This window comes from Meriones unguiculatus, chromosome 5, assembly GCF_030254825.1.
Source record: "Meriones unguiculatus strain TT.TT164.6M chromosome 5, Bangor_MerUng_6.1, whole genome shotgun sequence".
In the NCBI taxonomy this organism is placed as follows: domain Eukaryota; kingdom Metazoa; phylum Chordata; class Mammalia; order Rodentia; family Muridae; genus Meriones; species Meriones unguiculatus.
This window is the reverse complement of record NC_083353.1, coordinates 118311102-118577373: the sequence shown is the minus strand read 5'-3', so window position 1 is coordinate 118577373 and position 266272 is coordinate 118311102. Positions and strand designations below refer to the sequence as shown.

General features: G+C 41.4%; 12 protein-coding genes and 1 non-coding gene across 32 annotated transcripts; 6 read left to right on the top strand and 7 right to left on the bottom strand.

Moving 5' to 3' along the window:
- Positions 1-10123: 10123 nt before the first annotated feature.
- Positions 10124-19848, bottom strand: LOC110553445 (natural killer cells antigen CD94-like). Of its 5 annotated transcripts, XM_060384290.1 has the most exons (7): positions 19569-19848; positions 16212-16321; positions 14856-14948; positions 14652-14714; positions 13077-13228; positions 11932-12035; positions 10124-10523 (listed from the first exon to the last, which is right to left on the bottom strand). In XM_060384290.1, the coding sequence occupies exons 2-7, from the start codon at positions 16216-16218 to the stop codon at positions 10397-10399; spliced, it is 546 nt and encodes a 181-aa protein (XP_060240273.1). In that variant the 5' UTR covers positions 16219-16321; positions 19569-19848; the 3' UTR covers positions 10124-10396. The 5 variants fall into 5 exon arrangements, with proteins under 5 accessions (XP_060240273.1, XP_021501045.1, XP_060240275.1 ...); XM_021645370.2 differs by lacking the exon at positions 19569-19848 and having other exon boundaries at positions 16212-16382; XM_060384292.1 differs by lacking the exons at positions 16212-16321; positions 19569-19848 and adding an exon at positions 15146-16178.
- A 4778-nt stretch (positions 19849-24626) lies between these two features.
- On the bottom strand, positions 24627-35815 carry LOC110553439 (killer cell lectin-like receptor subfamily E member 1). 3 transcript variants are annotated; one of them, XM_060384289.1, is made up of 8 exons: positions 35248-35323; positions 33429-33622; positions 30670-30774; positions 30366-30404; positions 29572-29717; positions 27246-27346; positions 26802-26892; positions 24627-24794 (listed from the first exon to the last, which is right to left on the bottom strand). In XM_060384289.1, exons 2-7 carry the CDS (start codon positions 33601-33603, stop codon positions 26850-26852), a joined length of 609 nt encoding a protein of 202 aa, XP_060240272.1. In that variant the 5' UTR covers positions 33604-33622; positions 35248-35323; the 3' UTR covers positions 24627-24794; positions 26802-26849. The 3 variants fall into 3 exon arrangements, with proteins under 3 accessions (XP_060240272.1, XP_060240271.1, XP_060240270.1); XM_060384288.1 differs by lacking the exons at positions 26802-26892; positions 35248-35323 and adding an exon at positions 35694-35815; XM_060384287.1 differs by lacking the exon at positions 26802-26892 and having other exon boundaries at positions 35248-35325.
- Positions 35816-61006: 25191 nt separating this feature from the next.
- On the bottom strand, positions 61007-70419 carry Gabarapl1 (GABA type A receptor associated protein like 1). Its single transcript, XM_021655295.2, has 4 exons — positions 70057-70419; positions 65674-65752; positions 64616-64734; positions 61007-62240 (listed from the first exon to the last, which is right to left on the bottom strand). Exons 1-4 carry the CDS (start codon positions 70144-70146, stop codon positions 62175-62177), a joined length of 354 nt encoding a protein of 117 aa, XP_021510970.1. The 5' UTR covers positions 70147-70419; the 3' UTR covers positions 61007-62174.
- Positions 70420-78421: 8002 nt separating this feature from the next.
- Tmem52b (transmembrane protein 52B) lies at positions 78422-87544 on the bottom strand. Of its 3 annotated transcripts, none has more exons than XM_021655280.2 (6): positions 87526-87544; positions 86970-87105; positions 85622-85665; positions 82464-82502; positions 81857-82023; positions 78422-80020 (listed from the first exon to the last, which is right to left on the bottom strand). In XM_021655280.2, exons 2-6 carry the CDS (start codon positions 87021-87023, stop codon positions 79776-79778), a joined length of 549 nt encoding a protein of 182 aa, XP_021510955.1. In that variant the 5' UTR covers positions 87024-87105; positions 87526-87544; the 3' UTR covers positions 78422-79775. The 3 variants fall into 3 exon arrangements, with proteins under 3 accessions (XP_021510955.1, XP_021510954.1, XP_021510953.1); XM_021655279.2 differs by lacking the exon at positions 87526-87544 and adding an exon at positions 87394-87512; XM_021655278.2 differs by lacking the exon at positions 87526-87544 and having other exon boundaries at positions 86970-87512.
- Positions 87545-95640: 8096 nt separating this feature from the next.
- Positions 95641-108325, top strand: Olr1 (oxidized low density lipoprotein receptor 1). Of its 3 annotated transcripts, none has more exons than XM_021655297.2 (7): positions 95641-95791; positions 98508-98609; positions 100558-100803; positions 102615-102752; positions 105160-105296; positions 105916-106031; positions 106309-108325. In XM_021655297.2, the coding sequence occupies exons 1-7, from the start codon at positions 95713-95715 to the stop codon at positions 106451-106453; spliced, it is 963 nt and encodes a 320-aa protein (XP_021510972.1). In that variant the 5' UTR covers positions 95641-95712; the 3' UTR covers positions 106454-108325. The 3 variants fall into 3 exon arrangements, with proteins under 3 accessions (XP_021510972.1, XP_021510971.1, XP_060240269.1); XM_021655296.2 differs by having other exon boundaries at positions 95642-95797; XM_060384286.1 differs by having other exon boundaries at positions 95642-95797; positions 105948-106031; positions 106309-106445.
- A 14228-nt stretch (positions 108326-122553) lies between these two features.
- Positions 122554-133428, top strand: Clec7a (C-type lectin domain containing 7A). Of its 2 annotated transcripts, XM_021655292.2 has the most exons (6): positions 122554-122752; positions 125002-125100; positions 126224-126358; positions 127593-127744; positions 129607-129725; positions 131413-133428. In XM_021655292.2, exons 1-6 carry the CDS (start codon positions 122650-122652, stop codon positions 131537-131539), a joined length of 735 nt encoding a protein of 244 aa, XP_021510967.1. In that variant the 5' UTR covers positions 122554-122649; the 3' UTR covers positions 131540-133428. The 2 variants fall into 2 exon arrangements, with proteins under 2 accessions (XP_021510967.1, XP_021510968.1); XM_021655293.2 differs by lacking the exon at positions 126224-126358.
- A 136-nt stretch (positions 133429-133564) lies between these two features.
- Clec1a (C-type lectin domain family 1 member A) lies at positions 133565-158410 on the top strand. Of its 3 annotated transcripts, none has more exons than XM_060384284.1 (6): positions 133565-135789; positions 148439-148537; positions 149741-149917; positions 151920-152071; positions 155317-155383; positions 156309-158410. In XM_060384284.1, exons 1-6 carry the CDS (start codon positions 135678-135680, stop codon positions 156320-156322), a joined length of 621 nt encoding a protein of 206 aa, XP_060240267.1. In that variant the 5' UTR covers positions 133565-135677; the 3' UTR covers positions 156323-158410. The 3 variants fall into 3 exon arrangements, with proteins under 3 accessions (XP_060240267.1, XP_021510964.2, XP_060240266.1); XM_021655289.2 differs by having other exon boundaries at positions 155265-155383; XM_060384283.1 differs by lacking the exon at positions 133565-135789 and adding an exon at positions 135820-136343 and having other exon boundaries at positions 155265-155383.
- On the top strand, positions 152450-152581 carry LOC132654434 (small nucleolar RNA SNORA17). The gene has a single exon (XR_009592083.1). It is a non-coding gene; the product is annotated as a small nucleolar RNA SNORA17 (small nucleolar RNA).
- A 1964-nt stretch (positions 158411-160374) lies between the features above and the next one.
- Clec9a (C-type lectin domain containing 9A) lies at positions 160375-176144 on the bottom strand. The gene is given in 5 exon segments (XM_060384285.1): positions 160375-162788; positions 162791-162945; positions 168840-168965; positions 174582-174662; positions 175993-176144. Coding segments are annotated over 5 exon segments (570 nt in total). The 5' UTR covers positions 176084-176144; the 3' UTR covers positions 160375-162671.
- A 4072-nt stretch (positions 176145-180216) lies between these two features.
- On the bottom strand, positions 180217-188148 carry Clec1b (C-type lectin domain family 1 member B). Of its 3 annotated transcripts, XM_021655298.2 has the most exons (6): positions 187750-188130; positions 186345-186440; positions 184996-185121; positions 184694-184845; positions 182728-182834; positions 180217-180440 (listed from the first exon to the last, which is right to left on the bottom strand). In XM_021655298.2, exons 1-6 carry the CDS (start codon positions 187811-187813, stop codon positions 180296-180298), a joined length of 690 nt encoding a protein of 229 aa, XP_021510973.1. In that variant the 5' UTR covers positions 187814-188130; the 3' UTR covers positions 180217-180295. The 3 variants fall into 3 exon arrangements, with proteins under 3 accessions (XP_021510973.1, XP_060240264.1, XP_060240265.1); XM_060384281.1 differs by lacking the exon at positions 186345-186440; XM_060384282.1 differs by lacking the exons at positions 180217-180440; positions 184694-184845; positions 186345-186440 and having other exon boundaries at positions 182773-182834; positions 187750-188148.
- A 16516-nt stretch (positions 188149-204664) lies between these two features.
- Positions 204665-215879, top strand: Clec12b (C-type lectin domain family 12 member B). Of its 2 annotated transcripts, none has more exons than XM_060383369.1 (6): positions 204665-204755; positions 206331-206429; positions 208284-208499; positions 208952-209106; positions 209383-209498; positions 215378-215879. In XM_060383369.1, exons 1-6 carry the CDS (start codon positions 204665-204667, stop codon positions 215439-215441), a joined length of 741 nt encoding a protein of 246 aa, XP_060239352.1. In that variant the 3' UTR covers positions 215442-215879. The 2 variants fall into 2 exon arrangements, with proteins under 2 accessions (XP_060239352.1, XP_021510956.2); XM_021655281.2 differs by having other exon boundaries at positions 215291-215879.
- Positions 215880-230665: 14786 nt separating this feature from the next.
- Positions 230666-244730, bottom strand: Clec12a (C-type lectin domain family 12 member A). Of its 4 annotated transcripts, none has more exons than XM_060384279.1 (7): positions 244347-244730; positions 241568-241640; positions 240313-240501; positions 239255-239406; positions 236469-236575; positions 233157-233277; positions 230666-233053 (listed from the first exon to the last, which is right to left on the bottom strand). In XM_060384279.1, exons 1-7 carry the CDS (start codon positions 244416-244418, stop codon positions 232982-232984), a joined length of 786 nt encoding a protein of 261 aa, XP_060240262.1. In that variant the 5' UTR covers positions 244419-244730; the 3' UTR covers positions 230666-232981. The 4 variants fall into 4 exon arrangements, 3 of the variants coding, with proteins under 3 accessions (XP_060240262.1, XP_021510957.1, XP_021510958.1); XM_021655282.2 differs by having other exon boundaries at positions 241568-241666; positions 244347-244729; XR_002477082.2 differs by lacking the exon at positions 230666-233053 and adding an exon at positions 234728-234940 and having other exon boundaries at positions 233139-233277; positions 241568-241666.
- A 9894-nt stretch (positions 244731-254624) lies between these two features.
- Positions 254625-266039, top strand: LOC110559709 (C-type lectin domain family 2 member E-like). The gene is made up of 5 exons (XM_021655287.1): positions 254625-254709; positions 255213-255299; positions 262196-262383; positions 263304-263416; positions 265925-266039. The coding sequence occupies exons 1-5, from the start codon at positions 254625-254627 to the stop codon at positions 266037-266039; spliced, it is 588 nt and encodes a 195-aa protein (XP_021510962.1).
- The last annotated feature ends 233 nt before the right edge of the window (positions 266040-266272 follow it).

Here is a 266272-nt window from a genome sequence, read left to right as displayed (position 1 = left end):
TTACCAGAACCAGGGTTTTAAAAAGAAACATTTTTAATAGAGAAAACATGAGAAAAGGTGTAACATATTTAGATACACTTCATGGTGTGCTTAGCAAATGACTTGATATTTCTGTAGTACTCATCCCCAGGTGTATGCAGAGAGTGCTATATTTGATGCTAATTTTAAAATGTAAACAGATTCCATTGTGGTTAGGGGAAAGCCGACCTAACACTTTGTGGTTACATTTAAATAGACAAGAGCTCCAGATAAGTGACTCACAGGAGTGAAGGCACATGCCACTAGAACAGTTTAAAACTTTACTCAATTTCCGATACTATGTGACAGAACTGTCCTATGATGCCAGGGGCCTCTTGCAGGCCCAGATCAAGAAAGCAAACATTCACTTGCCAATCTTTCTCTTGAGTTTCCATGGAAAAATTGAAAACGAGTAGTTGACCTATCACAGAGGGGCAAGGCCTGCCAAGGAAACTCTAGAGAGGACCTGGACTGAAGGCAAAAACCCTAGATTCAGGAGTGCCTATAGACAGAGCTCAACGCCGGTCCTAGAAGATCGCGCAGAGGCCAGCAGTGGCGAAGGCAGGAAGGGGCTTTATTGAAGCATGAACGCACCAGCAAGAACAGAAGTGTAGTGACTGAACATCTTTCGTCGTAGTGATTAGAACAGTAGGAACAAAGCCGGGTTTGGGGGTTCTACGACATCTGTTCTGGCAGTCTTGGTCTGGCTGTCTTGATCTTACTTTGGGCCATCATCTCAGAAACCTCCGAGTGGAGCTACGGTAAGAACAAAGAAGGCATCTACTGCTTAGCTTCCCTCCTACATCCTAAAATAGTCACCAGTCTGGCCTGATGTTTGCAAGATACAAAGTAACTGTGGGGAATAAAAGTCAAAGAGAGGCCAGGAGTGGCAGTGCCTGCCTTTAATTCCCAAACTAGGAAGACAGGAGCAAGTAGGTTTCCATGAGTTCAAGGCCACCCTGGTTAATATAGTGATTTCCAGAGCAGCCAAGGTTACATAGTGAAACTCTGTTTCATAAAAACACACAACACCCCAGGAGAGATCAGACCCAAGGAAAAGAAACAAGATGGTGTCCAAAAGAAAACCTGTTTGGCCAGTTAGGGCCTGAGAGCTCCAGTGTTTAATTCCCTGCTCTCATAACAGCTAAAGACATCTGCTTCTGGGAGCGAAGCAGGAAACCATCTTGTGCCTGGACTCAGCAGTGGTGTAAAGTAGAAGACCTCAGCTGGCAAACAGGAAGTTGCTTCACAAACGAGATCTCATTGATACCAGGCAGACACCACAGAGATGGGGACAGGGAGCCCATCCACCCAAGAAACAGGCTTCCCCCACTAAGACAGATCTCCAGAGGAAAGCCTTGAAAATCAGATGGAGATGGGCCAGAAACGATTTCGACAGGGAACTCGGAAGCAAGGATTGATACTTCAAAGGCCGAAGCAGCGAGGGTAGCAGTCAGCGAGACTGTGGAAGACAACGCAGTGGATATGTGGGATGTGTAAGAGGCCTGAACAAAAATGTATACAGGAGCTCTCTCCTTAAACTCAGTATTGAGAACTAAGGACTAGCAAGGAGCAGTTTAAGAACACCGGCTCCTCCTTCAAGTCCCAAAATCCACATGGCAGCTCACAACTGAATCTAACTCCATTTCCAGGGGAATCTGACTCCCTCACGGAGACAGACAGGCAGGCAGAATACTCGGTGCACATAAAAATAAGTAAATCTTTTTAAAATTAAAAAAAATCAACATCAGCAATACTAGCAATTTATCCTTAGATCATGCAAGTGTTTGCTCCAAAACCTGGCATTACATTGCACTCTTCGTGTAATATTTCTTTCACTAAAACTGCTTTTGTTCTTCCTCCTCCTCTTTTTCCTCCTTGTCATCCTCCTCCTCGTCGTCTTTTACTTTTATTTATTGTGTTGGCATGGACGCGCAGGCCGCAGCCCACACGTGGACGTCAGCGACAACAAGGGGAAGGTAATTCTCTCCTTCCAGGATGTGGGTTCCACAGACCAAACTCAAATCACCAGACTCAATAGCAGGCGCTTGTATGAACTGAGTCATCCTGATGGCCCCCTGAACTTGAATTTCTTGAACTTGTATTCTTTAGTCTCCAATAACAGGTGAACCCACTTGCCAGAAAGAGATCGGTTAGAAACAGTGCACGAGCCCACCTTGTATTCATCTCAGTGACGTCCATGCCTTTTGTCTCAAGTCTTTTGTTTGCACCATTTATGAGATTATGATGGGAAACATGGTTATAAATGCGTTACTATTTTTCCTTTGCTATCCAGTATAACCAAAATTTACATCATACACAAGACAGTGCTCAGTTGGGCTGTGTGGACAGAAGGAAGGAAATGAGTGGCTAAGTAATATGCTGTTACTTAAGTTAGTGGTACAGGCTAAGCAAGACTATTAAAATACTTGTTCAGAGCTGGGCATTGTGCCTTGTGAAGGCTAAGGCTAGAGGATCCTCAGTACTGTGGCGGAGTACTGTGCACAGTTAATGAGGATTGTGAAGCACCAATTAGATTTTTTTCCAAAGAGTCTAAGAGAAAGCTAAGCCAGTCAGTAATGAATTGCTATGAAAAAGAGGAGATTGCATGACAAAACTAAGAAAATGAACATTTTTTTTCAAACTATAATGATTTGATGGTAGACTATAAAGTAGAGAATCATTTGTTAGGAATGGTTGAGAATGCTCACATGCGCACACACACACACACAAATATGGACTTTATTTTAAACTATTTTGGTTTCATATTATTAAAAGTTTCTTACTTCATTAGATTAAAATTAAATTAATATCATGTGGTACTAGCAATCCCACTTTTTAAGATTTCCTATTAGAAATACCCCTAAATTTCTCTTTATTCTATAATTACTACCTTAGCTTCAGTAAAGAATTTTAATTCTTACTATATCTGTACTTCATATATTTGTCAATGTCTTTTTTGTCTGTTTTTTATTAATTTTTATTTTTTCTTCATAATTCATTCATTATATATCCCGATTGAAGCCACCTCTCTCAATTTCTCCCAGCCCCACCCTCCCTCCCTCTGCCCCTCATCCCCTTACCCTAGTCCACTGAAAGAGGGAGTTCTCCTCCTCTGCCATCTGCCTGTAGATTATGAAGTCCCATTAGGACTGCCTAGATCCTCTTCCTCTGTGGCCTGGCAAGGCCCCATCACCAGGGGCAAGTGATCAAAGAGCAGGCAATGGAGTTCATGACAAAGCAGCCCCTGCTCCCCTTACTAGGGCCCCGCCAAGGAGAGTGGCCTATTGACTACATCTGAGCAGGGGGTCTAGGTCTTCTCCATGCATGGTCCTTGGTTGGTGTGTCAGTCTCTGCAGGACCCCCTGGGCCAAGACGTTTCAGCTTTGTTGGTCTCCTTGTGGGGCTCCTGACCCTTCCATGTCCTTCTATACCCTTACCCCTTTTTCCATAAAACTCTCTGTCCTCCGCCCAAAGTTTGGCTGTGAGTCTCAGCATCTGCTTCAATCCCCTGTTGGGTGGAGCCTTTCAAAGGACCCTCTGTATAGTAAGCTCCCATCCTGTTCCCTCTCTTCCATTGCTTCTAGTGTCTATCCTGCTTGCCATTCTGAATGAGATTTAAGCATCCTCTCTAGGGTCTTCCTTAGTGTTCAGCTTCTTTAGGTCTGTAGATTTTAGTATGTCTATCCTATATTATACTGCTAATATCTGCTTATAAGTGAACGTATGCCTTGTGTGTCTTTCTGTTTCTGGGTTACCTCATTTCATCACGTGATTTTTTTAGTGGCAAACTATAGGATACCTTGTCATTTCACATACTCAAATAATCTGGAAAGCAGACATTTTGTCAGAGTTCTTTCTTCAACCTGGCATACTATTATTTTGCTATTACTAACTGATTCTGGAGAGGTCTAAACAGTCAAGTTTCAGTGCTAAATACTTAAAAGCTAAACAAAACAAATTTTGATGCACTGCAACCCTTTAGATGGTAATTAATTATTCTTTAAAGCTTAAATAAAACCAAGTGCAAAAACATCGCTGATCTCTTTTGTTGTTTTATATTTGTCTGCAGTGCCTTTTCTAAATACATCAGCAATTAAGAGCATGTTTAGCTTTCTGTCTCTTCACAGAAGAATCCAGCACTACACATTACTAGTCAAACACCTTCTGCATTTCAATAATTCCAATTTGCCTCCATGGTATAGAACTAAATAATAGTCTTGGCTTTCAACTCGTGACACAGAACCAATGCTTACTATGAAATGTGTAGCTTTATATTCCTAAGTTTTTGTTCTTAACCAAAGTCTTCTTAATTTATTTTAGTTTAGCTCAGGGCTTAGCATTTGTTATTACACAAATTTCATTTTTGTTTACAGATCTATAAACACAGAAATTTAAGAACTCAAATGCAGTAAGTTTTTTTTTTAATTTGGATTAAATTGGTTTTTTTCTTTTTTAATTTTTTATATTAATTACAGTTTATTTACTTTGTATCCCAGCTGTAACCGCTCCCTCATTCCTCCCAATCCCATCCTTCCTCCCTCATCTCCTCCCTGCCCCTCTCTAAGTCCACTGATAGGGGAGGTCCTCCTCCCCTTCCATCTGATCCTAGCTTATCAGGCCTCATCAGGACTGGCTGCAATATCCTCCTCTGTGGCCTAGCAAGGCTGCTCCTCCCTTGGGGGTGGGGGGAGAGGTCAAAGAGCCAGCCACTGAGTCCATGTCAGAAATGCAAACAGGACAGGAGCCTACCATAGAGGGCCTCTGAAAGACTACCTAGAAGTGTATCAAAGCAGATGCTGAGACTCATAACCAAACCTTGGGCAGAGTGTAGGGAATCATATAAAAGAAGGGAGAGTTAGTAAAACCTGAAGAGGACAGGAGCTCCACAAGGACCAAATATATTTGGGTACAGGAGTCTTTTCTGAGACTGATTCTTCAACCAAGGACCACGTTTGGATATAACCTAGAACCCATCCTCCATGTAGCCCATGATAGCTCAGTATCCAAGTGGGTTCTCTAATAAGGGGGACAGGGATTGTCTCTGACATGGACCCAGTTATTTTTTTAAGAATAATAAATTCTCAATGGAGAAATTGTAGGACTAGAGAAAAGACATGTTGTGGTGCAAAGATAAATCAGTAAAAATTAAACTGGAGGCAAGAGAGAAACACAGATTTTTTTTAAATAAATAAGTTCAGAAAACTAATTTTAGAGAGCATCAGCAGACCTAAGATTAGTACCATTGTAGTCTCAGAAGAGAAATGACACATGGTGTTCTGAAGTCAGAGACATTTCTGCACAAGCTAGGAGAAGGAATAGCCAGTATGGAAAAGAGGGATAGTATCAGAAAGGAGACAGCTGGCAACAATCTCTTAGTTCAGTGTGTGACCAGACAAAGGTACAGAAAATACCTGTGAACTCCATAAACATGGAACGGGGCTTTGATAACTGAGCTATGAAAACCAGGGTCAACCAACTGGCTCATCAGTCTCATAACTAAGGTATATGAAAGGTTGAAACTGAATTTCCATAAGGCCAAGAACATATAAACATTTGTAGTATGAAGTACAGTTATTATCTTATTGGTGATTTAATGGATACATGAATATGTAAAGAAACCAAATGCACCTTTTACCTCTATGCCCTTTTGGTGTGTATAAATTATGCCTCAATAAGCTGAGGGTGTCTTTCAGCTTTGTGTTGGCATATGAAGTCTATTTTCTGCTATCTCAAAAACTGTCAGCTGCTTAAGAAAGAGTCTAATAAAAGTAAGTCATTTCTGCCAAAACCGAAAAAGGTGTTCTATGAGAAAAGATCAACATAACAAAGGGATAGAGAACCTGTGTTCATGGACTGGAAGAGCCAACACTGTTAAAGTTTCTTTATATAGTAATATACACAGGCTACACAGCTTTGTTGTATAAGAAGTTGAGACTATTTGGGACACTTTTAGACTCTCTACCTTAGGTCTATCTGTTCTATTTTTTAATATTTATTTATTTAGTTTGTTGGTTAGTTAGTTTTTACAATTTATTCACTTTGTACCCCAGCTGTAGCCCCCTCGATCTTCTCCTAGTCCACCCACCCACCCTCTTCTCTGCCTATGTCCTTTCCCTAGTCCACTGATATGGGAGGTCTTCCTCCCCCTCTATCTGACCCTAGCCTATCAAGTCTCATCAGGGCTGGCTGCATCATCTTCCTCTGTGGTCTGGTAAGGCTGCTCCCCCCAGGTGGAGGTGATCAAAGAGCCTGGAACTAAGTTCATGTCAGAGACAGCCCCTGCCCTCCTTACAAGTGAACTCAATAGGAAACTGAGCAGGGTGTCTAGGTCTTCTCCATGCATGGTCCTTGGTTGGAATATCAGTCTCTGCAGAACCCCCTGGGCCCAGGTTTTTGGGCTGTGTTGGTCTCCTTGTGGAGTTCCTGTCCACTCCAGGTCTTTCTATCTCCTTCTTCCATGAGTTTTCCTGCACTCTGCCCAAAGTTTGGCCATGAGTCTCAGTATCTCCTTCAATACCCTGATGGGTAGGGTCTTTCAGAAGCCCCCTGAAAAGCCCCCTGTGGAAGGCTCCTGTCCTGTTCCTTGACTTGTAATACTTCTGATGTCTATCCTATTTAAAAGAGCTAAACAGAGAATTCTCTAGAGAGGAATATAGAATGTCAGAGAAACACTTAAAGAAATGCTCAACATCCTTAGCCATCAGGGAGATGCAAATCAAAACAGCCCTGAGATTTCACCTTATTCCCATCAGAATGGCTAAGATCAAAAACTCAAGTGACAGTACATTCTGGAGAAGTTGTGGAGAAAGGGAAACTCTTCCATTGCTGATGGGAATGTAAACCTGTACAACCACTTTGGAAATCAATCTGGCACGTTTGCAGAAAATTAGGAAAAGCGCTTCCTGGAGATCCAGCTATACCATTCTTAGGCATATATCTGAAAGATGCTAAACGATTCAACAAGGACATTTGCTCAACTATGTTCATAGCAGCTTTATTCATAATAGGCAGAATCTGGAAACAACCTAGATGTCCCTCAACTGAAGAATGGATACAGAAATCGTGGTACATTTACACAATGGAATAAGACTCAGCAATTAAAAGCAAGGAAATCATGAAATTTGCAGGCAAATGGATGGAACTAGAAAAAAAATCATCTTGAGTGAGGTAGCCCAGAAGCAGGAAGACACACATGCTATATACTCACTTATAAGTGGATATTAGCCGTATAATATAGGATATCCATACTAAAGTCTGTAGCCCTAAAGAAGCTAAACAACAAAGAGGACCCTAGGGAAGAGGCTGAAGCCTCACTCAGAAGGGCAAACAGGTCTACCTGTTTTAATATTTACAAATGCGTGCCTATACTTAGTAGATGTGATTTTTATCGTGGATGAACTTTCTCAGTCTACTTATTCACTGAGGCTATTTTTATATACTATCTCTGTCAAATTGCTCAGATCAACCGAATGCACCTTTAGGTTTCTAAAGGAAACAGCTCATTTTTTTTAAGTTAATAAGAAAGGTACAAAAAAACAAATGCCTTTATAGTCTTGTCTATTTTTCCATCATTCATAAATGTTTTTTTATGTTTCTAATCACTTTTTAAAATTTATTTCTGAATTATTTGTATTATTCATTTCTGTGAGGCTTTTCATCTATTATGTCTCTTTAACTGGTTGCTATGTGTGTAAGTCAATGCTATCATTTGGACATATTATTAATTTTATTAAATTAATCTGCTAATTTGCTGAAGTATCTTGTCGAGGTTAGTTCTATCACTGACTATGATTGTTTAGATGTGATCTAAACAACTCTGTCACTTTTCTGTTTATATCTTTACAGGCACTTATTCTAGCCAAGTCATATTTGGCTGATACTATGAAAATCATGTTAACGAGGTGTGAAGGGAATTAATATCTGTTCTATTTTCCAGGCCCTACTGGAAGTGCCCAAGGGATGGGTTGTCACCAAGACCTGAATGGGCTAGGATCTTTTGAAAGCTTCACTTGGGCTACAGAGTCCTTGCTGCTTATAACATAGATGATGAAAACAGACATCAGTCATTGCAGACTGCCCTCAAGTCTTTCTTCACTGCACAGTCTGATCAACAGGGCTGGTAATGGTACTGTAACTGGGTTCCCTCCGATCAGCTAAGGAGATAGAGAAAAGAAAGTGCCTTATGACCTAGTCTTAGAAGTAGTAAAGTCTCCTTTCTGTTCAGGTTCTTTGCTATAGTTATTAACGTGGATAACAGGTGAAAGAAAATTACTCAGTGCTGCATTAGAGTGGATCTTACAAGTTGGTTCCAACACATACTTCACTAAGTTTTGAGCTTTCAGAGCAAACACATATTGAAATCAAGTTGTCTATCATTTTTCACAGGTTATTTTTGGACTGTTCTCAATTGTATAGGTATAGAAAAGACCTTTGACAAAGTTCAACTTCCCATAGTAGTACAAACCCTAGAAATATCCTGAGCACACTTTGGTATAATACATGTCTTAATACCTGACAAACTTACCATCAAAATGACAGTAAGTGGAAATAAAATGACATTGTTTACTTTAAAATCAGGAATAGGACATGGGTCTTTACTATTTAATATAGGGCTTGAAGTCATAGAGATAGGTCAGGGAAAACAAAAAAAAATAAATATATGCTTAAAAAAGAAATAAATCAAAACATGTCCATCTGCAGATGATATGTTTCTGTGTTTAAAAGATTCTAAATGGGGGCTGGAGACATGGCTCAGAAGATATGAGAACTGGCTGCTCCTCCAGAGGTCCTGAGTTCAATTCCCAGCAACTACATGGTGGCTCATAACCATCTATAGTGAGATCTGGTGCCCTCTTCTGGCATGCAAGTGTGAGAAACCTAATGGAGAAACACTTTCAACATACAGCATGGCACACTATCAACAAAAGAGTTGGTAGCTTTTTTGAATATTTATAAAGAATGCTTGGCAAGGGAACTCAGGAAAAATCTACCCACAATAGCTAAAAAAGGAAAAGAAGAAGAACAAGAACAATAACTTGTTTGTAATAGCTGAGAAGTATGCCGTTGTGTAAATGTACCAAAATTTCTGTATCCATTCCTCAGTTGAGGGACATCCAGCTTCTGGCTATTACAAGTAGAGCTGCTACGAACATGGTTGAGCAAATGTCCTTGTTGTATACTTGAGCATATTTTGGATATATGCCTAGGAGTGGAATAGCTGGATCTTGAGGTAGCACTATTCCTAATTGTCTGAAAAAGTGCCAGATTGATTTCCAAAGTGATTGTACAAGTTTACATTCCCACCAGCAGTGGAGGAGGGTTCCCCTTTCTCCACATCCTCTCCAGCATGTGTTGTCATTTGAGTTTTTGATCTTGGCCATTCTCATGGGTGTAAGGTGAAATCTCAGGGTTGTTTTGATTTGCATCTCCCTGATGACTAAGGATGCTGAATGTTTCTTTAAGTGTTTCTCTGTCATATTCCTCTGCTGAAAATTCTTTTTTATTTATTTAATTAACCTAGAGCTGGGCAATAGTTGTTCCATCCTAAACCTCCAAGCCCTCATAGCTTCTTTCCAATCAGATTTTACCTATTATACTTGATTCTAGTCATATCTTAGGTCTGGTTCATCTCTACAGATGAACCAGAGGATCCACAGAGGATCCACAGAGGAAGACAATGCAACCAGTCCTGATGAGACCTGATAGGCTAGGGTCAAATAGAAGGGGAGGAGGACCTCCCCTATCAGTAGACTTGGGGAGGGACATAGGAAGAAGAAGAGGGAGAGAGGGTGGGATTGGGAGGAGATGAAGGAGGGGGTCACAGCCATGATACAAATTGAATAAATTGTAATAAATGATAAAAAATTAAAAAAGAACAACTTGGAATGAAGCTGAGGTTATGTAAGACTTCAAAAATGCAAACCTTAAAATGCTGAAGAGAAAATGAATAAGATGCTAGAAGATGAAAAGACCTGCCCCCCTGAGTCTCCTGGTTTATTAGAATTAATGTTATAAAGTGATTATATCCCTCAAATCCATCTCCAAGTTCAATTCAGTTACAATACAAACCCTGAAACCACATGGATGCATATGACTTTGTTTGGAATAAATTTTATTTAATATTTCAAAATACTGTACAAGAATATGTAACTAAAATTATGTTTCATAAATCAAAATATTCATAAAAACTCTTTAGTTTGATTCATCCTAATTTTGTGCACAGATGTGAAAAACTCATCAAGCATAAAATGCTTGAGTTCAAATGTCTGAAACCTGTATGAGAGCCAACAGAAACATTCTACAGATTCAAGATGGAAAGCTGGTGATGTTTCAGAGGTGTAACAATACTGGACCTTTCTTGTTTATTCCTTCTGCTTTAAGAAACAATAGGCCTTTGCTTACAGATATAACGGTTTTCACTTTTACAGAATTCGATGGAAACCAATTTGCTTGGACTATAAACAACACAGCCCCTTGTCTTGGTGTTTAAGAGCTCTGGAAATCTGTAATGAGGAAGAAAATGTTAACATTTAGGAAAGAGTAAGGATGTTTAAGGTTATTTTTATTAGCTCAGAATGTGGGGAAATATTTGAGTGAGAGATTTACTAACTGAGTGGTCTGAGGTCTATTTGTTTGGTCTTGTTTTGTCATCTTTCAACAATAATATTCACAGTTTTAAAAGTACATAAAACCCAGTCACTTCCTCACTGGCCCCTAGCACTATGACCAGAGTGTGTGATTGTAGATATGGTTTTGTTATTTGGTTACTTGTGGGTTTTCTCCCTCTATAAGAAATGGTTGGGTTGTTAGTTTTGTTTTTTGAGAAAAGGTCTCAGTATGCAGCCTTAGCTGACTTGCAACTCACTATGTAGATCAGGCAAACCTTGAACTCAAAGAAATATTCCTGCCTCTGCATGCCCAGTGCTGGGATTAAGGTATGTACCACAATGCTGCCGGAAATTGTTTTGATGATACGCTGGTCTTCTACTTGGTTAAGAAGTAGAAGCTGGGAAAAACAAACAAACAAACAAACAAACAAACAGAAAAAAGAAGCAAAGGAAAAGCCCAGGAAACACATATGGACTCTGTGACATGCCTCAACATACAGAGAAACCACACAAAAACAAAGTAGGAAAACATACAAATAAACAAACAAAAAAAAAAGCTTTAGAAAAAAAGGGTCCTGATCAAGCATTATGAAACAAACAACAACAACAACAAAACTCCAAAAATACCATTGAACCTGTTTTGTGTTGGTCAACTACTGCTCGGCATGGGGCCTGCTCTTAAATGTGGTAGGTATAAAATTTGGGGGTGTGTGAGGGTGGGGATAAGAATCTGGAAAAAGTTGAGGGAAGGAAGACCATAATCAGGTTACAATGTATGAAAGAAAAAATGTTTGTATATATACATACATATGAGTTTACCTAATCTAGGGGGAAAAGAGCGTAAACCTGGTTATGGTATGACTCTCTAGATTTCATGCTTGCTGGTGAGAATGAGATCCAAGGATAAACAGTTATACAGAAAATAACTGCTGAATGTTTGAAGATGTTAACAAAAAGAGTGAGATCCACCAGAACAGCACCACAAATGGCCATGCTGTGTTCTCCAGGCCTGTCGATATCTGAGAACAAGTGAGCAAGCACAGACACACGTTACAGGAAGGAAAAGATTAGAATTCTCTGGCGGTTCCAGGCACACAGCTTTCATGTCACTTGAGCGTGAGCATGAATGTTACAGGTAGAGAGAAATGACTGCTGTCCTGTTGTTTCCTTTGGGTTTTTACATATTCTCATGTAGGACAGTTGAATTTCTGAGCCCTTGGCTGTGATTTTTTTTTTAAAAATAATCTTAGCTAGAATAAAAATCACAAAAGTGCCCCCAAATCCTCAGTGGCCAGAAACTTACAGCTCTTTGGAGGGAACTGAGCCATCCTCCCACTGCCAGGCATTCCATTCCTCACTATATCGCATTCCAACCCAGAAAAAGATTTGACTGAAGTTCATAAAACTCTGCTTAGAGACAGAAAGAACAAGTTAAGCAAATCTGAGTGCTCTCAGAGAGCAACATACATAAAAGGCATTCAGAGTAAGATTCAGAGTGTGGGTGCTCGGGTTGAAGTCATTTTGAACTTCTGATTTGAGAAGTATAGTCACGTCTTAAGTTCCTCAGTTACTAGGCCCATTCACTCATGTGGAGAAACACTACAAAATCTTGCTTCTTGAAGGATGAAAATTGTCACAAAGAGAAAGAGACATTCATTCTGTGTTACAGTTCCTTCATGAGGTCAACGATCAAATGCAACCCCAGCTCTTCCAACTGAGCAGGGCACAGACAGCTTGAGAATTTCTTCATAAGAAATGAGTAATTTCCAAGATGAGCCTGGGGGTGCGGGCCTGTAATCCCCAGCGCTTAGGAGGCTGAAGCAGGGCTTCATTCTGTTTGACTATAGAGGGACTTTACAGGAAAGCCAGGGATACCTGCCTCTGTCTCAAAGCACATAGAAAAAAATTTTTTTTAAGCTTGGGCATATATATAGCACAATGCTAGAATGCTTGCCTGATGTGCCTCAGTGCCTCAGTTCAATCCTCTGCAACACACACAATAACAACAAGAGCAACGCACGTAATTTATAATCGTATGACTCACTGCTGGTTCTAATTACATCCCAGAAAGGTGGCGAAAAGCCATATAACATACGCAAAATGTTGTGTATTCTGCTTCAGTAAATACTAATTAAATGTCCCTCTGCTGGTTCTTTTGGCACTGTTAAAAAAAAAAAAGTAGCCTACTACTCTGGAAAAGTTGGGGGTTTTACACATTAGCTCCTAATCTATTAAAATATTTGTCTCCGTAACACAAATCTTTGAAGACCTTTTTTGTAGGCTTTCTAGGAAATGTCTTAAGGTCAATCGGACTGAGGGTCATGAGCTCAGACAGAATTATCATTGTCTGCCTAGTAATAAAGACTTAGATGGGAGTGATCACTTTAGTAAGGTAGCAACATGCTAGTCGGTGAAAAATAATGTAAGAAACAAGAATGAAGAACTTGCCAATTCATTTCTGGTTTGGAGCTGAAGAAGACTGGAATTCTGAGAGGCACAGAAATCTCTGCTTCCTTCCCAAGAATTTACTTCTTTGGAAATGAAGTAACAGTTGCACTGATATCCAATCCACTTTTCTAGGCAAGCACAGCACTTAGAAACTAAAAGACAAAACAAACGTATCATTGCATATTTCATCTTCTTTGGTGTTATTTGACATTCAAAATTATTTGCTTGCTATTCATTTCCTTGTCTAGAAATATTGCTTCAGAATGTGTTAGTACACACCACATTTAGGAGGTATTAATCCAAAGGCTTTGCCCTTGGAGAGGGTATTCTAAAGATAGATCCAAAATGCAGCTTCCCCAGCTCTTTGTTATGTTTGGTGATATTTAGATGAGAGAACAAAAGAAATCCTGCATGTAGCAGAAAGTAGGATTGGGGAGGTAATTGGAAGACTTTGAGAGTGTTCCCACAGCTGAGGATGGTGGTGAATAAAAGAGTAACCAGATGAAGATTTCCAGGGAAGGCCCCCTACCAATTCCCTAAGTCAGAGAAGGATACAGGAATTTGAAAAAAATTCTTAAGTGTTCAGATATTTCCTTTTTTCAAAAACACTTGTGAATAAATAAAACCAATTAGCTTCAAGTTTGATGGACAGTTTATGAGTGACAGTATCTCTCTTCCTCAGCAATAAACATCATAACACAGAGTAGGAACTCAACTTTTTATCACATAAATGGCATTAAAGTTAATAGAAGAAAAAAATTAACTGCATAATCAGAAGGTCGTAAATCTGAGAAGCATTTGAAAACAAATTTCAAACTAGAGTTTTGAGCTATCTCCTGTTAGTAGGATAAGTAAGGTTTGTTATTACAGAGACGTCTACACTGTATTCTGACTCACAGGTACGGCTGTTAGCAAACACAAAATAAGATTTGTCGATAATGCTAGTTGTCATTTAACTTTTATCTATTAATTATTAATGAACACTCATTTGGAAACATATATGCCACTTCAGGCTAGTATCTTCATGAAAATTATGATGATGTTCTCCTAGACTTTGGACCTGGAATCTTCCCCAAAGGCCCATACATAAGAAAACTGGCACCAAATTTATGATGAGGCGGTAACACAGCCCTTTAGAAGGAGAATACAGTGGTGCTTTTTAGGGTACCAGGGTAGGCTCTTGAAAGGAGAGTGGAAACCCTCCTCTTCATTTTCTTCTTCCTCTCTTTTGATTTCTAGCTACTGCGTGAGCAGCTCTGCTCCCACACATATGTCCACCATGACACATTGCCTCAACATTGCTGCAAGAATGACAGGTCCAAATGATGACAGACCAAAACTTCTGAAACTACGAGGAAAAAGTAAACCTTTGCTCAATGCAGTGTTTACTGAAAGTATTTCTTAAACTGGCTAACATCCACAAGTCGATGTAATTTATTTATTTGTTTATTTGCTACAGAACAATAAAATGAGATCATTTTCCTGAGTGAAACCATGTTATCATACATGAAAAAGGATCCCCTCTATTTTATCCTTTCTGAGTCATAAAGTTTGTAGAAAAAAAATGGAACCTACCTTCTTGTAATTCTGAAATGGGGGCTGGAGAAGGTGTTGATTGAATGCTCTGTATAGTAAATGCTGTAAGAAGTTATTAAAGGTTTGCTTAGTTTGACATGTATTTATAAAATAAAATATTATAGATTAGAAAATTAAATGTTCATTATTAAATTATCTCATAACAATGTTGATTCTTTTATAGACTTTCCTAGAAACACTTACACTTTTTCATCAAAACTCCCAAAGTAACCATCAAAAAAAGACATTTTATTCCAAAGATCACAGACATCAACCTCCACCGAGTGATCCTAGAAACTATAGAAAAATATCAGACAGATTAATGACTAACAAATTAAGGTATGAATATAAAAAATGACATTCTTAAGAACAGAAACCAATAAGAATGAACCCAAAGACTTCTTCCTGTCATGGCACATTTCTCCAGTGAAACCCTGGAGAATGAAGCTATTCCTTCAGAACCCCACCCATTAGCAAGCTTTGATGTGGTGTACCTTATTCTTTGATGAGGTTATTCATACATATTTTCTGACTCATTAGAATCACTTACTGCTGACTCCTCACGTCGTCAGTGAAACAGAAAGAATAGATCAAAAAGTAGTCATGGTGTTTGGTGGGTTTGCTTGATACATTTCTCTCTCAACAATATCACAGATAAAAGATATGCATTAGAGAGATAATTAGAACAGAGAATTAATCACAATGCTATTTTCTTAAGTACAAAGCTTGTAAACGCCTGGCAGAAATCAAACAGATTACTATCAGGCTCTAGAGTCTGTCATTTGTCATTTCCCATCCTTTTTGGGAGAATACCATCATGCCATATGTTCTCTCACAGTCTGAGCGCAGACCATGCTGCTAGTGGCTTGTAGAGTTTTACAGAAAAGAAGAGAGGAACCTTCTAGAACTGGTGTGGTGGAAGTTTCCACCCCGAGTATGAATCAAAGATCTGAGTTCAGTTCACAGAACCTTGAAATTTGATACAAAACCAACCTTTGACTCTCTGTTTTCTCAACATTGTTAGGTCTTATTCAAAGTCACTTTCTTATTGGCTGAGATATTTTAATATTGGAAGATTCCCTGTTAATAACACAACACTGTCAAAAAAAAAAGTTCTGCCACTAACAACAGTATACGTGTTAATGAACCTTGGTGATTTTAAGAGGCCATAACACAGAATGCAAATTTATAAGTGTGTAAGTGTCCTTAATATTTGGCATTTTTTTATTCCATGGTGCCAATGAGTTAAATCAATTTAGTTTCAGTTTCATTCTGAACATAACATTATGCCTGACAGAAACCACTCCCTAACTCCGTTAGAAAAAGGTATACAAAAGGATTTGCTTCACAAAGTCACATTCAAGTTTCAAAACTAAGAATCAAGAAAACAATGAACGCAGAAAGCATTAAAGCATGGAAAGTCTAAAAATATTCTCTGCTGATTATGTACTTTCTGTTTTGTTTTTTTAAACCTGCCCTGAAATTAGTTAATCAATGAAGTGTCCTTTCTATTTATTATCTTATCATGACTATTTCATCTTCTGAAAGAGGCACACGTACCTGCCATGAGGAGTGATGCTCCAAAGATGGTGCAGAGATGTGTTTGTGCTTTTTAAAAAATGATGTGGATCACAGAGCTGAGCAGGAAGCTAAGGAGGAAATGTAAAGCACTAAAAGAGGAAAGAACATTGAGTGTTGCGGTGATGATATTGAATTTTCTGTTGGTGGTACACAGATGCACAGCAGGAACGAGAAAAAGTAAGACCTCAAGCTTCTAACAAGACCCAGGAACCACAAGACAGGAAATTCTCTCTATAGTTTTGTTACAAAACACTAGAGCAAAGATTGAAGGGGGATTGTTTTCAATGTGTGCACATCAAGGTTGGCTCTAAAAACTGTTTAGAAAATAAGAGTAAGAGGTATAAATCAATGGTAAATTCACTTAATATTATAAAATCCCACACAGAATTTCCACCTTTATAGTAACATTTATTTATTTGTGTTAAACAAATTTTAAAGCACATATTATGCGCCAAAATTTTTTGCTTTTGATGACTTAATAAATAAGATACCAAATGGAATAGTGGGGAAACTGAGGCACAATAACGATGACTTAAGTTTAATAACTAGTATTTTTCCAAAGCACACATGGAATTTATCTCAAATCAAGTGCCTTGCTGGGTTGGATTGCACTTCCTGGGTTGACATTTCTCATCTTTAGTACAGACTGGAATATTGATGTTTTGTTCTGGTTTCTGAACCCTGAACCTATCCACAGTAGGCAAAATCCAGAAAGAATAAAAGTTGTATTCACTATTGTTGTGCTCTCTCTCTCTCTCTCTCTCTTCTCTCCTCCCCTGTTTCTCTTTTTCTCCCTCTCCCTCTCTCCCACACACACTTTTAACTTTACCTTTGATTCTTTCTAAAGCACCAGCTCTATTTTATTTTGCTCCCGTTTAGTACACAGATAACTAAATGGTTTTTACACCATGGTATCCCCCCAGTGTCTCCACTCAACACAGAGCTTATTTGTCACAGTCACCTCGCTGAACACTTGGTAAACTCTGACACAAACACAGCGTGTGTGTGTGTGTGTGTGTGTGTGTGTGTGTGTGTATGTGTGTGTGTGTCCTTCACTTTTTTCTCTTAAAACTTCTGGAAGCCTTGATGCTCCTGGGCACATGGCAGCCCACAGTGCTGACTGATTATCACCAGGCTGGCCTTTACGGACATATATCAGGTTTGATACAGTTCAGCAGCATTGTCCTTAAGGCAAGAAAATGTGGGATGTTGAGTTTCTCAGAACTTACAGAAACACTCAGTGGGATACTGAGCAACACTGTATCTGTTTCAGAGAGCTATGTATTCTTCCGAAAGTCCCGTCTCTGCCCTCTGCTTCCCCTGCTCTGTGTCCACTGCCTTTCTCTGTAACTTCCATAGCATTCGTTCAAAACAAGAACCGACCTTAACTACATCTTTAAAACTTGAGGAAAGAGCTTGGGGAGAGGACCTAACGCCCACTGAAGATACGAGCAGTAGGGTCTTTTCTATACCTAATGCTGTAGAACACCTTCCCAGGAAGGATTCCAAAGGAGAGACAAACTTTCATTTCATTGCTTATTAAAAAACAAACAAAACAAAACAAACAAAAAACGTTCATTTCCGTGGCGCACCAGGTTGCAAAGCACTCTTCTTTGTGGACACTTACTGAAAAGGAAGATTCTAGTCTGCCATAAAGTCTCTTATAAACTTGATAATGACAAGCCTAACAAACTCTAGTGGATTTTGATTGCTAAAACCCTTACATATTGGCTATTTTCATGAGACTATGTTAGTTTTCAAATTACAGTTCCTAACTTGAAAAGTGTGATTTTTTTTTCCAGTCACAATGGCACACACCTGTTATCCAAGTACATGGTAAGCAGAGGGGAAAAATCAAGCGTTCAAAGCCAGTTGCAACTAATATATTTACATACAAGTATATTGAAACAGAAAGTAGTTAGAAAGTTGAATAAATGTGTTTTGCTCATAACTAAGCCCATTTTATTTTTACAGAAATATCTTTTAAAATATGTTATCCATTTTTATTATCATAAATGTTATTGAATCATAATCTTTTTTTTCTAAATTTTTCTCTCTTCTTGCTTTCAAACCAAGACACCAAACATTTTCAGAATTCACTATATATTTATCCTTCTAAGTCATTTCCCTCTTTCTCTTTCTGTATTTTAACATCACGTTCTGGCTTCTAATATCATAGTTTAGTTAGCCTGATTTTAAAAGGCACTTACCTGGAACAAAACAATGCAAGCTTACATGTGTCTACATACAAGTCATCCATAAACTCCTTTCTTTCTACCTGCTCTGTACCCAAGTGGGCTAAATAGATACTTCCTGTGGTCAATGGACCAGAAACTCTTGAATGTCATGGGTATGGGGTCCCATGTTCAGCCCTGGAGATTCACTCACAACAGAACACATAGCAACAATCATCTCGAGGGTATGCTGGTGTGTGCACACATGTACAAAACCACACAAATTTTGGGGAATACATTGTTGTAATCATAACCATATAATTATTTGTTTGCATTACAGAAAATAATTATCACTAAATAGTTAATCTGAAGTATGATTTTATTTACAGAAAGGCTGGATTTAAAAAAATTTTACCAATGTTTAGCAATTTTCTTTTGAATGGTCTAGTTCACTGGAGGAGATTTAATGCATTATATGCCAATTTTAGTGTTTGACTTGTATGTCTCATTTCAACATACATGTGCATGTCTGTGGATATGTCTATATATGTCTACATATATTCATTTGTATATGAGTGTATGTATCTCTTATTGAAGTATTTTGACATTCCACTATCCTCAGTAGTATCTGTATGTAAAGAGAATCATAAAAATATACCCAGCAAGAAATAATTCCTCCTGTCTCTGAACATTCTTCCTGGAGTTTAAGATTCTGATATTATTTCAATTAAGCAGCAAGTTCCTTTTGTCATTCATCTATGAATATACTAAGCCTGCTCTTTCATGAGCTTTCTTTGAACTTCTTTAAAGTCCCTTAAAATATCCACCCAGTAACTCCCATCCAGGCAAGGAAATATTTGATAGAGTAGAAACACTTGCCATTCTAATTCAATAGCATGTTTGGCTTGGCTGTCTGGTAAGTTTGCAGTTATAATTTGGGTGATTGAGCCTGTCTTTAAAATAAAATAACATCTTTTTGCAGTTTCAACTCAGTTTTCAGATTTAGCCATGGATATCAATGAGAGACTTTGCAGAATATACCACCACTTTCTGTATTCACATTGAGTTGAAAGTAGCAAAAGAGCCACTTCTCATGAGTAGCTAAGAAGATAAATAAACTCAAAGCAGTGACCTCCACCTTCTTCAGTCACAGTTTACTCACCCTGGAGGAGGAGAAGTGATGTCATGACAGTGTGGAACAGTGGAGTTCCTTCCAAGCACGACCCTGTCTAGATGACTGTTTTACCTAAGAGTGATGTCTTCACAAAAGTGTCCAGATTAATAGGACAAAATGACAACAGACTTTAAACAAAAATAATCACATTCTCCCTGGTTGTTTAGGGTGTAAAGATATTTATAAAGCCAGAGTAGAAAAACACATACAACTTATTTTGTCATTTCAGTCCCTAAGGTACACTTTCTCTAAATATTATGTTAATCCACCACAGATGACCTCTAAGCAAATGTGAGAACTTCCTGAAAAAGCTGTAGCTATGGCTTCTCACCTCCTGAGTAGCTGAACATAGTTTAACCGTGGTGAGTTTGGTGGAACCTTGGGCCTTCATTCTGAAATACCACATCAAGGTTAACAGAGTGGTCAGTTCTTGGCATCTAAAGCTCAAGCACTTCCAAGGAGTATCAGTACACAGACAGAAGACTAAGAATCAGAGAGCTTTTGAAAAACTCAGCATCCAGCCTTGGGAGACTGAACTTTCTTCACTTGGAGATTGCGTGTCATTTTACATGTTTCTTTGTTATTTAGATAGGGCTTTGCTGTACCTCAGGCTTTCCTGGCTTTCCTGAAGCTCACTGTGAAGGCCAGGCCAGCATGAAATTGAGGTAATTCCCCTGTGTCAACTTCCCCAGTGCTGAGATTACAGTCATTAGCTATAGAATGCTTGGTTCAGGACAATGGTCATTAATCACTGGATATAGTGAGTTTGGAGATTGACTCTTTAAAGGGATTTAATTTTTATTATTTTTTAAATTAGATGTGTGTGTGTGTGTGTGTGTGTGCGTGTGTGTGTGTGTGCGTGTGTGTGTGTGTGTGTGGAGTCAGGTTATGTGTACATAAAAGCAGTTTGCAAAGGCTAGAGGTGTAAGATTTCCCTGGAGCTGGGATTACAGCCATTTTGAGCTACCAGGCTCAGGTGCTAGGAACTGAGAGAGCTCAGGTCCTCTGAAAGAGGAGCAAGCACTCTCCTAAGGATCTCTCTGGATTGTGATAGGAGCCCAGCCACTGTTTGGGTTTGACTTCAGCCAACAGTTCAGTGCAGCCCATGAGCATTAAAAGGCCTGACACATCTCACTGTACACTGCTGAATACTTCCAACCACAAAAGACCACAAAGAACCTGAAACAACAATTCATGCCTACCCAAGCCTAGGTGTGACCATTTGGTCCAGGAGAGAAGTAGGGGGTGATTGGCAGGGGGAATGCTCCAATCTAAAGAGGCTACTGCAAAGCTATTGCAGTCCAAGCATTGATACTGACCAGGTAGCAGAAGACACAGTAGGGAAGAAAGGGGAGACTCTAAGTGAGCTTTGCAAGTGGTTGTGGTTGATCATTATCACCATAACTGCAATACTGATAAGATTCTAGCATAGTGTGGCCACAGGAAACAACATTTGAGCCCATGACAATATTTACCTTATAAAAGGAAGGCTAAAAAAAAAAAGTGTCAACTGCAAACATAACCCAATGAACACGAAACATTGAGTGGACTGTAAATACCAGTCACCATTCTCCATGGGATTCTTTAACTGGCTTTTACTAGAAGATTCAGAGGCAGAATCACCTGTGGAAATAATGAACAGGCACAGGCTGGAGAAAGGTTTGAAAGAATTCCACACACAATGTGATTGTGATGGTCGTCATAGCTCCTGGCATCACAGACAACCCCAATGGTGTAAAAACGGTTTAATGCTCTGAAGTAATTTGTCATGTTGCTAATGTTTTTTTGTTTTGTTTTGTTTTCTAATTAGGGAAACATTGAACTCTCGGTGAGGAAAATTCTTTACCTCATTCCTCTGAGTTCTCATTTAATTGCTGTCGCCAGGATTGGAACATGAAAATGTCATAACAGAGTTTTATAGAAACTGTTCAGGTCAGATGAAAAGAAAGCTGACACCTGGCAATGATGCTTAGAATAATAATTTACAATGCAGCATATCGTCACCCATGTTTAGCAGTCAGCAACTTGGCTATGTCACTTCGTGATAATTTAGTACGGACACAATTTTAGATTAAGAACTTATTTTGCAAGTAGTTTTTTATTTTATTTTACTTTATTTTTTAACACTACAGTACTCCATCATTATTTCATTATTGTTTGCCAGTAAATGTCTATAGTATGAGTACACTAAAAGGCTATATGCGTCTATGGTATGCCGATAAGATTAAGAACATTTTCAACATGGAAATAGTATCCTAATCCAGGATTACGAGAATCATAGCATAATCGAGGCACAGTTTCACCAACAAAGCAAGGAAATGAAGTGAAATCAGGCTAACATATAAACAGTGATTTCTTTTTTTACACATAATATTCCTTCACTGCCTCTTTTTTTTTAGTTTGAATAAAACTTTATTACTAATCAAATTTTAAGTTTGCCATTGTTCTCAGTTAAGGTGAAATAAAACGTATATGATACATTTATAAAGAAAACCAAAATGTACACATGCAGAGTTACAGCTATACCCAGACATATTCTTTCATCTCCATAAACTCTTCAGGAAACAAAAGAATTAGAATAGGACACTGTTCTGTTAACTTAGGGTTTTAACAGTGCTGGAATTGATGAGTAAAAATAAATAAATAAATAAATAAATAATAGATGTGTTGATAAATCTAATTAGGCATGGCATGTGCCTAGAATCACAGAACTGAGGAGGCTGAGGGAGGAGGTCTCAGAGTTTGAGAGCAGCATAGACTATGCAGCAAGACCTTGTCTTAAAAATATTTGGAGAAAAAGAGAAACCCTTCACTGCCTCTTTAAGGAAGTAGAACTCCAAGTTAGTGAAGTATATTGTACAAGAATAAATGTGAAGTTATTTACTTAAAGTTATTGGGGCAAAAGCTGACTTAGGGCTCCAATTTTTCAGATGCAAGAGATGAAAAGATGATGTTTAGAAATACTGAAATTAGTGGCTGGCTCTTTGTTCACCTCCCCCTGAGGGGGGAGCAGCCTTACCAGGCCACAGAGGAAGACCATGCAGCCAGTCCTGATGAGACCTGATAGGTTAGAGTCAGAAGAAAGGGGAGCAGGATCTCCCCATCAGTGGACTTGGGGAGGGACATAGGAGGAGATGAGGGAGGGAGGGTGGGATTGGAAAGGGACAGGGGATGAGGGAGGAGGATACAGCTGGGATACAAAGTAAAAAAGCTATAATTAATAAAAAATAAATTAATAAAAAAAATACTGACCTAAAGGTAGAACTGCCATAGCCACTCAAGACACAGAAAATAAAGCATGAACCAGCTGAAGAAAACAAAAACAGTTGACATCACTCTCTGCCTGGATGTGCATTCCACACATGTTCATGCCGGGCAGTCTTCATCCTGAGATCTTAACTGCCTTAGGCCTGAGCTACAGAAATCTCCACAGGTCAGATGTAGCGCCTGGGCCTCTATGGACTAAGCTGAAGATGAAGAATTCTCTTTTAGGATTAACTTGTGCCTGAAAACTAAAGAAGAAGTAAACAAGTTGCATTTTACAGCTATTTCAAGTCATTTATAAACATGAAAAGTTAGATAAATTTCAGGAGGACCAATCAGCATTTAGCAAGCATCAAGATGATTCTGGAGGAGAGAGGGCAAACGACTCTACAAGAAACGTCTGTACAGTGGATATTGCCCTGTCAAACAATGAGATATTTAAGAATTACCAAATTCCATTAAAGTCCAATGAAAGTCTCTTCCCCACAGAGCTGGTGATAGGGAACACCTCACTTTTAGGGACAGGCATTCGTAGAGTTTGTGTCACTTGCTTAATCGCTAAGACCCTCGTGCTACTTGGTGAAAGGTAATTAGGAAATGACAGGGCTAGTTTTCACGTGTTTGGGGTTTTTTTGTTTTGTGTGTTTTGTGTTTTTTTTTTTACATTATCAACAATATGTCTCAAAATATTACCTTAAGGAAACATGCTTTCTACACACTATGCCTATCAATTTTTTTTTAACAAAGCAGAAGAAAAGCTGAGCTACTGCAAAGAAACAGAGTAGCAAGTGGCCCTGGAAAGTGGTAGGGCTTTACTGAAACATGTTTAAAGAACTTTCCAGCATATCATAATAGTCTGTATTTGCTCAGTAGTTTCCACCTTTGTGAAGTATTATATTAAGATTTATAGATTTTGTAATATATAAATATTACGTCAAAGAAAGAATTGTAAACAGGTAACAAAACTAGTCATTGATAAGAAGGCTGGAAGACTACAAGGGAATTGTGTTAACATAAAGAAATTATTCTGGAATGCATAAAATTTAAGATGTGTTGATGAACCAATAGTGGGAGAAGAGATGGACACATTTATGATAGTGAGACAAAGAGCAAAATGTTATAAAAACAAAGTGTGCAAGTTGTCCTTCATCTTGTATAAGCCATTAAAATATCTAAATTGGCTGAATTAAAATAAATACCTAATAACTCTTTCGTTCTAGTATTTTTAAGTATTATTAAGACACAATGATAATTTTGCAATTTCAATTTTTAAATCAAAATATTTTACATGAAAACATGACAAACCTCTGTTCCCAGTTAGTTCTGTCAGGAAGACTACATAGTACAATGAGTTGGACAACTGTATTGAAATCAAGCTGATAACTAATTTCAAAACTTTCAAAGTCACTATAACTCTTGGGTGGTCCAATTACTCATGATTTTACTATAATATGTCTGTTTTCACGTAGTAATTCATTTTGACACATTGTAGAGCACACACACACACACATACACATTCTCTATGCTAAGAAGAAACAAGAGTGTTACTTTATATAGCCCAAGCTTTTAAATATCCAATGGTTTAACCTGAATTCATCTACTTTAACTCACTATTTCATTCAGAAATCACTTATGACAGTATATTCTAAAATGCATGCAATAAATATATTAGAATAAACATTGACAAGGAATGAGACTAGAACATATTTGAATACAGTTTTATTTAAGCAAAGGCAAACATTTGCAACATTTTCTTCATAAAATAAGCACCCAAGAAAAAAGTTAAAGAAGAAAAGTTTAATTTTCATATCTTTTGTGAACATATAAGATTAAAAATGATACTTCTTGCAAACATATGGCAGTTTAGTTGTACAGTTTTCAGACAAATAAGCTTCTTTTGATTTATAAGATGCACAGGAGTATTTCATATAAATTTGAAGATCATAAAACCTAAAATGAAACAATTTCCACTGTTATCAAGAAATTATTTTTTTTATTTTCTTTTTTTTATTTTTTATTTTTTGTTTTTTTTATTTTTTATTTTTTTTTATCAGTTACATTTTATTAACTCTGTATCCCAGCCGTGTCCCTATCCCTCATTCCCTCCCAGTCCCTCCCTCCCTCCCTCATCTCCACCGTGCCCCTTTCCAAGTCCACTGATGGGGGGATCTCCTCCCCATTCATCTGATCCTGTTTTATCAGGTATCTTCAGGACTGGCTGCAAAGCCCTCCTCTGTGGCCTAACAGGACTGCTCGTCCCTTCGGGGGTGGGGAGACCAAAGAGCCAGTCATTGAGTTCCTGTTAGAAACAGTCCTTGTTCCCCTCACTTTGGGAAACCAATTGGTTACTGAGCTACCACAGGCTACATCTGAGTGGAGGTTCTAGGTTATATCCATACATGGTCCTTGGTTGAATGTCAGTCTCAGAAAAGACCCTGTGCCCAGATATATTTGGTCCTTGTGGAGCTCCTATCCTTTCCCCATCAGACTAACTCCCCTTCTTTCTTATGATTCCCTGTACTCTGCCAAAGGTTTGGTCATGAGTCTTTGCTTTGAAAACACTGCTAGTTAGAGTCTTTATCAAGAAATTATAAAGCATTCAAGTCCCTAAGAGAATGAAGAATTGTTACCTGGTATATCAACTTTAAAAACCCAATCTGTAGGAATTCTGTAACCCATAATTCATATCAGTAAAATGTTAGTAAACCACAGAATTATTAAATAAGTATTCAACTGTAAATATCAATATTTCAACTAAGAAGAAAGAATCTAAGGGCAAGGGAATATCAATCGGTTGTCAAGGAAGAGAGAAATTTAAAAAAATAAATAAATATAGAGACTGTGAGTAGGGCTGAGAGGTGTAGCTTAAAGGAGGAACATGATGTTAACAAGATCAAGGCCCTACATCAGATCAATGACACTATAATAAAAAATGAATTAAAAAAAAACAGAGCAAATTCAACTGTGACTAACTCACCTAATTAAAATTTTCCAGTGATATAAATATACATTTAGGCAAGTGTTTAGTCTCATAGTGAGTGGAATATTAGAGACCAAGAGGACATTAATGACATACTAAAGGCTACATAAGATATTACATAATGAAGTCATTAGCCTGACAGGCTAGGAGGCAGAACACTGAACTGAGGAGGTTGTTCTTGAGACTTAGAATTAAAAGAATTTATGCTAAAGGAAGGTGCTGCTAACTCACCCTTAGATAAATAGGAGTGGCTTGATCCTCTGGCTAAAGGCATCATTTCCTGAATGTGTCCCTCTTTTCTCTCCTGGGAAAGCTTTTTGGGGAAGGGGGCTAGTGTTAGGGAAAAAGTGAAAGAGACTGTTGAAACCTGTGAGATAGTGGGTGATTCCAAATCAGGAAAGAGGGTTTCAAGACAAGTGTGTGACAATAATTTTCATTCGCATAGGGTCTGTGTTCAGGGTCAGCTCTAGGAACATCCCTCCTCTGCTGGTACTTTTTTATGAAGGGTCATGTGGACAGAGGACTATAAACACTGTTTTGCTATTGGTTTTGTTTTATTATTCACCTCCTGCAGTGTTTTAAAAATTAAGTAGAGAATAAAAGCAGTTGTTAAAGTAAAACAAAACAAAACAGAAAAGCAGTGAGCTTTGCCTCCACAAAAGTTTCAAGTTTGCTTGCTAGAGCCTCAGCACGTGTTTGACTCTGTTTCTTCAATTCAGGATGGGGAAAACCTACTATGTGCTTGTCCTACTTTCAAATCTCACAGACAAATCATCTTTGGATCCAGAGATTCACAGCTGGGCGAAAGGTCAGCCTCAGGGTGAGTCAGATCTCAAGTCGACTAAAAATTGGTGCTGGGAAAGGTTCAATCCCTTTGGTGCATTCGGAACAGTGTGTGAATATCTTTGAAATGAGAGATATGTGAAACTGGAGGAGTAAGAGGGCAGGGAGTTCACTGTGCCACTCCAAATCCTTACCTCCAATGTTCAGAATCTGTCTGGAGATGGAATCACTAGGTGAGTCAGTTAAAATGAGGTCATCAGGGTGAGTCCAGGTGCATCTTGGTATCTTCGGAAGAACAATTAGTATAAGGACAAAGAGAGGGGGGCTGGCTCTAAGCTAAGCTGGGCTTCAAAGGAAACTGTCCTAAGCTCAGACTTCTAGCTGAGAAAAAAGAAAAGAAAAAGAATAGAAGAAAAGCCTTTTGTCTATGCTGCACAGTTTATTCCAGTTTGTTGTGGAAGTTCATAAGAGAATGCTGAGGGGAGAGTGGGTGAAGAGATGTAATAATGCTGTCTGCTCTTCCGCACGTGGAATGGGCACAAAAGACTGTTCCCAAAGTTCTCCCATGGTGCTTAAATTGTACCCAGAGCCCTTCATTAGTGCCGTAATTAAGCACCTGATGCTTTGTGAATACTTACATCTCAAAGGGTAGAACCGAATGGTTTTCCCACAGCCACTGTTTGTTAGTTTCGTTGTAGTAAACGCCAACCCAGAAGAAAGATTTCAAAGTGAAGAAATCCTGAAAGTGAGAAAACACAAATGCATACAGTTCCCATCATTATCTTTTCATCGGTGCTATGGGAGTGCCTTTGAAAAATCAACTCTCTCTGCAGCCTTGCCAAATGATTGCAAGACATGCCTTAGCAATGGAAAGCACAAGCTTTCTGCTCTCCTGGGAGATTTGGAAAATACACAAATAACATGAGTGAAAAGACAGTGTTGAATGTTGCATGAGGCCCCACACTGGCCTCTTAGGCATGACAGAGGATGCGGGTCGGAGCCTGAGCACAGCTCTCTCCGCTGGCCTTGTCCCAGTTGGCCCAGGTAGATCAGGGAGTGGGCTCTAATCTGAATGTTGCTCTGCCAGGCTCAGCCCCCTCCCTGCTGACTGTGCTCCAGGTGGGTCAGGCAGAGCGGGCTGATTACACGTGGCCATTGGTGCTGTGGGGTCAACCATCACAACAAACGAGAAAATTTTATGGATTTTATGGATTCAGATTCAGCCATGCAGCCACTTGCTGGCCCAGCAGGCTCTGAGTTTCTGGTACCCAGATTTGGCTTGGCTTTGCCATCTTGGGACTAGGACCCTGTAAATTTGTCTTGTCCAGCTGGTCTCTACACTCGAACCAGAAGAACCCTGGATTGGGGTTGGGGTGCTTCCTTGGGTCCAGACGCTGCCCTTGGGAAAAGCAGGAGTGATCCATTGTCTGGTTGATGGAACAAAGCGCTCTTGGACCTGGGGAAGAGAGCCAACCTCTGACATTATAAATGACACTCTGCTAAGCTTGCAGACAGGAGCCTGACAGAGTTGTCCTCTGAGAGGATCTACCCAGCAGCGCCTCAAAACAGATGCTGAGACTCACAGCCAAACATTAGATGATACTTAGCATTGTGGAAAAGTGGGAGGAAAGAGAAAAGAATCTGGAGGTGACAGGAGTACCACAAGAAGACCAACAGAGCCAACTAACCAGGGCCCGGAGGAGCTTGCTGAGATTGGACTGGACTGAGGCCCCAGGGATATAGCAGATAGACAGCTTGGGCTTCATGTGGGTCCTCTTCTAAGGGAAGTGGGGGGTGTATCTGACGTGGCCTCACTTGCCAGCTTTTTGATCACTTCCTCCTGGCAGGCCTGCCTTACCAGGCCACAGGGGAAGAGGACATTCTCAGTCCTGATGCAACTTGATGAGCTGGGGTGGATGGGAAAGGGAGCTCCCCTATTCTGAGGAAGAGGCAAGGGGGAAAGAGGGAGGGCAGACCTGGAAAGGGAGAAGAGATGGGGCTACAACCAGGATGTAAAATGAATAAAAAATAATAATTAATTAATTTTTAAAGGAAAAGGAGTGTGTAACAACAACAACAAAAAGATAGTGTTGAGTTTGAAACAAGAATGAGGTTTATTTTCAAAGAATCTTCACAAGTTTCTTGAATGCTAACTTTACTGTGGTACCCTGAGGCATATAATAAACAGACTCTATTGGGGAAACACACAGTACACAAACTTTATTCTGACATGACTGCTGGAGTTATAAAAGATTTCCTCACATTGTCACTTGGTCTTCTAGACCAAGATGACTGTGCCATCTTCATGTTGGACTAGGCAGGGTTGTTCTGTCTTGGTTTGTTTTACTTTTCTCTCCAGCTGAGCTGTTACTGAAAGTGTTTTCCTTCTGAATTCATTACATGCATTTATCTCTCTGTCTATCTCTCTATCTATCATCTATCTATCTATCTATCTATCTATCTATCTATCTATCTATCTACTGGTACTGCTGAGGACTGTAGGACATGTTGGACAAATGTTTTACCAGTGAGCTACATTCTTCAACTCCCTATATATATATATATATATATATATTTAGAAAGGGCCTTGTTAAGTCGCCAAGGCTTGCCTTGGACTCACTCTGTTGCCTAGACAGGACTTGAACTTGTGATTCTCTAGCCTTGGGTTGCCAAAGAGATGGGATTACAGGCCTGTACCACCAGGCCCAGGTTCAGTGGTGTTTTGTTTTGTTTTGTTCATGACTTTAATTGCAATATTGTTTCACTATTTCTCTCTTTCTCATAGAACACACACATTTACCCTATATTTTTCACAAAAAGACTGAAACAAGATGCAAAACAGTTTTTGTTCTTCAACCACTGATCTAGTGCTCTGCTTAAGCAAATGTAAGTGGTGTTCAGTTTAACCAGAGTTAATCCCTTCGGGGCTCTCCTGCCTTGTGACTCACAGTGGCAGTAGCTTACCATCTCCTCTCTCTCCATCCGTAGGAGACTGGAATTGAGAGACAAGCAGGCACGCTGACTCTCTCTCCAGCTTAGCTTTTCCTGGGAGAAGTAATAACAGCTGCATCTGAACCAGACCCAGTCCTCCAGACAGGGATGATGAGGTCCTAGAAAAGGAGTGTCTGTCACGCTGCTGAAGAGATTCATGAACCCTGACTTTGCTTTCCATTTTTTTTTTTCTTCAAACAAGGAGCTTGTGCGCTTACGGTACGATAACAATATTCTATAAAAACAGCTGAAGTAATTATAATAAAACTATGAGCTGGAAACGCATACTTCTGGTTTTATTTTTATCTGAGCTTTAAGACCGTTTCTATTTCATAGCACACACATCTCCTGAGACTGGTCCATCCTCACTGCTGAGCCATCAGGCTTCCGAAGTCAGAGTGGGAACACTCCTTTACACCATTAGCTTCATTTTTATTGTTGTTGAGAAGTTGCCCCTTCAAAATTTGTTCTCACGTTAATCCTGTTTCCATATAGAGCAACGGAATCTCACAAGAATGTCCAAGCTCTGTACAGAGGCATGTAATAATGCCAACAGAGCTTCTGCATCATGTTGCAGTTGGTTACACAAAAAACTCTGCCCCGTATTAATGAGAGTTGCTTAATGTCTGGGACCACTTTGTGTTCTTGGTTCTGCCGAAGCGTCTTGCCTGTGAAGACTATGTCAGCTACTCACAGAAGCAATGCAAGCAAGAAAAGTGTTTTCCTGATTGGATCTGTGTGCAAAGGTTAGGATACCAGCACCTTACCTTTCTGCTGGATGGTGGAAGATGTTCTTTCAGAAGATGCTACAAAAATAGTCCACATCACAATTAGTTCTTTTATGTGGACACATCAACAGAATTAACAAGAGCTTCTGTTCTACAATAACAAATAATCAATTTTAGAGACAATGTTTAAAAAGGAAGAGGTTTTTATTGTTGTTTTCTGGTGATAGTACTAGAGATTCACTTCAATGTGCACATAGTTGTGCTCACAGCCAGGGAGGAATTTTGATAAGTTACTGTGGGCCTTCCCCAGAGGAGGACAGAGAGAAACACTAGGGTCACTCACAATTTGTAGTAAAAATGGTCACCACGATGGTTGCAGCCATCAGGAGAAGGCATGTGACACCAAGCACACTAGAGATGAGCCTCCATGGAGAAGGTGAGAAACTCTCTGTGAAGGAGAAACCAAAGAGTAGAATTAAAAGCAGCTGGTAGAAGGCACAGACAGGGTTGTCCAGTGGGTTGCTTTCATCAGCAAAGCATTCCAATGAATTCTGAGTCCAAATACTTCTGATTCTCATAGCAAGCTTGTTAAATATTTTCACCCAAGGTTTAAAGCAAACACTGGCACTTTAGGAAAAAAAAAATCTGAACAACATAAATATATTTACTTACTAAACATCACATGGCAAACAAATGTATCTGGAAAGTTCAGTGGAACTAGTTTAATATTCCATGTAGAAAATGCAAATACCACAGGAGAAAGATAAACCAAAACATCAGTGAATAATTCAGAATTTGTACAATACAGGAACTGAAGTAAAAATCTTTTTTTTTTTTGGTAACTTTTTTGGTTAAAGTAATCAATTAATAGAACTGAGCTTATAATTTCTATGTTTGGTCTCCAAACCCTACTCTCTACCACCCTCTTTAGGGTGAAGAGGGTGTTAGGACCAACACACCACTCCGGGTTCTCCCAGCGTTCCCCAGTCCCTACCTGCTGCTGCCTGCCTTGCGTGGCTGTCAATTCTCTCTGTTGACAACACTCTACCCTAAATTTTCCAGGGCAGAGGCTTCCTTTATTCTTGACCTTGCAACCTGACCATTTTTTGCTATAATTCTTCTCTCTCTCAACCTCTTGCATGACAACCAAGAGCTGCTTCCAATGAGCCTAAATGTATATACTTTAACTTACCTTATAAAAGGCAGCCCAAGCTCCCTATTTTTAATTATAGAAAAAGGGAGGAATGTTGGGATCAGTAAGCAGGCACTTCTACGGCCAGCCCCACGGGACCTGACAGACCAGTTATCAGGCATTTGTGAAGACACCCAGACCACCTGGAATTACCTGCGCATGCCCTGGGTCACCCTATAAGAACTCCTGGAGCCCTCCCCCTCTTACTCTCTTATTCTCTCTCTTTCTCTCCTCCTCTCTCTCTCTCTTCTGCCTCATCTCTCTGCGACCCCTTTCCCTCTTCCCCTAATAAACCTCCCAGGTGGAACCAATCTCGTGGTGTGATTTGTGGACCCGCGTGTAACCTCCACAGGCCCACAGGCGCACATTTCCCAACATTCGTACGATTCCTAACATTGGTGCCTTGGTCCTAACAGAGGGTGTGGGGGGGACCTAAAAATAAAAAATAAATAAATAAAAACAACAGTTTGAAAGGTAAATGGGAAAAGATTGGTTTAGCTCTGAATTCAACCCTGTACAGGTGATTGCATTCTGAATTAGAAAGTCAAATGGCCGTCATTTGATGAGTCCTTCTCCTTCCATAATTTCTGACTCTTGTCTTTAATTCAGTGAACATTTATCAAGGTTTAGAGAGTGTCACAGAAGGATGAGACTTAGTAATGGAGCGTTTTTCAGTGCATGTGCCTGGTGCACTGGTCAGTTGAGCGGCTTCTATCTTCTCTCTGCTGGCAAACAGCCTGAGGCCAAGTCATGATAGACCCAAACTTCACCTTAGTCAGAATCTCTCATCTATTTATTTTTTTTTTGTTTCCTCTTGCCTTGCGGCTAATATTCTGTTCCAAATGCTCACCACTGACTGGACAAAATCTCCCATTAGAAGAAATAAATGAAGATCAACATACTCTAGGTGAACATTCTATAGAGGCAAGTGACAAAGGCTTATGCAATGGGTTTTTTGTTTTCTTTTCATTTGGGGATGAGTTTTCCTACGGAAATTTTACTTCATTTTTTAACTCTCTCCACTTTAATGGTGTTCCTCACTGGGAATATCCCTGTCTTTCAAAAAATACGATAGGACTGAAGGTAAAAGTGGCATTCTGGTTCTCAGCACTTAGCCACTCAAGGTCTTTTTTTTTTTTTTTTTTTTTTTAATTTAGCAATCTATGAATTGGCCTCAGGCAATTCCTAAACTCCCTTCCTCTATCTAAGTCTGGATCTTTCAGATATTTAAGGCAAGCCTGTGATTATCAGAGAAGCATTCCAGAAATAAGGCATAACCTATAACTCTATTAACTGCATGAAACCTTAACAAAGATTTTATTCTATCTGATATCCACATTGTTTTGGGTTCCAAGTCTGAAGAAAATACATTCACTTTTTGTTTGTTTCAGGGTACGGTGAAATAAAAATCTCAAAGAGTTTCCTGTGCACCACACCCTGGTCAGAAACTCATCAATCCAACCAAATTCTCAGGGTGAGATTCCAAAACCCAGTGCCCTAGAAAGCTATAGTTAGTAATTTTTCACACTTTAATTTCTAGAATCTGGTAGCCAGGAAATTCAGTCCCATCCTTTTTCACTTCTCAAAAGTTTATTTTTCTTTTCAAGGCTAAAACAACTCTTAACTTAGCAATGAAACATCTAAACTATCTAGATTACCCTTTAATCTACCCTTTAAATTATTGTAGCATTGGCCTTTTGGCCTTTCTTATAATCTTGATTAAACTGATACTCCATTTTAACGTGTGTGTTTCTAACTTGATTCAGAAAGAGAATAAAAGAAAGAAAGAAAGAAAGAAAGAAAGAAAGAAAGACCTTTCTGCCACTTGTATTTCCCTAGTATACAACAAACCTTAACTATAACCTTAATTTTCAACAATCTCTCTGTGTTTGCTGAATACAATAACACACCTTCAGCAGTGATGTCGTCTCCTATGTTTTTGTGCTTCTTAAGACGTTTTTGGTGTTTTTGCTCAATGAATGACAATTCATTTGAGCTAAATGTATTCTTAATATTCTTCTTTGCTTTGCACTTCTGCTGGGAGTTCACATTTAGGTTAGAATGGGTTATGGGTGCTTCATTCATCTTTATAAAGAGAAAAATGCTGCATGAGAGAAAATGCAAATATCAGCATATTATTTGCAGAGGTGTATTTTAGTAAAAATTAAGCAATGATTCTAAAAACTTTTATGTTGAGAAATAGATAAGCCCATAAACTTTTATGAATGTATGCTTTCAACTTTGAAACCTAAAATATATGGAAACATACTGCCAAAAACTTAGAAGTAAATTAAGTAAATTAACTTCACATGAGTTCGAAGTCATGCCGTCAATTACTTTCCAAAAACATTGTGGTTCTGAGACTCCAACCCAACACCTTGTGCAGGTATGTAAGTGCTTTACAGGTGGGCTACATTCCCAGACCCTGGTTTATATAGACAGATTCTCACTGTACAACTAGATAGGCCTTAAATTTTTATCTCTCCTGCCTTTGTTTCCAAAGAGGTGGGGTTCCAGGCATGTGTCACTATGTCTGGCTGAATTTCTTCTTAAATAAATGTGTTTTAGTTGGTTTGTTTAGTGTATAGGAGGTGCCAAGTTTATCCGTAACACCATACATACACACACACACACACACACACACACAAATGTTGAAGGAAAGAAAAAAGGAAGGAAGGAAGGAAGGAAGGATGGAAGAAGGGAGGGAGGGAAGGAGGGAAGGAAGGAGGGAAGGAAGGAAAGAAAAAAGGAAGAAAAAAAGGAAGGAAGGAAGGAAAAAGGAGGGAAGGAAGAAAAGAAAAAAGGAAGAAAAAAGGAAGGAAGGAAGGAAGGAAAAAAGGAAGGACGGAAGGAAAAAGGAAGGAAGGAAAAAAGAAAGGAAGGAAGGAAGGAAGGAAGGAAGGAAGGAAGGAAGGAAGGAAGGAAAGAAGGAAGGAACTATTGTCTTTAACATAAACTAAGAAATAATCCAAACTTCCAGGGGTCAGAGGCAGACAGATTCCTGATTTTAAAGCCAGTAGCTTATCAACACAGCAAGTTCTGGACCAGCCAAGGATACAAAGTGAAACTCTTTCTAAAAAGCAAGCAAACAAACAAAAACTAAAACAAACTAGCAAAAAGCAAACAAACAAATATCAAAGAATTGATTAAAACATATTTTTAAAAGGATAGAAAATTAGCTTGTGAACTTTTTTTGTATATCTGTACTGTTATTAACGAAGTGTGACTTGTCAAATGAACTAATTACTGAAGCTGAGAAAGGTCAGTCATAACTCTACACTGAACTCCCCTTCAGAGTTTCCAGGCTCAGCCTCCTCTAAGATCCCTGAAGCTCCCAGCATGAAATCCAGCCCATGCGTGAGGTGACTTTCTGCTTTTACAGCTAGGACTCTGTTTCTGGCTATACCGCTAGACAGCATTATTCAGTCTGTAATTAGAGCATGGGGCTAAGACATGCTCCTGACTATTTCACCGAGGCCGTTATGAATGACTCTTTCACACTACCACTGTACTAGGTTAGCATTTAAGCAAGGTCCATCAAGGGGGAAAAACAGTCAAAACAGATCAAATATCTAAAACTCAAAGTGAGAAGACAATTTAATTGTATGCTATTTCCTAATTTCATTGCTCCACAGCAGAGCTGGCAGACATTGACCAGAACTCAGTCACTTGTTCGCTACTCAGCTTTCCAGAGTTTTGCCGTGAAAACTTGTTATTCCTGAAAGTTACCGTATAAAGCTGGAGCTGGTGGTGTCCTCACTTTGGTCTGTCACTGGTTCTGTATACTGGGAATGAGAGTCAAATAAAATGAAAGCTTGCTTTCTTGTATACTCTGGCTAATGGTTATTTTCACTTCAAATGTCTTAAGCAGGGCTGGAGAGATGGGTCAGCGGTTAAGAACACGGGCTGCTTTTCCAGAGGACCCAAGTTCAGTTCCCAGAGCACCCACGGTGGCTCACAACCTCTATAACTCCCAATCCAGTCTATCCCGTGCTCTCTAGAAGTTGTCTGTGGCGTCAAGAACACACACGGGGCACATGCATATATGCAGGCATAACACCCGTATATATAAAATAAAGACACAATAAAAATGTAAAACGTGCCTTAAGGGGGATTTAGTTCCCCAAGAACATAATATATGTTCCAAACCTTCAACTAGAAATAGTTAAACATACCTGAAGCAAGAAGGGAGTTCCAGGAACTTACGGTAAAACTTTAATGTGTGGTGATCAGCAGAGTCAGGGACAGAATATGTAAGACAGAACCTGGAGAAAGGCAGCTGCTTGCTCACACTTCGCAGACCCCACAGCAAAGGCCTCACTGGTGCTTTTCATTTCCCTTTAGAAGCCACAAGATGGGTGAGAGCACAGCTTAGTTCTCAAGTAAGGTCATGCATTCACTCTCTGCCTAAAACTCATGAAGCCATGCATTCATTCACCACTTAAAGAAAGGAGGCTATGCATTCATTCACTGCTTAAAGTTCAAGTGAGGCCATCCATCTACTCATCACTTAGTGAAGTGAGGCCTTGCATTAATTCACTGCTCACTCAAGTGAGGGTCATGCATTCATTTCAGGCACAGCAACTCATGGATCTTGGAAAACATTGATGAGCTCAATTATTACTTTCCCACGAGAACATATTCACTAAGATTTTGCCATGTCTTATTTCCTGGAGACAGAGCTTAAACTCAACCAAGTCATAATGGCATGAGAAAGGTGGGCATGTGAAGGGGGTCACCATCGACCTTCCTTTGAATTTAACTAAATTTTAAACAGTTTTCTTCCAAACCATAACTGACCAACCTTTGTGTGTTTCAAAGCATGCACCTTTGGAGACTGTGCTTGTGCTTATTTTCTATTCCCCTTTAAGATATAAATCTTCATCTTGCTCCCAGACTTATATCTCAGCAATGTCCCTGTCAAAGACTTAGGTGCCGTTCCTTTAGAATGCAGTCATTAAAGGAAAAGAAGGAAGGAAGGAAGGAAGGAAGGAAGGAAGGAAGGAAGGAAGCAAGGAAGGAAGGAAGGAAGGAAGGAAGGTTCTCTGCCCAGCTTCAGGAAGGCAAGCTGGGAACGCAAACATCTAAGCCATTGGTTGACCTCCTCTGAAATGCCTTCTGAGGTTTTCCCATTAGTTCATGGCAGCGTACTCTGTTGCTTCTGCTTTTTGCTTCAGAAGAATTGAACCCCATTTATTTCCCCTATTTTGATCATCTTGAATAAGTTATTTGCCCGCTTAATCCTTCCCAATACAATTTTTCCCTGTAGGTGTACACATATAGATAGACACTATATACAGAAGCTCTGACTCATGCATCTTTTGTAGAACTGAAAGTTAAGTGACTAAGTGAGAGAAAATCAAGATAAAGAAAAAAGTGGGGAAAAAAAAGTCATTAGTGACGGTTATTCTCCCCAGTCCAGACTTTCAGAATCACCAAGTGTCTTGAGCATTCTAGTAATGAGAGCTCCAGACAGACAACAGAGTGGCTCTGGCCCCAACACTGCCACCAATCGGCAGTATGATGGCAGGAGGGGGGCTAAGAAAGAATCAGGCCTTGATACCCTGAGGCACAGTGTGGTGGAATGTTTAATATCTAAGTTGTCCTCTCCCTACATCAAATTGTATATCCCTAAGAGTGCTCCTTCAGCCAGTGGCCTAGGAAACAGCTCAGTACTTTTGGCAGTGCAGACTGAGGAGTCTGCCTCACTATCTCAGGGGCCTCTACTTGGGTATAGCTGGAACCATTGAAATTAAGACTGCAATAAAGAATTTTAAGATGAGTCAACATGACACAAACTCAGCCTGTTTGTTGATTAGGAGAAAGGGCATACATATTTTGAACTGAGTCAGTGAAAAGTGCCCCTAAGGGTCATCAACCATGGAAAGTGATTTGGGGGCTTTTGGAGTTACACTATTTACAGGACAGGAAGAAAACATTCTGACTCTTTTACACATGTATAAAATCATAGGGTGATTTATGAGCACATTGAAAGAGAGCTCCTGGAAATAATCTTACCTGACTAGATTAGAACTTAAAAGGCTGTGCAGAGGGTGAAATGTTGCAGATCCAAGCTTGTAGTGTCAAAACTCAAGTATTAGTTTCTGCAAACCCACACAAGAAAGGACTTTTTAAGAAGACAAAAACGTGGATAAAAAGGAAAGTATAAATAAAGATATATAGATCACACACAAAAAAAGTTGCGATGTATTTTACCAAGGCACAGTCAACTAGCCACCTTAGCAGTTCTATGTGTGATATCTTTAGGCTGTATAATCTCTGGAATTTTCTGTGTTGAGAAATCTCCAGTCAACTATGTCCAAATTTTTGACTCAGTTAGCAAGAAACAGGTCCAGGAAGGGGAGTGTTCTTGTCCCCCTTTCTAAGACCCTCTTAAACATTCCCTCCCTTTTTTGCTTTTCTTTTCTGTGTCCGTTATTTTTTACAGTAACACTTTCCAATTTTGTACATTTTTCTGCAAGTGACATGATTTTATTTTTCTTTATAGCTGAATAATACTTCTTTGTGTGTATATACATACGGTAATATATATGTATATATGTGCATACATATGAGTGATATAGATGTATATGTGTATATACACATGAGTAATATATGTATATGCATGCATTCATATGTGTACTTGAGTAGATACATGTATATATGTATACATGGGTATGTATCTATATGAGTAATATGTGTTATGTATATACATATGAGTAATATAGTTTATATGCATATGTATATATATGAGTAATATATGAATATATGGGTTTATATGGGCACGAGTAGTGTCTGTGTGTATGTGTGTATGTATGAGTGTGTGTGTGTGCATCTTGGCAGTTGTGAATAGTTCCATCATAGCATGGGTTTGCAGAAACTACTGCTTGAGCTTTGAAGATGCAAGCCTGGATCTACAACATCTCACCCTCTGCACGGGCCTTTTAAGTTCTAATCTGCTTAGGCCAGATTCTTCCTGGGAACTTTCACGCCCGTATTTGTCATCGGATGAATAGTTAGCAAAGTCTTTCACTTTCTAAGCTGTGTTCTCATGCCAGTAATTTTTCTCTTAACTGTGAAGAAGCCTTTGGTTTCGTTTGTCAACTCTACCTGTGATTTCCTGTGCTGTTAGGTTCCTATAGCGCTATATTCTGTGTTGTCTAGAAATATTTTCTCCATTGTATTCTCAAGGGACTTTGTGTGTGTGTGTGTGTGTGTGTGTGTGTGTGTGTGTGTGTGCGTGTGTGTGTGTGTTGTCCACTTGTACTTTATCACTTAAAAAGTGTTTAGTAAAGCTTGGTGTGTTTATCTGACACCAAAAAAAAAAAAGTGTTTAATTCCTTTAACACTTAAGTTGGCAATCTTACATTAAAGTCTTTGATGCATTTTATTCTTTGATACATTGATACATTGGAGCTGTTGGATTTTGTTTTGTTTCTGTCATTTTGGTGTTAAGGTAGTATTGATTGTTCTGTTACAACTACAGCTACAGTGAGCTGTTAGGTGGATCTAGCCTGCCACCTAATGTCTAGGTGGAAAATAACGAATTATTTTAGAAACCCAGCCTTGCTGAGAGCACCACGTGAAAGCGTGAGTTTTGGTTTTCAGATGAAAAGGATATGCAAAGCGGAGGAGCGGGTGTCTCCCCTTCCTGGAGCTGTCGTGCACACACCCTCTGGTGGGCTCCTTGTCTGCTGAGTGGATAACTTCCGGAGTCAGTCTGGCACATTGCCCGGCAGTGGAACTCAGGAGGGTGTGTGAAGAGTCAGCAGAGCTATCCACACGGCGTTTGGATAGGTGGGAAGAAATGACATCTCGGTAGCTGAGGGAACCAGCGACTAATGAGAGCAGAGCAAGATGTAGAAACTTCTTCCGGGTGATTTGAAAATCAGGTAACTCAAAACTTGTGCTTGACTCCGCCCTGCCGGGTGACCTGGGTTGAAATGAGGTGCAGATGGAATGGTCAAAGGGGGAGGATAGACTCCGCCCACACCCAGGGATGAAGACTCTCCCTCGGGGTTTTGCTGGTGGGAAAGATGGATCCGGGCTTGCAGGAGACAGCTTTCAAGTATTCAGATCAGTCTTGCTAGTTAGAACCTCGCAGTCACTCTTAAAAAGAAAGAACAAGGAATTCTGGCTGTGCCTATCCGCCCTCTGCAGCAGCACCTCCTCGGCGGAGCCTCCCGGGCAGTTTCACGAACTGGGAACCCTGGCAGTGTGTGCGCTGCCTTTGTCACGGATGTTCTTATCAGAGCCTGGGAGAGAAGCTCTGGATGTGTCTCCTACACGATCCCCAGAGTTCTGGCAGGGACTGATCAACGTCAGCTTCTGTTCGCATTCTGGAATCCCACGTGCTTGCCTTCTATTGGTATGCGCTCAGATCCTTCGCTTTCCAGAGAAACAACTGCATTTCTAATTTTATGTTTCATGGACAAAAGGGGTGAAGTAAAAACTGAACATAATTCCATATAATGCATTATGAATATTTTTTTCTCACTACAGAGTGATCCTCATACTGTCTGTCACTGCCAAGTTAAAGATAAACCAACAGGTGTTGCCTAAAATTAAATCTAAAAGGGAAATCTTTTGGACAATGATTATCTACAGATACCAAGTAACACCCTAATGCTGCCTGAAGTCTCAGTGTGTAACAATTTATTTAGTGACGCAATGGTTTCTGTAAGACCTTTACCAGTAAATTGTTCGAGTCCTTAGCCATCATTATCAAGTCTAAAAATTCTTATATATAAGGCGTAACAGATCTTTGTAGAGAATCATGACGTGCATCCATTTCTATAATACCATTGCCTTGCTGATATTAATTCCAGTAGGTGATGAGGAGGGGACAATAACTAATTGATAATAAAGGTAATGATTATGAGCCTTTGCGGCAGCATTACTTAATAAACTGTTAGCTTGCTCTGCTTCGGGTGTTACATTTCTTATACAATCTCACTGAGAGTCTCCAGAGAGCAACTTCTTAAAGAGCCCAGTTGAATCCTTAGTAGTGATAGGCAGACAGTGTGTCCACAATCTTTTGTAAATAATTGAGGGTACATTGTTTGGGAAGTTGTAAGCTGAAAGAACAATGGCAAATTTGCTGCTAAGGAAATATAAGGTGATTGTTTTTGTATATTATCTGGAGCTATGTTTAAATCTTGTCCTTCTATGGTTATTTACCATGAAAGTTAAGCAGTAATTTAAGTATTGATTAGATGAGCAGAGGAGGAAAATGTCATCCATATAATTAATGACCAACACCTCAGGAAATTGAGTCAGCACTGGCAAAGTGCTTTATCTACATAATATTGACAGATACATAATATTGGCTAATTTTCATCCCTGTGTAAAACTTTCCATTGATATCAGATCATTGGTTGTTGATTGTTTAAAGTGGGAACAGAGAATGCAAAACATTCCTTGTCATCAGGATATAAGGGAATGGACAGAGGGGAAAACAGTCTTTTAGGTCCAGCATAGTAATGTAATGACTCCAGAGGAAGACAATGCAGCCAGTCCTGATGAGACCTGACAGGCTAGGGTCAGTCTACCAGAAGACTTGGAGAGGGGCATGAGAGGAGATGAGGAAGGGAAGGTGGGATTGGGAGGGAATGAGAGAGGGAGCTGCAGCTGGGATACAAAGTGAATAAACTGTAATTAAGATAAAACAGTTTTTTAAGAGTGAAGCCTGGAAAAGGGCAGCATTTCAGTGAGCTCTCCTTTACAAAGGGCCTCTAGCAGCCAGAGGGCTCCTCCAGACAGCAGAGGTTGTGTCTGAAGTTGCAGTGTGTCAGCAAGTTGGTGAGGAACAGGGGAACCTAGGAAAGCAAAGATTCAGGAGTGGGTGTGGCACCTACTTAGTAAGGGCAGGAACTCCTAAGGGTTTAGGGGAAGGGGTGGATGTGAGCTTGGGCACCTCACGGGACTGGGACTGGCCATTGGTGATAAGTTTGTCAGATTTTGGCTGCAGTATCCAGAGGCACCAACTGAAGTCAAGACCATATTCTTTGCCTGTTTTCTTGTTCTGCTGAGTTTTCCTGAGGACGTTGCTACATCGAGTGAAATGAAGAGACAGCGAGCTGTGGAAATCTTACATAACAGTGATCTCACCTCTCAGTTCATAGCTGTGGCCTCCCTGTGCCTTAGCAAGCCTGGGACGATAGCAGTCCACAGAGAGGGAGGACCAGAGCCACAGAGACCAGAAGTCGCCCCCCAAAGAGATGTAGGTACAGATGAGAACTGGCTGGAGTCTAGCGGAACCATGTGAATTCACAGCCCAGATGCCTGAAACATCTGTGAATCTCTGATAGGTCATCTGCAAGAAGGTACTGAGGATCCCCCACTTTTCTCCTCAGCTCCAGTCACTCCTGTCGGTAGCTGGGTCCCAGGAAACCCCAGTTCTTCCACCCTGCTCTGTGTCTTTTGGCTCTATAGAGCTGTCTGTGGTCCGCTTTCCACGATCCATTCTGGCCTGCTAAGTCACAGGGATCTACCTGGAGGAGAGGGAGGGGAGAGGAGTGGGGAGGCAAGAAGTTTCGGTGTCTGGAAGATCACAGTACTCCTGGTAGGAAGCTCCAGAGTTTCTCCTCTTCCTCTTCACTACCTCGGCGACACCAGTCTGGAATACCCTGGTCTTCACTTCAATCCACCCAGGCTTCAGTGGACTGGCAAAATTAGTGGAAAAGCTACTGCTTCAGGAGGGCAGCAGCAAGGTTACCTGAATAAGGAGGGTAAGGAGACACAGAGGAGTGGCTAGCGATTCCCCTCGGTCAGCAGGAAGACTAATGCAAGTCACCAGGACTGGATGTGATGGCCCAGTGCAGGACCTGCTAGGGGGTGGTCTCAGATTGCTCCCCTGGATCTAAGGCATTTCATGCTCTGAAGAATGTTTTTATCTGAGATTCCTCAAAAGCCCTCCATCATCCAGGATCTCTTTCCCCTTCAACTTTCCTTCCCATCTTCCCTGTGTATTTTACTGGAAGAACACAATAGAAGCATCCAGGAACAAGGTAGCCACAAGCACCCACTTACTTAACCCCCCCTTTTCCTTTTTTATTTATTGTTGTTGTGTTTTAAGGCAGGATTTCACACTATAAACCACACTATAGCATTGCATCACTGCCTTTTTCTCCCTTTCCCATCCACAAAATGCCTTTACTCCATCTTCCACTAGGTGGCGATCTGTGCTCATGCCTGAAGATGCCTCAGCTACTCAGTGGCTGGTACACCTTGTCCCCTTCGGAGAACCCTGGTAACGGTAGTGGGCAGAGACAAAGCCTCTGCTCTTGCCTCCCAGGTCCATGTCCTCTACCTCCTGGGATGACAGCATCAGATAACGGTATTCTTTAGGAAAGAGCAAGTTCATTTTTTCCGTAAATGGCAGGCAGTAAATGTATTCAACCTGGCAAGACACACTGTGTCTGTCCTTCTGTCAAATACTCAGTTGTGCATTTAATGTGACATCAGCAGAAGGCAACAAGCTGATGAATGGGATGCCATGTTTGTCCTCTGTCCAGTGGTCTGACCCCAGATTAGGGAATGTTTTGTGTACTGGCGTTGGTTGGTACCCATCCCCCAACCCCTCTTCCTGTTAAAGCTGTATGTTTCCAAGTCAGCAGTGGGTCCTATGCTGCCAGTGGCTTTGGGCAGGCTAGAACTGACTGGCAGAGCTCCTGGCTTGAGGGCTGCCGGTGTCTTTATTGCTATATAATGGATGCCTTGAATTCTGTGGCCCACAGAGGACTCTCCTTGAAGTCTGAGGCGCTTGCTGAGAGAGAGGGGAAGGAGCAGCTTAGTGGAGAACTAGCCTCAGTCACTTCCTCTAGATGAGATGAGATTCCCACAACCATCTGGGGAACAGGAGATGCTGGCAGACCAAAATAAAAAAAAGTCCTTGTCCTTCCCTACTACCAAGCTCTCAACACAAAGTGACTTGTTACGTCTTTGCAGCAATGTCTCATTTCTGGATATCTTGTCTGTCTGTAGCCTGTCCTCCTAATAACCTAGTGGAAAAGTAGCTCATTTCATGATATCTCCATAAGGCCTGATAAGCCTTCTGATAGCCCAGAACCAGAGACTGTTCCCTCCCAGGGCCCAGTACCATGCTGGGATCCCTTTTGGGAGTTCATTTTTCCTGCTGCAGATGGCTCAGGCTGGCTCCTGCCCAAGCAAGGTGATTATCCATTTGGGAACTGCCATGAATTCCACACAGGGCCATTTCCTTGGGCTGACAGTATGCCCTGGGTCATAGGGCCCCAGAGGCAGGTCCATGTTCTTCATGGATGGTCTCTGACTCTTTGAGCTATAAGAACAGAGATGAGCAGGTGTGACAGAGAAGTGCTGGGTCTTCAAAGACTTCAATATTTATAGGTGAGCTGTATTAATTATTTTTCTATTGCTGTGATAAAACACCATGACCAAGGTACAGAATGAAAGGCTGGAGGGAGCTTATAGCTTCAAAGTGGTGTGAATCCATGACGATCACAGCAGGCACAGTGCCGGAGTAGCTACTTTTGTGTGTGGGGGGGAGGAGGGATTGGACCTCACTATGCTCTGGCTGACCTGGAATTCATTATGTAAACCAGGCTCATGGAGATTCACCTGTCTCTGCCTCCTTACCACTGGGATTAAAGGCATGTGGCACCATGCCAAGCTGAGAGCCCACATCTTGAACCTCAAGCAAGATGCAGAGATGGAGTACTGAGAATGGGGTTTCAAAGCCGTAACCCCTGTGACATACTTCCTTCAACAAGACCTCACCACCCAACCCTCTCCAAACAGCTTCACCAACTGGGGACCAAGAAATCAAATATCTGAGTCTGTGGAGAACAGTCTCATTCAAACCACCACACTGGACATATACAGCAGTGTCTATAGAGGATTTCATACCTACGTGTCGGGCAGAAACTAAATAGTACCAAAAAAATGACTACACTTGCTGAAGAGCTTGTTGGGAGATGATCTGTCCTCCTAGGAAGGTAAGTTGGGACTGCCTTTGAGGGGGTTTACATGGACACTTTTTTGGATATATATTTTTGTAAGTTATTTGACCACATTATGTATGAGCACCACGAATTTGCCTGGTGTCCTTGGAGGCTGAAAAAGAGCATTATATCTCTTAGAACTGGAGCTACAGGCAGAGGCGAGCCACCATATGTGGTTGTGGTTGCTGAGATCCAAACCTGCCTCTGCAAGGGCAGTAAGGACCCTGAACTACTGTACCACCTCTCTAGCCCCAGTGGTTTGCTTTTAAACAACGGGCTCAAGAGCCCTGCGTTTTCATGGGGCAGCAGCTGTCACCCTCTTGGTCATTTGTATCATCGCCAACTATTAAAACCCAGCCACATCTGCATGTTGTCTTCACATGATGCTTCTTCGGGCTCTGAGTTCACTGTTGGTAAGTCAGGATCTTTGACCATGGTCATAAGAAGTCCAAGGCCAAATTATCAAAAGCATTATTCTTTCCTATGACCGCAGCAACAACAAATGAAATGTCTCTAGTCTTCTGGGAACAGACTGAAATCTGGGTGTGGAGGGAACTCTCTGAACACAAAGGTGACCTGTTCAAATAGCAATTTCTTCACATGAAGCGGGAGACTCATACAATCAGAGGTAAGTTAGGGGCATTCATTGTTTTCATGGTGGAAAAAAAAATCACTGCTAGTCCCACATGAGAGGTTCACCAGCAAGGCCAAAATGTGGAAGGCAGAGCAAGGTCAGAAGATAAGAAAGGAGGGCTGTGTAGGCATTACAGGATTAATTAAGACCAGAGGCGGATCCCTTTCCCTAGGGTCCAGAGCCCCTCACTCTTCAGGGCACTATGAAGGAAGTGAACATACCCACGGATCCTGCGACTCTGAAGTCAACACATGGAAAAGGTTCCACGTTGATTCAGGCACTAGAAACTGGCAAGAGGATCATCCTGGTTCCAATGGAATGACAGAGATGTGAGAGAAAACCAGGAATGTAACTGGACCTCAGTGGGGGACTCTAGGACCTGGCTTGAGGAGTTCATGTCACCCTGCAAAGAAAAGCTGCAATTGATAGGTAGCTGGGAATAGTGGAAGGAAGTGGTGGCTTTCTTCGTATGAAGGATGTATATATAATTAATTAATTAATTAGTCCATCCATTCACAGTGAGTTTTTGGGTTAGTGGCCATCCTTCCCCAAATTCATTGCATTTCTTCCCTCCCCTATCTCCTGCATTGTGTGTACATTGTTCATTCACTGTGGATCTCACTGGCTGCCACAGTCTGAACAGCTTCTTTCCGGGACCTTTTCCTCATCCTAGAACCACTGGTTTGTTTAGCTTAGCTTAGCTTAGTTCAGTTCAGTTCAGTTTAGTTTTCCATTTCACCTGATCACTTTTGGAAATGATTTGATATCCCCTCCTGTACCATATCCTGAGACCTTTCCCTGCCACCATCCTCAGAGGTCAGCTCCTCTTCTGCCAGAAGGAAAAATGAGGTCCTATCATTAACCTGGATTTCCATGCCATACCTCCATGAATCTTTTGAAGACAGAGGACATCCCCTCTACCTTCCTAAGAGTTGTCACCTAGCAAAGGGGGGAAGAACTGTCAGTGTTGCTGAATTATCTGAGGACCAAGAAGCTAAGGGCAGATTTTTCTCAGATTTGAGGTCTGCGCAAAGAATAAACTCATGTTTCCATTTTAGCCTCACCAACAATTACTCCAGGTGTGAATCAGCCTTCATTCATGGACATCAAGGCCAACCCCTGTGTAGAGCTCATAATCCCAACCCGCTCCCTCCTGCTTGTTATCTGAGAAGCATCCTCTGCAATGAAAGATACTGAAGACAGTATTTGGAGGGGGAAAAGAATAGATGTCTAAGGATTGAGGCAGAAAGAGTGAATTTCTGCAGTCCTAGTCTTGTCCCTCAATTGCAGCATCTTATTCAGAAAGCACTTGAGAGATTCTGAGTTCATGTCACCTGGCAGCAATAGCTTGTACATGCTCATTCTTGACAGGAGAGACATCTTAAATCTTGTCCTTGACTAGTGATGAATTAGAAGGGAACACAACAGGTTCCTAACTAGGAGAGTCCCATGATGCATGAAATGGAGATAGCAGGAACACAAAAGAAGAACGTGATGGTTCCACTTTATGTGTAGAGGGAAGAGGATTCCACCCACAGACAAAGACAAAGAAGATTAAACAAATATATACGACCAAATGCTGCTTTAGCTCCTGATCACAGTTCCATTCCCAGCACCCACATAACAGGTCTTCACCATCGACAACTACAGTTTCAGGGTTCCCAGGCCCTCATTCTCCAGAGGCACCAGACACTCACATGGTTCACTTACAGACAAGCAGGTGATACCTACATACATAAAATAAAAATGAATTAAGAAGCAGCAGCAGTAGCAACCACCACTACTGGGAGCCGTGTTCTAACTGGACCCAGGTGGGACTGAGATGCTATCAGAGTCTACTGCTTCCATCTAAGCGGGCCAGGATAAACAAAGGCAGCAGGGACGGTCATACTCACAGCTGTGTGTGCTACTCGCAGATTCTGAGGGCCGAGACAGAAGGGGTGGGGAGTATCTGCAACCTCCCTCTCTAGACAGGACTCCTCTCAATCCCTCCACCCCCTCCCATCAGGCTGAGTCAGGGAGTAGAGTTCATCAGTATTACTTTAGTCTGAACCTCCTCCACAGTCTCCAGCAGGACTGGGACTGACTCTGGAATGTGGGAAAAGAGGGAGGAAGTAGATATTTTATGGCTGTAGAGACCAGGAGTGACAGATAGAGAGAACTGAATGACCCTTAGTGAGGGTGGCTGGGAGATAGTGATGGCCGGTAGAGGTCACTTAGGAGAACTGACCCAGACTTTCATTCGATCTTTCAGAAGAAGTATCTACTTGCTGTAGGTTGAAGATGTTCTGGAGAGAGGCATGGGAATTCGTCTGGTGCAGCCACCCTCCCTTCTCATCAGCCAGATAGAATCATCACACTGTCAATACAGCATTTCAAGTTCTTTCCTCTCTGTGCTGATTGCTAGTTTCTTATCACCTTGTTTCTCTTGGTGCTCCCAGGTGGAATTTTGCCCTAATCGTGGAACTACTTGAGCTAGAGATCTGGAAAAAGAATATGGTTATGTAACCATACCAAGCATAGGAAACAGGATGACCAGATCGCCTTAGTCAGTAGGAGTGTGAAGTTTTCACCCCTGTCAATACAGCATTTCAAGTTCTTTCCTCTCTGTGCTGATTGCTAGTTTCTTATCACCTTGTTTCTCTTGGTGCTCCCAGGTGGAATTTTGCCCTAATCGTGGAACTACTTGAGCTAGAGATCTGGAAAAAGAATATGGTTATGTAACCATACCAAGCATAGGAAACAGGATGACCAGATCGCCTTAGTCAGTAGGAGTGTGAAGTTTTCACCCCTGCATATATAATTTATCAGTATCTATGTCAGTGCGAGACAGACTAAGAAGAGCCAAACCTCCCTTAAGGTATTTGGCTGGGAGTTGAATTCTGCTAAGACTATTAGTTTTGTAATAGTTATTTACCTTGATAACTCCTGTAGCAGGCAGCCTTCTCTAGAACAAAAGAAGGAATGTGTCTGTGTGGTATGCATATGTGACTGTATATAATGAAAAAGATTATTTTACAACAGGTGACATTTTATAATAATATCATTATAGACTAGTTTGTGTGGTGTGCATTAGGTAGCCCAGCAATGGCCATGTGCATAACAGAGAGGGAGAGAACTTGGAAGCTGCTCAGATCGAGAGACTGGTAGCCTCTGCAGTGGCAATCTGGCAGTGAAAGCTGGAAGGCCCTGGAAAGCTGCCGGCACTGTGTCCAAATCCTCTTGGTACACATTATGAATTAGTGCTGCTCACCTTGATCAGAGAAACTTCTTTCTGCATATCCAGAACTTGTGGAGGGAGAATATGTCACAAAAGTTTCTTCTGACTGCCCCATGGGCACTTCTGTACAAGTGCATTAATATTCACACATACATATGATAAGTACCATGGTCACATGAGTGTGCAACACATACACACATGGAGTAAAAGTAAAAAATAAAAACAATAAAATAAGGACCTTGTAAGAACCTCAAAGTCAGCTCAAGATACCCCAAGACCAATTTCTCAGCACAAAGGAGATTTATTTGCCCCAGAGGGACAAAGGGCAGGGAATACAATCCAACGACAGGAGACTGGAGATGAGAGAGAAGGACAAAAGAGGGTAAGGAGGAAAGGGGAAGGAACAAAGAAGAGGGGAAGGGGTATTTGTTCTAGGGGGCAGGGCAAATGACAGTTTATAAAAGTGAAAGGGGAAGCCCCATGTTAGGACGACTAGGTTCCTCTTAATTGGGCATGTTAATTAGAGTAGCCAAAAGGGGCTTTTGGTTGATGAACTTCAAGACTTTGATAGCTGGACATTGGTAGTCATCCCCAGGAGGAGGAAGTGGCCAAATAATGCATGGACCTTGGGATCTAGCTTTAGGAAGGTAGTTTAATGGGTTTCAGCAAGGCAGAGGGAATGAAGGAGAGGGGCAAGCAAGGCTGACTAACAGTGTTTGCCATGCTCAGGCTGGCTAGACGCCCTCATCTCCACCTTTTTGTTTCATTATTGGGTCACTGGGTATTGGGTAAGCGGGAGCCCTTCTCTACAGCTGATACCTGCTGACACTGAGACATTATTGGGGACTAAAGGAATCTGGGTTTCTGGTCAGGATCACGAAGAGCAGGTTGTTTCATTTGTTGTACCAAAGGGAAGGGTAGTCTGTGAGACTGAACCAGGATGTAGGTTTGGCGTAAACAGATGGGTTTGGTGTGAGTTGCTGGAGTAGTCTGTAGTTGATTTGAGATCTGTTGGGATAGGGGTAAAGTTGAGTTTAGAAAAAAAAAATACCTGGATGTACATTCAAAACTTTTAGGTTTATGGGTCTTGGTACTTGGAAAGAAGAGTCCCAAGACCAGGGAAAAGGTCAGAGATTCCACCCTTAGGAATGGGCAAGAGGCAGGAAAACTTGGGCTGTTAGTTGGCAGGAGTAGTTATCCGGAATGTGTTTAAGAGTTTCTGAGAGGAGCCAGGAAAATTTAAATGGGCTGTATCTTGTTAAGTGGGGAGCAACTATTATCTGAAAGCAGAGTTTGCTTGTTTTGGGGAGAATACAATTTGAGGAGCTTTTGTTACATCAGAATGGTCTTTCCTGGGGTGTTCAGGTGGGTTCTGAAATGGAAATGATTTAGGAACATGGATGATTGGGGAGGCTCTTGGCAAATGGTGAGAGCGACAGTCTCTAACAGGTTGGGGGGTTGGTGTGGAAAGGTTGAGAGAATTTGTTCAGTGTTTGCTGACATCTGGATAATGAATGAATGTAGAGGAGTCACTTTGTGGTGAATGTTCGCCAATCACTCGGGCAGAGGAAAAGTAGGAGTGTGAGAAGTGAGATAAGATTTGTGGGGAACAAGCAATCTTGAGAGAACAGGAACTGGAGGGTAGGGATGACTATTCAACTACAAGGTTAGGAGAGTTTCCTGTGGTGAACGAGGGTTAGGTTTGTTGTTATCTGAGTTATGTAGTAGGGTAGCCTGGAGGGCAATGGGGTGAGAAAGTGATGAAAGGGTGGCATGTTGGGCTGTCATGTTGGCACAATTATTGTTTTTACTGGCAATGGAGGGGTAAGTCTATTGTGGCCATCTGACAGTAAGGTGCTGACATCTGTATAAAAAGCATAAAAAGTGTAGGCAGAAGTAGCTAAAGGACCCTCTTGTGTATGAGAAGAATGGGAAAAGAGATATTTGAGAGTCTCTGGACAGGAAAGAAAAGGATATGGAAAATGTTGTTGGGGGTAAATGGGTAAGTGTGGAGGGATTGATGGGAGGACAGGTAAAAAGTATGAGTGATGTGTTTTTTATAAAAGACGCTTGGAGGGATATAATCTGAGAAGGTGGAGGGGATTAGAGTTCTTTATAAGTTGGAGGTTGAGAGAAGAGTGGTTAGAATAAATTGTGATGGGGGATCCCATAGTTGATTTGTTAGGTACAGAGATGAGCAGAAATGCTGCTGCAAAAACGGGTGGACAGGGAGGCCAGCCACAGATGGTGTTGTCTGGAGTTTTGGGGAGGAAGGCAACAGGGCCAAAGGTCAGTCGTAGGAAGTGCACCAATACTACAAAGGCATAATCTTTTCTTTTCTTTCTTTCTTTCTTTTTTTTTTCTGGAAGTAAAAAGATAGAAAAGTCTGCATAGATCTCAGAGGCAGTGAGTCAGCTTGAAAGAAGAGCATTTTAAGTTTAAGAAATTAAACTTAAAGGAGGAAGGAGGAGGTCCAGAAGTGTCTTGGTATAGGGATGTATCAGAAGTATTTAGGGATCCATGAGCAGAGGAAGTTGGCCATGAGGGCCAGGAGGTTTTGGGATTTGGGAGAATGAGAGTGTAAAAATAGAGGCTGAGGAAAGAAAGAGAAGGGATGTGGGAATGCCCTGAGAGCTGTTGTCTGAGTAAATGGAGAACATTTACGCTAATTTTGGAAAGAACATTCTTAGCAAGGGAATAGAACCTGGGGGAATGAGGAGAGAAAACCTTGAAAGGGACAAGTTAAGGGAGGGGTCTGGAGGAATGATCCTGTATTCTGGCTATGAGTTGGGGAGAGGGGTGAGTGGCACCCCAAGAAGTAGCATAGAGACTTAGGGAAAGAACTCATATACCTTAAATTACTTTCTTGAACCCACAAAAAACTTCCTCAAACCCTCATAGCTTACTTAAGCTTTCGTATTTTTAGAACTTCATGTATTTAAATTACTTTCTTAGACTTGTGTGCTTGTATTTGTTATTTTTTTCTTGACCTACATAACTTAACTTGTGTGTTTTTCGTAACCTTCAGACATTTAAATCTTTGTTAGTGTGAAGCCTGTCAGCAAAGTAAGGAAGAACTTGGGAAAATTGACCTTACTTTGATGAGGCAGAATACAGCAGTCAATCCAAAAGTTTCCAGTTTGTGTAGGCTACTGTACAACATACGAACTGGTCTGACCAGGCAGCTGGGTGTTTGTGGTTGTTAAAGCTACACTTAGCCATCATTGTCATCAGAGATCTGAGAAGGTTAAATTTGAGTAGGAAGCATAATTTAAATGTTGCTGGCAGAGAAAGAGAGAGACTGGGCCTGCCATGAGTTTTGAACCTATAAAGCCTTAAAGCTCATCATTACTACTTTATTTTGAACTTCCATTGTCTGCAGCAGGGTCTGGGGCTGACTCTGGAATATGGGAAAAGGAAGGGGATGCTGCAGGGATGTAGAGACTAGGAGCGATAGGTAGAGAGAACTGACTGACTCTCAGTGGGGGTGGATGGGAGATAGTCATGACTGTCACATGTCACTCAGGCTTTCTTCATGCCCTTCAAGAGGTTTGTTTCCTTGCTGTAGGTTAAAGATGATCCAGAGACAGTCATGAGAATTGATCTGGTGCAGCCACTCTACCTTTTCATCAGTCACGTTTCCATCACTTTATCTCCTGGAGTTTTGATCAATGACCAGATCCATGAGTGATCTGTGAACATTTAATGTTATTTCACTCTGTGTCCATTACTTTAAGCCCTTTCTTAACACCATGCACTCTTGTTGTATTTAACGGAGAACATACTATGTACTCATTCCAAGAAATGAGTAGAAGCAGCATAACCACATCTCTTGTTTCTGAGGATGTGAAGTTTTTACTCCTTTATATCTAGGTCAGTGTGTGACAGAATAGACAGAACTTTCCCTAAGGGTATTTGGATAGGAGTTTTTAACTGCTGTTAAGAATGTTAATTTTTCTCACTTTTCATGGTGCTTCCTAGGCAGTCAGCTGTGCCATGAAGCTGAATATCTCTTTAATAGCCACGAGCTATCAGAAACTCATCGAACTGGATAATGAACATGAACTTTGTACTTTCTAGGAGAAGCTCATGGGCACAGAAGTAGTTGAAGATGCTCCGCTGAAGAGTGGGAGGGTTATGTGGTCTGAATCAGTGCTGAGAATAGCAAACAAGGTTTTCCCATGGAGCACTGTGTCCTAACCCACCAGAGTGCATCTTCTGTTAAACAATGGACATTTTCATTATAAAACAATGTGAACTGGATAGAGGAAGCCCAAGTCTGTTCATATATATATTGGAGATTCCCATTTGAGTGTTCTCAATTTGATTATTTTTTAAAGGGGGGGGGGGTTTCCTGACTGACAGATATATTGTGTGTTGGAGTCCAGAGTTCAATCCCAACAGAATAAGAAAGCTTTTCATTATAAAGAAAAACATGTCTGCTGTATTAGTCTGCTGGGTTCCCTAGTAGAATAAAATTTATAGAATGAATACCTATGTCTATATATTCTTATATAGATATATAGAATATGTAATATATAGAGATATACATAGGAAAATATGTCATTCTAGTAAATCCATACAGTTTGCAGGCTGTGGTCCAGCTAGTCCAGCAATGACTATCTACCGTTGAAACGTCCAAGAACCCCGGTAGTTCAGTCCATGAGGATGGATATCTCAGCTGGTCTTCAGTGTATGTCAGAATCCCAAAGAAGTGGGCGCTAAGGACAGTGAAAGAAGGGACTTGCCAGTGACAGCAGCAGGAAAAGAGCACACGAGCTTCCTTCTTCCGTGTGTTTTATAGATGATGCCAGTGGAAGGGATGGCCCAGATTACAGGTGGATCTTTTCACCCCCATCTCAAAAGATTTGGATTAAAGGTATGTCTTCCTACCTCAAAGCTCGGGATTAAAAGTGGGGTCTTCAATAGCAGCATTACTTACTAAACTAGTAACTTGCTTTGCTTCTAGTATTACAATTCTTCAAGAGTTTAACTGAGAGTCTCCAGAAAGCAACTTAAAGAACAGAGTCAAATCTGCAGTAGTGATGAGCAGACAAGAACATATTTATTTTTTAAATAAGTAAATGAGGATATAGTGTTTGTGAAGTTTTAAACTGAGATAATGATAGTGAATTTGTTGAGTAATAATATACCCTAAATATGTGATTGCTTTTGTATTTTATCTGGAGCTATGTGTAAATTTTGCTCTTCTTAGGTTATTTAAACAAAAGTTAAGCACTCATTTACTGATTAGAGCAGGAGAGGAGAATGCCATCCATGCATCGAATGGCCAATACACCAGGAAATTTAATCAGCACCAGCTTAAATGCTTTATCTATATAACACTGATAAACAGTGGGGGTATTTTTCATCCCCTGGGGTAAAACTTTCCATTGATACTGGACTATTGGCTGCTGATGGTTCAAAACAGAAACAAAGAATGCACAGCATTCCTTATTAGGATGAAAAGAGAGAGAGAGGAAAAAAAAAACCCCAGCCTTTTAAGTTAAGTAAAAAATTAATGTTCTTGATGAATCAGAGTAGGAGCAAGCTAGCCCTGGATAGAGAGAGCCTCATTGTTTACACAATCACATTTATGTCCCAAAGATCATGTAGGAGTCAAAATTTATTTTTGTCTCTTATGGGCTACAAAAATAGGGTGTTTCACAGACTAATTGAAGGTTCTGTATGTTCTCATTACACTTGTTCCTTTCCTAGAAGTTGGGCCTGTTTCAGTTTTTCCCCATAAAGGGTCATTGATCAGACTATACTGGGTCACTCTGCCATGAGGGAAAAAAAAAAAAATCTAAGCTCTGGGGTAGTGGAGCCCTAAGGCTCAGAGGCAAAGCTCCACCTGGCATTCCTTGGAACTCCATGCTTGGACCTGGGCGACAGAAAACGCTGCCTGGCAGTGCACAGCAGGGGCACTCTGAGTTCCCATTAGATCTCAGGAGAGGGTAAGCCCTAAAGGCAGCTGGCTCAGTGACCACCAGAGGCCTCCAGAAAGGTTACAGAGTTCACTGGCCCACCCTGCCAAAAATCTGCCAAGACGTGTGGCACAGATAGTTCCCTCCCCCTCTCGCTCTGTCTCTCTTCTTTTCGATGATTCTCTTGATAGTGTCAAAGCAATATATTACTGCACTCGGCTGGCAAAATTATCTGCAGGGATTTTCTCCTGCTTCTACTGGCTCTGTTTACATCAGTTCCTATCACCTTCCCGTCATCGACATCTATGGTTCCTGGTTCAGGAAAGCAAAGGGCAAATTCTACAGTTACTTGTACAAAACCACAGAGCTGTTGCTCTGAATATTTTGCTCCTCTGGACCTTAGTACCCCAATAACCATATAAAATGCTTTGTCTGAGAGGACTGAGAACCCATCTTTATTCTACTCACTTATGGCTGAGACCTTCTGGGTGAGAGAGCCAATCCCCTAGCCGCTGTTTTCATTCAAAGAAAAATTTTCACCTTCTCCAAGGGTCAAGCCGCTCATGGTGGGTGCAAGTTGTGGGGAGTCTCTGTAAACACCACAGCCAGCAAAGTGTTGATCCAGGTGGGGGAGGAGAAAATTCAGTGCAACAAGACTCAGTAGCCAGTGCTGGTTCAAACTCTGAGAGGTCACCAGGCTATAACCTACCTTTTTTCCAGCCTTCTGGAAGGAAGAAAAGATTATATGTCTCTCCCTTTGGGAGACAACCTTGTTTAACACTCCTGGTTTCCTTAGTGCCTTTGAGCATAAGTACCTACATGCCTCCTACAGATTAGCGTTGTAATTCATAATAACATAGATTCTTAGTAGCTTTATAATAAACCAACCACGTGGATTTAAAAAGATCAGCTTATTGCCATGTAATTATTAATTTGAATTCATTTATTTATAATTGTACCACAATGGATATATATATATATATATTCATAGAGGCCTCCACTGGGATTTCAAAGGAAAGTCTGGGAGGTCAACGTATAATCTAAGTGGCCACTGAACAGGTAATCCATAAAGCTCAGGGAGTTCCAAAGTAGAGTGGAGAACTCTGGGACTTAGAGATGACAGGAATGTGAAATACCTATCAGGAAGAGGCAGTGAACAGAGCTAGGCCAAGAACGCCATCTGTGCTACAGCCAGCACGACTGTAGGCGAGGACTGCCCAAGCCTCTGCTTTAGGCTAGCTTCTCGTTCCTCTTTCAGTCTTTCCTTGGATAATGAGGATTGTCCTTGTTTTGTTTTTGTTTGTCTGCTTGTTTTCTTTTTTAAGACAGGGTTTCTCTGTGTAGCCTTGGCTGTCCTGGACTCCATTGGTAGAGCAGGCTGGCCTCGAACTCACAGAGATCTGAGCATTGTCAATTTTATCCTGTAAGGATATAAATTCCTTTTTCCCCTTTTTATGAAGGCTCACAGACGAATTCTCCTTGAGACTCCAGGAAGTAGAACAAAGACTTTCTATTGGCAGAGGAACTGTTAAGCTTTGGGGACTCAGAGATGGACTACATGCTGTGTACAGAAATGAGCATTTAAGGATTAGAAACAGAGTGCCATAGTTTGGATCTTAAATGTCCACCAAATAAACATGCCAAGGAGTTGGATCCAGCCTGTGTCACTACCGGGAGGTGTTCTAACGTTCAGGAAGTGAAGCATGAAGTCACTGGTGGCACATTCTTGAAAGGGTGGTTGGATTCTTGGCTGCTTCCTCGTTCTCTGAGCTCCATGGCTGCCATAAATGGACTCTCTGCCATCCTTTCTTGCTATGATGTTTAGTCTCAAAGCCGTGGGACTAAAGAACCCATGAGCCAAAATCAATATTTCCTCCTGTTGGCTAATGTACTTCCAATGATTTGTTACACGGATGAAACAAAAAATAACATATTTTAACTCGGAATCATTTCACTGATATATAAGTATTCTTTGGTAGAGCAATCATCGCTTAGTATTTAAATATTTAATGGAGAAGAGTATAGAGCAACTTAAATACTAAAGTGGATGTGCTCTGACAGCAAGTGCTGTCATTTGCTCATTTACTCATGCCTTTGATGTCTTTCTTCTAGGCACTTGTTAGTTTCATTATCACAGAGGCGGATAACACATGGTTCCAGGCAAAAACTAAGATATCTGGGAAGCAATTTTGGTTTAAAAAATTTTAAGAAAAAATACGCAGATGCTTTGACAGAAGTATGACGAGACACGCTGCAGTGGCTGGACTAAGAATTGATTTGTAGATTGCCCAAAAGCACACTGGAGAAGATAAGGAAACGAGCAGTAATAAAATTCTGAGTCACATATAAATATGGCTGCCCAGAATAAAGATCGTCTCCTACCTCCTTGTAGCCGCATGCAGCCGTATTGACAGATTCTATCCAGCAGACACAATGGAACGCCTTAGAAGCTCCAGAGAAGCTTTCTTAAGAGAAAGCTGCTCTGTACCTGATCACATCCTCTGTATGATCACATGATCAGCAGGCCGTTTTGGATGAGGACCATTCCCAGTTGATAAGGAGCCAAGGCAGGCCTGAATCCAAACCTGGGTTTTTTATGATAAGGCAGAACAGAGTACTATGTATGACAACTACTCTACCATTTTAGGTTGTTCAAAACCCTCATGTAAAGGGGCTCCTGAAGAACTCCTGAAGGCAGGTGGGGGAAAGAAGGCCAGTCTGGACATGAAACAGCATAACAAGAGGGCTATTGATGTGAAATAACCTGATGTGTCTGTGACAAGAAGCAGAACCATCCCAGGGGAAAGAGGCCATCAAAAAAAAAAAAAAAAAAAAAAAAAAAAAAGAAAAGGAAAAAGAAACATTTAGTGGTGTATTTCCCCCTTTTAAAACTCACAGAGACTAACTGAAACATCGAAATACGCCTTGACCATGGTGAGGATTGGGTATGCACTGTGAAGGGAGGCCTGGGTTTAAACTCAACCCTGTGGATTCAACGCAAGTCCTTTGAAAATACTGGCCATTCTCCTCTTACTATAGGCAGCACGTTATTTACCCCATGGCTTACTGTCGAACACGTACTGTCAACTAGCACAACTTCTACAGACAGCCCTCTATAAAAGCAGAGCCTCCGCATGGCACTGCAAAGGGGGTTGGAAATCTAGTTGGCCAAGTGTTTGTTCTCTGTAACTCTACACAGCCAGTCCCACCAACCCTCCACAGTTCCCTTCTCGCTTACCCAGGGGAACTAAGAAGTGTGGGTCTCTGAAAGACTTGCTCGTTGAGGATTTCAAGAAGGCACAAAAGGGGGCTGGGAAGATGGGTCAGGGGTTAAGACACATACTGCTCTCACAGATTTCAGTTCTCAGCACCCAGGTCAAACAACTCACAACCACCTGGAACTCCACATCCAGGAGGTTGGATGTCTTTTTCTGGCCTCCGTGAAAAAGCGCACACGGAGACATAAGCAATAAAATAAATCTATTTTTAAAAGCCAAAAGGACTTTTCCCATGCCATTAGCTGGCTTATCCAGAGACTTAAACTGAGCCCAGAATGGGAGAAAGAACTGCTGAGCAGAAGCTCTGGGGTCGGTCTAAGGACGTGGAGCTGAGGGTAATCTCTTGGAAAGGCAGTGATTTACTGGCCATCCAGGACACTAATGGATGGCTGTTTATGGTATTTGTTCATGTGCACACAATGCGTCTGTCTGAACATTTTATATTATCGGAATATTAAGAGGATATTAAAATAAGTCTGAGAAGATTTGATATTCTGTCCCGGCGAGGGTGAAACACTACTAGTTTAGTCAATCTCTGAACTAGCTCTCACTTCCTGCTGTGGAAGTGTGACCTCCAATGACACAACTGAAAAACCGCTGCTGCTAATGCAAAGATTCAGCTCTTAGGGGCCTAACAAAGAGTGTGCACTGCAGAGCTTCAGGTTTTTCCAGGTTTCCACTCCAGCAAACTCTACCTCGGTGTCCCCGATCTAGCCACATCCTGCATTTTCCATTATAAAAAATGACTTGGGAGAAGATTCCTGACAGCTTAATTGCTGACACCTTTCATAGGTAAACTGTTTCTGTTTGTAAGAATGTGCCTAATACAGACTCTAGGGTGGAGGGAGTAAGAAAGTGAAGGAGGGACTGCAAGAATGTGGATAAGGAGAGGGTGCAGTGATAAGAGCAAGAAAGGAGGTAAACAAGACCAAATTACAGAGAATTTAAGTGTAGATGGGCATAGCACAAAGGAATCTGGTAGAATGGCGCAATTTATGTCTCCAAGAAGGAAAAAAAAATGTGTTTCAACCCATGAATTACCTATGCACAGATTCCCGGAATAATTTTTTAGGAGCTAAGTAACTATTTCTGTGTGTGCGTGTGCATGTGTGTACGTGTGCATGTGTGTACACACGATCTCATGTGCTCACAGGTGTCAGATCGCTCCTTCCACTACGTGGAACTTGATGGAGCGCAGAATGTCATGCTTGACAGGAAGTTTCCTTACCCACTGGGCCACCCTACTGGCCGTGGAGCTTCGTAACTTTAAAGGACAGTCCTGTGCACTTTAAATACACGGCAGTTACAAACAGGACTGCAGTATGGATGGCCCCATGATGCTGAACATGAGCAACGCCACGGGTCATCAGTCACCGATGAACACTGCATGCCTGCCAAGGGCATAGTAAGATGCATCACACAATCACTTCTCAGGGTGACCAATTCCTGCCACTTCATTCACCCATGGAAAATGCTTTGGTCATGTGTGTTCAAGGACCAAAGCACCTAGAACTGTAGTAACCGTTAGAAGTAGGGCCTATAACAAATGGGCGAGCAAGTTCATAGTAACAGTGTCCTGGTTTGGGGGTATAGGCTCAGTATTTCTATCATTCATTCCTTCGTTAATTAGTTGAGCCTGGATGTTTTCATTGTTAAAACTGATTTGGTGTTGTCTCCCCAGGCAACTATATCCATACCCCTCTGCACACAGCTTCGAAATCATCTCATGGCCATTACATCTGGAATTATCTTCATGTTAATGTTCCCAAAGGGTCAGTTCCCAAGGATCAGCACAGGGCTCAGGAAACAGCACATGACCCTGGAGAGTCACCTAGTGGCTGCTGTTAGCATGCCAGGCAGTACTCTCATCAGGCTAAGCACCTGATACATTACTTAAGGTGCTCTGTTACTTTGTAATCTTAACCTCTGACTATACCCAAGGAGGTTTCAGGGAGGCCAGGCAATTCAGCATTAGAAGAAAAATAAACCACAGCCCGAATGCACCATCACTGTGCTCTGTTGATGGAGAGGTCTACTGGAGGCATGAATCTGACTAGCTCTTTTGTCCACTAGGGGAACCTGCTGCAGTGAGAAAAAGAACCAGTCCTAAGAAAAGATTGCCCTTGGCAGACATCCAAGCTTACCCTTGGAGATATATACGGTTGCCAGGACATTTCCCATGATGCTTTCAGTTCACAGGAAGCCAGCAAGGGTCAAAGGGAGCGGAGCAGCTTCCTGAGACTGGGAGAACTGTGAGGTGTTAAAAACACTATGTTCAGGAAACAGTACCAAGTTCGAAGCAGGGCCCTGGGGGCTAAACTTAGATGATTAAAATTACGCGTCTGTAAAATGGTGCTGATCTAAAATAGTTATGACCTATCCAATAATAAAAATGTTTTTTTCATCTCAAAAAACTAGCAAAAAGTGGGACTAGAAAAAGCTAGAGCTTTGGAACACTCAGTCTTATTCCTAGGTGGCAGTTAATAGCTTCAATATAATTTTCATCTCAACAGCAAAAGCATCAGCTTCTGCTTGGCTTTGTCAGGTAATAGCACACTGCCATTTCAGTAACCATAGGCAATCGATTTCCAATGCACAGATTAAACTTCAAAGCATTTCCATTTTCTAGTTGTTGTTTCTTTTTTCTGGGCCGGGCTTCCCTCTTTTCTCTCAATCCCAATTTTCCCCATCACTTCAGTGGGCAGTCTGACTGTTGGTAGAACCCTGGCATAGATCTCCACGACCTCCTGGTTCCTTTCCGGTGACCCGATCTTATCTCTTAAAAACAAAGAGGAGACCCCCACTTGGCTGTGGAGTTGCCGAGAGATCAGAGGGTTAGAAATGAGAATGGAGGGTTCGTTCATGTCCTGGCTGTTTGTGCTCTGATTTCCAACCCCACAACCTGGCCACACAGGCTTCCTGACTCAACCAAAGACCCATATCTCCATAGATAGCCAGAAGATACTGAATTTGTCCTTGATCCCAGGAGCCACACTATCTCCTGCTTTGGAAGATGCTAGCGTCTTGTGAAGCATAACGGAGAAAATAAGTTGTGTTTGGGACCTGCAGGGAAGCCTGGAGCAGAAATCAGACTTGAAGGCTCAGCAGAATCTTCTGAGGCACTTGCTCATAATTAGCCCGCCTACACAGCTGCCAGCCAAATCTGGGACGAGGCCCAGCCATTTGCATTCCTGATTAGCACATCGAAGACCAGCTTTAGGAAACATGAAGCAGCAACTGGGCACTTAGGTACCAGGCAGAAAACCATGCACACAGAAACACGAGAGGCATACTACACACTGTAACATTCACCCACGGGCAAACAAACACATACGTCGGACCCACGCCAGCTCACCTCAAGTTCTTTGAAAATTCATGTGTCCAAATAACCTTCATTCAAATGAAAATACAAAGAAAAAAAAGAGTGCCAATTCTGGATGCAGATGGATTTTTTAAGGTAAGCAATTATTTTATTTCCCTGGCCTGACAGCATTGACTTCAAAGTACTAAAACCTGCAGCCAACAGGGCAGACGTACAGATTGCTCCCAGCTGGGAGGACGTTCTGCATTTGTAGAGATGAGTTGAAATGTCACATGTGAATGCAATTCCTGGTCCCACCCCCTCCCCACAGAGTCCCTAAATGAAAATGAATGAGTAAACCCCCCCCCCCCACGAAACGCTGGAGTCCTCACTCCATCTTTTTCTGTAGAGCAGATGCCATGGAGGGAAACAGCTGGCCATCACTTAGCATTCCAGTGCGTGTGGGACTGAAGAGACCGCAGCAGGGGGAGGATGCGTGGCAGGTGTGCAAATCTAGCTTACCTTGTAACCTGGACCCTCCACACACAGACGCTCTGTCCCTGTACGTGAGAAAAGTGAAGGAAATGCTAGAGGACTGATCCCGAGGCTCCTGAAATTCCAAGGTACTCATGGGACGAGGAGCAGAGATGTTCAACCCTGAACTCCAGTTTAATGCCATCGAAACTACTGGCAATCATAATCACGTTCCCGAACAACCCTATTTTCTAAGATGACTCCACCTAACCATCTGCGCAAGTGTCCACTGCGCGGCGCCGTGACACCGGGGTGGAAGAAAAGGACTAGGAGAGGGAGGAATCGGAGACAGAGGTCAGGGGTCACAATGCTTCAATGACAGTGGGCATCTTTTGGTCCCTTAGGTATGGTCCCCTACAGCTCCTAAAGCATTCTTTCCCCTTTCCCTGTGTGGCCTGTACAAATGCCAAATATCAAACCTCTGCCCAAAGAGACGGGAGTTGCTGCTGAACTGTATTCTTCCCTAGTGGCCACCTGCCTTTCTCGCAACCCTCTGATGAAACTGCACGGGAGCTCACAAGCAAGGCTGTGAGTTACGTGGTCACTACCCGGCTCTCACAGCCAATCCAACACAAGTTCCTCCTGGGCTGAGGAAGCAGAGAAAAAATTAACAGTTGAACTTGTGAAAAAAAGACGACAGTGTGTGCGGTGTGATGTTTTCCGATGTCTTCACCTGCGTCTCCTCCGCGGTCGGGAGCCCTCCCTCCGGTTCCCCGAGTCCCACGCGCACCCCTCCCCTACCCCCGAGTCCAGGTGCTCCCATCTGCCGGGCTTCTGCCTCATTTCCCGTAGACGCTTTCATCACTGTAGGCCACATACAGAAAATAGTCTTCCTCGTGGTTGTCCTAAAGGAGGAGACGATAAGACAGTTCAGAAAACATTAAACATTCACATTCGCTATCTCTATCATTCTGAGCCTTGAACAATATTGTAGGGGAGGCATGAAAGTCCCCCCCATTAGTCCCCTTAAAAAAAATGGAACAGGGTTGGGGTTACAGCCCAGTGGTGGAGCACTTGCCTAGCATGTGTGACACCCAAGGTTCAAGTTCTAACAGTACAAAAAAGGAAAAAACAAAACAAAAAAAAAAAAAGAAGAGGTATCAACTACACATTGAACTCTTACTTCACAAGCACAAGGCTTCGTAGATAACATATCACCAGCAGCAGAAAAATAACTGAGGTAAGCCTCACTTTTAAAAGGCAATCATTCTACAGTCAGCTTTAGTCAGGGGCCTTTCTTCCTGCAGTGCTCAACAGTGACTACGGTGAATGTTTAAAGCCTGGGCACACACAGTTCATCTAAATCGGCCCCTCCAAAGCTCGGGGGAGACTAAAGAACGTAAGACCCAGAGGAAGGGTGGTGAGAGGTTCGGAATGCTGCCTTCCAGGCGTAAGACCGCTGCTGCTGTCTTCGAACTCACAAGCAGCTTTGATCATCTATCTGCACCACTTCTCCATGAAACTGAGCTTATCAACACTCCACTGTGAAGGGGACAGGGGTTTGAGAGCCCAACCCTTTCTGAGGATCTACATGTAATTAATGTTTGATGGGGGTGGGGAGCCGTTCTCGGTAGTGGTGTAGACACGGGATAGGTGGCCATACTTCTACAAGCAAACTTTTACCACCCTCCTGTAAACAAAAATCCATTAAGTTAACAAACAACAGAAATAGATCTACCTGGTAAGATAAGGAAGAATGGGAGAACTGGGGTAAGGAGTGCGTGACTGAAATGCACAAGTATGAAAACACAAGAAAACCAATTACTTAAATGAATATATGCTAATAAAAGACCTGAAAGAAAACTGCTGGGTGTAATGAGCACGTTGGAGGCTGAGGTAGCAACACTGAAGCCTGGAGCCAGCCTGGGCTGCATGGCAAATTCCAAGCCAGCCTGAGCTTCACGTCAAGATACTGTCTTAAAAAACAAACAAAAGGTCCTCAAGGCTTAACAGGGATGGCTAATGAAATAAATATCAAAACAAACAAAACCAAACAAGTACACTACAATATAGAACCCTGGTAAACGGGTCTGTATTTTCTTCTTCTTTTTTTTTCTTTTTGGTTTCTCTGTGTAGCCTTGGCCGTCCTGGACTCACTTTGTAGACCAGGTTGGCCTCGAACTCGCACCAATTCACCTGGTTCTGCCACTCTGAGTGCTGGGATCATAGGTATGTGCCACTGTACCAGGCTCCAGTCTGTATTTTCAGTAAAACTCTTTCAACTTTTTGGCAGGTTTTCAACGCTTTCACAAACAAAATGTTGAGATAGAATTCTCATCTTGAAAAATATATATATATTATTCTAGGGCTGGGAGTAAAGGCTCAGTAAAGGCTCGCCTTGAAAGCCCAGAGGACATGACTTCAATTCCCAGAACTCAGACAAAAATGGCCAGCCTCCTGGTGTACACCCGCAAGCACAGACACACAACTTAAAAAGAGCCCCTCACTCTAGCAGTGAGGGCAGAGATACGGCAAGGCACATCCCGTATGCACGCCCATGGGGAATAGATGCTGTGAAACGAGGGCTAAAGCAGGGGTCAGCAGGTGTGCACATGGCGAGCTAGCAGGGCACGGCGCCTTGCATGACGTCTTTCAAGGAGTGGGACAGTTGCCATCTTAGAAAACGCCACGAGTGTGAGCTCCTCACCACAGTTTACCTCAAAGAGCCAGAGTCTGCCTTTGCATTTTGGCTCATTCACTGGTACTCAGATAACGGGAACTCTCCATGATCTAAGGTTTGTTCTGGAAAGACAGCGTTCGGATGCGGCTGTTCTAAGCCCATCTTGACAGTTTCTGCTGGGACTAACTGTTGAGGGCAGGACTCCAGGGGCTGCCCTTGCAGGGGCTGCGCCTTGCAGGTGTTCTACTGCTGCGTCCGGGTGCCTGGCAAGCAGGGAGTGGAGGGCACAGCTCACTAACGAACTGTTCTCCCAGAGAAAGGGACAGAACCACGGGCTCCCGGTGATGCTCTGCTCTCAAGAACCACTCCAGACAGCCATAAGGCACTACAGCCAGGCAAGGCAATGGAAGAGAGATTTCAGAAGATTAAACCGAGCGTCCCTAAATGACAGGGGGTATCTAATCTCCCAGCTTCACACTGCCGAGGGTAAGAGGATCCCCACAAATAACACCGCCTGCCCTACTTCCCAGGTGTTTAACAAACCCTGGAACCAGAAGGAGATGACGGCAGGCTGCCGGAGACCGGGACCAAAACCATTACCTCATACAGCTGGCCCATGGTAGCACTGGTGGGAGGGATAGTGTTGTTGACAAAGAAGAATAAGGCGTCCTCGGGTCTCAGGTGGATCCTCTTCCGGATTAAGAAGTAGAACTGGCCAACTTCACAAAGGCAACAGGGAGCAGGGCAGGGCGTGAAAGAGGATTAAAGGGAGAAAATCTCAGAAAAACCAAAACCCAACATCCAAGTACAAGCTTTTCAGACCCAAATACTGTCCCAGAGCCTTTGTGGCAAAGCAAAGGCCTGTCCAGCCCCTGACACACCACCGCTGCACTGCTTCCCTTCCGTTAACATACCCACCCAGCCTAGCGACCGCTGTGGGGGAGTCTGATCGAAGCATTCCCATCTAAAACAGACCACCCCGCCCCATGCCTTTCAGCCCCATTTGCACCGAGAGCTAACAATGGGAAGAGAGCCATGCCGAGGCCTCGGAACTCTGGCCATCCCAGCACCACGGCGGTTAACACTGGGGCAATGAGTGCATTCAGTGTTTAACTTCTCCCTCCAAGCAACAAAAAGCTTCTCCACGGCTGATTAATAAACACATGAGCACTGGAGCAAACATACCGAAAAGAATCTTTGCAGGGTATCCTGAAAGCACCTGGTGCTTCATTAAGAACAAGGTAAAGTCTAAATACATATACTTCAAAACAGAAGATAGGCTAAGGTCTGCAGTTTTCATGCACCCCCCCCCAAACCGAAATACAAATAAAGCACTTAGATATAACCTCTGACGCATGATACTCCCAAGACACTAGGCTAGCTCTGGAACAGATCGACCTCAGGACACCATGGTATAAATTGGTATAAAGTGGTATAAATTGCGGACTATTGTTTTTTTTGTTCCCATAGTACTGCTTTGTTCTGTCTCCGCGATTAAGGCACATGAGTAAGGCACTGGGAAATAAACAGAACTGGAAACAGGAGGGCAGGGTAAGCCTAGCTGCACTGGCCAGCTCCTGGAAGAAACCCATGCACGGCTTAGAAATGAAGATCAAGAATGCTCTGGCGGTAGTGAGGGTCAGGAGAAAGATCATTACCCGTGAGGTCAGAGGGTACGAGGTACTTCCTCTTGTCCAGATCAGGGACCCTAGCTTTAGGAGCCTTTTCCACGATGACCTAGAAAAAGAAGAAGAGGGTGGGGATGAAAACTGCAAAGCCTCGCACTGCCTTTTTCCTTCCGCACCTTAAATTTAGGCACACTAGGCTCAGTGTAATTTTTCAGTCCCTTCTTTTCAATGCTCCTTGACCTCAAGTAACTACAAATTACCAATAAAGGGCTGTAAAAGATATATTAGAGAATCAAAAACATGGTGTGTTTCTAAGACAGTCTGATGACCTACTAGTTTTGTTTTTTTTCTCTAAAACACCACTTATGGAGATAGTATGGTGATAAACAGCACTCTGTCGAAGTGTGAAGAGTAAATTCTGACCCCTAAATTCCGTGTGAATGCCGGGTCGATGTGTGGGCCCAGTGCTGGGTTCCTTGGGCCAAGCTCTCTGGCTGGACTAACTAAAGTGGCAAGATCTGGGTTCACAGCGAGTAACGTGAAGAGCAACTAAAAACTGTACCAGACAGCAACGTCTGGCCTCCAGACACATACACATACTCACACAAATGTCCCCTCCCATGTCCACCCGCTTACACGGAGGGGGAAATGGCATTTATTTAGACATGGCATGACAGCTTAGATTTTCAATGCCTTCCAAAGGCCCCTATGTTAATGAAGCGCTCCTACCTTGGTGCTTTGAACAAGTGAAGGAAGCTAAGGGATGGGCATCATGGGAGTTTTAAGTCACTGAACCATGAAGGCTGATCTCCATCTGTTGTTGCTTCTGTGCTTCCACCACGACAGGCTGACTCACCACCAGCCCAAAGAATGGAGCCAACTGAGCACCAACCGGGATTTCTGAAGCCAGTAGCCTTCTTGCCTTACAGAAGTTGACTGCCTCAGACATTGCTACAGCGACAGGTAACGTGGCTCGGATTTCGATCTTTACAGAGAAGCACTCACCACTAAGTGAAAAACTCTATGAATTTTTATAATGAATGACACTTTATGAGGGCAATGCACTGAACCATTCAGTGTTGTGAACTGTGTTAGGATTTTTATGGATTTTCAATGTCTACATCAAATATTTTTCTACATTAAATATTTTATGAAGTTTTTAAAGATTATGCGTTTTGTAACAAAGAAAATGACACATAAAACATTAGATGACATATATGTATTTACTTAGAAAACAGAAAATATCTGCAAGAATATTCTTTGTTTTGAAAAACTCAGATATAAAAAAAAAAAAAAAATGGGAAATACCAAAAAGTAAAGAAGCAGAAACAGACACTGGACAAGTATCCCCAGAAGCTGTGTGACCTTCAGAACGTTTCCGTCCTCTCTGAACTTCTGCATCAAGCTACACACCCAGCCCCACGAAAGACCATACACACAAGTATAAGCAAACGCTTGGGTAGAAAGGGGTGAATCCAAAGCTTCAAGTTAAATAGAAAAGAACCTGAAAAAGAGATCAGTGATGGAGCAAAAAACGAGGAAGGAAAGAAGGCAGGCAGGAAACAGGAAGCTCTCATGTTGACCACTGGGTCCCGCAGCTCCCGCCAAGGGGAGAGGGACACTGTTCTCTGCGTCTGTGGCAGGCGGCTCATACACCATAAGGCTATTTAAAAATGTTTAAAAATAGTGCATCCAGTAGTTTCCGCTGTTACAGGTTTTCGACACTCTGTTATTTCAAGATCCCATGATCCTCTCTCCCAAGGCCCACACATACCTCTTCTGAGGCCAAGCTTAAGTTGTGAGTCAGCCTAGGCGCCTTATAAACCTGGTGGCTTTTCTGTAAATACCTGACCATAGGAAGACACAGAGCTGTGCCCAAGGCACAGGAGCTCCTGTTACAACACTGAATCAAAGCCACAGGGCAGAGGGTTCCAGTGCTGCCGCAAACCCACATCTCTGCCACTTAGCAGAGTTTGATGTCACAACCAGATGACAGGCATCGGCTGTGAGCCTCTCAGGTTGGGAGGCACCACCAGAGGATGAAAAGTGAAGAATCCATGAGATCTGGGTGATGGTTCCTTAGCTTGCCAATTATCACAGACGTAAAACATTCAACATCAAGTCATGAGCAGAAGAAAAAAAAGGAGAAACTAAAATATTCTGGGTGAGTGCAGTAACCAACTGAATGAGACGGGGTCCTGTCGTGATGAGGTATGCAGGGTTTAACTTGGAAAACAGGTACACGTCACAGCTCGTATTTCCGTTGAAGTTCTGAATAACAGGTGGACATTCGCTTAAGTTTCTTGGCTGGCCCTGGACTACCAACTCAACTCCAGATGGCAGCAAGAGTTAACCTACTTCCTGGGCTCACCCGCGTAAGGTGTACCCTTAACTTAATCAAACAATACTACAATCTGGAAAACAAAAACCAGAAACTACAGGGAAAAAAAAAAAAAAAAAAAAGGACCTGAAGGCCACGGGCTCTGGAAGCCCTGAAGCATGACAGCCAGGACTGGAATTCCCCTCTGCCAGCCAACAATGTCAAACCTTCAGGTGATGACTTCACTTCCCTGTGCTTCAGAGCATATGTCTATAGCACAGGGATTTTAATGGTGTGAGGAGAGTCAGCGAATATACACACAAGGCATTCAGAATCCTGCGAGATACGCGGTCCATGTGTCATTTTAAAATAATAAGGTGTGTGTGACAAAATTTGAAAGCGAGCCACGGTCCAGAGCTCAAGGAAATAACACGTGACGGGCTGTGCACTAAGGAGGCATGACTAGTGTGCTCCCAGCCTTTCTGGTAGAACCCGTGTGTGTAATTCCTGGAGAACGGTGGAATAGTTAACTCTCTTCTTCCTTACAGAAAATGGGGCTGAGGACTTTCTCTCTTGCTGTGCCTACATTTCTTCTGGTAGTCATGGCTAAGATACAGACTAAAAAGAAGACCCCCCCACACACACACATACATACACACACACACCTTAATCCCTGTACTACATTCTTTCCCCACCCGTTAAAGAAACAGTTGCTAGGAAACTGGCCCATCCCTCTAGGGAGGGACACCAGATCATTAATGGTTTGGGGACCTGCCTATAGCCAATCAATTCAAAATGTAGCATTTTTGACCAACAGATGCTTGCCAGGCAGGAATCACCCCTGCCTTGGGCATGCTGGAAGGGACCAGAATCTTTAAATCACCCAACTAACCTGAGCATGGCGGTGGGGGGTGTGGGCCCAAGCTGCAGCTTATAATTTGTAGCTTGTAATAAAAAGATCCTCATGTGGTTTGCCACGGACTCGGCTCCTGGTGGTGGTCTTTTGGGGTATTGCGATTCAGGCACAACAGCTGAGATACAGACTAAGAAAAGACCCCTCACACACACACACACACACCTTCCCAAAGTACTTATGCCTCAAGAAAAATTAGCCCAGCTCTTTACCCTCCAAAGTTAAGATTAGTGCTAATCTAACATCGCTGCCTGCCTGTACAGACAAAGAAAATGACTTTAAAATTCCCTGCACCTCTATCCATCGTATCTAACAGCGGTGTCATCCTCTGCTTCCAATTCTGCTGCGTAGCCTTAAAAAAAAAAGATGGAAAAAAAAAAAAAAAAGCAAATGGGTGGGGGAGGGGGCAAAGCGAAAAACACCCGGATGCTGAAGACTTCCCTCATTACTTTTCTCCTCACTGCACGAACTGGGTTTTGGCTGCTTGAGTCGGGTTGTAATTCATGGAGGAAATGGTTCTCAGTCTTGGGATCCAAGGGTCCACCCATCGCAATGCAGGGCAAGGCCTTCTTTCGCAGCACATGGCCAGAGACAGTAATGATGGAGAGGCAGGCTGACGGTGGCGCAGAGAGCGTGACCTTGTTTGCCAGGGAGGAGGGGAGGTAGGGGCTGGTGGATGTCCCCTGCCTCCTAATTCTAAGAAAACTCAGGACAGAATCTACCGGCTTCCTCTAGTTTTATTTTATTTATTTTTTCCTCCTACGCTCAAGGAAATGAGGACGAAACTCGAATTCATGGAGAACCAAGTAGGACAGGCATGGACAGGCGCAAAGCTCATCCCACCTGCCGCCCCACGGTTGGTCTGTGTTCTCTAGAAACGCATCCAATCTGGCGCCCCCAACCTCTCGCCCCTGCACACACAGGCTGCAGCACGCGCACATCCCCACCTCCACGAGTGCTGAATCCTGCTGACTCACCCACCACGCAGGCTGCGCCTTCAAGATGCCAAGGGTGGGCACAGGCCCTGAGGATACCGGCTTGTCAAAACCGGTTAGGATTACTTGAATCCAGGGCCCCTCCTGCGCCAGGGCCACCTGCCAGCGCCAAGCTACCCCGCAGCTCCAGGGCAACCAGCTCCCCGAACTCCCCGGCTCGGTTCCCCCTCCCCGCCCCAACTCACCGGCACTCGGTCAGGGTATTTCTTCCTAATCTTTTCACCTTCCTTTTTCCGGTACTCGAAGGGGTGGTCCTCCTTATATTGGAACTTCATTATGGACCGCGGGATTTAGGAGCTTCCCGGACCGGGCCTGCTGCGCGCGCTGGTGACTGCCCTCTTGTCTGGCCACCCCTGGTCAATGTCAACCTTATCACAATCGCTCCACCCGCGTCAGCTCCCACGCGCCCCTCGCCGCACTACGTGGCCAAACGTCCAGACAGGGACCTGGAGATCTCCCGGCCCGAAGGTAAAGGACCACCAGGTGAAGAAACACGGTGTCTTTTCCCAAGATCTGGGGACACAAAAACACCGGGGCGGTGCTGTGACATCACGACGCCCCGCCCCCGGCGCAGAAGACCTGCTGGATGGGGGTGGACGGAAACATTGTTTATTTGTCTGCGTCTTCTTTATGCCTAAGCTTTTCCCAATCCCCCCAAGAAAAGCAAAACTATTTTATTCTGATTTTTGTCGTTGTGAGTTGATACTACAGATATTTTGTTAATCCAAAGAATAGTCTAACAAATGTCTTCTTCCCTCCCTTTCATGTTTCTTGCTTGATGACCCAAACAAACACACAGGAAGAAAATCCAGCTGTTTCCAGAGCAATGGGATCAGGAGTCTGATGGTGGAGAGGTGCCAGGCGTCACGAGATCTGTAGCCCAGGCTGAAATGTCCTGTGCTTGCATTTTGACCTTTGCCTCTGGCACCCGCGGCTGGCCTGGCTTCTCCGCCCCAGCTCCTCCTTCCCACTTTGGCGTCCTTTCGTTTGGATCTCTGCTAGAATTGGTACAGAGACAACATAAACAGAGCGTGACTCAGGGATTTGAAGACCGTGTACGGGGGAAGAACAGGGAGTCATCAAGGTTAGAAGAAGCGATGCCAGCGATGAACACCGGGCTTCGTGCACGTTCAAAGAAAATGATTCCTTTCACTGTATCCGCTTAACCCAGAAGTGTGGTCCTGGGTTCTTGGAAATACAGAGGTCAAGCAGTTTAGGTGTCTAATATCCCCAACAGTATTTTCCGAGGGCTGCAGTCCTGATGAAAAGGCCTCATGGGAACCAAAAGCCCCGGGCTAGCTCGCTGATGGAAGGCCCTGAGCATACAAAGAGAGTCAGCCCAGGCCCTGCCGGCATACTGAATTCCCCACTGAGACTCTTTGGATGCTGGGTTAGCCTACTGCTCCTCTGGCAGTAACTCCAGACCTGTATTTTGGGAGCATCGGAAATGGCAGAGGGAGGTCAGGGATGCTGTGAAAATAGGATTACTTCTAAAATGGTACCAGGCAAGCTGCCCCTACTGCCTGCCTGATTTTTCTTTTCTTTTTTTTCTTTTCTTTTCTTTTCTTTTCTTTTCTTTTCTTTTCTTTTCTTTTCTTTCTCTCTCTCTCTCTTTCTCTTTCTTTCTCTCTCTCTCTCTCTCTCTCTCTCTCTCTCTCTCTCAGTGGCTTGACCTTAAAAATGTCACAGAGTAAAACAAGCTAAATTTAACTGTCAACACAAGAAAATGAAAGGCGTAGACGGCTTCTTGTTTTTCTCCTAGGAAGCTTTGAACCGTACCTACGTATAAAGACCAATGAGTTGATGCATCACATTGTTCTGTTTATCTTAATAATTTTCAAACTGAAAATAGTTTAAACCTCTTAATCATTTTTACCTTTGACTAGAATACAATGAAGTCTTCCAGAAGAGAACTTTACAACCAGTTGTGGTGAACCTGGGGATTAAGATGGTAATAATGTCATTTTCTGAGTGACCTTCAGGTTTTTATAGATGTACATTCTCAGCAGTTCTTCAGTCCAGTCTTAATGGCATTACAGGGTCCTGGTTTCAGGTAGCACCCCCTACTGGACAAGCTGTCCTTCACAGGCCTAGACATCTCTAGCCATAGTAAAAACCCATCAGACTGGACTGATTCTGAGATGAACAGAACCAGCGCTCTCCCTCTCTGAAGGCTTGGACACCCCAGGGGACAGCAGCCCTCTTCCTTAATCACCCCAGAGCAACCAGAGACCACCTCAGCAATGAGAATTCACTAGAAAGCTGCTCTAGAGAGTTCCTTAATCTCTCAGACTATTGGAACAATTGGCCTGCCAAATAGAAATTTCCCCAGGAATCTCGTGCTTGGAGACAGAAAAGGCACCAACTAGAGGAAGAATTTGTAAGACTTCAAACAGTTCCAACAACTTGTTTCATGACCTTCCAGGATAAGACTGGAATCCATATAATGGCTGTGGTATAGGGGACCATACCTCAGTTGGGACCAGGTAGCTGTACATATGTTGGCCCTCTATGTACACTTTGACCTCACTTCAGGACCCTGAAGACAAACTTGAGGGGTTTGCTGGATCTCTTTATCCCTCTTTCCCAGAGTGGCCACACTGAATAAGCCTCCTTTCTTAGCTTTCCATTATTGATCTGGCTCTTTTTATTGGCTGTTGGGGATGGGTTGCCGGACCTGACTTGGGACAAAGGTTGTGATGTCAAGTTTGATAACAAAATGACATCCGAGAAGAAACAAAGGCACACTGAGGGATGCCGGGGACGCAGAGTGAGCTGACCCCAGGTAGAGAGGAGGGATGGACATTCTGATGAGCTGCTGGAGTAGTTTCCTCCAGAGATGGTTTCCTCTTCCCACTTCATGATGGGCTGCTTTTACCTCCACTTGGTGATGTTCTGCCCAGTTCATGAACCCCAAAAGACCAGGAATAAACAGACTCCGCTGTAAATACATGAGGTTCTTACAAGCTGCAGCTTGGGCCCACACCCCCCACTGCCAAAGCGGTGAGAGCCGAGTGCCTTGTAGGCAGGGGCGATTCCTGCCTGGCAAGCATCTATTGGTCAAAATGCTACATTTTGAATTGATTGGCTATAGGAAGTCCCCCAGACCATTAATGACCTGGTGTCCCTCCCTAGATGGATGGGCCAGTTTCCTAGGAACTGTATCTCTAGTGGATGGGGAAAGAATGCAGTAAGACAGTCCTTCCCCTCAGGGCATTACTGGACTTCTCCACCCACCTAGTTCAGGCCTTAATTAATAATAGCTGCTAATGTTTAATCTTTTGGTCTCTCAGTGAGACCGAGAAGCAACTTCTTCTTGAAAATCTGAGTGTCCTCTTGATCCATACACTTCAGGCTTTGCTTTTCTGTTTGCCTTTGGACTCTTTGGAGCAGTTTGGGGTTCTTTTGAACCATTTGAGGAGTTGCCGCCTGGTGATTGGCTTTGTCTGCAGGTATCATTCTGTTGGAATGTAGCATGGTATTGTAGAACAGAAACACAGTGACAGTCTGAGGCAGCGGCCTTTCCTCTCACAGAAAAAGACAGGCATTCTACAGAAGCACCGCCTCTGAGTCCCTCTCTAACAGACATTGCCACATTGGTGGCAGGATCGAATTTCCTGCTCCCCAACCTCTTCCTTGCCTCCTGTCTGGGAATCAGTATTTAGCCAAGGGCTGATCCTACAAACCTCCCTGATCCCCAGACAGCCACAAACACCAGCTCCCATGTCTGCCCCATGGGCTCTGATTTCTCTTTTGACAGATCCTATCATCTGTTGCTTCTCTGTCTGTGGTACTGTCTTCTGATAAGCTGTGTTTCTTGTTGCCTAGTAGCCTGTCTTGGGCTTCTCTTGAACCCCACCCACTCCTATGCAAAACTGAAAACTAACAATCAACTACTACACAGTGAGTGAAAAACAACTTATGAACAGTTTCAGAGAGAGCGGAGACCAGAGTTTGTCTAAACCCAACTGTTCCTTTAAAATCTAAAGGAAATAACTTTCTTCCTAGAATTTCATATCAAGCCAAGCTAGCCTTCAAGTGTGGAGGTAGGTCAGGACACTGGGGACATGGAGGCCATCCAAGCATTTCCTTCTCATGCACACGTTTTCAGGAAACAGTCTCAGTGTACAGAATACAACTAAGAAAGGAAAAGACACAGGATAAAGGAAACAGAAGTTAGAACAATGTGGGGGCGGGGGGGTGTCTACACGATAAGACAAGTGACTAATATTGTGGATGTATAATACTCATGCAGTATTGTAGTTTGGGTTTGCTTTATGCTCCTGTGGTAATGAAATGCAGGCATACTCAATGTGTCACTGTTCAGCCACCAGTGAGGAGACCAAGAATGACCAAGTGGCTGTCCTAACACTGGGGCAGAAATTAAAGGACAGAGCCAGAATTTGAATGCTCAAAAACTGGTTTCAGAATTTTAACCATTATGATCTTTTTCCCGCTGTTTACCATATTGATATGACCAAAATTATTTGTTCCTTGATAAATTTTGTCTCCTTCCAATTGGACTCATAGATATCTATTATTTATTTATTTATTTATTGCTGCCTGGAGGAGAGAACAGTTTGAATTTACCACTTACACAGCCATCATGATTAGTGCCACCGAGGAGAGGTGGCCGGTAGTCCAGGGTAAGGAAGACTGGCCCCCTTCCTTACGTCGACACGCAATGTAGGTAAAGTGGAAATCCTGAGAAGTCTAGACTTTTGGAGCCCCAGAGCCACTAGGCAGGAATAAGGACAGCACAGCGAGAGTACTCATAGAGAAGAGCCTTTCGCGTTCCCTGCCTGCTCTCAGAACTCTGGGAGTTCGTTGTATGAACTGAAGCAGGGGAGCTTGGGATGGCCCAGCAGCTCAATGGCTATGCCCCTTCTGTATTTACCTCCTCCTTGTGTTCACCTTTTCATGAGGAACACATCCAAAAAAATTAATGTTATACTATCTCCTTCAAATCCTTACAGAGAGGCATTTGTCCAATCAGGACAAAGCCCAAAGTGCTTATGGTTACATTTAAAATCTTTATGAAAAGCAATTCCAACTTGTCTTTCAGTATTCATTCCAATTACGTCGCTCAGAATTTCTACTATTTTCTGTAATTCAAATTTTCTTTGTTATTGTTATTGGATTTTTTTTTAAATTTTTTGTTGTTGTTGTTAGTTCTTCTTGTCACAGAAACTGTCTTTCTAGTGCTCATTTGGTATTGAAATTTTTATTATTTCTCATCTTGAAATTTGGCTACTCGTTTCCTGGTTCCCTTTTCAGACATTAAAATTGTGAGGGATTCTGGGGTGAGAAATGGTGAGACTCTGGGTTGTCTAAGGTTCGTGTGCCAATGGAGGACAGCAGCCAACATTACTCAAACAGAGCAAGTCAAATATTTTCCAGAGTTAACACTTGGTGCTTCTGGAACAACCCATAAATCAATGAAGTTATTTTCCCACTCCGCTTGCTCAAGGGCAGATTTTCCATTCTGGCCTCTTTATTACCTTCTAGCTGGTGCATTTTAACCAAAGAATGGAAAAACAAAACACATGATTTCCAGACATTGTTGAACACTGTGTTAAAGTTTGATCAACAACTGTTATATCCACAAAGCTGACCTTCTAATAAGGACCTTAGGGCCTCATGAATATGATTGGCTTAGGAAGAATCTTCAGTACGGTTCCTCACCTAGATCTGGACCAGAAGCAGAACATCTTGTGTTTCTGCTGGCTCCTGATAGAGAGCTGCTCACCACAGCCCGATTCACCTCCTCTCATACTCTCAGCTCTCCACAAAGAAGTCTGTGTTGTCCTCATGTGAAAGTGAATATGCCTGTATCAGAACTCCCACACATACATAGATACAAACCTCCTCACAAGGATTAAGCTATTCTAAACAGATGTCGTGTATACCCCTTGATAACCAGGCTATTGGCATGATGTACCCCAAGAAATTGAAAATTCCCCCCATAACCTCATGATGGAAAAAAAAAAAAAAGGCTAAGGAAGCCTAGGGCCAGCCAGAAGAGGAGCTGGTCTCCAGTTCTGAAAACATGTCAGACTACCACATAGGAGAGACAGAGTCCATTGATGATGGTTAGACCTCCAGCGGTAGCCACACATACCTCTGGCCTTCTGTTTAAACCTAGGCACATGTTAGGACCTGGATGGTGGGCTTGGATTGGAAAGGGGAACCTTCTCGTCCCTCTTCCCAATGGGTTCTCCCTTGTGAACAAACATCCCTTCTTTGCTTTTCACTATTACATGTTAGTTTAGTTGGCATATGAAGGATACATGATGAACGTAGGCTGTTAGAGCCTTCAGGGCCTGGCTTCTCACCTACCAATGACTCCAGTAAAGTGAGGAGCGTTGGGCTGTCAGGATGAGTGTGTCTAGTGTGTAGATAGGGACACTTTCACACATAAGCATCACACTGGACTCAGTTCTGACTGTTCACAGGAGTTGTAGTTCTGATCAACATGAAGTGAAGAAAAAAATGTATTGTTATCACTCCAATGTTTGAAGGCTTAAGATGCTGGGGTCTAAGGTCAGCAGGTGATGGCAGCCACATTTAGACACTCAAAAAAGGAAGGGGCTTGCTCACTCTGCTCCCTTTCTTAATTTGTTTTCATCCAGGATGATCCTTTCCAGTTCCCACCAAATATTTACCTGCAAGTTTCATGATTTCCTTATTTTTCATTGCTGAGTAATACTCCCATTGTGTAGATGTACTACAATTTCTGTATCCATTCTTCAGTTGAGGGGCATCTGGGCTCTTTCCAGCTTCTGGCTATTGCAAATAAAGCTGCTACAAACATGGTTGAGCAAATGTCCTTATTGTGTACTTGAGCCTCTTTTGGATATATGCCTAGAAGTGAGACTTATGGCCAACTGTTGGGCAGTATGCATGGAATCTTATGTAAGAATTGGGAAATAGTAAGATCTGGAGAGGACAGGAACTCCACAAGGAGAGCAACAGAACCAGAAAATTTGAACACAGGGGTCTAGAGACTCATACTCCAACCAAGTACCATGCATGGAGATAACCTAGAACCCCTGCATAGATGTTGCCCATGGCAGTTCAGTGTCCAAGTGGGTTCCACAGTAATAGGGAGAGGGACTGCCTCTGACATAAACTGATTGGCCTGCTCTTTGATCACCTCCCCCTGAGGGGGGAGCAGCCTTACCAGGCCACAGAAGATGACAATGTAGCCACTCCTGATGAGATCTGATAGACTAAGATCAGAAGGAAGGAGAGGGGGACCTCCCCTATCAGTGGACTTGGGGAGGGGGATTTGTGAAGAAGGGGAAGGGAAGGTAGGATTAGGAGGGGAGGAGGGGAGGGTTTATGGGGGGATACAAAATGAATAAAGTCTAACTAATAAAAGTTTAAAAAATATAATATAGGGCAATGCCCCCCCCAAAAAAAAAAGATCCTGCTGAATTAATTCAAAACAAAGCATCATTCGCCATTGGAAGTAGTCTTACTAAGGAGAAGAAAGTACAATGACTGATTTCAATGTGAATGAACAGAAAAGTTACAGGAACAGATGTATAGATGTTTGGAGCTGTGGGATAGAAAGCAACAGGATGGCTTTTATTCCTTATCCCAACAGAGCAAGAGTCTGCCTAGAGTGAGTAGATTGATGAGGTATGTGGTCACAACAGAGACAGTGATCTGAATGTGTACCTGATGGAATAAAGCAGTTACCGTAGTAAATTTGGAATTAATGTGAGATGTCCCAAGAGATATTGAAGACTTTGACCCTACCTTTGATGAATGGAGCTGTGAGATCTTTCTCCAGCATCATTCAGCAGTGCAAACAAGACTTAAGGTTTACAAAATAGGTATGAAGCTATTTAAAAAGGGATCAAAAACTTGGAAACAGTATGAAAGTCACTGAGGTGATTAACAAGTCTTAGGTTGAGCAGAGAAAAGAGCTGTAGGAATTCTAATACCCATCGCCCTTTGAAGTTATCCAAGTCTGTATCATCTTGAACAATGAAAAGCCAATGATATTGAATGAAGCATCGTATCGGACCTCTGTAATCCCAGCACCTAAACCTTGCTCTTAAGAGGCAGAGTTAGGCAGGAAGTTGGCAGTTCAAGGCAAGCCTTGGCTGCTTAGAAAGTGGAAGACTGCCCTAGTAAAGGACCATCTCAAAAGAAAAGATGAATAAACAAAGGGAAAGAAAGTGAAGACTATCTTGTGGAATGGCTTTCTTGGCGGTGGTAAAGTAAAGCCGCCTTAGTTGCTGCCAACAGTCAAACACCTCAAAAGCTTCCCCGGGGAACTCTGATCAGCGATCCAGGAGTCCTGCTCAGGAGCAGATTACACTCATTACAGTGCTTTTCCCTCAGGGCTTCAGTGAACTTTGCAGGAACGCAGTTAATGAGGTGCGGCACCAACAGGCACCCTTCCCCCATCTGATCATCTCCCCAGAGCACCCCAGATAGCCACCTTCCAAACAACCGGGCTTTTTCCAATACCCCCTGCAGAGTGTGTTCAGAGGTAACGTTAGAGGTGTTTTTTTTTTCTTTTTTTAGCAGTTTATCTCAATCAAGACATTTTTTATTGATAAGATAAAGACACTTTAGATATAGCTTTACAGTAACATAACAGACAGGCAAAAGGACAAACCAGAACATGGTTCTCAGTGGAGTCACCGCAGGACATTGAAGAGCAGATGACAACAGGAAGAATAACAAGTGATGCACACAACCCTTTACAAATCGTGCCTTGTGGATTTGTGTTCGCTGACGTGCACATGTCTAATTTACAGATGAGAAAATCCTTCCAAGATCTGAGTAACTTCCCTAAGCAGTTTTTTTTTTTCCAGAGTACATCTCACTTCCTTGATTGCAATGACAGTAGTTTGGAAGATAGTACTTGACCAAAATAGCTTGGCACTGACACGCCAAAGCGTGACACCATCAAAAGACCCAGACACCGAGAATTGGAAAGGTGCAGAAATGAGCTCTATGGAGCAAATGCATTTTCAATTATAATTCCACTAGGTGGCAGCAAGGGCTACTGATAGAGCCCAGAGGAGGCACTCTAGACTTAACCTGGGGAAGGCTTTACAACCTGAAAACAGGAAGGAAAGAGCAAAGCAATACTTTCTTTTAGAGTTTAAAAAAAGGGCTCTCGTGTGCATGTGTGTGAGTGTCTGTGTTTCTAGGACAAAGCCCTGAAAAGTTGTTGGGACCCATTACTGCACTTTATACAATGTTTCACACTTGTGGGTGGGACCAAAGTGCTAGAAAGGTCTTGATATGTGGCAATACTGCATTATAGTCTCTCTGCTCATATGAGCAAACCCAGCCCTGCAATCTGCAAGTCCAGGTGGGGATTATGCGGTGGAAAGCTGGCCATTGTTGTTCAGCACAAAGGTGGTTGTTTCCTAAAAGAAAAGACGCCTGTGCTTGGGGCACTGATGTCAGTGGCTGTGCTTGTAGTGTGCTTCCCTTCAAGGTTATCACAGTCAAGCAGAGGGAAGAGCAGTTTGCTGGAACGTAGGGTTAAAGGAAACTTATATGCATGCCATGGCTGAAGGAATTTAAGGCACCTTAATGTTCCCCTGCGTTGGTAGTAATCAATACAGCTAGAGGTGAGATGCAAACTTTGAACTGTGAATAAGGAGTTAAAATTCAATTAGAAGATTGTGCATCAGAAAAAGCATATTGTTGTGAATGAAGAGTGAGAACCCATCTTGTTGACAGAGCAATGTCTAGATGGCATGCTGAACCTTTTTGTGTGGTACAAAACAAACAACAACAAAAAAAAACCCACTTAATGTATCTGGGCATCTTTCCAGACTCTGAGGATGCCTTGGATATTAGGAATCCCATCAGCACCCCCATCAGTGTGATGCCTTGGATATTAGGAATACCATCAGCACCCCTGTCAGTGTGATGGGGATTCTATCTGAGGAGATTCCTTCCCTGTAGGAGGGAGCTGCTTTTCCTCTGGGACTGAGGGTAAGTCGGGAGCTTTCTGCCCACACCTTGCCACTGTGAAGCGGCTCATGCCGAGGGCTTCCTCGTAGCCCGGTAGTGTGTCCACAGAGGAGGGCATCTGGCCCAGGGAGCTGTGTGTATGAGCCACTGCCAGGATTCTCCGAGCTGCAGGGCCAAACACGGACTGCAGAGCTGTGAAAGAAGACAGGATTGGTGTAGAGATGATGACAACCAAAGTTGATGTCCTCAGACAAGAGAGACATGTCCAAAGACATCTCTTTGTCTCTTACCCATGTGCAAACTCATTGCTATGACCTTTGACAAAGTTTACAAAAGTCCTTCATATGACTAACTTTACAAACTGCCAGGAGAACCAGCCTTTCTAGCTGTTTAAATAAACTGACTTGTGTTTCTAGAGCTCATCCCTCTTTTCAGGTTTTTCTATTTTGCTGTGCTAGGAATCAAGCCCATGGCCTCACACAAGCTAGTCAAGCACTATCCTATTGAGTTCCACCCCAGGTTCCCCTTTCAGATTCAGATTCCTCTGTACTAGCGGCCCACTACATTCAAACCCCTTTTAAATATTTACTTATGTCTTATTTGTCATTTGTCAGTCACAGATGTTGCTCTTCTTTACTATAAATGCCATTGTGTCTTATCATCTGTCATTCTACCTTGATTTTGCTCCTCAATTATAGAAAAGAATAAGTTCATAAAGAACGAAGGAAGACTTTCCCCAGGCTGGGCTGCTTTGCCTGGCCTCAGTGGGAAAGGATGCACTTAGTCCTGCCGAGACTTGATGTTCCAGGGTGGATTGATATCCAGGGAGAGCTTCCCCTTCTCTATGGAGAGGAGGTGTTGGGGGTGAGTCTTGGAGGAAAGGAGGGAGGGGGCTGTGATATCACAGCCTATAAAGTGATTATATAAATAAATCTATGGAAAAAGAAAAAAAAGAACAGATGGAAAGCAGGGTATGGTGGAACATGCTCACAATCTCAGCACTCAGGAGATAGAGCCAGGTGATTCTCTGAGTTCAAAGCCAGCCTGACCTACATGGCCTATATGAGAATAGCCAGGACTGTATAGTGACCCTGACTCAAAAAAATAGATTAGATAGATAGATAGATAGATAAAATATATAATTAAATAGAACAGAACAGAGGAAGGTAAAGGAAAATTTCCTACTGTAATCATCTAAAAAAATATTGGGGCTATAATTTAGCATACCAAGGTTTGAGGAATACCAGACTAAAAGTGCAATCCACCAATTCCCTGAAACATACAAAATAATACAGTGTAAGCCAGGCCTGGGAGTGCAGGTCTGTAGTCCCTGCTGTTTGGGAGGCCAAAGCAGGAGGGTTATCTTATTAAGGCCTGCCTGACCTACAGAGTAAATTCAAGGCTAATTTGCCAAACCTGCTACCTTGGCAGAACCATTTCTTGAAATAAAAACAATTAAGAGCCTCAGAGTTCTCAGCAGTACCATACTTGTCCAGCCTGTATGTGATCCTGGATTCCAGACCCAGCATCACCAAAAAAAGAAAAGAAAGAAAAAAAGGAAAGGAAAGGAAAGAAAAAACAAAAAAGAATGTAGCTAGGTGGGGTGGTGTTTTTAACTTCAGCACTCCTGATGGAAAAGGAGGAAGCAGGAAGATCAGGAACCAGCATGGGCTACATGACACCCAGCTTTGAAAGAAAGAATCAGGAGCGGGAGAAAGAGAAGGAAGAAGAAAAGAACAAAGGAAAGAAGGAAGGGAGGAACTAAGGAAGGAAGAAAAGGAGGAAGTCATGTAAACTTTGACTCCAGTATTTTACTGTGTTCAACATTATATTATCAGCCCAAAACGTGAGAATACGGGCATCAGTGATAGCCCAGGACACCGCACGAAAGGGTTTCTGGAAATTAAAACTATACTGAGTTTCCATAGACACAATGTAGGTTGGCAGGTTGCCCTGCACCTCCAAACCTTTCAGAACGTCTTTGAACCTGAGCCCTGTACCTGGGGGTTGTAAGCTGAGCGCACTCACATGTAATGGTACTCTGGAGAGTGCTGTCATGGTCGAAAGCAATGACGGTCACTTCATAGGGTGGCGGGGCCCCGTCTTCCCCGTTTTCCGGGTGGCTCAGACAGCAGCGGAAGCATACCGACGTGAGGCCACAGAGGAGCAGCAGAGCACCAACTACCACCAGCAACCTGCAAGAGCCCACCCAACAGGCAAGAGCTTTGGCCAACTGGTTTCCCGTCTCTGACACCACTAGCCCTCACCCGCTGATCATAATCGTTGTGCGTCCTTTAGAGAACACTAACAAAACTTCAGTCATTGCAAGACTCTGTCAGTCATGAGAGCAAACAACAGTGAAGATAATTTGAAGGGGCTGCTGCTTGCCCCTCTGTGCAGAAGTATTTCTTAAGCACATGCTGGGAGAAAGGCACCATTATCTTTTGATGCTGGCTGAAAAGACTGTATTGAAATAGTAAACTATGCAGTATTGGCACATAGGTTAGGGATGAACTAAAGAAACATCACAGCTGTTATTTTTATTCATTCTAACAGCCAGCGTATACAAAACTTTGAAGAACAATCTGTGTTTAAAATGAAGGCCCTTTGAGGGTGTTCTATAACTCAAACTTACCATATGTACCAGAGATGCACCCAGTCAGTGGTCAGGCAACTGGAGAAAAAATGAAGTTCGTTATATCAAAAATCAATAGTGTGAGCTGTAGCAATCATGCTGTTATATTCAACACTATGTTATAATTAAAAATATCAAGACCTCCTTTTTTTTTTTTTTCTTTTTAGAAGGGTCTTACTTCGTAGCCTTGGCTGGCCTGGAACTTACAATGTAGACCAGGATGGCCTTGAACTCACAGAGATCTTCCTGCCTCTGCCTCCCCAGGTGTTGGGATTAAAGGCCTGTACTATTATGCCCAGCTAAAACTTACTTTTTAAAAATCCCAATGTAACAAGCTGAATAGAGTTTTATAACACAGGTGACATTTCTGTGTAAAGCATATGAATAACCAAAAAATAATAATTGCAGTAAAAGGAGTGGCCCTAAAATGATATAAGGGAAGGTGGGCCTGGGAAGGGAGAGGAGGAGAAGAAAAACAAGTACAATGAATTTTGTTTAAAAAAACATCAGAATGAAACCCAATTCTTTCCAAGCTGATAAATAAAGAAAAGGAAAAGAAAATGTCCCCATGGCTATTGGGCACGGCTGAGAAGCAGATCATTAAGAATTAGGCACACAAACGTGTAAGGAGTGGCTTTGAAAACAGATGTGAACATCAAACTGGTACGTCTTTAAAGACACATGCATTTCTCCTCTCCTTTTAGTCTCTCCCACACAGTCCTCCTTGTGAGGCTGGCCTCTCCTTTCCCTCCCTTCCTGTTTGGTCTCATGTGAGGTCAATAAAATGTACACATCAGGAAAATTTCAGTTAAAGGCCTGAAAGAAGTTATATTTGTAATTTACATTTCACAAGTTCTTGCAACATCCCCCCCTCAGAAGGGCCTACACTTTCACATCTGAGCTCAGAACTGCTGGGCATGTCACTGAGACCAAACAGGAAGGGAGAAAATCGAGAGGCCAGCCTTACAAGGAGGACTGTGTGGCAGAGACTTAAACTGCAGTCAGAGGTGGAGAGAGGAAATGTATGTATCTTTAAAGATGTACCAGTTTTTTTTCATTAAAATAATAGATATTATTAATAACACTAATTATTTATATTAATAAAAACTTTAAAATATTTATTTATTATTTATTTATTAAAACTTATTCACTTTGTATCCCTGCTGTAGCCCCCTCCCTCACCTCCTCCGAGTCCCACTCCCTCCCTTTTTACCCCCTATGCCCCTCTGTCCACTGATAGGAGAGGTCCTCCTCCCCTTCTATCTGACCCTAGCCTATCAGGTCTCATCAGGACTGGCTGCATCCTCTTCTTCTGTGGCCTGGCAAAGCTTCATCCTCCAGGGGAAGGTGATCAAAGAGCCGGCCACTGAGTTCATGTCAGAGACAGCCCCTGTTCCTCTTACTAGGGAACCTACTTTGAGACTGAGCTGCCTATGGGCTATGTCTGATTAGAGGGTCTAGTTACTCTCCAATGAAAATGAGTGTGGACATCTCATTTTCAAACAGGAGGCCTGCGCCAGGATAGGCTCCTGGGAGGATATGGGTGAGGCTGCTAACAATGGGGGAATGTGAAGACTGAAGTGACCACTTCCTTACCAGGCAGGACTAGTTGAAGGAGGGGAACAACAACCCAGGAACAAAACCTTTGATCCAAAAATTACCCTGCCGACCAAAAGTGCAGGGATAAGGAGGGCACAAAGACAGAGGGAATGTTCAACCAATAATTGGCCCAACCTGACACCCACCCCACTACAGAGAGCCAGCCCCTGACACTATTAATGATGCTCTGCTGTGCTTGCAGACAGGAGCCTAACTTGACTGTAGTCTGGGCGGCTCCAGCCAGCAGCAGACTAAGACAAATGTTGAGACTAGCAGACAAGCATGGGGTTGAGTTCCAGGGGTCCTGTGGAAGTGTTGGGGGAAAGATGGAAGGACCTGAAGGGGACAGGAACCTCACAAGAAGACCAACCCAGACAACTAACCCAGTCCCATGGGGGCTTACATAGACTGAGATATCCACTAAGGAGCATGCATGGCTGGACCTAGGACCTCTCTGCACACTGTGGCTGATGGGCGGCTTGGTCTTCATATGGGTGCCTGGCAAGTGGCGGGGGCCTGTTTCTAACATGGACTCTATTGCCTGCCTTTGGATCCCTCCTGCCTGGCAGGGCTGCCTTGCCTGGCCTCAGGGGATGAAGATGTGCTCAGATCTGATGTGATTTCATGTGCTGGGAAAGGCTGAGATGGGAGGAGTGAGGCTTCCCTTCTGGGAGGGAGGGGAAGGGAGAAGGGAAGGGGAAGAATTTGAAAGGAAAGGAGGAAGGTGGCACCCTTGGGATCTAAAGTAAATAAGTATAAATAAATAAATAGCTAGATAAATAAATAAGTAAATAAATAAATAAAATTTAAAAAATACAAAGTAAAATAAAATCAACACTTTCTACTAAATGTGTACTCAGGCCAATTCCTGCATTCTGTCTTCAGTCACACTTCTATAGAAAATGTAGTTTGTATTTTCCCTGAAACAATGTCTTATCTTGTCCAAAGCCTTTCATTTCTACATTATCTTCCAAAAGGTGACAGACATCTAAATCCTCAATGCTGCCTAGCCAGTATCAAATATACACAGGCCAAGTAATTAAGGTGATCCTAACTCCTTAATTCTCCTCACATCTGGCAGAGTTGGTTTCAGAGAAACGATTCTATGTTTTACCATAGAATCATTTCCTTTGGCACGAACTCGGTTGTTATTGTCTATCCTTACTTGAAACCAACAAGTGCTTTTGGATTTGAAATGGGCATACTGCTATGGGAATCACCCAAATAGATAAGCCAATGACTGACTTGTTGAACTCAGTCTGTCCTGATGAGTCACTGGAAAGCACAGCTGAGGAAGCCTTTTGCAGGTCTGACTACATGTGTTTAAACAAACTGTGCTGTGTTGATGGGAAGATTGGCTTGCAAAAAAACTAAAAAAAAAGTGCTATCAGAAGGGTCATTCTGGGCGCATAGGATGATACACATGTCTGTGATAGTAGGTGGTGTTCGTTTAAATAGAAAAGGAAGTCGGGGCTGTCTGCTGACATTTTAGCCTATGTTTGGGTGTTGGTGCTTGGTCTGGCTCTCCTTCCTCTTGGCTTGAACTCTCAGCTACTTACTGTTCAGTGTTGGCACAGTTCTCCTCGCATCTGGCCCCGGGAAGCTGTGGGAAGGAAACAGTCTCAGACATGGCAATGGTCACATCTGCAGTGTTCAGCAGCCTACCAGCTGGCCCTCACGGCGGCTGTGCTCTGACAGATCTACTTCGAAAGATGAGGATAGGGCCGTGGGGTTGGTCTGTACTGGCCCGTGACACTGATCAGTTCTTTGAGTGATGACTACGTCTCATGAGGCGGAAGCTCCTGGAAGGTCAGGGATTGTATACATGGTCGGGGTAGTGGCTGAACAACACCACCTCGCAGAACGATAGACAGCTCTCAGTGTCAGTTTGTCACCCTAGCAATCTCCTGACTCAACCCCTGGGACATTGTAGTTGTCTGTCTTCCTTGTCCCTACACAGTTGAAACAGCCCCTATGCTGTGTATATGAGTAATTCACCACAAAAGAAGAGCAATAGAGGGACAAGTTGTTACAAAAAAGGAAGGGGGAAAAAGAGAAGGAAAAGAGAACATGTAAGAAAAACATGTACTGTCGGTCATGGTGGTGCACACCTGTAATCGTAGCATTCCGAGAGGCAGAAGTAGGGGGATCACTGTGAGTTCGAGGCCAGCCTGGTCTATTAAGTGAGTCCAGGACAGCCAAGGCTACACAGAGAAACCCTGTCTTGAAAAAACAAACAAACAAACAAAAAACAAAACAAAAGAAAAAGAAAGGAAAGGGAAAATGTACTTTGAGATGCTGGTTAACTTGTATGGGAAGCAAAGTAGATAGCCTGCTCCCAGCACAGGAATGGGATACAGTCTAGTTCTGCAGTTTCTCTCTCTGCTAGGCTTCCAAGCTATGTGAACTTGGCCCTAGGATTTTTTTTTTTAGAATTTGTCAGTCTACTGACTCTTTTCTCAGAAAATGGATGACTCACAGGCTTCTCTTTCACAGAGGGGTACAATAAAGTGTTTAAAATGTTAGCGTCCTTTGGTGCTAGAGATACTGCTCACTGGGTAAATACCAGAACCCTTGTTAAAGCTGGATGTAACAGCATGCACCATCTCTGATTTTATTTCTGTCCCGCTTTCTACGGGCGTCATTCAGTCTCTCTCTCTCTCTCTCTCTCTCTCTCTCTCTCTCTCTCTCTCTGTCTCTCTCTGTCTGTCTCTCTCTCTCTCACACACATACACACACAGCAACAACAAACCAAACTCCCTGGTACTAAGAGAACAGTGTGCTATTCTTTCCTTACCACTGCCTAGGTTCGCTTTTTCTTACTGCATCTATTTCCTCCCAGAGTCAGTCTAGCCAAAGAAATAAGCAAAAAGAAAATTCTCCCCGCTTTTCCGCAACTGAACTCACCTGGATGAAATAAACCAGGACAGAAGCCATCACCACTTGGGTCCGGGTGGCCATTAGGTCCAGAGGGTCACGCCGGGTGAGTGTGCTGTGTGCTTTCCATGCTCAGTGCCACAGGGAGTGCCGTGGTCCAGAATTCCTAAAGAGAAATTTTTTCCTCAGCAATAATTCAATTTCCCTTTCCCCTTATTCCCTTCGCCATTATCCTTTAGGGTTTCTGTCTCCTCTTCCCTCTTAGTTTCCTTCTCTTTCTCTATGTCTCGTCACATGGTCTCCACCTTTGCTCCCTCTTTCTTTCTTTTCTGCTATCAAACTTCCCCTGTGTATTTGATCTTTCTTTCTTCTGCTCCTAACAGAAAGGCAATTCAAGAACACATTTGTCCTCTGAGTTAGATTTTTTTTTCTCCCCCAGTCTATAATGACAGACTTGGATTTGAAATAGGTCAAAAGCAGATTGCGAGTGCCAGGTATGTTCTTGTGTTCATCAGGAAACTGGTTACACTCTTGGCTCCTGAATGACCACTCAAGTCTGAAAGTCACTCTGCCAATGGCCCTTTACCCTCTCTCCATGTGACTGGCCTCCTTCGTCTTGTTCCTCGAAGCCCTCCCCTCACTGTGTTGATAATCAACCCTGCTAGTTCTGGGTCATTTATTGCTGCTGCTCAGCAGGACTGAGGGATTCCAAATGAGGAACAAAGCCATCCCATCTTTAGAGTAGGAAACGGTTTTGAAAACTAGAAGTTCCAGGTGCTATCAATGGCCTCAGCCTCTCCTGTGCTTCAATTTCAGTTAGACACCAGGCATAGCCTTAATTTAAAAACTGATCTCCAAGATCACCCCCCTGTTTCTCTTCCTGTCTCTCGGTCCCCGCCGCTCTCGAAGCACCATCGTGATGTTGCCGCCTGAGAACCAGGCACAGTGTGTACAGTTGTGGTTCTATCTACTCAGGGCGCTGAGGCAGGAGGATCACTGGGGTCTAGTTCATCAAAGTGGGAATACCCAAGGAAACAGCATTCTGCCATCTCAAAATATATTATCAACAACGAAACAGAGCCACCTTTAAAAACAAGTACACCACTTGGAAAGGACAGAAAATGGTTACAAAGAAAAATGTTGTATGTAACCAATGACCACCATACAAATGACTGACATTAAGCAGGATTCTTTTATCCCGTGCAGAGTACTAAGAACATCCAGTGTTAGTTTACAGTGGCATGTCCATTTCACGAGACTGAGCAAACTGACACTTGAGCTACTTTCTAATTGATGAGGTGAGGCTGTGGGCAGGGTCCTGATGAGAGGAGGTTGCAGGGTGGGGTCCCGATGAGAGGAGGCTCCATCACACTCAAGGTCCCGCACACCTAGTGATGGCACTGTGACAATACCATGTGGAAATGATGAATACGAACAATTTCCCAGTGTGTGAACTCCCAGGTACAACGCTGCTCTTTCCAGATCTATTTCTTTTTGTAACCTAGGCTCTTGAATGAAGAGCATTTTTCAGATTCCAATGGAAAACTCGGTGAGAGGGGAGGTATTTTGTAGGACTAGCGAGCAGGACTTTAGTTATAGCTTCTCCCTAGGCCTGGGCCTTACTGCTTCTTACTCATTCAGTAGGAGTATAATAAATGACCACTGAACTTGAATCAGCTGTTGTTTCATAAAGAAGGGAAAACTGAGGACAAGGAGGCATCTGGAGTGGCCTATTTCTATCCAAACACCATGCACTGGAAAACCCCACGGGCCCCTCCCTTTTCCTTTTCCTGTGGGAAAGGCCGTAAACCACCGTTACCAAGAACCATAGCTCAGGGGCTTTGGGCAATTGCTTGTTTGACCTGTTAGCTGAGGGATCTTGGACTCTCTGTCAACTTAATTAATTTGATATAAAAAGCAGTTAGTTCTCAGCACTCACATGGCCCATGCACTGTAACTCCAGTTCCAGTGGGATCTGACACCCTCCTCTGTCTTCCTCAGACACCAGGCAGATGGGTAGTGAGCCTACACATGCAAGGCAAAATACCCAGATAGATAAACAACAACAAAATCTTTGTGATGCCTATTACAGTCCTGATAGCAAGTATTTGATGTTAGTTAAGATGCCTTTAATTTAGCTGTAGCTTACATGTGATGGCTCCTTCCAATATGCAGGACCATTAATGCCCACTGTGCGAATTGGGTGTCTTTCTACCAGACCTCTCTAGACTGCTCTATACCTCTTTAATATTCTTTTTTCTTGAACAGTTCCCGTGGCTAGCCAGGCCATTACTTTTTCTACCCGCACCAGTCGTCACCTGCATGAACAGGTTTCTCAATTACTCTGGCTTCCCCCCATGGCAATTTCTGGCCACATGATTGCAATCATCTTTCTTGCCCCCAAGCTTCTTAACAGGCCTGAGCAAAACAGGCTTCTGTTAATGACTGCCTTGCTGTTTTTCTTTCCCAGATGTACTGCTACCATTTCTTTTCTATTCCCTAAGAAGATAAGACTTCATTTACTTTTTTTTTCTTGTGCGTCAATGCCCTGTGATGGTTTCTATCACAGCCTTTAAGTAGAAGAAAGATCATTCACAGAAGAAAGCTGAAGCTCTTCGTGGCCTAAGGACAGAGGGGAGCTGGTGAAGTTGGGAATATTCTCATTACCAGCCTACATAACCCCATCCCATTAAGCTTGTGAATCATTAGCTTATACTCATGTTGTGAAGGACTAGGAGCAGGGCCAGTGGGAAGTTCCCATAACTAACCTCTTCACCTGTGCTTCAGGGAATTGTTATACAACCGCTCTAACAAGTGTAGCCAAAATGAAAAATAAAAAGAAATGCGAACTTGTGGTTCCTTTGATTGTTTTCCTTTTGACCTTGGCTGTCAGGTAGCATCCCTGCTCTCCTTCCTTTCTATACCTCAGTGAAATAGAAACCAGGAATATTGGTACTTTGACTCACCAACATCAAGTTGTACATGGCTGAGGGGTGGGTTGGGCCATGACCATGGCTTCAAGAATGGAGAAGGCAGCAGAAGTCGATTTCATTCTAAAACACGTGGGTGTTTCACTAGGAAGTTTCTCTTTTTTCTGTTTGTTTTTGTTTTTGGCTTTTTTGAGACAGGGTTTCTCTGTGTAGCCTTGGCTGAGGTGGATGTGTTTTATAGATCAGTCTGTCCTCTAACTCACAGAGATCCACCTGCCTCTGCCTCCCCTAGTGTTGGGATTCTAGGTGTGTGCCACAATACACAACAGAACTTTCTCTGATTTAAGAGCCGAGATCATAGCATAGATATTTAATTCCAACCTCAAAGGCATAGAAAATTAGTAAAAGGATTAAACAGAAGGTTTTGTTGTTGTTGTTGTTGTTTTCTTTCCTTGAGACAGGGTTTCATGTCTGATCTCAAACTTTGTAGGTAGGTAAGGTGACCTTGACTTCTGATCCTGCCTTACCTTCCTGGTGGTGGGATTACAAACAAGTGCCCCCACTTCCCCTTTGTGCAGTGTTTTTGATCAAACTCAGAGATTTGTGCTAAACTCACGGAAGTTAAACAATACAGGAGGAAGGATTCAGGATGTATGGTTTATATGCCGTGTAGCTCATTACTACAATTGTGTGATCAATGGTTTAAGGCAACACAAGTATGTAGAAAGCTTAGCTGGGTCTATTGCTTGGACTTCTACAAGGCTTGGATCAAAACATCTGTATAGCAACATTCTTGCCTGAAGGCTGTCACGTCAGAGAACCCACTTGCAAGCTCTCGTAGGCAGAATGCATTTCTCAGTGGCTGTGCAATTAGTATAATCATGCTTCTAAAATATAATTACATAATTTCTCTCTTTCCTTTCCTCCCTCCAACCCTTCTCATGTACTCACTCCCACTGTCTCTCAAATTCTTGACCTCTCTCTCTTTGTTATATATATGTATATATAATATATACACACATATATGTATATATACACACACATATAATATAATAACACACACAGTCGTATGTGCATGGCACACACACAAAATTACTGCTCAGTCCATTTACTGTTACTTGTAAGTGCATGGTTTCAGGACTGACCACATGGTGATGGGCATCTGATAGTGGCTCATTGCTGGAGCAGATTATTTCTCCCTCTCTTGCCATTAGCATCATTCATGGTGCCTCAAATATACAGTGCCTACACTAGGCCTGAACAAGGACAACCCCAATAGACGCTTGCATGCAAATGGGAAGTCTCACAAGACCCCACTCTTAGACAAAGACCTACAGGCAACGAAGGAATGCTTATTTAAATAATTTTTATGCTTTATTATGATTATTATTATTTACAATTTATTCACTTTGTATCCTGGTTATAGCCCCCTCCCTCATCTCCTCCCTATACTACCCTCCTTCTCCCTTCCTCCTCTATCCCTCCTCCCTAGTCCACTGAGAGAGGAAGTCTTCCTTCCCTACTGTAGGAAGGCTCCTTGACCATAGGAGCCACACACGGAGACCAACAAATTAAAAAACAGGGCCCAGAGGCACTGCAGAGACTGATGCATCAACTGAAAACTATACATAGAGAGGACCTACACCCCCTGTCAGATGCAGCCCATAGACAGCTCAGTCTCTGTGTGGGTTCCCTAGAAAGAGGAGAAGAGACAGTCTCTGACATGAACTCGGTTGCAGGCTCTTTGATCACTTCTTCCTGGTGGGACTACCTAGCCAGACCACAGAAGAGGATCCAGGCAGTCCTGATGGGACCTGATAGGCTTCTTTAAATCTTAATGATGAGGAGGACAGAGACAGACACAGGAAGAGAGAAGCTTCAGTACATTACTCATGTGCCTGAAGTAATTCCTTGTATACGATCACATGCATTCTGTAACCTTTGTTACATTTTATAGTTCCGAGAACACATGCTCAAAGACAAGCAATTCCACTGAGGCATGACAATAGGAGTTAGGGGTCATGGAACATCCTGAATTCTTTTAAGTCTTTCCAGTTTCCTGGAAACATTTCTGTGGATATGCAAGAGAAAAGTTCAGATGTGGTGGTAGAGTGTCACCTTTAATCCTAGAACTTGGGAGGCAGAGACAGGAAGACCTTTGGATTTGAGTCAACCTGGTCTACTTAGTGAGTTCCAAGCCAGGACTACACAGTGAGACGCTGCTTCCAAAGATAAATAAAGCAAACAAACAAAACCCCCAAACAAACAACAGTAACAACAATCCAACCATAAACTCATACCAACAGATGAAAAGATAAATAAAATATCTTCCACATAAAGAAAGAATGTGTGAAGTTGTGCTGTAATATGGATGAAACTTGGAGACATAACACTCAGTAAAATAAATCAAAAATAAAAGGAAAACTGGTGAATGATTCCATCTACATGAAGTATATTTAACAGAGATTGAATATTCACTAGTGACTTACATGTTGAAGGGCTGGTTGCTGGCCTGTTTGCACTGTTAGGAGATTTACTGATCGAAGAAAGGTTTTGGAAACAGGTTCTTGGGTGAGATTGCCCTTTGCTCTACTTTCACAAGTTGAGCCTCTTTTCATGCTGATGTTCTGTCTCACCACAGGTCAAAAGCAGTGGAGATAACTGACCGTGAATGATGAAATCTCTGAAACCATGAGCCAAGATAAACTTTTCCTTCTTGTTCAATGATTACCATATATATATGTATACACACATACACACACACACACACACACACACACACACACACGCACACATATGGTGGTGGTTGTTGTTTTTAAGGAATTAGAAATATAACACAAAGTGCAGTATCAAAATTCAAGAGACTGAAGATACAGGGTTGACTTCAAGGAGGAACAGGAAGTGGTTGGTAGAGTTTACAGGAAGTGATCAGCGGAGTTCTTAATCGAAGCAGAATTGATAGAATGTGTAGGTATAAAGGCAGAAGTTTCTTAGGTGATATTGTCTCATGTGACTACAGGGGCTGCCTAGTCTAAATCTGTAGTGCTATCCAGCAGACTGAGGATCCTAAAGGGAGGTTACAATTCCAGTGTAAAGGCCAGTATGAAGACCAGAGCAAGCAGGTACTGAGGTTGAAACCCAAAGGCCATTTGCTAGGAAATGCTTCATCACATGGAAGAGGATAATTGCTTCTGTTCTTTTGGCTTTCAGAGTTTGAAATAGAAATAGAAATATATTTCAAAATATAAATAGACATCTTTACTGATTGCTGTGTTTGTCTGTTGTGTGACTTTTCATGGAAAGATGTGAACAAAATCTATTCACCTCAGATAGGGCACCAAGGACAGATACAAGAATCAATTCCACACAAGGCTAGCTTGATAAACCAATGGTTTATTGGGGTCACTTGCAGAAACCCGAATGAGAGGCAACTTAGAGGAACAAGAATAACTTTAAGAGAGCCATATCACCAAAAATCCCAACCCAGTATCGGTAAAGAAGATTCATGAAAACCAACTTTGAAACTCTCTGCTCAATTGAAGGCGTCCTCCACGGCAGTCTCCCTATACAATTGCAGCTGTTGATTGTGTTTATGACATTGCAAAGGGGGTCTTATGAATCTTATGACTTTGATCTTCCAGCACCGTGTAGCTACTATGTCTTAAGAACCACCCCCCCATCTGTAAGAAATATTTAAATCTAGAGGAAACAGTTGCACAGCAAAACCTCCATTCCCAAACGCTCTATCTAGGCACCAGGTGATCCAGATAAGGAAGGGAATAGAACGAACCGTCACAGGAGCTACTATTGAGAGCCTTTTCAGCTAGAAAAGATGGGAACATTGTGAAGACGGATTGTGGTGACAGCTGTACATCAATGAGAAAGTACTTAAAGGCACATCAAAGGAGCTAACCCAGCAGTCATTGCATAGTTCACATTTTGTGATATTAATGGTGTCTGAGATAAGTGAGTCACTGTAGAAATAAAATAAGTGTCCTTACCATTGTAGTGTGATTTCAGTGTTTATTAATTCATCATTATGAGAAAGTTCCTGGGATCCCACTGAATCTCAGTGAAAGTAAAAGTGAAAAGATCACTTGGGAAACTGAGGAATGTATTCAATAAGGCCCTGCCTTTTCTCCCCATTTAAGAAACAGTGGTTGGGAGTAGGTAAGAGGGGGCATTGGTTTTATAAAACTCTGATCTTTGATAAGGTTGTGTTGGCTCTGTGTTTGGGCTGTTTTGTGAACTGTGTGAAAGACAAGAACTTTAAATCGCAAATAAGTTGTTTTTAGCTTGTGCTAGATATCCTACATAAGAAGAGGGAAAGCACAAGGCTTGGCATGAAGGGTGGATATGGAATCCTGCATACACTGTCAATATTGGTGGGCTTTTCTGTGTAACTTCCTATTATCTTACCCTAGTTATCTTCTTTTTATCTATCCCCATTCCCCCTCCACTTTTCCTCTCAGTGATTTAAAATAAAATTATGCTATCGGAGAGAACTGTACACACAAACTCCAGGAAATATGTTTAGTAGGTAGGGATTCCTTATGCAAAAACACATGCAAGGGCTGGACCCGAGTTAGGATCTTTGGAACTCATTTAAAGCCCGTCTGGTAACGCACCTGTCTGCAATCTCAGTACTCCTGCTGTGAGATGGAAGACAGAGATTGGAGGGAATCTGGAATCTGGCAGGTCATAGCCCGGAGCACACATCAGCAAACAGGAGAACTTCAAATAAACAGTGGGAGGCCAGGACCCACCAACACCTGGGTTATCCTCTGACTTTCACATGCACCTGTGTAACGCACTCATGCAAGCAAACATGTACACACACACACACACACACATTAAAAAGTATGAGACATATCTTTTCATAATGGAAAACAGGTGATTCTATCTATGGACAGATATGGGTATAAAAAGCTCAGGAAGCATGACTCAGACTAAAACATATTATTTCCTGGTCAACTTAACTATCCTGAATATTACAATTAATATTAGTTTTAACTGTCATTTCTAAGTTCTATGTTTCAACTACAAAACTTGTCATTTTTCACAGTATCTCTTAAGTTCTTCTTGAAACATTACCTGCCCCACGTGCTGGATTAGAGGTTATGTCACTATACCTGGCTATTGAAATATCAAATACACATTATACTCAAGTTATAGACAGACATAGAGATTCAATATAAGTATTTCTCCAAGATGACAGACCCAAAGAAAGGTCCAAAAACTTTATCTATTTCATGCTGCTGTTTAAAGCCACTGCACGCAAGACTGTCCCTACTGAGCCCAGTGCCCAAGGCACCATACCTAGAAATGGAAATCTTACATGGTTTATGTTATATTTCTAAGTGCCGACTAAAACCATTAAGAGTGAAATGTACTACTTATAAAAAGACACCGTATAGCCACAATCCACCTTGGTGAATCAGCAAACAGATGAATGTGGACAACAAAGTTAAATCACCCGGTGCAGACACATTCCTTTCTACGAACCTAGCTTGAAGTAAGTGCTTCTTTGAGCTTTGAGCCCTTATCTGATATGTCTGCAGAGTCTTTCCTATAATTGTCTTGGACAGTGCACTTTTCCCTGCTGTCTGTTTCGTAGTGAGAGGTCATGAAACACGACTGGAATTACCACTGTCCCCACCCACAGTAGACACAACCTAAGAATTCCTGTTAGCCAACTTTCCAAAATGAAGCAAAGCTTCCCCTCCTTCTGCGACGATTGAGTCATCCTCTGCTAGATAAGTGCGGCTATTTAAGCTGCAGCAGAGGCTCACCCACCGGCAGTTGCTTGAGCTCCTTGACTGCTTCGGTTTTGCATCCTTGGCATGAATTTGGAAATTACTTTTGATGACAAGATGAAGCCTGCGAATGACCAGCCTGATCAGAAGTCGTTTGTCAGGAAGGGTAAAGGTACCAGGGATGGGTGGGTTCTTATAGAGACAGAATGCCAAGCCTAGCTCAGAAGTATAAATTAAATGTACTGGAGAATGAAGCTAGAAATTAAAAAAAAAAATCAAATATCAGGACATACAAGAGAACAATACCATCTACAAGAAGAATGCAAGATAACTAGCTGCTACTACCTCTTTAGCACAAGCTATTCTTTGTGTTACAGCTTTAAATTAATGACTTCTCCAGACCTATACACTTAAGGCTTCAGGAGTAGTGCTGATGTTATCTGCCTTCTACAGAAAGCTAGCCCAGAATCAGGAGGTTTCATAAAGTCACCCAGTTTAATTGATTCACATACAGTAGAGCCAGCACCATACCAGATTCCCAATTATGAAGAATCCCGTTGGTGAAAGAGAGCATTCACTCAGAGCACACAGTGACTATTTTTAAAGGTGTTGTTGAAATACTGCAAAAGTCTGAAGTGCTTTGTGAATTATCTAAAGCAAATTCAGGATATTTAGTATGGCCGAGTATACATTAGACTTTATTGTCTATTGACACTTTAAAAATTATAATTTATGTTTCAATACAGTAAGTTGAACCACTTAAGTTTAATTGATAAGATTAATTCTGTAGAAAAGTACAATAAAATGTCTATTATTTTATAAAATTAAGAGCAAAAAGGCTGGGCAGTTGTGGCACACTGCCTTTGATCCCAGCACTTGGAAGGTAGAGGCAGGTCAGCCTGCTCTACAGAGTAAGTTCCAGGACAGCCAGGGCTACCCAGAGAAACCATGTTTCAGAGAAAAAAAAAAAAAAAGGAACAAAACATAAAAAGAGGAAGAACAACAGTCTGTGTGTCTGTAAACAAGACGAGGATCTTTCAATGTGTAGATTAAGGGTGAGTGCTTCGTGATCTAAGATTTGAGCTGCTAAAGAAGCTCAGAGTTAGCAGCTGCTGAACTCCTTCGGTGTGAAGAAGTGCTGGTGCTTAGTAGTAGATGTAGGAGCTAATGCCAGTTGTTGACTTGTTCAACCATTCATTCATTTTTTTTGTGTGTGAAATAAATATTGCTTGCCTGACTTTCGCCATAAATATGTTTAGATCACTTACCTACTGTGAATGGTGTAAATTAGGCCCTAAAGCCAGTGAGTACATCTTTATCGATTGACTAAAGGTTGTTTTTGTGACTAGAAAGCCACGCTGGGTGATAATTAGACCCATAATCTCTTTCTGCCACCGAGATGAGAAGAAGGAGCCTTGTAGATAAGAGGATCTTGTGTCTTCCTTCCACATGGTAGCTCATGGCATTGGTGTTTCATTTAAGAGTTGTGGGCATACATGTGAGATGAATACTGGGGTGGAGGAAGGAATTTCTACACACAGATACATGATGCCAGGTGCCAGGATAAGGCAACTGCTTGTAAGAAACATTACTGTGTTCTATTGTCTGTGAGCTCACCACAAGTACAGAGACATATCACTCGGCCAAGAGAATGAGCTGCACTTTTCCCTGTTATAATTTCTATCGTTTTGTTCTTTATCAAAGAACAAAAGATTCTGACAAAAAAAAAGAGTCTGACAAAGATTATTAACACCTGAGAACTCTGAATATTTTTGACTGTTTATTGACTTGAACCCTTAACACATTCACATGGAAAGCTTGGTAGTATAACACTCCAAGTATTGTGGCTTATGAGCATTAGATTAAAGATATGTTTGGAGCCAGATGTGGTGCTGCATGCCGGATACTGCAGCCGGATACGAGGGAGCCTGAGGCAAGAGGACTCACCCGTCTGAGACCAGCCTGGGCTATTTAGTGAGTTCCAGGGCAGCCTGGGCTATTTAGTGAGTTCCAGGGCGGCCTGGGCTACAAAGTAAACATTGTCTCAAGCAAGAACAATATAAAAGCCAAAGACCTATGGTTTAAGTTTTATTACATGTTTGTTCTCAAGCTAGTGGCCGAAGCTTTCAGTTTCTTTTCTAAGAAAACAGGAAAATATGAGTGTTTTGTTTATGTTACAAGGAAAGGAAACCACGTTGTGTGTGTTTCCCTCTTGGAGCTGTAAGGCCTGCGGTTATTCAATGCTGGGACACGTAACTGGACAGTCACATGTCTGAGGGCTACCTGACTTGCTTTTACAAATAAGGCGACTTTTCCTCTGGGGATGAATAGCCACACCTAACATAGCTGCAAGGCGGCTATTATTATAAGCCAAGTGCTTATCAAGGTTTTATTTCTAGTTTCCTTTGGTCAATAACTCCAGTTCCAAGAGGTAATTTTAGTGGAATAAAAATTGAATGGTATGATATTAGGCATAGACTTTCTTGAGGAAATATTTTGCTTGACGTATCACATTTGTTTGGATAATGTTGCTTATGCATACCTGTGTATATGTGTATGGAAACATCAGCCTTTCTGCATAGTAGATGAAATTGGTAGGCTGCGTTGAGCATTATACACAGAGTAGATGAAGTACAAGCTTCAGGATCAAGTATTCAATCCCAGCTGTTGTTGTTGTTATTATTATTTTGATGTGAGACCATGAGCAGTTTACTTCAGTTCCACGTAAAACCATCCATTGTTCACCTGCACAGCTGCAGAGCCTGTGGGATGGGGGAGGGGCAGAGGGGCACAGCCCCCAGAGCAAGCACAGACAGGATCCAGAGCCCAGCTTGATGACCTGTCTCTATCTTTCCCAATCTTCTGCTTCTCCTTCCCTGCAGGTCTCCGTTTGCTTTCCTCCCCATGGTGGTGTCCTGCTGCCGTGACGCTGGTGGTGCTTTGCCTGGTGTTGTCAGTGACCCTCATTACACAGCACACGCAATGTAAGTGTGGAAAGAGGGAGCTGGAGGTGGGCAGTGAGGGCTTTGAACACAGCTCGTAACAGCTCAGATCAGACTCCACGTTTGGAGCCATTTTAGGCTAAACACTTTGAGACTAAGCCAAGCATTGAATAGGTATTTTGTGTTCATCCCTCCTCTAGAGACGGGGATGGGAGAGAGATTATTCACAGTAGAAAGTTTTTTTTTTTTATTTTTCTTCATAATTTCATGGAGGCCTGTTTACGTCCTAGAGTAATTTGGTAATCACTTGAAGTTTCTAATACAGAGGGTCGTCTGAGCAATGCAAGAGCAAAAGAAATCCCATTTAGTTTTGTTTTGACTGATCTGATTAAATGTTAAGCATCATGGTGGTCTCCTTAAAAATCAGTAAAACACCGACAGCAAAATGCACTTTGAGTTTATAACATGTAGGAAAGAGGAGATAATGAGAAGGAAAAAGAAGGGATGAGGGTAAGGACCAGAGTGAGCTAAGAAGGAAAGCTAATATTTTCCATGCAGCAGCCTGCATGAGCAGGTTCAGGTCCGCATTATTCCGCCAGCCAGGGTCCAAGAATTAGGCTTCAGAAGCACCATTCGCTTCCCACATGTCACTTCTTAAAATTTTATGTGGCCACTCGAAGCCTCTCCTAATGATGGGGGCAGCAGTTGGAAAAAATATTCCTTTGAGGTGTTGATCACCATCCAGCACGCTTAGATTTAGCCTAGAGGCAGCAGAATGGCAGCTGCTTGCACTGGAACAGAGCCGAGTTTCTCTCGAAGAGTTCTTCAGCTCTGCTCGGTCACACTCAACATTTCATTTCATCTCCCCACTCCTAAACCGTTCTATGGCTAAAGCAACATTTACGTTTAAGGCCACTCTGCAGAAATTTACGAATATTCTGTGGGCGGTTGCCTCAAAAAAAGAAAGCAAACGTCAGAGTTCCTAAACAAAATTAGGAAGCCTGGCCTTGTAGACGGTGTGGGAGGAGCTTCAGACATACTAAGCTGAATAAAAGTCTAATGGCAATTCCTTCTATGAGTCAGAGTCAAGGGGAGAGTTGATTGCTATAGACTGCCAATATTTTATTTACTACATTATACTATTTCTAACCTTATTATTTCTTTAATTTTTTTATTTTGCATTTTTATTTTCTGAGAGTATACATGAGTATAATGCATTTTGATCAAACACATCCCCCTTTTCTTCCCCTTCAAGTCTCCCCTGCAACCCCACTTTGCTTCTTTATTTCCTGTGCTCTGTTTTTATTGTTAAATCCACTGAGTCCACTTAAATCTGCCTGTGTGCTCATGGTACAGGGCCATCGGCTGGAGCAGAGGTAGCCTCCCTGGGGTCACATCCATGAAGAAAATTCTCCCTTTCCAGTAGCCATCAGTTGCAAATAGCTTGTCAACTAGAGGTGAATCCACGGCCATCCTTTGTCTTTACCTTATTTATTTATTTATTTATTTATTTATTTATTTATCTTTGGAAACTCAATGTAGAACCCAGACCCAGTCCTCTGTCACTGAGCGACATCCCCTCACCCATCACCCCTCTGAACTACATCCCTACCTCTCATCCCTCTGACACTGAATTTCTAAATTACCATTCTTCATCTCTATTTTTAATTTGTATGTAAATCTCAACAAAACACTGAACTGTGGCAATTTTTTAATTCAGAAATATCTGCATGATTGCTAATAAAAATTACAATAAAATGGTAATTGCAAAACTACAGTTGAATAACTTCTAATCCCATAAACCCAGGGCATTTCCCAGAAGTCTTTGAAGCATATTTATTCCTCCATAATTGTTCAAGTTAATAAAACATTTTGTCAACACTCTTCTATTGACAAGATAGGTTATTTGAGTCTGTGTTTTAATTTCCTGGACATCCAGTGACAGCTTTGTAACAGAATTGAGGCTGAGTCTTAATTCTCTATGGTATAGTTCTTCAGGTATCTGACCTCCTAAAGCAATACCAGGAAAACCTTACTCAGCAAGATCATATCCTGGAGGGGCAAATATCAGCCCAGCAGAAGGCAGAAAACACTTCACAGGAGGTGAAGAGGGAACTGAAGGAAATGATAGACACCCTCACCCAGAAGCTGAATAAGAAAGCCAAAGAGCAGGAGGAGCTTCTGCTGCAGAACCAGAACCTCCAGGAAGCCCTGCAGAGAGCAGCCAACTCTTCAGGTACAGGAGAAACAGTGTACCTTTAACAGCTATAAATTGTGTGGGATTCAACCTGTGTAGGGATGATGAAGAGCTCCCTCTCACAATTGTCAGAGATGAGCAGTGGGGCAGACACAGAACTCACACGCCCCCTTCTGGCAAATATGCTAGCTGTTGTGTTCCATTCCTTCTAATGTTAGATATAACCAATTAGTAGAAACCCCATATGAAATCTTTGATCATAGCGTTTCAAGAAGAGCCTGGTAAAAATATCATAATACTGAAATATCACGTGGAAAAAGAGGCTAGTGTTTTTCAATTTGAGGAAGTATTTATCTGTCCTACTCACAGATAAGATATGGTTTACTTGGAAGCTAAGGAGATTCAGGACCTTCACATGAATAGATCTTTACATTTAGCACAAGAATTGGTAGACTTAATCTTTGGCTATGCAAATATACTGATTAAAATGGAAGGCTCCATGTAGGCCCCCATATCCTGAACAAGCATGTCTAGAGAGCCCACAGAGGAACATTTCCTCAATTCGTTCATCCCCCTCATGTTTGAGGGGGTATGTGCTACAGCAGCTGCATTGGGTTCCCAAGAGGAACAGAACCAACAGGATGACTTTACATTAAAAGGAGATTTATTAGATTGGTTTACATAATATGTCGGAGGAGTCTAACAATGGCTATAGATGGGTGGAGAATTTGGGAGTTGATCAGTAGGTAAGGCTGGGTGTCTCAGCTGTCCCTGTCTGGCACTGAAGGTCTGGAATATCCCTGAAGAGCTCCTGATCTTCAAGGTATTTTTGAAGCCAGAGAAGTTGATTTTCATATCAAGAAAGGAGTGCAGCCATGAACTTGCCCACAGAGTGAATGCACACAGGCCCACAGCAAAATTTCCTTCTTCCTTTTTGTCTTTGTGATGCTTCAGGAAGGGACCATCCATAGTTAGGGGAGGTCTTCCTACTTCATATAATCTGATTATGAAAGTCCTTCACAGGCATGCCCAGCAGTCTGGCTTTTAGTCCAAACCAAGGTTTATCAACAAACATTAAACACATACTCAACATTAGGTTCAAATTCCTGACTTCTTGATCTGTGAAATGAAGACAGTTAATGAAGTCTATCTCTGAATTTCACATGGATAAGTGAGTTCAGATATGCAAAGAAGTTCCAAGAGTTTGAGTACTTCATAAATGATATTTGTGTTCGTTAATTTTTGTATGCAATAGTAGATATCGCCCTATGCTATATAACATTTTAATGTACACAAAAAGGAATGTAGTTGATTTTAATACGACCCAAATAGGCATGCCCTTTTCACTTTGCCATAATACATCAAGGTGTCTAGTTCATTTCTTTAGTTTATTAAGACATGACTTGAGCACATTTACATGCTAGGATAGAGCTTGGTATATTGTAAGCAAAGTTGTACCTACCTCCTGCTTTAGACTGCTGTCTGCCTTTTCTGCTTCACTTCTGCTCTTATTATTCCAGAATCTTCCTGTTTTATCCTTTATGTACATATTTTCATTTTCTGTATTTGTTTGTTAGTTTGTTTTAGATAGAATCTCACTGTGTAGCCCAGGTTTTCCTGGGGACTCATTATTTAGGCTACATTTGCCTTGAACTTCTAAAAACCCCCTTTCCTTAGTCTCCTGAGTGCTGGAATTGCAGTCAAGAACCACATTATTAGGCCTACATTTTTCTATGTGATGAAACTTGTGTCTATAAAATAAATTATCAGGTGTGTTTTTGCCACAGTGAAAAGTGAAATTATAAAGTAACTCATCTTAAGGAATTTCTTCCCACTTTGTCACACTGTAGAGGAGGCGCAGAGGGAACTGAAGGAAATGATAGACACCCTCACCTGGAAGCTGAATGAGAAAGCCAAAGAGCAGGAGGAACTTCTGCTGCAGAACCAGAACCTCCAGGAAGCCCTGCAGAGAGCAGCCAACTCTTCAGGTACAGGGGAGGAGCAGTGCAGAGGAGTGGTGGGAGATCTGCTCAGTCTTCATCAGGTTTCACAAAGCCACCGCACCACACATATGCCAAGCACTCAGAGTGCCCTACAGGCTCTCAGTGAGTGCCATTTCCAGCCTAGCCTGGAGCAAGCCTTGCAGGCACTGGCATTGTTGGAGCTCTCCTTTCTCTTGGCCTTAAAGTTTTCTTCCTTCTTTCTTTCACAGTCTAGCTTTGAGGTCTGTATTGAAGGTGTCCCATGGTCACCTCTTGCCACAGATGTGCTATTGTTCCCATCAAATGCACTTTAGTCACTGGTTTCCCTCTCCTTGGGAGTCTTCCTGTCCTTGCACTTCTTTACCTCAGCTCCCTTGGTAGCTTCCTTCTGCCCCTGTTTCTGAAAGGGGGACTACATCTGTCTAAGTCCAGCCGGTGGAGGTCAGCTGACTGAAGACTTAGGCAGATACTTGAGGCTGAACAAAAGTAAGAGGTCAGCAAGTGGTGTATACAGGAATTGAGATGACTTGATCGGTCTAAAGGGATTCAGAATCTAGGAGGCAGAAAAAGAGTAGATTATGTTGTCAACTTGTGTGTGATAGAGAATGCAGTTACATTTCTTCACGATTGAGTTTTTCTGCAGTGCAATCAGTGAGGTCAGTGCTTCTCACTGCAGAGTTCTGTGTGCAAATTCTCTTTCACTATGATGTCTCTTCTTAGGAAGTGCACAAATGAGGCCTCTGTTGTCAGGATTCACAATTAAATGCCACTCAAAAGCAAATTTCTTCAACTTGTTGCTTCTGTGGCTAACAGGTTTACTGTGCAATTTCTTTATGTACATATTATAAAATAATGATATAAATAGCCATTAGTTCATTGAATAGAGAAAAATATTGAGAGCAGAGTAGAGTTTAACAATAATGAGGTTAACTGGTTTGATGCAAAGTTAATCGGTTTATAAGTCTTTCAGGTCCAGCATTGTCAGGCATGCATTTAATCCTTACTGAGAGAGGCAGGTAGGTCTCTAAGTTCAAGGCCAGCCTCATCTACATAGGGAGTACTCAGGGCTACAATACTGCATTCTCCAGAAAACAAGCTTGTCCAAAAGAACATGAGCCACTGTGCAATGGTTAAATTTTCTAGCATGTATGTGTTTAAAGAAGGAAAAAGATGCAGCTGGAATTAAGTGTAGTGAAATACTTCACTTAACCATCACATCTGAAATATTAATTTAACATGAGCCATTATGACAGTATCAAAGAGCTAATCTGCATGGTTCTGTCCAAGTTTTCCAAAGCACAGGGGTTCCCTAAGCACAAGCACAGGTGCCTGCAAACTCACTGCATTTCAGGATCCACATTGGTGACTGTACTGGGTAGCACACGGATAAAAGAAGGAGATGATGTAGTCAGGATGAATTCCATTATTCAGAGAAATGAAGTTTTTAAATACATGTCTAACTTTGTTATAATAAAATAGCCAACAGATATCCATTTCCCTTCCTTCCTTCCTTCCTTCCTTCCTTCCTTCCTTCCTTCCTTCCTTCCTTCCTTCCTTTCTTTTCTTTCTTTCTTAATTTCTTTCTTTTTCCAGACAGGGTTTCTCTGTGTGTAGCCGTTGCTGTCCTGGAACTCACTTTGTAGGCAAGGCTAGCCTCGAACACACAGAGATCCGCCTGCCCTTGCCTCCCATGTGCTGGAGACTAAAGGTGTGCACAGCCACACTCAGCTGACATCTATTTCTTTAAGTCTCATTTTCATCATTTCAAACATAACTTTAAAAAAAAGTTCAAACTTAAATACCAACCTATGTCTCCTAGAGGAGAAATTAAATACTAAATGCAAAGTCAGCCTAGTTTACTAAAATCAGAATGCTTCATCTCTTTTTATTCAAATATTATTTGAAGAATACGCACACACACATGCATGCACACACACACACACACACACACACATAAAGGGAAGGGATAGAAACTGAGACTCCTCTCATCTTTGTAGTAATAAAGGGGAGGGGAACCATAATCAGTATATATTGTATGAAAAAAAAATCTATTTTCAATAAAATACATGTGTGCACACACATAGAGAGAAATAAGGGTTGGAAAGATGACTCAGTGATTAAGAGCACTGGCTACTTTTCTACAGAACCTACATTGGGTTTTCAGCACCCACACAATAGCTTATTACTGTTTGCAACTCCAATTCCTATGGATCTGATGCCCTCTTCTGGCCTCTGTGACCATGGCATGTTCATGGTGCACATACAAAATAAAAATAAAATGTAAAAATTATTTTTAATAGGGAAATAAAGACTCTGGCCATTCCAGTGTCTGTAGAACTGGAAATCATTCTAAAGTAGAAATGAAGAAATGCTTTTACTCAGAGCTTGCCCATTCTTTGTTAACACTTCCTAGGTCCTTGTCCAGAAGACTGGATCTGGCACAAAGAAAACTGTTACCTGTTCCCTGGGCCCTTTAACTGGGCAAGAAGCCGTGAGAACTGCCTGTCTTTGGATGCCCATTTGATGCAAATTAATAGCACAGATGATCTGGTGAGTTGTTTGTGGTCATAGTTTGCTGGATAATGGTTTAGTATAAAAATGAATCAGGCTTGGGAGTTTGGGGGAGTGTCTCCATTAGGGTTTTATTGCCTAGGAATAGATGCCACCACCTAGGAATAGATGCCACCACAACAACAACTCTTCTAAAGGAAAGTCTCTAGTTGGGGCCTGTGTACAGTTTCAGAGGTTTAGTCCACTATCGGTTTGTGGGAAGCATGGCAACACACAGGCAGACTGGAGAGGAGCTTAGCATTCTGCATCTGGATCTGCAGACGCCAGGAAGAGAGAGTGACCCTGGGCTTGGCTTGAACTTCTGAAACCTCAAAGCCCACGCTCTGTTACACAATTCCTCCAACAGGGCACACCCCCAATAAGGCCACTGCCTGAAAGTAAGTCCATGAGAGCCATTTTTTATTCAAACCACCACAGGGAGGAACACTTGTTGAGAGAGAAAAGAGCTGTTTTTCCTCTGACTGCGTGCTTGGCCTTGAGTATGTAATCTCCATAGTCTTCCATAAACATTTTCATTAAACCACCAAGGGTTGTTGAAGAAGATCTTTTTGCTGTTCAGTTTGATGAATCTAAAATTCAGAGTGGTGTCTTTCCACAGAACTTCATCTTACAAGCAACCTCCCATTCTAGCTCCCCGTTCTGGATAGGATTGCATCGGAAGAAACCCAACCAGCCATGGCTGTGGGACAATGGCTCTCCCTTGCGTCTTCACTTGTAAGTCCACTACTCCTCTTGGGGGCTATTGTGAGCATTCTATTCCTGTCCGGACCTGCTCTGAAGTCACTGTTACATTCCACCTATATCCTCTACTTGTCAGAATGAAGAGTGTGAAATCCATACAAATCACATGAGGGTGTGCCCTTTTCTCCTTCAGATCTTGCTGTCCTTTTCTTTAACATTTCTGGTGATTTCCAGCTTTGAGGCAAGGTCGATTTCTAACACAAAGACAATGTGTGTAATTTTTTTTTTTTTCTTTTCTCTCCACCAACAGCTTTAGGATCAGGGGTGTTTCTTTCCAGACGCATCCGTCAGCCACCTGTGCATACCTTCAACAAGGGACCGTGTTTGCTGAAAGCTGCGGTTTATCTGCATTCAGCATATGCCAGAAGAAGGCAAATTTATCGCTAATGCGGTGAATCTAAAGATTTTGGAGAAGAGCCAAAGACCTTTGACTGTCCTTCCAAAATTTAAGCTAATCGTTCTTGAGTATAAAACATGCTGACGCTGACAGCGTCAGTTACCTGTTAGTACAGCCCACCTCAGCAGAGACAAGAACCCGAAGCAAAAACTCTTTGCCATCTTTGTGCCACAAGTTGTGAGTTCAGTCGTTTATCCATACACATGGGCCTTGCCCCTCCCAAGTTTCCCAACCAACCTGCAATCCTTCTTCCCTTTCCTGTTTTGAACGATGATGCCTGCCTGACCCGGAGAATGCTTTCTGCTCAGTCTCCTCTACCTCAATGTGCCTTCTGGAGCTGCATGGCAGACAGAATGTAAAGACCTGCTGAAGTGCAGGAAGGGGCTCGGAGAAATGCCTGAGGAAAAGCACGCAGAGAAACCGACGAGGGGGAAGCTACACTGCAAACAGGAACTCATGTTCTCCAAAATCCTATGGCTTGTTCTCCGAGACTGTGGCCCCTCTCCAGACTGCACCATTTACACAATGACGTTTTTTATTTTAATTTTATTTGATGTTTATGGATGGTTTGACTACATGTATGTCTTTGCACCACATAAGTGCCCAGTGCCACTGGAGGTCAGAAAGGAGCATAAGATTTTCTGGAAATGGAATTACAGATGGTTGTGGGCTGCTGCTATGTAAGTGGTAGGAATTCAAATCGGTGTCCCCTGGAAAGACAGCCAGTGCTCCAAACCACAGCTGTCTCTCCAGTCCCTGTGATCAATTCTTGCAGCAGTTATTTCTTTATCTTTTCTCTAACAAAACAAATAAACACACAAAGACAGTGTTGTAATGCTAGCCCTTTAAAACAGTATTTGTTAGAGCCATAGAATATATGGCTCCAAAGCAAAAACAGAATTTTCTCCCTTCAACTACATACCCTTTGTAGTCACCTCTCCTAGACCCTGCCATGCTGTGCGATGGTTCAGACACATACACGACCAAGATGGAGGAAAGTCGGCTGCAGAACAAGTTCTCAGGGCAATGTGAGCTGAAATGAAAACACTGGAACAGACAGACTTAGAAACTTCTGTTCTTGGAGCCGCCACTCTCCACACACTTCACAGACTCTTCCCCTTCAAAGGAAGCTTTCCATTGTTCTAGGGATAATAGCAGTTCTATGTGTGTGTGTGTGTGTGTGTGTGTGTGTGTGTGTTCGTATGCTAGATACATTCTTGGGAAGATGAGACATTGGTGGTTTTGTGTGTAATGAACTTGTCATAAACCAAATTTGTAAGTGTTTTTCATGGTCCGCTGTGGTGATCATATCACCACTGCCAAGATGATGAACAAATCTGTCATTCTGCCCCTTCCCAATGCCTCCTCCCTAGAACAAACACCAATCTTCTTTCAGTTTACATTTCAGAGAGTTTATCTATATCTATATATCTATACCTATCTATCTATGTATCTATTCATACATACATACATATATATATAAATATATATATTTTTTAAGACAGCGTCTCATATGTAGCTCTGGCTAGCCTATAACTCACTACATAGACCAGGCTGGCCTCTAACACACAGAGATCCTCCTGCCTCTGACCCCAAGTTATGTAATTCCACACATGGCTAGTACAGTTTATGTGAATGGAATTACATAATATGTTCTTTTTTCTCTGGTCCAACTTCTTCCACTTGGTGCAATTATTTTGGTACTCATATATCTCCAACTCAGAGTTTGTATTAGTTCCTCATTTTTTCTAAATTTTGAGCATTCCCCTGTGGGTACACATTGGCAGTTGTTTATCCGTGTACCTGCTGATGCCATTTGGGTTGTTTGGGTTCAGGGACACCTACAAATAAAGCTATTATGAATGTCTGAGGACAAGTCTCTCTCTAAACCCAGGATCTGGTTTCTCAGGTAAGCACCTATGAATGTGATCATGTAGTATGTGAATATATGCTTAGTGATCTGAGAAACTGCTAAATGTTTTCCCAAAGTTAAGGCACTTTGCATTCCCACAGGCATGTGGGCATGAACCAGTTTCTTTCCATCTGCACCACAATTTGGTGTGGTCAGTATCACTATTTTAACCAATCTTTTTAAAAATCTCAATTATTTATTTATTAAATTAAAATAGTTAATTAATTAATCTACTTTATATCCCTATTCCAGTTTCCCCTCCCTCCTCTTCTCCCAGTCTTTCCCTTCACCTCCCCCCCAACACATCCACTCCTCCTCCCTTTTTCTCCAGAAAAGGGGAAGCCTCCCATGAATGTCAGCCAGCCTTAGCATAGCAATTTGCAATAAAAACAGATGCATCTTCTCCTATTAAAAAAATCTTAATTTTTGGATTTATTTATTTTATATGTAATAGTGCTTTGCTTGGATATATGTATGGATACTACGTGCATGCCTGGTGCCAGAGGAAGTCAGAAAGGGCATTTTACCTTCTGGAACTAAAGTTACAAATGATTGTGAGCCATCCTGTAGGTCCTGGGAACTGAACCCAGGTACCCCGGGAGGACAGGTAGTGCCCTGAACCTCTGAGCCATCTCTCCAGGCCCTTTAGCTGTTCTTAGAGATATATAGCCATGTACAATTGCAGTTTTGATTTGAAGTTCTTAAATGGTAAATCGTCTTGGATTTATTTTCACGTTATTCTTCACTCTCTGTACATTTTCTATGGTGAAATAACTGAGCACACCTTTTAAGAATTTTGTCTTTTTAAATCTTAAATCTGGAGGACTTACATAGTTGAGGATAAAAATAGGCTGATATGGAACAAGAATGTTTGTTTGTTTCTTTTGGTTCCAGATTATTTTGTTGTTGTTGTTGTTGGTTTTTTTGAACAGAACGTTCACAAAGCAGACATTTTGAACTCTGGTGAAGTCTGTCTTCATACTTCAGCTATTATTTCTAAGAACTCACTGCCCAATTCAACACTATAAAACTTTTCTCTTATGGTTTTGGTTCAGAAAGTTTGTAGTTCTAGGTTTTACCTTGAGGTCTGTGACCGTTTTGGATTCTTTGCAGGTTACACCTTGAAGCTCCTGGTTTTGCATGTGGAGTTTCAATTGTTTGAACAATCTCATAGGGTACCTGCTGCCCGTTAAAAGCCCTCCACTATTTCTACACACTCTGTTCCTAGCTTCTCTGTGTATTTTTCTACCACAACCACTGCACTATTTTGAACACTATAGTTTTATAATAAACATTGAAATTGTGCAGTAGTGATGCTTGAAGTATATTCTTTTCCAAAGCTGTTTCAGTTGATCTGTGCTACTGTGTTTCCATATCCAGTTGATCAATAACCAGAAATGGTGGCACACATCTTTAATTCCTGAATTTAGGACGCAGAAGCAAGTGGATCTTTATCAGTTCAAGGCCAGCCAGGACTACAGAGAGAGGTCATATCTCAAAATAAAATAAAATAATTCCAATTCCCAAAACAAAACACAATTATTCGTGCATTCTTTGAGATCTCTGGACAACAAAAATCTCCGGATTTTGGCACAGGTGATCTAAACATACTCAAACAAAAATGTCTGCTTTTGTGGATCTCTGTAATTTGACCTTCACCCGTAGGTTGTTAGGCCTTAAGTAGGATGTCAATTATATATTTTTTCATGGATGACCTTCGGTATTTTAAGAAGAAAGTTACTTCTTAAGCACTTTTATATTATTGTGTGTGTGCATGCACGCATGTGTATGTGTGTACATGTGTGGTTGTGTGTGTGTGTGTGTGTGTTATCCATTTGTTTGTATGAGTATACCCATGTTGTGTGGGTATGCCGGCATCTGCCTGTAGAGGCAAGAGGTTTGTCTTCCTCTACCACTCTCCCGGTTCTGAGACAGTCTGTAACTGAATGTGGAGTTCACAGATTAAGCTGGCTGGCCATCAAGCCTCAAGCATACTTTTTTTTTTTTTTTTTGCCTTTTAATTTATTTATTGCTTTATTCATTACAATTTATTCACTTTGTATCTGAGCTGTAGCCCCCTCTCTAGTTCCTTCCAAATCCCACCCTCATCTCCTCTTATTCCTCTCCCAAATCCACTGATAGGGGAGGTCCTCCTCCTCTTCCCTCTGATCCTAGTCTATCAGTTCTCATCAGGACTGGCTGTATTGTCTTCAACTTTGGCCTGGTAAGTCTGCTCCCCCCCTCAGGGGAAACCCACTTGGACACTGAACTGCCATGAGCCACATCTGAGCAGGGGTTCTAGATTATCTCCATGCATGGTCCTAGGTTGGAGCATCAGTCTCAGAAAAGACCCCTGGACCCAGATTTTTTGGTTCTGTTGCTCTCCTTGTGTTGTTCCTGTTCCCTTCAGGTCTTTCTATCTCCCCTTCTTTCATAAGATTCCCTGCACTCTGCCCAAAGTTTGGCTATGAGTCTCAGCATCTGTTTTGATACCCTGCAGGGTAGAGTCTTTCAGAGGCCATCTGTGATGGGCTCCTGACCTGTTCCCTGTTTTCTCCCTCTCCCGACGTCTGTCTCATTTGCCTTTTTGAATGAAGATTGAGCATCTTACCCAGGGTCCTCTTTCTTGATTAGCTTCCTTAGGTGTACAGATTTTAGTATGATTATCCTATATTATATGTCTAATATTCACTTATAAGTGAATATATACCATGTGTGTCTTCCACTTCTGGGATACCTCACTCAGGATGATCTTTTCTAGTTCCCACCATTTGCTTGCAAATTTCATGATTTCTTTGTTTTTAATTGCTCAGTAGTAGTCCTTTGTGGCAAATTGTGGTAGATGTACCACAATTTCTGTATCCATTCCTTAACCGAGGGACATCTGGGTTGTTTCCATCTTCTGGCTATTACAAATAAAGCTTTTATGAACACGGTTGAGCAAATGTCCTTGTTGTATACCTGAGTATCTTTTGGATAAATGCCTAGGAGTGGTATTGCTGTATCTTGAGGTAGCACTATTCCTGATTGTCTGAGAAAGCGCCAGATTGATTTCCAAAGTGGTTGTACAAGTTTACATTTCCACCAGCAATGGAGGAGGGTTCCCCTTTCTCCACATCCTCCCAAGCATACTTTTGTCTCTGCTCCTTACCCTGCTATAGCCTATGTGAGCACACCCAGCTTTTACAGGAGTACTGAGGATCTGCACCCTGGCAGTTACTTCCTGTGCTATCCATTTTTATCTCTAGATAAACTTTTTCATTATGTGGCCTTTTATTTTTACTAAAGTTCTTTTTTTTTAATTTTTATTTTATTTAAGTTTATTTACTTTCCATCACAAAGGTGCTCCCTCCCTTCTTTCCTCCCAGTCCCTGCTCTGCCTCCCCTTCCTTCTGCCTTTCTCTCTCCCTTCCTCTCCCCCCAACCCCGAAAAGGGAATTAATCCTCCCAGCACATCAGGACTGAGCATATCCTCATCCGCTGAGGCCAGGCCAGGCAGCCCTGCCAGGGGTAAGTGATCCATAAGCAGGCAATAGAGTCCATGTTAGAAAGAGCCTCCCACCCCCCACTCACCAGACGATCCACATAAAGACCAAGCCGCCCAGTGGTCACATATGTGCAGGGGGCCTAGGTCTAGACCACGCATGTTCTTGGAGGCCTGAGACAGGGTAGGTTCCTGGGAGGATATTGATGTGACTGTAGCTGAGACTCCTAACAGGGTGGGACATGAAGGCTGAAGTGACCACCTCCTAGCCAGGCAGGACTAGTGGAGGGAGGGGAACAACAACCCACTCACCAAACCTGTGATACAAAAATTACTCTGCCTACAAGAAGTACAGGGATAAAGAGGGAACGGAAATTGAGGGAATGTCTAACCCATGACTGGCCCAACCTGAGACCCACCCCATGGTAGAGAGCCAGCCCCTGACACTATTAATGATGCTCTACTATGCTTGCAGACAGGAGCCTAACTGACTTTCGTCTGGGAGTCTCCACCCAGGAGCAGATCTAGACAGATGCTGGGACTTGCAGCCAAGCATGGGGAGGAGCTCCGGGGGTCCTGTAGAAGTGTTGGGGGAAAGATGGAAGGATCTGGAGGCAGCAAGACATCTGCTAGGAATCCAAACTCAGGTTCTTAGGCTTTCATAGCAAATGCTTTACTCTCATAGCCACCTCCCAGCCTTCACTGCTATAGTTTTTGTGACAAATAATTTATCGTTCTCACCTGGCCTTGAGATTACTTGAGATTACTTCTTTTACTGGGGAGATGATAAACCAAAACAAACAAAGAAAAAAAAATCAAGCACGAAAACAACACAAACAAAGAAACAGGGCTAGAAATAAATACTCAGTTTAGATTCAAGCCCATCCAGACCAGATCACAGTCCCTAGTGAGGTTCCTGAGAGGGCTAAACAAGAAAGGAGACTTGAGTGAGTTCAAGCCAGGAAGAGGGTGAGAAGGACATTCCCTAGGTCTCAGAGTGTTCACCTCATGGTGGTACCTCTATTGTTCCGGTCACATGAAAAATTGCTGGACTAGAATCCCCCTCAGTTTTCTTCCCTTCCTTTCTCCCTTGTTCTCCCCTTTCCTTTCTCTTTCCCTTCCTTGACTTTACTCTGTTTTGGACTTTGCTCTGTATTGCTGATTAGGTATGGCTGCCCTGCACAGATCTCTCAGGCTTGCCTATGAGCTCTCAGTATCTTTGTATTTCTAAATGCCCCAGGAACGCCCCAGCATCGGTTTTACCTCTCCTGCGCTCTCTGTGCTTGGCCACATTTTAAACATGCTAAGCTTGGACAGTCACAGGGCTTACTTTCTTTTTCATCTTACAGTACCTTGGAACTTGTTATTCACTGTTCTGAAAATGATTACTTTGTGTATCTTGTCTACTGTTAGTTTTGGGCATTCCCAATCCTTACTTCTCCACCCTGGCTTCAGGCAAAAGTCCAAGGTAAGGTTGTTTTTGTTGTTGTTGTTTGTTTGTTTGTTTGTTTTAAACTGGGAGGTTAGCACTGAACAAAGATTAATCCAGATAAAGACATAAATAAACTAAAAAACAAAACAAGCTGGAGTCTAAGGCGGAAGGGTGAATTTCTTAGCTGTTTGGTGCAGTTGCTGTTTCAAAACTGATGAGAGAGCTAACTTTTGAAGCCTTGTTGACTGCATATGAATCCTCACTCCTGTTCCCTGCAGTTTTCAGAGAGCCTGGTGCCTCATTGCCTTGGGCTTCTGTTCTGATGTAGCTTCCCTGACCTGGGCTGTCCTGTGTTTACCTTCTCGTTCATACGCTGAATACTAATCCCAACTCGTGGATAAGCTCCTATTCTTCCTATTATTTAAATCAGGTCTCAACTGCATACATTTCTTTCCCTGTGGCTTGTTTATGCCCTGTGTGCTGAGACTATTTTTTTTATATATTTTTAAAACGGAACTAAAAATTCATATGCAGTGAAGTGTAGGTGACTTGCGAATTATTAAACATTTGTTCTCATTTTTTTTTCTTCCAGAGAAAGTTTGCTGATTGCTGGTATAAATTTGCTGTTGTTTATGAGTGCATTTCTTTAACGAGAAATGAATGCTGGCTTAGCACAAAGGCTCTGATGTCAGACTAACCCTGAGTTCAAATTCAGCTGCTGGCTTTCCCAGTTATCAAGGTCAACTTATTGGCCATAATGATGCTTTCATTCCTTCAGACAAACACAAAAGTAGCATCTCTTGCTACCTCACAGCTATCGAGAATCTATGTTTATGGAGTGCTTTCAGTGCCTAGAGTTTGATGAGTTAACAAAACCCTCAATTCTGTACACTATTTGCTTGTTATTATTCTGTCTTTTTAACACCCTGTGGATGGTCTCGCTTTCTTAGCAAATTCTAAAACTTTTATGCATGATGAATTGAATAACCTACAGATATCAATTTGGGCTCAACTACATATGTTACTAAGGAGTCTGTGTTGAAGCACCATGCCCTGGAACATACTGTCTTGCACATAAAAATAAGTGGCTGTTCTTTTATTGTTCATCACAGAAGTTTATGGTGTGCTTTCTTAGGGCTCATTTTTAAAGACTGGATTTCCTCACAGAACTTCATCCAGCAAAGCTGTGTTGCTCTGGCTGGTAACACGATCAGAGCAGATGTGCTTTCCTGTATCTACTGCTAATTTATTTTTAAAACTTATCAAGTAAGTTGGATAAATTGAAAATATTTCATCTTGAATCTATGCTTGGGAGGAGGCTAAGGCAGGATGGTTGCTGTGAGTTTTAGGTAAGCCTGGGCTACCTACAGAATTCTAGACCAGCCTGGGCTACACAGTCCGACTCTGTCTCAACAAACCAAGATAAATAAAAATAAAGTGCCTAATACTTTTATCCTAATATTAAAGCTACTCAAAATGTTTTATTTACATTTATTTATTTTATGTGTGTTTTTGTTTATGTGTGGGCACATGTACCGTGGCACAATGTGTACTGAGGAAAAGTTGTGGGAGCCGGTCCCCTTCTTCCATCCTGGGATCCAAACTCGGGCTATCGGCCCTGGCAGCTGAGCCATCTCACCACTCCTCACAGGCACCATCTTCGTACCTGAACCTGCTTCGTCAGTTCTCTCAAACTCCACCCCTCCACATCAGCTTCATCCATGATGGGCAGAGCATTCATCTGTGGATGATGTCGTGAACCAGAAAACCAACAAGGTCCCAGTTTCCAGGAAAAATGGGAGAGGAACGAGGGTTTGACTTATAAGGACTGATGTGACTGTGTTATCAACTGACTTGTGTGTGGACCTCGAGCAATCGGGGCTTTTATATTTATTAAGCTGGCCTTCGGTTACAACATATTGAAACTTAATGGTCTGTGTTATGGTTCAGCCAACAGCCACAGGCCTCAGCCCTCCTTAGCTGCCTAACTTCATTGTGAGCATACCCAGCAATTCATTTATAATTTAACTTTTACAGAATAAGCAAATCAATTGCACTATGAATAATTTAAGCCCAATAAAACATCTCATAGCAGTGGCAACAGAAATCTAGCTCAATATATTCATAAATGTCAAATCATCCGTTTTCACTAAGCTGTTGAGATGGCTTATAAAGCATTATCTCGCTTGGTATCTATTTCAGAGTTAAGCAGTTTTTCTATGAATGTATGCCCACCTAATAAATAATGTCTTAGAAATGATATAGGATGCTTAATATGTGATCTTTAAACTCCGTCTAGAGCAGGACATACCTGCAACGTCTAAATTCAGGAGGATAAAGCAGCAAAAATGCTGTGTGAACCAGGCTCAGTGACACATTCCTATAATCCCAACACTCAGGAAGGCAGAGGCATGTGGATCTCTGTGAGTTCGAGGCCAGCCTGGTGTACAAAGAGAGTCCAGGACAGAAAAACCCTGTCTTGAAAAAAAAACAAACAACAACAACAACAAAAAAACTAAAACCAACCCTCCTCCACCCCCCCCCCCACCAAAAAAAGAATGCTGTGCTTTCAAGGCCAACCTGAGCTATTGTCATCCTCACAATTTAAAACAGAAGATAAAACTTTTTGTTTCCAACTTCCAAACTTAAATTGTGAGCCTGTTTCTTAACTTCCTTGAAATGGCTTTCAACGAGAGTCAAAGGGGTTGGGAGTCATCTTCGACTGTCCCATCTCATCAGTCAAGAACAATAAACACATGATCCTCCTGCCTCTGCCTCCTTCAGCAAATCCAAATCCTAAAGAAACCAATCAAGAAGGAGGACTCTGGCTAAGATGCTCAATCCCCATTCAGAAAGGCAAAGAGGATGGACATCAGAAGAGGGAGAAAACAGGAAACAGGACAGGAGCCTGCCACAGAGGGCCTCTGAAAGGCTCTGCCCTGCAAGGGTATCAAAGCAGATGCTGAGACTTATGGTCAACCTTTGAGGAGAGTGCAGGGAATCTTATGAAAGAAGTGGGAAATAGTAAGACCTGGAGAGGACAGGAGTAACAGAACCAAAAAATCGGGGCACAGGGGTCTTTTCTGAGACTGATACTACAACCAAGGACCATTCATGGAGATAAGCTAGAACCCCTGCACAGATGTAGGCCCTGGCAGTTCAGTGCCCAAGTGGGTTCCATAGTAATGGGAAGAGGGACTGTCTCTGACATGAACTGATTGGTCTGCTCTTTGATCACCTCCCCCTTACCAGGACACAGAGGAAAACAATGCAGCCAGTCCTAATGAGACCTGATAGGCTAGGGTCAGATGGAAGGGGAGGAGGACCTTTCTTATCAGTGGACTGGAGGAGGGGTAAGGGTGGAGAAGAGGGAGGAAAGGTGGGATTGGGAGGGGGGAGGGAGGGAGCTACAGGGGGCATACAAAGTGAATAAATTGTAACTAATAAAAATTTAAAAAGAGAACAATAAACACAAGACAAACAGAGTCAATACGCAGACAAATAAAATCAGTCCTCCTGGCCAACAGAGGCAAAACCAAAAAAGGATACGCCAGCCATGGGCCGACCTGCTTCTCCTCAGAATCACAAGGGGGATCCAATCCCCTGCAGGTGGGTTGGAGACATCTCTTGGGTCCTATAGCCTGGGGTCTTCCAGCAGCATGTCTGCCTAAGACCTCCCAAGGCAAAAAATAGGTTTACAAGTTTACAGGTTGGGCCCAAGTCAGGGACACCACAAATAAGCAGGGCAAACAATAATACTTACTGGCCAGCCGCTGGCTCTACATGTTGGGGGTCCTTGGAGGTCTTGGGGATCCTGAAAGCCTCCAAATATTATGTCCAGATCGTGAAGACCCCCAAAACCACCAGGAGACCGACCACGGATGCAAGGACAAAGAGCCTTTATTTTGGGCTTAAGCTCAGATTCTTGACTGTCACCAATGCAGTGGATCAGGGAGGAAAGCCCTGAGCAGCTGAAAAGCTGGGTTTTTGTAGTAGTTTGAGGAAGGAATGGGACTTTCCAACTTTGGCAGTTCATGACGGCTCGTGTTTAGCAGAAGCAAGCTTGTCATAAACTGATTGGCTGCTGCTGATCCAGGGGATGGGGGGCCACTTCATGGAGTGTCCAAGAAATAAGATGTGCCCAGGTAACAAAGAGTGCTAACAAAACGTGCTCAGGAAACAGACTCATTTTGACTAGCTCAGCAAAGGTTTCTAACTAGCCTTTAATTTGACTAGTTCTGCAGCTGAGGGACCTTTCAAGACAGTTACTAGATGATTGTTTCTGATTTTCAGGGAGGTTACTGAGTTATTGTATCTCATTTCCACGGATTATAGTATCATGTTCTGAGAAACAGAAACAGGATATAAGCTACTGTGGGAACATTACCAGGAAACAAACTCAGGCTTACAGTTTCTTATGAAACCTGTCATGGCGGCACAGATCCTTGGGCCCTTCAGTCCTGTATGTTTCCAGGACAGTCTGAGTGTCCTGGCCAGCTTTAACTGTAAACTTGACAAAACCTAAAATTATTTGGGGGGAAAACCTTTACTGAGAAATTGCTGGATCAGATTGGCCTGGCCAGGGAGGTGGAGGAGGGAACTTTTTACTCGACATAGGAGGTCCCAATCCACAGTGGGCAGTAAGTACTATCCCTAGGCAAGGGTGCCTGACTGCTTAAGAAAGCTGCTGAGTGAGCAAGAAGGCAGCAAGATGCATTTGTTTTTCTCTGCCCTTGACTGTGGCTGTGATGTGACTAGTTGCCTAATTTCCTGCCTTAGCTTCCACTCAACGATGGCCAGTAGCCTGACATTGTAAGCTTAGTAAACCCTTTCCTCCCCTAAGTCCCCCCAACAGCCACAGAAATAAAACTACAGTGTAAAACCCTGTCTCGACAACAGAAGTAGCACTTGGGATGCAGAGGCAGGTGGAAATCTGTGAGTTTGAGCCTGTCCTGATCTACACAGAGAGTTCTAGGCCGGCTCAGGCTACAAAGGGAGACCCTATCTGAACAAACAAACAAAAGCAAAGCAAAACAAAACAATACAACTGACTACATGCTTCAGTAACTTACATAAAAAGTAATTGTTCAAGTATTTTTGCTTTTTCATTATTCTAATTAGCCTTGACAAAGAAATATGGGTTATTATTCTCTGATTTTTTACTTCATTTGTTCATTTACTCACTAAATGATTGTTTAGTGTGAACTAATGCTAAAGAGAATCTTCCTATAACAGGAACAGTGTAGACAATGGTAAAGATGCACAGAGGTCATTCCCATAATGCTCAGAGTCTGTGCTGAAGAGGAAAAATAATTTTAAACAACCGCAATTAATACAATTAATTGTATTAATTTAACACGGGGAAGTGTTTACTTTGTACTACACTGAAATGGGTAATAAATACGACAAGTATAGAAAAGTTTCCTTCAATCTGGAAAGTTGTAAATTGGTAGCAGACATTAAAATTAGAAATAAAATAGGCACACACGGCTGTGACTAAGCTGCATACGCCTGAAGGAAAAAAACAATTTCTAAAAACCAGGGCTGTGAAAGAGGGAATAGCAACTTTCAGCAGCATTTCCACCCTCATGCGGGCCCTGCTGGCTTAAATTCTGCAACCTGACTCTCACGTTTACGAGACAGTTTCTAATTAATTGGCCTGGTAATCCCTAAAACAAGGCTGTAGATGGCGCCATCACTTTGACCATTCGCTGTGTGGTTTTGTTTCTGGGGTTTTAGTAGATTCCTACCGGCCTGTCTTAGATCACACCTCTTGGGAGATTTATTATCATTCATCAGTTTTCCGTCTCTTTTCACCTTACAAGGATCTCTATAGACATTTTCTCAGGAGGAAGCCAGCTCAGAAACCGAAACACATTTAAAGTCACTTAGTCGCTAGGGAGCTGGCACGGGAGAAAGGGCACCACCACCCGCTGTGTCTCCGGATCCTGAATTTAGAAGCTGCACCAGTGATTTATTTACGCTGTGAGCTGATGCCCGCTCCTCTCTGTAAGAACACCAGGTGAATTGCTGCCAATATGTTAAGCCAAGTTACTTTATCCTAAACCGGGTATAAAATGCCCTCATAAAAGAAAAAACGATGCTGTTGACTAGGGCAATTAGGGCAATCTGGCAACCACCCTAGGGCTATCTGCTGCTATCCCGTTTACACTCTTCCTGTTAAGTATGATTTCGAAATCAAGAGCACAGGAAGTAAAAGTCAATACATCTGACTGATCAATGGATGGCTAACAATGTATTAAAAATAAACACAATGGAAAAAAGAAGAGCCACTGTGAGTAGAATGAAGAATGAAGCACACAAATAAATATGCAAGAAAAACACTCTCCACACAGAAATTCAAACATTGCATAATACTTGATAAATGTAACAGTTATGACCTCCAATTAACTAAGACAATTTTTTAAATTAAATGAATACATATATATTAACACACACACACACACACACACACACAAAACAAAAACAAAAACAAAACAGAAACTAAATGAATGAAATGTTCCCTTTTTGAAATTAGCACTTGCCAGTTTTTCTTCAATTCTTCCTAGCTTCCCCGGGGCAATTTAGAGACAACCCAATTGTAACATGGGAATAGAAATTGGAATTGTTGATGGTTCATTGTGGTGACGTTCATGAGAAGTATGCTTGTTTTCCTTTCTGGTTCCAGGCACTGTGCTGGACATTGAACTCGGGGTATCTGGAAAGACAGAATGTTCTTCCTTTTCAGGGTTACAGACTAAATCAAACAGTGTGTTGACTGTAACGTAGGAGATTATAGGCGTTGTTGCTTTTGAAGCATTATCATTTATTTTTATATCAGGTAGATGATTTTTTTTTAAGACAATGCCTTATGTAGGCCGGGTGGGCCTCGAATTTGTAATTGTCTTGCCATAGCCTCTCACATGCTGCGGTTCCTGCAAGGGACACCAGGCTCAGGTTCCTGACCAGAGAGAACTAGGAAGGGTAGCACATGAGAATAAAGCATAATGACACATGCATATAAAAATTGCTAAGTATGCTAACTTAAAAACAAGAAAAAAGATAATTATCAACTGAATAATAATAATTGTTATTGATTTTAAAGTAGCTTTTCTTTGGTATTTATAGACATGTAAATGTATAAATATGTTTATACATTGAATCAACGTGTAATCATTGAAAGCCTATACTGAATCTTAATTTATTAGGAAATATTAGTGTAACTATTACACATAAGTCTTAACTCTTAGAAGCAGTTTTTAATTTTTTGTTGTTTGACACTTTCATATATTTATGTGATTAAATTTAGTTATTTTCATGCCCTATACTCCTCTCTCACCCACTGCCCTCCCCTACAGGAGACATTGACTCAACAACACCTCAGACTTTCATATCTCCTCATGGGTGACCCCCTGAGTTTAACTCATTAGTGAGGACTGAGGGGAACTTGGCAAGAGCTACTGCCTTACATTCTCTTGTCTGTGTCTTCTTACAAAATAAGGCTGATTCTTTCCTCTGCACATGGAAAGAGGATCTTTCCCTCCTTCTTTTTCACATGAACGTCTCATGGCCTGTGTCAGGGGTGACCTTCCTCTTTCCTTTGGTTCTCAGATGTCAACATACCTTATCTGGGGAGAGGGTAGAATGTCCTCCTTCTCACCATGCTGCGTTGCAAAGATTGCATTACTGAATTGAATGACTAGTGAAGAATAAGGATAAACATGGTCCCTCTATGACACAGTCAGGAAAAGTCAGTAAGACTTGTGTGGGAGACTGTGCAAGGAGAATTTCACTTACTCTGCTGAGGGCTCTATTGTCTCCATCCATGTTAGACCTTGAGAAGCACATACTCATGTTCAGAGATCAACCCCTCCTACCTTCCTCCGCTATACCTGGGAGACCCATCATGGCATCCAAGCAACTGAGGGTTTTATTCCAAAGGACTGATAGGTCCGATAGTCTGACGGACCTAACCAAGCTCCATGCTCTCATTGTAGCTTCTTAGGTCAGAGCTGAGTTTGTTATCTCATGATCAGGAAGAATGAGGAGTTTTTGAGATCCTGTCTGGAAAACCAAAACAGAGCAAAAAGCCAACTTGGCAGCAGGTGGTAGGTAAACCCACTCTTACAGCAGTTAGTTTGGAATCTGCAGCACAGTATCTTTTCACTGCCCTTGGCATAAGAGTTCCACTACCCTGAACAGTTCCCCAAGGACAAATGTTCAGGGCGATCATCCTGATCATCCTCTCTCTCTTTCACAGTCTCTGGAAGTTCCAGGTGAGTGCATTGCTTCATGGTGTCCTTGCCTCCTGTCACAAAGATGAGAAATTTATTAGTTTAACAAGTGCCCATGGCTCACTCATGTATGCTAACATATCATCTGCAAATAGTGATATATTGACTTCTTTCTTTCCAATTTGTATCCCCTTGATCTCCTCTAGTTGGCTTATTGTTCCAGCTAGGATTTCAAGTACTATGGTGAAGAGATATGGACAGAGGGGGCAGCCTTGCCTTGTCACTGATTGCAGTGGAATTGTATTAAGCTTCTCTCCATTCAGTTTGATGTTGGCAATAGTCTTGTTGCATATCATCTTTACTGTGTTTAGGTATCAATCAATCTGGCACTTTCTCAGAAAACTGGGACTAGCCTTGCCTCACGAGCCAGCTATACCACTCCCAAAAGACATATACCCCAAAGACACTCCACCATACAACAAGGACACTTGCTCAACTATGTTCATAGCCGCTTTTATTCATAATAGCCAGAATCTGGAAACAACCTCAACTGAAATGTCCCTCAACTGTGGTAATGAGTTTCTTTAGTGGGTAATGAGTTTCATTACCTATTCCGTTAGGGAATGAGCTTCTTTGTAGATAACCTTCCTGCAAGTGTCAGCACCTCTTGGCAGTTGTAGGGTATTTAATACATATTTATGGAATGCACACAAGCAAGGATGTATGCATGCAAGCAGAATTCTAACAAACCAACGGTGAATTCAACAGTTTACGTAGGCCACGCCAATTAGTCATGTCAACTTCAGTAGGGAGTATAATAATGATTTTTTAAGTCTCTAATCTATGTATCACTAATAGAGTTGATCTAAAACAACAACCTTGTACTATACAACATTTCAAATTTCTTCAGAATTTACAGCCTCAGAAACAGGATCTAGAGGCAAAAAAGTGGGAAATTACTCCAGTGTGGTTTTCATTTCCTGCTTTGTGCAATGTCTAGACTACTTAAGCTGAGCTCCATAAACCTCAGCAAAGGGCTGTGTGAGGTTTGGCTTAGAGATCTTCACCCTGGAAGTCGTTTTAATTGGAAAGAACATTCAAGTCCTCTGCCTACCCAGAACCCTGTGAAACAATGAAATATCACTCTCATCCAGAGGATCTGGATGAAGACGGGTATACTCAATTAGACTTCAGCACTCGTGACGTCCACAGAAGACCTGTGCAATCAGAGAAAGGTAGCCACTTTCTTCTTATAGCACTTTCATTCTCATTAACTGAAATAACAGAAGGGGAGATTCTTGATTTGTAGGACTTCCTGAAAAATGATATTGGTATATATATATATATATATATATATATATATATATATATATATGTAATATATACGTAGTTTTAAAGGCTGTTGGAAGTCATCATAGACCCTTGGAATGTTCCCTGAGCCTCTTTTCCTGAAAAGTACTCAATGACTTCCACCAATGGTTTTTGGTTTGTGGCAGGAAGCAGGACTACTCTGCTCTACAGATGCTTCATCGATGGGAGGGAGGGCTAGTAACACAAATAATGGACAAATAGGCAGTAGTTCTAGGAGAGGAGCTTGTTGCTTGTCTCATAGTAAGTGGTGAGGGGGTCAAGAAACAGCTAAGTGAACAACCTGTACAATCATACAATGTTTAATGCTGAAGTGGCAGGGGATGAAATCATAGAGGATTATATGGCAAATAAAAAATGAATATATCTTTGGTTAAGCCCAAAGAGAATCCAAGAGTCACAGGGTCCCAAATCCCAAATTTGATATAATTTTTGATAACAGATTAATTTGAATTTTTAAATGTTATTAATGAAATGTTAGTATATTGGTAATGGAAAACATATGCTAGACGAAAATGTTCCATTAAAGGGAGCTGATCTTAAGATGGAAACACACAAGGTATAGAGGATGGTAAAGCATCTTTTCACGGAGTGAGTGTTTTTGGGTCACCTGTTGGGCAGCTCTGTGACTTGGGTTTCTGCTGTTGGTGTCTTAACCTTAAAAAAAAAATCAGTTCACTGCTATTTTGAAGGAGGAGATGGCTCACAGGTTCTGACATCACAGTTTGCTTCCTTCTGCTTTTTGGTGTTTACATGATGCAATTATTTTCCTGTCTTAACCACGTACAGAATTTCTTTCTTGTGCAATTTGGCTGGAAAATACGTTGAATGAAGGAAGAGGCAAGGTGTATGTGCTTATTCTGTGTAAACTAAAGTGCTTATAATTACTAGAAAGGAGTGCTTCTGGGCACTCTTAGCTCCCTTCCAACAATAGTATTTGAAGGATACAATTTCACAACTGGAAAAAAAAAAACAAATTAAAAAAGAGTGTACATGTCTTGCTTCAATGGCTGTAAAGGCATGGTTGGATACCATAAAAAGCTAAAATGATACGCTCAGGATGCGAGGCTAAGCACTGCACTCAGGGTCAGCCGCTTTGGACCCAGAGAAGAGCATGTCTGATTGCATGCGGGTTGATGCCCCAGGTCCCGCCTCTGAGAAAAAGGTATCGGACGGGTCCGATGCTCTTTGGGTGGATGACACCTAAATGAACATCTGTACAAAGTCCCAATTTATTTCTAATATCAGAGATCAGACCTCTACTCTTGCCTGATGCGTCTAAAACAAAAAGGGGGAACTGTAGAGAGCTGCAGAATGCTATGCCTTAAAGATGGAGCTGGTTTCCGCCTTCCACCTTCCCGATGGTGAGTGCTCTCTGTCAGGAACAACTCCACATTTGGCTAAGGCCGAGGATCTGGCTTGCTTCCATGTATGTGGACCTATCTGCATTGCCCCCGTGGCATGCCTGGGTTGGCTACCCAGAGGCTATTTAAGCTGTGGGCTGGCTTTCCCCGGGGTCCGAGGATTGTTCAATGTTCCTGAATAAACTGCATTGAAAAAAAAAAAAAAAAAAAAAAAAAAAAAAAAAAAAAAAAAAAAAAAAAAAGAGTGTACAGAGAAAATAATTTGTCCAAATCATGCACCAAATAAATGAAAAGGGAAAGCTGTCCTTAGTAATTGGTGCTATTTCTCTTATGAAATAGCAGCAACCACTAGTACCACCACGCACAGTGGTAAGTGTATGATTAAACATTGTATGATTGTACAGGTTGTTCACTTAGCTGTTTCTTGACCCCCTCACCACTTACCACTTGCTATATGAACAAGTCGGTCTTCAGGGAATGAATAATGTCTAGACCTATGGTCTATCCAGTGAGCCTGTGATTGAGGAGTGCACAGATGGTAAGGCAGTGATAGCACAGCTCAAGCAACTGCAGAAGAGACATCTGAAGCTGGAGGACAAGACTCTCATGCTACAAGAAGATTCACAGACTCTCAAGTCGCTGGAGCAGAGAGGCTGATGACCCCTTCAGAACCACCCCCATTTCAGTGAGCTCAGCAATTAAAGGGCTTCATAGTCTCCCCTTATTCTCTTTCTTATCTTACTGCTTCCTAGAAAGCCGGGCGTCAACTACCCCTTGGCGGCGCATTGTGGTGGTTTTGGGAATCCTGTGCGTGGTGGTACTAGTGGTTGCTGCAGTCCTGGGTGTCCTGGGTGAGTATGGATGAGGGAGGTGTGTGCAGTTGCAGACAGTGAATATGCAGTTATTTTGTGCTAGGCGTTCTCTCAAGGGCTTGGCATGCATAACCTCAATTAATCTGTACATTAATCTCATTGAGTTTGTGCTATTATTTTTTTATTCACTCATACGAGAACGGAGAGACTGGAAGACTGACCATTCCACAGTAATAAGCTAGTTAGTGGTGGGATCATTGGTAGAAATGCAGATGATGTACGTGATAAAACATATATTCTTAAGCATATTGCTCTACTATTCCACATGGATAGCTGGTGTTTTAAAAGTGAAGTTTAAATAAAGTATAAATTAGTGGAGGGAAACTTGCAGAGCTGGAGAGGAAAACAGAGCCACGCTATTACCTTCCCTAGGAGGTAGCTATAGGAAACGAGTTTCACGTAATTTTTGTGAGTCTAGTGATACATGGAAATTCTCTTACACATGGTCTTTAATAAAAAAAAAAAATATCTTGACTTTACCAAGTATTGCCTGAGGCACTTAAAAATTACTAAGTAGGTATATTGTAAAGAATGAACAGAACTCTTAAGGTTTCTTTATTTCATGAATCCAGTGTCAATAAAGTTGAATGATACCTTCAGAGAGTCTTCATAGCTCATAATTAGTCAAATGCTTATTGAGTACAAAATATTTGATGTATTACATGCTGGGTAATTCTCAAAGAGCTGCCATTTTTAAATAATAGAAGAAAGCAAAAGGAGTATTATTATCACTAAGTTATTATTTCAAATCTTTTACAATTGCAGTTAGATCACTGTCATTTCCTTCTTGCTACCTTCTTCATAGAATTTACTTATTCATTTCCATATATTTAATATGTCATCTATGTAGCAACCATATGACTCTGTCTTTTTAAATTTTTTTTTTTTTTGTTGTTGTTGTTGTGAGCCTAGCCTTTAACGGCTGAGCCATCTTTCCAGCCTGGCTCTGTCTTTTTATCAGGAACGTATCATTAATTTATCATTAATCACAGATACCCCTTATGTGCTTCCACAGAATATGGGTGCTGGCATTTCAATTTTCAAACACAGCAGAATGACTTTCTTTTTTTTCTGTCACTGTTGTTGTTCGTGATATATGAAGCATTTTGGAGATTCAATTCAGGGAGAAATCCAGAGGAGAAAGCCAACTTCCCGTCAAGAAATAAAGAGAACCACAAGCCCACAAAATCATCTTTAGATGAGAAGGTGGCTCCCTCCAAGGCACCCCAAACTACAGGCAAGGGAAGAACTAAAGGAGCAATGGAATCCTGGATTCCAGAGGTTCATTTCCTGAGGTGTGGGGTGGGGAATATGTTTGCGTCTAATAACAGCACATATAAGGCAGGCAGGCATAATGGCATTTTCTTAGCATAACATAACTGCCAGACACCGGATAAAGTGACATCACAAATCCACAGCTCTTGCATTTATTAAAAGGATCAGTTACCACTTTTGTCTCAGGATGTGTGTTGAGACCTACCGGATATGATATAATTTGGTGCAACGGAAGGCTCAGTATTTAGTGCCTTTATGGAACTGATATTTTCACAATGGTATTGTTAGAATAAGATAGACATAAGGATAAAGAAATGCCAGGGAAAGTGAGGGAGGGATACTGAAGACAAGAGTGCAAATGCTAATAACAATATGCAGAAGAAATACATAACTCACCAAAAACTCTGGTTGAAAGTATCCAATCATAGAATTTCGTTGACTTTGTAACATTTTTCCACACTCAGCCTCTGTTTCTGATTTCATCATAACTGACTGACAATATTTTTCCTTCAGTATTTCATATCTGTATTTACCTCCCCACTGCTTTTAGCTAATGAAACACAAAAGAGTCTTTGAAATATTAGTAATTACATTTATGCCCCTTCGTAGGATAAATTAAGTCACGTGGAACTACTGTGTGTAGCAATTGATTTTGAGTGTATGTGTTTTAGGGAGAGTCAGTAGACAAAGGGAATGTGGACCTAAATTTAAAGTAATGGAAGAGATAAGTCAAGTTGTCTGTTTAAGACTCTGTAATTACTCAACAGATTTTAAATTAATTTTTTTATGTGTATGAGTGTTTTGCTTGCATGTCTGTCCGTAAAGCTCTTGCATGCCTGGTACCTCAAAGGCCAGAAGAGAATGTCAGCTCCTCTGAAACTGGATTTATAAATGTTGTGAATAGTCATATGAGTGCTGGGAACCAAACCTAGGTCCCCTGGAAGAGTAGCCAGTGCTCTTAAGCACTAGACCAATTTGTCAGCCTCCTAAATGAACAAATGGAGTTTAATATATTCTATAAAATAGTGTCTAATTTTTATCAAAAATTAAGTATGTGTTAATAAAATGTGTTAATGAAAACTCATTATTAGGTCTTCTTGAAAATGCACTAAAATAATTAATTGGTGCATTAATAAAATGCATTAAAATAATTAATTGGTGTACTGTGAACTTCATGATATTAATTTTCTTTCCAGGACTTTTTCCTGGACTCTGCCCCCCTAGTTGGATCATGCACGAGAAGAGCTGTTATCTGTTTAGCATGTCACAAAATTCCCGGTATGGAAGTAAGAGATACTGCTCCAGGCTGAGTGCTCATCTACTGAAAATAGACAACGCAAAGGAATTTGTAAGCACAAGCTTCTGCTCTAATTGCCTGGGGTCCATATTCAGCAGGGCCAGAGGGCCTGAGCTAACAATGTTAATATCAATGTTCTACATAACTGCAAAGTTATGCAGTAGTCATCTAAAGTACATAATACATGATTTTATTTTTAATTAATTGGTTTGAAAAGAAACCACATCTAACTTTAAAATAACCGAGGCTAGCAAGGTAGCACTTGCCATGATGCTTGACCTGAGTTTGATCCCCAGAACCCATATAATGGAAGGGGAGAAATTACTTCCACAGATTGCCCTCTGACCTCCACATGCCACACAACACACATGCACAAAACACATAAAGACGTATAAAAATATTAAAACAATAGCCAGGCATGGTAGCACACACCTTTGACCCCAGCACTCAGGGAGGCAGTGGCAGGGGATCTCTGTGAGTTTGAGGCCAGCCTGGTCTACAAAGTGAGTCCAGGATGGCCAAGGCTACACAGAGAAACCCTGTTTCAGGAAACCAGAAATAATATTAAAACAAATAATTTAAAACAAACTTTATAATTGCTTGATTGTAGTACCAAGAATTCTTAATTATTTATATATTTGTATTTCCCTTTTCAAAGTCAAAATATAAGAGAAAAAATGCCCACTTATTATTTAAGTGTCATGAAAGACATCAGCAATGATAATATACATTTATAAATTGTTTATTCTTTATAAAATACTGAGAAAGACAAAGAGGTATTGTTTTTTCTTTTCTTTTTTTTATTTTGAGAGCTAGTTTCCATCGTAGCCAAGACAAACCTAGAACTCACTAGGTAGACAAGATTGGCCAGAAATTCCTTCCAAGTGGCAAAGAGGACAAAAAATTAAGTCTCATATAGGTGTGTGTGTGTGTGTACACATATATACATACACATATACATACATATATATAGTTGAAAAGAGAAACAACAAGTTGTTATGAACGTTGGCCATCAGATATTGATAACGAACAACCTGAAGCCCTACTAACAAGAACATGTATAGAGATGGGGGGACCTGGAACACGCTTTGAAGCAGGGTCATCCCATTTTGTGACCAGTTCCGAGTCTTCATTGAAACCTGGATTGTTTCATCCTAACACAGGCAGTACCAAGCTGGGGATGTAGATCTGGGGTAGAACGCTTGCCTAGCACCTGCCTGGGTACCCAGGTCTCATCACAGCACTGTGCTCCTTGGCAAAGCTATTATGAATTTATATTTATGAAATATAAATATATTGTGCAAAAACTAATGACCCATCTTCCGTGAAACTGCTTGGGAGCCGAACATTGCTGGATATTGTATAGTTCGTTGAATGAGGTAGAATGTTAATAATTTGATCGTATATTTTTTCTTTTGGTTTGTATGAGTGCTTCTTTGTATGTATAAGTGCACTCATGTGTGTGTGTGTGTGTGTGTGTGTGTGTGTGTTTATGTGTGTGTCTCTTTGTATGTGTGTATCCACTGAACCAGCAAACCCCAGGATTCTCCTGTCTTCCCCCCCCTCCGGTACGGGGAGTTAAAGGTATGCACACCTGGCTTTTTAACATGGATCTCAGGAATTCAAACCAAGGTCCTCATGTGTTTTCAGCAAGCACTCTTACCCACTGACCTATCTCCTTAGCCCACACTCTTCACTGCCATTACGCTCTTGATGGGAAAATTGACAATGGCTCTCAAACGAGGAACTACTCCTCTGTAGACATTCAATGATATTCAAAGACTGACAGTGCTCTCTGGAGGGGTCATCTTGCATGAACATCCCTGTTTGAAAGGATTCGCTCATCTCTGAGTGCCTGTAGCATCGTCTCAGGCTCCCCCTGATGTGTGTCTGTATTCTCGTTTTCACTGCAGGAGTTCATCGAAAGCCACACGTCTTCTCGCCGTGTGAATGCATTCTGGATAGGCCTTTCCCGCAACCAGAATGAAGGGCCGTGGTTCTGGGAGGATGGATCACTATTCACTCCCAACCTGTAAGTTCCTGTAGAGACGTGGAGAGGTAGAAGCCCGATGTGCCCTTGTTAAGATCCTGCTTCCCTTTTTTTAACTAATGAGAAAAAGATGAGTCACGGTGGAGGGAGAGGGAGAAAGGGAGATAGGGATGAAGAGAAAAGGACAGAGGAAGGCCGTAGAGGATAGTTACAGGGGGCTGCTGACGCAGGAGTTCCCGTGGCATCTGGTCCAGGTGAGGAGGGGCACTGCTGATCTCTGCAGTTTTGTGACTAAGATCATGCATGGCTTCACAGTCAGACTTCAGTCTAAGGTAATGATTGACCTACTCACCGGGCACGAGGCATTAGACAAATCTCTGCCCATCTTTCAGAGCCACGTTCTTTATCCAAAATAGAGGCTAGAAAGCTACCCCTTAGAACGCATGGTGAGGTAGAAGGGCATAAAAGTAAATTCATTAGTGTCAGTGTTTTGCACGCAGCCAGTGGGATTTGTATTGAAAACACCCACACAGATCCTTTTGTATGTTTTTAAGACTTTATCTGGACATTTTGAAGCCACATGAAGAGGCATACACAGATTTAGAATTGTTGCATCTTCTTATTTGATGTTACCTTTCTTCTTTTATCCTAATTTCACGATTTTTGTTTTGATCTTTGTTTACATCTCATATTTTTTTCAGTTCACCTGTCTTTTTGTCATTTGCAGCTCATTTTAAATTTTGTTATTAATAATTTTAGCTTCGTGCTTTTAAAATCGACCTGTCACCAATTTGTGGCTACTATCTTGCTCACGATATTCTCAGTACTATCTATTAACTCCTAGAGTCCTCTCAGGACAGCTGTTTGAAGATCTGTACTTGCTAACCCTGTGTGCACTTTATTTTTCTCTCGTGCTTCATTTAGTATGGTTTGTTTTCTTAACTTGTGTTTAACAAGCGCTTATCAACATTGCATCATGAACTGTTTAAGGATTTTCGTATCTGAGTAGCATCTCGTTTGCTTCCTGCAGAGAATGAAAAGCTCACTTCCCCCCCTCCACCCAGGGCCACATCAGCAGCGCTCAGCTACCTCACCTCCAGCGCTGCGATCCAAATGAATTCATTAACAACCCACAGAACACACATCTCCCTCTTCCACATTCATCTTGACTTGTTTTCCAGCTGCAACCATGCAATGAGATGGTTCTCAGTAAATTCACAAATTGGACTTTAAATGTTACCACTCCCTGGGTTCCAGGCTGTAACTCGAGTGTCGAGCACATTTTCAGAAAACACTAGTCGCAATTCTCCCTGAGTCTTAGGTCAACGTGCTTGACCTTAGCCTCTGCCATTCCTAGAGCAGGGTTTCCCAGTCTGCCAGCCACAGGGTGGAGAAGAGGCAGCCATCCAAGGCAGTTGACCAGGTGCTGACTTTTGCACTATGGCCTAGTGATGGTTCCTGAGTGTGACTAATTGGCATGGATCTTTATTTTATGCAACCGTTAATAGTAGCATTTCTTTTTTTTTTTTAAGTCATTTTCTTACCTTAATTACAAAGACAAGTCTATTACCATTTGAGGACTAGTACAATCTAAATTAAAGATTCCCTTTCTAATAACTTAGGTGCCTCAAAACTGTTTTTACCGATGTCCTTAAACTTTCCAGCTCCATCAAAGGCTTTTCCGGGTCCCTGATTGTTTTAACTTCCTCATTGTATTTCCCTTTGACAGATTTGAAGTCAGAAATACAGCCTCCCAGGAAAGCATAGCGCACAACTGTGTGTGGATTCACGGGTCAGAGGTCTACAACCAAATCTGTAATATTTCCGCATTCAGTATCTGTGAGAGGCCGCTGTAAATGGAGTGTATGTGAGAGTGTAAGGATGGCATATACAACAACAGCAACAGAACAGGGAAAGAGAAATACTGCAAATCAGAGAAAATGCTAAAATGCTAAGTGTGGGGCACGGGTGCTGTGCCCCCGGGGAAGCTGGCATGGAGCTAGAGCAAGATCCAGAGGTGTCTGGACAGCAAAATTCTCAGTCTTGAGACCAGTAGAAGTAAAAACCACTCCCTCCTTGTTCTGTGCCTGCATGCCCCGGCGCACATAGCCCTTCGACCCCCGCCCTTGCAGTTCTTGAGCTAGTCATGTACCCTAGCACCTGAATTCCTCTCCTTGCACACAAAGCATATAGAGTGTATCAGCCACAGCCAATCATATACACCCACCCTGAAAACCTCTTCCTACACCCCAAAGTTCATATAGCCCTTTTCCCCCCTTGAATAAAGTGTACAGAAGCTATTTCACTGAATACTGTCTAAGAGAGCTATAATATTAAAGTCCTTGGAGAAGACATTCTCCCCCAGCACTCACAGCTGGACCTGGATCTTTTTCAATTGAGATGGAAAAAAAAAAGGCAGACCCACCCATTCCATCTTCATCCTTCCCATCCCGGTGTGCAGCGGTGCCTGGACACCTCAAGGGAAGAAGCAGACCACAGGACCACAGCTAGGAGAACTTGAATGAAGCTGAGGCTCCTGTCCTTGTCAGCTCATAAGCAAGGCGGCACCATCTTCCAGTTTGTAAGCCACTAAGTGCAGAGCGAAGGCAGCTTAGAAATACAGAGAATGAGTGAATGTGAGGTACCCAGACCCACATGTTACAATGACGACAAAACCCCTACACCCTTCAGGGAACATTGTAGAGGAGGGGAAGATTGTAAGAGCCAGAGGACCAGGATGCCTACTGCTTGTGTCTTCTGGACAGGACAGGGAAGGTGTGTCCAGGAAATATCAGTCATATAGTCCATTAAGCAAGTCCTGCACAATGAGAGCTTCAGTTAGTATGCCAACATGGATGTAACAGTTTTACAAGATCCTAGCCCCTACCTGAAGAACTGTAGACAGTTAATGACGTGAAAATTGGAGGAAGACCTTTCTCCAGGAACAATCCTCCTGATGTGTTCCTGAACCCAGAGCAGTCCACACTAAACACATGTAGAGACCAGTAAATGGACTAGTAGGACACACACACATGTTATTCAAAAAATGTTATTTGCTCAGTGTCTAGCAGCACATCAGATATACGCAGAAGGTAAAATGCTCTTCTAAATTAATAAGTGAATAAATGAAGGAAGAAAATCTTCACTGCAAATAAAGCTTTTATTTTCATCCACACGATCACTATTAAAATGGTCATCATCCAAAAGCAGTGACCCCAACTTCTTCCTCACTCTTTCCTCAACTAGATAACCTAGAGATGTCCTCCTTGTCTCTGATAGCAGAACCTGATCTACCGGAGGTGATACTCTTACAGGAAGCATTCTCCTTAAATAGAATAACTTGAAAAATAAATCAGATCAGATAACGGCCATTTAAAAAGCACCCAGGCAGGATTAGTGTTTTGGGCACAGACCATATTCTTTTTTTTTTTTTTTTTTTATGATGTACTATTGTGCAGTTAACAATCAAATCTTTACCAAAGTATGATTGGAATGTGTTTTCCCCGTGTTCTTGTTAGCTTCTAAGATTCTCTATTAATTCCTCCTGTGTTTCCAGTGGGGATTTCCAAATTCCTGGGGAGCCGTTTGTAGCTTCCTTTTACTGATTAATATGTGGGCAGAAATTGTGCTAAGTCCACTGAATTGTTCACTTGAAAATGATTGATTTTATGTCACTTTCACCTCAATTGAAAAACAGCTTATTAAAGTATCTTCTGCTTCTGAATAAACAGCCGATGTGTAGCAATTACTAACATAATTTGCCTTCTCCCTAAAAGGGTTGAGTAATACTAGGTAGAAACTATGTATACTAGACAGTTTTTTGTAGAAGCATAAACTTGGATTCTTTAAGATTTTAGAAGGTCTCAGAGAAAAGCATATACATTTCTGTGAAGCTTGCTCTCATCACTTAATATTCAAATCTGAATTGTCAACATCTGAAAATACCGTAGAGGGAAGAGTGATAAATACGAGAGAAGTGTGATTAATTAGCTCAAATAGTTAAAGCATAGGATGGGATTTTTGAAGAGACATGAATGTCATGTGTGTGTACACATGAGTTCATGTGTGTATGTATGTATCAATGTATGAATGTGCTCACTTACCTGTGCACATGTGGAGATCAGAGGTTGATATTCCATATTGTCCACTATCACTCACCACCACCTTCTTTTTGGGACAGGATCTTCCACTGAGCTAGAACTGACTGTTTCCTTATGTCGGCTGTCCAGCCACTTTCCTGTTCCATCTCTTTTCCCCTCTCATCCAGCCTAATTGGTGTAACCCCCTCTGTCTACCTGCTTCATTTGCAATTTCTTTCCCCTTCTCACACAGTCTTCACACTTCTCTCCCTTTCCCACCTTTTTCCTTCCCTTCTTCCTTCCTTTCTTTATTTCTTCCTTCTCTTTCTTTTGTTCTCTCTTTCTTTCATTCTTTTTTTTTTCCTTTTACAGTCTTTCTACATAGTCCAGGCTGACTTTGAACTTGGGATCCACCTGCTCAGCCCTGTGAACACTGGGATTACAAATGTGTAATTTTTAACATTCTGTCTTCTTAATACTTCATCACCCTCTGTGGCTCACATACCTCGACCTTCAAACTTCTTACCGTCTTTTTCCGTCTACAGCATTTTCATACTCAGTCCAGTGCAAACAAACAGAAATATTTTTATCTTCAACTTTTAAACAAGTTACTATTCAATAAATGGTTTCCATTATTACTCATCTTAAATTTATAATAATCGGGCCAACAACATTCAGCTTGAAACACATATGAATCCACAATCTGTGGGGCTTGGTGGTCTTTTATATGTTCTGGATGCTCTAACTCTGTTTTTACACTGCATTTAATGTGTTTGCTTTAGCCAGCCGTTACCCATGTGAGAAATCTTTGATAGAAGGATGAGAGTACAATAAATCATATTTGTGTAAATACAGGAAGGCCTGACATCATACCTTTCAATATATGATGGGACAGTATCTCCCTTAGAGGATGCACCCCACACCCCACCACTGAATTTGTCAGCACCTTGATACTGAGCCAGATTTGTTACAAAAACTTTTTTTTAATTATGTATGAATTATCTGGTCTCAGGTATTTGGTTGTGCAACACACACACACACACACACACACACACACAAACATGCTGATTCAGGAGGAACTGCTAGAAACAGTCTAAGTCAGTTTTCTCATTTCTTATCTTAACAAGTATAGGCACACATAGCTAGTTGCCTTGCAAAGTTGCACAGTGGTTAGTAACAGCACTGTAAGCTGGGATTGCCAATAGCGCCTAGTGTGTTGTAAAATACAAAATCAAGTCCACAAATTGTGAGGAGAATGTACGGCTGACAACTGGAGAGAACTTCCAGAGTTAATCGGACCCTAGCCAGCTATGTGACCTCTAAAGAAATCACTTCACCTAGATAGGTTGAATAAAATCGAAGAACCAAATTGATTGGATGACCTCAGGGGTCTGCTGCGGGGTCGGTCGGACATCCAGTGAATGATGCACACTCTGCCTTGGAGACAGGAAGTGTCTCCCTCGCTTCCCCAAAGGTACAGGTGAGTAAACAGCCTGTGGTGCATGCTGGGTAAGAAGCGGTCCAGTTCTGATTATGCTTTAGTGTGAGAGGTCCCTCAGTGCTCCTGGGAAGGCTCATCGTCTTCATCTTGCAATTCTGAAAGACTTGTAAGCAGATACACAGGAGGTCTGAAAATAGGCAGATATTGTAATTACTGTTCAGGGACCGCCCAGCCAGAAAACACATGCGATTTCCCCTCAGCCAGACCAACTTGGCATTCTGAATACAGGCTCACAGGGGAGGGGCCCAGCCTCTCCATGCAGGAACTGGAGTCAGAGGCTTCCCCTGCAGCCGGCAGGGAGAGACCGTTAAGAATGCCTCTCATTGCCTGGTTTCCTGAGGTATCTGACCGTAGACAGGCAGCCTGGAGCAGCAAATCTGAGCACATCTCCTCGGCAGCTCTGCAGGAATCAGGATGCAGGCCAAATACAGCAGCACAAGGGACATGCTCCATGAAGATGACACCACCATAAGCCTGTATTCTGGAGCCTCCACTGCCACCAGACGTGCAGAGCCCAGGGACTCAGGTACTTACTCCTGTCTCCTAGTGTCCCAGCAAAACAGGGCCCTGGAGAAATTCGTGAGATGAGGCACTTTTCCTAGGCATGTGCAAGGCAGAGGAAGGGAGAGAACCTTCCTGTGGCTTACAGTGAGGGCTAACTCCACTTTCCACAACTTGTCTACACGCATGTGACATTTGAAAAATGGAAAGGGCATACACATGGGAGTCTGATCTCTTAACATTCTGTCGCTGGCCGGCTCAGCAAGGAGGGAACGTGGATTTTCAGGTTAAGCATAGCAGGGAAAGAAAGGTGAGACTGTGGGTAACTTAAAGTAGCATCTGTTTCCTTTTCCTTTCTCACGAAGGCCAAACCAGGCCAGCTTGTTGTTGTACGTGTGGACTGTCACCTGTGATGGGATTTGGAAATTTAGGTCAATAAAAATGACCATTTTATTTTTGTCAGTTTTGAACTCTTGGCTGGCAGGGAGAGGTTGCCACGCAGGCTAATTCACCAGGGGATTGGTTAGAATGTATGCACCTTGAATCTGCAAGACCTTGGAGGAGTCATGTCGGCATCAGGTACTGGTTTTATCCTCCGTGACATCAAGGTCGTTGGAAGCAAATCCTTCCTTCTTAGTGGGTCCCTTTAGGTCTGAAATGGTGTGAGGGAGCTCAGACTCATTTACATCAGATTCCTAGTCCCTCCCCTAAGCCCTTTCTTTTGGGTCTGAGGTTGAACCTAAGGTCTTCCTCTTGGTGGGCAACGGTATAACTGAGCTATGCTATAGAGGCCTTTCAATCATGTGTGAGACAGTTTCTCACTGAGTTGCCCACTTGCTTCAAACCTGTAGCCCTCCTATCTCTGTCTCTTCAGTAGCTGGATTCCAAGTGTGGGCCACCATATCCTCCCCACCTTGTGCTGTTGATTTCAGAATATTAAAATGATTGAGTCGTATTTAGAATATATTAAATTTAGCCTGCGTCTTACTATTTAATGTTATTTGTCTTACAATAGAGTAGAATTTTTCAGTTCCACTCATTTTCACAATCCACACATATAGTGTGTGTGTGTGTGTGGGGGGGGGGGTTACCTGCTTGGCCTACAGCAGAGAAGTGACTTGGTTCTATAGCAAAGACCCCACTCCATGGTACAGATAGCAAACCGTATGTTTAGGTTCTAACACCAAGTAGGCCACTTACACTGAATGGCCTAAGCGTCCTGGGGCCTCAGTTCCATTGCTTATCAGGCATTAACGATGGGAGGTGGGTATTAACACATATGCTATGCCTGGCCTGGCTGTCAGTGCCTTATCCATGTTTGTCCATAGTGATTTCAGCTAACAGTAAACAGAAACAACAGAACCTCTTTATAAGGCATCCGAGAGTATGAAGACTGACCAAAACAGACATTCTAAAAATGTTTCTCTCCACATTCCATCCTTTGCAAATCCCTAGTGTTCCGTTTAAGACTCTTACGTGAGTCTCTATCAGCGCCACCTCCTCCCTGCCCGTGTCTTCAAGTCATGTACTCTCCTTTGTGACCAGATCCAGGGTTTCTTCATTTCTGTGAATCAGGACGCATGTTCATCCTCTTCTCTCTTTCTTTTATTAAATACGTTTCAGGCTTCCCCCCCTTCGTCCATAAAGCCATTCCATACACTTTCTATTTATAAATGATTGTCTACCTGAGGCCTACGTATATGGTTTCTTATTTTCCCAAAAAACGACCCAGAGAGCTGGTTAAAGGATGTTGGGGATTTCCAGCTTCCTCCACCTGGAGGGTGGATAGACGGGGAAGGATGTGGGTAATAGACTTGGAAAGGCTTTCCTCCATCGAATTTCACGAACAATCAGCTTCCCGGGCCATGGTTTCTAGAGGACAGTGTGCAATTTCACTTTTTCACCCCTGCCTAGAGAAGGGCCAATGACCTGAATAATCAGGAACACTGTGTGCAACCAAACACCTCAAGACTGAAGGGTGGAGACAAAGGCGGGGCAAGATGGAACACTTGGTACAACATTTGGCAGCCTCCTTGTGAGAAATGGAGATTGGAACAGTGGGAGAAAAGGTTACAAGGAAGTGACTCAGGGGCAAACATCTGGAAAAAGTTTTCTCGGCCTGCCTTTGTGCTATCTCGGTTCCATCTTGCGATACGCAGATATTTAGAGGAATGTCATAAAAATTCTTCTTAAGAAAACATTTCCGATATATCTCTAATGTAGAAAGAGCAACAGAAATCAGAATTTTTGGCAATTTTAGACTCAGTATGAAGGTGTGATAAAAATACGAGTGAGCACTTTTTAATAACTGTTTCTTTTGACCTAATACAAATAAACACCACGGTTGCTTTTTGAGGATCTCCTGTTATCCATATAACAGTCGTACTTGTCTGAAAACACCAAACAGTTAAGGAGACAGTCAAAAATAAAAGAAATAACCGTACACATAACTTCCACAAATTCAGGTCAAGTATGCCAAGGACTGGGCACACAAGGCCAAATACAGTAGAGCCTCAGTTACGAGCTATGAGGGAGCTTTCCTAACTCAGCTTCCTATATAATAGCATACTACCTTGGAGCATGTGCAAGCATATGAAAGCCTAACCATTTACATCTAGGGGGCTAAAAGAGACCCAGAAATATCTGGAGAGAGTGGTCATTGCATTGAGTTGATTTTAGCATTTTCCAGATTACAAAAAACCATGGGTGGGTGTGTTCAAGGCTGAGGATGCTCCACAGAGAAAGACTTACAATAGGAAACTGAGGGGGATTTAAAGAAACTGTGTTTTCAAAGAATTCTGTGCAGTAAGTATGCTGCGCACATCTGAGGGTGGCTAGAGGAGCAGGTCTGGAGAGCTAAGGAAGGCCTTTTATGCTATCTGAAGTGTTGTAGCTCCGTCTAAAAGAGATCAATGAAGGAGAGAAAGATAGAGTGAGACAAATGATGTGTTGTTAGAAGGAGACTCCACAGACCTGGATGAGCCAATGCACTGTACTTTCTCTAGTCCAGGTGGAGGCAAGAATCCTCAACTCTGGAACAAGAGTAAGAAGGAAGAGGAGAAAGCTATCGGCTAGATATGGAGGGGAAGGAGCTTCAAGGATTGCTTCAGGCTACCTGAGAGGGGATAGGAAAGGGATGTCAGTCCTCGGGCTACCTGAGAGGAGATAGGAAAGGGATGTCAGTCCAAGCTTGCCTGAGTAATGCCAGATGTGGAGTAAGTGCTGGCAGGTGCTTTGTGGCAGGTGCTGCAGTAGAAATCGCAGAAAGAACCATAGGGTGACAATTCGGCCTGAGTCGGAGCGTCTAGAGGGTGAGATCATTCGCAGCTGTCTAAAGACACATCTATTTTAAGAACGTGGGTTCAGGGTAAGAATTTTGGGCAAAACGTATATGTAGGAAGAATGTGTGTTCAGGGTAAGGATTTTAGAGTATATATATGTGTGTGTGTGTACTAATCAGTGGCATAATACATGAATAAATCATTTAAGTAATATGAATAGAAATAAAATTTGCGTGAGTGAATCAGATCAGAGGGAGGGAACATAAAGTCAGAAATCTATAAAAACAAATTGACTAATAAAAAAATTTGACTGGCAAGGAGATAATCTATGGAACATCAGCTTCAGGACCTGGAGAGGAGGACCCATTCAGAGGCTCTAGAAAGGAGCAGCAGAGAAGGTGGAAGCAGGACAGAGTCTGGCAGAAAGAAGCACCTGGCACACTGAAAGAGTAAACTCAAAATAGTAGACAGGACATTGGGAGGCAATAGCGGAATGTTAAAAATAACAGAGGCCGAAGAACATTTAAGAGGAGACTAAACACAGTTTAGTATTTCAACAATAAGGAGAAAATGAAAGTTTATTTATCATCAAAATCATCAGTTTTTAGGGCTGAAACTCCCTGCATAGCTCAGAATGCTCCTCAACTAAAAAAAAAAAAAAAAAAAAAAAAAAAAAATCTTCCTGTCTCAGTCTCCCAAGAGCCAGGATCACTGCTGTGTGGCCCCACCCAAGGTCAGGCTACTGGTTATGTTATAGCAGTGTATCAAAAAGGGGCTGCTGAGGAAGTGAAGCTTTTTATGATTTTTCTCTTTTTTATGTTAGTGCTGAGTTGCTACATGATTGAGTAAGGACATTTTAAATTTATTTTTTTAAGACGGGAGAGATCCTAACCACACTGCAAATTAAAAAGAAACTCAGGATGGCCAGCTCACCCAAACAATATCAAGAGTAGGGGAATGATGTCACAGAAGGTTCCTGATGACGTCAGTGGAAATGCTACCCTAACAACAATAAACAGACACGTTCATTAGCAATCATTTGAAAAACATATTTAAAAGTCAATTCTAGTTCTGTTTTACCCTACTCTTATTATTGCAATGTTGCTGCAATTTTCTCCCTTCTTTTTAGTTTCATTTCTGTGGGCCATTGCAGCAAAATAAGGCACAAGTCACATTTCCATGATATCATAAATCTTTCAGGCATGCCCACTAAATATTAAACACCATGGTGGGCACTGGGGAGGCCCTATTTTTGAGGCATTAGAAAGTCAGAAAGCACAAAGCTGAAAGAAATGTCCTGAGTGTTGCTGGAGTCTTGTTGGAGAGCACAGAAGGCACCCAGGACTGAACTGATGACTGTTTTGTGCACCCCAAGAGAAGCACTGTTGTCCCAGGTCTACAAGGTCCAGCCTGGATTTTCCAGAAGAGCAAGCTGGAGCATTGGGTGACTTTCCCACTCTGTGCACGGCACTGTGGAGGGGGCGTCAGAGAGGAGCAACTAGCCTGTTCAGTGTCAGAGGCAGAATGGATTATGAGGAAAAATTAACACCACTAAGAATTTGGAGGGCTAAAATGAGGTGCTGATTTTGGCCTAAATTGGCTTCAAGAATCGTGAGAACTTACTACAAAGCGGCCCGGGGGACTGTTCAGCTGAAGGCGGGAAGTCTTCGTAGGAAGAAATGGAGCGCACAAGGAACAGGGCGAAGCGTGTTGAGCACATCCTAGCTCTGCTACACATATCCAGCATGGCTTTGCACAAACTGCTGAAACTGTTTCTAGGTTCTGTGACTCCTTGCCCTTCGGGATTACCCTTGTAGCCCTTGTTTAATGGTGTCCGTTTCATTTCTGGTGTGCTGTTGGTTTGGGGGAGTGTAGAGGTTTACCTGACCGAGGAATAACTAATTAAGCATGACAATACTCTTCAGCTGCCAAGTTTCCTGCGACAAAAGAGTTTGTAGTCAAAACTTGACTCTGGCACTCTAGTGTTTTATGGCAGTGTAGTATTAAGAGGACACAGGAAGATGGTATTCTCTTCTATATATATCTCAGCATTCCTGGGGATGTTTGTATCATTCTGTGGACTATCCACGCCTCTGTCTAAACAAGCCACCGGAGACAGCATACGGATTCTCTTCCAACATCCCAAACTACAAGAAAGCCAAGCCAAAATTAGGCATCTCCCACACAGCTTATTATTTTTATTTTGAAAAATCTCTTGTTAAGGTGGAGGTGGTCCCTAGAGAGATGGTTCAGCATTGTTGGGAACATTTGGAGCATAATTAAGAAACTTTAGACTCGTAGCAAGAAGAGAAGCAGCCAGTGAGAAAAACAGAATCAAGAAAAAGGGAAAACTGTTAAGTTCGTTGGCATTTTATCATGGGTGCTTGGTTGTAGAAGCAAAGGAAGGGAGAAAGAACACAGGGAACTGAGGTAGAGTTCAGTCTGAGGGATGCAGGGACAGGACAGAAAGATTCTGTGATTACAACATCAAAGCAATATCAGAATAGTTGAGAAATTAATAAAAGATCTGGGTAGAGTCTGGCTAAGACAGTGTATGCTGGGACTTTCTTCTCAAACGCAAAAAAGTTTTTGGACATCATTAAATCAGGTAGGGTCATAATGAAATCTCTATAATCGATAAAACGTGCTTTGAAATTTTTTCTAAATAGAATGTGAGCTATCTACTGAGATGATTGTTAAGAAACATGAGTCAAATTTTAAAATATAAACAAACACACCCATGTGTCTCCTTTCTGAATTTTGATTTGTTTTCCTGACTACATGTAAGTTCAGGAGGACAGGCCTCATGTGTCCTATGTCCACAGTCTTTCCTGCTTCACTGTGTCAATAGCAGCTAACTCCCATCTCTGTGCCTAGAATATATGATATAGAGAATCTCTTTGGAAAGAAGTGTTTTTTTAATTTTTATTTTATTAAAAATAGATTTTTCTCATACATTATATTTTGATTACAATTTCCCCTCCCCCACCTACTCAAAGATTCTCCCTCCCCACCCCCTATCTGAATCCACACTCTCTCTGTCTCTCATTAGAAAACAAACAGGCGTCTAAATAATAATGATAAATAATGATAAAACAAAATAAGAAAAAACAAAAACAAACTTACAAAACAAATAGAAGAAAAAGAGCCAAACAAAAAGTAAAAGAAACATATATAACATAGAGACGTACACATTCACACACACACACACACACACACACACACACACACACACACACACACCTACTGCTGGGCATGGGACCTGCTTTTAAGAGTGGTTTGTTTTCCCAATGAGATTCTATTCAAGAAAACTGTTTTCACTTGCAAGTGCTTATCAATTAGAGACAGCTTCTGGGTTAGGGCTGGGCCATGTGTTCACTTCTCATGTTGGTGTTAGAATCCCATCTGATGCGGATCCATGCAGGCTCTGTGCATGCTGCCACAGTCTGTGAATTCGTAAGTGCGTTGGTCCAGCTTCCTTTAGAAGTCCTTGTTTCCTTGTTTCCTTTGTGCTCCATTCTCTTGGCTCTTACACTCCTCCTGGCTCCTCTTCAGCAAGATTCTCTGACCCTGAGGGGAGGGATTCGTTAGAGACAGCCCATGTAGGACTGGGTGTTCTGAGGTTTCATTCTCTGCACATTGGCTGTGGGTCTCTGTGCCCATCTATTGCAGGAGGGAGGTTTTCTGATGATGGAGGAGTAGGATACAGATCTAAGAGCACAGCAGAATGTCATTAGGAGTCATTTTATTGCTATGTTCCTTTAGCAGAACAGTAGTATTTAGTTTTTCCCTAGATCTCTGGCCTATCTAGTCTTGGCTTCTTAGCCATCTGAGCATTGTTGGGGATAGGTTCCATCTCATAAATCCAATCAGATGTTGTTTGGTTGCTGCCCTAATTTTGTGCCATTATTGCATTAGTTCATCATTACAGATCAAAGGGTTTGTAGCTGGGCTATTGGTCCTTGTCTTTCTTCTTTGTTAGAATGCAGGGTACACTCCAGTACCTTGAACACTAGTCAGTAGGGGGAAGGTTCTAGGTAGGTAACAGCCCAAATTCTCCATGTTCAATGAGTCATATGGGCATTTTCTTCAGTAATAGGGCCTTACCATCAATTTGTGGAGAACAGCCAATAGTCTTGGCAACAGCCTGGATTGTTTGGGGGGGGAGCCATAGGTCAATAACTCTATTAGATGAAACCCATTCCTTGTCCTGGAATCTGCACTTGGTGTCTAGGGATGTCCAATTGAAGCTCTATCACCCCATTACTTGGTGATTTCATTTAGATTGCTTTCATATGTGTGTGTATATTTTAAGAAGCTTCTATTTTAATAGGTTTCCATATGACCCCTCAAATGGCCCTTAGTTTTAGTTGTTTCTTCCTATATACTCTCCTTTGTCCCCTTTTCTTAATCCATCTTCATTTGGTTCTTCTGTTCCAGTTCCCCTACTTTATCCAGCCATACTATTTATTCTAGTTCCCCTTCCTAGGGAGATTCATTCCTCCTACCTAGTCCATGGAGTATAGCTTACTTATCCAAGACTTAGCAGCTAACACCCACCTCCAATTGAATATATATCATTTTTCTTTCTATGTCTGTGTTAACCAATTAGAATATTTTTTTAAAGCTCCATCCACTTATTTACAAATTTTGTTTCATTGTTTAAAAAGGTGATCAATATTCCATTGTTTAAATGTACCACATTTTCTTTATCTATTTATTCCTTGGCAGACATCTAGGTTGTTTCCAGTTTCTGGATATTATAGATGAAGCAGCATAAATGTTGAGTAAATGTCTCTGTGGTAGGATGAAGCATCCGTTAGGTAGGTATATGGCCAAGAGAGGTATAGCTGGATCTTGAGGTAGATCTGTTCCCAACTTTCTGAGAAACTGCCATACTGATTTTACAGAGGCTATTCAAGTTTTCACTCTTACCAGCAATGGGTGAGTGTTCTCTTTACCCCACATCCTTGCCAGAATGAAGTCTTTATTATTATTACTATTATTATTATCCATTCTGACTGGTGCATGAGGAAATTTCAAAGTAGCTTTGATTTGCACTTTCATGATAACTAAGGATGTTGAACATGTCTTTGAGTGCTTCTCAGCCATTTTTGTATTTTTGAGAATTTTATGTTTAGGTCTGTACTTCATTTTTTAATTGGATTATTTGTTTACTTGATGTCTAGGTTTTTAAATATAATTTGGATATTATCCCTCTATTGGGTAGGTAGCCGGTAAAAATCATTTCCTATTCTGCAGGCTGCTACTTTGTCTGAATGATGGTGTCCTTTGCCCTACAGAAGCTTTTCAGTTTCATGTGGTCCTGCTTATTAATTGTTGATCTTACTGATGGTGCTAAAGGTGTTCTGTTCAGAAACTCTTTTCTTGTGCCAATGAGCTCAAGATTATTACCTACTTTCTCTTCTATATGATTCAGTGTATCTGGCCTCATGTTGAGGTCTTTGATCCACTTGGAGTGGAATTGAATTATTGTGCAGAATGATAAGTGCAAACCTTTTCTGATTCTTCTACGTGTTGCTGTCCTCAATTTGACTAGCACCATTTGTTGGAGATGCTTTTTTTTCCGAGTGTGTATTTCTGGCTTCTTTATAAAAATAATCAGAGTTAATAAAATGCAACTGATAAAAAAATAAAAAAATAAAAATAAAAATAAATTTAAAAAAATGGTCACTTGACCTTGTTTCTTCCCCAAAAAATAAATAAATAAATAAATAAATAGATAGATAGATAGATAAATAAATAGATAAATAAATATTAAAATAATCAGGTGTTCGTAGGTATGAGAATTTGTGCCTGGGTCCTCAACTTGATTCCATTGATCAATGTGTATGTTTTTAGGCCAATACCATGTTGTTTTTACTCCTATAGCTCTGTACTAGTTTGTAATTAGGGGTGGTGATACCTCCAGCAGTTATTTTTATTATTCAGGAGTTATTTTTTGTTTGTTTGTTTGTTTAAATCTCTCCTGGGCTTTCTGTGTTTCCATATGAAGCTGAAAATTGTCCTTTTAAGTTCTGTGAAGAATTGTGTTGAAATTTGAATGGGGATTGCACTGAGTCTGCTTTTGTTAAAAATCATCATTTTTTACTATAGTAATCCTACCTATTTATGGAGACTTTCCCATCTTCAGACGCATTCCTTAATTTCTTCAGTGTCTTAAAGTTTTTATTATACAAATCTTTTCACTTTCCTAGTTAGAGGTGTGCCAATATATTTTATGTTTTCTGAAGCTACTTTGAAAGGTACTGTTTTCCTCATTTCTTTCTCAGTCTGTTTTTCTTTTGTGTATAGGAAGACTACTGGGTTTGTGAATCAATTTTGTACCCTGCTACTCTGATAGAAGTGTTTATCAGCTGTAGGAGTTTGCTGGTGGAAGTTTTAGGGTCACTTATGTATACTATCTTATCATCTGCAAATAGAAATACAATGGCTTCTTCCGTTCTTATTTGAGTTCTCTTGATTTCTTTCAGCCATCTTATTGTTGTAGCTAAGAACTATGCTGAATAAATATGGAGATAAACTTAGTTATCTTGTTCCTGATTTCAGTGGAAATGCTTTTATTTTCTTTTCCCTGGAGTTAATATTGGCTGTGGAGTTGCTATAAATCGGTTCTATTATTTTGAAGTATATTTCTTAAATCCCTTTCTTGTCTTTCCAGGACTTTTATAATGAAGGAGTATTGAATTTCATCAAAGCTCCTTTCTGCATCTAATGAGATGATCTCTTGGGTTTTTCTTTTACATAGTGGGTTACCTTTATTTATTTATGTATGCTGATCCATCCCTATACCTCTGGGATGAAGGCTACTTGATCATGGTGGATGGTCTTTTTAATGTGTTCTTGGATTTGGTTTGCAAATATCTAACTGATAACCTCTGCAGCGATGTTCATCAGGGTAATTGGTCTGTAATTCTCTTTTTTTTTGTTGAGTCTGTATGTGGTTTACATATCAAGGTAACTATGATCTCTTAAAAAGAATTGAGCAATGTTTCTCCTCTTTCTATTTTGTGGAATAATTTGAAGAATATTGAAATTAAATCTTCTTTGAAAATGGTAAAATCTCATGTTAAACTGTCTGGCTCTGGTCTTTTTTAGTGAGGGACTTTTAGTGATTGCTTCTATTTCACGAGAGGTTGTAGGTCTGTTTACATTGTTTATCTGGTCTTAATTTCACTTTGTTAGATCATATATATATATATATGTATGTGTATATGTATATACACATATATACTATATCTATACATATACATACATATATATACTTCTTTTAGATTTTCAAATTCGGTGAGGTATAGGTTGTTAAAGTATGTCTTTATGATTCTCTAGATTTCATTGGTGTGTCCCCACTTTGTTCCTACTTTTGTTATTTTGATCTTTTCTCCCTTACCTTTTAGTTAATTTAGGTAACAGTTTGTCAGTCTTACTGATTTCTCAAAAAATGACTCTTCAATGAAATCATTGATTTTTAAATTTTTTCTGTTTCTATTTCATTGATTTTTTATCTTTGAGTTTAATTATTTCTTGTCATCTACTTCTTTTGGGTGTTATTTCTTATTGTTCTAGAGCTTGCAGGTGTGTTACTAAGTTACTGATTGGAGATATCTCCAACTATTTTTTTAAAATGTGGACACTCTGTGCTACAGCTTAGAACCATCCTTATTATTTCCCATAAGTTTGAATATGCTGTGTTTCACATTCTAAAATGTTTTAAATTTCTTTCTTAATTTATGTCTTGATACATTTTTCATTCAGTAGTGAGTTGTTCGGTTTCCATAGGTTTGTAAGTTTTCTGTTGCTATGGATATCTAGCTTTAATCCACGGTAGTCAGATAGGATGCATGGTGTTATCTCAGCTTTCTTACATCTGCTGAGAGTTTCTTTGTGTCCAATATGTGGTCAGTTTTGGAGAAAGTTCCATGAGCTACTGAGAAGGAGCTATGTTATTTTGCAATTGCGTGAAATGTTCAGTAAGTATCTGTTAGGTCCATTTTGTCTATGACATCATTTAGCATTGGCATTTTTTTTTATTTTAGTTTTGTCTGGATGACCTGTCTATTGGTGAAAGTGGGGTATTAAAGTTTCCCACTGTCGATGTGAAGGTCAATATGTAGGGGCCAAGGAAGGAGGCACCATAGTTGGTGGTCTGCTACAGAGTCAGGGATAAGATTTGGGGTTAGATGGACTTGGAAGACAGAGTGAAGACAGCCTGACCAATTCCATAAAACCGGTTTCCAGTTGAAAGTGAACTTGTATACATTTGTTCTTTCTGTTTCAGAATCTGACTTGACTTCTCAGTTAAATGGAGACAATAGTTTACAGGTTCCTCTCTGCTTTTGTTCTATTCTGGTCCTAGACTCTAGATGTTATCTGCACTGGAGGAGAGTTCAACTCTGTCTGCTTGGTTATAACTGAAATAGATGATCTCACTGGATGACAGGTCTTCTTGTGACACAGTGGCTACTCTGCTGTAACAGGTCAAACCATGGGAACAAAGTCAAGATACTGTCCCTAGTGTTTCTTTCTCTGTCTTAATTTATTATTTGACTGGTGCGAAGATTGATATAGTCACACCCATCTCTGAGAAATTGATGGCCTTGTTCTTTCATGACTTAGTTTGGAGACGATATAAATCTAGTAAATGAATATGTAACATTCTTACAAATTATGACTTTTATGTAAGAAACTTTAAAAACAAAGAGTAAAAGCATCATTTCTGATGATAAACATGTCATTTGTTTTCCACATATAGGTGGAGCACTGGGGGCAGGGAACATTAAGAAACAATTAATTGCATGTTTTTCCTGATGATGTAAACAGGTTACCCCTTGGTCAGGTTTGGGATTCTTGGCTTTAGGGTTCTTGTTTCTTTCTTTGTGTCAACACTGGTTGGTCTCTAATTCTATAATGTAGTTAAAGATGAACTTGAAATCTTGATCCCCCTATCTCTACCTACAGTGCAGCCCTAGCTGGCCTGGAACTTGCTACATAGACCAGACTGGCATCCAACCCTTAGAAAACTGCCTTCCTCTGCCTCCCTATTGCTAGGATTAAAGGTGTGCATCACCACACGTGGCCTCCACAGTCAACATTTTGACAAAGCATAAGGTTATAAAACAAGCATTTAACTGTCATGGTAATGCATAATGTAGGCCTCAGCGAGCAGACAGAAATGGTGGCGCTTGTGAATGAACTAGATGTAAGAGCGAGACTTACACGGGTTTTACGGCCAAAATTCTGAGGACAGAAGGTAAAGTCTTGGCTGCCTTCATTTTGCATCTAGAAGGTACTCCTGCCTCTGTGTCTGATGACAAATTATTTTAAAACAAAAGAAAGAAAAGACCACCCTTACTTACTCTTTGTTCTCTGCAGAGAATGGGACACCGTCTTCAGTCTGGCGCCCAGTGGCCCTGACGCTCCTGACCTTGTGTTTGGTGCTGCTCATCGGCCTGGCGGCCCTGGGCCTAGTGTGTAAGTCTGCACTCTACCCTGTGGGGTGAGGGAGGAGTTCCCTGTTCCTCCATTTGTCCAGGAGGAGACTTGCTATGAGTTTATTCAAACCTTAATTCTGGAGCCTTGTTCTTTTTCTAAAGGCGACTGTCTAATTGACTAGTAGTTGATGTGTTGGAATACAGCAAGCATTTTCAGTTAGGAGAACACATTCTGTTTGAGATAAATATTTCATTTGCTTACATGTCAGTATGTAAATCACCGCTTGAGAGAGCATGAATGGTTCAGGGGAAAGTGGTTTCTGCACACATCCACCCTCTACACAAGGAGCATAGGAGTGCTAAATCACATTTGTCAAAGAGGCTGGGAAGTGATACAGTTATTTTCAAAAAAAAAAAGGTGTGAAAATCAAAGAATAAAGATTGCAGGTGTAATACCTTTACATTTCAAAGCAGCAATGGTAAGTTCCTTGATGGGCTCAGGGTAATTTGCTTCATGAGGGTAAGAATTCACAGCCCCTTTCTGAATTGCTGATGGTGACACCAACCAAAAGCTACACAGTAAGGCAGATCATAGGTCAGGAGTTGATTTTGTCTGAAGTCAGAAGTAAACTTATGAACTTCAATTTAAAAATTAAAAGGAAATCCTGTTACTCCTTTCTACTCCAGAACTTACATAGTCTTGATACAGCACTGTTTTGTAATCACCTGCTTTTTTTGGAACATAAAGTAACTCTCATGACTCGTGATTCACTTCTCGTGATTTAGAAAACTGAAGTTCAAACCTGTGTTGAAATGTGCTTAGTTGGGTGACACTAGAGAAGTTACTTGTTCTCAAAGACCCTAACTGCAAATCTTTAAAAATACAGAACTGACATCTGAACGTTTTAATAATGGAATGAACAGTAGCATAGATCATCTTTCCAGTGTGCAATACAATAAATAATCAATAGATAAGCAGATTTATAGTTTTAGGTTTGGCTGTGCATGAAATGTTGAGCAGGAAAAGAGTTTGGGACTGGGTTCTTATGACTTCACGTTTTCCACAAAGGTGAATATACAAATTTGCCTGAGATTATGCAATTAACTATGCCGCTAGACATGACAATGTGAGCTCTCCATGCTAAGCTGTTAAACTCTGTGCTTCATTGTCTCCCCAAGTGAAGAAAATAGAAAGAGGCATACGAGCATCATGAGAGGAGTCTGACTTGGTCACTTGACTTAGTTTTTCAGTTCTACCAGCTCTCCAATAACCAGCAAGACAGCATCACTGAAAAGGATGAAAGGCTGGCGAACATCTCCCGACAACTGCAGTCTCTCCAGGGCCAGAACAGGAAGCTTATTGAAACTCTTCAGCAGGTAGCTGTAAAACTGTGTCGTGAGCTTTACAACAAAAGCGGAGGTGAGCATGTCATACTAAACCAGCACAAGACAGTTATAATTACAGTCTTCATATTTTTAGACTCGTGCAGGAATTATTTAAAAATTCAGGGAACTTGAAATAAATCACAGTTGTTTTAGTTCACGGTGACTTGTTTTTCTGTCAACGGTCTGAATCTTCATCGCGTTGCACTATGGGTCTAAGTCAGCTCTTGCTTCTGCCCATTCCACCACACAAGCAGAAGGAGCCACCTACGTTTTGCAGTCCCTGTTGTCTTCTCCTTTGGAAACTGAAATACCACAGTTGCATCATTATCCTTCCTCCCACCACTTCCCCCGCAAGCAGACGGATCAGTGATTTTTCTCAGTAAACAGTGTCTCAAGGCACACTTCTCTAAGTGTTGTTTTCCACAAGACCAGTAACTTCATTTACTATAATTCCCTCTTTTCTTGTTTCTCCAACAGCCCAGTGGACTTTTATTTTTTTCTTTGTAGGATTCTAAACCATCAAAAAAAAAAAAAAATCCAGGATTCTCATCTAGCTGTCTAAAACAAATAAACAAAAACAAAAACAAAAATCAGCCACATTCAATTCAAATATAAGGTGATATTTAGAAGTTGGGAACTAAGAATTAATGCTGTGTAAGAAGTACAGTATGCAAGAAAGTCTGGGTCACAGATATAAACTCACTAATATCCCATATGCCCAAAATCTAGTGAACACAAACAAACAGAAAATGACCACGTATTTTTGGATGATGTACTTTCCATGCACCATAAAACTGATTGACCTACCTTAGAGTGTAGCCTTGCTGAACATTTTTTTTTTCTTTTTGGCATTTACCGTTTTGTAGCTATGGTCACATGGAGCCTTCTACAGGGACTTTGAAGGAGAAGCTCAAACGGAGCACGTATGTTCAGCTTGAGAACTGTGGCCATTGTTTCACTAGTTCTACAGGTCAAATGAGCAAAGTATCTGTAAGCAGTTCATTCTCATGACATACACTCCTCTGGCTGATGAAACACATCCCTGTTTACATGCTTGCACATATCACATTCATGTATGTGCTGGATCCTGGGGAATTTTTTTTTTCCTCAGGCTGAGTCACTTTATAAGTCCCTGTCTCAAAACAAAAGGTTAACAGAAAGCATGGAATATGTCACAGTAGCCTAAGCAGTATGTAGCCTAAAGATAAATAACTTTGTTCGTATCTCCATCCCCTCCAGAATAAAACGGTGATGCAACCATGGATATTATCAAATGCCCTGCTCTAACACACCCACACACCCACACACCCACACACAAACACTTGCTCAGGACAAGTAAAAGAGACCCATGCCTGAGACTACCTGACAAATATCTTGAGAAGGGGGAGAGACTAGCTTAGCTTCCAGCTTCAGACATTTCAGCCCATGGTGGCAGTGAAGGGCACAGTGGGGCAGCTTATATCGTGCCATACCTGAAACAGAAAAAAAAAGACATACACAAAGGGTGCAATGCCCCAACAACACGTCCCAAAGAATGACTTCTCACTTAGCTCCTATTTTCATCGCCTCCCACTAAAGCCATCATATTTGGAGCCAAACAAGGAGATCAGTCCATCGATGATATCAAAGCTTTCAGGATCCAATCACTTCCTCAAAGCTCACCAGCTCAAAACGATGCTCCCGATGCTTATCAGCCTGTGGGAGGAACCATGGCGCAGTCATACCAGCCACCTCGTGAAGGGATATTCTATCCACATTCAACATGGCATAAACAAAGAAGTTTCAGTCACTCATCACCAAATCCAATACTCCATATGTGCACTATCTGTTTTAATCCTCACCGAATGCTCAACAACAATTACGGTCGTCCCTGGTGTGGAGTGGGCGGGTGGCACAGGTGCTCACTCAAATATCTAAGAGACACACAAGTCACTTCTTGGAATATCAAACACTGTTTATTTCCAAAAGAGGAAACAGCAGATCCATGTAGAAAATAAATAACCAAAGTTTGTTTGCTTTTTTTTCCCCCCTCCAAGGACACAGATGCAGTCCTTGCCCAGAAAAATGGAAGTGGCATGGGGACAAATGCTACCAGTTCTATAGAGAGAGTAAAAACTGGCAGGGCTGTGAATATTTCTGCCTGGCTGACAACGCCACCATGCTGAAGATAAGCACTCAGGAAGAGCTGGTGAGTTCCGGAGCCTCAGTATCTGAAGCGGTTCCCCCAAAGAACAGGGCAAGAACATTGCAAGAAGTCAAGTTCTGACTCACAGATTTCCACGTTCGCTCACGGTGAAACCCAGTCCTTACTCCTACTGATCCAAATGATCCCTGAAGTGGGTACAAGCTGTGTTCTCCCCCAAATACTGCATATAAAGATGAGAAATGGCTCAACTACCCCTCAGTCAATGGGCAGATAAACGAACAAACAAAAAATGTCCTAATTTCCCTGTTTTGGAAAGGGTGGAAAGAGAATAATATTGGTGCAGTCCCAGAACAGCGATAATAGTACTGCCTGCCTTTCCATTATGAATGTTAAAAATCTTTGAGCTGAAAACATTCCATCCCTGTCCCTAGCAGTGTTGCAGGTGTGGCTGCTGTGTCACTTGTGCGACTATAGGTGGCAGAGAGGATCGGGGCTAAGTCTATACTCAGTTCATATACCTATGGTCATCTGCATGATTAGTAGCCTAACACTTAAGATAAGAAAAAAGAAGAAAAAAAAAAAAAAAGCAAGCCTCAGATGACCACCATCTGGCACCGGGGGCTCGGACAGGGAGCTAGCCCGAGGCCACCTCCAGTAGGGCGTTGGACAGGACTGGGGAGGCAGAGTGAGACCATTCCCAAAAAGACCCCTGCTTGGGGCCATAATACAAAAGTGGGGCATAGCTCTCCTGAGACCATTTTTGAGATGACTCTAGACGCTCAGAAACCCCAGGCTCCTCTAAAAGGGGCAGGTAAGAGGTGGAGAAATGGAAGAGAAAGAGAAACAGAAGGATGTGGGGCACAGTGAAGAGGCCCAACTGGAGACTTGGGGGGAAGAGAGGAACACCTGGGACCATGGCGGGGGCCTGACTTGTACTGCCACCAGGGGCCACTTCTGGATATAGGATCCTGAAGCAGCTGAAGTCTGTTATCACCAAAGGCCAGTTGATGTCTGAGGGCTGTACAGAACTGGCCTCACCCCCTCACCTGAGCATCCTTGGAGAGGGCCCTGTGGGCATGAGATTTGGAGACTATCTCTCCCCAAGCTAGTTGCAATACTTGGGAGAGCAGACCCTGTACCTCACAGGGCAGCACAGTAGAGCTGGCTCAGCATGTGGGGATTGAAGGCAAGGAGGCCCTGAGGGCGTGAGTGCAGAAGAGCAGGCCCTTCCTCCTGTTCTGCTGGGCAGTGGCTCTAATGAGAGAGAGAGAGAGAGAGAGAGAGAGAGAGAGAGAGAGAGAGAGAGAGAGAGAGAGAGAGATACTCTTCTCCCCTGCCCTATCCTTCGCCATCTAAGGCAGGCAGGAGATCTGGCCCAAGGGTCATAAGAGTTGCACCTCACCTGGGCAGCAAGGTAGAGCTGGCTCTGGTTTCAGGGGTCGCTGGGGAACCAGCGCCAAAGGCATGAGAGTGGGAGAGCCAGCAGGCTGACCAGTTCAGGTACCTCTCAGGCCCAGATCTAGGGCTTTGAATTGGCCCACCCCAATATCTACCCCACTGGTGAACTGCAGTGAACTGCGGGAGTGCAGGAAGGGGCCAGTCCCACAGATCCCAGAGATATCTGATATCAGGTATCTGATATCTGAGAGGAGTTCCAGTGCGATTCCATTATCAACAGAGCAGCAGAAGCCCTGAAGCCTAGTACCTCACTAAAGAGTCATTGCAATGAATGTTTGCAAGTTAAAAAAAAAACACAAAAACAAAACTGGATAAAAGGGTGTACTGTGGGACACACTGTGACACAATACAGCTTCCACAATAAGATTTTTTTTCCTCTGTTACAGAGGTTGCAAGGGTGGAGGGTTGTTACGAGGGGAAGGAGAGATGAGTGGGATTGCGGTTCATGATGCGAACTTCACAAAGAACCAATAAAGAGTTAAAAAAGAAAAAGCATTCCGTCAAAAAATTGTTAGCCACCATGTGGTTGCTGGGAATTGAACTCAGGACTTTTGGAAGAACAGCCAGTGTTCTTAACCTCCGAGCCATCTCTCCAGCCCCCTGTCAAATAATTGTAATAAACTGCAAGTTTTCTCGTTTCCTGTTCCATTCCTTCTCTTGCCTTCATACCACCTGCATCCTGTTTCTAGTTTCTTGAAATCTCCCCATGACTTCTTACTAGTTTCTTGCCTTCTATGAGTACCCCAATTTAAACACACATACATAAAAACTCAAAGCTAGCAGTCAAATATGAGGGAAAGAATACAATGCTTGTTTTTAAAGCTGAATATTAGAAAAGGAATTTTCATATATTAGTATATGACTATATGTGTATGTAAGAAAAACATATATGTACACAAAAGTTAAATTTTTCTTTTCTGCCTAGTGTGAGATTCATGTCATCCTTCTTAATTTTCTTCTCTTTTTCTTTACTCCATAATCATGTTCTCAGAGTTTCTTTTCCTGATATTTACAGCTATTACTTCTCCATTTTTGTACTTCCAAATTTTTCCTTTTTTCAGAATAATTTCACTTTATTTTGTAAATCCTTCTTCCACTTTTTTGTTTTGTTTTAATTCATTAACTAAGAGTATAACAGCAATAACCTTTCATGTTTAATTAATTAATTAATTAAAATTAATTACTTTTTGGAGAAAGGGATGGAACTCAAAACACAGCACAAGCTAGGCAAGCACCCCACTGACTGAGACATATCTCAAGCTACCCATTATTTTCACTTTTCTGTCTCACTCTCTCTGTCTCTCTGTGTCTGTTTATCTCTGTCTCTCTCTCCTTCATTTGTGTTTTGAGACATGGTCTCACTATGTATTCCTGCCTACCTTGGAGCGAGCTATGTAGAGCAGGCAGGCCTAAAACTCACGAAGGTTACCTACCTCTGCTTCCTGGATGCCGAGATCAAAGGCATATGCACCACCACATTCCGTTCCTCTCATATTTTATATCAATTTTGTGTCTAATATTATACCTTAAGAATAAATGTATCAAGTATAAATTTTGGTTGATACAATTCTTGTTTTCATAATATATGTGTATATTCCATACTTATTAAGACAAAGTGTGTGTGTGTCCCATACTTACTGGACAAATTTCCAAAAGGCTTCAATGGCAAATGCCTTTCCCTCTTGAGCCTGTTAGAAACTGTTCTGACCCCCACATGATCCTGTACTCTTCACTGAAGCATCTCAAGGCTAAAGGTTTTCTTGTGTGCCTTTCACAGGATTTTGCCATGCCTCAGAGCTACTCTGAGTTTTTCTACTCTTATTGGACAGGGCTCTCCCGCAACGGCAGTGGCAAAGCCTGGCTGTGGACCGATGGGACACCTTACTCCTTTGAACTGTAAGCCTTCAGAACATTCTGTGGGAGAGGCATGTGATAAAGACAGATTTGCGGTGTGGTTCGGCAGTAATTATGGAGCATCTGTTTTGCAGGGGAGAGTGTGATTGCAGGAGGATGCCCAGAGGTGCTTGTGCTGAAATGGTTTAGAAAAAGTGGTGGGAGAGACAGACAAAAAAGGGTTATCAAGTAATCAGCAGATGTTTTGCTGGCTGATTTCAGCAGTGAGTGTCTGGCAGACATTTTCTGGGAGACAAAGTAATGAGAGAGAGAAGAAAAAGGGGAGAAGATCTTCTTTGGGCAAGTAATTAAAGAGAAACCTAGGAGGCTCAGATGTAATTATGTTCATCCAAGGTCCTACAGTCTGTCAATAGCCATGGGTAGGCTACGGCCTCAGAGATTTCCTGGCTGTATAATGTAAATAAAAAAAAAAAAAAAACAGAAAAAACCAAAATCTTATTTACTATAGAAACATTCAGATAGGGTGTGCATGATATTCTATGACAGGGGTAAATCTAATTTTTTAATGAAAGTTTATTACATTTAAAGCTCAGTTAGAGCAGATTTTTCTCTCTATGAAAGAACAGGACATAGTAATGTAACCCTCTTTTATTTTTAATTAAGGAAACTGAACACTAGAAAAGATAGATAACTTTAGCAGTAAATAGATAGATAAATTAGCAGTAAAATCAGAGTGTGTGTCTGCTTTAAGAACAGTTTTTGCTGTTTTGAAAGGTCTGTGACTTCTAAGAACTAGGTGGAAACTGAGGGGCTGAAAGTGGAGTTCACTGGCCCCATCCCCTCAGCAAAGATATCCTAGATTATGATCTTTGTCACATGAAAAATGCTTTTTGTTGATTCTTAATATGCCCTTTAAGAAATAAACCCTGATTAAATTAAATTCCTTCCTTTTTCTTTCTTTCTTAAGGTTTGAGATTATAATTGATCCCACCAACCTAAGAAACAGGGACTGTATGACCATCTTCAATGGAAAGGCTTACTCAAAGGACTGCAAAGAGCTGAGGAGGTGTGCCTGTGAGAGGAACGCAGGGAGAGTGGTACCCGAGGTGCTCCAGTAGGTGACAGGAAGCATTGGGTGGAGTGGACCAACAGGTCAGAGTCAGCTACCAGGAAAAGCACTGTGTCAAGTGAGGCCAATGCAAAGCACATTCAAAGCTTTGGGAAACAGAAGGGCAGCTGCTGGAACTGGTACTTGAGAGGTTTTCCCAATCCTGGTTCAGCTCTTTAGTTCTTGCACACATTTCCCTGTCACAAAGATTCTTACTCATGAACCACCACCTAGCCCCAGGAAGCCATACAGTTGTCCTCCTTAATTTAAAGAAGCTTTATCCCTTCTCAGTGTCTGTTATCAGCCTCTGTTTCATGTCTCCGTTACACTTGAAAAAGTGAGAAACATGAGAAAAGAAAGGAGTTGATACAAAGCAACTCACCGGTGCTTTATGAGTCTCAGAACTTGGAAAGCGGAGGCAAGACATGAGAAGTTCAAGGCAGCCTCCGTTACATCCTGGGCTACGTGAGAACATCTCCTCAAGTGACAGAAGGAAGGAACAAAAGAACAAGAGAGAAAAAAAGAAAGGAAGAAAACAGAAATGTGAAAAGCAAGGCAAAAGAAAGAACAGAAGAAAAGAAAATGGCTTCCTTTTGTCCTAACAGGCAATTCAAGAGAAACTGGCAGATGTCTCCACTCCTGTGGGCTATACACACAGCCACTCCTTATTTCAGTTCACACTTTGCCTTTCCTAGGCTCTCAGAGCTGACTTCACCTGCTACACCCGTGGACAGCCTTCCAACTCAGATGGTTCTCAATATGTCAATCTTCACTCCTTCATTTCTCTTTCCCAAATTATGTCTCCTAGGAAAGAGACTATCTCAACTCTGATCTAAGTTAGAATTAATGTCCCTATACCCCAACACAGAGACTGAAGCACGGGGGAAAAATAACAAAACAAACAAACAAACAACAAAACCCAAACAGTCTTTTTATATGCACAGATGACAGTTTGACTTTTTTCCTCCATCATGTTTGAACCTTGTTAATACCTTTCAGGTACTGAATATTTAATAATCATAAGTGGAAATAATGTGAAATGGGTGGTTTTTTTAGAATGAATTTTTCATTTGGGGGGAAATCAGAAAAGGAATGCTTTTCACACTATGGTAACAATTGCTCTTTGAACACTTGCTCATTGACAATTGGTGGGGTCACCATAAAGATACTGCCTATGAGATTATTTGGGGATGAGAAAGTGTAAAAAGAATTATTGTTTTTCAAGAAGATGGCTTTATAAGTGAAATATCTGAGGAAAAATCACGACATTGAGGGGGATATGTTGGCTAACCGAGGTGTGGTAGACCTCATGATTTCTAAACAGGCGTGAGAAGAGAAATAGAAGAAGTGACATTCACACAGCCGGACCCTTGACTAGACATAAGTCTCTCTGCATGATGCCATTCAAGGCTACAAGAGCATGGTGATAGCACCTTGTCAACTGGCTTCATTGGTGAGAGATGAGCCAACAGTAGAGGGCTGGCCCCACCAGGATCAGATTTCACACTTTTAGTCTTCCACAGCAAAAACTGGGAGACAGACATCTTGTGGTGAGATTACAATTAGGTTAACCCTTTGTGATGACAAACAATCCCGTATTTATTTATTTTCATAAGAATTTGATGACTGTCACTTATCTAAAGGTCACTGGCAGGCAACTTGAGTTTTCCTTTTGATTTCCTTCTAACTAGCCGGAGCATTTCTTCAATGGCAAATGAATCCTGTGCAGGTTTAGTTTGTCAAGCAAACAGAAGAGCATTTGTGGTTTTAAAGTTTGAGGGGTTTAGGTCTCTTGTTTTGATTTCTTTACTGAGCGAAATCACTTCGCTTCAGGTAGCTTATTAAAAAGTGGAAATATTTATAATTTCCTGATGCTGTTACTCAAAGTGAAGTGTGAAGTTAGTCTCATAATGCTAATTATAATAGAAAATGTATTGGAAATAAAAAAATATTTAAAAGGGTTTAGTGATTCTTATTTAAATACAAGGAGAAACAAATACAGCCTCTGTGTTCATTAAAGGGTGAAAATATCCTCAAATATTTCCCAGAATTAACAAAATAATGTCTGCTCAGTTAAAGTCTAATACAATATTGCAAAATAAGAAATAAAGATAAACCTTCTGCAGAAGGAAGTGGGAGTCAGCAAGAGAAAGTCAATAACTTTTTGTACTTAATTGTAAACGAGGCCCGTGACTCTCATTTAAGTTTTGACTCCTGGCATTCTGGCCCCCAAGAGGGAAGGCATACATCTCTCTAACTGCCATTGATTGGAGGAGTCTAGCTATCTAGTCTCATTTGCAGTCTGAGACCTCAAGCAAAGTATCATTTCACATGGAGAAAAGAAAAATAGCATTTGTCTGATATATTTTCTTTTCTTCAGCTTATTCTTTGTCGTTGCCCTTAATCCACCTTCATCCCCCTTCCCAGATCCAAACTTCATAATGTTGCTTACATCATAAACAAACATTTCAAAAGATGAGAGAATGGGTGAGGTGCGACACTGTCTCCACAAACACTTAAAACGTAAAAAGTGATCATAAAATGAATTTGAAGAAAAAGCTTGCTGATAATAAAAATTGGAAACGATAAGAACTGGCTTTCCCAAGATGAAGGGGTGAGAAGACATTTTTCTAGTCTCTGCCCTGAAGGTAATTGTGAAGAAAGTGCAGCAGGAAGATTCAAACAGAGCATGGCCTTTCCCATAGAGTGTGCTCCCTTGGGTACACAATGAGCTATTTCTTTTCCTGAGGATATTGAACACTCTCAGGACTTATCAGCAGGAAACAGGTCAGGAGCCTGGTGACAGCAGGAAGTTTGAGAATGGTAATAGGCAGCTTTCACTTGGGGAATACAAACAGATTACAAACTAAGTACAAGAGTTGAGTGGTTGTCCTGGGGCCAGCCTCAATGTTTGGGGGTCAAGCGCAGTGTTTGTAAGATACCCAAAATAAAAGTAGCATGTGACTTAAGATACACAAAACCCATTTATGGAAAGATCTTTAGACTCTAACAACAAGCTTATTATTCCACCAATACTATTATTTCAGTATTTTATTGGTGCCTTTACTGTGCTGTAATATGTAGCAGAGTCAGTTTCCAATTGCAGAGGAATTATTATCATTGTTCTCCACTTAAATGTTGACTCAATAATATGAATTAAAAGTACCTAATTCTTCATTGGTAGGATTAGGATATGAAACTGGTCCTCTTACGGCTAATTCCCATAAAGAAGGACAGCTATCCTGGGTCACTAGCATCCTGCAGCGAGCACTCTCCCGACTGTTGTATCTGTGTAGGCACAGCCATGGCTGCCTGGGAGATGGCATGCAATTGGGTCAGCTTCACTGTAGATAAATCTCTGCCTTGTAAAGACAGCACTGTACACACACAGGCTGGATAACATCTGTGAGGGATGTTTGCATTTGGTTTCCTTGTACTTTTTTGAGAACTGTCAGTGCTTCCCATCCTTTCTCTAAACATAGCCATGCAACAAGCCTTTGAAGACTCTCAGAGACACACAGTGTTTACTGCTAAAAATCACCATTGTTTCTCTGCTTTCCAGATTAGTATATTTAGCGACCAGCTGCCACCTGTGCGAAAACCAAGCCGCCTACAACTTTTACGGTTTGTGGGCTGTTTGTTTTCCCAGGATCCCAGAAAACCAGAGGAATCTTTTTTTCCTTTTTTGGAGCGTGTGTGTGTGTGTGTGTGTGTGTGTGTTGCTTCCACCTTTTAAACACCACCTCAAGGTAAATAAACAAAAACAAGAGAAAGACATGATCTTCTCATTGCTACCATAGCCATTGAGAAATGACCTTTGGGTTAAAGAAAGCTTAGTTGCATTTAAATAATTTCAGCTGCCTCTGTAAATTAGGTTTTATTTAAAAAAAATATTTATCGAAGTTATGTCTTCTTAATGGGAAGGGAATGATGAAATTCTTGTACCTCTCAGCTTCTTCTTGTCAGAATAAAAGATTAAATGCAATTCAGCAAATCTTTATTGAGAGGGTACTCTGTAGTAAGATTTAGAAACGACACACGGCAGACAGGGCTATGATAACAATAATTTGCACAATTTTTTTCTTCCTAAACGTCATTTTCTATAGTTTACATGTAACATTAGCATAGCATTCTTAAGAAGTATTTGGAAGTGAATCAGATTACAATTTTATATCAGGGAAGCTGAGGCACAGAGAACAGGCAGTTGAAAGTCTGGGTTGTTAATCTTGGCAGTGCAGACTGTTTTGTGAGCAGCAGGATGGAAAGTCCCACATGTACTGTAGGACATGCTGATACTTATGTCCTGACCATCCCTTCACCTACATGAAGCTCTAAGAGTTCCTTTCCCAGCAGAACTCGGCAACCCAACGCCACAGACAGAAAGAGGCTTTCATTCCTTCTGAGATGGCTCGGAGAAATTCAGTGACTACAGCTTTGGGGCAGGAGTTAAACCCTGTTCAATGCTAATTTTATTAAATACGATTAAGTGTTATTGTTAAGAATTGTAATATATTGGGCTTTTATTAAGTCTTTTTTTGTAAGCATGCTTTTAAATGTTTGTGAACGAATGATTCAAGCTGTCAGCCAAGCAGCCTCTTTACTAACAACTGGCCAGACTGTCCTCATGGCAGTCCAGCAGTTTGGGCACCTTATTCTGAGGACACTCCAGCATCGTCGGACTGCTTCCATCCACCAGCTACCCAAATAAAGACACGGAGACTTCTTATTTATGTGAAAGCCTGGTGTTAGCTTAGGCTTGCTCCCAGCTAGCTCATAAAACATAAATTAACACGTTTATACTAATCTACGTCGTTTTTTCCTCTGTGTCTGGCTGGAGAGTCCCGCATGCCTGATTCTTTCCCGCAGTTCGTATCTCTGGGGAAGCCCTGCCTATCCTCACCTGCCTTGCCAATCAGTAGGTTATGGAGAAGGGTGTTTACAAAGCACTGAGACAGGTAATGCTTCGCGCAAATAACAATACCAAAGTCCCATGGCCTATACTCAAATCTCTGCTGGTACAGAAATCAGAATTTGAATAATACAAAAACAGCCTCTACGAAGCGCACAAGAAGATCATCCCAACACTCTAGCCGCTGAAGAATAAGACCAACCCATGGCTGAAAACAGGCTCCCATAGGTACTACTACTCCCATAGCTGGACCAGCCTGTGGAAGGCAGTACTCTAAGCAAGACAGGTCTTGGAAGCTGCAGATAGCCCAACATATTCTGCAACTGTTCTCACTCCGGCCAGAGAGGGAGCACTTCCAACCCTTGGCCCTAGTGACTGTGTAAACAAGAGTCTGTGCTGTGATTGGTGCAAACACAGTCCCTGAAGAGCTCATCTCAGCCCCTTCCTGTCTATTAAATGAGCTGTTTGGTTCAGTGGTGGATGCAGTGTGCCAGGAAACCCCCTTCCCTGACATTCCTGGTGTTGCAACGTTAGGACCGATAAAAGACTTCCCGAGTGGTCCTTTTTCACCTCCTTTGCTTGTTATCGTTAGAAGAGTGGGCTGAGCTGGTAACACACAGAGAAGGTGCAGAAGCCCGGGGTGCTAGCAAAGCCAAGCAGCACTGGAAGCCACTACTGCTCTGGTGGAGGCAGTACAGACACCATGGCGGAAGAGATGGACAAGAGAACAGCTGAAGAATTCCAGAGAGCAGCCATGGCAGAAAGACTGGGCAGCAGAAGCAGGGAGACACCGAGAATGGTGCAGTCAGAGACAATAAGAGAGAAGGTAGAAGAGCAAGGCTGGTTAAAGTCGGAAGGCTGTGGCAAACCAGAGAGGAGAAACAGCGGACTCAGGGAACTGGAAGAACCAAGGAGTTGCTGGTCTTTAGGACCCAGGATCACAGACTACCTATGCAGGGAACTGTAACACTAGCACCCAGCAGGGGCTGATGGGATAGTTCCACATTCTAGACAAGAGGACTGTAATAGTCACTGCAGAGGTGAGGGTCCCATCATCCTACAGCCATCCAAGAACTATGACACTAGTGGGAGATACCTGTTGCAATTGACTGCTGTGTGGTACTGCTTTTACTAATGATCGAGGATTATGAAATCTGCCAAGAGCTGGGGCCGGTGGTGATTAAGACCCAGAGCTATAAGCATTCAACCTGAGCACCCAAATCCTAGAGCAATAGACTCCTAGCTCCAAAGGTAAGACACTGCAAACCTGTACATCAGAGGAAATTTACAAACACTGGAGGTCCCTATGCCACTCACTTCTCTCTAAAGAATATTGCCAAGTGTAAATATAAAGCAAATCTGCTCTCATGGGCCACACAGCAAACTCCTCCTGCATTTGCTCTTGGGCCTCTTTCAAACACTCATGTAACAGAGGAGGCTTTGAGTTACATCTTTCAGACGCAGGATCCAAATGCATTCTTCTCACAGATAAAATATTTCCAGCTCTTGCAGTTATCTGAGAGGAAGATACGGTCTTTGAGGTATCCACAGAGCTGCTCCGCTGAATGCTTTCTCTTTGTTGGCAACCTGAAAAAGTTAACTTCCCAGGTTAGAGGTTAGATTTGAAAACGACAGTGGTACTTGAAAGAGAAACTCTCCAAAGATGCTGTTGGAGTTATGTTAACTTGCTTTAATGTGTCACCCTCTTGTGGTGGTTTTATCCTCCTTTTAGTTTTACTAAAAAATATGTTGCTATAATTTAAGCAAAGGTCTTATAAAGAAAACCAAGCCATGTTTACACAAAGCTATGTAATTATCCAGTGTGTTTCTATTGATTCCATTCTCAAAATACTAAGGTACCTGATGGTGCCCACCAATCTCCACTCCCATCTGGAAATCTCAATATAGAAAGTGCCCAATAGTCACTAGTCTTTTGACCAGAAGGCTCCCTCAGCATTAAAAGTTATGGAAAGAATGTTTTTGATACTTGCATTATGTTGCGTGTTTAGACACTTGGATTATGATAAGAATTTTCTAAGGGATAATGGTAGGTGGACTGATAAGGAGGGAGATTTAGAAGCTGTGCAGGATAGTTTTATGTCAACTTGACACAAAAGCTAAAGTCATTTGAGAGGAGGGAACCTCAATTAAGAAAATGCCTCCATAAGATCAGGTTGCAGGCAAGTCTGTAAGGCATATTTTCAGTTAATGATTAATGGGTGAGGTCTCAGTCCATTGTGGATATGCCATCACTGGGATGGTGGTTGTGGGTTCCATAAGAAAGCAGACTGAGCAAGCCATGAGGAACAAACCAGTAAATACCCTTCCATGGCCTCTGTATCAGTTCCTGCCTCCAGGTTCCTGTCCTGTTTCTGTTCCTGTCCTGACTTCCTTCCGTAATGAACAGCCTTGTGGATATGTAAACAAAATAAACCCTTTCTTGTCCAAGTTGTTTTTTGGTCACTATGTTTCATCACAACAATAGAAACCCTAACTAAGAGAGAAGCAATAAACCCAAGTCTTAAGTATGTTAGTTATAATTCCAGTCAGGAGCCTGTAAAAGTATCATGCTTCTATGCCTTCTGGAGGAAATACAAGGTACAAAGTAAACGTTTAAAATTTCTTCACATTCTTAGTTTTCCTTGTAATGTCTCCTTCATAGACTTACAAGTCAGAGAGAGAAGAGCCGTCTTGCCAGAACCAAGATCCACTGAGTCCATCTTGAAACAATCCCACCCAGTATTCAGCTTCTCTGAGTGTCCTCATGCTGTGGATAAAATCCTATGGAAAAGAAGATACAAACTGCCAATGAAGAACAATAAATAACAACCTAAACTACTATGCAATATAAAGTCTGATATTTTGCCTGGTTAGAAATCAATGAGAAATAGTGCTGAAGAAAAAGAGATTACATTGAAGCTCACAGACACACACGCAAACGCACCCCCCCCACACACACACACAGAGGAGTCTTCTTCTGTGTAGTCAGTATGGTATGTTAAATACTATGGAAAATATATCCAAAATATTTGAGTCTGGCATTAAGGTTTTAATAAATTCAGAGACTGCCAGATAGTATATGTTAGAGCAAAGTAAATCTTATGCTGATCCTTCATAATCAAAAGTAAAAAAAGTTCACCTACTTCACTCACCATGTGGATTATTTTCCTCCATAGTACACTTTAATATTGTGACATTTTTAGAGATTCCAGTCACATCTTATTCTGAGCACATGTTTTTTTGGATGAAACATATTTTATTTTGTCATCAAATTTTTTTGCAGAAAGTAATTTTGAAGTATTATAATAATACAGTCTAAAGCTTTCTGGTTTTCTGCATAGTCTTAACATTTCCCGTTGTTCTTATAAAACTAAACTTCAGTTGGTGACAATTTTGCTAGGGTGAGAAAGGTCTAGCCATGGATCCCACTTTAGATGTCCTATTTAAGGGTAGAAATGCTTCCGGAGACATTGCACTGTTTATTTGTCAAGATCCTAGTAAGCGAGGCCAGTAAACTGAACATTTAATAAGAGGGATATATCCCTCTTATTTAGCCAATGCATTTCATGACATCAGCTCAGGTTTTATTCTTTGTAACTTCTGTTTGTTTTTGAGACAGGATCTTAATACACAGGCCTCAAACTCAAGACTCCCCTGTGTACTGGAGTTTCTACATGCATGTGCCATCCCATGCTGAGCAGGACTGCAGTTTCCATACTTCTATTTCTCCCTGTGAATTATAAATTATTTTGTTCCCTGCAGCATCAAACATAATAACTCTATTTAAGAACATCCACAGTTAGGATGTATATGATAGGGGGAGCATGGCTCAACTCAGTAATCTCTGCCTCCTTCCTCCTGAGTTAACTAAGGCATAAACAGTCTGCTAGCCCCACTTTCTGGAAAAACCAACCTCATTTTCAGTTCTCCAACTGAAAACAAAGGGAAAACAAATTATACGAATCTCTACTTTGTCTCTTTGATATATATATTAAAAATATACCACTACTATGGAAAAATTAAGGAATCCTATTTTATGAGAATCTGTACCATTTTAATGAGTAACATGGTATTTTCTGAACAACATGAAATCATAGAACAGTCTTTACCATTTCTTCTTCGCTCTCTATTTGAAGGAGACTAGCATCCTCTTTTAAACAATTCTCCTTACTGTGGTTCCACATATTCCAACTTTTAAAGGCATAGTAACAACTTTTTCCCTTCTGAATCCAGTTGAGTGGGCAAGGGGTACAGTTACTACCTTCAAAATAGAAACATTTCCTTAAATGTCAGCAGTCACAAAATTGGCATCCCAACTCCTCCAAAATAACAGAATGGTAGCCATGATGCAGCACCTACCCAACCGTCTTCTCTGAGGCTGGGCACAAAGAGACTTATGTAATTTTCACCTGAAATAGAGCTCTAATAATTAGTTTCAGCTAAAATCAGCGTGGAGATGGCTTTACCCAAATCGTTCCTCCTATATAAAAAAATGGGTCTATTTTTTTTTCCCATGGAGCCATTGGCTAGGCTGAGAAGTAAGCCGTGAGTTTATGTTTTAACTCTGAGACCTAAGCAAGAAAATATTTCATGTATAAAAAAAAGAGTGGCTTGAAACAAGTAGATATGAAGAAACATACCTATATAAAGAAACAGTGTTTTTAGAATTTCACGAGAGCTAAGAATCAGACTTTAATGGTAAGGTGTTCTTTTAAGGAACATGTCATAGGACAGGATATACTCAAAACAGCGCAGACCTGACTGAGAGCTTCTAGCGTGGCGTTAAGGAGGAAGGCAGAACAATTCAGAGAACACTGGGTACTAAAGAGTAGCATTCCACGGGGGGTAAGAAACACTTCACTGGTGGTTTTCAGGACCGAACACTTAGTCCTTTAAGGCTTTTCAGGAGCCTGTGTTTGGAATCAGTGCTAATCAACACGCTGAGCCCGTGAAGGTCACAGAGGGCTTAGTGTTGACACGGCATTTGGAAGGCTGGAAAACGGGATGGATTAGCAGGTCTCCGAAGCAGGTTATCCCTGTGTTCAATGTGGATGGCTCAGAAGTGGGTCTGGCTCATGCTTACAATAAATTGCTATAATAAGAATACTCTAGACACTCTGTGACTCTGCAAACTTTTTTTTCTTAAATGTTCAGTTGGAATAAACTATGAGGACCTTAGTGATGGCACTGAAGTAAAAAGTGCACATTGCTCATGCAAAGGATCCAAGTTCTGTTCCCAGCACCTAAGTTGGGTGGCTCACAACTACCTGTAAATCCAGTTCCAGGAAGAGACGATGTCTTTGGCCGTCTCTGCCACTTGCACTCACATGCCCCCACGCAGATACCCATACATACATACATACTCTTTAAAAATTAACCCATTTTTTAAAAGAAAAAATGGTAGATTTTTCTTGTCACATAACTCAAAATGTAACGGTATCTTCTAGAGGAAACTTAACATTCTGAATAAGTCACCATTGAATACTTAACAAATTGTAAAATCGGCAGTAAAACAATGTTAGGCTTAAAAATAATCATAAAAGGTAAAACTGAATTAACTTTTTATTAATGAATTTAGAAGAAAGTGAGTCTTGCATTTTATAATAATTTTTATGATGGTCTTGTTCCTGAGATCAATTTTTATGCTTTTATCTACAGTAAGAGTCTAAAGCAAGAGCCAAAATAAATGAATTGCCCACTTTGGAGCTAGACTTGAAAACAGGCCTAGATTTGAGCGACTGGGCGAAATGTACTGTTGATTCTTAAAAGCCTCGCCTAGGGGTCACACACATCCTGCTGGATCCTGCTCTAAGCTTGGGGTAGGTCAACTTTTCAGGGATGTCAATCTTTTTAGCTTTCACTGGAAGGTATAGAAGAGGCTGTCCAGCAGAGCAACCAAAACTGTGTCAAGCTTTTCAGCTGTGAGAGAGCGTACTAGCCTTTAGCAATATGAAGGGTTCAGCTAATCTTTTAGGGACCTGAACTCTGGCCAAACTGGGATTTTTTTTTTTTTTTGACACAGAAAAGTATTTCAAGACAGTCTGAAGCAGAGCAGGAGATTGTGAAAGATATTTCAATATAGAATTTAATAAGCATGAGGGCTAGGAGTATGGGAGGCACTGGAGAAAAAAAAATGAAGAGCCACCTGAAAGCATGGGTGTGAACTTCCCTGAGGCTGAGCTGCTGAAACTAAAAGATCCAAATGCGGGCACCCCTATCTAATTATGGGTACAAGCTCCTCAGAAACAGCCACGAGCAAGTGTCCTTGCATTAGCCCTGAATGCCGTTCTGCTGGCCCTCTAGATTTACATCCCCAAACATCTCTAAGAAATCTTTGCCTTTTGATAAGGGAGACTATCAGGAGAGGCTCTGGAGAGGCCTGGGGTGGAGTTACAACCTGATAAAGCAAAAACAGGATCCACTAGGCTTGTACAAGGAGTTCAGCACATGTCCTTGCCCTGAAAATTTCTGGTCAGGTTCCTAGAAAACTGTAGGTTGACAGCTGAAGGGAGAAAAGCAGTAGTTAATGGCCCCGGAATCCTGCTTCCCTGAGGTCGAGAGGTTATGATCAAATCCCTGAGTAAGGACTCTTTTCATGTGCCCATTATTTTCCATCTTTCAGAACTGTCTTAGCACTCACACGAAACCTTAATAACCCATAGAGAATAGAATACACAGAATCAAATCTTTTGTGCAGCTGCTGCAGACATTTGGATCTCTACTGAGATCACCTGTTCTTAGGTGGGCATGATTTCTCATGACTGTCATCCAGGCACTTAGGAGGCTGAGGCAAAGGAGTCACTATTGGATTCGGGGTGGAAGCCAAGAAAAGTCACTTCAGAGACACAAGCTTAAAATGCAAGCTTTATTTTCTGCTTGAGCAGGGAGGCAGCCAGTTCAGGATCTGAACCTCCTCTTGGAAGGGAGATTGTACAACATTTTTAAAGGATGGGAACAGGAGCAGTGTGGGCTGTTGTATGGAGCAATCATATTTTGACACTAGGGGTCGAGCAAGGAAGAAAACATGGGCCTTTCCAGATCACCTGATTTCAGGACCTTCGACTCAGCTTTTTGCAGTCATGTCTTCTTGTACTCTGGCCTGGAATCTAAAGTGATAAGGGAACAAGGGAGTGGGCCAGTTGCACTTAGTTAATTAAGTCAAGACAGGCAACATAATAATGACTTGTGTGCCTTAGCTTAGATAACAGATAATAGCAACTTCTCTCTTTACATTCTTTACTGGTTAACAGACAAACATAAAAAACACCTGAAGAAGTAGGACAGCAGTTGGGTTTCGAGGTCTGGGAATATGAACTCAGTTTTGACCCTGCCGGCAAGATGGAACTTGTTCCTGAGATGGCTGGACCCGGGAAACTGCCCCCTAACAGTCACCACATGTGGGAAACCAGCCATCCTGAGTTCTGGCCAGCCTGGGCTATATGACCAACAATGCAAAACCACACTGATCTTCTGTCAGTTACCTGAGTGGAGCCATTTTTGTAGCAAGGCTTGGCAGTTTTCCAGCTGCAGAGTTTGGTTTCTCAGTGCTTTGTCCTGTTGGGTGAGTCTTTCCTGCTGATCCGTTACAAGAGAGGACACCTGGAAGACTGGCAATGGCACATATTCTACGTCAAATACTGATATATTGAAGCAAAGAAAACTATAAATGAGGTGTGAATTCCTGGCTTTGGGTTTCTGTTTGAAATTTACATTGTTCAAGAATCAAGTACACCTAGCAAAATCAAGGACACCTAGCAAAAACAAAACAATCAAGAACAAACAGCCTTGAGGCCATCCCTTTCCTTTGCTCACCCAGTCCCACTCCCAAGAGCAGATAAATTTATCAACTTCTTTTTTAAAAAATCAATTAATAAATGGGATGAGAGTCTGTTCGCGTGATGTTGAATGTTTGTTTTTTTTTTTACTTAAGTATATTTCAGTGTTCATTCCTGTAAGTACACAAACATCTCTCACTCACTGACCCATTGTAATGGGATAGAAAGTCACGTGTGGCTGCATCACATTTTCCTTCAGTAGTTCTTTGGTGCCATTTAAAAAAATTAATTAGATGATTGATTTGTTTGTTCTGCAGGGCTGGGAATTGAACCCAGGGCCTCGCGCATGTTGCGCAAAGCACTGTGGCTTTATTCTCAAATGGCTCATCCTCTTGTATGACAAGGGGGAAAACGCTGTTTAAAGGATTTTGGTCTTGGGGCTGGGGAGATAGCTCAGTTAATAGAAAGCACTTACTGTGCCAGCTTGAGGACCTTTATTCCCAGAGCCCATATGAAAAGCTGGGCATGGTGGTGCAGACTTGTAATCCCAACACTAGAGAGATGGAGACGATTGGATCTCTGGACCGACCTGGCTGGCTAGCATACTCCAGTGGGTAAGCTGCAGGCCAGGAAGACACCATGCGGCAACAAACAAGGTGGAGGGCTCCTGAGTGATGACACTAAAGGATACCCAAGGTTCTCTGTCCTTCACACACACACACAGCCACACGTAGATGAACTGGTATGAGAGTATACACACACATAAGCACACACACAAATCCACACACATAAAAGAATCTGAGCCTTAACTGATTTTACACATTTGAAAGGTATTTTTAAGATGAGTGGCCAGATCAAAAGTTTGCAGACATTTAAATTCCATTCAGTATTTCTAAGTTTCCCTTCCATCTAGGCCCTTCTACAATGTTTCTAGGTTATCTTCATTTACAGCCCTTTCTGTTTGAGACTGAAATTTTCTTCACAAATGGAAAATAGGTCAGATGCATTTTCTTGTCTGTGCAATGTGTGATTACAGTTTTTAAGCACTACGCCCTTTCTTGGCATTCTAGTACTCTCCTTTGTTTCCTTGTGCTGTGGGAAGTACCTAGCATGGGCTGAGTGGCACCGTCTGAAGTTCACACAAGGCGCTGACCTTCAAACAAGGCGTGTTGCAAGCTCGTTAATGACTGCAGCTTGTAACCGTAGGTCTGAGAATTAGGAGACCAGAATGTGGCTAACTTGTCGGCACTGCTTATTGAGGGCAGCATGCTGGATGATGTGCCCCTAGTTTTAATGAGACCCTGAGAGATGCCTTCTGCTAAGTCTGCTTGCCTAGTCTCAGCAAAATTTTGACTCTATGATCAGCAAAATATAAAAATCCCCAGGCAAGACTCTGCGGCTCCTTAATAGCACAGTATCCTGTGCAAACATCAGCGATTCCTAAACCAACAGAAAAGTCTTGCTGGGAACAGACATACGGATCCACACCGTCTCTCTTATTCCCCCTATTTATCTTGAGACAGCACCGAATGTATCCCAGGATGGCCTCAAACTCATCACGTAGCCCAAAACGACCTTATGCTCCTGATCCCTGAGTCTCTTCCTCCCATTTGCTGAGGATACAGGTCTGGGTCACCACTATCCTCGCTCTATCCAGGCGGGAGCCTTCTGATGAGAGGCTTTACTGGCAATATCTCTACTTCAGTATTCTTAAGTTGCATTCTTCTTGTTGTATAACAAAGTAAACTCTTTAAATTTCAATAACATGTTAAAGCCTGCTGTTTGGGTCCTATGAGTCTCTGTTAACAACTAGATCTGTGCCTAGAGATATTTGTTGGCATATCACATTGTTTGAAAATTGATTTTTGGTAAGCTATAAGCTACTGTGTACATTTTGTTAGACATTTGGCTTGATTTTGGATGACTTATTTGCATAGCTGAAAAATTTTAGTCTTTTTTTTTGAGACACCACCATTTTATATTTTAGGTTGCACATTCTAGATTAAAAGACTAGAAAGGATAAATGCAGTGGTGTAGGAGTTAAGTTGGAAAAAAAAAAAACCAGTGGGGTTGTTAGCAAAGATATTAGTGTGGATCTAGCCAGTACTGTTAATTTAAAAATTATAAATAAATACCTTTATGCTAAAACTCCTGGCAATTTTAGTTTTACATGTGAAACTATTGTCTCATGTCCATATTGGTTCATCTCCATTTTGACGTATTTGGGATTGATGTCATTGTAACTATGAAAAATGATGTCAACATTTTCCCAGATGTTTATGCAGTTTTCCTGTGACATTTAATGAGGAACTCTCACCCACTCTCTCTTAGTTGCCACTCAAAAGTGGCACAGTAAAATTAACTCACAGTAAACTTCTCATGAACTGACAAAGAGGAAGGCATTGGAGAAATGGAATGGATTACATCAAAGCACCCAGGAAGGGAGTAGAGAATGCTGACACAGGAGGCCTCGCTTCCTCTCCATCCAGGCTTTCCAGACGAGGTGATGCTGCTTCTCACAAGGAGAGCTTCCGCTTAATTAATCCTCCTTGGAAACACGTTACTGGTCCCAGACTAACCAAGAGGACAAGTTTAAGCACCACAACACATAGCCTACTAGTCTTTTTCATGTAGCTGTATTTGCTCCTGTTTCAGTGTTTTGCTATCAACTTTTTCACACTTTAAAAAAATATATGTATTTCTTCTGCTTTATTTTCTAGTTCACTGGATTTTTGGTGGTGGTGGTTTTCAGTGCTAGATACAAAAGACAGATGTGCTCACTAGGCAAGAGCTCTACCACTGAGTTAAAGCCCCAACCCTTCACCTCTTTTCCAGCAAGGTGGATATATTAAAATTTTGGGTTCTGGGGAAGGCAGGTGACTCCTGTTGCAAGTTGTTAAAACACACACACACACACACACACACACACACGAATAGGTGCCATGTGTCTCTATGATTTCAATGGTAGAACCAGATACATTTCATGCATGCATTCCTGTAATAAGACATCTCTACAACAGAGATAATGGATAAGTCCACCACGGAAGCTTCCTGTCTTAATTTTTAACTGGAATTTTGTTCTGAGGTGGCTGAAGATTCATATGTAGCTATAAGAAATAATAGATTCTGTCAGCCCTTAGCCCAATTTTCACCGTATGGAACCATCTTGAAAACTGTCTATTTAGGGTCACAACTAGGATATCAGCATTGATAATACTACAACGTGCCATTTCTCCATCATCATGTTGATCCAGCCCATTGTCTTTTTACGAAGGTGGCTCATTCCCCTCCTGCCCTTTCTGCTCTTTAACACTGTGCTCTGGTTCAGTGATTTTTGTCACTACCTTGATAGTATAGAAACAATACCTTACATTTTAAGGCCTCCCCACACCCCACTCAGGATCCTTACCAGGAGATTTATCTGGACAGTTGGATAATTTAATAGCTAATTGAATTTTTGTTGTTGAAAGGATTTCTTTGATATTGATTACCACATTTATTTAACTATTCATTCACCAAAGGACACCTTGGTTGTTTTCCTGTTTAGTTCTTACAAATCAAGATGTGATACACAGGTTATGTTCAGGTTTTAGTAAACAGAAACTTCTATTTTTCTGAGATGGGTGTTTGGGGGTGAAATTGTTGAGTAGTAGAAAGGTCATGTTTTCATCACTCTCCCTTTCCCCCAGGGGCTGTAGCACTGTGCAGTCTTAACAGGGGTGACCGATAATTAAGCTTCCCAGACCATCAAACCTGTGGTCTCTCCGGTTTGTATTTTTAGCTTTCTGGTGTACTGTGCCTCACGGTGGCTTTAACTTGTTTTTCAAATGGCTAAAGATATCGAGTCCTGTGTTCATGCTTGCTTGACACTTCCATAAATCCTTTGGAGAAATGTGTCATGTCATTTTTCCATTTTACAAATGAATGGCTTGGTTTTTTGTTGGGTTCTTAGAGTTTTATCAACTTTAGGTTCACATATATCATTGGGAATGTGGTTTGCAAGTACTTTCTTCTTTTGTCTTGTATATTCAGGCATTTTTATGTTGAAGTAGATGCAGCTCATCAGCTTTTTCTTTCATTAATAACTTGGTAGGTGTTAATCTAAGAACTGTGCATATACTTGGAGAATGAATTTTATTTTAATTTTTAGTAACTACTTGGTTTGGGCACTACCTCCAGTTAGGAGTAGAAAACTAATATTCTTTGTTTTATCATATAAATAACCTGGTACATATAAGGATTGAAAAATATTCTTATTTTTAGAAAGTTGAGCTATACTTACTTTTCATATTCTGATGAACTTTACTGGATAAATGATATTTCAAGTCATTTCTTTGTTTCTTTGTTTTTTTTTTTTGGTTTGTTTGTTTTCTTTTTTCGAGACAAAGTTTCTCCACTGTAGCCTTGGCTATTCTGGAGTCACTTTGTAGACCAGGCTGGCCTCAAACTCACACAGATCCTCCTTCCTCTGCCTCCCTGAGTGCTGGGATTACAGGCGTGTGCCACCAACACCTGGCTTCAGGTCACTTGGGCTTTGCTTATTACACTCTGGATCGCACGGACTGCATGGGAACAAGTCGGGGAAAGGGAAAGGAGACATCTTCGTAGAGTTTCACTTCACATAGGAAGCAAACACTTGACTTTTGTTAGTGTTTGAGTCGTAATCAACTTGCACCAAGTTAGGAATGAGGACTGAACAATGCAGTTTTCCAGGGAACTGTACCAAAATACTTGTAAATCTCCCAAACAAAATTATTGAGTATATGATGCCGCATACTGCACTTAAATAATGAGTTAGAAAAGAAAAGAAAACAAAAAACAAAAAACAAAAAAACAGAAAAAGCACAAAGAAAACTGATCTCTCTGGAAGTAGTTTGTAGTAGAAAGTTTTCAAATCAATACTTAATTAGCACATGACATTAAAGAAAATCTAGAAACACAAAAGAATGAGGGGAAAGTTTCAAGTCCATACAGCTTGCACATGATTACTCAAGCAGTGCTGGCTGACATTCAGGTTACATTTGCTGAAATCCTTGTCTACACATGTGCAGAGCACAAGTACATATGTGAATCTAATTTGCATATTATTTTTCAAAACTAATGGTTTGAACCCTATACATGATCTGTTAACCTTCCGCTTTCTTGAGAAAGACCACACAAGTATAGCTCTACATTTATACCAGCAGTTTTAAATAGTATTTACATTAATTAATTGCATTCTTTCAGGTGATTAATTTTGTCAGATTCTTCTATCTCACTGTGTGGCCTTCCTCTTAGTATAAATCTAAATGCCTTTATAGCATTTATGTGCACTCAAATAGTTCTTCAATGATTTATTCATCTGTTTACATACATGGACTTTTTACATAATAATGCAGCTAAACATAGTTCATAACCCATTTATATTAACAGGTTACGTTGAAGTTGAAATTATGCTTTTGTACTTACACTTGATGCCCAAGAAAATGGATGTTGCTAATAAGCCCACACAGATCACACAGGAAATCTTCGTCACAACACACCATGTTCCTACATGTGGAATCAGAATGATGCCATGAGTTAGATAAAGCAGTTGGAAGGAATGGGAGGAGATGATGTCAGAATAAGTGGAAGAAAGATTGGTCCTTCCTACTGGGTAAATACAAAGATTTGAAACTCTAATAGGAAAAGAAAAATTTTTGCTTAAATTCTCTCAAATGAACCTTATAGCTAGAGATAAATCGGACTTGGGAAATGCCAAATTCAATAGACTTAATAGCATATCTCTCCAATCCTAATGTACAATATTATGGCTTTAATAAGTAATTAGATTTATCTATCTATCACCTATCTATCGATCATCTATCTATCTATATATAATCTATCTATCTAATCTTTTTCAGTGATTAAATAGTAGCAACCAGACAATGTTGAATTCTTAACATCACATCTTGTCTTTCTTAACAAGAAAAAAAGAAAAGACTCCCTTACCCGTTTTTAACATCTGTTGTACATGATTCATTAAAGTATTTTTAATTTTAATGTGTAATTTAGAAAATGAGCAAAAAATTTGCAGCTAATTTTACAACTCTTCCAGGAGGAAAAGTGAATGATGTGGCTTATTGCATTCTTCTACTAATAAAAAAAATAAAATTTATCCTAACATATCATGATAAACCAGATAATGTCTTGCCTGTGATGATTCTGGGCCATTCCTGGGACTTTGAAATGATGCTGTATGTGACAAAAGAGATTCTGAAGCTAATACTGTATTAGAGAACTGAAATGGAAAATTTAGCCTCAATTACTTACTTTGTAACAAGTCAGGACTAAGAACTAACAATGTAATTGCTTGGGAAAATATAATAAAACACTTTTAAAGCCCATCCAATTATTTGCTGTAAGATATTATATGTGACATTTAGTTGATTAATTAAAGAAATGACAATAAACATACATAAAAACTTATCTCCTGGAAACTATTTTGTGCTGTAGAGTTTTAAAAATAAAGAGTAGCATAAGATGTAAAAACAGGTATTAAATAATGAAAACGTAATTGTAGCAGCATGAGGAGATTTTTTTCCAGTTTTTCAATTTTTTCTACATTACTTAATGTTTGTCAGATAATTTGCTAAGTGTTTTATTCAAAAACAAAAAAACAACTTAAATTATATGGTTTCTTTTACTTTTTTCAAATTTGAAACAGAGGATACATCACATGCTCCAAGCCCAGGGCCCTCTACTCACTCTTCCACGTTGCTGAATGTGTCAGGCCTACTAGAGTAGTCCAAGGAGGCTATCTCAGTTTAGAAGAAACACCTTGGGTTCATCACAGAAAAAAAAAAATCCGGTTTTCTACTACACATTTTGAATTTATTACCTGAACATTTGCTAGTAGACAGACACTTCTGAGAGGCCTCTGTGGTTGGACTGTCCCACTGAAGAGAGGCGTATATTTCTTCCTCATGCATGCCGAAGGTGTTTAGAGAAGTAAAGCAAGCTGATGAGGGGTAAATGGGAACAAGCAGATGAACTGGCTACCTTTCTCACAGTGGGAAAATGCACCGGGGATTAAGGTACAGCCTCATCCAGAAAGTGGAACTTTTGAAGTTGGAACTGAAACATAACTCCTCAAAGGAAGAAACGAGAATGTACTGAACTCAAAATAGCTATGGTCAAATTATACTGTTGCTTGGGTTTCCACATGGTAGCAGATGCCGAAGGCAAGGCACAAGGGATAAACTTCTATCTGGTGTAAGAGATGAAGCATGAAGATGAAGCAGGGAATAAAGATAAACACCATCAAACCTAGGCAACCCAAGTTGGACATAGCTTTTGGGTTTCCAAACAAGAAAGCTTGGAAGAGATTTTATACCTAAGTTCATGTTCCAATCAGCCTATTGATGAAGATGATACTGACTGCTAAGAGAAGTAAACTTCAAAACACTGGTCAACATTGTAAATGTTTAGATCTTCCTCATAGTTTGTTCCCTGGGATCCTGGCTGATGGAGCACTTTCTCCCAAAAGGAGCCTTGGTTTCTTTTGTCTTCTGGAACGTTGGAGCCATGATGGAAAACGAAAAGAGAAGGTGATGAACCCATGCTTGCTTCTTGGAAGCCATAACCTGAAAGTGCTATAAATCACATTAGCATGTTGAACATGAAGATTGAGTTTGCTTGGGCAGCAGCATCCAGAGGTGGCTTTACTTTTGGATGAGGAATCAGTTTTTAGTGGACAGATGACCATTTTCATCACATCCGGTGACTACAGCACTGCCACTGAGAAATTTGATCTCTTGGATATCACTCATCTTTAGGCCACGTGTCCTTATGTCCAAAGGCCATTTCTCAATAATTTATAGTCCATACAACTTGCAAAACTGCATGTTCTGTTTTTATTTTAGCATCTCACTGGATCAATTGTTCTTCATCATAAACGGCAAACTTAGGGGGTAATGTAAGGGAACTCACTAATAGAACTACAGCTCTGAAAAAGGTTAAGAGAGAAGACAAAGGGAGGAGGGTGTGTGTGTGTGACGAAATATGCTCTGCAGGGCAGTTATTAGCCTAAAGCACGAAGGAGGGTCGTCACTGGGACTTGGTGGTTGCCTCCCTAGAGCCAAAGGCTTGGATGCAGAACATCGGGCTTTACCAAACCAAGTTACTTCAAGAATCTGAATTAGACTTCTGATCATGTCCCTGTGCTCAGAGGCTGAGTTTGTCCAGAAAATGTATCCATCTGAGTTTAGCATCTTTAGACACAGGAGTAGCTAGTAGGGTCACTAGGACAAATGAAAAATGACCAGCACATTCTGCCAACATTTTCTGTGTTCCTAAACTGAAAACAGAATGACTGGTCTCCAGACAACCCTCTGCATATGCTAAGTTCTACCAGGAGGAGAAAAAAGGGAAAGGAACCACCACAGCAAATAATATTGTAATTAACCTCGGCAGTCAGAACTCCATCAGCTGCTGCTCATTTCCAGTTTCTCTTCTCATTTTATCAGCACTGAAACCCAAGCTTGGATAGATCCAGCATGTCCTAGGACAGTCCAGAAAAATTTCTGCGAGGGAGCCATTGGTTTCTCCCAACAAAAGATCCCTGTAGTGCTGTTGCTCCTTTGTTTTAAATATCCATTGTTTATCATTCACCGAGTTTCTAACAACTATATTAAAGCCAGATCACAAGTATTACTTCCTCACTATAACTCCCTGAAGCAGGAGGGTTAAGTTGGCTGTAACTTGGGGCATAGAAAAGTCCATTTAGCTAGTTTCTTGCTGAGCGTTTGAAAAGGCAGCGCTCCGGTCATAGAATCTGGGCTGTTCTCATTTCACCATGTGCTTCAGGCGAGTACAAAGGGGAAAAGAGGCTTTGTAGGTGCAGTCTGACTGGTTTCACCAGCCATGTATGTTTATCTGGGCATTAAAATACAACCCCTCTCAACCCGTGTGTGTGGTAGAAATACATAAAGTTCAGACAGAGGGTTGATGTTTTGATAGTTTCTGAAACATTTAGTTCCCACTTGGAACTAATTGCAGTTCTGCAAATGAAGGTTCCACACAAGAATCTCAGCCCTGAATCCCCAGCTCCAAAGAAAAAGAGAAAAAAGCACGACTTCTCATCTTGCACAGCCAAGATCTGGGCATTTAAAATAAAAAACGCTGAATGAATTCTGTTGCATTTCCGTAGCTCAGAATTCTATTCCCTTATGGACAAGTCTAAAAGAAACCAAGGTGAAGATTTGCACGTCCACGCTCAGGGCTGTAAAACTAACATTTTTGAGCATCACACAGTTGATGCTCTGATCAATATTTTATATAATTGTATCAAAGATAATCACAGTTCTCTTCTGGATAGGGTAATCCGCCCCGCGCATTGGCGAGAAAACAGTGCTCAGGAGACTAAGCCATTTGCCCCAAACCACATGGGGAGTGAGCGCTAAAGTAATGCTTATGAGAAGGTGCTAAGAACAGACTGCTTACAACAGGGTTCTGAGAAGCGTTTAAAAACTAGATTTCCGTATCTCTTCTGCCTTCTGAGTTCCACCTAGTGTCATGCCGGCACGTGGTCGGTCTCCACAAAGACCTCAGCTGAGATGAACTGTATTTACGATCCTGCTTTCTCACTAGTTAAACAAAGGAAGTGGTGCGAGGGGCGGGAGCAGGAGAGAAAGTCCGACTTTTTTCTCTTATCCTTGTTAGAGGTGCCCGACCACAGACCCTATAAATAACTTCTGGGTTATTCAGCAGACGCCAAACATAGAACTGTCAGGGAAAAGAAGAAACCAGATACAACACTTCTGTTTCTTCTTCTGCCTTCTGGACACCCTGTGTTGCCAAGAAATATTTTATGGCTTTACAGACCCTGTGAGGTCTCTCTCAAATCTGGTTTCCCTGCATTGTGCAGAGGGTGACCACTGTTGAGTGTGTAAAGCAGTCAACTGTTGTCTCCCGGAGTCAAGAGCACACAGTGAAGAGCACATAGAATCAGGGACATGCTCGGTGCTAGTCATAGACAACGAACAAATGAAATCTTGGGGACTGTTTCCATACAGTTTCCAGTAGAGTTAGAACTCAGAAGTTTTCTTATAAGCATACAAATTATGCAGATAATTTACTGTTTTTAAAATTTATTTATTTTTTATTCACTTTACATCCTGGTTGTATCCCCATCCCTCCTCCTTTCCCAGTCCCACCTTCCCTCTCTCCTTTATACAGATAATTTAAATAATATGGTCTTTGTATAGATACCATAAAATTCTGGAGTTTATTTTTGGCAAGGTATATAAGATAGGCAATATCATCCCATTTTATTTTATTTTAGTATTCTCATATAATTTTATAAAATATATTTTATATATTTTCATGTATTTTGTATTGTTCATATATCTCATATTTATTTAGTAATTTCATATTCATTTATAGGTATATACACATATACATACATACATACACACACACACATACACACACACACACACACACACACACACACACACACACTTTGGTGTATTTTCCAGCCCCCAAACCATCCTATTTTAAGTATGAGAAAAATGGGAGCTAAACAAAATATAAAATGGCCTCATTAGCCAGGCACGTGTCTTTAATCCCAGCATTTGGAATGCAGAGAAAGATATCTGATATAAATAGTGAGTTCCAGATCAGATAGCATTTCTCTTTCAAATGTAAATAAATAAACAAACAAACAAATAAATGGAAGATAGGTAAAAGAACTGCTTCATGGTTGCTTTTCAGTTAGGAGCTCATAACATTTAAACTATTGGCAGATTCCTATCTTTATTATTTCTACCATCCCATGATGTCCTTCTTAACTTAGATATTTTGCACAGTATTAAGTCCCCTGTGCCCTAATCTAATTTTAATTTTTTTTGTGTGTATATTTGAAGGTGCAGTGGATTACGGCATGCTAAGAAAATTAGGAATGGATGATAAAAAGACAGTTTATGGGAAGTAAAATACTGAAAAGCTGGTGATCCACTCATGTGCTGTTTTTTTGTTTTTTGTTTTTTGTTTTTTTAAATAGGCAGAGAAAGAATCAGTTATGTGGTCTAAGCGTTATACAAAACAACAACAAAATAAGCAGTTTATGGCTGCGGATCTTTTGTCCAGATCTTTTATTATGTGCTCAAGCACTCATCTGACATCCTGTCTGTCCTTCTGTTTTAAAGCAGTTGGTCCACTCTTGTTACGCCAGCCTTCCTCTCACACATTAAATAATGTCTGTCCTCACAGGAAGCTGGATGGATTCTTCTGTTATAAAGATAAGCACAATTCATGTTTTCTCTTGCACTTCCAGAAAGATCAATCCTACAAATGAAAAAAAAAATAGATTGTACGTTTTTTTAGAAGTACAACTAGATAAGGAAACACAGGACATGCATGTTTTATTGCTCAAACCAGACGCTTAGGGTGGATGAAGAAACCATTCTAATCCTTGAGACCCCCCTCTGTCTGCGTCTGTGTGTACAATCTGTGAACCTGAAAAACTCAGCAGCAATTTGATACAGTGTAAGACAAGGAGGAGGACAATGCTAATGACATGGGAGTCCAGAGGGGAATGCTCATCATGACTAGGCATGCTAAGCAAAGCTTTAGCTACAATTCACTTTGCCAATATTGAATGGAGAGTAGGTCTTACACAAGCAGAGAGGAAGTAGGAAGTTCTTATAGAGCCAGCAGCTAGCTGCACAACACAGAAAAACTGTCAGGGGAAAGTAAGGTGACTAAACACGGCAGAGCTGAGAAATAGCAGCACCAAGTAATAGATTTAAACCAGACAATTGCATGGCAATTGTACACAAGTTTGCCTCTATTCTCTGAATCACTGTTTACAATGAAAGACAAGGAAAATACATTTAATCTGCTTGAAAGAAACCTATAGATACCAACTAATGACTGAAGAGGAGGCAAGACAAGGTTTATTCTGTTTTAAAACCCAAACTTCAATAAGGATAAAATGGTAAGGTGCTCACAGATAAGCAGATGGGAAAATAGCAGGAAGAGACAAGTGTGCTGAAATGAAAACAATTTAGTGTGAGCCATTACAGTTGATTTCACTGACTGGACTTGACCAGCATGGAAAAGTTAGTCACAGAATCTAAAAGGAAAAAGGGAATTTGGCTCCTTGAGAATTTAAGAGAGAACACCTGTTTCCTGAAATGTTGTGAGCAAGGCAGTAAGGAATGGTAGCTAAAGGCTAAGGTTTACAGGAGTTTTGCATGTATTTGTGTGTTCTGGGATTCTATCCAAAGTAAATGTTAAATACCTGTAGGCTTAATTAGTTATTTAAATAGTAACAGAATTGTATAAGCTTTGGTCATAAGTTCTGGACAGAGAGAGTGCAGGATTGTGTAGATAAACAAAGGGTGTTGAAATTGGTGGTTCAGGGGTCATATTACACACACACACACACACACACACTAAATAAAATTTAAATTTTAAGAATTAGAGAGAGACAGATCCATACTGAATGAGGCAACTCTTTGTTGAAGGTTGCTCTGATGTGTGTTATTGGCCCTCATGATCTGGCTACACTTATCTCTGTTTTATAAACCTGCCTAAGATATATCTGATTCATTAGTTAAACAGCCTATACCTGGCCAGGGCAGAATGGGATAGGTGTGGTTAAGGTTCCTATGCTTTAGGGGTTCAAGAGTGGATCATGGGAAACAGATGGATGGGGCAAGAAAGGAGGAGGACTCCAGGATGGGTTCGCCTGGAGAAAACAGCACATGGGCTGAGGAAGGACTCCAGTAATGATGTGAAAAGGCCCAGATGGAGACTATAAACAAGTACCATGGGATTATGGATGAAAGGTTGCCCAACTGAGGAGGATTAAGGTGGAAGGCATTGGATGGGGGCTGGGAGATGGAGATGGATGATGAGGTTATTGAGACAGTGTAAGTGAAATATCTGCCCAGTACAAGGTAAATAAGGCAATTATAAATCTAACAGGTGTCTGTGTCTCATTTGTGATAGCAGGTTAAAGAGTACCACTGTGATAATCTTAGGGCAAATAATAAATAATATGTAGCCAAACACCTTTCCATTGATTATTTATACAACAACTGTTAATGAGATGAGGCCATTTGCCCACAATGGCAGTAGAAGTGTGGAGCCTCATTGTCCATTAGAGCTGTCTTGTGATCTACAACATACCTGATTTGTGGAGACACACAGGACAAAAAAGATACTGAAAATAACCCCTATGGTAGTCATTTCTACCTTAAAAATAACAAAAGGGTTAAATTCAAAGCATAAAGAATCAGCTCTAGTTATACACACACATACACACAGTGAGAGAGAGAGAGAGATTGAGAGAGAAAGAGGCTGAGAGAGAGAGATTAGTCAGAAATGAACGGGGGAGATATCAGTAATAAAAATGAATCATTACTTACATAAGAGGGTGGGAGGGCGGAGAGAGTAGCACTGCCCGTCAGTGCTCGCTCCTTAGGAAGAAGGTACATGACTGGCAGCTATAACCCACATTAGGCTAGAGAGACATCTCAACTTTCAGGCAACTTGTATGCAACAAGAAAAGACGTGGGCGTCAAAGCTTTGAGTAATGTCTTTTGGCTGAGCTTCAGACACTTACACATTCTTGTTAAAAACTGAGCTATCTTCCCACATCCAGTCCTTCCTAGAGTTCTGGCGTGACAATCCAATCCAACGGACTGAAGTAGTTCTGTCTGTGATGTAATCCTGTTGAAAACATATATCCACACAACGGTAAGTGTCTCCACAGCACCGTGTGATGACGGAGACACAATTTCACGATAAAGTCTCAAGCAAACAACTGGGATTACCTGTTATTATCTGTGTTAGTACTAGTGGGCTGTTTCTTGTCTAAGATCTCATTAATTTGAGTTGCTTTGAGATGTTGAGAAGTGGATAGAGTGCATGAGAAATTGTATCAAGCAGTAATATTCTCGTATTTCTAGGGTGTTTATAATGTATGTTTGTATTTCCTTCCATTTGAAGATCTGAGTCCCAGGGAGACTTCTAAATACGATTTAAGTGGGGTGAATGCAGCAGCTACAGGTGGCAAGAAGAAATATGTTGTTGATGAGCTCTGCAATCCCCAATATTAAGATCTTGGATTTAATTGATTATCTTATACTTGGAAAATGTTAATTTGTTTGAGTTGGATGCATAAAAAGAACTACAGAGTCTTTTTCAAAGGAGTTAGTAAATAACATGCGTCTATGGTTCCCACTTTACATTTTTCTACGATGTCTACTTTTAGATAGATTCTCACTGTGTAGCCCAGGCTGGCCTCAAACGAGTGATCCTAGCCTCAGCTATGACTACATAGGCACACACCACTGCATCTGGCTCTGACTTACTGTTTCCTAACTGGTTATAATTTTTTTATAATTTTTTATTAATTACACTTTATTCATTTTGTATCCCCCCCATAAGCCCCTCCCTCCTCCCCTGCCGATCCCACCCTCCCTCTCCTTTCTGCATGCATGCCACTCCCCAAGTCCACTGATAGGAGAGGTTCTTCTCTCCTTTCTGATCTTAGTCTATCAGTTCTCATCAAAAGTGGCTGCTTTGTCCTCTTCTGTGGCCTGGTAAGGCTGCTCCCCCCTCAGGGGGAGGTGATCAAAGAGCAGGCCAATCAGATTATGTCAATTTATTTTTTATTTAAAGTTAGGGTCTTTCGTTTCGATTGAGTACATAGTTTCATGACCCGGAGTGGTTCCGTGTAGACTATGAGATGAATGGACAATCTCTTGGAAAGAGAAGTGAAAGGAAGTTATGTGTTCATTATGCCCTCATGCACCCCAGAAGAGCACATAAGAATCCACTCTTAGGAAGCATCAACAACAACAATTGGTGTGAGCTTGTAGACAGGCCTGTGACACTCAGAACACTCCCTGAAGTGTGAGCCAGCCACCACCTTTCTATTAATTCATTAACCGCTGGTCTTTTCTTTAAAACATAGCCACACAAACATGTACAGAGACGCCTCTCTGTGGGATGTGATAGAAAAATCCAACCAATATTTAACTTTAATTTCTTCTTTAAAAAATGATATCACTTCTTCGTTATGTTACAGACATTTCCAGGTGGTGTTGGCCTGGAGTGATGAGGGGAAGGGCATGCTTCGTGTCTCCAGCTGATCTTACAATGGAGTTGATATGCTTGGACATTCTCCTGTTTCAACTGAGTACATTTATTTGGTTAATTTAATCTTTAAAGTCCTCTGCGGACTTGGGCTTACAGCAAGAGGCGGCCAGCCATGCAAACTGGAGTAAGTGTGATGGGGGCATCCCAGGCTGATGTGTCCTGTCTGACCCAATATCTACTTTCTGTTAGGGTGGTACACACAAGTCCAATCCTACTAAGAAAACATTCTTAGAGATGTTTTGGAATATGACTAGATTGAATATTTAAGCTCTGTAGGTGTTAGCGAGCTTCCCAAATTTCTCAGAGGACTGCAAAGTGCAAGCCATTAAGAAACACATGAGGAAAAAAAAAAAGGCTAATTCAATGTTTCCTTTGAGATCTTTCTCCCTGGAGTTCCCAAATGCTTCACAAGGGACCCTCCTTACCACGGTGCTCTGGCTGGCGGTCTTCACAAGTGTTGCGTTCTGCTCGGCGCAGTACTGCTTGCTCTCTTCCCACGTCAGGTTACGTCGGAAGAACCCATAGCAACTATCTCCATGGTATCTCCAGTTTGTGGCGCAGGGGCTGCACTTGTGCTCTGAAGGGGAGGAACACCGAGTGTGGGGCTCGCAAAAGCTGGCCAAAGCTTTCCCCACGTGGGCAGCGTTCCTGCTCCGGTGCGCCTCCCTCTAGTTATCACGACTGACGCGAAGGGCTTGGAAGGATGAGGTTTCCAAGCCAGACTTACCGAAACTGCTCTTTGTCTTGAACTCTGCGTGTTTAATCAACTCTTGGCAGAATTTCTTGGCCAGTTGTTGCAGAGTGGCTGAGAGATTTTCCTTTTCGGCTAACAGGTACTTTTGCTGTGTGACCGCTAGATGGAGGGATGAGGTAGATTACACCCCGGTCTCAAGGTCAGAAAGATGATGGTGGGATTCTTTGCTGAGCTTACATGCAATGACTACTGAACAGGGAGCTATAAAGGGTTGCGTTAAAGAACATGTGAATCAACTGGTGATAGGAAAGTCCCGAGATGAAAAGACAGACCAGGGCAGCTGTTGGGATAGTTCCTGGACAGGTTTCTAAGCAGGCTTTACAGAGATGAGGAAACGCAGGGTTTTGGTTATGTTCTACGCCTAATGCCATCTAAAAATGCACATTCAGATAACCGATCTAACTGTATAGAGCAGGGTTCTTCATGACCCCTCAGGTCGAAGGGCCCCTTCACAGTGATAGCCCAGTAGATAGCCTGCATATCGGACATTTGCATTACAATTTATAACAGTATAAAAATTACACTTACGAAGTAGCAGCCACAGCCACGAGGAACTGTACTAAAGAGTTGCAGCATTCGGAAGGTTAAGAACCACTAGTGTAGAAGGTCACTGAGAGGCACAGACTTTCAGTCTGGTTAATTTTGCTGCATGGTTTCTTATTCCCAAGTTCCTTTTGCAACATTTTAAATTTTAAAAAATAGTATCCTAACTAAAACCTGAAAAAGTGCATATTATATTTTATAGTGTTTAAAGGGCTTTCATGTCCATGTGAATGTAATATAAGAAGTGAAGGCTTCTAAAATATGTTAAAAGCAGGAAAATAAATTACCAACACAAAATTATCACGTGACCTCACAAAGTCTGGTGGTTAGATATTCATGAACAGAAAACCAATGTGTCAGAAAACAAAATGGGATGAAAGAGATTTTAAGTATAGAGACTAGAACAAACAAGAGTTCACACAGGAAGGCATAGGCTTTATTTATGAAATTAGGAAAGTTCGAGATTGCCTGGGCCTCAGATTAAGCAGAGCAGAGATGGAGAAAGAAAGATAGCTTGGATCCACAGCTAGGAGGATCTTAAATGCCAGCAAAACTTTCTGAAGGTAATTTTAACTAGGGAAAATTTAAAAGTAATTCAAATCAGCCTGGGGTACTCTCCCAATTGCACTTTGCTTTGCTGAGGTTATATGAGCAGCCGTGCCCAGGACAATCGGAGTAGGTGGCAGCCGTGCAGAGACAGGAAGTGGAGTATAATATACCAGAAATATTCGCGTGTTGCTTTCCTAAGATCAAAACCCTGGCAAGATGCCAATACTTACACATGATCCCCAGCGCCACGAGCCCAACAACCAGCCCTAGGGATGAGATCAGCAGAACTAAAGCCATCACACGCCACCAAGAAGGGGTAGGGTCACCTGTGGAAGTGAGAGCACTAAAGATGCAGAAGAGGAGGCGGTCAGGCCACCCTGCTTCTGCTTCTCTTGGTTTTCCAAGTGTCGTAAACAACATTGCAAGCTCTGTGCAAGAGAGCAAACTTACAAACCCATCTTCGGACATGGAGGCAGGAGGATCAGGAGTTCAAAACCAGCCTTAGCTACAGAGCAAATTCAGTACCAGTCTAGGCTGCATGAGGTCCTGTCTCAAACCCCAACAAAACTAGGGCTAGTGAGATGGCTTAGCAAGTAAATACTAACCACATAAGCCCAACGTCTGAAAGCTGTCCTGTGACAAGGGACCATGGCACATATACACCGGGTAGCGCGCGCGCGCGCACACACACACACACACACACACACACACACACGCACGCACAGATAAATAGAGACAGAGAGAGAAAAGAGACAAAGACAGAGACAGAGACACACAGAGAGAGCCAGAGAGAGTTAAAATAACAACAATTAGTATTGGTGGAGATCTTGCCTGCATTCCCTTGGTGACTACCCTCAGTGAGAATGGCCCACTTTATACCATTCATCTATCTCCATTTTCAATAGCATATTTTCTGTACATTCTGAAATATAACTGGCTGCCAAGGCCACATGTATTTAAGGTTCTTTGTTGTTATTGATGTTTCTCTTTTTTTTTTTTCTTTTTGCATCAATGTTCACATCAATAATTCCCTTCATAGGCAACAAGTGAAGAATTACCTCTTCTGGTGGCCAGAAATTTGATGTTTTTAAACAGGTTAAGAAAATATTTTGTTTTTTATTATATAAATGTTTACTTATAAAATATTTACACTTGGACAACACTATGACCCATTGATTTTTATATCATCTTAATCAGAAAAGAAAGTAAAGATTTCAGATTACAAAACACTTCCCTTCAGAAAATTTAAAAGCAAAACAAAACAACACAAAACTCATTTTTCTCTAAGTGAGTCATGCAAGAGATTCATTCAGGTGACTGCAATTCCTATCATATAAATGGCCAATGGAATTTGTCAGACATTTGAGTTTCCAAACTGTCCTTCCCTTAGCCCCAACAGCTTCTGAGCCCCCATCATTACATTCTACCAGACTTAGTACGATGTCCCCTCTTCCGTCTTTACTGTCTGTATTCTAGCTGTGTCTGTAGAAGCCTCTGTAAGCCACACTTGCATGCTTCAGAGGAAGAATATCATACAGGAAAACACAAATGTAAGCACCCTGTCACTAGGAAAGAGACAGAGAGTAGGAGCGACCTATTTCACTAATGTCCAAATTGCTGACTGAGCCCTCTTACCTGAGCTGAGAGCTGGTTTTCGGGGCTTGATGTTTAAGGTGATATACCCATCTTCATCCTGCATGGCTCCCCTTGAGCTGCAAGTGAGCTCCGAGCTCAGTGACTTCTGCAGAACTCACCCCGTTGTCCACTCTTATCATTCCAGTGCCTGCCACGTGGGAGCCTGCTCTCCCGGTGGTGTGGAGCCATGGGCACTGGGACACTTGGGTCTTGTTTTCTTTTGTCTTGTTTTTCCAGGAAACCCTTTCATGGAGGTTCAGAGATACGTGGACTTGAACCTAAAAACAAAAATAATAATAACTTGTGGTGAAAGAGTAGATGCGGGGCTCATTTCCTGCTTTCTTATCTTCAACTCTGAGAAAAGGGATGTTCCATCGTGAATATCCTGTCAAAGAACAAAAGTTCGTGCTTCGTCTTAACCCCAGGAAAGCTCAAAACATATCACGTAAGTGAGCTGATTCCCTATGCAAACTCATGAAAACACCAGTAGATTTTTAGCATATACTCTCACTTTAAATCTAATGTCATTTGATTAGATCTGACGCAAAATAGATGCTTATAATCCTACACTAGAATGGCCCACTCCTCATTATGACCTAAAAGTCACTCAAGTTTTAACATCAAATATAAGTCATTTTCTTTTTTTAAAAAATTGAGGGCTGCACATGAGACAGACCTCAGACTGCTTAGTCCTAGACACTGAAGGATAAAAAAAATCAAGTAACTTCAGAACTTGTGACAATATATTTTTCTTAGATATCTGTATTTTAAAATGAGTTTCATGGATTAAAAAAAAAAACAACTAAATTTCAATTGCAGTCTTTAATTTTGAGTGTGGTTTTGCTCATCAGAAGAACTATTTACAGAAGGGGTGACGCTGGTTTCGTTTCAATCACAATGTAACAGGTAACCCATTATTCAACTCTAAAGAAACGGGCTTTACATTGGCTTACCCTGACAGGAGCTACCACTACCGGAGGCAGAGCCTGGCTAGCCTTGACTAGGTGGTTATTACAGGAATATTGGTGTGGATGTTACCTGTCTTGTCATTAAGCTAGAACTTATGTAATTTTATAGCAGGAATTTCTGCTAAACCTCCATGGCCAGTAAAGAGCCTGGCACTTAGCATTTATCTTAGGAACCATGATATCCCTTCTGGTTTGTTAAGAGAATCCAGTCTCCACGTTTCAGCTTGGGAACATCCAGGGCCTGGTGGCAGGTTGTTATTTGCCTGTGATCCCTTTGGTGTCTTCCACATGACTTTATTTTATTTCCTCCTTGCTCTTTATTTCAATCTGAGTTCTTTGCAATTTACTGAAAGGATTCTGCAGTTTGAAATGCCTTTCCCTCACACCCCAAATGATTTCACAAGGTCAGCAGACTACTCACCCATGGCTGTTGATGTTTGCATAGCTCCTATGTCAGCCTAACACTCTTGTTCTTCCTGGCAGAGGGTGATAACTCTGTTTTCCAGCAAAGTCTAGGATCAGTTTGACCTCTTCCTTCCGTTACCCATATCTACTTACAAACTGAGTTCAAGTGGGCTTTCTTCCTCTACTGCCTTATTTCAGTGTTTTGTTTTGTTTACTTAATTATATACAGAAACAATAAAATGTAATTGGATTAATAATTTAATTTCAACTTAATGGAGAGAAAAAGGTGTATAGAGCTAACACTACCCAGGAAAGTTTCACTTCACTTTCTTAGAAAAAAAAATTAATACCATTAGAAAATTCAGTCAGGTGAATTAAATTGAATAGGGACTGTGAGCTCCACGGTCATAGAGAAAATGTTTTCTTATAAATTAAATGTAAAGCTTCAGAAGTAATTAAACTATTCTGGGGGTTTTGTTTTTCTATATGAAGTTAAGAATTGTTCTTTCAAGGTCTGTAAAGAATCGTGTTGGTAATTTGATGGGAGTTGCATTGAATCTGTAGATTGCTTTTGGCAGGATGGCCATTTTTCCTGTTAGTCCTACCGATCCATGTTCATGGGGCATCTTTCCGTCTCCTGATATCTTCTTCAATTTCTTTCTTCAGAGACTTGAAGTTCTTGTTACACAGGTTTTTCACTTGCTTGGTTAGAATTACACCAAAGCAAGATACTATATATAATTTGTGGCTATGGTAAAGGGTGTTGCTTCCCTAATTTCTTTCTCAGCTCATCTGTCCTTTGTATATAACAGGGCTACTGTTTTGTGTGTGTGTGTGTGTGTGTGTGTGTGTGTGTGTGTGTGTGTGTGTGTGTTTCAGTTAGTTTTTTTATTCAGCCACCAAGAGTTTCATCCAGCTATAGAAATGTAGAATTTTGGGGGTCACTTATGTATACTATCGTATCATTCACAAACAGCAATATTTTGGCTTCTTCCTTTCCAATTTGTATCCTCTTGATCTCCTGTAGTTGTCTTATTACTTTAGCTAGGACTTCAAGTACTATATTGAAGCAATATCGAGAGAGGGGAAACCCTTGTCTTGTCTCTGATTTCAGTGGAATTGCTTTAAGTTTCTTTCTGTTTAGTTGAATGTTGGCTATAGGCTTGCCGTACATTGCCTTTATTGTGTTTAGGTATTTGCCTTGTATCTCTGATCTCTTGAAGACTTTTTAGCCTGAATGGGTATTGGATTCTTTCCAGTGCTATTTTGGCATCTAATGAGATGATCATGGAGTGTTTTTTTTTTCTTTCAATTTGTATGGTGGATTACATTGATGGATTTCTGTATACTGAACCACCCCTGCATGCCTGGGATGAGGACTATTTGGTCATGGTAGATGATGTTTTTAATATGTTCTTGGATTCAGTTTGTGAGTGTTTTATCAAACATTTTTGTATCAATGTTCAAAAAGGAAATTGGTCTGGCTCTTTCTCAGAAAATTAGAAATAGTACTACCTCAAGACACAGCTATACCACTACTGGGCATATACCCAAAAGATGCTCAACCATACCAAAAGGACATTTGCTCAACTATGTTCATAGCAGCTGTATTTATAATAGCCAGAAACTTAAAACAACCTAGATGCCCCTCAACTGAAGAATGGGTAAAGAAAATATAGTACATTTACACAACGGAATACTACTCAGCTATTAAAAACAAAGAAATCATGAAATTTGAAGGCAAATGGATGGAACTAGAAAGGATCATCCTGAGTGAGATAACCCAAACTCAGAAAGACACACATAGCATGGACTCACTTATAAGCAGAAATTAGCCATATATTACAGGGCGGCCGCACCATTATTCAGACCTGAAGAAGCTAAGTAAAAAGAAGGGCCTGGAGGAGGCCTTCCTTGAATCGCCTCAGATGGGAAAACTGAATAGACAGTAGAAGTAGATGAAGAGGGGGAACTTGGTAGGAGAGGATGTGGGGAGAGGGGATAGGATCAGATGTGGGTGGAGTGGGGAGGGGAGGTGCGAATGCTTGGAGAGAAAAGGAAAACCGAAGGTGGAACAACTCTGAAACAAGCTGGAGACCTCAACAGGGTAGGCTCCAGGGAGGATGTGGGGATGACTCTATCTGAGCTTCCAATGGAGACTGAGGAGGCCGCCTTCTAGCCAGGCAGGACTTACAGTGGTGGGAGGGGCACACCAATCCACCTATGAAACTTTTAGCCCAAAATTTACCCTGCTTACAACATGTTCAGGGATAAAGATAGAGCAGAGACTGAAGGAATGTCCAACCAATGCCTGACCCAAACCTGAGACCCACCTCATGGGAGAGGGCCAACCTCTGACACCATTAATGATACTCTGCTGTGTTTACAGACAGGAGCCTAGCATAACAGTCCTCTGAGAGGCCTCACCCAGCAGCTAGTCAGTCAGATGCTGAGACACACAGCCAAGCATTAAGCAGGGCTTGGGGAGTCCCGTGGAAGAATGGGCAGAGAGACTGGAATAGAAGAACCTGGAGAGGACAAGGACGTCACAAGAAGACCAACAAAGTCAACTAACCTAGGCCCATGGGAGCTTGTAGAGATGGAGGCACCAACCAAAGATCATGCATGGACTGGACCTAGGCCCCCCTACACATATGTAATCAATGCACAGTTTGATCTTCATGTGGGTCCCCTAGTAAGCTGAATGCATGCTGACAAGGACATGGACTCTGTTTCCTGCTTTACGATCACTTCTTCCTAATGGGGCTGCCTTGTCTGGCCTCAACACATGAGGACAAGCTCAGTCCTGATGCAACTTTATGTGCTGTCATAGGTTGGAGGGGAGGATCCGATTTACTGAGGAGAAGGGCACAGAGGATGGAGAAGACGGTAGAAGAATGGGATGGAGAGGAAAGGGAGAAAGGAGGGGCTGGTAATGGGGATGTAAAGTGAATATATAAATTAAAAATAAAATTTAAAAAGTAATTAAACATAATCATTACCTTGCTTTGTTTAAGTTTCCAGATTTTCTGAGTCTTGGGCAGCTGGATTAACTATTAAAGAGTCCTGTTTATTCTTGTAAACCACCAAGAGGCCAAGCATACTTTCCTTTGCTGGTCATGGAATCATTTAGCATTAGAAGAGGATACATCTGTGGTGGGTAGTCTGGGGCCTCAGAGCATAGGATAATACCCCTTCCGATAGCCAGGGCTAAAGTATTTCTCTTGTTTCTTTCTTCTTTCTCATTGTAATTTGTCGCTGGCTCTCTGGTTCCTCAGTTACTTCAGCTAAAACCTCTTCTCTCTAAATTTATAGTCATATGTGTGTGTGTGTATGCCTTTATGTGTATACTATCTTCCAGGAATAGCATTTGGTGTTGTGATCATACAACACAAATATGGGAGACTGGAGGGTCAAAATTCTCCAATAGCATTTAACTTAATTTTACTCTATTACATATACTATGAATGTAAGCTAAGCTATGCTGAAAAAAAGTAAAGCCAAGAAGTGCAGAGAAAAGAGATAAACCAAACTTTTCTTCTTTCTTTTGCAAAGTTCAGGGTATGATTAGACATTTCTTAACCACATTACAAAACCTCTGTTGATATGGCTTATTTCCACTTGCATATTTATTTCTTTTTCATTAAAAAAAAGGCAACAAAAACAAAACAACCAAGCCAAACCAAACCAAAACAACCAAGCCAAGTAAAACCAAACCAAACCAAACCAAAATTCTTCCTTCACTGTTTCCTGATGAGATTCCAAGTTGAAATAAAAACCTACCTATTTTCATAATGTAAGAAACACAGTTATAAGGATTGTGTTTATTTTCAATCACATAGCCAATCCATATCTCCAGAACGATATGCTCTAGAGGATGATATGCAACTCTGTCAATAGTTGTTAAATAAGTAAATTATAAATTTTTTAAGAATTGGGGGCTTTTCTATTGTCACATTTCATTCAAAAAGCGTCAGCATCTTTCCAGGTTTTAAATTCTTTTAACTCATTAAGATGTCCTTCAGCATTTTAGTCAGGGTCCTCTCTCTTGATTAGTTTCTTTAGATGTACAGATTTTAGTAGGTTTATCCTATATTACATGTTTATATGAGTGAGTATATACTGTGCGTGTCTTTCTGCTTCTGGGACAGCTCATTCAGGATGATACTTTCCAGGTCCCACCATTTACCTGCAAATTTCATGATTTCCTTATTTTTCATTGCTGAGTAATATTCCATTATGTAGATGTACCACAATTTCTGCATCCGTTCTTCAGTTGAGGGGCATCTGGGCTGTTTCTAGCTTCTGGCTGTTACAAATAAAGCTGCTACAAACATGGTCGAACAAATGTCCTACTAAACTCTGTACATCTAAAGAAACTAATCAAGAGAGAGGACCCTGACTAAAATGCTCAATCCCCATCCCAAAAGGCAAAAAGGAAGGACATCAGAAGAAAAAAAAAACAGGAAACAATCTAGAAACCCGACACGCAGGGCCTCTGAAAGGCTCTGCCCTGCAGACTATCAAAGCAGATGCTGAGACTTATAGACAACTGTTGGGCAATGTGCATGGAATCTTATGTAAGAATTGGGAAATAGTAAGATCTGGAGAGGACAGGAACTCCACAAGGAGAGCAACAGAACCCGAAATTTGAACACAGGGGTCTTCCCAGAGACTCATGCTCCAACCAAGTACCATGCATGGAGATAACCTAGAACACATGCATGGATGTAGCCGATGGCAGTTTAGTGTCCAAGTGGGTTCCATAGTAATGGGAAGAGGGACTGCCTCTGACATAATATGATTGGCCTGCTCTTTGATCACCTCCCCCTGAGGGGAGAGCAGCCTTACCAGGCCACAGTAGAGGACAATGCAGCCACTCCTGATGAGATCTGATAGACTAAGATCAGAAGGAAGAAGAGGAGGACCTCCCCTATCGGTGGACTTGGGAAGGGGCATGCATGAAGAAGGGGGAGGGAGGGTGGGACCAGGAGGGGAGGAGAGAGGGGCTTATAGGGAGGTACAAAGTTAATAAAGTGTAATTAATAAAAAAAAAAAAGATGTCCTTCAGATTTCACTGCTGTCCAGACCTGTGTTTATGGAAGAAGAGGTAGCAGAGCCCCGATTCTCTGTGACAGGGTACGGATATGAAAGGAAGGTAGTGGAACAACCTTGTGGAGGAGACTCCCAAGACACAGTAGCGGCGTGGGGCTGTGGGAAGGAGAAAGACAATAAATTAGGATGTGTTGGCCACTGTGGACACTACTACTTTGTCTTCAAATGAAAATAAAATGAGGGTTTTGCAGCTAATGATCAGGCATTTTCACTGCCAAGTTAAAGGTTTTTCTTTCACTGGTGCATTCCCATCCACCATCATCTCCAGCCCCACTCCCTATCCCTCACCCCTCAGCCTGCAGCACTAAAATTGCCGGCCCACCTTTGTGTTTTGAACTTTGTGCACACACATGAAAATGTTTATTATCTTGGGGAAATGACAGGATTTCCTGTGTGGGAAACAAAGCATAATTAACAGTCATTCCTTCATTTTCAGGAACCTTAAACATGTGGACTTTAAAAAAAGTGAGTGCTGTATTAAAAAGTTGCTGAATTTACACTAATAATCAGGCCACTGGGGCAGAGCCCTTGGTTACCTAACAGAGAAATGAAGAAGAAAGCGCAGTGACCTGCAGTCATCACCTTTCCTGGCACATGCCTAAAAATTCTATGTATAGTGTCAGCTGACAATCAAATGGGGTGAAGAATAATTCTAAAGAAAAGGAAAAATCACAAAGTGTAGAAAGAAACGGAGAGCAATTATCAGGCAAAAAAAAAAAAGTCTGGATAAAGATTTGAGAAGTTGAATAAGTACGGTGTAGTTGAGTAAAAAGTCTGTGGCAAAGCCTGCTTTGAGTGGCGCTCCGTGCCAGACTGTATTGAGATTCAAAGCGTTAAGTCTGCCTTGCAGAGATGATTAACCAATGCGTTCTCCAAACCTGTATTTATTCATCACTGTGAATGTTCCAGGCACTGTCCTGTTTTCTGGGGTCGAATCGAAGGCGCAGGTTATGTGTGGAGAGCGTTTGGTGAGCACGCTGATGGACAAAGAGAGGAAGCAGAGAGCATTTCCAGCCTCATCACGTTGTTGTGAAGAGGACTGGGGAGGTGGTTCAGTGGGTAAAGTGCCTGCTGCCCAGATGTGAGGACCTGTGTTTGATCTCCAGAATCCACTTCAAAACCAGGAACTGGGCGGGGGGTGTGTGTGTGATAGCTGCTTCTATAGGTTTTTATCAGTTATCTTTGGTGAGATATTATATGTATGCAATTTTTACTAATAAGAAAATTATACAGGCTTGATAGTGAACGCCTAGAATTTCATGACTGTAGAGTGAGACAGAAGGACGCGAAGTTTTTGGGCTGTCTGGACTACACACTGAGATCTTATTTAAAACAACACCAAACAAAAACAAAACGCACAGAGTTGAAAGGTTGATTACAGCCTAAGTAACTCTGAGTCAGGATTCATGAGTATACCTTGAGAATCAGGTTTCTAACGACAGTCAGGTTTCTAACTAAATTCCATCCTATATCTCCATCCTCTGTCTCCTCCTGGTGGCCATTTTGACTTCTTTCTGATTTTATTTTTCTGTGCTTCCTTTGGGTCTTTGGCACGGTTGGCTGGCTTTGATGTGTTGTTTTCCTTGTGTCATTCTGAATTCTTGTGGACACTGTCCAAGCACTCGCTACTCTAGTCTCTTCCCCAGCAGCGTTCTCTGCTGTAGAGTCAACACGTGGGGGTAGAACCGCGGCGGCTGAAGAACACAGAGAGGGTGTCACTTCCCATCACAAAAGCTCAGCATTTATTTTAACACAAATCAGCTTCGAGATACACGCCCAGGTTCTGTTGATTTACGCATTGAGCAGGACCTTGTGATTGATCGGATTTATGTAAAAGAAGCAAGACAAGTCAAAGGTGACTCCAAGTGGTTCGGGGGTTTGTGGCAGAGTTTTAATGTGTGTTGTGTATGTCTCTGTGTGTGTTCACATGTGTGCAGGTGCCTACGGAGTCTCTAAGAGGGTGTCAGATCTCCTGGGAATGAAATTACAGGTAACTGCCACACAACATGGACTTGAAAACCAAACCCAGGTCCTCTCAAAGAGCAGCAAGTGCTCTTAATCACAGAGCCATCTTTCTGGCCCTGTGGCAGAATTTTTAAATTTTTGAAAATCTGTTTTTGTTTTTGCCTTTTTACTATTTATTTATTTATTTACTTACTTATTTATTTATAAAACAGGGTTTCTTTGTGTAGCCATGGCTGTCTTGGAACTAGCTCTGTAGACCAGACTGTCATCAGACTCAGAGAGATCTGCCTGCTGTTGCCTCCTGAGTAAAACCCACCACTGCCCAGCCCATCTAACACATGTACATCATATATTCGAATCATCCAAACTTCTACATTTTATTATCTCTCTCACCCTTTTTAACCTGAAAATCCTCCTCACAGACACCCTTCTCACATTCACGTCTCTTTGTTTCATTTTGTGGCCCACCTTGTTTTACCAGGGCCAGTCATACGACCTTGGGCATTTTAGCCGAGGCTCTGTAAGCACAGAGTTCTTATTTATTGAGATGAAGAAACACACTGGGGAGGGATATTCATTTTTGAGAAATTAAGTTTGAAATATTTTTTTAGGAATTAAATGTGTTTTATTATATAATGTACCACAATATTTTTTGAAACTGCTCATTTTGTTTTATAAAGTGGTTACAGTGCATAAAATATTTTGTTTTTTTAATTAAATTTTTATTTTTTATATTAGTTACAATTTATTTACTTTGTATCCCAGCTGTAACCCCCTCTCTCATTCCCTCCCAATCCCGCCCTCCCTCCCTCATCTTCTCTCTGCCCCTCTCTAAGTTCATTGATAGGGGAGGTCCTCCTCCCCTTCCATCTGACCATAGCTTATCAGGTCTCTTCAGGACTGGCTGCATTGTCTCCCTCTGTGACCAGGTAAGGCTGAACCCCCTAAAGGGGAGGTGATCAAAGAGGCCACCACTGAGTTCATGTCAAAGACAGTCTAAGTTTGAAATCTTAATATATCTAACCACACTGGAGATAGGCACCAGGACAAGGTCAATGGCTGATGGAGATAGGAAAAAAAATGGCCAATGGCTGATTGGAGATAAGCACCAGGATATAATCAATACCTGGATGGAGACAGGCACCAGGACACGGTCAGTGACTGGATGTTCTCTCCCTCATCATTGGTCTAAAGTTCATCTAAGAGTGTGTGTAACAAAGAGGGCCAAAAGGTGAACACTGGCACCTAACACTTCAAAGCCAATCAAGGATGGGTCTTAATTTTCTTCCTACTGCTGTGATAAAATACTCTGGGAAAAAGCAACTCAGTTTACAAAGGGTTTAGTTTGGATTTCGGTCTCAGAGGAATAGAATCCATTATGGCGGGAAGACATAGAAACAGGCAGAATGTTGGGAATGAGCCAAAGAAACTTATCATCAGTACTACCATTTCAATTTTCAGACTCCATGTAATAGGGAGAAACTAAGTTCAAGGTCCCAGACCCTAGGTGAACTGGAGGTTTCCCAATACATGAACAGCTTCTGTTGTAAAGAAACAGTTGTCTTAGTCCAGACACCTCAAGAACAACTTTTCCATCTTGCTGGCAGGGTCAAACAAGTTCATGTTCCCAGGCCCAGGGAGGTACTTTTATTCTTATTTATGGAAACTCCCTTGTTCATTCCCTTATGTCAAAATATGATGGGACAATGCTACAGCCCACCCTGCTTCCCCATGCTTTATGGTTTTCACCCTTTAAATACAATGGAGTCTCCCCTCGGGGGACACAGTTCAGATGCCAAACTGGCTGCCTCCTTAAGCTCAGAAAATAAAGCTTTCATTTTGAGCTTCTGTATCTGAACTGTGTTGGCATACTTACTAAATATTGCTTTATTTACATTTTTATATCCCTTTCTCCCTACTCCACCCCAATCCCTTTCAACCCCCAACATCAAATAAGAAAAGGTTAGTGGGAGAAGGGGTGCAGTTCGCTTAGTTGTCCTGCTGGTTAGGATCATCGGTTCCTTGGAGCCAGTCCATTCCTTGTTTCAGAAGATCACCAACTTCTTGTATCACTGCAACAACAGCAAGAGGAGCCTCAAGGGGGGAAGCAGCAGCAGCAGCCTCATTCTTTCTAGGAGCTTCCTCCACCCATTCTGGGCTCTGGCATTTATTCTCTCTCCAGAGTCTGCACAATTAAACTATCTGCAGCTGGCAAAGAGCGCCTCTCAGAGCCCACATGAGGCAAATAGTTTGCTGCTGTGGACTGTCTGAATCAGTCCTACACCCCACACCCGAGATTAAGATACAAGTGAGTTTTTTCAGCTTCCACCCTGAACACAGCAAGCACTAGAGAAATGATGAGGTAGTATGTGGAAGATACAGATGAGATTTGTTTTTGTTTTGGAGATAAAAGCTACTGTGCCATATGTATCGGATAACTAGTAGATATGAATTTTTAAAAACTAGAAAATATTAATGATCACTTAGAGAGAAAACTACACATTTAAAATCTTTAAATAGCTTGACAGATGAGACATAATTTAAAACACATATTGTCATGGATAAGAGCTGTTGTGATTTTACCGTTGTTAGAAGGAAACCAGCTTATGGGCAGGTGCAGATGTTTTGGTGTATTTGGCACAATAGGCAAAACACTCTTTTGGGTTTTCTAGGATAATAGCAAAGTAGATTAGCAGTGAAATTCAAGGAGAAAGAGAGTAAGTTTGATAATTAAGAAATAGAAGTAGTGAATAAGTTTCTTAGCAAAGATATCACTGAGTAATAAAAGTGTTTGAAAATTCTGATTCTAAAATCAGCAGTTAATGTGGTCACATTTAGCCACCATTATGCAAAAGGGGTGCAGAGAGAGGGGGTTAAAGGCATGCTGCTTGTTTGGGTGCTGGAGATGAAGAAGAAAATAAGAAAATGGTTACTACCATCATGGTCTAAGCAAAATTAAGTAGACAGTGAGAATAAACAGTGCTGACAATAAAAAAGGTAGCAGGGTCATGAGCTTGATATCCCAACAGACATCAACTCTTATGGCCATCAAATCACCACTGGAGTGAGATGGAGCGACAGGAGTTGGGGATCAGACAACATTGGTTGACGTAGATCTAAAGGATAACTTTCTAGTGGGTGGCTGATTGGTGGTTATGGATGAAGTTACAGGAGACGAGACCCAGTGTATCGATTTATCAGCTCCACAGACACTGAAATCCATGAGTGACATGAGAGGAGCAAGGCCAACTGGAGATTTAAGGCACCTGGCAAGGTAGTAAGGAGAGCATGGGATACAGCTCAGCAGAATAGCTGCTCCTCTAAAATGCTCAAGGCCCTGGGTTACGATGCCTCAAAATAAGCAATTAAGTTAATTAACAACAAAGGAGTAAGGAAGGTTATCGTAGCACTGGGTAAACAATTGTACAAGGTGTTTTGAAAATGTAACTTCTTTCTTTTATCTTTACTTATTTATTGGTTTCTTGAGACAAGCCTTGACTGTCCTGGATTCACTTTGTAGACCCGGCTGTTTTTGAACTCACAGACAGCCGTGTGCCTCGGCCTCACACAGTGCGGGGGTTACAGGCATGCCCAGCACAATGTAACTGTTAAAGTGATCAGCAGAGATGCTGAAAATTTGTGGGTTAGAAAGTATGAACTTTCTAAATTAGTAAAATGGCAAACTAAGAACAGATTATATGGATTTATGGGGTCATGAAAACAGAACGTACTCAGGAGGCAGGATTCATTTTCTTTCTGGGAGAAATTACCAGGGAGCAGGAGATTCCTCATCATTTTACTAAGCGTTATTTCACGTAGGATAAATGAAAGTGTCCTTCTGTCTCTGATAACTTTAAGGTATGTGAAAGAGTCATGTAAATGAGAACAGACGCTCAGTCTTTGTAACATTTAATGAAAATAAAAGACCAGAACAGAGACAAAAAAAAGTTTCATATCATATCTATAGTCACCTATTTGACTTAACTTTTCCCCCTTTTGCCATTACCTTTTTTACATAGAATATAACACATATTTGTTACTTGTTTCTGAGCAGTTTGTGGAGTTGTGTATTTTTCTTTGTATTGTGTGTGTCCTTGTGTGCTGGTGCAGGTGTGTGCGTGGTTGGGTAGGCATGTGTGGGTAAGAGGTCATCCTTGAGTTTTTTTTTTAAAGACACGGTCTCTTACTTGGAAATGGGGCTCCACAGTCGAGGATCTTCCTGACTCCTCCTCCTCTGTGTTGAGATTATAAGTGCACACCACCACACACCAGGTTTTATGTGGGTACGGACAATCAAACTCAGGCCCCTGTATTTTGTAACTCAAAACTTTGTAGACTGAGTTACCTGTCCACCTCTGTCATGCATCTTGGGGCCTCCAGACACTTTGATTGATCACCCCATCCATTTTAAGGATACACCAGAAAAACCATGAATGAGCAATATCTGAACATTCATGCCTAGAGACTGTGTACAGATGTTACTGATGAATACAGTATAGCTGTGTCTTCCTGTTCCCCCTGCGAAGTGGGTAAAGCCCATTCTGGAGACCTTTTAACTAATCTCATCTTTACCCTGTCACAGGTCCTGGAAAAACTTAGATCACCCCCAAATCATCTGAAAACATAAAACGCTCACCAAATATAGACCACATATTTACAAAACAAATGTCTGGTATAGACCCTTTATCTAATCTCCTCATGTCTCTGTATAAATAAAAACGTTGGATAAGATTTTTTAGTCTCTTTGCTCAGATATGGCTTCTCAGTCTTCTCTTGGAAGGGCTGGAGCTGTGTCTAGCGTTCTTGGATGGCCTAATGAAAGACCTGGTTAGCAATGGAAAGAAACAATATTTTCTTGGTTTCTGTGGTGGTTCGAACAGGAATGGCCCCCACAGGCTTGTATATTTGAATGCATCGTCATTACAGAGTGGCACTACTTGAGCGGGAAGAGGAGGTGTGGCCTTGTTAAAGGAAGTGTGTCACTGGGGGGTGGATGTTAAGGTTTCAGACCAGTCTCTGTCTCTTTGTCTTTGTCTCTCTCTCTCTGTCTTTCTCTCTGTCTCTTTCTGTTTCTCACTGTCTCTGTCTCTCTCTTTCTCTCTCTCCTACCAGTAGATCTCTCTCAGTCTCTCGAGCACAATGTCTTCCCATGGGCCACCATGCTCCCTGGCATGACAATAATGGACTTAATCTCTAAAACTGTAAGCAAGCCACAGTCAAATGCTTTCCTTTAAGAAGAGTTCACATGGTCATGGTGTCTCTTCACAGCAATAAAACAGTGACTAAGACAGGACTTATATTAGCTTTCTACTGCTGACAAATGACCACATGCTTAGCAGATTTCCAGCGCAAATGTATTACAGATCTGTAGATAAGTCTCACGTGGGTCTTGGTCAAAAATCAAGGCTGGTGATAGGAGTGCGCTCCGTTTGAACATCTCTAAGGAGAATCTGCTTCTCTACCTTCTAGCACATGTTCTCTGGGTTCCCATTGCCTTTTTCTTTCGCCAATCGATAACTTATTTAATATTGTCAAAAAACTCACTGATTATCCAATAAAAGTTCGTCACTATTTGAAATGCTTAAGGATTTGTGATTTCATTAAGTATATTCAGGTAATAGAACATAAGTTCCTTCATTTTTCTTATGAATTGTCACATGCAGAGAGACGTCCTTAAGGAATATTCTACTCACCACAAATTGCTAATAACAATTTGTTTCCTTATATAATATGCTAAGTCTTATATTTTTAAAAGTATGGAATAATTAGAAATAGACATGGCCGTAAGGCCCCTGTGAATTCTATGGTTAAGTTGGTTAGTTTATCCAGAAAAAAAGAACCCCAACTGAGATAATACCCCCATAGATTGCCTGTAGCAAAGCCTATGAGGCATTTCCTTGATTAATTATTGATGTAGGATTGCCCAGGACCCTATGGGAAGGGCCACCGCTGCGCTGCTGGTCCTCAGGTGTGTAAGAAAGCAGGCTAAGCAAAACCTGGGAATCAAGTCAGTAAGCTGCACTCCTCCATGACCTTTTCTTCAGTTCCTAATTCTTGGTTTCTGACTTGAGTTCCTGCCCTGCCTTCCCTTTACGATGGGCACTGAGCCTTAAGTTAAAATAACGGTTTCTTCCCCAAGTTCCTTTTAGTTATAGTGTTTTATTACAGAAACAGAAAGCAGACTAAAATAGTGGTCAATAAATGGCTGTGTGTGTGTGATAGTTTTTTTTAATTCTATGTCATAGTCAGAATGCCATTTACTATTGTTGACTATTGTCTGCTTCATTGTCAAAATATTTAGTGCTGCAACTTAAATCATTGTACAGTGGCCTTGTTCCAATTTAGTTAGAAATAAAATCCAGACATTATATGTCTAAGTTAGGTAAAGCAGGTAAATTACATTATCAAATTTTTTAAAAGAAATATAAATGGATGGTAGCTTAAAGAAGCTTCAGGTCCTATGACTGGCTAGACATCCTTGCAACCAGTGTACACACAGATATCTGGCTATTTCTTTATTGTTTATGGCTGTGAACATGCCAGACTTCATCCTCTGAATTTTTCCCGTGCTGCAAATCTGTCTAAACAATTGTCTAGCTATATTTTAGGTAATTGGACTGGAGAATTCGATACTACGATGGAGCAGCTGAGAGTGGCCATTGTTACGGCAAATTCTACCAGAGTGGACACAGGACTAGCCACAGGATTATCATCATGGATTGCTGCAACCATGAATCATCTGAAGGAATGGGCGGGCATGGGAGCGTTAGCAGGCCTTCTGGTGTTGGTCTCCTTGGTTTGCCTGTGGTGTATATGCAAGATTAGAGTCTCACAACAGCGTAATGCAGCCATGATCATTCAGGCCTTTACAGCCATTGAAGCAGGACAGTCTCCCCAAGCATGGTTGGATACCATAAAAAGCTAAAATGTTATGCTCAGGATGCGAGGCTAAGCACTGCACTCAGGGTCAGCCGCTTTCGACCCAGAGAAGAGCATGTCTGATTGCATGCGGGTTGATGCCCCAGGTCCCGCCTCTGAGAAAAAGGTATCAGACGGGTCTGATGCTCTTTGGGTGGATGACACCTAAATGAACATCGGTACAAAGTCCCAATTTATTTCTAATATCAGAGATCAGACCTCTACTCTTGCCTGATGCGTCTAAAACAAAAAGGGGGAACTGTAGAGAGCTGCGTAATGCCGCGCCTGAGAGATAGAGCTGGTTTCTGCCTTCCACCTTCCCGATGGTGAGTGCTCTCTGTCACAAACAACTCCATATTTGGCTAATGCTAAGGATCTGGCTTGCTTCCGTGTATGTGGACCTATCTGCATTGCCCACGTGGCACGCTGGAGTTGGTTACCCAGAGGCTATTTAAGCTGTGGGCTGGCTTTCCCCAGGGTCAGATGATTGTTCAAGGTTCTTGAATAAACTGCATTGAGAAGAACAAAAAAAAAAAAAAAAAGATCAGAAAGAAGGAGAGGAGGACCTCCCCTGTCAGTGGACTTGGGGAGAGGCATGCATGCAGAAAGGGGGGGAGGGTGGGGACGGGAGGGGAGGAGGGAGGGGCTTATGGGGGGATACAAAAGGAATAAAGTGTAATTAATAAAAGTTAAATAAAAAAATTAAAAAAAAGATAGTGTGGCTTTCGTAAGAGTTTTGGCTGTCCTGCAGGACAGTGACTGTGATTTTTCCTCAAGCTCAATGAAACCAAACAAATTAGAAATGCCAGCATACCTTTGCCTCAGTCTGCCTGCTTTCTATCACTCTCTCAGTATGCAGTATGGTAAGTATTGAGAGTATTAAAAAGTCTGTGCTGGATTTTCACTTGACCACACCAGCAAGGAGGAGACTCCTTCCAATACCCAATTTAAGCATCCTGTAACTTCTTTCCCATAATTCAACACCACTCCATTGCCAGGTCTTTGTCTTTGTGTGCATGTATCTCTCTCCATCACACACACACACACACACACACACACACACAAACACACACAAATACACTTTTTATTGCACTATCCAGGCATATGTAACACAGCTCTTCCTATCTGACTCTGTTTGGTATCTAGATGTAGTGTAGGATTAAATAGCTTTACACACATGCAGAGAAGAAATGTGGATTGTCTATTCATTCTCCAAACATTCAGAGTTCCCTAAGGATCATGGGAATTCCAACATGAAGTCTTAAATTCTGCTTGCCTACAAACACACCATCTTGCCTCTGAAACAGGGAACAATGGAGTACAGTTAGAAGCTGGCAGCATTCTAATTCCTAAGGAGAGTTTCTGATTTCTCTCACTTTCACGACAGAGAAATTGACTTTCATTGTGTCCTTCCAATGGAGCAGCAGGGAGTGTCTTGTGTCAATTATCTGTCTGGGTAAAAAGCTCCTGGCCTTGAAAAGTAACTGCCCGAACTGGGCCTGAAGATATTGCAACATTAATTTATAGAATCACTTTCTCCTACGATGTCTGATGAAGTGACCTATGCAACGCTAATGCTTCAGGATTCGGCAAGAGTGAGAAGCAATCAGGATGGCAATAACCTAAGAAAAGAAGGTAAGAGCTCAGAGAAAGCATGCTGTCACCTTGGAAATGACCGGTGTTAAGTGCTTTGAGATGCAGGCGTTGACACTGAAGGGAAGGAGGATGTGTGCAATAAAATCCCCAAAATAGAGACAAACAGTCCTGGGACTTTCAAAACCAGTGTGAATTGTGTCACGAAGCTCTTCACTGTGGAAGAAAAGGTTAATGGATATGTCAGATATTGGGTCTGGGAGTGAGAGATTTCTATTTATGATCATCCTCGATTCTTATGCCTTGCTCACAATGCTAGAGAGATGTTCTTGCAAAAGCCAAAAAGGGTTCTAAAATAAGTGTAGGGAACTTTGCTGATATGTGACATAACTAGCTGAAGGGAAAGAGTCGAGTATAGTTAATTCTGAAACGAACATGAGCTGGGTTTTTTCTTATGCTGTTTTTAACTTAAGATCATTGGAACCCTAAGTATAATTCAGAGCATTTATCAATATTTATCTTTATTGAAATGTAGTTATAAAGTACGTGATATCACCGTTTTTGTAGTTATGTACATGGAAACACTGAGTCTCTAAGGAGCTAGGAAGTTTGTCCACATTTATATAAGTGTGTGACCGAGTCAGCCTTTCAGTGTCAGCTCATTCCTTTATGTCCGCCTGGAAGAAATGTCAAGTTCTAGGGCCAGACATTAATTCTATGTATAAGACTCTCTCCTTCATTTCCAAATGTTGCGTCACAGTTCCAGTGGTTATCCTGAACCATACCATATAATTGCTTTCTTCTGCTCCCTGGATTTGCTTCTCTCTCTCTCTCTCTCTCTCTCTCTCTCTCTCTCTGTGTGTGTGTGTGTGTGTGTGTTAGGGGAAGATACAGAACACAGTAATGAGCACAAATTTGCAGTGTTTATTAAAGGTGAGGTGATTACGCATATCTATTTTGTTATGTCTTGTAATTCTCACTCAAACCTAACCTTTGAGAAAAGGGGTTGTCTGACTATCCTACCAATGCTACTGTACTCATTGTGGGAATAAAGGAAGAGGAAAGTGACAGATTTTTTTTTTTTTAATGACAAACATAGTCCAAGAATTCCCTGCTGGTTCTCTAGGCTATTCACAGGTGAGACAATACATTTTCATCCAGAATTAATTTGCTATTTATCATACAGAAAACAGGATAAATAATGACATAAGATTATTCTATCAGGATAGCATTGCCTTTAAAAGTATAATCTAACTTTGTAAAGTAAGATAGAGCCATCTCCTTTTGGAGATTTGTGTCTTAAAGCTCAGGGTCTCTCCTATTGTCCACACTATTCCAGAGAACTCATCTCCACACCTCAGTCATGAAATCAGTGGACTTGAAGGAGAAAGATAGAGACTGATGTAAAACAGACAAACAAAAACCCGATTAAGAAAATTTCACTCTTGAGAGGAAGGTGGGAAAACAGAGAGCTGAAGAAGGGACCTCAAAATGCTTCATATTAGGAATTTTCTAAACAGTGATGTTAAGAAATCAAGGAAAAAATTTAATATCTAGAAGCTCCAGAAAGTAACTGCATGCTGTGTTTCTGTTTGCTCATGTGTTGTTGGTATCCAGGACACCCAGCTCAAACCCCGATTTGGCGAGGAGCTGCTTTGAGCCTGATGACCATCTGCCTGGTGCTGGTAATGGGACTAGTGACCTTGGGGACTATGTGTAAGTACATTTGTATTAAACAAAAGAAAATCGATTAGAAAGCTCTTGTGTAGCATGTGAACCCAGGAGGGATAAGGCACTAACTAGCACATGGAATTCTCTGATCACTTCAGTTATCCCGGATCCATTCTATTCTCCACCATCCGCTCCCGGCAAACTAACAACGGGCGTATTTCACTGCTACAGGAATTCTGTCCCACAGTCATTTTCGTCTTTTGAGGAACTAGATCACACCGTGAGGACAACCGCCTTTCTTTTCTTAGTTATTGGTTAAAACGGACAAACTCCTTTCTAACCAGACACACGCGTTTGTTATTGTTAGTGGAAAACAGGAGAGCAATGGGGAGATGGATTTGCAGAAGGGTAGGGAACTTCATTTACCTTGAAACTTAGCAGAAGGTTAGCTCAATCTGCTCACCCTTGACCTTCCTGGGGTAGAGAAAGTATCTGAGTGACTTTTGTGAATGAGGAGAATCACATAGACGAGGAAGAGAAGGGTGGGAGTTACGTCACACCTGCCGGCCAGAAAGGAGCGATCCATGTGTTGTTACAGTGGAAGCCACTCCCTGGCAGAATCTGAGAGGATACTCTCTCATTCGTGGTGCGGCTGCTGGTGGCCTGGGTGGGGCATGCGGTAGTGGAAAGCCATGTCGATGGTTAAGTATGTGGAGTAAAGAGAATTGATTTGATCAGCACTTACCCTCAGGAGACTTGTAGTCAAAAGAGTTTCTCGGAAGATGCTGTGTGAGTTACTGTCTCTTGTTGGTGTGGCCAACAACTTCAACACCAACAAAGCAGGTTAAAGAAGGAAGGTTTCTTTTGGTCCATGGTTTAATTAAGAAGGACTACAGTCCCTCCTGGTGGGAAGTCACGGAGACTGGCAGTCAGAGAGCAGCAGGAGGTGAATGTCATGCCCTGCTGGTTTCCTACTTTACTCTCTGGTTAGGTCCTCAGCCCAGGGGATGGAGCTGCCCACATTCATGGTGGGTCTTCATATTTCAGCGAAATGTGGAAATGGCCACATAGGCACATCCAGAGGTTTGTCTGCTGGTGATTCTAAATCCTGTCACAGTGACGATAGAGATCAGTCATCACAGATACTAATGTCTGCTGTGATCTATTCATTTAGTTCCTTATATAAAAGAAGTCAATGATAGTTGTGATTTGGACATATAGACACTGACTAATGATTTATCTTGTTCTTTGGGAAATAAAACTGATATTCCTGTTGAAGCAACAGAGATTCGCTAGGTGCTGTTAGGAGAATAAGTGGTTTATCTTCCAAAAGATGCACACCCCAATACAAATTAAAGTGGAGTGGTGTTGACTCATCAGTAAATGCATGGTAATTTGTTTTTGCTGCAGAAGTTGTTACATGCACTATGCACTGTGCTAATGGCTCAGTGGAAGAGCTTAATGAAAATAAAGATGTTTTTAAGTAGATGCATGGATCCACAACTAGAAATGGTTAGAATGGTCTAAGATCCAAGACCAGTCTGGGATTATTGACATAAATGTCAAGGACGAAAGAAAGACAAGACAAGAGAAGAGAGAGGAGGGAGTGTAAGCAGGAGCACTTCATTTATGAGGGAGGGAGAGGAGAGAGAAAGAAGGGAAGGAAAGAGAAAGAAAGAGAGGGGAAAAGGAAGGGGGAAGAAATAAATAAAGGGAGGAAAGAAAAAGGAAAGTAAGAGAAAAAAAGAAAAAAGGGAGGGAGAAGAGGAAGGAGGAAGAGGAGGAAGAGGAGAAGGAGGGAGAGACAGGATCCCTGGTTGCCAGAGGACCACACTCTTGAGTCAGCCTTGCAGCCTTCCCAGAGTGGCGGGTCACTTGCACTTGTCTTGTGTCTTGCAGTTTTACAGATGTCTAATGATATTAATTCAGATTCAGAGAAGTTGAGTCAACTTCAGAAAATCATCCATCCACAGCAAGACAACCTGTCTGAACCACTGAACAGCTCCAGGAAGGGTCTCACAGAGGAATCTCTCCAGTCCCAGATCTCAGCCCTCCTGGAGAGGCAGAGGCAGATGGCTATCAAGCTCTGCAAGGAATTCCTCATCCACACTTCCGGTAATTTGATTTACATCTGCGAAAAAGCCAGATCAAAGCTGTCACCCTGATCAAAGTCCCCACAGGCAGCACCTAGGAGTTAGGTCTTTCAACAATCCCTTGACCATGCTACCCTAAATGTACAGAGGACAAGGAATTACAGACGTTTCTTGAATATTTTGGAAAACATGGGAGAATTTTGTAACCATTTCCAAATGCTATCAGCAGGAATACTTTAACCTCTCATGTATTATTTCTCAGTCCTCTGGCTAAGAATACTAAAAGGCTGGACCTGTAAAGAAAATCCCCATGGTCCAACCCCAACTCAGTTACACTGCTTCCACAGGGTCCTGGCACAGTATGTTTCAGGGTGTTTGTGCTCCTGTCTGTGGTTTGTGTACATAACTTAGTTCCCAAAGGCTGCTCCAGTCACTCCACACACTTAGTACTTTTGAATATAATTTCCTTTGCAGACCATAAATGCAATCCTTGTCCCAAGACATGGCAGTGGCATGGAAACAGTTGCTATCATTTCACAATCAATGAAGAGAAATCCTGGAGTGACAGCAGAAAGGACTGTATAAAGAAAAATGCCACTCTGGTGAAGATTGACAGCATCAAAGAAAGGGTACGGTTGACTCTCTTCCAGCAGCTACAGAAATTGACCACACGATGAAAAGTGAATGTGTGATGTTCCTGTGTCATGATAGGAAATGTGTAGGTTTTGAGGGAGAGCTAGTAAGTGAATTAAGGAACTGAGCATGGAACCCAAGACCCGGCACATGCTAAGAAAGGAATTTACCTCTGAGTTATATCCTCAACCATCAGATGAATTTAGTGATTTAATCTTTCCTCTGCAAATGGGCACATGGGCCTCTCACTTGTTCTTTCTCCCTCCCCCCAGGATTTCCTTGAATCACAGCCATCACTCACATTTTCTTTCTTTTGGCTGGGATTGTCCTGGAACTCTGCTGGCAGAAACTGGCTGTGGGAGGATGGCTCATTTCCCTGTCCAACCCTGTAAGTATCTAACTGTGGGGAGTGAAAGATCAAGCTTTCCGTAGAACTCTGAGAAAATTGATGTAGGTTGAAAGAATTAGAAACACAGATATGAAAAAGAAGTACACTGTTTAAAAGGAGAGAGAGAGAGAGAGCTTTTGCATGGAATAGACATTGACACTGGTAAGTAATTCCATCTATTTGCAAATTCAGAGCAATGCACTGCTGGGGGCCAGATCCAGCTACAGGTACAGGTCCTGAGGCTGGGAAGGGTCAGGGAGTAAAATGGCGACACTGACTGCCTGTTGACTTTCAAGCAAGTGGTCCCAAACAGCTCAAGCTTTATACAACCACAATCCTGTTCACCTGAGCAGTGATTAATAACCGTGGTTATTTTATTTAAAGAAATCATAACATCAGCACCACATAAGCCCCTCATTACAAAAAAAAAAAAAAAAAAAAAAAACAACAGTTTCCCTTCCTCCTTCTCTCTTCCTGCTCGGTCAATTACCCCAAACATATTTTGCACTACAAAGCACAATTTCAGTAAGGAAAAAAAAAAAATAGTCTAGCTAGGCATATTCCGTGGACATGAGCACAGAACCAGTTGGCAGCCACATGTAATTCCATAGTTATGCAAGGTGAAAGACATTTGTGGGTATAAGTCCATTCATCAAATAGCATCTCTCTATAACAGTACTCTTTAAATTGTAGACAGAGACGTGTCCATAGTACCAAGCAACCTTTCCTGATATGCACTTATCAATTTCTGATACCATCTTTCTAAGAACCACTTCTTAAAAGTCTCTATTAATCAAAAACAGCTTCCCCATTTTTTAAATCTCTGCTGATCAGACATAACTTCCCCAATTTCTATGTCTTCCCCATTTTTTTTAAGTCTCTGTTGATCAGACGAAGCTTCCTCAAAACAGTTACGCAAGCAGGACCCATTGCTCTCCACAACTCGCACAGGCTTACTCAGTGTGACTGCAGCTACTTCTCTAGGGACATGATTACATGTCCCAAGAGACCCAGGATTAATGGTCACATCCGAAAGATCGATAGAGATCAATAGAGAGGAAATGAGCGTTTTACCCCTCAAAAGAATATTGAGAAAAACACAGAACCATCCCCAGGACTTTCAGCCAGCTCGATTCTCACTTTGCCTGTGACTGACAAAGTGAAACTAAATATTATTATGAGTATAAACAGCATTGCGAAAGCAAGGAGCGCTTGTAGTGCATGCAATCTAGGGAGCAAGCATAGAAGCCAACAAAATTCACCACAGGTCCTTGCCAAGTAGGACATGGTCTCTAGGGATCTTGTCCCTTGGAGAAAGGGTTTTCAAGGGCCTTGCCACTGTGGAATCCCATCAATGAAGCATTCATATAAAGTTCCCTGCAGACACCACATGGCCAATGCACTGAACTTCATGTGCCTCTTGGTTGTTTTCCTTATTAAGGATACATATTAATTCCTTATTAACATACATATTAACTGTATGTTCGAAGTACTTTGTAAATATAAGCCTTTGAAGGATGCACTTCCATATTCCCACAGCATAATCAAAAATATTATCACAGAGATATTCTGTGGTTAGTCTAAGATTGTCCAGCTCAAATGTGATCATATCAAGGCTGAGCATTTTAGGTCACCTGTTCATCCACTCAGCTATTTCATTTTCCATCCTTTCAACCTTCATGTGTGGTGTTTGTCATGAAAACACATATTCAACCATATTTGCTCATAGTAAGTAATTGTCGGCCATTTTCTCACAGAAGGTAAGTCAGCAGGCCTACTGATTCTATCATATGGCAAACGTCCTAAGCAAAATCTGTAGCGGCGTAGTCTCAATTACAGTGTTGAAAGTACACCTCAAATCTGTACAGTTTGGGAAAATGAAGTTTTGCACTTACTTAAAGCTATAACAAAACAAATCTTTTGTGTCTTTGAAAGTCTTCTTTATATATTCTGGATATTAACCCTCTGTCCAATGTAGGGTGGGTGAAGATCTTTTCCCAGTCTGTAGGCAGTTGTTTTGTCCTGTTGATGGTGTCCTTTGCTTTACAGAAGCTTTTCAGTTCCATGAGGTCCCGTTTATTGATTGTTGATCTTAGAGCCTGTGCTGTTGGTATTCTATTTAGGAAGTTGTCTCCTGTGCCAATGAGTCCATGGCTCTTCCCCACTTTTTCTTGAACAAATTTAGTGTGTCTGGTTTTATGTTGTTGTCTCTGATCCACTTGGACTTTAGTTTTGTGAAGGGTGATACATATGGATCTATTTACATTTTTCTACATGTAGACATCCAGTTAGACCAGCACCATTTGTTGAAGATGCTGTCTTTTTTTCTATTGTATGGTTTTGGCTTCTTTGTAAAAAATCAAGTATTTGTTAGGTTTGTGGGATTATTTCTGGGTCTTCAATTTGATTCCATTAATCCACCAGTCTGTTTCAATGACATTACCATTCCGTTTTTATTTTATTTTTTTTGAGAGAAAACAAAAGCATTTATTTAAATAATTTGATTTATATATTAACAAACACATTGAAGGTTTTTTGGAAAAGAGTTATGCTTATTAACAACAATGAAAATATGGACATACACGATTAACAACAAGGATCTAGATCTGAGTTAACTACAAGTGGGTTAAGTATTTAGTTGCTGAGTATTCTGTTAAAGAAAAAGTAAAATACTAGTAGAGCTACTTTCCTCTGGTAACATTCTTTCGTGATTACAAGATAACATTTCTATTTTAAAGTACATTTTCTTAAGTTTAGACACACTTTACAACATTCCGTTTTTATTACTGTTGCTCTGAACAGCTTGAGATCAGGGATGGATATACCTCCAGAATATCTTTTATTGTACAGGGTTGTTTTAGAAATTCTGGGTTTTGGCTGTGAGTCTCTGCATCTGCTTTGATCCCCTGGTTGGTGGAGTCTTTCAGAGGACATCTATGGTAGGCTCCCATCCTGTTCCCTCACTTCTACTGCTTCCAGTGCTTATCCTGTTTTCCCTTCTGAATGAGAATGGAGCATCTTCCCTAGGGGCCTCCTTGTTGTTTAGCTTCTTAAGGTCTATAGATATGTCTATATATGTCTATTATATGTCTAATATCCACTTATAAGTGAATATATACCATGCATGTCTTTCTTTTTCTGGATTGCCTCACTCAGGATGATCTTCTCTAGTTCCATCTATTTGCCTGTGAATTTCATGATTTCCTTGTTTTTAATAGCTGAATACTATTCCATTATATAAATGTACCACAATTTCTGTATCCATTCTTTGGTTGAGGGACATCTATGTTGTTTCCAGATTCTGGCTTATTACGAATAAAACCGCTATGAACATAGTTGAGCAAATGTCCTTGTTGTATGGTTGAGCATCTTTTGAATATATGCCCAGGAGTAGAATAGTAGGATCTTGAGGTAGCACTATTCCCAGCTTTCTGAGAAAGCACCAGATTAATTTCCAAAGTGGTTGTATAAGTTTACATTACCTCCAGCAATGGGGAAGGGTATCCTTTTCCACATTCTCTCCAGCATGTTTTGCTACTTGAATTTTTTATCTTGGCTATTCTGATGGGTGTGAGGTGGAATCTCAGAGTCATTTTGATTTGTATTTCCCTGATAGCTAAGGATGTTGAACATTTTTTTAAGTGTTTCTCCGCCATTTGACATTCCTCTTTGAGAATTCTGTTTAGGTCTGTTCCCCATTTTTTAAAATCTATAATTTTTACACTAAATGAGGGTTGATATCACTAGTATCTTTCTTCATCCATCCTACAAGTACTCACTGATCCAACTCACTCTGTTTTACTTTTTAATATATGTCATCAACATTTCCTAAACTGAATTATAATCATTTCATTTTTGTTCAAAGCTGCTGGGATTCATCTTTGGCTCACCAAATAATGATATGTCTATTCTTTTTCTCCCTAAATATCCATTTTCCAAAGATTTTTCCAGAACTTTTTCTATTTAAATATATATCTCCCAGGCTCTTACCATCCTTGCTAGCCATATTTTGTTAGTCTATTTTCACACTAGTAATGATGGCAGAAGGCTCACTCAAAACAACACAGACAAAAACGACAGCTACTTTTTTAAAAAGTGGAATAACTTGGGGGCGGGGAGTGTTCACAGTTGACCCCAGAAGAGGAGGGATGTTAGAGAGAGACCTTCCCGGAGTAGGACCACTGCACCATGGAAATACAGCCCAGTTTCTGGGTTAGAATACACATATCCCCTCTTCCATATAAATACTAGTCAGTTTTGCCTCATCTGCTGGCTCCTGTGAACATGTGGAGGAAACAGCCCACAGTTCAGGTTCAGAGCCTGTGCATGATGACCCTAGGTCATGCAGCTGTCAGATACCCCAGCTCCCTACACCCAGCTTAGAGAGACTGTGCTTCAGGCTTATACAGTGTCTTTCTTCCATGGGTCCTGAATACGTTCTTTCTGACTAAGATACATTCAAGTAGTAATATTTAACAGGCTTTTCTCTGACGAATAAAGTAACATGGCATCCCAGAGTGCATCCCTCGATAAAGGCAGTGAGTGTAACACAGAATTAGGTTGGGCATACATAATTTTTTAAGGACAATGTTTAAGGGTTATCATTAAAGTTGAGCCCAAAAGCTGGACACGATTTTCTCATTGCCTGAGCACATCATTTCCTCTCTCAGACTCTTTTTTCTCCAGTATATATGAAAGCATATATAATTACATTTTTTTCATAGTAAAATGAAATAACTTTTTTGCATAGTATGACTTTATTTTCTAGTTTTTGTACTAAAAATTGAACTATTAAAAAAAAGATCTATCAGCTCTAATGTAATCTGCACTGGGCAAATTTCATTAGTGCAGTCCCATATTACAAGCAGGAGTAATAATTCCTGAGCCAGAACTCAAATATTCTTTTTATTTAGTTGATTTTTTTGGTTGTTTTCAAGACAGGTTTCCCTGTGTAGCCTTGGCTGTTCTAGACTTGCTTTATAGATGAGGCTGGACTCAAATTCACAGACATCCACCTGCCTTTGCCTCCCTGAGTACTGGGATTACAGCTCATGCCACCATGCCTGGCTCTAACTTAATTGAATTTTATATAGTATATTCTTATCATGGCTTCTTTTCTCTCATCCTCTTCAAGATCCTCCCCCACATCCCCACTCATCCAACGTCACATTCTCTTTTTCTCTCTCTTTAGAAAGCAAACAGGCCAATAAAAAATGTGAGCAGTGTCAGGCATGGGTTCCCTCTCATGGAGTAGGCCTTAAATCCAATAAGATAATGGTTGGTTATTCACACAACTTTTGTGACACTATTGTACTAGCATGTCATTCAGAGTTAAATTTCTTCTTCTTCTTCTTCTTCTTCTTCTTCTTCTTCTTCTTCTTCTTCTTCTTCTTCCTCTTCTTCTTCTAATTTTTTAAGATTTATTATTTATACAGAATTCTGCCTGCAGGCCAGAAGAGAGCACCAGATATCATCATAGATGGTTATAAGCCACCTGTGGTTTCTGGGAATTGAACTCAGGACCTTTGGAAGAACAGTCAATGTTCTTAACCTCTGAACCATCTCTCCAGCCCCCTAAATATATTCTTCTTAAAGAAATGTTTTACCTGGGATCTCGATTAACCTGAAATAAAGAACTCAGATGTGCTGGCATTATCATTCCTGATACTTTGTAGAGGAAGCAGTCTCACAAAAGCATAAGGTTTTTCCTCTAAGGGTAACTGAGAAAACTAAATTCTCCTTAACTTTCATATATAACAATTTTAATGATTTTTAAATCAATTGCTTTTCAGATTTAGTGATAAGGAACATGCCAAGTTCAATGGATCCAAAGGGTGTGCTTACTTTGAAAGAGGGAATATTTACATTTCTCGCTGTAGTGCTGAAATTTCTTGGATTTGTGAGAAGACAGCTTCCCTGGAGAAGATCGAAGATTTGGTCTGACTCTTCTAACTTTATCCAGAAATAAGGGCCTATTTCACACTCATGCAAGAAAGGAGGAAGCTATGCTATTTGTGCCAAAAACCAACTAAAAAGTGACTGTGTACTTAAACTATTCCACAGACAACCCTGATTCACAGAACATTCCCTGCTTTTGTGATGTTCTGATTACTTGGGTCTTAAAATGATCCTGAGAAAACATGCCATCTCAGTTTGTTGCTCAATAAACATTGTTTTACATAGACTGGGTGATATTTAAATATTAACCACTAGACCAACATAGGCCACTGTTTTGGATGGAAACATGTTTTTGTGTCAATTCCAGGTGTGACTGATTCAGTTTGTCCACAGCAGCAGGCTTTTTGCCTCATGAGGGCTCTGAGAGGGCTCCTTGCCAGCTGGCATTTGTTGAATTCTGAAGACTTTGAGGTTTATAATTATGATAGCCCAGAGAGAGAAAGGTCAGAATTAGTTCTGAGGACTCTGAGGAGTATAAATATGATAGACCAAGGGAAAAAGGGAAGCCAGCTTAGAGGAGTCAGAGGCAGACAGCTTGCTGCTCTTGCTGGCTTGCTGGTTTGCTGGTTACCTGGGATTGGGGTGGGTGGGTGGAAGGGAGGTGTAAGTTTTAAGAAACCCCCAAATAAAATAGTATTTGAAAACCTAGTGCCTACAGGCCACAGTATGGGAGCAAGTTCCAGGAGACCCCTGTTATGAAGGCTGCTAAGTGATGTATGTAAAGTCTGAAGGAGGCCAAGATAAAGGACCTGTATTGCTATATTGCTGAATTAGAACTATTTTAGTATTTTTTAGTGCATCTGTCTGAACCCTTGTTTAACAGCTAATTATCAGCTTCCATGTTCAAGGTAACTCTGCTCTGTCTCCCTAAGAAACTATACTATCAATGAAGAAACTATACTATCAATACTATTATAACTCATAGCCTACCTGAAATAGGATTAACAGTGTGTCTTGTAAATGTTGTGTTTGTTTCCTCAGATGAGGGAATAGAGCCATTTCCATGCTTTCTAGCTCTTTCTTAACTCTTGTTGGCTTTTTCCCCTCACCTGTTTGGCCTAACCTCCTCTCCAAGTTGACTGATTCAAACTGACTTCTCTTACTTCTGACTGAATTTTTCTGCCTGGCCTCAAAATAGGTTGGCAATATGTTTTAATCTTCTGGCTCCTTCTCATTCTCTGGCCTGTACTGTCTTTATCTGTGTCTAGCTTGTTCTGTCTGCAACCTTTCTCTGTAAAATTGTCTCTGTAAGAAACTCTTGGTAAAACTTTTCTCTCCCTGTATTGCTCTTAAGTAGCTACCCTTTCCTGTCCTCTTCTTGTGCGAGTTGGGTGTGTCTTATTTCTGACTCACTCCATCAAATCTTTCTTTGATTCATCACTTTGTCTGCCCCTCAATTAGATGTCACTTTTAAACATGGCTGCTTCCTTCTATAAGCTAACCTTACTGTCATTGTTTGATATTAAAGTTGTGCACTAAGGACATTTCTGTCAGATCATACTGTGACCCCTAGCATGTCTGCGTTCCAGCTAGATCACATAGACCTAGAAGGTATTTGGATGTGGTCCATTGCCAGAGCAACTATGTTGCTGGATTAAAATTCCTCTGCAGTGTCTTCATATTTTTATCATTTCTTTAAACATAATATTCAGGTTATTGATTTCACAATATGGCTAATATCAGAATAAAAAATATTTCTTCTCTTAGTATTAATGTATTATTTATCTTTGTGTGTATATGAGTATCATGTATGTATGTGTATGTATGTGTATGTATGCGCACATGAATAGATACCTGTACCTATGTATACATGTGGAGGCCAGAGGAGAGCATTGGGTGCCATACCCTATCACTCCCCACATTATTTCTTTGATGCAGTGTCTTACCCTGAACCTGGAGCTTATGATTTATTTTTTCATCTAAGCTAGAAACCAGCAATTATCAGCCATCTCTTGTTTCTGCTCACTAGGTTCTGAGGTTACAGGCATGTGCCTGGACACATCTGGCTTGTTACAGGAGTGCTAGGATATGAGTGATCATCTGCATGTTTGTTTAGGAAGTTCTCAGAACTGCTGAGACATCAGTAAGTATTTTATTTTGTTAAATAAAATCTAAAATATTATTTGAAGACATGTTTTCCAAAACAGTTTGCTCACCTCATGGCAGGAGCTAAATACTGTAAATCCAGGCTTCAGAAATCTTTCTGAGGCAAAATTACTGATTTCAGGATATTCACAAATAATATGGTTTTGGGTTTTTTCCTTATTTAATTGTGTACTAATTGCACTGTTATCATCTAAAAAGAATGGTAAATTAACTTGTGGTACCAATTTTGAACAGTGACCAAAATTTTACTAAAAAAAACAGATTGTATTATGAACACTGTTACCGTTCTTTGAAACAACAACTTCACAATATTACCCAATAGTTTATTATCTTTTAAATGCTAAAATTATATATATATATTCAAGGATATTGGAGAACAGGGAGCAAGGCTCTGTGTAAATGTTTAGTAAAACCTACAAACTGAATGTAAGCACACATTTTAATACCCAAGTGTTGGTACAATGTTCTTGTGGAATGTATACAATTTACCCTTATTTGTGCAAATGGTGATTTCTCTACCCCACTATCTGGTTTCAACCAGGACATTGCATTGTGATGCTTATTGAGCATCACCTGTCTCAAGTTTGTGTAACCATGCCACCATTTGTTCTCTGTATTGCCAATAAAAACAACCAGTCGATCCTGAGCAGTGGAGAGAATAGGGTGGTGCATCCTGGTCCAGAGGGGAGGAGAGAGAAGGAGTGGGAGGACAGATCCAAGAGGAGAGGACTTGGAAGCATTAGGAGAAATGAACAGGATCTAAAATAAGACTAAAAAGCAAGTATAATGTGGGAAATCTGAATGGGAGGAAGCTATGCAGGCCTGGAGAATTAGGATGAAGTAATTATTGCCCAGCATTGTGCTCTAGGTTACTTATATAAATCATAATCTCTGTGTGGTTATATGGGTATACAGGTGGTTTAGGAATAACTGCTCTTTAGCTAAAAGATAAATCAATATTAAATATTAATAATCATCAATACTCAGGCCATTACTTTCAAGTAAGTGGCTATTAGACATACAATATAGGGTAAACATACTAAAATCTGTATACCTAAAGAAGCTAAGCAAGAAGGAGAGCACCAGGTAAGATGATCAATTCTCACTCAGAAAGACAAAGAGGACAGACATTGGAAGAGGGAACAGGACAGGAGCCTATCACAGAGGGCCTCTGAAAGACTCTACCAAGCAGGATATCCCAGCATATGCTGAGACTCCTAGCCATACTTTGGGCAGAGTGCAGGGACTCTTGTGAAAGAAGGGGGAGATGAAAGACCTAGAGGGGACAGGAGCTCCTCCACAAGGAGAGCAACAGAACCAAAAAATCTGGGCCTAGGGGTGTTTTCTGAGACTGATATTCCAACCAAGGACCATGCATGGAGATAACTTAGAACACCTGCAAAGATGTAGCCCATGGCAGCTCAGTCTCCAAGTGCATTCCCTAGTAAGGGGAACAAGGACTGTCTTTCACATGAACTCAGTGGCTGACTCTTTGATCACTCCCCCCTGAGTGAGGGACAGCCTTATCAGGCCACAGAGGAAGACAATGCAGCCAGTCCTGATGAGACCTGATAGGTTAGGATCAGATGGAAGGGGAGGAGGACCTCCCTATCAGTGGACCAGGGGAGGGGCATGGGAGGAGATGATGGAGGGAGGATGGGAAGGGAGGGAATGAAAAAGGGAACTGCAGCTGGGATACAAAGTAAATAAACTGTAATTAATAAAATAAATAAATAAGAAATCCACCCCCCCCCCCAAATGTAAGTGCACAGCATCTACCAATTCTTGCTCAGGGCTGAACCACAAGTGAAATATACATAGATTGAAACAGCAGCTATATGTTTCTGTTTCTCATCTGTAGGTTCCTGTCACTGCTCTCTCACAAGTGCAATTACTCATTAAACAGCAGGGCCCTGTACTCGACCCCCACACATTTGGGTTTCTCTTTGTGCTTTTCCTCCATCCCTAACCAAAAAAAATCTGCTATTTATAAACTAATCATCTTTGCTTGTTATTCTGTTCCCATAAAGAGGTGATCACTTTTGCCTAGCATCTTGTATCTTCTCATGCCTATCTCATGGTCACTCTGACTTTTATACTTTTTTGAAAAGAAATGTTGTTGAGTCTCATAGAGACTCTGGATTCTGATAAGGACAGACCATCCATCCCATCCTCCCTGTATCTTGCTGTCACAGCACTATCCCCAGAAGATTTTACAGCAATGAGGTCATTATGATGCATCCGTTCCTGGAGACCCACTGCCTTTTGTGTATCAGAACACACCCGCTATATTTTATGGCACCCCAATAATTGCGTTCTGAGATGGAAATCACGTGCAGGAATTTTCCTTTTCTCTGTCCCCTGATAGGTTGTAGAAAGATAGCAAGATGTGATAGACAGGTGAATGAGTGATAGCTATTTGGAGACCATGTCTCCTAGATACAGGATTGGATGCCTGGGGAGGAAGGACTAGAAAATTTTAAGGTCAATAAGCTCTTGCAAAGTTTTGTAGGATCACAGTCTGAGTAAATGACCTCAGTACAAATTTCCTGAGCACACAGGTAGTATAAGTGACTTTTCTCTTGCTACGGCTAAAACACCACGGCCAAGGCGACTTCTAGAAGGAAGGGTTTCTTTGGGCTTGTGGTTCCAGAGTGCTATGGGTAGGCTTGGGAGAAAGCAGAAGGCATAGTGCCACAGCAGAAAGCTGGGAGAACATGTGTTTAACTGAAAGCACCACAAAGCAGAATGAACCGGAAGAACAGTGGGGCTCTACACTCGCAGTTCACATCTCCCACTGACTTACTTTCTCCAGCAAGGAAGGCTACACCTCACCCACTGCCCAAAACAGCATGACCGCCTGGAGGACAAGTGTGCAAATGCCTGAGCTGATGGAGAACAGTTTCATTCAAAGGCCAATCTGGACAAAACTACTGGTGCTGGCGTCAGAGTACATGGCTCTCTCTGCAGCCCTAGCAAAAATACTTCTTATCGAGGGAACCCTGCACAGAGGAGACAGAAGGAATGTGGGAGCCAGAACAGATGAAGGATAGTAAAAGAACTAGGCTCTCCAAATCAACTGAACGAAGCTTATATGAACTCACAGATACTGAAGTAGCAATCACAGGGCTTGTACTACATGGGCCTGCACCAGATCCACTGTGCATATGTCATGGCTTTCAGTTTAGTGTTTCTGTGGAACTCCTGAGTGGGTCTTTTTGACTCTTGTACCTTATCTTGGGCTCTTTTCCTTGTGATGTTTTTGTTCTATCTTGCTGTATTTTATTTTGTCGTGAAAATAAAGTTTGTGCTTAGGATTTTAAGGAAACAATAGAATGACATGAAATAAAGCTGAGTATTTAATTTGCACCATCAAAGTTGTGATAGATATAAAAATACTATGAGGCCAATAATAAATAATACTATACTCTAATACTCATATATATATATATATATATATATATATATATATACACACACACACACACACACATATATATATATATATATACTATATTGATTAAAAAAATACTTCTTTTATTAAAGTAGCAGCCAGGATACCCTAGCCTGCTTTACAAGTACTATAAAATAACCATCAGGCATTAAAACTGTGAAATATTTCCTGAGGACCATGGGTGCCCAGACTGTTCTTAGCTCACAACTGACTGTTGATTTAATTTTACACAGTAAGCTCAGGCACACCTTTGTCTAGCTTAACATATCAACTTGGGGTATGAGGATCCTCCATCCTCCTGCTGCCCAACAGGTGCTCTATCTGTGCGTACTGATGTGTTTTTATGCCTTGTGCAAGCCTGGATCCACTTTTTCAGTTTGTTGGCACCTCCCACCTTTGCTGGTTGGTTCTCATAAACTGTCTTTTTCTAAAAACAGTTTTACAGCCAAGCAAGATAATGAAAGATCAAAAAAGGCACAATAACAATGATAATTTTGGTGAATTTTCCACTGTAACCAAAACAGCATGGTACTGGCATAAAACAAGCACAGAACACAATGTACAGGATGGAGAACCTGGAGCAAATATGCAAGTTTACAGTCAGTTTGGTTTGGGTAGGAGACTGTGTCTTCTGTGAATGATGGTAGGGAAACCAGGTCTCTATCTGCAGATGCTGAAGCTGCATTTCTCCCTCTCCTTTTAGTCAAATCAACTCCAACTGAGTTAAAAAAAAACAGACATAAGACTAGGAACTAAAATTACTGAAAGAAAACATAGGAGAAATGACTCGGGACATTGTTCAGAGAAAATAATTTTTGGATATGTTCTCCAAAAGCACAGGTAAGAAAGACTAAGGAGACAGGTGGAGTTTTGTTGGGTTTAAAGTTTTGTTGGGTCTGTCAAAAGAAAGAATCAAGTGAGTGAAGAGAAGGCCTGCAGAACCGGGGAAGTTTCTACAAAATACCCTAGCTAATAAAGGATTATGACTAAAAATATGCAAGGAACTAAATAACAACTCAATAACAAAATAAGGAAAATAATCTATTTATAAATACATCTCATATAAATGGATAAAGAAAATGTGATATTGGGACATGGGGAGAAGAGAAGTCAAACTTCTGTGGGCAGGGAAGGGAGAGTGAAGAAGTTGGCTATGGGAAGAGTTGTGTTGGGGTGAATATGTTAAAATAGTGTTAGAAATTCTCAAAGAATTAATAAAAATACTACTAAAAAAGTCTGAGATAAGAAGATCACTAAGAGTTTGAGACCATCCTAGCCTAGACTATATAGAAAATATAAGGCAAGCCTTTGCAACATAGTAAAATCCTGTCTTACAACAAAACAAAGTACCCATCTATAAATAAATAAATGAGAAAATATAAATTACACAAACAATGAAATATTATTCAACCATAAAAATGAATGGAGTGCTGACATTTGTAAGGAATGAAATATGAGTATTATGTTAACGTGAGTGAAGCCAGAGTGTTATGTTAAATAAAGTTTGTTATGTCAAATTAATCAGGTATGGGAAACCAAATGTATACCAGAGGTGGTGGTACATACCTTTAATCCCAGCACTTGGGAGGCAAAGGCAGAATGCTCTCTCTGAGTCCTAGGCCAGATTGGTCTATAGAAGGAGTTTCAGGATAGTCAAGGTTACACAGAGAAATCCTGTCTCAAAACCAAAAGAAGAAGAAGAAGAAGAAGAAGAAGAAGAAGAAGAAGAAGAAGAAGAAGAAGAAGAAGAAAACGTAAGTGTCATGTGTTCTCAATTACATGTGAAACCTAAAAGTAGAGGAATGGTTACAACAGCCTGAGACAAGGGTTGAGGAAGAGGAAATAGAGATGGCCTATTGCAGGATATTTGATTAGGCTTTGACCCTCAGGATTTTGTACTGGAAAAACCTGTTTCTTGTGGTGATGCTCAGCCTTCACCCACACCTTTAACCCAAGAGCTCTCTCTTTATTGTAAGCAAGTAGTTATGGTGTGGTGCAACCATAGCACACACCTTTTAGATTCAAGAGATTTCTGTAAACAAGACTGAATAAAGTTAAACCTAGCTCAAGAGGAGGAGCAAGAAACAAGCTGACAGGCAGTAAACAGGAAAAGGGGACAATGAGTTGAGTTGAGGGTATGTAAGACAGCATGGAGTTGAGTAAGAAGGTTTCTTTTGTTTTTGTTGTTGTTGTTTTGTTTTTTTCCTTCTGAGACATTGGCTGGGTAGAAAGATCAGGTGGGTTCTGTCTCTTCTTCTCTGAGCTAGCAGGCTTTCTCCCAAGCATCTGGCTCCTTAGTCTTTAGTATTAAAATCAAATGATAGGGATTTTTATTTTAAAATAACAATGGCCGTAGGTACTGGTGCCCTTATTGGAAAACGACTTCTAATACTCAATAGCACATTAGATAACTGTGGTTGGTAATAAAATCTATAAGTTAAACCACCAAGTAGAGATATTGAATATTCTTAACATAAATAAATGAAAAACATTGAAGTGATGAATATGACAACAGTTTGTCAGGTCGGGGAACAAAGAAATGTCACACTGGACCCCACAGATACATGCAACCTCTGTGAGTCAACAAAAAGCACACAGAGTGCTCTGCATGGTTCTTATGACTGATGCTTTCCTTACATCGAGATGCTCAACATTGTGCTGGTTTGTTTTTGTTTCTGTTTTTGTTTTTGGTCACTTTGGCACCAGCCCGGGTCACCTGGGAAAGGAACCTTAGCTGAGAAGATGCCTGTAAAAGGTTGGCCTGTAGCGAAGCCTAAGAGGCATTTTCTTGTGTAATAATTGATGTGGAAGGCCCCATCTCAGTGGAGGTGCCACTCCACAGCAGGTGGTCCTGGGCGGTGCTAAAGGCAGGCCAAGCAAGCCACCCGAGAGAGTTTAGTAAGCTGTGCCCACCAGGGCCCTGTTTCACATCCTACTTTCAGGATCCTGGTTTGGGTTTCATAATTTATAAGCGAAATTAACCATGACCTTTTGGTCACTGTGTCTTTACTTTAGAAACTGAAAACAAATTGGGATAAATCTTTACTCCTCTATCTACTGTTTGTTCCAGGAAAGTCATCAGAGTGTGGGGAAAGACATTTTTCTTGCACCCAGGCACTACCTCATCTGGAATGAAAGAGCAGGAGCTAATGGCCAGCAGCAGATGGAGGTTAGCTTAGGCAGTCCTGGATCTGGGATTGCTGGACGTGGATTACTTTTTATATTTCCTGTGTCCACTGTGAGATGGCAGCCAAAAATGAGGTGGACAAAGATAGCATCCATGCTCATTCATGTTGTCCCATTTTTTATCAGTTGAAAATGAAAACACTGCAGAAACAAAAACAAGCCTTGGAGATACTGATAAAAAAACATTCTTTCCAGTTAAGTAACTGTGTTTCTGAGAAAATTACTCCCATGAGTAAACTCCTGTGGGAACTCCTTTACCTTTTAGATTTGATGCAATAATTCTGTCTGCTCATTTATTTCTAAAAACAGGAGAGAGAGAAGTTTCTTCAAAACCCACCTTAGTGTCCTTGCATCTTATCTTTATTATCTGCTCTTTTCTTTCCTATTTAATTTATTTTTTCATTTATTACAATTTATTCACTTTGTATCCTAGCTGTAGCCCCTTCCCTCACCCCTCCCAATCCCACCCTCCCTTCCTCTTTTTCTCCCATGCCCCTCCCCAAGTCCACTGATAGAGGAGATCCTCCTCCCCTTCCATCTGACCCCAGCCTATCAGGTGTCATCAGGACTGCCTGCATTGTCTTCCTCTGTGGCCTGGTAAGGCTGCTCCCCCTCACAGGGAGGTGATCAAAGAGACAGCCACTGAGTTCATGTGAGAGACAGTTCCTGTTCCCCTTACTAGGGCACCCACTTGGAGACTGCCATGAGCTATATCTGTGCAGGGGTTCTAGGTTATCTCCATGCATGGTCCTTTCTTAGATATGACTTAATTGGTGTAATTATTTGGTGGCAACTTTTCTTCAGGGGAAGCTTTTCTCGGGATTCAAATAAACAGGAGGACCATGGGTTCAAGCCAGTCAGGAACACACAAGTTTGATGCTAGCCTGGGCTATAAGGCAAAATCCTGTCTCAAATAATAATAATAAATAACAGGTTTCACTAGGGTGCATCATAATATCATACAAGGAAACAGACAGTCACAAAGTGAAGGCGTCTAAGGATACAGCAACATCACTGTAGTATAAACTGGGTTTTTAAGACCAAGGTGGGGGCTTACAGCAGAAATAAAATTAGATCACCAGGGAAAGAAATGGCTCTGTCTCATTTCTGCCAGAAAGGAGGTTTAGCAGGACAACTACTCATCCAACTCTAAGCGGCCTCATCGGACGTGGTGTTGTCTGGAGATGGAACACTACCTGCTCTCTGTGGGGTGGGTGTCATCTAAAATCAGTACATGGTAGACGTTAGAAAGAAATCTCCACAATGAGTAGCATCTAGATCCTTTCTGTACGTGTGAAATATATGTCATTGTTCTCCTAAGCAGTAACTCTCTTAGTCTCTCTACCAGCATTCAAGTCCTTTCTCTTCTCTATTCCTAACTTTTTATTTTATTGATGCATTCAGTATATTTTCCTTTTATTACTTGAGTCTGTGAAGTTCTACTTTTTTCTTCAATGAAAAAAAATACCTATTTTTCATTTCAGAAAAGTTTAGGATGACAGACTCCCTAAAATACTCCAACTGTTTTTACAGTCATAAGACAACCAGTAACAGGACATTAGGAATGTCGTTTTTCATGACAATGTATTCTTAAACAAGTTCAGGATCTGATTTTATTATATTTTGGATTTTGCTCCAAGATCAATTGATTGTTGAACATAAGCTAGAAAACTTAAATGGTTGCTTTCTTTGGTTTCCGTGAGGTTTAGGGTAAGGCAACATAAGGGTCACAAAGTCTAAGTTAGTTAAGTTAAATATTTCTATGGATTTATTAAATTCTTACCCTGAAGATTCTGCCGTTAAAAGCCTCATTCACGAGATGGAAGACAGGGTTAGAAAAAAATGACTAAAGGTTAAGAGAGTTTCCTGTGTAATCATTAGGACTGCAAGTGGGATTCCAGCACGGGGATATCAAGGCAGGCCTCCTACAAGAGCATGATGGGAGGGAGTACACGCATCTCTGATGCCCTCTTCTGGCCTCCTCATGCACACATACACAAATGAAATTTAAAGGGAAGAAAATAAAGAAGAGTTTTGATAGTTCACTTTGTAATTCCCGTCTCCATATTTAATAATCTGAGGGTCTCTGGAGTTTTCTCTCATTAAACCTGACTTGCCTCAGAAATGCTCTTAACATTTTAGAGATGTTTTCCATTTGATTACATCCACTTGAAACTTCTATTTTTACAATGTATGATATTCGAAGAACACAAAACATATTGAGACTTTAACCTTAGTGGAGCATCATTTAAGTAGTGGAGTTCTACTTTCTCCTTCTTGGTTTGCTTTTTGATTTTTGAAGCAGGCCCGCTCTCATGTGTTTTAGGCTGGTCTTGATGTCACTATGTTGCCAAGGATCACATTGAACTTTTGACCCTCCTGCCACCACTGCCAGAATTCTCGGATCACAGACTGCCTTAATTTGCTCTCTGTTGCTCTGATAAACACAGTGACCAACCATTATGACCCAGGCATAGTGATAGTGCTGTGCTTAAAACATATGTTCTCTTTGCATACCCGAAGGTAGTTAGTTTCATTTAAAGATGTAAGTCAAATCCATATGGCTAATTAAATATGGCGCACTGAAAGCGTGTGGGCTGGAAATTTCTCCAGAGTTTCTAAATGCAGAAGGAAAGATTGTGTGGATGTCTGTGAAACCAAGTGGGATCTAACAGTAAATCCAAATATTCCGAAAGAGCCACTCAGCGATCCTCCTGCTTCAGCCCCTGAGTGCTGAGACCGCAGATATGCACCACCCCGCTTTTTTGAGTATTGTTCATCACCTTCCACAGCAGATAAGACTGAATGCATGCTGTGCAGGAGCTGCTGCACGTGGAGACCAGGTCTGTTTCCAGCAGAGTCAGACCATGTGGTTTCATTCCAGCTACTGGCTGCCGTTAGTGAAGACCAGGAGAAGTTCTTCGGTGCCACAGCCAGGAGACAGTAAGCCTCCCGGGAGAAAACTGGTTCCTCCCAGCCTCATGAAGGTTTTCTGGGTTGGTATTCCGTGCGTCCAGATTCTCTTTCATGACAGATCTTCTACCAAACCATTCATTCCTGCCACACTTGCGCAGCAGAGAGCACCAAAACTTGTTTTAGGGAACAAGTTTAAGAACAGAATCTAAAACTTCTGGATTCAAAGGTCCAGACTTAAAAGGACTAAGATTCAGTTTCAGTGTTGTAAGGTACATCAATAGAACGCTATACACAACAGCAGATACTTATAAATTGTTTTCACCTGGAAACAAGTGTCGAGAGTCTCATGGGTTTCTATAGTAGTAGAGCTTCAGCATGCATGTAGAGAAAATAAATCATTTGACACTTTCTGGTTTCTTCTGAAGTTTGTAAAACTTACCAGAAATGAAAGGCCAACTCAAAGCTTCGGCCGGTTTTTGTTGTTGTTGTTGTTGTTGTTTGTTTGTTTTTCCCGTGCTCATGAAAGGACAGAAAAGTCTCTGCATGCTGTTAACTCCTGTGTTCTCTAGCCAAAGAGCTGGACACCAGACAATAAAATCTAATACTGGAGCCCCCAGGCTTTTGATTTGCAAGTAAAGACAACCTCCAGAGACTTCTCCAAGTAACTACTAAGCAAGAATAGGACTGGATGGAACTTAGGTAAGTTTTGGACAGAGCTAAAGACCCAGTCTCCAGTACACTGCCCCTCTTCTGGAACATTCCCATATCTTTGAAACTTTATTCTCTCTTTTTTTTTCCCTAAAGGCAAATATGTTTTGTTTTACTTAGTATGGAAGCATACCTTCCTTGCGGGTTTCATGCCTTTTGATGAAAATCAATATTTGTCACAGTTTGACAAGATCTAGAATCACTCAGGAGAGATGCCTCTGGACATGCCTGTGAAGACTGTTCTAGATTAGGTGACTGGATGTGGGGAGACACACTGTAACCGTGGGAGACACCATCCCATGGGCTGGGGTCCCAAAGTGAGTGAAGAAGCGAAAGCAAGCTGAGCACAAACACTTACTGATCTCTGTTTCTGTGGAGGCAGCATGACCAGGCTACTTCAAGCTCCCGCCACCATGACTTAGCTGTCATGTGACCATGGCCAGGGAAAATACTTGAAAGGCTAAGAAATGTAATGGATGCTCTCCAGTGGGAATCCAGGAGATGTAACAACTTCATTGATAGAATAGAAGAGACGGTTTCTGCCCTGCTCATATTTACTCCCTACTCAACACAAAGCACTTCCAAGAAGACTGACTTAACCTTCAGGTAACCCTAACAAATTAGAGAGAAGTCTCTCAGAGGGAAGTTGAGGCAGGCTAGCATGACAAATAGCTCAGCAACATGGGGCCATTCTTGGCATAGGCTGTGCATACACCGCTCTCCTAATAGTGAGCTTGGAAGCCTGAGAACTCATTTGCATATGCTAGTGACATCTTGGGTCTCCAGTGAAACTTACGTTTTTCTTCAAAGGTCCATGGAGTGACTCCTCAGGGTCTCCTTGCAGGGACTCTAAAAGTTCACATACAGGGCACACCTTCCCTTATTGTGCGTGCAATAATATTGTGGGATGGACTGACACATCTCTCTTGTCTTCAGGATAGGTTCTGAGACAGTTTTTAATAGAAACAGGGTGCCCTAACTTTCCCATCACAAGGACTCTATGCTCAAGACGTAAAGCAAAATCAACCCTTCCTCCATAAAATTGGTTTTGCCAGACATTTTGTTGCACCAAGGTCCATCATAAGCAATGCAGTGTCTCCTATTGGCAAGCTTGCACAACTTCTCAGATGTCTTAGTAGAGTACTAAAGCCCAAGAAGGTGAACCTGAACCAACAAGCTCTCCCTTAGCCAATTTACTTTTCCCCACTTTGATCTCTGAGGGTTTGATCCCATGTGGATTTTCTCTGTTTTCTGTGGGACCCATTATGTAGGTCTGCAATCTTTTTCTTTTGTTAGGAGACTCAGAAGGAAATTCCACAGTCAGGTGATCTAGTTATTTGACTAGATCAGGAAGTTGGGTTGGTAAAGATTTGGGAGTGGGACATGCATTTTGATTCATAGTAAAAAGCCTAAGCCATGTCCTCAAGCAAAGAGTTATCTAGTAGCATAAAGGAGTAAGTCTCTTCTGAAATCTTTGGGGACTCAAAAAATTCTGTGGCTCAAGATATTGGAGGTCATTAAGAAAACACAAAAGATTGTGAAAGCCTGTATAAAAAAGTGATGGACTTTTTGTGAACTTCGGATGCAGCAAGGAACAGAATGCTCTTTCCACATAGTAGCCTTTTGGAAAGAGTTGCATAAACTAAGTGGATGCCCTTGAAGGTGAGTACATGAAGGGAATGCCCTGACAGGTCCACATTATTTCTGTGGGAAAGGTAAAGGCTTGGGAATAATATTCTTGTCTCTTTGTAAGACCAAAGATGATAAGACATAGCACCAAGTATATTCTCTCATTGTACTTGTATTTGCTTTAACCAACTGCAAACACCCTATATTTTGATCGTTTTAATAATAAAGATAAAAAGTGCTTTGTTTGCACTACTCTTGAGCCCAAACGCGTGGCATTCTCTGGTGTCCCCACATGGCCCTTTGGCATTTTCCTCAATCTGCTTAGCCTTGCTGGCCAGGGTGGGTCAAGAAACTATGTTCCCATTTATTGCCTTCCCAGCTTTGGCCATATTCTGATCTTTTAATTTTCAACATTCTTTGGTGTTCTTCCCTTCATATTATTAAGTCCCATTACCTTTCTTTATCTTCACTTTCCCATTAAATGAGATATGAACTTTCTCATTCAACGTCATGGCAGCCCACACATTTGGGAAATTTTATCTCATTTCTGGTTATGTACTTATAGTCCTCCCACTTATTTTTCTAAAGAATCAGGTAAAATGTTGTCGATGGTTCCCCAAGTTCCCTGTCCTTACCATTCATATTCTACCCATGTTTCTCAAACACCTGCTATCTCTCTGATACATTCTTAATTCCACCGGTTCACCAATTCAGGGAAGATTTGTCTTTTTAAAATAATTATGCCATTACTCTCTAGCTCCACATTTTCCCCCCTAATACAGTGATAGACTTTTCATTACCCATTGGGCAGCAGGTGTTTCAAGCCCCAAATCTCATCTCAGCATCTGCTTTCTTGAACCATTCTTGTTGGTCATTGATACAGGTTTAGTCCCCAGCAAAATCTCCTTTGATGAACACTGGTTTATGGGATTATTATGTCAAGTATGCTTCTAGATTCAGCTCTCATGGAGGAGAAAGAAAAGGAGAAATTGACCAGGGACATATTCTCTCAATGAAGTATTTGGTTGTCTCAATAGGAGACTCTGTAACCAGAAGTCTGCTTACTGGTCATTAAATATTCAGATCCCTAGGAAAAAAAATGGCTTAAATTGTGCATTCCTTCTGTATGTAGATATTTGCTAACATTTTTAGTAGTGTAATTAATATTCTATGTTTTGAAAAGCTGTTAAAATGAGATTGCATTTAAAAATTTTATTTCCAATTGTTTATTATTAATACATAGAAACATTTGAATTCTGTGAAATTTTATCCAGTGATTTTTAATTAAATTTTTATTTTTCACATTAATTACATTTTATTCACTTTGCATCCCAGCTGTAGCCCCCTCCCTCATTCCCTCCTAATCTCACTCTCCATCCTCATCTCCTCCCATGCCCCATTCCAAGTCCACCTACAGGGGAGGTCCACCTCCCCCTCCATCCAACCCTAGCCCATCAGGTCTCATCAGGACTAGCTGCAATGTCCTCCTCTGTGGCCTGGCAAGGCTGCTTGTCCCTAAGGGAGGGGAGGTGTCAAAGAGCCAGCCACTGAGTTCATGTCAAAGATAGTCCCTCTTCCCCTTACTAGGGAACCCACGTGGATACTGAGCTGCCATGGGCTATGACTGAGCAGGGGTTCTAGGTTATATCCATAAATGTACCTTGGTTGGAGTATCAAAACAACCCTGAGATTTCTCCTTATACCTATCAGAGTGGCTAAGATCAAAAACTCAAGTGACAACACTTGCTGGAGAGGATGTGGAGAAGGGGAACCCTCCTCCACTGCTGGTGGAATGTAAACTTGTACAACCACTTTGGAAATCAATCTGGTGCTTTCTCAGACAATTAGGAATAGTGCTTCCTCGAGATGCAGCAATACCACTCCTAGGCATATGTCCAAAATATGCTCAAGTATGCAACAAGGACATTTGTTCAACCATGTTTGTGGCAGCTTTGTTTGTAATAGCCAGAACCTGGAACCAACCCAGGTGTTCCTCAATGGAGGAAGGATACAGAAATTGTGGTACATTTATACAATGGAATACTACTCAGCAATTAAAAACAAGGAATTCATGAAATTTGCAGGCAAATGGTGAGATCTAGAAAAGATCATCCTGAGTGAGGTATCCCAGAAGCAGAAAGACACACATGGTATATACTTATTTGTAAGTGGATACTAGACCTATAAGATAGAATAAACATACTAAAGTCTGTACACCTAAAGAAGCCAAACAAGAAGGAGGACCCAGTGTAAGAGGATCAATCCTCACTTAGAAATTCAAAGGGGAAGGACATTGGAAGAAGGAGAAAACAAGAAAGAGTACAGGAACCCTAATGCTGAGGGCCTCTGAAGGACTCTACCTAGCAGTGTATCAAAGCAGATGCTGAGGCTCATAGCCAAACTTTGGGCAGAGGGCAGGGAATCACATGAAAGAAGAGGTAATTTGTAAGACCTGGATAGTACAGGAGTTCCACAAGAAGAGCAACAGAACCAAACTATCTGGGCTCAGAGCTATTTTCTTATCCAGTGATTTTAATATAATGCTTACTATCACACTTTAAAAACTATATTGGTTCTCGTGTATATAACTATATTATCTACAAATAAAATGTTTTATTTTAATCTTTCCTAACTTTCAAATTTTATATGCCTTTTTGTTGCCTTCTCTTACTGCTGAATCTCTAACAGACTTTAGAAGTTGTTAAATGAAGTGACTGACAAAGTTCATTCTTATCTTGTTACAAAACTTGAAATATGTTTTCTTTTACCAGAATTATGATGTTAATTAAAACTTCAGACTTCTTGCTTATGTTTTTTTACTGTTTATTTCATGTGAAAACATGATTATGTTTGGGACCTCAACTCCTAGTTTCCAAAGCTTTATTATGACAGTGAATTAAGTCTTCATCCTATGCTTTGCTATGTCAGTTGAAAAATTTGTTTTTCCCTCACATTCTTTTTTTGAAAATGTTAATAAATCATTGATACAAATTATTCATATCATACTATTCTTTCTATATATTTCCAGACTTAATTTTCTTTGAGGTTGGAATTTGCCTACTCTTATCTGTGGAAAAATAGGCTACATGGTCTTGTTTTCAGCTGAAAAATACATGGTAACAAATTATGACTTAGTATCCTGACAGTCAACCAATGAGGCAAAGAAATCTAGACATGAACATTAGGAGAGGCAAAACTGTAGTCTCATTGTTGTGACTATGTTTGAATGAGGCAGGAGATGCACACTACCTGATGCTCCGCTGAATGACAGATGTCTTGGCAACTATTCAATTGCCGTGACAAAGCGCCATTGCCAAGGCAACTTGTAAAAGAAGACATTTAATTCGGGGCTCCTGGTTCTGGAGGGCCGGAGTCCATGACCGCTGTGGTGAGTAGCATGGCAGCAGGCAGCAGGCAGCGGACGTGGCCTTGAGTAGTACTTGAGAGTTCAGTCCTCGAGCACGAGACCCAAACGGAACTAACCAGGAATGGCATGGCGTCGCTTTGGAAAACTCAAGGCCTGCCCTCAGTGACACACTTCCTCCAACAAGGCTACACACCTTCCCATGCTTCTGAAAAAGTTCCACCAACTGAGCCCCTGGGGACCATATTGATTCACATTAGCAGGAGGGACGGGCAAACATCTACAGTCGCTATGTGCTGCCCTCTGGGAGGTCATTCAGCACACTTTCCGCCTGTACCTTTCTGGCTGTCTCCTCACACATGATCCTTTTCTGGTTGGTGCAGAGCGTATAATAAACATACATTCCCTCTGCATATCCACAGTAAAACCCGCTTAAGTCACGCGTGCTTCCTTCAAACCTGTAAGAGGAAAATAATCACACTTGGCAACTTATATTTTGGTTACACCCACTGATGAGAATTTTCAGAATAACATTCACGTGTGTGTGGTCTATTGCCTGAGTTAAGTTTCAGGCGGTGGCTGGGTTATATACTTGTGAGGCAAAACCCTGTTTTCTTGACTTCCCACATCTGGGATACTTTGTACCATTTGATTCCAGACTTAGCCTTTCTTCCCGTGGTTGATACGATTTAAAATAATGTCATCTCATAAGTCTTTACCTTAACTTACCCAGTAGTGCAGCTTTGGCACTATCATCATCAAGCATTTTACATAATGACCAAAACTGGAATAAACCCGATTTAGGAAATCTTAAGTCCTGCACCACCTCTCACGTGGCACGTCCTCCTAACCATATCTCAGGTATTCCTTCTGACTAGCAGATGGTAACATTGGACAAGTAATAACAAATGCATATATATAAATTAAAAACACTGTTTTTATAAACATAACACTGACTCGGGTCAATTAATAATGATCATCAAATAAGTCCATCAGTTAGTGTGGGGAGCAGAAGCCCTGAGTGTGTGAAGATTTGGGGGGGGGTTGTTGTCACGAGCTGGTCATGTTAAGAACCGTGGCCTCAAACCCACACAGTAAATGACAAATCCTTCCTCTGGTCCATCTGATAGTATATGTGGGAAATGTTCACCATAACATTTTCACCTGGATATTGTGGCCTGAACATTGCTCCCCTTCAGACAGTTGCTCCCACTGAACCGGCCTCCTTGTTTAGCTCTATACAGTAAACCCCTACGCAGCAGTATATAATAAACAGGCTGAACCTCTGAGGTGTCTTGGCTTTTCCATCCGAGAGCCAGACTTTGTTTATATGTGCTTGCCTCTGTTCATTGCCTCACTGCCCTAGTCAGGTCCGGCCCTAGGGCTGTGCGAGAATGTAGCAAGTTAAGTTTGCAAGAACCGGATTTCCAGAGAGCTGGAGAAATGGCTCTGTGGTTAGGAAGGAAATTGCAGAAGACCTGAGCTTAGCTCCCAGCTTACATTAGGTGACCCACAACCAACTATAACTCCAGAGCTAAGGTATATAAAAAAAATGTCTCTGGCCTCCCTGGGTACCTGAAATTATGCGTGAATACTCATATAAAAAGACATACACACAGACACATAATTAGATGTTGAAAAAAGTGAGATTTTCTATGATGTCAAAGAAAACATCACTCTCCTCTCCCCCAAATCCCCAAATAACACTGAGAATAACCACAAAATTTCACACTCATGCACACAGTCCACACACAGATGCATACCACATATATGTGTACCACACACATGAAATACACACACACCACACACATACCCACACGCACCACACAAATGATGATTTTACAGCTTTTATTTAAGGACTGTGTGACAATGTTAAACATGAACGTCTCTCATTCTCTTGTGTCTTACCTTCCCGTGTGCAGTAATTTCTAGCACACTTTTATTCTGTTCTATAAAGATAAAACTCGTCAGTCTTCACTCCTACTTCACACCTTGGTGTTAGCTGTACTCCTTCACTGCAAATGAGACCTTTAGGACATCCCTCCATCCATCTTCAATGTGAACTCATCCCCATTCCATCCTGTCAGTGCATTGCTCCTGTGACCCACACTCCTACCCTCTCTGAGGGAGAAAAAAAGAAAGAAAGAGAGAGAAACAGAAGCTAGTGGTTTTGTGGTGCTCAGCATGCAGAAATCGCAGTGTTTTGCCTCAGCCCGGTAGACTGTGAGCAGGGTGGCCCTGGATGGCTTCCTATGTGATGTGTCCCCAACTAACAAGCCTGTGGTCAAGGAGTCAGGGTGCAACACGATGGTAGTGTTCCTGTCTGGCCAATGCGAGATCCTGAATTCAATCTCAAGTTTTGCCGCAAACAGATAGTAACAGGGTTGGAGAGATGGTTCAGTGGTTAAAGCGCACACTGCTCTTGTGGAGAAGTCAAATTCAGTCCCCAGCACCTAGCTCACAACTGCCTGTAACTCCATTTCCAAGGCTCAGATGCTCTGTTATAGCATCTGTGGGCACAGACTCTCCTGTGGCTTGTGATAAATGTGGGTCCTGCAACAATACCCAGCAGACTGAGACTAAAAGTTCTTTTTTCTAGTCTCATATTCTGTCTCCTAAATTTCAAGGATTGTAAATGCAAGTGGAATTTTCACATGTTGACGCAAATAAAACCTTCATTTGTTCTCGTTAAAATGCAGAACAAATACAATGTATGAATCCAGCTATAGCACTGTATTTATACATCTTCCAAAATATACTTAGAAGTTTGTATATAGCCATGTATGCAACCTATGCGGAAGGTCATATTATTCTTGACACTCTAATGCTTGTGCAGCGAGGCTTCAACCTCTGCACTCAACAATCTCTGCTTCAGGGCTGAGGAGATGATTCCAACAGCCGAGTCCTTCCCTAGCAAGCACGATCCTCTGAGTTCAATCCTCTGAGCTCATGGATAAAATCTGAGCCTGATAGCATGCACTCATAATCCCATTGTTGGGGAGACACAGACAAGCACACCATCGGGGCTCGCTGGCAACCTAGGCTACTTGGAGAGTTCCAGAGCAGTGAGAAACTCTGCCTCAAAAACAAAAGTGGAGAGCACCTAAAGAATAACACCAGAGTTTGTCTTCTGTCTCTTCCACTGGAAGCACATGCACGCATACACACACATACACAAACAATACATGTGTACCACACACACATTATGTACCATACACACGTGTGTATTACTCATACAAAAATACACACACATACAGTGCACTTACACTTACAGCCCAAGATTAACCAATTTAGAGCTAAGACAATCTTGCATTCACCTTTGAATTCCAGAACATAGAACAATATTAAGTACTTAAAGGTGTCTAGTGAATGGTTTTGGATTCTGCAATCTTCATAACTATAAGCAGTAATTGCAAAAATAGTTTCCACAGTTTGATACTGTGGGTTGTTGGAGATTTGCCAAAATAATGAGAAGACATGTGTGGCAACTCTCTATGTAAAGAAATACATCACATAATGCTGACTGGACAGTTGTCATTGAAGATGTGATGCCACGTGAAGCTGGTTCTAAAGGCAATCTTCCACACTCCTGAAAAAGTTGTCTCCATTCAAGTCTAACCATAAACATCTAACAAGAACAAAGACTTACCCCTCAGAGAGGAACATCTTCTCGCTCACTATCTCAGGGTATGCGTACTCTTTTCTGGGTGACAACCACAGCCAGTAACTGCGTAGCATTTTGAGCTTTATAAATTCCTACAGAGACGGAGATGGCCTGTTTAATAAGGTGTTTCTTCTGTCTGTACACTACCTTGTCGCTTTGGCATTGCATTGCCACTTTTCAATGTCATTTAAAAGGGTTGCCTCGTCCAGCCTTGATGTGAGATTATGTGCCTGTTTTTATCTTAGCATGTTATTCTGCATTGGGTTATTGTCTCTGGAAGGCCTGTTCTTTTCTGTGGAGAGGTGGAGACAGGGTGGTTCTGAGGAAAAGGGGAGGTGGGAGGAGAGGAGGGAGACAAAACTGCAGTCAGGATGTAATACATAAATATAAGAGAAGAATAAAAAGATGGTGATGGTAGATAGATGAAAAGAAAGAAAGTAAGAAAGAAAGGAAAAGAGAGAAAAGTTGAAAGTGATTCTTCAGATGTCAGTGTTTCAGAAGACAACTGCCTGAACAGAATACCAATATCTCAGGCGCTAAAATCAACAATTAATAAATGAAGCCTTATGAAACTAAAAACTTCTATAAGGCAAAAGATACCACCAATAGGACAAAACAGCAGCCTACAAAATGGGAAAATATTTTCTTCAACTCTACATCTGACAGAAGGATAATTTTCAAAGTATGTACACATGTTATATGCTTACTTATAAGTGGATATTAGCCATATAAATAGGATAAACATACTAAAAATCCACAGTCTGAAAGAAGATAATCAACAAGGAGGACCCTAGAGAAGAGGCTGAAACCTCACTTAGAGGGGCAAACAGGAAAGACATCAGAAGTAGGAGAAGACAAGGAACAGGACAGGAGCCTTCCACAGAGGAACTCTGAAAGACTCTACCCACCAGTATCGAAGGAAATACTGAGACTCATAGCCAAACTTAGGCAGAGTGCCAGAATTCTTATAAAAGGAGAAGGAGATAGGCATAGAAGGGACAGAAGCTCCACAAGGAGACCAACATAGCCAAAAAACCTGGGCCCAGGGTGGGAGGGGGAATTCAGAGACCAATACTCCAACCAAGGACCGTGCATGGAGAGGACCTAGACCCCTACTCAGAGGAAGCCCATTAGGCTACTCAGTTTCCAAATGGGTTCCCTAGTAAGGGGTGCAGGCACTGTCTCTGACATGAACTCAGTGGCTGGCTCTTTGATCATCTACCCCTGGGGGGTGCAGCCTTGCCAGGACACAGAGGAAGATAATGCAGCCAGTCTTGATGACACCTATAGGCTAGGGTCATATGGAAGAAGAGGAGGACCTCCCCTATCAGTAGACTAGGGGAGGGACATAGGGGGAGAAGAAGGAGGAAGGGTAAGATTGGGAGGAGATGAGGGCTACAGAAGGGATACAAAGTGAATGAATTATAAAAAATAAATAATTAAAATTTTAAAAAAGAACTTAAGAAACTAAATATCAACAAACCAAATAATCCAATTAAAAAATGGGATATATATCTGAACAGAGAATTCTCAACTGAGGCCAAGAAGCACTTAAAGAAATATTCAACACCCTTAGCCAATAGGGAAATGCAAGTTTAAATGACTCTGAGATTTTATCTTACACTCATCAGAATGGCTAAGATCAAAAACACTAGTGACAGCTCATGCTGTCGAGGATGGGAGGCAACGGAACAACACTTTTCCACTGCTGGTGGAAGTGAAAACTTGTACAGCCACTTTGGAAACCAATCACTCAGAAAACTGGTAATTGATCTACCCCAAGCCCCAGCTATACCATTCCTGTGCATATACCCAAAGGATGCTCTATCCTACCACAAAGACAGTTGCACAACTATGTTCATAGCACCTTTGCTCATAACAGTCAGAAACTGGAAACAACTTACATGTACCTCAACCAAAGATTGGATAAAGAAAATGTACATTTACACAATGGGGTATTACTCAGCTGTTAAAAACATAGCATCATGAAGTTTTCAGGAAAATGGATAGAACTAGAAGAAAGCATCTTGAGTGAGGTAACCCAGATCCATAAAGACAAATGCGACATGTACTCATTTAGAAGTGGATATTAACTATAAAGTTGTACAATCCACAGACCAGGGGGGATGGATGAATCTCCTTCAGAAGGGAAAATAGTGGACTGAGGTCATGTGGGGATGAGAACAGGAGGGATCAGGTTGGGGGAGGAAAGGGTACTGGCATAAAAACGTGGAATGGTGGGGGAGGAGCAATTCAGGGACAAGATAAAAACCTAGTGTAATGGAATTCCCAGGAATCTATTAGGGTGACCCTAACTAAGACTTCTAGTAAAGAGGGATACAGAGCCTGAGCCAACCATCTCCTGTCCATGCTTGACTTCTAGTGGAGGGGTTGGGATACCAACCCTGCCACAAAACCTTTGACCGATGGGAGTGATGAGCTTTAGCTGTGATCACCATACGCTCTATTTTTCAATAACCTTTCAGAAGGCATATACACAAACCTGCTTCTACACGTCCAACATGAAAATATGCAGACCAAAGGGTTCTGGGCATCCCTGGCTTACCCATGTAGATTGCAGCTTCTAAGATTATACTTAAGCCTGTATGTTTTAGCTTTCCCTGCGACAAATGTGTAAGCCCCAGTCCCCTCCCCTTACATCAAAAAGCAATTCTGAGTCATGATGTCTTCCCTATTTGTCCCTTTTTACATCATATTTCACAATATGAAACTGATTCCTGTCTGGGGGGAACAGAGACTTGGAACCTTACCAGCACATTCTTGTTCTTAATCTTCAGTAGGCTGGCATTCCGGGCAGAGCAGAGCATTTCACTCTTTTGCCAGGTTTCAAAGCCATTAAGTTGAAAATAACAGCTGTCCTTGTACCATTCTGAACCTTTTGGACAAGGTTTGCATTTGTGCTCTAGAAAGACAGAGTTTTACAAGTCAGTGTAAACACTCTTGACAACTATCACTTTACTGCCTGTGTGACACTGACCAAATTTACTGTGTTTTTTCTCTTTAGGTCAACAAGAAAGAAAACAAATCCTCTACATCCCTATACATCACCCTTTTAACCTGACATAAAGCTTGGAAAAACAAAAAAAATTCAAGTACCTTGCCAGATTCAAGCATACTCTCCATCATTAGGGAGCTCACTTATGACTCTAAAAATTAATCAGAGCAAATATGCCATCTAGCTAAAAAAAGAAGAAGAAGAAGAAGAAGAAGAAGAAGAAGAAGAAGAAGAAGAAGAAGAAGAAGAAGAAGAAGAAGAAGACGGCTTGCACAATAATAGTCTGGCTTCCCCAGCAGGTGGCTCTCTATCTTTCAACTCCTGGAATATGGGAGAGGTGTTTGAGAAGCTCAGGAACACGGTTTAGCCGCAAAAACTACAAAAGTGCTTGTAGGAAAAACCCATTTCCCTGGTTCCATACATTACCCAGGATTTCATTTCCTTGCCTGCTCCTTTCACTCCTTCAGCACTAGCTGACATCTAGGAATGAAGTCACCTATAAGGAGGTGTCTTTCCCTAGTCATTATCCCTTGAGATCTGTGCCCAGGACAATGGTAATAAACTGTAGATTAGAGAAACTGTGTATACTGACCGGTGTTTCATTATGAAACTGTTAGAACCCTGTGAGTTGGCAGCCTGTAGTTTTTACTACTTTCCTGGTTTTTCTCTAACTGGGGAAACATCAATTTCATTTATGAAACTCATTTACTGAACTCATTCAATTCCACATTTAATACTGGCTCTGTAAGAAGGTGATTTTTCAAAGACTCTAACGTTTAGTTTGCTGCCCAGGGAATAGTTTTGAGAGGTTACCTGGTTCTTTTTTACACAGCTCTCTACACAGCTGTGTGGCTATGTTTTGCAGCATGGCGGAGAGGTTTCTGATTTTCTTGGAGCTGTTGAGATTGTGCATCAGCTGTAGGGAAACATTTCCTTGAAGTTCTTTCTTGATGTCTTGTAATTGATTTGATTTTATCATTTCTGTCTTCAAAGTTGTATAAACTCCAAAGGATTTTTTTTTAATAAAACAAAAGAAGAGAAGAAAATAGATGATTTTTTAAAAACTTTTTAAATTCTCAGTATTCTGTCATTAGAAAATTGGTGAGGTTTTGATTTTTGCTTTTGTTTTTTTGTTTGTTTGTTTGTTTGCTTTTAGTATTAACATATTAAAGTGGTAGGAAAAGGTTTCTCTAAAGGAATGATTGGGTAGACCAAGTATATGTCTATTGACCACATTCTAAGGACCCACCTGGGGCATGTTTTTATAAAACCTTTTTTCAAGGAATAAACATTAGTTCAACAACTCATGGCATCCTAAATCTCCCAATCAGCTGAAAAATATCTGTATACATAAATATATATCATATGTAATTTTATGTAACACCTATCAGATTCAGCAGGTTGCATTTATATATTTATTCACATATCTATATAACAATAATAATTATAGACTAAGAGGCTCTGAATTTTTGAGCAAGAAGGCAGGAGGATGACATAGATTATAGAGAAAATGGGGGGATTATGCAACTATATATTTTTTATTCTTTTTTTTTTCAAAATTTTTTTCACTTTATATCCAAATTGTAGCCCTCTCCCTCATCTCTTTCTGGTCTTACCCATCCTACCTCTTTCCCCCATCTTCCTCCCCTATTCCTCAGAAAGGGGAGGCCCTCCTCCCCTACCATCTGACCCCAGCCTATCAAGTCTTATCATGACTACCTGCATTCTCCACCTATGTGGCCTGGCAAGGCCACCAACCAGGGGGAAGAGAAAAAAAGATAGCCTTCAACAAAAAAATGGTGCTGGTCTAGCTGGATGTCTACAAGTAGAAAAATGAAAATAGATCCATATTTATCACCCTTCACAAAACTAAAGTCCATGTGGATCAAAGACCTCAACATAAAACTAGACACACTAAATCTGTTAGGAGAAAAAGTAGGAAAGAGCCTTGAACTCATTAGCACAGGAGACAACTTCCTGAACAGAACATCAACAGCCCAGGCTCTAAGATGCAACTATATTTTAACTAAATTTAAATTTTCTTTTTAAAGAATGGGGTGATACATACAGATGCCTCCTAAGACCAGCAGTCCAATGAACAGGAGAAGGCACAGAAGAGTCAGAATCAAGACTGGTTTATGCTGTGAATGGGAAGGAGCAGAAGATACTGTGAAAAGAAAAGAAAAAAGAAAACCAACAGTATTGAGAAGCACTCACACCTTAATCTCCCCCATTCACTTATTTATTTATTCACCCTCCTCTCATTTCTTTTCTACTAAGTATTTTGGTAGAAACTCACAGACTTTAATTTTTTTTTCAAGAATAATCAGATAGGAAACCATAACTAAGACAGCAGGTTTGGTTTCAAGTCATTAACTATGCTATGTTTACACGCCAAAATTTTTTGTTTATGAAATGTCTTAAATTTCTTACCAATAAGATCAATAAGGCAATGATTCTAAAAAGAATAAATATTCAGTAAGTTCTTTCAAATGAGAAAGGAGTTTCATAGGCAAAGACATTAACCCTTAGATTGATAAACCATGTAAAAAAGAAAAAAATTAGGCTTATAAAATGGAGAGGAGAAATGGAGCGTACAGGCAGAGTGTTTCCTTGGATACATTTGTGGAAAGTGAGTTTCTCCAGGTGGAGGGAAGCTTTCCGAGGAGCCTTTTGGAGTGTGGAGGTGATGTGTAACAGATGAAGCAATTCCACTTTTTATACATTCCCCTCCAAAGCCAAGAGTGAGGCTGCAGAAATGCAAAGCAGGCCATCACTGACCGTGCCCTGGCGTCCCTCATCAGCCTTGTGCCTCACTTAGTCTGGACCTGTATTTCTCATTACAATTTTTCCAATATTTCCTATGATTTTTTTTTAGCAAAACTTTTTCATGTAATGCTTTTACTATTTTCTGAACAATAAGTTACAGACTAGATCATTTTCCTAAAAAGTTACAAGATTTATATTGTGATTTATGGTTAAGGCATTACATGATTTAAACTGTCACTATATATGGACAATTGCAAAAAAAAAATGTAATTCAAGAATAACCTCATATTCTTACCCTGTTCTTGAAATTTGTCTTATATCAACAGATGACAGCATTACAGTGCTGTAAAATCTCACAAGTGACATATAAAATGCAAATCTTGGTTTCTTAATATTTTTGGAAAGTTATTGTTAGTAAAGGTACTGTAAATCCTCCAGTCCTTATCTGAGGTTTGAAATACAAACTCATAAGCTTTCTTTTGTTATAATTATTTTCTCACTTATGTATGTTATGAGATGGAGGGGAGGCTATAACCAGGGTACAGAGTAAATAAATCATAATAAATGATAAAAAGTTATCAGATATGTATCATTTCGGAACTAGACACTGTTGTGTCGTTGCTAATAAAACAAAGCAGTAAGGCGGGAGTGTTTCTGCTGCCATTTAGATGCATTCCAAAGTGATAAAAACAAACTGCAAAATGACTGATTCATAGATAAATAGATAGTAGACAGACAGACAGATAGACAGATAGATAGGGATTTGAAACTTAGAAACGCCTATTATGTGAAACAAGAACAGAACTGGAAAGATCCCTGGAGTGTTCCATCAAAGAACACATGCAAGAAGTCGGGAAAAGCAGAACAAAACTAGCTCAGCCACAGGAACAGAGAAAACCAGGAGGATGTGTCCCAGAGAATACACAGTTTGAAGGAATTTCACTTAGCTTTTGGTAATGGTGGGTTTTCTGTAGAGTGTGTCATGTTGTGTTATGTTGTGCTGAGGGCAGAGCCTCACACATGCTAATCAAGGGCTCTAGCACTGAGCTGTACTCTCAACTCTCTTCTTACTTATTTGGAGACAGGCTCTCGCTAAACTAACTGCCCAGACAGACTTTGAACTCATCCTGCAGCCCAGGTAGGCTTTGAACTTCCAACCCTGCCTCAGCTTCTTGAGTAGCTATGGTTAGGGAACCGCTTCCTCAGATCTGGCAAGGAAACTAATTTCAAAAGGGACTGCTCAACATTATAAAAACAGTAGAGCAGTGAAAGACTAGAGACAGGAGGCTGTGCGGTAGCTCGGGGGCTAGAGGCCCTCACTGTGCAAGCCTGGCAACCTAAGCTGAATCCCTGTCACATGGTGGGAGGAGAGGACTGACTCCCCAGGCTGTCTCAGACCTCCACACTGGTACTGTGGCATGTGCACACATACATACGCGCACACATATGCACGCATACACACAGACTGACACACGCTCACACATACATGCACACACACACATACATGTTTACATGCGTGCATCCACACACGCAAATTTAATTTAACCTAAATTTAAAGCAAAGAACAGAGATCTGAATGGTAGGATAAAACGGGGAACCCCTGGAGACCTGGCACAGAGCAAGCTCCATGAACAATAAGGAAAGCCGCCAGATAAAAAAACCTTCTGCTCTTCTTTTTTTTTTTCTCCTACTCTTCAAGCATTTTACTTTTTAAAAAGAGAAACATATAAGCCCACAACTTTCCTGAACAATGTATTGTCCTAATTCTGTGGATTAATATAATGAACACACACACACACACACACACACACACACACACAAACTTTACAATAAAACACCAGAATTTGAAAATACCACCCTCTCCCACACACCTGGGTTCGATATAAAAATGATAATCATAATAATGTAAAAATACATGTTTCATTGCAGCGATTTATGCCTTAAAGGAAAGAAAGCACCCCTACTTCGGGTTTAAAATGAAAGGCTTAATTAAAAATTCACACCGCATAATTACAATATTTAAAGCGTGGGGCTGTAGCCACTGCCTTACATCATATCCCCACGGCTAAAAATCTTACCTTCCGCCCCACATTTTTCAGAATTCGGGGTTTCTTCTTTCTTATCGGAGTCCTGGAATTTGAGATTTGCATAAACAACGTCTTCAACAATTTCTTCAGACATTGATGAATATTCAAAGAGATCTCCACAAATTGTCCTTTGGGGGGGAAAAAAAGGTGGGAGAGGGCTGACGGTTGAATGAACCTGTTTGGAATTTTGATTTTCTGTTTGTAAGCTGAAGCTAATCTCACGAGCTAGAATTTCTTTTTTAAAAACCCACGATGCCGGCCCTCAGCCATACTCAACCTATGGCATCAGATAAGAACAGGCAAGGGTTGAAAGAGGAAACGTCTCTTTTCCTCATAGTTCCTTCCCTTTTCTCATCTCTATATAAAGTGCTTTTTGAAATTGTGCTTGGATAATATTAGTATCATACCGGTTGCACAACTCACCCCTACCACACTGCGCAGACGCAGCATAGGATTAAAGTCCCAAGCGGGGAAACAATGATTCAGATCTCCAGTGCTCCCTGGTCCACCCCAGTGAGAAAGACTGCCTCCGGACTGAACATTCACAGAGCGGACACACAAAGAGTGAGAGAGGAAAGACCCTGCTTTCTCTCTGCTGCAAAGGTTCTGGCTACACTAACAGGAGCTTTGCTCCCAACGCTGGAGAGGCAGAAGAAAGTCATGTCTGTGACTTCCGGGCTACACTGGCTATATAGTGAGTTTCAGGAGAGCCAACGCTCCATAAAGAGGCACCATCTCAAACCATGCCCTCCCAATACATAGCAAGGAAATCAATAAAATAAGAGATGCTACCTGTGTAACTGATAACTAAGTGAGCTCAAAACTGGAGATACTGAGTCAAAAAATGTAAGACAAAGCGTGGTCGTGCTGGTACTAGCTTCCTTCCCCTTTTCAACCGTGTACTGAAATACCTCGTGCAGATTGAGTCTTCCTGCAAAAGGCAAGGCTGGTTTCATGTTTCCTGGCCTGCAGAGCTGTAAACGGGGTCCTCAAACACAGGTTCTGCTCAAAGCATGCACACTCCCAGTATGGTTCAGTGCCGCAGGTTCATAAATAGCTTTTTTTTTTTTTTTTTTTTTTTTTTTTTGCTGTTCAGAGAAAGTAGGTGTTTCCAGTGGTTTGGGGACTGTGAATTAGACCCTGAGCATCTTCATCAATGGAGAGTTTTTTTTTTTTAATACCTTCTCCTAGTATTCCTTCAAAATGCTTACTGATAGTGACGCATATAAATAATTTTAGGTAGGTTGGCATTATTTTTAATTATAAAAGAGAATGTTTTTAATTCGATGAAATCAATTGCTTTAACATGATAAATAATGTTTAGACAAAGCAACATTAGATAGGCTCAGAGAGTTGCATGTGTATGTTTCTGTGTTTACATGTGGGTAATAGTAATAATCAGAGAAAAGGAGGCTATGAATCTGAGAGGAAGTAATGGGCAGAATGGAAGGGGTTAGAGGAAGGAAAGGGATGGGGAAGGGATGATACAATTATATTTTAATTTTTAGAAGATAGTAAATAGAAGCGACTCTACAATAACTACTGAACATGTACAAAAGAGACACAAGTACAAACTAAGTAGATATTTACAAAACAAAATGGAGAAAAAAATCTAAACTATTAGGTGAGCCAAAAATTGCACCCAATGCCTTGGGCTCCATTTTCTGGCCCGAAACTCTGCCTGCTTTTCCAGAGACCATGCAAGCACCAGGGACCTCAGGCCAGGCTCGAACTAGGGACCCCCAGAGGCAAAAGTAGCACTCCCAAGCCCAGAGGCCACACAAGCCATAAAAACCCAATGGAGACATCCTTCTGGACCTGAAAATTCATTGGTCACCAGAACTCCAGGCAGCTCAGGCCAGAAGATGGAGAGGAAACAGAAACCAAAGGGAGGGGTATGGAGAATCCAAAACACACCCATCCAACAACAACAACAACACCTCAGAAATCAGCACCCAAACCTATAATAACCACAACACCCAGATGGCTAGAGACCAGCAAAAGAACACAATCAACAACAGCCAGGGCAATATGGTACCACCAGGGCCCAGCTATTCTACTACAGCAAGCCCTGGAGACCACAATACAGTTGAAGCCCAAGAAAATGACCTTAAATCCAATCTTATGAAGATAAGAGAGGCCTTAAAAGAGGAAATGAATAATTCTCTTAAAGAAATATAAGAAAATAAAATCGCACGTGAAAGAAATGAATAAAATTGTTCAGGATCTGAAAATGAAAATAAAAGCAATAAAGAAAACAAAAACTAATGGAATCCTGGAGATGGAAAAGCTAGGCAAACAAACAGGAACTACAGACACAAGCATTACCAACGGAATACCATAGATAGAAGAGAGACTCTCAGGAGTAGAAGATAGAAGAAAATGATACGTTAGCCGAAGAAATGTTAAATATAAAAAGTTCCAGAAACAAAACATTCAGGGAATCTTGGACACTATGAAAAGGCCAAACCTAAGAATAATAGGAATAGAAAATGGAGAAGGTTCTCAGCTCAAAGCCCAAGAAAATGTTTTCAACAAGATCATGGAAGAAAATTTCCCTAACCTAAAGAAAGAGATGCTAAAAAACATACAAGAAGCTTACAGAACACCAAATAGAGTGGAACAGAAAAGAAAATCCTTCCTCCACTTAATAACCAAAACACTAAATGGACAGAACAAAGAAATAATATTAAAAGCAAGGGAAAGGTCAAGTAGCATATAAAGGCAGACCTATCAGAATTACACCAGACTTCTCAACAGAGTCTCTAAAACCCAGAAGAGCCTGGACAGATATCTTTTAGTCTCTAAGAAACCACAGACCAGACCGCTATACCCAGAAAAATTTTAAATCACCATAGATGGAGAAAACAAAATATTCCTTGACAAAAACAAATTTAAATAATATGAATCCACAAATCCAGCCCTACACAAGATGATAGATGGAAGTTCCAAACAAAGGAAGGGTGAACACAGACAAGAAAACACAGAAAATAAGTAATAGTACAGGCTGACCATGCTACAATCCACAGACCCAAAGAAGCTAAATTACAAGGGGACCCTTGAATCTCACTGAGATGAGGAAATAGAATAGACACTGGGGGTGGATGGAAGGAGATGACTGGGTCTGGGAGCAAGTAGGGAGGAGAACTGGAGGGAGAAGGTAAGAGAAGGAAGGACAGCGAGAGTACTGGGAAAAACATACACACACACACACACACACACACACACACACACACACACACACACACACACTACAGAAGCAAATAACCTGGTCTCAAAGAGACTCACTGAGACTGAATAGCCAACCACAGAGCAGGGATGAGATGGATGCAGGCCCTCTGTAAATACGTAAAAATTGTGCAGCTTGGTCTTCATGTAGAACTACTAACAGTGGGAGCAGGGGCTGTATATGACTCCGTTGCCTGCCTTTGGACCACTTTCCCCTAACTAGGCTGCCTTGTCTATCCTCAACAGGAGAAGATACTCTTAGTCTTACCGCAACTTGATATGCCAAGGCTGGTTGATGTCTATGTGAGATCTCCTCTTTTCTGAAATGAAAGGGAGGAAGGGCTAGGTGGAGGGGAGGCAAGAGGGAGGGACAGAGAGGAGGGAGGTGAAGCTGCTGTGACCCAGATGTAAAGTAAATAAATGACTTAATAATTTCAAAAAGAAAACAGAAGGGTGTAGGCATTAGTTTTTCAAATGCTTCTTTATTTGGGGGTTCCTTAAAGCTTATACTTCCCTCCTAACCGTCCAACCCCAGGTAGGAGAAAAAGAAGATTGTAAGGGAAAGGAGACATAGCCATCTTTACTTCTTACTGTCAAAATCCATATGAAAATATAAACATAAAAATGTCATACACTGCTACAAACATGGTCGAGCAAATGTTCTTGTTGCATCTTTTGGGTATATGCCCAGGAATGGTACAGCTGGGTCTTGAGGAAGCACTATTCCTAATTGTCTGACAAAGCGCCAGATTGATTTCCGAAGTGGTTGTACAAGTTTACATTCCCACCAGCAATGGAGGAGGGTTCCCCTTTCTCCACAACCTCTCCAGCATGTGTTGTCACTGGAGTTTTTGATCTTATCCATTCTGATGGGTGTAAGGTAAAATCTCAGGGTCGTTTTGATTTATATTTCCTTGATAGCTAAAGATGCTGAGTATTTTTTAAGTGCTTCTCTGTCATTCAAAATTCCTCTTCTCTGTTTAGCTTTCTACCCCATCTTTTAATTGGATTACTTTACTTGACTTGCTGCTGTTTAACTTCTTGAGTTCTTTTTTTATATATTCTGGATATTAGCCCTCTGTCAGATATTGGGTAATGAAAGATCCTTTCAACCATGTTTGTGGCAGATTTATTTGTAATAGAAGCTGGAAACAACCCAGATGTCCCTCAGTTGAGGAATGGATACAGAAATTGTGGTATTTTCACACAGTAGAATACTACTCAGCAATTAATAACAAGGAAATCATGAAATTTGCAGACAAATGGTGGGAACTAGAAAAGATTATCCTGAATGAGGGATCCCAGAAGCAGAAAGACACACACAGTATATACTCACTTATAAGTGGATATTAGACATATAATATAGGATAATCATACTAAAATCTGTACACCTAAAGAAGCTAAGCAAGAAGGAGGGCCTTGGATAAGATGCTCAATCTTCATTCAGAAAGGCAAATGAGGTGGACACCAGCAGAGGGAGAAAACAGGGAACAGGACAGGAGACTACCACAGAGTGACTCTGAAAGACTCTACCCAACAGGGTATCAAAGCAGATGCTGAGAACCACAGCCAAACTTTGAGCAGAGTGCAGGAAATCTTATGAAAGAAGGGGGAGAGAGAAAGACCTGGAGGGAACAGGAGCAAAAGAACCAAAAAATCTGGGCCCATGGGTTTTTTCTGAGCCCCAACCAAGGGCCATGCATGGAGATAATCTAGAACTCCTGCACAGATGTAGCCCATGGCAGCTCAGTCTCCAAGTGGGTACCCTAGTAAGAGGTACAGGGACTGTCTCTGACATGAACTCAGTGGCAGGTTCTTTGATCACCTCCCCCTGATGGGGAGCAGCCTTACCAGACCAAGAGGAAGACAATGCAGCCAGTCCTGATGAGACCTGATAGGCTAGGGTCAGATGGAAGGGGAGAAGGACCTCTTCTATCAGTGGACTGGGGGAGGGGGAGGGGCACAGGAGAAGAGGGAGTGAGGGTGGGACTGGGAAGGGTTGAGGGAGGGGTCTACAGTTGGGATACAAAGTGAATAAACTATAATTAATAAAAATAAATGAATTTTTTAAAGTGCCATAAGCAATATTTAAAGAACACAGCATCCAAAGAGATGGCACATATACAAGTTCTATGCTGTGCAAGCGTGAGGACCCGAGTTTCATCTCTTCCACCTACATCAGAAACATGGCATGGCTGCCAAACACGTAATCATTCAACTGCGGAGAGGAAGGTAGGATGGTCCCTGAGCTCATTGTCAGGCCAGCCTACTGATCACCAAGCCCCAGATCATAGAAAGAGATGCTGTCTCAAAAAACAAAGTGATTCCCATTGCATGTGTGCATATGAAAATACACACTTACCCCCACATACATGTGTGCATGCATGCACATATACACATACCAAGAGTGTTAAGATATAGATAGATAGATAGATAGATAGATAGATAGATAGATAGATAGACAGATAGATAGATATGTTCCTTCTAAATACTTCATGAGTGTTGGTTTTCTGTTTATAAGCCATCAAGACGGCTGTTCCTATTGTCACATTGATTTTCAGCCTGTAAGTCAACACTAACTGGGTAAGACTTCAATCAATATCACATAGGCGGCACGGGAGATGGAGAGCTGAGATGTGAGCAGATACCACCTGCTTGTTTCAGACATGTATTCTGCCATGATGGGACATTGTTAGCCTTTCCCGTTTCCTGGTGGGGATGAATTATTTTCATAGAAAGAATACATTCACTTTCAGAATAGAACAAGGGAGTGTGGACTCCTAATCTCTGAGTAGAGAAAGTTTTCTCAGCCAGGTGTAAAATGTCATGGAAGATAAACAAACCTGACAGTGAAAACACCCACTGCAAACTGAAAAATGCAGATAAATGTGAAACCCACCCTATTGATCACAGAAACCATAAACAGTGGAGTAAATATTGTAAATTTAAGAAGAGATTTACTAATTGATTTTTTCAAAAGGTGAATATTGATGTCAGTAACAAGCTCTTTGGATTTTGAAACAATTTTTAATAATTGCATTTTTGGCAGAAAAAGTATGAAGAGAAATTTTGGCTTCTGTTTTGTATGTTTCAGGATTCTTATGCATCAGAAATCTCTTTCTCCTCTTGCCTTGCTTCCTTCCTTCCTTCTTCCTCTAACTGATAAATCCTCATATTACAAAGGAAAAAATAAGAACATATTTAAAATCTAACAGAGAGAAAAATCTAGTTTAATGCCCTCCTTCTATTCTGGGCCTCTGATGAACCAAATACAATTCCAAATATCTTGGACACTTTTATTTCATCTTTTAAATCTATTAAAAATGTTGACATTCTTGAAGTATTCACTTGTTGATGTAGTTGAAGATGAGCACCAGGCATCATTTCTGGAGCCCTCAGGGTGTGGTCTCACAAGTTAGCTCAAGTTTGAGGTGAGCATGTCACTCTAAGAGCTTATATCCTGAAGGTTTGCAGCACCAGGCTGGTCAGACATACTCAAGAGCACTCACATCTAGGTTGAAGGGTTCTGGCTGTGGTGTTCCTCTTGAAGATTTATTTATTATGTATACATGTGTTCTGTCTGTATGTACACCTGCAGGCCAGAAGAGGGCACAAGATCTTATTATAGACGGTTGTGAGCCATCGTGTGGTTGCTGGGAATTGAACTCAGGACCTTTGGAAGAGCAGTCGGTGCTCTCAACATCTGAGCTATCTTGACAAAACCAACTGGCATTCTGTGTTTCTCAAGTGTTCACTGTGATAAGACTGCAACTAATTTCAGATTGTAAGTTATCATGTGTATGTCTGTTACAATAGTATGTATTTGTTCTTCAATGGAGATACCTCATGCAGAATGAAAACTGCTCGTCTTATAAGAAGATAGTGAACGATTTTTAAAATGTGTAGATCTTAGATTTTGAAGGACGAAAGTGTTTTAGGCAAAGAATACTAAAATCTTTGGTGACTTTCTCTAGTGCTGTTTGCTTCTTTAACTGTCAATTTAGAGGACTGAGGGTCATAGGCACAATGAAACTTTTGTATGACAGACAGAATTTATAAAGGTTGATTTAAATACCTACTTACTAAAATAACCTTTTTGACTGTTATGCGAATTATCAGGAAGACTCCAGAGAGAAAAAAATTCTCTGAATGGAAATTAAAGCACTGGCTGTTCAAGCAAAGGCCCAACCCACTAAGAAAACATATAAATTTAACAGTTGGGTAAAATCTAGTCACAGGTTTTAATGTTTTGTTTATTAAAAGGATTAATGATAAACCCTCACTTTTCCAAGCCAAGTGTTTGGTAAACACTAATAAGACCATTGCAACATTTAAGAAACTTCTAATAAACACAGGGGGCACCAGTGTTAGATTTTTGACCTTAGTAGTTTTAATAATCTCTACTTATGTCAATTTAGTTATGCTCATATCATCTTTCTCTAAGTTATAATTCTCTCAGCCTTTTGCAACATACTTTGGCCTTTTAGTTTTTTCCTCATTTGTCTATTTATATTGTTAAACAATCCTTTCATTTTGTTTTGTTCTGTTTTGTTTCAAGACAGGGTTTCTCTGTATAGCCTTGGCTGTCCTGGACTCGCTTTGTAGACTAGGCTGGTCTTGAACTCACAGAGTTCTACCTGCTTCTGCCTCCCTGAGTGCTGGGATTACAGCTGTGCACCACTGCACCAGGCTAAAAACCTTTTCTTTTCTTTTCTTTTCTTTTCTTTTCTTTTTTCTTTTCTTTTCTTTAACTTTTTATTGTTTCATTGTGACTTTCACACCAAGAACCCCAATTCATTCACCTCCCAGTTCTTTTGTACCCACATTCTGCCCTTGCAATCTACCCTCAAAAAGGGGGGAAAAATCTCATTATGGGAAGTTGTACTGTGTCACAGTACATCCTTTTGTCCACACATCTTTATTTGCAAACGTTCATTGCAATGAGTCATTGGTCTGGCTCGGGGCCTCTGGCTTCTGCCGCACTATCAACGCTGGATCCTCACAGGGCCTTTCTCTCAGATATCCTGTTGTTGCCCTGTGTCATGGAGATTCTGCAGCTTTGGATCTGTAAGACTGGCCCCTTCATGACCTCCAGCGGTTCATCAGTGGGGTAGATGCTGGGGTGGGCCATCTCACAGCCCTGGATCTGGGCCTGGGTAGCGGCTGAGCTGATCCTGCCAGCTCTCCTCCACCCACACCTCCAGGATGAGCTCTCTAGCACTGCCTCAGCTAGCTCACCCAATGCCACAGCCAGCAAAAGGCGGGTTGGCCCTCCCACTCTCCTGCCCTCAGGGCCAGCTCACCTACTCCCATGCCACCAGAGCCAGCACGGCTGTGCTGCCCAGGTAAGGTATATGCAGCTTCTGGGAGGAAGGGCCAGCTTTCTGGCTCTCATGACCTCAGGCCTTGCTCTCCCCAGGTGGCAAGGGTGTATTTCTCCCTCACCCATGCTAGCACACAACAGACAAGTGACAGGGATAGCTGTCCCACACTCACCCCCTTGGGGCCAGCTTGCCCCACAACCAGGGACAGCTCTACTGTCCTGTCCAGGCAGTACCCGCTCTCCTGAGTGCTGCAGCAGGAGAGGGGCAGGGACAGCTCTCCTGCTTGCCTCAGGTGGTGAGGGGCAAAGGGTTGAAGCAATCTTTAGCATTGAATAAAATATTTATCATGTGCAATTTTTTCTCATCTAAAATTGTTTCTTTTTCTTCCAGCCTTCTTTACCAACATTACATTTCTATTTCTAACCTTAATATCTCACGTTCCTCCCTGATGGTTCCTTTTTTTAAATTGTAATATTTGTATTAAGGATTTGAGAATTTCAAATTCCTCAAGTGAGGGATTGGCCAGAGCAGAACTCTATGACCATGTCAACGCCGGATGGTCTTAATGACTTGAGGTACAGGGGCACAGACCACTGTGAGGCACATCTTGCCTAGGCAGGTGGGCAGGAGCTGTGTTAGAAAGCTAGCTAACTGAACAGCTAAGAGTTAGCCAGTAAGCAGCATTCCTGCATGGTTCCTGCCTCCACATTCCTGACTGAGGCCCTGCCCAGACTTTCCTCAAAAACAGACTGTGGCCTGAAAGTGTGAGTGGGGTAAGCCTTCCCCGCCCCCACCACCAGCTTTGGGTCAGAGTGTTTTATCACAGCAACAGAAAAGGAAACTTAGACAGCTAACAGTCTTCTATGGGATTACAGATGTGTGCTACCTCATACAAAAAAAAAACATGGGAAATATCTACGTTTTTAATGTTTGGATTGCAAGGGACTTAAAATATACCTTGCACTGGTCTTTAAATCTCCCAATATGAAGAATAGTTTCAGTTGTTTAGTGGGGTGGAGGAATTAAAGAGCAACAAAAATTATAACTCCTCTTTTAGTTATTGAAATCTGTAGGCATGATTTCAGCTTCTGCAGGAATCTGTCACTCTTAACCTCTGTGCAGAAGACAGAGCCAGGGTGGGAAAGGAGCCTTAATGCACCACGAGCTTTGCCAAATTTCACAGGACAGTTGGCAATAGAGAGCTATTAAAAACAAAAACAAAAACAAAAAAATGGGTCAGGGCTCAAAGACCAAGAGAGAGTAAGTGAGATTTATAGTTAGTTCAGACAACTCTGATACTACACAGCGTTATCAGATTTGAGACTTAGGGGAGACTATGCAAAGACCCCGGAAGGGGAAGCCATGATCTGCTTTGACTGGCTAGCAAGGAGGGCGAGAGGAAGCCAACCCGGCTTCCCCATGGTGACCGCCAGCCAATCGCGCAGGACGCCGTTGGGACTTCTACTGCCGTTACTCACAACAGAGGAGCGAGGACACTGCCAGCGATGTCTGGAGGCCCACCGAACCGAAACGCAGCCTCCATGCTGAACCATTAGGCCGGAGTGGTACCATCTCTTCCATCTATCAGTCTCAGTCTGGCCCTGATTGCAGCGAAACCCAGCCCTCAGAGTCCAGAGGTTTGAAGATAACGGATACAATCATCAGTTCTCCTTTCATCCTAAGAATGTTGTCAGCCCTCTGTAGTCGCTAGAGCGCCATGGCTCTGAACGCCATACCTTCTTCACAAAGAGTATCCCACACAAGCCAGACACATGTATCAGGGCACCGCAGGACACGGTTTGGTAAGGACAGGGTTTGTTTGCGAGCTAAGACTGGTAGCTTTCCCTTAGCCTGTGTTGAAGAGGGTATGGGTCTGGACCTTAAATGAGATCGGTCATCATCAACACAACAAAGGCTTAAAACTAAAAGGAAAAAAAAAAAGATGATGAGCTGCCCCTCCAATAGATCCACCCCACCCTCCCTGCCAAGAGGACACATGTCATTAAAACCAAAGTAAACCAAACAAAACCGGAAAAGGTGGGGACTGGGTTCTGCAAGCCTTGTTGGAGAACGTTAATGCGCAGCTCTTGGAAAGGACAGAGCAGATTCAAAGTACTTTGCTGACAGAAGCTAAAGTCAATCTTTTCCCCTTTTCCTGATAGATCAATGGCTGAGGTATGATAGGGCACAAAGATCATAATTATTATTATTATTATTATTATTATTATTATTATTAAATTTGGGTTTTGTTTGCTCGTTGTTTTTCTCTGGTAAATAGTGACCTCTCTGTTTGCCTTATGTGCAGATGGGAAGAAAATCCTGACCCTCTGGACCCTGATATGTGGTGCTGTTGCTGTTCTTCTTTGGGGGCTTTTCAGTTTTCCTAGAAAATGTAAGTGATCAGTTTCTGCTGAAAAGAAAAAAAATACTATTAGTAATATTAGCCATCCAGCCTGACCCAGCCGGCAGCTGCTTTGCCTCCGAGAAGCCCAGTCTTTTGATAAATATGTATTGCATTTAGACAGAGTTCCAGCTGCTGCTGCCGCATTCAAACGTGGGATTTGTTTCCTGGGAGGAATTTTTTTCTCTGACTGGACAGCAACGATCATAAGCAAACAGTTGTGGAAGGGTAGGGTAACGGCTGTGCAGAAATTCATTTAATTTGAGGAGAGAGGTTATGAGTCAGGGTGTCTTCAGATAAAGCTTTATAAAGAGCTGGATGTATGTGCTCAAAGGTAAGACCTTGTAGGTACAATATTCATGTCAGAAAATCATACCAGCTATGGCGGTGGTGGAGGTAAAAAGCAAAGCAGGGTTAGGCCAGGTTGCATTTCCAGGGTGTGTGTACGCAGTGCCACAGGTGAGCGAGTGGAACCTTGATTCTAGCTTTTTCTAACAGAAGCCGTGGGCGGAAGACACCACCACCATCGCCACTTGGGCTCTCCTGATAGTGGGGTGTTCGTTGTCGACAGTCAATCCTGTATTATCTCACTCTGGTACCAACACTGCCCTCTTCTGTCTTGTACACCATTGTTTTTCTAGCTCTGTGGCCATATCTTTATCAGCAATACAATAGGGTCATAGCTTACCAAAAATTTTAATTGAAAACGAAATAACCTCATTAGCTCCTACTCTTCCTTTATGGATTGCTTATGTTTACTACTTGATACGGAAACCTTCTTGAAATGTTTTTGTTTGTTTTTTTCTCTCTTCCCTCCCTGCCCACCTTCCTGTTTTCTATCCATCCTCTCTTCCTTTCTCTTTGCAGAGTCTCATGCATTCTAAGCACATAATCTGCCATTAGACATCTCAAGCTCGAACAGCTAAATTTTTGTTTGGTTTAGTTTAGTTTTCTGTGAGGACAGTTGGTGTTTAGAGCCAAACTCAGGACCCTGAGCTTGCTAAGCATGGGTGGTTCTGCTACGGAGCTACATCCCCCCCCAAACCCTTCTTTTCTAAAAGTTCTATGAAATTCACTCTCATCAGGTTTCTGCTTCAGCTTTTCTCATAAAACTTGTACCCAAGTTTGCCAAAAACTTCAGTAGCCATCATCTGCTTCATCTTACTTGATGATACACATTCATTTTTAAAAATTCTTTCTCTGAAAATTTCATACCATTATACAATGTATTTTGACCATTTCCATCTCCCTCATATTATCCACGATGGCTCCTGTCCAACGTCATGCTCCTCATTTTGTTGTTGTTGATAACCATCTGAAACCAGTTAGTTATGCCTGTATCTAGACACAATTAACCTATTTGCAGCCACATCCCCAAAGGTGAGTCATTCCCTCCCTCTTCAGGGATCCATTGTCAATCCAACAAGGATGGGGCCTCAGAGGGCCTCCCTCTTCCACGTTGGAATTTTCACTGGTTTGATAGTGAGAAACGTCACTTCAAAGCAGGTACTGGTAACGCGAACACAGAAAACTGGTCAAACTGCCAAGTGTAAGTAACTGTCAGTGCCCAGCTTTGGATGAGTCTTCTGTACTAACTTTCCCCCAGCCAAGGCTCAATGAAAGCATGGAAAGGCAGACTGAATCCATGTAACCGCTGAGGGGTGACAAAGAGAGCTGTGACATGTTGGCTTCTGTAAAACAGGTTGTTGCTTGGGTCAACTCACAGTAGCTCTGGTACTTCACACGTTTTAAAACTCCTTCCTAAATACAATTCCATTTGGCACTCAAGTCAGTACCCTACCACTATTTACCTGCTAACTTTGTGTCTTTTGCTCATTCCTTCTCCCCCTACAATTCCCTGCACTTACTGGGCTCAGTGTTTGAACATGTCTCTTCATGTAGCCAATCTTTGAAGCATTGTTGTCCTGTTTGCCTTCTGAACTGTTCTCAGAACTTTATCACATAAATACCTCTCTAACCCGGGACACTTCCTTGAATTCAATCATTTTAAAACTAACCTAGCTACTTGATTATGTAATAAATATCGCAACCTTAATAGTGTTCATGGTAAACTCTTTCTTTCTGTAGTGTGTGTGTGTGTGTGTGTGTGTGTGTGTGTGTGTGCGTGTGCGAGCACGCTCATAAGAGTATGTGTCCAAATAGAAATCAGAGGTCAGCCTTGGGTGTCTTTCTTCAGGACTTTTACAGCTTGTGTTTTGAGAAAAGGACCCCTCACTAGGACCTGAGACTCAGATGACCTTTAGATGGCTAGCCATCACTCCCAGGCATCTGCCTCTCCAGTGCTGGGATTACAAGAGAGTGTCACCCAAATTTTTCTGCAGGTTCTGGAGATTTAGCCCAGTTCTTCCTATAATGGCAAACAATGTAGCTGTGGCCTCAATATACGAACTCTTCTTCCTTCCGTCTCTCTCCACTGTGGTCTTTTATTTGTGGTCTTCCTCATCTCATTGGACAATGAGTATATTCTTCCAACTGCAAAGTAAAAATCTTGTGTATTTTCTTTTTTTAATTTGATTTTATTTTTTTTACAATTTATTCAGTATAAATCCTGATTGAAGAGCCCTCCCTCAACTCCTCCCAGTTCCACCCTCCCTCCCTCTTTGCCTCATCCCCTTCCCCTAGTTTATCAAGTCTCATCAGGATCCTCTTCCTCTGTGGCCTGGCAAGGCCACATCCTCAGGGGCAAGTGATCAGAAAGCAGGCAACCGAGGTTATGATAGAGGCAGCCACTGCTACCCTTACTTGGGAGCCCACATGGAGACTGAGCTGCCCGTGGGCTACCTCTGAGCAGAGGTCTAGGTCCTCTCCATGCATGGTCCTTGGTTGGTGCATCAGTCTCTGTAGTACCCCTGGACCCAGATGTTTTGGCTTTGTTGGTCTACTTGTGGGGCTCCTGTCCCCTCCCAGGTCTTTCTATCTCCACCTTCTTCCATAAGACTCCCTGTGCTCTGCCCAAAGTTTGTCTGTGAGTCTCTGCATCTGCTTTGAAACCCTGTTGGATAGAGTCTTTCAAAGGACTCTCTATAGTAAAGTCCCATCCTGGTTCCCCTCTTCCCCCACTTCTGGTGTCTTATCTTGCTTGCCATTCTGAATGAGATTTAAGCATTCTCCCTATGATCTTCCTTAGTGTTTAGCTTCTTTAGGTGTACAGATTTTAGTATAACTATCCTATGTTATACAGCTAATATCCACTTATAAATGTGTGTATACCATACGTGTCTTTCTGTTTCTGGGTTACCTATCTCAGGATGATTTTTTTCTAGTTCTATCCATTTGCCTACAAATTTCATGATTTTCTTGTTTTTAATAGCTGAGAGTATTCCATTGTGTAAATATACTACAATTTCTATATCTATTCCTTGGCTGAGGGATATCTAAGTTGTTTCCAGATTCTGGCTATTGCAACTATATATAGTTGAGCAAATGTTCTTGTTGAATGGTGGCACATCTTTTGGGTATATACCCAGGAGTGACATAGCTGGATCTTAAGATAGCACTATTCCTAATTTTCTGAGAAAGCACCAGATTTATTGCCAAAATGGTTGTGCAACTTTGCATTCCCACCAGCAATGGAGGAGGGTTCCCCTTTCTCTGCATCCTCTCCAGCATGTGTTGTCACTGGAGTTTTTGATCTTAGCCATTCTGATGGGTATAAGATGGAAAATCAGAGTCATTTTGATTTGCATTTCCCTGATGACTAAGGATGTTGAACATTTCTTTAGGTGTTTCTCCACCATTCACTATCCCACTGTTGAGAATTCTCTGTTTAGCTCTGTACTTCGCTTTTTAATTGGATTGTTTGGCTTGTTGGTGCTAATTTTCAGAGTTCTTTATATATTCTGGATATCAGCCCTCTATAGGATGTAAGGTTGGTGAAGATCTTTTCATAGTCTGTAGGCTGTCGTTTTGTTCTGTTGACAGTGTCTTTTACTTTACAGGAGCTTTTCAGTTTCATGAGGTCCTGTTTATTGATTGTTGTTGATCTTAGAGCCTGAGTTGCTGATGTTCTGCTCAGGAAGTTGATTCCTGTGCCAATGAGTTCAAAGCTTTTCCCCACTTTTTCTTCCAACATACTTTGCATGTCTGGTTTTATGTTGTGGTCTTTGACCCACTTGGACTTCAGTTTTGTGCAGAGTGATAGATATGAATCTATTTGCATTTTTCTACATGTAGACATCCAGTTAGAAGAGCACCATTTGTTGAAGATGCTGTCTTTTTTCCATTGTATGGTTTTGGCACCTTTGTCAAACATCAGTTTTCTGTAGGTGTGTGGGTTAATTTCTGGGTCTTCAATTCTATTCTATTGATTCACCAGTCTGTTTCTATGCCAGTACCATTCTGTTTTTATTAATGTTGCTCTATAGTACAGCTTGAGATCAGGGATGGAGATACCTCCAGAAGATCTTTTATTTTACAGGATTGTTTTAGCTATTTTGGGTTTTTTGTTTTTCCATATGAAGTTAAGAATTCTTCTTTCAAGATCTGTAAAGAATTGTGTTGGTAATTTGATAAGAATTGCATTAAATCCATAGATTGCTTTTGGTAAGCTGGCCATTTTTACTATGTTAATCCTACTGATCCACAAGCATGAGAGATCTTTCCATCTTCTGATATATTCTTCAATTTCTTTTTTTTTTTATTTTCAGAGACTTGAGTTTTTTTCATACAAGTCTTTCACTTGCTTGATTAGAGTTACACCAAGATATTTTGAGGGGTTTGTGGCAATTCCACTGAAAGCAGGGACAAGGCAAAGCTGCCTACTCTATCCATTTCTCTTCAACATGGTACTTGAAGTCCTTGCTAGAGTAATAAGACAAAGGAGATCAAGGGGATTCAAATCAGAAAAGAAGAAGTCAAAGAAATACTATTTGCAGATGATATGATAGTGTACATGAATGACCCCAAAATTTCTACCAGGGAACTCCTACAGCTGATAAACACCTTCAGCAAAGTGACTGGTTACAAAATTGACTCATAAAAAATTCAGTAGCCCTCCTATATACAAAAGACAAATGGACTGAGAAAGAAATTAGAGAAACAATACGCTTCACAATAGCCACAAAAACATAAAGTGCATGTTCTTTTTACTTTTTTATTTTCGGCTTTCCAAATAAAACCAGTAAAGTGTGCCTATGGTTTCCCAATCCAGATGTGAACGCTTTCCATTCACTCTCCTGTTAATCAGCAAGCACCTCATTTTCTTCTCTTATGTTTTTCTCTCTTCTACCCTTGATCTCTAAAAGCAACCACTGATATAGTACATCATAACACAAGTTCTATTAATGAGATTTTTACATTCTTTTTTTTTCCACAATATCTTTGTAAGAAAACTGAATCAAATCTCAACTGGCCACATTTCAAGGTTCAATAATCACATAGGGCCAATGACACCCATATGGACAGAGTTTAGTTTTTAATGATTAAAAAATTATATCTGTAAGAAATTTCACATAGTTTTTCGTTAACTTTGAGCAAAGCAGTATGAATGGCTACACTGTCCTTCCTGGGCTTAGTCACCCTCGACTACTGTTGTCTTGTACCACTTGATCCTTCACTTAGCGTGTAGAACCATGTACATCTTCTCTATTTGGTGAACAAGCCAGGCACACTCACTTCAGACCCCTGCATCACCTCTTCCCATTGTGTAAATAGGGAAAAACAGGGGGAAATGTTCTCCACAGAAGGTAAACATACCTCCCTAGTCCACCTTCCTTCAAGTCTTCACTAGGAGCCACCTTCGTCTAAACCTACCCTGAATGCTGTGCTGGTATCCTTATCCCTTGACCTGGATTCATTTCATGAGAAACTGTATGGTTTCAGGAATGCAGCTTACATAAAATCAACTATTTTTTCATGTTATATTCCTTTTTTTTTTATTCCAAGAGCTACAGGAAGATAAGTGTCTGCCACAAAGTAAGTGCCCAGCTTGGGAGTGGCTGGATGTACAAATGAAAGAAGAAGCAAACTAGTAGATTAATGACAGAGCTGGATTTCCAGTAGCCAAGGTTTTAAACCAACTGTTTGACTTTGACAGCAGTTGTTTATTTGCACCCAATATTTTAGGGTAATTTGGGACTTGGTATTTTTCAAGTAATTTCGGTGACATGGGTATTTCTGCCGAGCTATCATATCAGGTTTTGTGTAAACAGAACCTTACCGCTAGTTAATTAATGCTTCCAACTGAATAGTCTCCCAATCATAAGCCTGAGTACCAGCCATTCATTATCTTTGTTTCTTTTTCAAGGCATTTGGGAAAATCACCTTAAGTACTATTTTTCTTAGGGCTATTCATAAATAAGCCACTTCATATTTCTACTTCTGTGAGTTAAAAAGGAAATAGGAAATGTTGTAAACATAAAATTTCAGTGTTTTCCCCTTTTCTGGATTTTTTTATTCGCTCAAAAACAAAGGACAAAGAAGTAGCTTCAACTTCTAAGGAAATGCCGTTTCTGAGAACCAGTTATTGGTTAGCTCACTGGGAGAGAACAAACTCTTTGATGTTACGACTATAGAGGAATCCATTTGTAGTAAAATTTGTCTCAGGTGGCATGTCCAAATTTAAAAGAAGTGAATAAGTAAATAAATTCCAGTAGCGTAAAAAAATATGAGCAAGAAGTTGGAGGATATTATATTTTCTGGAAGTTGGTTGCAACTGTTTTAAATTACATGTAGATCTCAATTCTCCATATGCTTCTTTTTCTTGTTGTATTCTTCGTTGACCTGTTTATTTGGCTAAAGCCAAATGACTGAAATGGGATATGAAAGTGAAATCCATTTTATCTATGTGAAGCACAGAAGAATCTTATCAAAATGAAAGCCAGACTCTTTTTCTCTTACAGTATCTTCATGTCTTATGTTCATTTCAGTTGTAGTTACAAGACTGGTCAAAAATAAGACGTGTGACGATGAAACAAAGATATGTATGAGTGCCTGGAATAAAGTTAACCAGAACTGCTTCTTTCTTTTTCATCATAAAAATACATGGGTCAGTGCAGAGGAACACTGCATAATCTACCATGGACATCTGGCGAAATTCAACACCAAGAAAGAACTGGTGAGATTCAGAGGGGAAGATAGAAAACTAACATAGTAATAGAAATTACATGAATTACAAAAGCTATTAAATACAAATCAAAGCATTTTATCATTTCTCTAAGTAGGTAGATTGGAGCAAGGTCACATTTTCTTGAAATGATGACATTTGAGCAAAGAAATAAAGCAGGTAGGGCAGTTAGTTAAGGGAGCATCTAGGGATGAAGACTCTGGGGAAATAAATCAGCTATAACACAGGTTCAAGATGACTAAATGCCTGGAGTAGTCAGGGAACCAAAAAGGAAAAAAGATAAAAGAAAAAGAAAATTAGGCAATCAGCCTGTGTAAAGCTGGGAAGTAAAAATGTGACTGCAAGAGTCTTGTAGGCCATTACAGAGACTTGAGTTTTTTGCATCAGGCAAAACAGGTGGCTATTTCAAAATTAATGTTGAAAGTACTATGTTCTAACTTCAGTCTTTTAATTAACTAATTTATTAATTAACTTTACAACCTGATCGCAACTTCCCCTTCTTTCTCTCCTCCCAGTCTCCCCCTCTCACCTTCCCTCCACCTTATCCTTTTTTCCTCCTTTTCTCCTCAGAAAAGGAAGGCCTCCTTTTGGTATCAACCAGCCTTGGCATATTAAGTTTCAGTAAGACAATAAGCATCTTTTCCTATTGAGGTTAGAGGAGGCAACCCAGCAGAAGAAAAAAGGTACCAAAGGTAGGCCATGTAGTCAGGGACAGCCCCTGCCACCACTCACTTCTGTCTTAACAGAATCACATTCTTTGCTGGAACAAATACAGAGACAGGAAGTTAGACACTCATCCCCTACAGGAACTGTGGGAAGAGCATAATGGACTCAGACAAGGGCAATAACTTTTCATGTAATGAGAATGAGACCCTAGGAGATGTCTCTGACAGCACTCTGTTTTGTCGCAGGACATTTTCTTACGCCGTGTGAAGGAAGACCAGTCTTCATATTGGATTGGACTGAACAAACGAAACTCATGGGGAATCTGGGTTTGGACAGATGGAAGTAAATACAATAATGTGTAAGATATCATATTTATTTAGTGTTCGTTGGAAAAAAACGGTCAAGTTTATAACTCGATAAATAGATACATCTACTATTTCTTTGAATATCTCTGAAGTAAGCCCTCCAACAGGTGCTTCAGGCAAACGGCTAGTCTTTAGGGACAGAATGCCTTCAAACACCAGTGTTTGTTTCTGTGTGTTTAACTAGGTTTCACGTCTTCATTTCATTCTAGATATGACCTAAGTTTAACTCTTGACTGAGTACAAATTGTCTTTGTGTGCACGTGTGTGTGTGTGTGTGTGTGTGTGTGTTTTCTTTCACTTCTCATTGGTAAAGAGTAAGTATCTGAAGATATACTGACATGTACATTTTCCTCAGCCAGCAGTGACCTAACGATATGGATGAGAATAGATTGGGAGAGAGAGGTTTGATTTCCTTTTACTTAAAATTTCAGAACTTCTCTGTTGTCCCAAACCCAAAGAATTAATTGTATCCTTAAAGTCTATTTTTGTCCTGGAAACATTCAAAATTTCTCCCGACCTCAGAATGAAAGAAAGATTGTATTTTCCAGAGAGGAGCCTCGGGCTTCACTGTGCTGAGTACCCTCCCATGGCAGGTGCTTGCTCCATCACATTATTATTACCTCAACAGAAGAACTTCCTCATCTGAGAGACATTTCTGTGGTCATCCTATTTGCATCAAAATATGTTGAAAACACACAATGACTTCAAAGCAGCAACATAACCAATTGTAGGTGTTTTGTTTTGTTTTTTCACTTTGAAGTAAATGTAAAAAATAGATGACACAAGTTAAACTGTGAGTACAGAACATAATTCCTCTGGTGTTTTCTTGAAAGAAAATATTGACAACTTAAGTTGTTATGTATTACTATTTAAAAAAAAACTGAGAGAAAGGTCAAGCTATGAGCTGGTGAAGTCAATGTGTTGCTTTGTTAGGGTCACCACAATAAATGTCGCAGAATGAGCAGAATAAGCAACAAATTTGGAGTCTGGAAGTCCACAGTCAAGGTGCTGTCAGGGTCTGTTTCCTCTGCCTCTTGCATTGGTGTGTAGGCCCCTGCCACCTCACTCTGTCTTTCTGATGGCTTAACCTGTGTGTATACTCAAGGAAGTACCTGAATTACTTTTTCTTAAAAGAACATCAGTGATACATGAAGTCAGCAAGTGTAGGTCAGTGGTAGAGATCTTACCTAGCAGTGGAAAGGGCTTCACTCCCAACATGGCAGGGAGAAGGAGAGAAAAAGAAAGGAAGGGAAGGAGAGAGGGAGGGAGGGAGGAAGAAAGGAAGGAAGGAAGGAAGGAAGGAAGGAAGGAAGGAAGGAAGGAAGGAAGGAAGGAAGGAAGGAAGGAAAAGAAAGAAAGAAGAAAAGGAAGCTTTAAAACCTTGGTTACATTCTGCACCACTGCGGGGTAGGGCTTCCTCACATAGAAGTCCCATGATGGTTGATGGGAACCCTAGCACACTGGGCATGTGTAGACATGGCAGTACAGCAGCAGCTCCTCTCCATCTGCAAGTTCCATGTGTGGACTCAACCAACCACAGGCGGAGAGCTTTAGGGAGTCAACTAATCGGGCCTCTACTAAAAACGCAGAGTGCTTATTTTCTTGTCCTCATAGCCTGACAATACAGCATAACTACTGCTTCCATAATGTGGGCATGATTCCAGATAAGTTATTTAGGGACACGCTGAGGTCTGTGATGGGAGCTGTGCCAACACTGCATCATTTCATGTAAAGGACCCAACCTGGTGGTCCCTTCAACTGCTTCCTCAGGAATACTGAAGAGCTGAGAATACATACATATTTTAGGAAAGGGTGAGACAAAAATTTGAGTGTCTCTTAGAAATTGGCAATGGGCACACCAGTGCTGGCATGTTTCCCTACAAGAAAGGTGCTAAAAGCATTTTGATTTCATTATAATCAGAACTTCACCAAGACCCACTGCTGTGTCTTTTCTCATTTTGAGTTCTCGATGCTGCATGATTATATATGTGACCTAAAGCAGGAACCTAGAAAATCTTTCCCAGCAACTCTTTGTAGTGCCTTGTATCCACCCTGTCACTCTGCAGTGCAAACAATGCCTATCTCACAGTGGGGTTGGCTACAGAGTGGCCACATGAACTTATTCTTGAAATTTATGAAAGACCTATACTGAAAAGGATGGAAAGAAATGTTCCCTGAAATGCCAGTCACACACACTCTCCGTACCCCTCCTCTAAGTGCCTAAATACATTGATTGGTTCATTTTCATTGCCAACATACACGGAAGAATCTGATCCCACTCTGAGGGATTGTGATGTTGGCAGCATGAAGTGCCAGGCTGCGCTGCTGAGGGGTGGGGTCACAGCGTACCTCTCTAGCAGAGTCTGGAGGCTAAGTGTGAACAGCAACAGCTGAGAAGAGAAACTGGTGTGAACTGGGATCACCAAAGCTTAGTTCCATTCGTTATATGAGGGTGTCCTGGGTCTTGTAAATAAGGAAGCCATCCCTTTGTTTTGTTCCAGGGCAAGAATACAAGATCATGGTGAGTGTGCCTTCATGCAAAAAACTGGCATAGACAGTACCAATTGTGATGACCTAAGAGACTTTATTTGTATCAAACCAGCCCAGTGCCCTTGAGGATTTCTTCCATCCAAAAGAAAATGAAGAACCATGTCTCATTTTGTGCATGATGTGTTTTCCTTCCCACCAAACTTGTTTTTACATCTAATTTGATGAACATTTGCATGAGTTTTAATTGAAGCAGTTATTAAGACGCCTAGAGATTAAACTGAGTTTGACATGTAAGTGCTGAGTCATCAAGGTTGGTGCGTTTGAAGCTATGGGCATGGAGGTCCTTGTTCGGAAGTATT

What these genes read in the sequence shown, in the direction of transcription:
- Clec7a (XM_021655292.2), top strand. Translation starts at nt 122,650, where the DNA reads ATGAAATATCACTCTCATCCAGAGGATCTGGATGAAGACGGGTATACT. An exon ending in ACCTGTGCAATCAGAGAAAG is followed by an intron (nt 122,753 to 125,001) that starts GTAGCCACTTTC and finishes ACTGCTTCCTAG; the next exon opens with AAAGCCGGGCGTCAACTACC. An exon ending in TGCAGTCCTGGGTGTCCTGG is followed by an intron (nt 125,101 to 126,223) that starts GTGAGTATGGAT and finishes TGATATATGAAG; the next exon opens with CATTTTGGAGATTCAATTCA.
- LOC110553445 (XM_060384290.1), bottom strand. An exon ending in GGGAGTTTTGATGAAAAAGT is followed by an intron (nt 14,715 to 14,855) that starts GTAAGTGTTTCT and finishes AACTTCTTACAG; the next exon opens with CATTTACTATACAGAGCATT. An exon ending in TCAGTTCCCTCCAAAGAGCT is followed by an intron (nt 10,524 to 11,931) that starts GTAAGTTTCTGG and finishes TCCTCATTACAG; the next exon opens with ATTTCCAGAGCTCTTAAACA.
- Clec1a (XM_021655289.2), top strand. Translation starts at nt 135,678, where the DNA reads ATGCAGGCCAAATACAGCAGCACAAGGGACATGCTCCATGAAGATGAC. An exon ending in GGCGGCCCTGGGCCTAGTGT is followed by an intron (nt 148,538 to 149,740) that starts GTAAGTCTGCAC and finishes CACTTGACTTAG; the next exon opens with TTTTTCAGTTCTACCAGCTC. An exon ending in ACACCTTACTCCTTTGAACT is followed by an intron (nt 155,384 to 156,308) that starts GTAAGCCTTCAG and finishes TTCTTTCTTAAG; the next exon opens with GTTTGAGATTATAATTGATC.
- Clec1b (XM_021655298.2), bottom strand. Translation starts at nt 187,813, where the DNA reads ATGCAGGATGAAGATGGGTATATCACCTTAAACATCAAGCCCCGAAAA. An exon ending in CAAGACAAAGAGCAGTTTCG is followed by an intron (nt 184,846 to 184,995) that starts GTAAGTCTGGCT and finishes CCTCCCCTTCAG; the next exon opens with AGCACAAGTGCAGCCCCTGC. An exon ending in CCGCCAGCCAGAGCACCGTG is followed by an intron (nt 182,835 to 184,693) that starts GTAAGGAGGGTC and finishes TGTTTTCAACAG; the next exon opens with GATTACATCACAGACAGAAC.
- Gabarapl1 (XM_021655295.2), bottom strand. Translation starts at nt 70,146, where the DNA reads ATGAAGTTCCAATATAAGGAGGACCACCCCTTCGAGTACCGGAAAAAG. An exon ending in AATACCCTGACCGAGTGCCG is followed by an intron (nt 65,753 to 70,056) that starts GTGAGTTGGGGC and finishes TTCTTTTTCTAG; the next exon opens with GTCATCGTGGAAAAGGCTCC. An exon ending in CGTACCCTCTGACCTCACGG is followed by an intron (nt 64,735 to 65,673) that starts GTAATGATCTTT and finishes GCCTTTGTGAAG; the next exon opens with TTGGCCAGTTCTACTTCTTA.
- LOC110559709 (XM_021655287.1), top strand. Translation starts at nt 254,625, where the DNA reads ATGGCTCTGAACGCCATACCTTCTTCACAAAGAGTATCCCACACAAGC. An exon ending in TCAACACCAAGAAAGAACTG is followed by an intron (nt 262,384 to 263,303) that starts GTGAGATTCAGA and finishes GTTTTGTCGCAG; the next exon opens with GACATTTTCTTACGCCGTGT. An exon ending in GGAAGTAAATACAATAATGT is followed by an intron (nt 263,417 to 265,924) that starts GTAAGATATCAT and finishes GTTTTGTTCCAG; the next exon opens with GGCAAGAATACAAGATCATG.
- Tmem52b (XM_021655280.2), bottom strand. Translation starts at nt 87,023, where the DNA reads ATGGCCACCCGGACCCAAGTGGTGATGGCTTCTGTCCTGGTTTATTTC. An exon ending in TCCTGGTTTATTTCATCCAG is followed by an intron (nt 85,666 to 86,969) that starts GTGAGTTCAGTT and finishes TCCTTCCCACAG; the next exon opens with CTTCCCGGGGCCAGATGCGA. An exon ending in AACTGTGCCAACACTGAACA is followed by an intron (nt 82,503 to 85,621) that starts GTAAGTAGCTGA and finishes TTTTTTCTCCAG; the next exon opens with TTGCCTGACCACTGACTGGG.
- LOC110553439 (XM_060384288.1), bottom strand. Translation starts at nt 33,603, where the DNA reads ATGAATGAAGCACCCATAACCCATTCTAACCTAAATGTGAACTCCCAG. An exon ending in GACCATTTTTACTACAAATT is followed by an intron (nt 30,405 to 30,669) that starts GTGAGTGACCCT and finishes CTATTTTTGTAG; the next exon opens with CATCTTCTGAAAGAACATCT. An exon ending in TTCCACCATCCAGCAGAAAG is followed by an intron (nt 29,718 to 30,365) that starts GTAAGGTGCTGG and finishes CTCCTTTTCTAG; the next exon opens with GACCTCATCATCCCTGTCTG.
- Olr1 (XM_021655296.2), top strand. Translation starts at nt 95,713, where the DNA reads ATGAATTTGGAAATTACTTTTGATGACAAGATGAAGCCTGCGAATGAC. An exon ending in GAGAGCAGCCAACTCTTCAG is followed by an intron (nt 102,753 to 105,159) that starts GTACAGGGGAGG and finishes AACACTTCCTAG; the next exon opens with GTCCTTGTCCAGAAGACTGG. An exon ending in TTAATAGCACAGATGATCTG is followed by an intron (nt 105,297 to 105,915) that starts GTGAGTTGTTTG and finishes GTCTTTCCACAG; the next exon opens with AACTTCATCTTACAAGCAAC.
- Clec12a (XM_021655282.2), bottom strand. Translation starts at nt 244,449, where the DNA reads ATGTCTGAAGAAATTGTTGAAGACGTTGTTTATGCAAATCTCAAATTC. An exon ending in GCTGTGTAAAAAAGAACCAG is followed by an intron (nt 239,407 to 240,312) that starts GTAACCTCTCAA and finishes CTGTCTTTCTAG; the next exon opens with AGCACAAATGCAAACCTTGT. An exon ending in GTGAGGAGACAGCCAGAAAG is followed by an intron (nt 233,054 to 233,156) that starts GTACAGGCGGAA and finishes TATGGTCCCCAG; the next exon opens with GGGCTCAGTTGGTGGAACTT.
- Clec12b (XM_021655281.2), top strand. Translation starts at nt 204,665, where the DNA reads ATGTCTGATGAAGTGACCTATGCAACGCTAATGCTTCAGGATTCGGCA. An exon ending in CAATAACCTAAGAAAAGAAG is followed by an intron (nt 204,756 to 206,330) that starts GTAAGAGCTCAG and finishes GTTGGTATCCAG; the next exon opens with GACACCCAGCTCAAACCCCG. An exon ending in ATTCCTCATCCACACTTCCG is followed by an intron (nt 208,500 to 208,951) that starts GTAATTTGATTT and finishes TTTCCTTTGCAG; the next exon opens with ACCATAAATGCAATCCTTGT.